The 257,422-nt window shown below is 42.1% G+C and overlaps 2 protein-coding genes, 1 long non-coding RNA gene and 1 pseudogene across 7 annotated transcripts; 1 reads left to right on the top strand and 3 right to left on the bottom strand.

Annotated features, from left to right (window-relative positions):
• Window positions 1–13,865: 13,865 nt before the first annotated feature.
• Window positions 13,866–47,168, bottom strand: Alkbh3 (alkB homolog 3, alpha-ketoglutarate dependent dioxygenase). 4 transcript variants are annotated; one of them, XM_038329649.2, is made up of 10 exons: window positions 47,049–47,168; window positions 44,776–44,901; window positions 44,386–44,483; window positions 42,854–42,888; window positions 40,434–40,481; window positions 38,627–38,730; window positions 36,978–37,066; window positions 31,158–31,367; window positions 14,754–14,852; window positions 13,866–14,200 (listed from the first exon to the last, which is right to left on the bottom strand). In XM_038329649.2, exons 2-10 carry the CDS (start codon window positions 44,828–44,830, stop codon window positions 14,081–14,083), a joined length of 858 nt encoding a protein of 285 aa, XP_038185577.1. In that variant the 5' UTR covers window positions 44,831–44,901; window positions 47,049–47,168; the 3' UTR covers window positions 13,866–14,080. The 4 variants fall into 4 exon arrangements, with proteins under 4 accessions (XP_038185577.1, XP_038185579.1, XP_038185578.1 ...); XM_038329651.2 differs by having other exon boundaries at window positions 40,434–40,478; XM_038329650.2 differs by lacking the exon at window positions 47,049–47,168 and adding an exon at window positions 46,874–47,041.
• A 27,249-nt stretch (window positions 47,169–74,417) lies between these two features.
• Window positions 74,418–234,565, bottom strand: Hsd17b12 (hydroxysteroid 17-beta dehydrogenase 12). Its single transcript, XM_038329296.2, has 11 exons — window positions 234,345–234,565; window positions 177,650–177,696; window positions 173,802–173,877; window positions 125,873–125,980; window positions 109,599–109,663; window positions 108,759–108,803; window positions 94,531–94,565; window positions 87,734–87,815; window positions 86,260–86,325; window positions 75,630–75,779; window positions 74,418–75,360 (listed from the first exon to the last, which is right to left on the bottom strand). The coding sequence occupies exons 1-11, from the start codon at window positions 234,502–234,504 to the stop codon at window positions 75,256–75,258; spliced, it is 939 nt and encodes a 312-aa protein (XP_038185224.1). The 5' UTR covers window positions 234,505–234,565; the 3' UTR covers window positions 74,418–75,255.
• LOC119814270 lies at window positions 208,434–210,345 on the top strand (annotated as a pseudogene).
• A 2,613-nt stretch (window positions 234,566–237,178) lies between the features above and the next one.
• Window positions 237,179–256,499, bottom strand: LOC119814899. Of its 2 annotated transcripts, XR_005285473.1 has the most exons (5): window positions 256,475–256,499; window positions 240,686–240,802; window positions 239,469–239,600; window positions 238,832–238,940; window positions 237,179–237,766 (listed from the first exon to the last, which is right to left on the bottom strand). It is a non-coding gene; the product is annotated as an uncharacterized LOC119814899 (long non-coding RNA). The 2 variants fall into 2 exon arrangements; XR_005285472.1 differs by having other exon boundaries at window positions 238,832–239,600.
• Window positions 256,500–257,422: the final 923 nt, after the last annotated feature.

Below are 257,422 nucleotides of genomic sequence, written 5' to 3'. Positions count from 1 at the left end.
TGAACTGCCATCTGTTAGAATGTGGGCAGCAACATATGCCACTTGTACCCCATCTGCCCCAACAGGAAATGCCGGTCTGTGGCTTTTTTCTCCCTCTGGCCAGAACAGCAACGAAGATACCATGGGAACTTTGTGTTAAAGACAACAGTACCACCATTAATCTGGGTCCCTCAAAGGTCCTGTGGCGCTGAGCTAGCTACTAGCATGAACGTTCCTCGGGGCTATGAGAAACAACAGCGTATTTTAAAGCTATTCTAATGTGGAGTCCTTACATTGACATGGCATTGGTTGGAGAGAGTCATGACATGTCCAAGTGGAGATGCCAAGCAGGGATGGGACTTAGGGGAGGCCGGTGGTAGGGGTTCATCAGGACTGAAGGTGTGGGAACGGCCAGGATAGGCCTACTCTGGGGCAGGGCCGAGGTGGTCAGTTGGTCGGTAAACGGCTTGCTATCCAAGTGTGAATCTCTGCATTGGATCCACAGAACTCACGGTCAAAAGCTGCATTGTGGCAGCATATGCTTGCAATCTCAGGACTCGGTAAGTGGAGATGGGCAGATGGCTGGGACTCACTGGCCAGTCAGCCCTAGGGGCGTGTCAGGTCAGTGAGAGACCTAAAAGATAAACTAAACCAAAACAAGGTAGATGGCTCCCAGAGTTAGGCTACTGATGAGCTCCAGGCCAATGAGAGAGACTGAGAGAAAATGTCAGAATCTAAGAGAAGGGTTCTCACCGGATGAGAGTCCAGGGCCTGTCCTATCCTGGCTCTACCATAGGCAGGCCACCTGGTAGCCTGCCTCCAGCTGCTGTGCCTTCCCTCCTCACCTTCCTCAGGGCAGCCCCTCAGACCCCACCCCCCTTGCTTCGCCATGGACCCATCTCCATCTTGGAACTCTTCCTATTTGTTTGTCTCATTGCTTCTCTTTCTCCCGGGCCTTCAGCGCTGGTCACTGCCTTACTCCAGCACCCAGGACGGAGCTGTCACACAAAGGGGCACCTAGGTCTTTTTTGCAATGGGCAACCATGCTCTCACCATTTCCCGTGGCTCCTGGCAGGCCACACTGCCTCGGCCAAGCCTTTCTTTCTAACAGGAAGCTCTCCTGGCTCCAAGTTCCCAGCCAGGGGCAGGTGCTCTGGACTGTCCCTCTGTACCCCCAGATGGGGATTTCCTGAGCCTGGCACAGGCAGGGCAGTGACAATATGGAGAGAGGTTTGTGCTTCACAGTAAGCAGCCCAAATTAGCCCCGAGGTCATCCTTCTTGCCTGGGGACTGCTCACATAAGCCTCTAGGAATAACAGAGAGGATGGACAGATGGGATTTTCCCCTGAAAATGAGGACTGTAGCGTGGCTCAGTGGCAGCTTTTGCCCAGCATTCTTGAGTTACTGAGCTCTAGCTGCCCCTAACCAAACAGCAACAACAGTAAGCAGTCGTCTGAGCTCTCACACTGTCCTAACTCATCCACAATTACCTCTGCCTCAGGATGGTGGAAGAACTAGCTCCACCAATGGTGGCCTTTCTGCACCTCCCTCTCCCACAAGAGTCAGCCACCAAGGGTTACTGCCAGGCCTGGAGGTCACACAGCTAGAGACCTGGTCCTGCTCTGCCATGGACTTGTTCTGGCTCCTGGAGCTGGTCACGCTGACTCTTGGCTTCTCACCTGGAAAGCCCTAGTAAGTCTGGGGCCAATAGTCTGAGTGTGGGCAGTTCCTCAGAGAGCCCAACACAGGTTAGCATGAAGGCACCCCCCCCCCACCTTGGTCCTTATGATCTCATGCTTGAGTCTTTCCAGGCCTGTCTTAGTGGAAGCTATGCCAGGGATCTGGGAAACCCCCACTGCACAGGACATCTGGGGCTCGTGTCTGTATATCCCTGCCTGACTCATAGCTCGGAAGTCATAAGTCACGGAGAGTTTGAAATCAGGTTTCTAGGGTGGAAGTCCTGGTGTTGGACTGTATATCGGGTGCTGCTGCCCATTCAGGGGGCTCTAGGGACATTAACCCATTACTTAATACTCTCCGGCTAGCCATCCTCCACAGGCAAAAGATCCAATGTCTTCTATTCAGTTTTTTTTTAATTTTCAAAATTGTTTGTGTCGGTGTATGTGTAATGTGTGTGTTGGGGGTGTGGCTAAAGGCCAACTCAGGTGGTTTTCCTCAGGAGCCTTCCACCGTGTTTTGAGACAGGGTCTCTTCCTGGATCTGGTGCTTTCTTAGGCTGACTGCCCAAAGAGCCCCAGTGATCTTTCTTTCTCCACTTGCCCTGCCCTGGAATTACAAGCATGCCCTGACTTTTTTTTTTCCATGGATGGTAGGGATCAGCTTCAGGCTCTTGTCTTGTGTGGCCAGCACTACACTGGCTGACCTCTCCAGACCACTTTGGTTTTTTTGATACAGGATCTCATGCAGCCTAACTGGCTTAGGGTGACCTTGAACTCCTGATCCTCAGCCTCTGTTTCCCAAACACTAGGATTCCAGGCGTGTGCCAGCATTACCCAGAGAAGCCTTCTGTTCTGTCACAACATGATGGCAAACCTGGGGGTGGGGGCCGCCCACTGGGACTGCCTCAGGTACTGGATTCCTGCTGCCCACTGGGGCTGAGTTTCAGAAGGCGGGGAACTGTGGTAGGGACATTGTCTAATTTTACACATGGTCTTGCCTCCATGCTCTGGGGTGGGGGTAGTCATTAAAGAGGGTACAGGATAGTCATCTTCTTGTCAGGGCTGCAACCCTGTGCACACAGAGGGACACAGCAATGGGCTCAGCTGAGCATTTACCAAGCGCAGACTCTGGCCCGGCTGCTGTGTTGAATGCATCACTTCACCTAATTCCCCCTCTGGACTCCTCTGAGGGGTCTTAGCACCTTATCTGACTTACAGATGGGACTGGGCGCTTGGTATTTTTCAGGGCCATGCAAATCCTGAAGCAGGAACTCAAAGCCAGGTGGGTGTGCCTGACTCAGGAACATGCCCTTGGTTTGCCCCAGCTCACCCTATCCTACCGTCCTCTGCTGACAGAAACTAACACGAGACCAGAAGTCAGCTGTCTGGGCTGCGACTTTGAATCTGCTGTTTTAAGAACCTGTCTCTGAGCTGCAGGGTCCCGCCTGGGAGGTGAGGCAGCTACTCCTGGATTCTCTGGACCCTTCCAGGTCTGGAATCTTTGGAGGAGGGTACAGGGACAAGGAGAGCCATTTGCAAGAAGTAGGAGCTTTTTCTCATGCCAGAGTGGCCAACAGGCCAGGCCGTGGCTGAGGGAGAAGGCCCCGTCCACAGAGAGCAGATGAAGTAAGATGGCAACACACAGACAGAGGCCTCTGCCACCATCTCCTCCACTGTCCCCACCCGCACTTTGGCTTTGGGGCAGAGTCAGCTTTAAAAAGCTGTCATCAGTTCTCCATCTATGCTCACTGCTCTGCTTCCAAGGAGGCCCTAGCACGCTGCCCCATGGTGGTAGAGGGCAGGATGTGAGGGTACCTCAGGAAGCCAAAGCTTCCCAGGCCCTGAAGGACACATGGCAGCTGAAGAAGAGGGGCCAGGGTGACAGCTCCTGGGTCCCTCTTCTGGTTTCCCTGGCTTTGGGTGAGAGTGTCAGGTCCCTCCCGGTGGCTCCCGAACTACCCTGGCACTGACCTCCTGTGAGCCATAGCCTTAGTAAGCTGCTATATCCACCCCACCCCCACTTATCCTGAAGTCTTCCCGGAATGGGTCTCAGGGACCTAGGTACACAATGAGAGGCGGTATTTCAGATGGGCTGGCTGTCTGCTTTGGGATTTCTCTAACCCAGTCACTCTGTGTATGTATGTGTGTGCATGTGTGAGTTTGTGCACCTCTGTGTGTATATATATGTGCTTGTGTGCGTGCATGTGTTTGTGTGTATTTGTGTATATGTACTTGTGCATGTGTTTTGTGTCTCTATGTGTATATGTGCTTGTGTGCATGCATGTGCTTGTGTGTCTCTAGGTGTATATGTGCTTGTGTGCGTGCATGTGTTTGTGTCACTATGTGTATATATATGTGCTTGTGTATGTGCATGTGTTTGTGTGTATCTGTGTATATGTACTTATGCATGTGCATGTGTTTGTGTCTCTATGTGTATATGTGCTTGTGTCTGTGCATGTATTTGTGTGTCTCTATGTGTATATGCGCTTGTGTGTGTGCACATGCATATGTTAGTGTTTGTGTGTATAATGTGGACGGGACATAAGAGGAGTAAAAGGGAGCAGACAAGCAACAGACAGGATGTTTTGGATGGCCATGCCTCCCCTGGTCACACCCTCCTCTCCCACTGGTGCTCACTCCACCCTGCAGCAGGCCCCTGGCACAAGGCCCACGACTTCAGCATCCCTACCAACTGCTTCTCTTCACTCAGAATTAGCACTTGTCTGGAACAATTGGGAGCATAAAAAGTGCTTCAGTAATTTGGCTGGAGGGTTGCCATGACGATACTCAGCAAGCTCCAAGAGGGGGTGTGAGTGTGTACTGAACAGCCAACAGGCAAAAGAGAGAGGGCAGAGAGACACAGAGGTTCAGAGCAGTGGGGAGGCCCCAGGGAAGGCCTCAAGGCAGACCCTCAGTCTCCAGTGGTCCTCTTTAAACAGCGATGAGCTCGCTCTCTAATCCGGGCTGCACTGTCCCTTGAGCAGTGGGACACAAGCTGCTGACAGGCTGCAGGGCTAGCATGCAGGGCTGCTCCCATCAGGTGGAGTCCCCAAGAACACCAGACTGGGGTTGAGAGATGGACATTCTTGGGAATCCTGGGGGTGAGCTCAGAAAATTCTCCTGAAAATCCTGCCCAGGCTGGGGTCCAGCAATGCTTGTGGGAGAAATGAGAGTTCATGTCCCTGCTAAGGGCCTCTTCCCACCACAGTTCCCATCAAGTCCAGTCTCCACCCGTCCCACAGGCCTGAGAACCAGTGTCAGGAATGAAGGGCTGCACATTCTTTGCAACATGGTTTCCCCTCTGGCACCTCAGCAAGACAAGGGAAGCTTTGCTGTCTTCTGAAATGGAGCCAGAGAAGCCCAGAGAGGAGAGGGTAGTGGACCAAGGCCACACAACATGCAGCAGGCAGGGTGGAGTGAGGATGTGGAGCCCAGCCCTGGACTTTACCCCAAACCTCACTGCTCCCTGGGAGCACAGGCTCCACCCCTCCCCCCATCGGTATGGATGGGAACACTCAAGCCCTGGGACATGCCCCAGCTTTCTAAGGTGTTTCTCTGCCACTGTTGGACCGTGAACCAAAAATATGTCTTCAATAAAGCAAGCCCTGATGGCATCTTTATGTCCCCGGATGAAGTATTCAGGAGGCTGGGGCAGAAGGATCATTCCTGTCCATGAGGCTGGGAAAAGAAGGGAAACACGGCGAGATCCTACTGAGAGGAGCAAGGGGGGGGGGGGTCGTGGGAGGGAAGCAGTGGCCTTGCTTTGGAAGTCCCTTGGCTGTCGGCAAATTAAGCAGAGCGGAGCTGGAGCCAGGACCACAGAGGCAGACAGACTATCAGAAGCTCTCCCAAGCAGAATCAAGCCCCTATTGTCCACGACAGCCTTAAAAACGACCTCCACTGTCCACACAGTGGGGCTTGGCAGGTCCCCTGGGCCCTCAAAAGCTGATGTAAGACTATGGCTATGTATATACCCGGAGCCCAGGAAGGGACCGCCTTCTGAGGTGTGGAGAGGGCACACCTGCCCCAGCAGTGTCTGGATGACAGAGGTGTCCTCGGCACACAACCACTTCCAGCATGGAGGAGGAGGCCTGGTAGACACCAGCGAGCAGGACTCATGTGACCTTGGTACTGGGTCACAGCACGGGGCTGAGCAGCAGCAGTTCAAGACCGCCTCCCCATGCGCGTCCTGATTCTAGTGCTCGCTAGAAGGTTCTTCTCGCTACCCTGCGATTGCGAATCCTCATGCCTGTTTCATTTCTGTTGGGGGGGGCATTTATGGGGATCAAATTGGGTAATTTATAAGAACATGCTGTAGAGAAACCTGGGCCCTTATCAAAGGTACCCATCTTAATGGAGCCCACAAACTCCGGTTGGAAGGACGCCCTGCTGTATGGTGAGAGTGTGAGGCTGACCAAGAGGAGACACTTGGCCAGCCTTGCATTCAGCAGCTGACACATCCCAGGGGCCCAGAGCTGCCCACCTCCACATGCGTTCCGCTCAGGCTATGGGCACCAGAAACATCTGCTATGGCCAGGTCTCTGAGCTTTCAGGATGCAGGAGGTGTTGGGGGACAGGGCCATTCTTAGAACACCCAACTGGAGCAGAGGCATATTCCTCTCTCACTCTCCATGCAGGAGCAGCTGCCATTGCTCTGGCAAGTCCTTTGGAAGGAAGAGAAATGAGGTTTTCCTGAGTATTGATCTCAGGTCCAACGCCAGTGCAGAACAGCGTGTGCCTACCATGTCCCCAGAAATCTATCCTCCCAGGTGAGGAATATTACCCAAGATTTAAAAACAGAATCAGAGTTGGAGGAAACTTCCAGAGACTACACAGCCAGGCAGAGGTGGGGCTGGGGTTTGAATCTGGGCCTGTAAGATCCAAAGGTCTATGGTGACAGCAGGGCCTGCCCAAGGGAGGGTGTGTGTGGAAGGCGAGGGAGAAAAGGGAGCTGGCTGGGCTTCAGGGAGGTTTTCAAATCTCACCTGTCAGTCAGCTGACACTGATTTTCTCATAGCAAGAATGAGAGTTCAGGGGTACAGTCTACAGAGTCTCAAGAGTGAAGAATAGTGTGCAGACAACACCCGCGCCCACTCCTGCTCTCCCACGATAATGGGAGAGGGCATAGGGGTCACTCACGCTCAACACTGCAGACAGCCACCTGGTGGACAGCCCCGGAGACATCAGACAACAAATTCCGGTGGGAGAGTAGGCTCTTGGGGTAGTGCAACAGCAGCTGCTCCATCTGGGGAAACCGAGGCCCGAGATAAGCAGAGGACCACTTATCAGGAGCCAGGGACAGGAGTTCACACGGCCTGATTTCTCAGTGTTCTGTAGACACTATCTGCTCTGCTAACTACAGCTCTGCACTGTTCCTGGTCTAAACGGGGACGAATCCAGTCTTGGACTGAGCTAAGGACAAGGTGGGAGACAGCTCTGACTGCTGTGACACAGTGTTCTCCAGCATCTTCCTATCAGGATTGTTCCTTCCCAATCTCTGCCAGTTTTTCCTCCTCCTTGTGGGCACGCTCGGGTTTAATCCTCTTCACTTTCCCTCTACTGATATCCATGATGTACCTTCCCCCTCCTGTGGCCACTGCAATCTCCTTTCAACAGACCCGAGTGAGGCCTGTCCTAAACAGCAGCTGTCCTGAGAAGATGAACCCTCCCCAGAGCCCCACAAGTTCCGCCCACCCTGTCCCAGTCATTGTTTCTCTCGGTTCCTGCCACCAGCCTGGCTCACAGCTAGAGAGGCCGCCATGTCCTAAGGGGAGGAGCTGAGACTGGATCCCAGGCTGCTGGACGCTGCCCTTTTCACCACAGTTGCTGGGTAGCTTTTCCTCCCAGGTTCTCTGATGACAGAGGACAGTTTTTTGGGGGAGGGGCTGACTCCTACTTTACACTGTAATGAGGAAAGATCCCTCATTCCAGGAGGCAAGAAGATTTGAGAAGCACCATCCACCCCTCTCCGGACCTGACTTCATTGGAATTCTACCTGCTGGTAGAGTTTGGGAGAGGCAATCTGTGGGGTGCCGGGAACCCACCCTCTCTGTCTACCTCTCCACTTGCGACCACAGAGTATGGACCATTCTAAGAAGCAACTGCAGATATGCTGAAAGGCTTGGTCGCAGGGAGGCTGCCCAGTGCCGATACTAGGGCGAAGGGCGCTGCTAGGTTTACTCAGCTGTAAAGTGATGATAAACTAGCACCCTGGGGTCTGGGAGAGTACTCACTGCTGGAGAGACAGAGGTGTGGGCTCATTAGCATCCAGCTTTCACATGCATGTGTACACATGTGCGCCTACATGAGAACACACACACACACGATAGTACCTTGCGGCTGCCGTGAGGATGAGTAAGTCAAGGGTTAACATGTGTAAAGCACATGGCCCACGTGAACACACACACAGACACTCGCACCTCACCTATGTAAGTGACATGAACACACGTAAAGCACTTCACAGGTGCCAGGTGTTCCAGACTCTGTGAAAAGTGTCACCTGCTACGATGTCTGAATTGAGGTCTCAATGAGAGCAGCATGTGGGCTGTTTGCTGTGCCACCATCCTGCTTCCCAATGCCCATCCCCACAATCTCCAACTCACAAGTGACTAAGTGTAGAGACAGCACCAATTCCTCCAGATCTGTGAATGCCGCACACTGCTATTGCATGGAAACTGCATACCTGTACACTGTCACCCCACACCGCATGGGAACTGCATACATGTACACTGTCACCCCACACCGCATGGGAACTGCATACATGTACACTGTCACCCCACACCGCATGGGAACTGCATACATGTACACTGTCACCCCACACCACATGGGAACTGCATACCTGTACACTGTCGCCCCACACCATGCAGCTGCTCACCACTGCTGGGAACAAGAACTAATGTCTCACAACCAAGGGGCAAGGCTAAGTTCACTGTGAAGCACACAGATGTGCAGAAAAAACACTGTGAAATGTGGACTCACCATCTCTAGCTTATGAAGTTATAAAGTGATTTTTCTTTTCTCTTTTTAATTTCTTACAAAGAGCACACACTCCTTTTGAGGTAAGGAGGGGGAAACTAATTTTGCTACGTTGGTTTGTGTTCATTTCTACTGGAAGAGACTGTGTCTCCCTTTTATCTGTGCGCCACCACATCTGACAGTCTCTGGATGTAAAAGCTCGATCGTGAACGAAATCCTTGCCTGACATTGTTGCAACTACCAGGCAGGCCAAGGCATTCAGTATAGGGTGCAGAAAAGGCCAGGCAGCAAGGAAAACAATGCAGGGATGGGGGTACATTAATCAGTGGGTGATCTGCTTGCAGGACTGGCAGATGTCAAAGAGTGACCTTAATGGGAGAAGGCAGTGGGCTCCTGAGCTCCAGCCACAGGTGTGCACTAGACCAATTACCTGGGGAGCATGTGGTAGGGCGGCCAAGGGCCAGCTGAGCAGCAGCACTGGACCACTTTGGCACCTGAGAGCCAACCCTAGAGGGTTTAAGTGCAGTCAGATTTTAATATGATTAGTCCCACAATTTTCATTCTGACCGTTCTCTGGAAAACCTCCCCACCCCCACCCTTGAGGACTCCAACAGCAGCACAGGCAGGGGTCAGGGGACACCAGGGAAAGGGCACGGTGAGAGGGCCATGCATCAGCAGAAAAGGACCGCCAACACAAGGGTCAAGGCTAGGGCTAGGAGGGCATGTGAAATGTACTTAAGAGAATTGCATTACAGACACGTATGTAGCATGTAGCATGTCTGATTGTCAAGCCTTTCAAGACTCTAAGAGGAGGCTGAGGAGCTGAGGAGACTGAGGCATGAAGGTTAATTAGTTAGCTGCTCCTAGGAAACTCTGGAAGGGCTGAGCTGAGACACAAACTCAGGTCGGAGTGACTCTCTACTTCAGTCCCCACGAGAGCTCTACGGTGGTTCTATCCATCAAGAGGTGGATGTTGGAGTGGGGCTGAGGCTATCAAGTTGCTCCCTAATTCTGCCCAGGCAGTCGGCGGCACTGTGGTTGTGAGGCATACTACCCTGCGAGGTGAGATGGAGCCACCTGGTTGGTGCAGTGTGCACACCATCAGCACCAATCCTTGCAGGGCTGCGTCTTAGGCGCAGTGCTCCATGGGGCTGCTGCGTGTTCCTCCACTAAATTACTGGGAGTGGCGGATGAAACCTGCTACATCCCGTGCTGCCTCATTCCCTGGGTGACTTTGGAGATGGCGTGCTTTATACATCAGTCTTCTAGTCTATTCAGTGGGGACAGTCTCTAAGCTATACTAGCATGACTGGCGCCACGAGGGGAATGCATATGCAAGAGCTCAAAGCTCTGGCTCTGGCTCTCTTCCCAGCAGCCTCAGGGGCTTGGAGTTTCTCTTTCCTTCTCCCTGACAGTGATGGAAGGCTGAACGCTAAGTTTCTGGGGGGGAAAACTGAAGTACAAGAGGCAGCACCCCAGGAGGCTCCTAAGGGAGCCAGCCCCTGGCCTCTGCTGTGAGGCTCTCCTTTCCAGTCTTGCCCGGGTGGTCCTGCAGTAGAAACATCCCTGCGTCCAGTTTAGAGAGCCCGAGGATACTGTTCACAAACCATCCCATAGTCGCTCCTCAGGCAGGGAGGCTACAACCTTCTCAGATTGGCTCCAGCAGGGGCTTTTCTTCCGGCGCGAGTATGGCGCTGGTGGTGAGGCTGGCACCGGAAGAAGCCCGGCAAAGGTGGAGCGCCTCCCCGCGCAGCCACTCGGAAGGGCGAGGTATTGCGTACTCCGATTGGAGACCCTAGCGGGCGGTGAGCTCGTCACCGCACACCCACAGCCTTCCTGCGGTGGGAGGCTAATTGCAGCACCGGTCACGCGGCCCTCCAGCACTCGCGTGGCCCACCGCTGCCTCCTGCCTGCGCCCAGAGTCTTCACAGTATGCAAGACACAGAAGGCAAGGACCAGTGACCCCCTCAGGAGCTCGGCAGTCACCTGGCTCTGCCAGTGCACAGCATGCTACGGCCTCTGCGCCTCACTTTCCCAGGGCCTTTACAACAAATGAACAACTCATGGGATTGCTTTTACTCAAGTCTGACGGAACGTGCCAGCAGCATACACTCTGAGCCCCCTTCCCCTTTCAGACTACAGGATTTGTCTACAGAGTCAAATCAGTGGGTCGGACTGAGGACCAAGGCTCTGCTTGAACAGTGGCAAATTCATACTCCTAGAGTCTGGCTTCTGCTGTGCTGGCTACAAGTGCTGCTTGCCATACCTGCTTCCTTGTTGGGTTCTCTCAAACGGCCCAACCCCCAAATTATTCACCAACACCGGGTTCTGATCACAGGCAGGGAAATACTTTTGTAACAGTCCAGGCGTGGGACTGCTAACCCAGCTGGGGGCAGCACCATTATTAGCGTTCTGCCCTGATAAACATCAACGTCAATTTTGCCTACCAGATCCAGGGCTCTTATCTAAGAATGGATTTCAGTGGCTCAAATCTGTTGGATGAGTGTGTGTGTGTGTGTGTGTGTGTGTGTGTGTAAAGGGCAGTTGTGAACTAGTCCCTTGGTGGGAGCGTGTGGGTTGAATCATGTATAAGGATTTAAACAAACAGAATACATCACTATGGAAACAACAGGTTTTTTCAAAGGAACCGTTAAAAAATAAAGTAATCAAGACTTCAGATTCAACACTCCAAGTGTTTATGACCAGAAAAGGCAAAGTGGGTCTTAGATACTCTGCAGCCAAGAAAAAGCTGCCAGAACTCAAGGAAGAAATATTCCCAGCAGAGCAGGAAGCCATCATGTGTCAGGCTTTCCCCTGAAACCCTCAGAGGGGAGCACCCCCTGCGGGCCTACTTAACTCTTTCAGGGTTGCTACGACACGGCTCATCAGCCTGGGCTCTTTACTGATGGGACACAGATGGACCTTCCATGCAGCAGAGCAGAGTCAAGGCAATGGAGGCAGCAGAAAGGAGTCTAAAGGGCTTTTATGGAGGCCATCAGCTGAGCTAGTGAACCTGGACCACTGAGTGTCACACTGTTCCACTTCTGGGGTGAAGCCCAGTGTACCCGCCGCCTGATGCTCTTACGATGCCTCACATTTAGTTGGACATCATCGGGGTTCCCACATGTCCTCAGAGACGACAGGAGAAACAGCAGGGAAAACTTCATCCATCGGTGACACTTCCGAGGCATATCTGCTTGGATATGGTTAGGAACCACTTGCTAGGGATGTTGCCCAAGGCTGTTTCTAAATTCACCGCACCCAGCCCCCTCCCCTGCCAAAATGAGTTTCCCCAGCTTAATGACACTGAGTTCAGTGGGCCACAGCTTCCAACAAGATGCTCATGTGGGCTAAGAAGACATGATGCAGGCATCTGCCCTGATGCACAAGAATCTGGAGACCACAGGCGGCCTGCAGCTGGCCATGGCCAGCTCTGTGGGTCGAGGGCTCAGAGATTCCACTTCAGGTCAGTGCGGGTGAGAAAGGGGACATCGGCTTTGGAATCAGCCTTTAAACTTGTTTCTATCAGCACAAGTCCTACTAAAACACTTCTCAGGGACTCCGCTTCTTGTCCCCACAGCAGAATCAGTATGGGGAAGATGAGGTGATGAGCAGAAACTCAGAACAGGACAGGGCCTGCAGGCAACCAAAGCCTGCCCCTCATGCTCAGCTGCACACTGGCTCTGTTCGTGTGCAGGATCTGCAAGAGGCTGGTGCGGCACTCTACACCCATCATTCCTATCTACACCCAAACTCTCTAGTTCTGCTTGGGACTGCAGACGGCACAGGGTCCTACTGGTGAGAAATAGCTGGCACTGGGAGCACAGTAAGGGCAAGCAGCTGTGACTTCTGCTCTTTGCCTGTGAAGCCCAAGTGGAGGCCCAGGCTGTGTGGTCTGACAGGGCTGTGTTGAGTGCAGAGCGAAGTAACCCTGAAGGTGGAAGAGAGAAGGCCTGCAACGAGATGGGATGCTGGATGACCTGGAGCCACCAGCCAGTCTTTTTATTTATAAGGAAGGGAGGAGGGATTTCCAGCTTCAGTTATCAAATTCCTAATCCTAGCTGACCACACTAGGTTTTCTTGGCTTTAACTGGAGAACAGCTGGGAATTAGAGGGTGATCCATCCCTTCTTCCTAGGAAGGCTTAGTATGATGCTAAAACTCTAACACAGCATTTAGAAGTTCTTATAGAAGGAACTATAGATATTAAAAAAAAAAAACAGACTTTGATACAAGGAAGCAGGGAGTTGTGGAAGCACAGCATCTAGTCAGGCGGGTTTCTTCTGAGCCCTGAGTGAGCCTGTCCAGCCTCTGGCACCCGTCCATGTCACGGGATCATCCATGGAATGGAAACAGGATAAAACCCAGAGTAAATTTCCCTTCCAGGACGGGAGAGAAATTCTATCTAGCCCGCGTCCTACTTTTATCCCCGGACACGCACTCCTCTGGGTTTGAGTTAATGGGTACACTGCTTCTGAGCCAAGGCCAAGGAGCCACGTGTTTTTATGATGCAACAAGGGGCAGCTACCCCATTCTGTTTTGGAAACCTTAGTTACATCACAGGCTAACCCCTGAACTTGGGCACCCAGTAAAAAAGAACACTGAGTCAGAAGAGCCTTAGTCACAGGCTTTGGAAAGCTATGGTAGAAAGACCACGAGGTCACCCAGGATATTCCCTGCAGGGTTGCTCTGATTCTATCTGGTTTGGGTTTAAATGACTCAAGGAATTCTCCAGGGAAAGCGAATCTATTGGAACAGCTGTTACCAACTGGGCATTTGCTGTTCTTCAACCAAAATTTCAGCCTGGTTTCCTGACATCCAGTTATTCGTCACTTCCAGGAGACAGCGCTGTCTTTCCAAGCAGGACTGCCTGGAGTGTAGACAGGAGCATGCTGCCTCCTCTTTCTTCAGAGGCCTGGAGCCCGAGTGCCCCGGGAAGACAGACAGCTGGGAGATCAGCTGAATAAACAGGGTTCCTGAGCGTGCAGGTTTCCATCACAATAACACATAAGGAAGACTTCACCAAAGCCCAGAGAAGCCGCCTCTGTTTGGGTTTCAGCAGCTGTCTGCCTGTGGAAGGCTCCAGAGTCACTGACAGTATTTACAGTCTCCGTGTGCTAACGTCATGAGGAACAAATATGTTCTGATTTGTCCCAGAGGCACAAGGCCATTTGTATTTCTTCAGATTAAAGGGGGAAGGGCAGCAGGAAAGGGAATGATGGACCAAATCATCTGTGAGCACAGCTACAGCAGTGTTTAATTTGCCTGATCGTAGCCCTTGATTTAGAGATTTGTTTCAGGGAAACTGTTCCCTTCGTAGACATGCTGGCAACATGGCTCCCATCCAAAGGAGGAGGACCAAACAGCCACATCACCAGAGTGCATGAAGAAGCTTCTCAAAGTGCTTCCAGGAGTGGGGGAGGGGCCGCTAGGTGCACAGCCCCCACCTCAGTGGCAACTCTGTGGACATGTCCCATCACCAGGTGCTCCTCTGGGGTCTGGATAAATGGTCCGGAAGGTCAGGTTTACTCGCGGCTCTCTGGAGTGGTATTCTTTGGGCACGCGGTGCTAAATGGAAATATTAATAGATGTCCGGAATAAATACACGTGCATTTTTTTTAGTTCAACATGATTTACAACTTATTTATGAAGATATGGAAATAGCTCCATTTTATCCTTGTCTAAACGAGCAGGTGTTCTACAGTCCCGTGGGAAAAGGTCTCCCTTCTCTGAAACAAAACTCCCTGATCCCTGGCAGCAAGGCATCTCGACGTTTTCTAACTGTGGCTTCTATCTAATGTGACTTTACCCACACTGACCTAGAATAGTTGTGTTGTGAGGCCCAAGATGGCAGCCACTGAGATTTTTACAAGAAAATTTGTGCTAGTCACGTCTGAAGTGGTCAGCAGGCACAGAGGACGTGGACCCCTCCATCACTACAAAAACCAACCAGAAACCTCTGCTGAGGGGTCTGCTCTGACTGGCCCCTTGGGTATGACATCACTTTATTGCTACTTGCTCAGTATAAGCACTCGCTTATACGTGTACTTTGAAACGGCTGCTCCTCAGTAGGGCAGAAGCTGCCTCCAGAGAGAAATTGGTGGTAGTTTCAAGTCCTCACCTGCCAGTCGGCTTGTGTGGCTCCTTCCATGATTAGCAAGGTCCCGTGATCCAGTGGTATCTTCACTCTTTCCATGTATGTATAGTCTCCATTCTCTTCCTAAAAGACAGCAGCCATTCTACTCAAGTGTTTGTTCATATGGTCAAGAAGCAAAAGAACCTGGAGGCAGTTCCTCCTCAGCCAGGCTGTAGGAGCTCGCTCTGTCCCTTGGCAGCCCCTTGGCCTTAAGGCAGCTAGCTATTCTACCTCTCTACTCCTTAAGGTACTTATCTGTGACATGGGAAAGAAGATAAAAGTGGTAGCGTCTGCTACACAGGGCCAGTCTGTGCCTTAGATGATGTGTGTGAAGGACCTGGGGACCCGCAGCAGGAAGAACTGGGGAAGATCGTGGAAGTCACCGCTCCCCAGGATGTTCAGCCTATCCTGACCTAGGAGGGAGGTTCAGATTCACCTACCTCTGCTACACAGTGCTACATACTGGGAAGAAATGGCCTTTGATCAAGGCATGCTTCACCTGGCAATAATAATAATAATTTACTAATTGGTATTTATTTTAAAACAATGTTTCTCAACTCGTAATGCTTGTGACCCTTTAATACAGTTCCTCATGTTGTGGTGACCCCCCAACCATAAAATATTTTTTTAAATATTTATTTATTTATGTATGTATGTATTTATTTATTTATTATGTATACAACATTCTGTCTGCGTGTATGCCTGCAGGCCAGAAGAGGGCACCAGACCTCATTACAGATGGTTGTGAGCTAGCATGTGGTTGCTGGGAATTGAACTCAGGGCCTTTGGAAGAGCAGGCAATGCTCTTAGCCGCTGAGCCATCTCTCCAGCCCTCCATAAAATCATTTTTGTTGCTGTTTACTTACTGTAATTTTGCTACTGTTATGATTTCTGATGAAAGGACCATTTGACCCAACCCCATAGGGGTCGCAAGCCACAGGTGGAGAGCCATTGCTGTAGAACCCCAGCTCTCCCCTTGGCTACTCTAGGTGTTTGGGAGCTGTATTCTCAATAGCAGGAATTTCTCAAAGAAAGGCGCTCTGGCTTGACTTGGTCAGTGCTGTCAAAGCAGCCTGGCTGTCTGATGTCTATGCTTTTGAGAAGAGATCACAAATCCTGAGCACACTGGCTAGTTCAGCTCAGGGCCTTACACTGTCACTACAGCACACGTGCGAAAGAAGTCAACAAGTGGTTTGCTCCTCTTCAAAGTGCTGCTGCAGCGAGCAGCTTCCTGGCTTCCTGGCTCAGTCACCAAGAGTGAGAGTCACCCTGGGTGAGAATGGGACAGACCTGAGCTTCCTGCTTTCTTCACTTCCTGTGGGCAGAGACAATGGGCCCATCCGGCCATCTGCCTCCCTTTCATGCAACGGTTGTGTTTGGGTTACTGCAGGGTTTACTGTAGTGCAAGTCTGTTTATGTTTATTACTGCAGGGGTCTTTCTGAGAACTTAACTGTTTACAATGATTTCCCCAGGAAAATCTAAAATCAAAACAATACTGAATTTGTACAAACAGTCTATGTTCCAGGGCCCAACCCTTGGCAGTGACTTTGTCAAGGACAGCCAGAATTTTTACAGACAGAAGACATAAGCAATGTTTGAAACAACTTTCGATTGGTTGGCTGGTTTTGTGTGTCTGCCACCTTTTCTCTTCCAGGAATAAGTAAGCAGCAAACAATGACCTCTTGCTGCTCAGTCAAGCAGAGCGCACACTGGGAAGTGGCCCTGCCCATGGAGGCCCATGCGCACCTCCATGAAGTGAGTACCTACACTTCAGAAGGTAAAAGTTGGTGCTTGGAAAAAGTATGCCAGACACAGGACATAAATGCCTTGCTAGAGAAAAGAAAGCAAAAGAGAGGGTCCATTCTTCATGACATCAGAGGGCTTCAAGGCTTAACATAGACTGAAAGGCAGGTCTGCTCAAGTTAAAACTTGGCTGGAGGCAGAAGGATCTCTCCTGCTCTCTACAGCACCAGGGGGGGGGGGGGGGGGGGGGGGGGGGTGGACACGGCATGAATCTGTAATTGTAGACACTAGGGTGAGAGTGAGACGACACTCACCAACAAGGGCAATTCCGAGACCTTCCAGAACATCCACAACACTGCAGCGAGGTGGAGGTGCCGAGAGCAATGTGGGGGTTGGGAGTGCACACTATAATTCCATCTGGAACCATGAAGTTGACTGCATTTGAGGCAAAAGAGAATTCTGCATGCAAGAGGCCAGCACCAGCACTGACAGAAACGAGCTTAGCACACGCGCTCTCCACTCGATACTCTAACGATCTGAATTCTTCAATGAGACAAAGTTTCAGGCATATTCTGAACACATAATATTCAGCACAGCCACTAGCCACACCAAAAGACAGGTTCTTGAGGGTGAGCATTCACGTGGTGCTCAGCATGTGGTCGGAGAGGTAATACTGCTTCTTCCCTGCTTGTAATGTATCCCTCCTAACACCAGCGACTTAGAAAACTATTCCTAATTGCAGAAGATGGGCAGTATTTAATAGGCAAGTGTGGTGGTCTGAAAGAAAATAGCTCCTAAAGGAGTGGCACTATTGGGAGGTATGGCCTTGTTGGAGGAAGTGTGTCACTATGAGGGTAGGCTTTGAAGTGTCTTTTGCTCAAGCTTCCCTCAGTGTGACTGACAGTCAACTTCCCGTTGCCTGCAGGATGTAGGGCTCTCAACTCCAGCACCATGTCTACCTGCATGCCTCCATGCTCCCTGTCATGATGAACCTCTGAAACTGTAAGTGAGCCACCCCAATTAAATGTTTTCTCTATCAGAGTTGTCATGGTCACAATGTTTGTTCTGGGTGATTTGGGGAACGGGGCCTCACTATCAGAGAAGTTCATTCACAGCTACCAATGGCTATATCACCTCTGTGACCCTCTGCTGTACCTAAGCAGGACAACAATGTGAAGCTTAAGATGAAAATGTCTATCCCTGCTATTAGCTAAAAGAAGCTTCTAGGCTAACAGTCCACCTATGGGGAGTGATTGGTGACTGTAGATGTTCTGAGTTTTCCCACATATTGTAACCTAATAAATAGAAGGAAAAGCCACAGTTGCTTATTTTTCTACCCATCCTGAAGAGAACCCTCACTCTCCAAGTACAGCAGTTCATCTGGATGCTCAGGTGCTCTTTCCTAAGGAATGCTGGGGCTCTGCACATTCCTGCCCTCATCCTACGAAGGTATCGTCCTATTTACTTTCCTTAGGAAGATAGTACTTAGGGGGAAATCCTGGTTGTGTTCATTGCTATGTCATTATTGACCACCACAGACAGAAAACTAGGTATTTTCCTTCTCATTAAAAAGGTAATGCACATTATGGAACTTGGATTTTTCAGGTAATCACCCCTTTCTTGTCCTAAAGGGTGTTAGAAATTTCAGCCATCATTACTTCAAAACCTTCACATTTTCTTATAATAACACATCATGACTCAAGTTAGGGATGCAGTTCTAACTTTTCAGTGTCAGTTTTGCCACTCACAGTCGGGGGAAGGGCTGTGTGCTGCTGTTGGCTAGAAACACATCAGTAGACGGATGCTAAGTGACGGAGGCAAGTGCCAATGGCATGCAGAAGCCTCTGCTCCTCCTACCAGATTCACATGCAGTACTCCATCTACACACCATTTCCGCCTCTAATGGATGAGCACTTGGCTGTCTCTAAATAGTAACAGTTCAAAAATACTGCCATGTAATACTGCTTTGCACAAGCATATTCTTTTCTTGACACTCACATATACACTTGGCCATCTGTGGGTCAGGCACTGTACCAGTGCTGGGCACAGTAGTGAAGATTAATCCATTGTGAGACTGAGATTTTAATACCCCAGTGTTGCTGATCTGCTGCTGCTGCTCTTTGTAAAGGACTAAGAAAAGGTCACTCAAGCAGACTTGAGGTGAAGCATCACTAAACATAATACCCTGGGTAGAGTATTAAAGAGGGAACACCTGGGCAAAGGTATGACCTTTAATGTGCTTGATTATTGTGCCAAACTGCTTCCTCCAAAGCTTCTGGTAGTTGGTAATTCCAGGAGGAACACATGGCAGTACTGATCTGGCTGAAGACTACCCGTTGCTGGTGGTGGGGAACGAGGGAAAGGACGACACAAGTAAGCAGCCAGCTCCACTTTCCCCATGTGCACACCCGCTGTCATCTCCCCCACTGCAATCTCTGTCTGCTGTGCTGTGGGGTTAACACTTTCTAACTCATCCGTGACCGCAGACACTGAGCTGGCAAACCGTTCACCTCGGCATAAGTCTGGCAGGTATTGTCCTCGTATCCTTCTGCCTTTTAACTATTGTTTGATGTTGGATAGCTCAAGAGTTTCTGGACACGACTCCACTGACCTTTCTTTAGCCTCTTTCATGGGTTTTATGCTTAGAAAGGCTTTTTCCATCCTGAGGAAAGTTAAAATATACAACTGCGTTTCCTTAGGGGGAAAAAAGAGCTCACATTTTTAGACTTAACTCTTTAGTCTAAACTGCATTTTTGTTTTGTGAGCTTTTGTTTTTCATGCTTATGGAGTTGGGGAAGCGGGGGGTGAGGTTTCATGCATGGCAGGCAAGCACTCTACCTCTGAATTACCCACTAGATCCAATGTTTCTCATAACAATATCCAAGTACTGAATGGAAGGCTTCCTGCTAGGCTTGTAGACAGGTTTATCGGTGCTGCTAGCATGGTGGAGGTGGGCATGTCGGGCACTACATACATCACACACAGCCATCGCTAATCCTCAATGTGAACCCACAGGGAAATGCTATCCATTTCTCATAAGCTCAGGGAACTAGAATGAAAAGCTGGCAAGAGGCAGGGCAGGAGGTGGGCACAGACCTGAGTGCCCAAGCCCACGATCACGTCCCCTCACAGCTTTCATATGGTGAACTCCAGTCCACACTGCCTCCTCATGACATGGCACTTTCACCTTACAGAAGGGAACCAGCACCTTCGAGGGGCATAAAAGAGAGATGCAGCCAGGAATGACAGAGTGGGCAGTGGGGACCCTGAGGAGCCCAGTGTCTGCAAACTGGGGTAAATGCTGATGCGGAGCGGCCTCTCTCACTGCTGCCCAGCACTGGCTCATCCTCTGGCTTTTCTGGGGAAGAAGCTAAGTGGGGATTTTATATGAGATCTCCAGTTAAAAACGTGGGCAGTTAATTTAGTCTCTTTAAAAACACTGAAGGCCACACCTAGCTCAAGGTCTTCTCAGCGTGCTGCTGCAGGACCTTAACCTAACTGTCCTGCTTCTACACCAGTTGCCCTGGCTAGTCTGTAACCTCCCAGAGCCAGCTGTCACTGCTGCTCTTCCTTGACCCCTTTCCCTGTGCCACACTCTACTCTGTCTTCAGGTATCATATTGCTGTCTCCCCCACAGCAGAAAAGGCTGTTCAAGCAAAATAATGCTCCCCAGTGTGTGCTGGGTTAACAGCAGAACGTTTGATATTCTACATCTCTTTGAGCCCCCGAAGAGCAATTAAAGAAAACTCTCATCTTGTTACTAGGATCCTAATAAAAACAAAACACAAATAAGCAGAAAGGGCAGTGGAAACAAAGTAAGCGCCTGCTACCTGCTTCTCATGTCCCAAGCTCACAGGAAGCACTGGGCACATGGCAATCGCTAGTTAGCACACTGGAGGCATCAGAGGAGACCCACAGGCTACAGCGGCACTGGAAGCCCAGACAGTACTTAACAAGGAGGTATCAAGCATGCCTAAAAGGCAGGCAGATAATTCAGGATAGCAGAGCAACCACACAAGGAATAGATAATGTGCACACCTGACAGTCTGGTTGTAGGCTCCCTCCTGCCATTTGTCCTAGCAGCAGCAATGGCCTTTTCTGAGCTATTAAACCAAATGACAGAAACAGCTCAAGGTCGGCTCTGAGCCCCTTTCCCTCTGTTCTCTTGTCTTGGAAACGACAAATCCCACTGCTTTAGTACTCATTAATAAACTATTACTAAGTTCAACAGTTTCTAAGCTATCCTGCAATAAGGTGACACTATGTCTGTTATTACCTTATCTGTACAATGAGGACAGTAACAGCAATAACTTGAGATTCAGGACAGAAGAAGGGCAAAACTTTTAGAATGTAGCCCTGTAGATGGGCAACATGACAAATGGTATTTGTTATCAGTGCTTCACCTAGTGCAACTCTCACAATCTGGATGATGTCTCTGACAATTGAAGCCACATAATGGCCTACTTTACATGTGTAAGTTCCAGGCACCATAAACCTAGCATGCAGGAAAAGAATTCCTGGGGCTAGAGATTAAGAACACTTGATGCTCTTGCAGAGAACCTAGGTTAGGTTCCCTGCCACCCACAGGATGGCTCACAACTGCCTGTAACTCAAGTTTCAGGGGCCCCTATGCCCTCCTCTGACCTATATAGGCCTGGCATGTCAGTGGCATGTGCACATACATGCAGACACTCAAAGCATAAAAATAAATTTTGAGAGAAAGGACCTCTTTACAAAAGGATAAAATCAAATCAAGAAATCTTTCTTACACCACCAGAGTTAACAGCAGCACCTCCATCCACCAAGTAAAAAAGCCAAAAACATGGGAGCCATTCCTGATTCTTGCACCCACATCTGAAACACGGGCAAGTTCTGCTGCTTCATCTCTCCAAACATCACTCAAATCTACTCTCTCCTCCTACTCCCACAGCATCTGGTTCAAGTTAGCAGCCTCCCATTGGGTCTACTGCTTCCCACGTAGTCTATTGCTATTGCCTGCCCCGCCGTTATCCACACAGAGCCACAGTTATCCTTAAACATGGGAACAGATCATGTCCTAGCCTGCACTGATTCCCACTGTGCAGAGTAAAACCCACATTCCTTCCAATTGTACAGCTCCTGGGACTTCCATCTTTCTCCTGCTCAGTGTCATATCCCCAGAGCTAAGCACAGTGCCCAACACACGGTAGGTACTAAGTTAGTATCTGGTTGGTGGGGAGGAGAAAGTTGGAAATGCCACCGCTCCTAAAATTACTATCTGGCATTGGGGCAATGGACAGAGGATGATACAGAATGGGGCTGAGAGCACGTAGGCAAAGGCAGTTTTGGGCATTTGGATATGTGGTAAAAGAGCCTGGGATGAAGATGTCACCAGGAGATGGATGAAATCTTTAGACATTTCAATGAAGAACTAGCAGCAAGATAGGGCGGAGGATGGTGCATGCCAGCATTCTTGAGGCAAGAGGATCATAAGCTCAAGACTGTCTTGGATTATATAGCAAGATCATGCTTTATAAAAGAAAGAAGAAAAGGAGGAGAGAAAGAAAAAAAAGAATCAGAAAGCCAGGACAGCGGCTTAGTAACTGTAGTCTTTTGGGGGGTAAGGGGGGGGGGTTGTGTCTCAAAATAGGGTTTCTCTGTGTATCTTTGGCTGTCCTGGAACTCACTCTGTAGACCACGCTGGCCTCAAACTCACAGAGATCCGCCTGCCTCTGCCTCCCAAGTGCTGGGATTAAAGGCATATGTCATCATGCCCAGCTGTAACTATGGTCTTAACAGTCTAAGAAGCTGAAGAAAGGGGACGGAGAGTTCAAGGCCAGCTTGGGCAATATTTTATTTAAAAAGAAAAATAAAAATTCAGATCATTTAGACACTGATTTGATGAGAAACAGGGAGCAAAGAACTAAATATAGCATTAACCTGACCAAGAAATTAGTGACACAATCAACAGAAATGGTTTTTTTTTTTTTTTTTTTTTTTTTTGAGAAAATAATGACTCAAACTTTAAGGCTGAATTCAGAACTTCCATGTACTATTGTGAAGTAGAAACATCTCACAAATGCAGAGAAAGTGATAGCAGAACCTGGGATGAGAGATTGAGAAGTTGTTCTCCAAAGCTCAGCCGAGGCATGAGATTTGAGGACCTCCATTTGTTTGCTTATTGCTGCTTAATCAAATCAGTGCTGTGCACTGGGGACACAGTGACAAGACAGAGGCCTCCCCATGTGGCATTTATAAACCAGGAGAAAGATAACAGAACCAAAGATAAGCTCTAACATCCTTATTTAATCCATCTTAGAATGTCAAGAAAAAACCCCGAAGGCGATAAGAAGTAACAAAGAAGGTACATGAATAATCCAGAGAGGACAGGATTGTGGAAGCCAGTAAGAAAAAGACATGGAGTTTCACACGCACAAGGTGGACAGCACTGAGCAGCAGTGCGTGAGGAGAGGACGGCTGAGGAGAAGCAGTGCTTTTGGCTTTAGATAACGGCATCCACACACTTCTAACAGAGTAGGGCAGGGGAGCAGATGTTTCAAGAGGGACGACACAGACAGTGCATTCCAACCAACCTTACCCCACTTCTCTCTTCTTCCTTTTATAACCTCCCCCTTTCTCATTTTAGAATGTTCTCTGTGTGTGCACGTGCATAGTCGCACAGGTGTATGTGGAAGTCAGAGGTCAGCTTTCAGCTTTCCACCGTACTGAGGCAGTCTCTGTATCTCTGTCTCTGTCTCTAGTTCCAGTCATTTCACTCCATGCTAGCTGGCACATGTGCTTGCCTCCCACCTCTGGAATCTGGGGACTGCAGATGTGCATCGCTGCATTCTAAAGACAAACTCATGTTGTCTGCTGGTCAACCATCCTGGTTGGTTGAACTTGCATGTTTGCTCTTATGCTCCCCTCCCCAGCAGCCAGCTCCCTGCCCCCAGAGGGACAGTGTTGGGGGAATTAATCCCAGGGCCCTGAAGTACTCTACCACTCAGCTACACCTCCATCCTTAAATCTGTGCTTCATAACCAAGAGCAGCCAAGGTGCTGGAACATGGACAGAAGCAAGTAGAGCTTCCTCAACATGGTAACAGATATAATGGAGCCCTCCACCCCTACCAGCTCTCTGGCCCAAGGATCAGACAACTGGTAAAACTATCTGATAAGTATACTAAAGGCTGCTGCTTCTTTTTTTTCCAATCTGCAATATTTTAAACAATAAATGCAGCTACCTATATGCTAAGGCCACCTGTCCCCCTTTTGCCCTATCTCCCAATACATGGCTATGCCAATAAAGGCCCTTCTGTCAACAACACCATTCCATCGCAGTGCTTGTATTACCTGTGAGCACCTGACTGGCATCGACGCTGCTTCATGGGCCAGGCACACCAGCAGCAATACTAAATGCAGTGGTGAAAAGGGACCCCACAAAGACATCTCTGCAGTTATTTTGCTGACTCACCTCACAAAGGAGGACAGTATCCTGGGCATTGATCCGAAGCACACTACTTTAAAAACAGAAGCAGCCCCTCTGAGATGAGAGCTGAAAAAGCAGAGCTTTGGACCAGAGAGCTCAGTGGTTCAAAACCAACCATTTGAAGTTCTCTTGCTACATACAACTGTCTGGAAGTTTAGCAATTTTTTTCTTGGTTTTTGGCATTCATTAGGTTTGAAAGGTTCTGGAGAATAAGTGAGAAAAGTAAGCAGAAAGGGCAGGTGGGTGCGACCAGTTACCCCACTCCAGTGGGGCCACACCAGTGTCTTGATGGCTCACAGGACAGTCTGGCGGCCCGAGTAGTCCTTGGCTGCAGCAGACTTCTTTGTAGGCAACAAAGCAGAACACTGCAGCCCACACCAGCAGGCAGATCCCCGGCCTTCCTCCTCAACCAGACGTGCTAGGAAGGAAGCACTCGCTGATGGTGTTTACTATTCAGATTTATTGTTGGCACAGTCCTGGGGGTTGGGTGGGGCAGGCAGTTATGGAACTGAAGCAACAGCAAGCCCAGCTTTTCACTCAGAGCTGTAGCCACTAGAGCTACTGGATGTCGCCTGGAAATCTGAAGTTAGTGATGAGGATGCTGTTTTCAGTGACACACACTTCCTAGAGATGTAGTCCAAAGGAAGTGCTATCATGAAAGAGCGCAGCGCCAGAAACACCCTTCATCCTCTGAGAGCAGGAAAGCACACAGCCTGCATGCATGCAGCCGACCACACCACTCCAGAGGTGACCATCAATAGCAGAGTGCTCGTCCAGGCTATTCCTGGGCATGACCTGACCACACATACCTCACACTTCCTCCTGTGCCTTCCATCACATCCTTTGGCATTCCTGTTCACAAAGAGAAAGGCTGCCTACATCCTCAACCTGAAGGGAGCCTCTTCCTCCTCATCCTAACTGAGACCTAGCAGTCTCCACAAACACAAACATCTCCTGAAGCACTCTCATACAGATGGTCACCTCTCAATCTAGTAAGGGTAGAGCATCCTTCCCCCTCCCTAACACCTGTGGACCACTGCTGCAATATCTCCTTAAAAATACATGCCCCCTCCAGCTCAAGTTTGCTCTCGTCTGTCTTCTTTTCCCTTGGCCCCAGGTATAAACAATGTCTAATAGACTCCTCGCTGGCCTTGCTCTGCTCTTGCTCCTTTCTAGCTTGGGCTCTACATAAGAACAACACTGACCATTTACAGCATTTACCCAGGCCAAGTTCTCCTGCTCCACACATTCATTGGCCTCTTCATGTACTGAAATGTCCTCCTTGAAGTTCCCAAGAGTCTGTTGGATCCAGCCTTGCCCATCTCCCCATCTCTTCACCTACTGTGCTCCCCATGCTGGCTCACTGTGCCCCAGGATGGGACTTCCTATCTCTTCAAAAACACTAAGTCATTTTCTCCTAAGTTATATAGCCATCCTCAAGAAAGAATCACCAGAACCCTCAGGAAACAGTCTTAGAGTATTGCAAATGGTAGGAGAAAAACTCTACTGCTCTGATAAGGCTTGAGGGACAAATTTGCTGGCAAACTTCATGCTTAACAATGGCATACATGGAAATACGATAAATTATTTTGGAAAACCTGCTTTAAATCCAGGAGAACAGAAGAGGAGATGACTGATAAAGCATGAGACACCAAGTCTGGATCCCCATTATCCATATAAAAAGCTGGGCATGGCACCATGTGACTGCAATCTCAGCACAGGGGAGGCAGAGACAGAAGGATTCCCTGGGGCTTATTAATCACACAGTCTGGCCAAATCAGTGAGTTTGTGTTCAGTGGGAAACAGTGTCTCAAAAGATAAGGTGGAGAGCAATCAATCAATGAAGTCACCTAGAGTCAACCTCTGTTTTCTACACACATATACAGACACCCTTCCCCAACACTAAAAACCAAACCAAACTACTAAATCTAGGGTTGGCAAGATGGCTCCTATCATCTAGCCTGATGATATAAGTTTGATCCCCAGGACCCACATGGTGGAAAGAAGAGAACCAACACACTCCTAAAAGTTGCCACCGATCTCACATGTGTGATGTGGCACACACATGCCCTGACACATACACATATTACTGACATACATACACACATGCATATGAATGTAAATGAAAAGAAAACCTCTATATCACTTCACTGGGCATGGTGGCATACCTATAATCAAACACACTGAAAGCTGAAGCAGGAAGATCCAAAATCCCAGGTCAACCTGGGCTACACACTGAGAGGCTTTACAGATAAACAAGCAAAAGAGAAACTTGGGAACTAGTCATTTCCAAAACATAGCAGGGCACAAACTGTGGCTGAGACAAGGTCCCAAGGAAGCAAATGATAATTCCGAGTCTTCCAGAGCTTCAGGTCTGAAGGTAATGTATATTTCTTTACTCGCCCTCCCAGGCACCTTTCTTTCCCACTCCCACCCTCCATGGAGTTCAAAGCCCCTCACTACTTCTGACCCGGTGGCTGCCCCGTTCTGGGGTCCCACTCTTACCACGTGTACTGTTTCAGCTCCAGCACAGCACTTAGAGCAGTTCAAACCCACTGACCACTCCCACAGCCTTCTTGGAAAGGCATCTCAATGATTCCCTAAACTTCCTTTCACTGGGTGGTGTTTGAGAAGAACAGGGTCATCAGGGCAGATGCTGTGATCGGATGGCTGAAGGAAAAGGAGAGTACCTGGACGGTGGCAGCTGTAATGCCAGCCCCTGGGGGAGCTACCTGTGAGCCTGAGGCTGGGGCCTTAAAACAAGCAAGATTCTGTCTCAAAACAATTAAAAGGACAAATGATGATAACTAAAAACTGTAGCAGAGGGGGCCACTGCCTGCAGTGGAGGCTCAGTCACTAACTTTGAATGCCACACAGTTCCAGGCTGTCCAGCTTCCAAGGTTAAGCCACTCAGTGCTATAACATCTTAGATCTCAATATCTTCCTTTTTTTCTAACGCTCTGGAAAAAAAAAATCAATATTTATGATCAAGATGACTTTTTAATTCTCCAGTATTCCCAGGAGTGAGTATATTATAAATCATTTAGTGAAATGTGTTCTCAGAGACTCTACCATTAGCCTTGCTTTTGCAGCTACCCCCTTTGCTGTGAGGCACACCCTTCTTCCTTGCCGGGAAAAGGAATGGCCAGAGAGAAGCCTCTTTTGCCTCACCTCAGTCATCTCAATGTGGAGAGGAGCCTCTCCTACAGGCACGGTTCAGCTGATCAGGAAAAGAGCTCATCCAAGGTAATTTGCTACAAAAACAAGGCTTTTGGCATCTAACCCTCCAGTGCATCACAAACTTCCTGCTATTATCTAATAACCCCCCAGCCATCACTGTTTCCACGGTAACCGACAGAGAAATAGCAGCCTGCCAAGCGCCTTTTGTAGCTCCTTTTCTAGTTTGCTCTTCTGTATAGAATTAGTTAGATGGGGAAAGAACCAGGCTAATCTTTGCAAACAGGAACATGATGTAGTTTGGAAATTACAACTGGGCTCTGGATAAGTAGTGCAGAAAAGCTTTCAGAAACCCACTCTGATGGGTACAAAAGGTCTTTTGACGTGGATTTGGTAAGTTTTCCCTCATCTTTGGACAGGGCAGGCTGGCACTGGCCAGTTTCTGTTTTAACCCACACCAAAGGAAGGGACAGGATGCAGAACAAAACCAATAAAGACTACTGTGCCCTTTGTACCTTACTGCCACTAGGGGAAAAATCAGAGTCAGACTCCACAGGCCAGGGCAGAGGACAGTGAAGGAAGGATGGGCACCCTGTTCTTCCATGTTTAATCCTGAAGGCATGGGCTCCACAAATCAGAGGGTGTGTAGATCTCCTTCCACGTCAGCAAGGGAGAAACTGTTTGAAACTGTGTAGAACACGGGGTAGCTTTCAGAAGATCAGTAGCCAGACTGATCTAGGTACCAGACTGCAAAGCAAGCAGCTGTTACAGGGGTGGGAGAGTCTGAATTTGTTATGAAAAAACAATACGCCTTTAATCCCAGCACTCGGGAGGCAGAGGCAGGCGGATCTCTGTGAGTTCGAGGCCAGCCTGGTCTACAAGAGCTAGTTCCAGGACAGGCACCAAAGCCACAGAGAAACCCTGTCTCGAAAAACCAAAAAAAAAAAAAAAAAAAAAAAAAAAAAAGAAAAGAAAAAGAAAAAAACAATTCTCTTTCTGGGCACATGGTGAATGCATTCACAGCACTGGGGAGATAGAGGTAGGAGGATCAAAAGTTCATCTTTGTTACACAAGATCCTGTCTCAAACAAACAAACAAACAAGAAGTCTTTGAAAGTAGCCCCCAAAGGCCTCTGTCTCAAAACTCCATAGATAGGTGAAACACAAGAAATCTCTTGGCTTTTATCTGCTTCAGATGAGAAAGCCAATCAGTGACAGCTCTCGTCAGATAGGTCAAAGCTAACAGGAGTGTAGAAAACTCCCTCCTACAACCATCTTGTTGGCAGACAGGAAGATTACAACAGTAGTGACATTCAGAGACAGGTCCTAAGAGTACTGCAAGTCAGACTCCACGTGCCACACAGAAGAGTGACTGATCCTGTTTAACTTTGGATTGTGAGTCATGAGTCTTATTCTCTGAGCCACTACCTGAATTTAGACAGAAAAGTAGACAAAGATTTGAAGAGCTGACTCCCTTGAATCCTTCAGGAAAAGGCCTATTTGCAATAAGATGTATGCCCTGAGAAATATTTCCATGGCTGTCAACTCAAAGTAAGGCTTCTGCATTTGGTTACTTTTATGGGCTCCAGAGTTTTGGAATCTGTTAATGAAGTCTGAAGTGAGTCCTCCAAAGTTTAAACATGTGCTGTGTTTAATCAAGTGGAACTTCTAGGCTGTAATCATCAATGTGTGATTATAATCTCGAACACAATAACACTCAGCTTCTCCATCTTAAACAAAAGTCAAAATTGAGAGTATGTACAAGAATTATGCCAAATTCAATCCCAGTTGAAATGAGGCCAGAAGTCAAAACTTACTAGAGCCAGTAACCTGGGGTACTGACTGTTTATGTTTCTTCCCAAACTCATTTCCGCAGCCAACTTTATTTCAAGACCTCAGATAAATTTTCTCACTTATGAGATGTATTATGTTCCATTAACTCAGCTGGCACAGTTGGAGTCCAGGGAAACCAAGGGGACTTGATCTCTTCCATCACTCCATGACCTATGCTTTCCCCAGGTTCCTGAGAACAGACTTCAGGAAGGCCTAAGGAGGCAGCCTCAGTGTGGGCAATCTCTCTTAAACAGATTTGTTGTACCACGGCCACAACCCAGAAACAGCGTTGTATGTGTTTGTTGTTTGCCGACCACACGCCAACCTACAACGTAACAAATTACTACCAAGATGGAGTTCTAGGCCACCACGTGCTGGGCTTTTGCTTGGTTTGTTTGTGGTGCTGATAGAACCGGGGCCTTGCTCATGTGGCTCTGAGCTACAGCCCTAGGCCCTGAGACAGGTCTTCCTATGAGAGAATGAGGAGCCCTGTGCTGGGAGGGAGACAGTCAGGGTGTGTTTCTGGGCACCAACGCACTGTTAATGTTTAGCAGCTGGGAGCCACATGTACATTGGAACTAACTACCCAGAAAGCATACTTTGGGAATTCTTAAGTTCCCACCTATAAAAAGGCCCCTAATTTTTTCCAAAAGGGGGTGGTGCTGAATGTACGTGGGCAAAGAAACAGTCACTGAAACACTTGGCAACAAAGCAAGTAACTGTGAAGAACCAAACAGAGGGTGACACCAAAGCTTCCAGTATAAGAGCGAAGGGAGCTGCATCTCCCCTACAGCTATACCTGCAGCCCAGGACCCACCTGGAAAAGGGATGGGGCCCACCGTCTGCTTGAGGAGAGGGTCTGAAAATCCATCAGGCACATAGTGCTCCCCCGCTATCTCTAATATCGGAGCCTTACACATGCAAGAAGAACTTTTCATATGTGCAGCCTGGGATCCAAGCGTGGGCCCATGTATAGAAGTGTAACCATGTGCAAAAGACACCAACAAAGGCCAGATATTTGGTGCTCAACTCACACTCCCTAGTCCCCAAGAAGGCTGCTCCCTAGTCGTCAAGAAGGCTGCTGGAGAATACAGTCATGGTTCTTACCCTGGTGACTGAGAATGCTCTACCAACAACAAGCAAAGTTTAGGTGGGAACCAAACTGAATCAAATTGATCAATGGAAATGATACCAACAATTGGAGTTTGATGTCATATGTGCCAAGTAACTTAGTATGCTATAAAACAGCACGCCTGGAAACCCAATGGCACTGCAGCCTGCATGGCCTGTTAACTGCATTCTTACAGAAGTATCTAATGCAGAGGAGACAGGAGCTCTGAGCAAGTCAGGAGGACTGAATTAGGTCATAATCAAAACACAGCCTGCTGGCCTTCCACACTGATGGGGCCTGATTTAATGATGTGAGCTGAATAACCAGAACTCTGGAATCAGAATGACTTAGTGAGTTTCCTCTCTTGGAGTTTTCTTCTAGCTTTCTATCTTTGTTCTAAGGTTCCCTTTTGATTCAAAACATTAGGGCAGGGACTTGGGGATCAGTAGTTCTAAATCTTTTAATGTCATGTAATCTACATAAGAACTAGGGTGAAAACTGAAATTAAAGTTAGTTTAGTGACTGCTTTCCAGCCTCAACTTAGGCACTGCCTGGGAATCTGGGTTGAGCTTCCTCTCGCTCAAGAAGCCACAGGCTCACACACCCTTTCAGAAGAAGACTAGAAGACAATGAGGATTTGCATGATGCTCCCTCACAGAACAGAGGTATGCCACGCAGGCACACAGGAAATGACAGTCAAGTCAGGGCATCTTTCTTGAGTTTCTGGAGTCACCCTTCTGTGACTCTCCACACACAGCATGTGCCACAGGTGCGATCCCCCAGATGCTCTGCATAGGACTGGAACTTCCCCTCCTTTCCAGCAGTGGCACTGGGCCCTCAGGACCTGGAGAGGGGGACAATTCCTGCTGGATAAGCAAATGCATGAGTGGGTACTTTGGAAGCCACACATTTGGAGGAGGCGATCAAATGGAAATGTTTCACCGCTGTTATGTGCTCCTACCCCTAATCCCAGAAAGAGCAGCTTTTAGGAGGTCTGGGTTCTTCACTGATTAGGAGGTAAGAGAGGAAAACGCGTGTTTAAGGCAGAGAATACTTACAGGTGGGGGTTTCTTCCTCATCTCAAAAGTCCGAGTGGCACCAAAACTAAGTGACGCAATGATGGGGCAGCTCCCCAGCGAGGGCTCATCATCACTGTGCCAGTCCACACTGTCCTTCTCGTCCCGATAAAGATTGCACAGCAAGGAGTTGAAGGTGTGGCCAGTGTTCTCCTCAATGCGGCTCTTCAGAGTGCACAGCACAGGATGCCACTGGCAGCAAGCCGAAGCAAGTGCAGGGACAGGTACACAAGGCACAGTAGGCAGGCATGGGGAACAGAAAAAAAGGCAAAATGAGCCAAGCTCTGAGCAGGGCAATGTAATAAACAGAAGGCAAGAAGAGTAGAGTAGTCTCCTCCCTCCGTCTCTATGCTGAAGCAAGTCAACCTCCTCCAGTGGAGTAGGAAAGCACTAAATCCGAATGCTGGAGCCTGTCCACCCTCTCCTTTCTCTCGCATCCTCACAAAGCGGCCAATGCCAGCACGCTCAGGGTGGCTCTGGAAAGGCAGTGCTGTGCTCAGTGGAGCAGCCAAGTGCCAGCCAGTGAGTCCACACACTCAGGCTCAGAGAAGAACAGGAGCACTCTCAACTGGGTGCCTTCCATCCATCCTATTCCTGTTTTAGTCTCAACAATAGATTTGCTTTCTTGAAAAATAATATTTAGAGTAGCTAGCTTCCTAAACAGAAACCAAATCTTTGGCATGGTGGTGTGAGCCAGCAATCTTAGCACTCGGGAGGCTGAGGCCAGCTTGAGGCCATCCTGGTCCTGTGCTATGCCAACAATCACATGTGGTCCGTTTCTTTTCTCTAGAATAGGACTCAGAGCACACTCTTAGAACTGTAAAGTTACAGACTTAACCATACTGCAAAGCACAGCTTGCTGTCCATAGCCAGCTCAGTGATGTAGTTTGCAGTGTGGCCACGTACACAGGAAGTTATGAACATCAGTCACAGGCTGTGCACTGGCTCCACAAAAGCTCTGTGTCTTACTAAATCTCAAGAGCCCAGCACACATTTTAGGACAGTGGCTTTCATTCTTTACACTACCAAAATGATTGATGTCCTCACTTTACTGTTGATGATGGAGCTCTGGTTGGCCTGGAACTTGCTATGTAGATCAGGCTGATCTTGAACTCACAGAGATCTGCCTGCCTCTTCCTCCAAGTGCTGAGATTAAAGGTGTGCACCACCACGCCCAGTCTGAACCTTCATTCTTTTAGGTTATAGTTATTGATATTTACTATATTACAATTAAAGCTGAACTGAGAGTGGTGGTACATGCAATAAAGCCAGGGAGGCTGAGGAAGGAGGACAGAGTTCACAACTAGCCTGGGCCATACAGCAAGACCCTGTGTCCAGATAAATAAATATACCATTGGTAATCCATTCAAAATGCAACAGCAAATATATATAACTGTGTATGGAAAATTGTAATTTCAATATAAAAGTGTGATGAGAGCAGCTCCTGCTTTGCAAACATCGTGTCGGTCTACACAGGAGGCAGCCAGCTCCCCTGCTTCTGCATTTACTCTGCTAAAATTAGTGCACAGCCCTATCAGAGAGCAGCTTTGCTTTGTGACTGCATCCCAAGCTCAGCCTTGGCGGATCTCGAGTTAGCCCCACTCGGGATCTGATGCTATCTCAGACTTTTCTTGTTCTTTCCAGTGGTTTACATCAGAATCCGAATGGATCTTTACCCTTGCATGGTTCTTGTCACTGAGTCACACAGACCTTCTAAGCCTTCGCACATGTCACCCGGTCACACCACTGTAAACACCGTCACTGAGTTCATCAAACAAGTCTAGGTCATGGAAAAAGCCAGGCTCGCAGCAATGGACGCTTAGTTTCCCCAGTCTGGTTTGTGCTTGGAAATTCAACTTTTATCATTGACAACACACCCTGGCCACTGTTTTCACTAAAGTGAAACTAATTTCATTTGCTGGTGAGGAAATATCAGTCAGAGTCTCAGATCTGGCAAAGAGGTCTGTTTGCCAGCTGTTTTATATAAAAGCAATCTATGGGGAGAACAGCTTACAACTCAGTCACACTCAGTTTCTAGGAGATATGCCTTATGCATTCTTTCAGTTTCATCAAATGAACTACTAAGATGTACTTGAAATTAGTTTTTTTTGTTTGTTTTTTGTTTTTTGGTTTTTTTTTGGTCTGTCTGTCTGTATTTTAAGACAGGGTCTCTCTACATAGCCCTGGCTATCTTGAAACTCTCTCTCTTTGTAGAACATGCAGGCAGATCTCTAAGTAAAAGCACTTACCACTTATGCCTGGATTAGTATTTTTATTTTTAATTGGAAAAAATTTAGATTTATTTTCACCTTATGAGTATGTGTTTTTATTTTATGAGTGTGTTTTTGCTGACATGAATGTATTTATACTATCTGTGTGTCTGGTGCTCAGAGGTCAGAAGAGGGCATCAGATCTCTTAGAACCACAGTTACAGACGGTTGTGAGCAGCCATGAGCATAGGGAACTAAATCCAAGTCCTCTAACATGAGCAACAAATCTCTTAACCTCTGAACTATCTCTATAGTGCCTCATCTTTAACTGTTGAAATTACATTCTTTTATTGTGTGTGAACATGCGCCCACATGTGCACAGCACACATGTGAAGGTCAGAGGACAATTTTACAGGAACCAGTTCTCCACTTCCTCCATGTGGGTTCATGGGATTGAACTCAGGTCATCAAGCTTGGGGTGGGGGGCGGTCAGTGCCTTTGTCCACTGAGCCATGTTATGGGTGCTAACCTGAGCATTTTGAAAACCCTAGGTAGGAATGTGCTGTAGTGGGGGCAGAGCGATCACTGGCAGTTTGTTGGAGGTGCCCCCATTCATCCTATAGCATCAGAGCAAAGGCTACACAGTTACAAACACACACTCTCGGCACTGCTGTGAAAACAGTGCAGTACCCACGAAAGCTTCCTGGACCCATAGGATGTGCTTCAGGAAGCTTCCGGAAGAGCCTGCAGTGACAGGATGGGCGCGCAGAGGACAGTGCAGTCCTGAGTCTGTCCCCATCCCCGCCACAGGAGCACTGGCGCAGCACAGCAGTGTGAAGCCAGCATGAAAGCCGGGCCTCTGTGCTTATCACAGCACGTTTACTAAGCAGGGGGTTTAGAGAAGAAACAGAACTCAGGTCAACAGAACAAAACAAGAAGGTTATTTGTTCAAGAGAACAAATTCTAAAGTGAAATCCCAGGAAGCTGTGCTTCCTGCCCACCTCCCAGCTAGAATCTACCTTCACAGAGAAAGAGAAAAAGCAGATGCCTGAATTACACATCTAACAAAAAAACAAGAATGGAAAGAGGATGGCTCTAGAATGTGACTGAGAATCTCATTAGCACTTGCCTGACTCGCTTGGGACTCAACACTGTGACAACATCAAGTTTGCATTATGTTTCTAAGTGGTATATGGTTTTTTCTCGGCTATTTTTGGTAGTGAAGTATAGAGAGAGGGAGACATGGGATGGGTAATGGAGGACTAATTTAGACTCTTTAACCAACTCTCTAAATAGAGATCCTTTGGAACTGAATGTCTAAATTAAAATTCGGCGTCATCTTGCTGCTCAGTAAAGGCATTCTATCCTCAGGAGACATCTGAAGGAAAGTGGAGAATGCAGCAGACCATTCTAGAGCGGCTCAGTGACACAAAGGTGGGCCTGGGTCTCCAGAAAGGTCATGTTGGTGGGACTTGCAGCTGATTAAGTTTTAATCTACTTTATACATCAGGCCCAATATCATTCAGTTTGTACAAAGATAAACAAGCTTCAAGACCTTCATCTAAAGCTGGGCATTGTGGTCATGCCTCTAACACCAATATGAAGGCTAGAATAGCAGGGTTTTGAGTTTGAAGCCATCTTTAGCTAAAGAAATTTGAAGTCAGCCTATCTATCTAATGAGGCCCTGTCTCAACATAAATGTATGTATACTAAATACATTAGCAATAAACATACAAAATTCCATGATAGGAATTATAATTTGAGACTCTTTTGTGTGCATGTGTTTGCACATGTATATGCTTAGAGACCAGAAGATAACTTCTAGAGCATCCCGCAGGTACAGTCTGGTCTTTCTTATTTTGTCTGATGCAGGATCCTTCACTTGCCTGGAATTCACCAAGTAGCTAGACTAACTGGCCAGCGAACTTCTCAGCACTGGGATTCCAAACAGGAATTACTGTGCTCTTCTACCTGAAACTGGAAAGTGGGTCTCGACTCGGGTCCTCACACCTGTGCAGCAAGCACTTACTGGCTGAGCAGCCTTCCTAGCTCATCTTCCTAGCAATCTTAATGTTCAACAAGAGGCTTGCTTGAATAAATTAATGTAGTGAAAAACTATGAAATATTATATAAGTATTACATCCATATAGAATATTTAAGACTTGTTAATGATATATAGTTAAGAGAAACATAGATAATTTTTCATTTTTATTAATTTAAGGGGCATTGGTTTGGTTTGGTTGGTTTATGTTTTGTGGTGCTAGGAAGAAAACCCAGGGTCTTGTGCTGTTCAACCAGGCCACAGCCAAGCCACTTTTGTTTCTCCAGAGAAGGGTTTATTTCAAACCCAGAAGCCCTCTTACACCTTCCTAAGTGCTGAGACTATAGTTTCAATAAGGGTCAAAAAAGATTGTCAATGAAAAAAATTCTTTTGAAAAATTGTTTTAAAAAATGACTCTAAAGTGAAAGACAATATTCAGGAAGGACCATGTGGCTTCTGTGTACTCTAAAAATGGTGGTTATTAAGCTCAGGAACTGCCCACAACAGACACACAGCAATGTTGACCGAAAAGAAAGCTGACTGAAAGACAAGCTGGAACAAATGAAGAAGGACCTCCCCTCAGCCTGTTTAGCCCCCAGCTTTGCCACTGTGGTCATGGACAAGCAGGTAACCGGCTGTGACGAAGTGGGGACAGCTTCTGCTGCCCAGGTCTCCAAGTCTACTCAGAGAGAAGGAGTTTCACACCTTCTGCAGTCACAGCCTGCAGCCGGCTCTAGGAAAGAACCCCCAGGGCAGCAGCCACCTCCCCTGGGCTCATGTTGTACTGGGGACGTCAGCACACAAGGCCTTTGTGCTTACATGTGGCTAGGGCTCTAAAACACTCCACACTTCTGTGTGTCCAAATGAATAAGCAAAACTCCACTTCTTCAAAGTCTCTTTTAGTAAAGCAGAACATTTTTGCCGAAGGCAAGAGTCCAAGAACTGAACTGGGAGCTCTTTCTTGGGCTTCAACTCTAGCCTTTGACAAGCTTATTTATAGACCAAAAATCTTTGTCTACTGACATGGATTTTTTTTTATGAGATTCGGCTTTAGTGTGTTGTTAAGGCTGGCCTTGAACTTATGATCACCCTGCCTTAGCTTCCTGAGTTGTAGGACTGTAGGCATGTTACTACCACGACTGCCTAGCTATCATGGAAAGCTTCAAAAACAAAAGAAGCAGTAGAAACAGGGCCAAGTGGCAGTAGTTGGAAGTCTGGAAACTGTACCCACAGAATATAAATATAAATTTAACAAACCCCAGATTTTTTTCACAAGTGACAACAGAGCTGAGAAACGGAAAGGTGCCCTACCCTCACTGGCCAGCTGCAAGGATGTGCTGCACAGCACAACACAGCAGTGCTCACACAGGAGGGGTCGGGAGCGGCAGCTCGCTCCCCTGGAACCCTGCACAGTTCAGTTCCAGTTCCTCCCATCCTCTGAGCACACAGAGGACTTTCTGAAGCAGGAACTGTCAATGCCTCTCTGAGCAATGACTCTAGTATTCAACACTTAGACCAGAAAACCACACCAGTGACATCATTTCAACATACGTGAGGATTTGGCTCCATAGTGATTCTTGAGTAAGTGTAAGGAAGCTCTCCATACCATGCTGTAAGTCTTGGTTGCGGATAAGTTCTATCTAAGAAAGAAAATACAGGGCTCTTGAGACACATGCCGCGGTAAGTGTGCCCGCACTGGAGGAGAAGCGTGAGGAACACAAGGAAGAGGAAGGCTGACCCAGTCCCTTCCTCAGGATATGGGAGGTGACTAGCGGACGCTGGAAGGGCTACACAGGAAAGGCGTGCTGGCAGGGACAGCCTGGGCAAAGGCTCTGGGGAGGGAAAGTGTATGATCTGTTTGTTTCAGTAACAGAAAAAAAAAAATCTCAAAAAGCAGAATACGGAGCGTGGGGCATGTGAAATGGATTTGTAGTAATAATCCGTTTGAAAAGCAAGAGAACCTCGTCATCTATATACGTCACGGCAACACTGTGCATGTCCTGATCTAAAACAGTGGAAGCAACTGTCACACACACCTGCTTTTGTCACACGTGGATGCTATCTAAACTGTTTTGGAGAGGTCAGGGGCTACCATCTCTCCCCAACAGACATCAGTCACAACAACAAGATTAACAAAGGATTGGGGACACGCAGCTCAGTAGTAGAACTTTCTAGACCTCTAAGACTGCAGAAAGACTTGCATTTGAACCAAGAATTGCTGAAAAAAGGAATCGGGGGAGCCAATGTTCATTAAAGGACACACACACACACATACACACACATACACACACACACACACACACACACACCAGTACACATTCTGTTAAGCAAGTATCATGCATCATTTTAATTTATTTAATTAATATGAATCTTATAATTTATGTACTATTAGATAAATTTTAAAGATAAGAAAACCTAGAATTACAGAGCCTCTGAACTGTAATTTGCTCAAAATTAACAATTACTTGGAACGATAAAGCAAGCACCCAAAGCCACACTGTGAAAACTCCTAGAGTATGGAAGGCTCCTATTCTGACACCCGTGTTTAAAAAAAACTGAAGCCAGTTTACATGCACTTTGTCTCTTTCTTCACAAGCAATTCAAACTGGCTCCAATCCTAGGGATAGGAGCTTATGTCAGAGCACAGACGCCTCCTAGTGGCCATGCGAGGTAGCACAGGCACTGCAGGAGCAGGGAGAACAACAGTAAGGGTCAGATCAGAGTAAGGTAATCAATGGTGCTGCATCTTCGCGAGCTCAGGAGAGGGGACATTGAAACTGAAGGAGACTGGCTGACTCCAGTGATAGGAAAGAGAAAACACAAAGTCAGTAAGTAGGACTTCAGTAAAATGTGCGCCAAATGGATTGCAAAAAGAAAGCTCTGGACACGTCTATAAAGAAGGAACAAGCACCATCAGAATAGAGAAGCAGTTAAAGCGAAAGGGAGGGCATGTCAGCCACAGGCCAGCTAGCCAGGCTTTCTTGGCTCTCTGAGCTCTTGCCTCTCTCTTGTCCAATCTCCCTGACCCCTGGGTCTCTGCTGGGCATGGCTTCTGCCTGGCACACTAATTCCTGTCTGTCCCTTAGGGAGTCTTGGCTTTCATCCCGTTTGAGACCAGCTATGTTAAGCCGATGCAGGGAACTGCAAAACATTTGAACGGGAACTGTGCAGCAACAACGGTGGCCCAGAGGCCTGCTTACCCTCTTTGATGCCCATCCTCTGTTTCCAGGGAACATCCCGACAAAGGCGCTCCAGTATCCAGTCAGCTTCCTTCAAGTCCACGAAGCCAGGATATAAACACACCCTTAATGCAGAAAGAGCGGTCATTAGCTGAACTACACAGAAAAGGCGGACTGAATACTGGCAGAGTTGACTAGACTTTCACTTTAAAGGGAAGATGGAGCTATTTTCCTTCCACATGATCTTCACATAAAATAACACACTCCATTTATGGCACCACACGAGGCTTTCTAGAGTCCTGCTCCAAACAGCGTTCAAGATACTCTACTGCCCAGGAGGAGACAGAGATTACTAGCATGGCTGTTTTGAAACCTTGGGCAGGCACTTAATGTCCCTCAGTTTCAAAAGTGTAACCTAAAGATGACATCCATTTCATAAGGTCACTATGAAGAGTAACTAGTAAAACCTAGAGGTCAAAAGATATTTTTAAAACTATATCCATTAGAAGACAGAGACTACCATGGCTATAAAACCCAAATGAGGTTTCCTTTTACTAAATACATTCTCATCCTGTTACAGATTCAGCCGAAAAAGTCATTTTGTATCTCTTCCCTAAGAGAAGTCTAGAAGTGCACTCTCCTGCAGTCTTGACAGCAGCAAGCCCTCAGAAGGTGCCTGTGAGTCAGAAGACCCAGAGGTCATCTAAAGCTACCTAGTTAACACAAGACCTGGCTGACCAGGACAACACAGCTGGTCTCGCATACTGGCTGGGAAAGTCTTGCTGCAAAGGGGAGTGTCTCGGATCGATGGCTGGTTTGCTTTGTTGTTTTCCATTTCTTGTCAACCTGACACAATCAAGGGCCATTCGGGAAGAAGGAATCCCAGCTGAGGATTTGCTTCCGTCAGACTGGCCGATAGGTGAGTCTGTGGGGGTTTTGTCTTGACTGACGATTGAGGTGGGAAGGCCCAGCTTACTGTGGGCAATGCCATCCCTGGTCAGATGGTCCTGGGATGGTTAAGACAACAGATTAACCAGGAAGAGCAAGTGAATAAGCAGCATTTTTCCATGGCCTCTGCTTCTGTTCCTGCCCAACTTCCTTCAGTGATGGACTGGGACCTGAGAGTTGAAAGGTGAAGCCAGCCCTTTCCTTCCCACATTGCTTTCGGGAATCGTATTTATCACAGCAATAAAAAACAAAGATTGGGAGCCTCCAAAAGGGATTCAAACAGTAGCTACACCAGCCAGTTTTACAGAGTGCTCTATATCTAGAAGAGGGTTCTGTTAAGCAACTTTCATTTGTCATTTCTGATGTAATTGTTTATCTCATTGGTTTATGGTGATAGTTAATATATTGTGCATTAAAATATTTTTAAATAGTGACTACATGTAAAATATATATATATATATATATATATAACTTTACCTTCTTATATATATTTAATATATATTTAACTCAATATATATATAACTTTACCTTCAGTTCACCTTAATATGGCAATATAACACTATATAATGAATATATATGTAGTTCATGAAGTGCAGCAATAAATAATGAAGCACTCATGAAAGACTGGAGCCAGCTCTAGTACTAAGCTACTGTGAGTGGCGGGGGTGCAGGAAAAGGATGTCTCTCTGGGCTTGGCTTCCTCATGAGACTGTGGCCACAACAGCTGCTCTAACAGTCAGAAGCTGTGAAAATGTTCTGATGCTAGAGTTTGTAAAAAGGAGGTATTACCCGAGTCTTGTTCCTTAATAAGGAGAGGACAATTTCAAGAGCCTATAACTCAGTGACAGCTGCAGTCACGCACCAATGAGGAGTCACCTACCTCGACACACCTATGGGGGACAGGCTGATTTCATGCACTCCCTCCCTGCTAAAGAAGCAGAGGAGAAGCACGTGTTAGTGTGAGGCAATGGAATCCATCCTGTTTGTGCCCTCCCACGGCCCTGACTCATTAGGATCGGTTAACTTTAGAGAACACTAGGAGGGGGGCATAATCTCCACCCTCCTCCTCAACTGCTAGACAAGGGGCAAATGGTGGTGCATCATTAATGGTACCGGGAACAGAACCCCGATCGGATCAGGCCATGGGGACAAAAGCGAGAGATAATAACCTCTGACTCTACCCCTCTAGGTTTCACACATAATTTAGGCTGATAGGATCCAAGAACCTATCACCAATGGAGAGTTTAGAATGAGGACTACATCCCAGGGGGCAAGTGCACACACCTCAACACTCAGGGCATCTGTTACTTTCAAAGACAGATGTCTAGTGAGTTCTTCCTCTGGGGAGAACTCCTTCAGTGTCCCCACCGCTGCATTCATGGTCCTTGAGACCTAGACCTCTCTTCTGACGACTCCCACAGAGCCACCATCCTCAGCAGCAACCACGTGCATTCCTTTACTACAGCCCTATAGGTGTTTCCAGCCCACGTTTCTGTACACAGGAATACTTCCCTACCAGCCAGCAGCCCCTATCCAACTCACCTCCCAGTCTGGCCCAAGGAAAACTCACCTCCCCTACAAAAATCTCACTGCACCTCACCTCTAAAACTTCTCTGACCATAAATTTGTGCCAGTAACATGACCCATCTCACCCTGTGCCAGTATTAGATCTATGTACAAAACTACAACTTGTTTTAATGTCTATTCTATTCGTTAGATGTGGGTCCGTTAAGGGGCAAAGAGTAGCTTATTCTCACACCTTACACACAGTGGATGGGTGATAAAAGCTTGCTGAATGCTGGCCAGAGGTGGCACACACCTTTAATCCCAGTACTTGGGATGCAGAGGCAGACAGATACCTCTCTGTAAATTCAAGCCCAGCCTGGTCAACAGAGCAAATTCCAGGACAGGCTCCAAAATTACAGAGAAACCCTGTCTCGAAAAAATAAAAACCAAACCAAACAAACAAAAAAAGCTTGCTGAATTTAACCCAGTGTGGGAAGGTGTGAAACACAGACATGCAGGTGCAAGTTTCATGGCAGAAAAGCAACAGAGCACACAGATCATTTACTATTTTAATGGTTCTCCTATCACCGCTCTCGGGGCCTGCGCTAGGCTCCTAGGCAGCTGAATGAGCACAGCTGGCATTTATTCCCCAAGGACCACATTCTATGGAAGTTGTCTATATGGGTTCCGAGGATATAAATACTATGCTTTCATGAGATATACAGAACTGTATCTAGAAACTCACTCACTCCAAACATGGAGCACATTTCTGGGAACTGGCAAACAAAACCTAGGCAAGTTAACTTTGGACACAGCAAGGCTGGGCCCCAAACACCTAGGGAGAGATGCTGTGACGTTTCTCTCGGCTTGCAAACTTATGACTGCATCCCTCCCTTTTAAGCCCAACTGTAATGGTTTCGTGGCTTTGTTCTCTCTACCACCAATGGCGGCGATACTGCATTGCTACCATTCAAACAGTCAAAGACTAGTAGACCTAAACCGGATTTAAGTGACTGGACTCCTAGTCCTTAACAGACAAAGAAGAAAATCAAATTCGAGAGAGATGGAAAGAACTCAGGACTAGTTATATAGCTAACTAGTTGCAAAGATGTGACTAGATAATTACTGAAATTATGTTGATATTTGTGTGAGTTTCAAATTCTTGTAAAACCAGTCTACAGATATCTATATAGCATAACAGACTGCTCATGGGCAAGGACATCCATCTGATGCTAATTCTATAAAGGTATAGCTCATACTGATGGTTTATTCACATCAGGTGGAAAGTGGGAGGCAGGAGAAAAGAAGCCAATATATCTCACACCTGCTTTGGAAAACATTCCAGACACAAATGAATACAAGAGGAACATTTAACATTGCTTAAATTGCTCAGCACCAACCCCTGGTTTTAACACATGGGATGCAGGGTTATCTAGTTTACAGCAGTTTTCATAAGGACTGCTAATAAAATGGCACTAGAGGCTTCCGAACAAGCCAGGCTGCAGTGACTCAGGACAATGCCTTTTCTGTATCCAGTCTACCCTTCCAGAAACCAATGAAACAGGGCCAGGAAATCAACCCCACAGTTAGAATTGAATGTGCCGAGATCTTGCTGTGTTTTCAATAACATCGGTAAACCCAGGAAGTCTCCTCAAAAGATCAAGTTCAACGACTGAGGTAGACTATTCCTTCCAGCTAAAAGTTTGGAGCTACTGAGCCATGCTCTTTTTAAAGGGAAAGTCATCGAGGGAAAGACCCTGGCCATGCACTTCACTGTGGGCAATGCTTACTTACTCAATCACTCTGGGCTCTGGGACTGTACGCACAACCTGCAAGGAAACAGGCAGATCTGAACTCTGGGATGGTTCCCAAGGGTCAAGAATAGCACATACCTCTCATTTCTAGCCAAAACAAGGCAGGTTTACACCCACCCTTTTTCCATCCCACCACCACTACCCCCAAAAAAGCATTGTTCCTGCAGTTCCTAGAACTATGTTACACTGGCCAGCTGACCGAAAACGTGATACAATTAGAACTAGTCAACTTTCCCGTTAGCCAGACACTCTGCAGAAACCTTTTATTAATAAAAAAGACTTTTTTAAGTAGAAGTTTTGATAATTATTATTAATTATTTATATCAGCAGTTCTCAACCTGTGAGCCATGACCTCTTTGGGAGCTGAACGACCCTTTCACAAGGGTCGCCTAAGATCATCAGAAAACCCAGATATTGACATTACAATTCCTAACAGCAGCACAGTTATGAAGTAGTAATGAAATAACTGTATGGTTGAGGTCACCACAACATGATGATTGTATTAAAGGGCTGCAGCATTAGGAAGGTTGAGAACTGCCGATCTATATGATTGTTACTATACCAAGATGCCCAACTTTTAAACTGTACTTTTTTCATTTTATTATTCTTTTAAGTGAAGGGCTGAGGAGATGGCTGAGTTGATAAACACTTGCTACAAAAGCATGAGAGACTAAATTCAAATTCTCCACACCATGTAAATCCTGAGTGGGTGCAGAGGCTTATCTGCAATGCAGAGCTCGGGAGGTGGAGACAGGGAACTCCCAGGGCAGACCGGCTCGTTAGACTAGCTGCATTTAGAACATTCTGTATTCAACTGATAGACCCTGACTGGATATAATGTGGGGAGCAATTGAGGATAATACCTGATGTCAACCCCTGGCCTCTGCACACACATCTATAGGCACATACACGTGTGTACCCATACATATAAACATGCATTTGCATAACACACACACATGAAAATAAAAAAAGACCTGGGAGTTACTTCAAGAGAGAGCACTTGCCTAGTATACATAAGACTCTGGGCTTGATCCCCAGCCCTGCAACGCCTTTGTCCCCCCAAAACTGAGTCATCTATGTTTTTTACATTTATTTCCTATGGGGGTGGAGGCTAAAAAAATCAGGCATTTTGCTATAATCACTGAAATTTCAGAAGGATTTTCTGTAACAATTCTGAAGAGAACATCATTATAGAACTGTTAGGTCTTAGCTAGCCCATGCAAGCTCTTGTCACAGTATAGCATTAAGCTGGTAGTCATGGTACAGCTTCCCTGCCCCACCCCCAAAAGGCAGAGGGTTTGGAGGGAAACATGGCCATACAATGAGGGCAGAATACAAAGAATCTTCAGGCAGATAAGAAAACCAAAATAGTTCACATTTCATTATTATTAGACTCCTTTTGTTCTGCTACTCTTAAGTACACCCACTCAGCCACCGTTGGAGCACCTGCTCCAGAAACCCAGCTTTTGTAAGCACATCTCTGTTACCACTGAAGGAGAAACAGCGGTTTACCAGCTGAGGCTCTTTGAACACAAACTCTCTGTCAGGCAGCTGCTTCCTCCGCCAGGCCTGCCCCGGTGTCTGGGGAAGATGGCTCCTACCAGTAGTAGCTGAAACAGAAGAGAAGAGCCTCAAACAAGAGCTGATAAACCTCCCTGAAGATGACTTATGACCCCAAAATGTAATTGGCAAGGCAACAACCAGCCTCCACCCACTCTGAAGGTACTGACTAAACAGGAAGAGCCAAGTTTATGCCCTTAGCTCAGCAATGACCAGATCGGACAAATGCCAGCCATTTCTAAAGAAAACTGTGAACTCAAGTGGGAGTTCATTATAGAGCATAAAGAATAAAAAAAGACGATGGTGGCTGTCCACACCCACACAGTCCCCGCAGGTTCTTGCCTGGCGGAGCAGCCCACGCTCCCTGTACTCGGGCTCGCCGTCTTTTGTCGTCCATATTGAACACAAAGCTTTCTGTTCTGAGATTTCAGAAGATTTCATTCCTGATTCAAACCATGGGATGGTTACCTGTGTTCAAAAAGAAACGAGTGCTTTGTTAAAGACTGTGAGAGCCTGGCCTCCTAACAGGTAATTATAGCCCTTTTGGTCAGAAGAGACAGTACAACAGCAGATAGAGCTTCTGCATAAAGTCAACTATCTTTACAACGTCTCTGTCAGAAGCTGACTCTCTTGGACTGCTGGCTAGCACAGCACTTTTTCAGTAGGCAGTCAATCACACACAAACTGTGCTATTCCTATTAGTCTCAAGAGCAGAACACGCCCCATAGTCCTTAATGCGAATATTGAAAAACAGGCCAAGTCAGGTGTGGTAGTGCATGCGTTTAGTCCCAATACTCGGAGGCAGAGGCAGGAGATCTCTGTGAGTTCGAGGCCAGCCTGCTCTACTGAGTTCCAGGACAGCCAGGACTACCCAGAGAAACCCTGCTCAAAAGCCGGGGATGGGGAGGAGTCAAGACCCAGTTTCCTCATGCATTACTGTTTACACTGGTTATATGAGCTTTCCTCATGTATTACTGCTTACACTGGTTGTATGAGCTTTCCTCATGCATTACTGCTTACACTGGTTGTATGAGCTTTCCCCATGCATTACTGCTTACACTGGTTGTATGAGCGTCCCCAGAAGTTTTAAAAGTAGACATGACAGAGGACCCTTCTGGCCAAGTGTAAGAGAAGCACAAACAGACAAATCCTACATGACCTCATACATAAAGACTTAAGAAAGCTGAGCCCTAAGAGTAGTATGTGATTCTTTGTGACTAGGGAAGGGGGCTAGATGGGGAAAAGGACACTGGGGATCCAAAGTACAAAGATTCATTTGGACAAGGTGAGATTTACTCATCTACTGCACAAACAATAACCATAAACACCAAATTCTGGGTATTTCATAGTTACAAAGGGTAGATTTTTAAATATTTCTGTCACAAAAAGGCATGTAAAGTAATAAATGTATTCATTTTGTGCTCTTTCTACATCACAAGCATGTATCAAAACGTCACAGTATCCCATAAATACATACGATAATTTGTTCACTAAAATTAAATTTAAATTAAAATCTAAAATATTCATATCCCACTTTCAAAACTATGATTTAGGAAAGATTTCATTTCTATGTTTATAACAAGCAGAGAAAGGTAAGATGCTAATATATATGGGGAACAGGGATTTAGTGACTTACAAAGTCACTCAGAGAAATCAATACCGACTAAAAGTTCAGCTTTTATCAAGTCTCAGCCTTAAGCTAATCAAATCCCCCACATTTTCACCCATTAATTATACCCTGTGGCAAATACAGAATACAGGAGGGTCGGGCCACATGTTTTGAATTTACGAGCCACTTCTTTATGGGTCTAGGAAAGCTTCAAGTTCCCAAAGAGAACACAGTTATATTAACGCTCAGCCTACAGATCCCCAAGCCCCATCTCCTAGACCTTCTGATTTACAAGAGTAGATCTGGGTTCGGGACTCCATGCTTATAAATCTCCCTAGGTGATAAGAAGTATGGTTTACCGGCACACTCCTGTAATCTCAGCATTCAGGGAGCCTGAGTTAAATATTGAGAGCCTGTCTCATCAACAACAACCTATATCACGTAGGGACACGAAGAGCCTATCAGCTGCCCCAAAGCGTTAATGAAACGATCAAATCCAACTCTCCAGCCGAGCGAGATGTGCGAAGGAAGCCCTTATCTCCGAGGTCTTAAAGGCATAAGACGAGGGTTAGCGGGGGTCCCCGAAGGCCTCTGACCAGCGCACCTTGCTGCTCATTCATACAGGAGCGATGTCATTCGTCTAGGGCAACTGCAGAAAATCAAAATTCTCAGAGCCGTCTGAGACTTACTCAGTTTGTGGAGTCCCTACCACCCTGGCACCCAAAGCTTGAAAACTGTAAGAAGAACAAGGGCTCTGGCGGTAGCGGGAACTTGCTTTGAATGCAGATCTGTCCCTGTCCCACCAGCAAACACCGCGCCAACTGACGTTACCGTCTGAGCCCCAGCCTCTCCTTCACAAGCAAGAACAGTCAGCACCGCCCTCAGGGTTGGGGTAAAGTACAGCGGGGAACAGCCTGCTGATGTGACGAGGGGGAGCTGGGCTCCTTTCCCTAATTCAGATCGACTCCCTTCCAGCCGGTGGCCTAGGAGCAGTCCTCACACGCACCGCAAGCCAGGGGACCAAGCCGGCTGAGCTCGTGGACAGTTCCCTGCTTTCCCGACGCTGGGGAACCTTCAGAGTGAGGCACCAGCTCCTGTAACGCCCAACCACAGGACGCGCTGTCACCTACTTCCTCTTACGTCAAACATTGCCGCCGCTTCCGGTGTGTACCCCGGAGTCCGGGTCACTCCATATCCCTGGTGTCTAGAGGGCCGGGTCGAGATGCTGAAGGGAGCTGGATTAGAATTGTGGACAGGGGCGGGGGGTTAAGACGGTCAATGTGAGGAGGAGGTAGGAATGAAGATGAGTCTCCCAGGCCTAGATTCCCCACGACGGAAGCTCCCGAAACTAGTTTGGTTTGTTGTGGAAAGGACAACCATAGTACCCCGGAACTTGGTGGACGGACCCGGGAGTTGGAAGGACTCGAATCATAGTGTGTTCAGCCATAGAATTCCCTTGTTTTCTTGAAAACCATGAGGAGGAGCTAGGATGTTCCCACTGTAGCTGCTCAGCTTTCGTTCACAGCATTTGAGGCGGGGCATGGGACCAGGTCTTATTTGTCTGAGTTCCCGTGTTAAGTAAATTTTACTTGAGTCCTCAGTCTGCCTAAATTTCATCCTAGTGCCACCATTTAGGGCAAGTGCTCCACTTCCTTTTTAAATGATCATAGCTCCTGTTAGTGAGATTAAATGAGATCAAAATATCTGGAACACTATATAAATTTAATTATTCAAGATGACTAAAAGTGTCTCCTCACCCATCCGACCTCTTGAGAAGCATCTTTAAAGTTAAGCCCATGTATCTTACAACGTGAGAGTACTAATTGTAGCACTGAATTAAATATTTTCTGAAAGCTATTCTCTAAAATTTGGCCAAGCATGATCATTGCCACAATCTTTCAAATAAGCCTGATACCTTAAGAGTAGCAATAATGACCTTTTAAGGAAAACCCTCAACTGACTAAGAGAATAGAATCTCTGTCCTGGGGAGACCTAGCATTGCTGTTGGTCTGTGTCAATTACCTAGCCAAAGGACTGTCCCTAGGAAGGAAGGCTTACTGTAAGCAACACTAAAGAGATGAGCGACTAATTAGTCCTTTAATGAGCTACTGTGCTTTACTTCCCTGAATTCCCACCCTCTACCACAGTCTCTTACAGAACATGGGCTTAAACAAACATAGCTTTCTTTTTTCTTGCTCTCTCTGCTCTAAGCATGCTTCCTGTCACACTTCAGGCTTCCACCAAAATTATGTGCTTCTTTAATGCTTCCCTTCTGCCATGCCCCCCCCCAATTATCCTCCTCTGAGCAGCTGCTGAGATTTACAACTCACCTGCCCTTGGGTGTTTTTCTTTTAAACTAATAAAATTGTCCTTGAACTTCTTTTTGAGTCCATTCTTAAATTCTTTTCCTAATGAGACTAAAAACACAGGAGGCAACTGCAATCCCCCTCCCCCGGTATTGATACTAAATAGTACTCGGCTGTAGCAAGCTCCATGTTCCTGACCAATGTACTGATATTGCTGCCACTTTCAAGTACAATTTTCAGTGCATCTACTTTTTTGTTATACTTTGTGACATTGAGAGAAAAATGATTTATCCCAGAACTGAAAAGAGAGGCAGCTGGATTGTAATTTTTACTGTTTTTTTTTCTCCATCACCTAGTAATCATTCGATGCCTGCTTCTGGCTCAGGAACATTTGATACATCTCCTAAAGGGTATTATTTCTTTCTTTTTGATGATTATAGTTTTTGAACTGCAATAGAGATTCCTGGAATGAAGTGTTCCTGAAAGTACTGATTAGCACCTAGTCAGCCTCTAATGGAATGTTTCAAAAAAATCAGCCCAAGACCTGTTGGCATCTGAAACCACAGCACTTTCTTTTGTTTCTTTTATAATATTTTTATTATTTAAAACCATTTTTAAATTTAAATTTAAATATATTTTGTGATAGTCTTCCCATCTCCAAAGTCCTTCCAAATTCTTTCCTCATCCCTACCCACCCAGCGTTAAGTTCTTTCTCAAAAAACAAAAACTCAGTACAATAAACCCCCCAAACAAAAATAAACCAACACCAACAAAACAAAACAAACAAACCCACCCAACTGTAGCCAAATAAAAGCAATTAAAACCTGTAGGGCCTATTATATCACTATCACTGAACATGAGGCCTGCCCTAGAGTGTTTGATATACCCATTGTCACGTTATTGGAGAAAATAGACTTTCTTTCTCCCAGCAAGTATAAATGACAGCTCAGCTGTTAACCTTTATCCTAGTGGCTATGTTTCATCCATCCATCCATCATCCATCCATCATCCATCCATCCATCCATCCATCCAACCATTCATTCTTTTGTGTGGGGGTGTGTTTCATGAAATGAAATATAATAAAACAAAAACTTTCACATGGAAGTTGGACAAGACAAACCAACAGAAGGAAAAGGACCTAAAAAAAAAAAACCCACAAGAACCAGAGACCCACTCAGGAATCCCCTAACACTAAACTAGAAGCCATAATACACACACAGAGGACCTGGTGCTGACCTGGACAGTTCCTGTCTGTGCTGCTCCAGTCTCTGTGAGTTCATATGATCTTTGATCATGTTGGTTTAGAAGACCTTGTTTTCTTGGTGTCCTTCATCTCCCCTGGTTGTTACTCTCTTTCCACCTTCTCTTCTGCAGGGTTCCCCAAGGTTTTCAGGGGATGGATTTGATGGAGACATCCCATTTGGGACTGAGTGTTCCAAAGTCCCTCACTCTCTTCATGATGACTGTCTGTGGGTCTCCCTCTGTATTTGTTCCCATCTCTGCAAAAGGAAGCTTCTCTAGTGATGGCTGAGCAAGGGCACTGATCTATGACTATAGCAGAGTATCATTAGGAGTCATTTTTTCTCTACACTTATTTTCTTTTCTTAGACCAGTATTAGGATCACCAGTGGTTCCCAGGATATCTAGTCTCAGGTTCTTGGTCACCATCTCATGGGGCGGGCCTTAAGTTGGTTCAGGTACAGGTTAATTACTCCCACAAGCTCTGTACCACCATTGCCCTAGCGTATCTTTTAGGCTGTGGCTGGCTTGATGTTTACCTTTTGCTTTTGATAGCCTGCAGGGTACCAGAGATGCTGAAATGTAGGGGTGAATGCTCACTGTAGGCACCAGGTCAACATCTCCATGTCCATTGAGTTGTGTAGGCGTTGTCTTCAGCAATGGGGTCTTGCTGTCAGTTTGTGGAGAACACCCTATAGTCCTGGCAACAGTTTGAGTTATTTGGGGATTCCCATTGGGCCCTGTTTGCCAACAACTCAATTAGATGTAACCACTTCACAGTACTGGAAGCTTCGTTGGTAACAAAAGATGGCAAGTTGAGGTTCTATCTCTCCCATTATTTAGAGATTTCATTTAGATCACCTTCATATATGTATATATTTTAGGAAATTTTTACTGTATTAGGTTTCCATACTGCCCCTCGAATGCCCCATAAGTTTTCAGTCTCTTCCTATATTCCCTTCCATAACCATTTCTTCCTGTCTCTACTTGACCTTCATATTCCAGCCCTCCCCCATTCATCCATAACTATATATTCTATTTCTCCTTCCTAGTGAGATCTATCTGTTCCTTCTAGTTCCTTAATCTATACCCACCATCTGTTGTTCTATGGATTGTAGCTTGATTATTATTGACTTAACAGTTAATATCCACATATAAGTGAATATAAACCATTTTTGTCTGTCTTTCTGGATCTATGATAACTCACACAGGATGATTTTTTTCTAGTTTCATCTATTTGCTTGCAAATTTCATGGTGTCATTTTATAATGGCTGAGTAATACTTTATTGTTAAATGTACCATGTTTTCTTAATCCGTTATTTTGTTGAGGGACATTTAGGTTGTTTCCAGTTTCTGGCTATTATGAACAGAGCAATGAACATGGTTGAGCAAGTGTCTTTGTGGTAGGATGAAGTATCCTTTAGGTACGTGCCCAAGAGTGGAATAGCTGGGTCTTAAGGTAGACCAATTCCAGTCTTCCTAAGCAGCCACCACACTGATTTACACAGTGGCTGTAAGAGGTTGCAACCCCACTCACAATGGATGACTGTTCCTCTTAGTCCATATCTTCACCAGCATGAGCTGTCACTTGTTATATTGGTTTTAGCTATTCTGACAAATGTAAGAAGAAATCTCAGAGGAGTTTTGATTTGAATTTCCCTGATAGCTAAGAATGTTAAACATTTAAGTGTTTTTCAGCCATTTGAGTTTCCTCTATTGAGAATTCTCTGCTTAGATCTCTACCCCATTTTTTAAACTGGGTTATTTGTTTTTTTGATATCTAATTTCTTTAATTCTTTATATATTCTGGACACTAGCCCTCTATTGGATGGGGACTTGGTAAAAATCTATTTCCATTCTGTAGGCTGCTGCTTTATCTGAATCATGGTGGCCTTTGCCTTGCAGAAGCTTCTCATTTTCATGAGGTTCCATTTATTAATTGTTGATCTTAGTGCCTGTGCTAATGGTGTTCTGTTCAGAAAGTCTTCTCCTGTTCCTATGAGTTAAAGACCACTTTCTCTTCTATCAGATTTGGTGTATTTGGCTTTATGTTAAGGTCTTTGATCCATTTTGAGTTGAGTTTCGTGCATGATGATAAGTATAGATCTATTTGGATTCTTCTACATTCAGCCATCAAATTTGAAAAGCACCATTTGTTGAAGATGCTGTCTTTTTTCCAGTGTGTGTTTCTGGCAACTTTTTAAAAAATGTTTTTATTGAGCTATATATTTTTCTCCTCTCCCCTCTTTTCCTCTCCCTTCCCCTTCTACCCTCTCCCATGGTACTCATGCTCCCAATTTACTCAGGAGATCATGTCTTTTTCTGTTTTCCATGTAGATTAGATCCATGTATGTTTCTCTTAGGGTCCTCATTATTGTCTGGGTTCTCTGGGATTGTGAATTGTAGGCTAGTTTTCTTTGCTTTATGTCTAAAAGCCACTTATGAGTGAGTACATATTATATTTGTATTTCTGGGTCTTGTTACTTCATTCAATATGATGTTTTTTAGATCTATCAATTTGCCCCCAAATTTCAAGGTGTCATTATTTTTTTCTGCTGTGTAGTACTCCACTGTGTAAATGTAACACATTTTCCTTATCCATTCTTCAGTTGAGGGGCATTTAGGTTGTTTCCAGGTTCTGGCTATGACAAACAAAGCTGCTATGAACATAGTTGAGCACATGCCTTTGTAGTACGATTGAGCATCCTTTGGGTATATACCCAAAAGTGGTATTGCTGGGTCTTGAGGTAGGTTTCCTAATTTTCTGAGAAATTGTTCAGACAACTTTTTAAAAAATTCAGGTGTCTCTGGATCTGTGGATTTATTTCTAAGTTTTCAGTTTGATTCCAGTGCTCATGGTCTTTATGTTAATACCATGCTGATTTTATTACTATAGCTTTTAGTACAACTTGAGATTGGAGATGGTGATACCTCCAGCAATTCTTTTATAGTTCAAGAATGTTTTATCTATCCTACTTTAGCTATTTTTGTGTTTCCATATGAAGCTGAAAAATGTCATTTCAAGGTCTGTAAAGAATTGTGTTGGAGTTTTGATGGGGATTGCATTGAATCTGTAGATGGCTCTTTGTAGGATGACCATTTTTACTATGTTAATCCTATTGATCCATGAGCATGGGAAAGCTTTCTATATTTTGATATCTTCTTCAGTTTCTTTCTTCAATGAATTGAAGTTTCTATCACTCAAGTGTAGTGGGGAGCTGTGGGCCGGCTTCCCGCCACCCAGTTCCCAGCCACCGGCTAGCTTTATCCGAAATAATTACACAGAAACTGTATTCTTTTATAAAGACTGCCTGGCCCATTATTTCAGCCTCTTACTCACATCTTGACTAACCCATATCTAATAATCTGTGTAGCACCACAAAGTGGTTTCTTACCGGGAAAGATTCAGCATGTCTGAGCGGCTGGCTCCATCGCATCTCTCTCCCTGAGGAGAGGCATGGCAGTCTGCCTCACTTAGGAGAGGTGTGGCATCTGACTGAGCCATCTACCTCACTTCCTTCTTCCTGTTCTGTCTACTCCACCCACCTAAGGGCTGGCCAAGGCAGTTTCTTTATTAAAACAGAAGACCCTCCCACATCATTTCCCCTTTTTCTGTTTAAACAAAAAAGAAAGGCTTTAATTTTAACATAGTAAAATTACATATAACAACGCACGTCTTTAATCCCAGCACTCGGGAGGCAGAGGCAGGCAGATCTCTGTGAGTTCGAGACCAGCCTGGTCTACAAGAGCTAGCTCCAGGACAGGCTCTAAAGCTGCAGAGAAACCCTGTCTCGAAAAACCAAAAAAAAAAAAAAAAAAAAAAGAATACAATTTGTGTGATGTTATTTTGGGGCACAAGCTAGCCAGCAGCCAGGAGCAGGGCAGGGCTAAAAGCAGGCCTGCCCTGCCGCTCATCACTACACTCGAGTTTTTCACTTGCTTGGTTAGACATACTCCAAGATATTTTATATTATTTGGGGCTATTGTGAAAGTTGTTTCCCAGATTATTTTTCAGATTATTTTTTATTTGTATATGGGAGGGCTACTGATTTTTATGAGTTAATTTTGCATCCAGCTATGTTGCTGAAAGTGTTTATTAGATAAAGGAATTTCCTGGTGGAATTCCATGAGTCATTTATGTATACTGTCATATCATCTTCAAAGAAAGATTTTCTGATTTTTCTTGTCCAATTTGCATCCCTTTGATTTCCTTCAGCTGTCTTACTGCTCTGGCTAAGACTTCAAGTACTATATTGAATAGGTACGTAGAGAGTGGACAAACTTGTCTTGTTCCTGATTTTGGTGGAATTGCTTTGAGTTTTTATCCATTTAAGTTGATGTTGGCTACGGGCTTGCTTTAAACTGCCTTTATTATGTTGAGTATGTTCCTTGTATCTCCAGTATTTTTTTCATGAAGGGTGTTGAATTTTGTGAAAGGCCTTTTCTGCATCTAATGAATGATCTTCTGTTTTTTTCTTTCAGTTTATTTATATGGTGGATTACATTTATCTATGTTTGTTTGTTTAGAATCATCCTTGCATCTTTGGAATAAAGCTTGCTTGATAATGGATAGTGGATTGTCTATGTATTCTTGGATTCAGTTTGTAAGTATTTTTGTATCTATGTTCATAAAGGAGATTGGTCTGTAATCTCTTTCTTTATTGTGTCTCTGTGTGGTTTGGGTACTAGGGTAACTGTAGCCTTGTAACAGGAATTGGGCAACATTCCTTCGGTTTCTATTTTGTGGAATAATGTGAGGAGTATTGGCGCTAACTCTTCTTTGAAAGTCTGATAGACTTCTGTACTAAATCTGGGCCTTGGCTACTGCCCCCTCCTCCTCCTTCTGGAGACTTTTAATGACTGATTCTATATTTCGCTGGGGGTTAAAAGTCTGTTTAAATTACTTACCTGATCTTGATTTAACTTTGGTAAATCATTTGTATCAAGAAAATTATCCGTTTCTTTAAGATTTTCCACTTTGGTGGAGTAAGGTTTTTAAATTATACTTTTATGACTTTCTGGATTTCCTCATTTTGTTAATTTGTGTCTTCTCACTTCCTTTTTTAAAAGCTATTTTGGATAGGGTTTGTTGATCTTAATGATTTTCTAAAAGAACCAATTATTTGTTACATTGATACTTTGTACTTTTGTTGTTGTTGATTGTTATTATTGATTTCAGCTTTAAGTTTGATTATTTCTTGCTGTCTCCTCTTTTTGGTTGTGATTTCTTTTTTTTTGCTTCAGAGCTTTCAGGTGTGCTCTTAAGTTGCTAGTGTAAGATCTCAATTTTTTTTGTGTGTAGGCACTTAGTGCTGTGAACTTGCCTCTTAGATCAGCATTCATTGTCCCATAAGTTTGGGTATGTTGTGTATTCATTTTCATACAATTCTAGAAAGTTCTTCTTTCTTGACTCATTTTTCATTCAATAGAGAGTTATTGAGTTTCCATGAGTTTGTAAGCATTCTGTTGTTTCTGCTGTTGATATCCAGCTTTAATCCATGGTGGTCAGATAGGATGCAGGGTGTTATTTCAATTTTCTTGTACCTGTTGAGATTTGCTTTGTATCTCAGTATGTGATCAATTTTGGAGAAAGTTCCATGAAGTTCTGAGAAGAAGATCTATTCTTTGTGTTTAGATAAAATGTTCTGTAAACACCTGTTAGGTCCATTTGGTTTATAACTTAACTCCAGCATTTCTCTGTTTGGTTTTGTCTGGATGACCTATCTACTGGAAGACAGTGGGGTACTAAAGTCTCCCACTATTAGTGTGTGAGGTTCAATATATGCTTTAAACTGTAGTAGTATTTCTTTTATAAACTTGGGTGCCCTTGTATTTGGAGCATAAATGTTAAGAATTGAAATGTCCTCCTGATGGATTGTTTTTTCTTTGCTGAGTATGTGGTGTCCTTCCCTATCTGTTCTAACCAGTTTTGATGTGAAGTCTATTTTGTAAGATATTAAAGTGGCCACACCAACTTGTTTCTTAGGCCCATTTGCTTGAAATATCTTTTTCCAACCCTTCACCCTTAGGTGATGTCTATCCTTGATGCTAGGTGTTCCTTGGATGCAACAGAAGGATGGGTCCTGATTTCTCATTCATTGTTTCGGTCTATGCCTTTTTATTAGAGAATTGAGATCATTAATGCCGAGAGGTATCAATGACCAATGATTGTTGATTCCTGTTATTTTTGTTGTTGTGTGTACATGGAGGCTTCCCTTCTTTTGATTTTCATAGTCTGGAATTATTTATTTCTTGTGTTTCATTGGATGTAGTTTAACTCTTTAGGTTGGAGTTTCCCTTCTAGCACCTTCTGTAGGGCTGAATTTGTTGGTAGATATTTCTTAAATTTGATTTTGTCATGGAATATCTTATTTTCTCCACCTGTGGTAATTTAATGTTTTGCTGGGTATAGTAGTCTGAGCTGGCCATCTGTGGTTTCTTAGAGTCTGCGGCACCTCTGTCCAGGCTTTTCTGGCTTTTAGTGTCTCCATTGAGAAGTCAGGTATAATTCTAATAGGTCTGCCTTCATATGTTACTTGGTCTTTTCCCCTTGTAGCTTTTAATATTCTTTCTTTGTTCTGTATGTTTAGTGTTTTGATTATTATGTGCCAAGGAGACTTTTTTTCTTGTCTAATCTTTTTAGTATTCTACATGCTTCTTGTATTTTGATAGGCATATTATTCTTCAGAGAATTTTTCTTCTATGATTTTTTTGTTGAAAATATTTTCTGTGCCTTTGATTTGTGTTTCTTCTCCTACCTCTATTCCTATTATATTTGCACTTAGTCTTTTCATAGTGTCCTAGATTTCCTGTATGTTTTGTGCTAGGAACACTTTAGATTTAACATTTTTATTGATCAATGTGTCTTCTATCATGTCTTTAATGCCTGTAAGTGACTTTTCCATCTCTTGTATTCTGTTGGTGATGCTGCCTCTGGGGTTCTTGTTTGAGTTCCTAAATTTTTTGTTTCCAGATTATCTTCATTGTGTTTTTTTTTTCAATTCTATTTTCATTTTCAGGATTTTATTGAAGGATTTTATTTATTTCCTTCCACTATTTGTTTGAGTTTTCATAGATGTCTTTAAGGAATTTGTTTCCTCTTTAAGGACCTCTATTTAAAAGGCTGTTTTAAGGTCTTTTACTCATGCTATAACTATTTTGGACTATTCAGGGATGCTTTGGTAGGGCTGTTGGCCTCTAGTTGGGACATATTGTTCTGGCTGTTATTGATTGTTGGTTTTTAGTTTTGCTTTGTTTGTGTGTGTGTGTGTGTGTGTTTCTTTTTAAATTTTGTAGATCAGGTTGACCTCGAACTCAGAGATTCACCTGCCTTTGCCTCCTAAGTGCTTGGATTAAAAGCATGTACTACCACTGCCTGGCTTGATTGTAGGTTTTTATTTGCTGACTTCTAGGCTTCTGGTGTTGGGAAGATTGTAATTCTAGGTACTGATCTCTAGTCTTGTCTTTGTTGAGTGGGTGTTTCATTCTTTGGTCTCTTCTGTTTCCTCTCTTGTTCATAGGAGGGCATGGTGACTGTGTTGTCTATAGGAAAAATTTGAAGTCCTGATAGGTGTGGGCACAGATTAAAATGTATTTCTTGGTTTTGGCACCTGAGACTTAGAAGTGGGGATGGGCTGAAGGCAGTGGAGGTGCTTCATAAGAGGGAAAGATCAGAGTGTTCCACCAGGATCTACTTATTCCCCTGGGAATAAGGTCAGAGAGTGAAGAGAGGCCACAGCAGAAGGCATGCTACAGAGCTGGGGAGGAGACAGCAGACTGGACTTGAAGGAATGAAGGGAGAGGTGAAGATCAGCAGTTAGCCTACTTGCTTCTTTGGTCAGAGTGGCCTGCAGGAGCTGGGCCACAAAACTCTAAAGAGAACAGAATTGCCTTCAATCCATGTACTCAGGAGACAGAGACAGGTGGATCTCTGAGTTCAAGGCCAGCCTGGTCTACAGAGTGAGTTCCAGGACAGCCAGAGCTACACAGAAAAACCCTTTCTTTAAAAAACAAAAAATCCAGCAAGTAAACAGATCAGAAACACACCTGGATATGATGGCATATTCCTGCAGTCCCAGCATTTGGGAGGTAGAGGTAGCAGGATCATTTTGAAGCCAGTCTTAGCTATGTAGCTAATTTGAGGTCAGCCTGGGCTACCTGAAGGTCTAAGTCAAAACAAACCCAAACAAACAAAATGATTGCTTGAATTTTTATCAATGCCCACAGTAACAATGTTACATAGAAAATATGAAAACATCTGGGACACTAGTAAGATGAGTAGTCAAATCTATTTTGGCCAAAACAGAGGCTTTCTATGCTCATAGTTCCTGGGATGTGTGAGTTTATGGCATTAGAAAGATTTTTTCATGGTCTGGACATTTTCATCTGGGTTTCAGTTCCTCGTTTCTATTTGAGTTATTTGTGTGTCGTCTGAGTAAAGGCAATAGAGGCTATAGGAGAGAAAATGAAGATGTAACCATTGTCATCTAATCCACCCTCTATTTCCTGGTTCAGGATACCAGAACATTCCCCCTTGTCATCTTGTCCCGTGGGCAGAATGCTGTAGGAACATTAAAGGAGGCTGGGCCCAGGCCCCAGTCCTTGTTCCAGTGTGAGTGCAGCTAGTCACTTCCATGCCCAGTGTTTGACCAAGTATATTAGTTAAAACAAACAACTTCTAGGAGTAGCGGCCAAGATCCTGGCCTCCATTTTTACAGTGAACAGACTTGATCTGTCAGTTTCTAGTCTTCATGTATATTCATGTAAATTGATCTAAACGACTATATTCAGTTAATAATTACATTTTTAAAAGATCAAATTCCCACACATTTTAGGACCTGGGCTCAGGACTGAAGCTAGGGTCATCAGGATGGCTCAGTGGGTAAAGTACTTGCTCTGCAAGATTGATGTCCTGAGTTCAATCCCCAGAAACAACGTAGAGGTGGAGGACAGAACAGTTTCCACAAAACTGTCTTCTGATTTCCACAGATATACCTCCACGTTCATTCACATCACACACATATTCACACAGGATTTAACAAAAAAACTAAAGCTATTTCCTCAAAATCTAAAATACCTCTGTGATCTATTAATAAAAGTTAGTAAAAACGAGAGATCGTGGTGCTCGTGTGAGAATTGTAACGGTGGCTCAAGCACCACTCACAAGAGGCTCAGATGACCCACGATTGCTTCAGCAACCATCAAAGCCTTGGAAGAATGGGGTGTCGGTGCCTATCTCGTTCCCATTTAAACCATCACTGACGGCCCACTCTGTGGTGAGAGATTGCTGTAGTGAGTCATGAGGAGTGGGTATTGGGTTCCTGGATAGTGAAGACAATTGATCAGCAACGGGAAGACTTGTGACAAGGCAGTCTGGGGGAAAGTGAAGCGGGTGACAAATAACGACATGTTTGTGTACAGTGTGAAGGTTCAACAAAGGCCTTCCCACTCCCTGTAGAGGAGGTTCTTATAATCACTCGATACAGTGGCATGCCCTATCAATGCCAGCCTCTTCTCAGGCCTGTCCAATTAGTTGTCTAAACATAGACACTATGACAGTGATGGAGGATATGTATGGGCTCAATGACATGAATTCTCCCTGCCAACACTTAACTGGCTACCGCTACTATTTCAAACCTAATCTGCAAATGTTGTGACCCATTACGGAGTCCCCCATATGTCACCGTGCCTCAGGCAGCCACCAAGTCACTTGGTGACATAATGACTACATGGCCCCTTTCTATTTTGATGAGGATAGAGGCTCATTCTCACTGGAGTGTAAACACAGTCTGGAAACCTTCCTGACCCATATTGCTTTGGCCATCGAGGCCATCTGTGGACGCCCAAATGTCTTATTCACCAATGGCATCTCCAGTGTATTCACCTCACAGCAAAGGAAATACACCAAGTTCACGGAATCAAATCCCCACCACCTTGAAACAGTCAGGCTATCTGTAAGAAGGTGTGGAGAAGTGAAACAATATTCCCATTGAGTGGACATGTAAGACTGCCACCTGGCCATCTTGGGTTCTTTATGTCACTGAACTGAAATGCAAGAAAAAGCTCTATTCTTTCATCTGAGGTGACTGATCCCAATTCCTGGAGGAATATGCGAGCTGCTGCTGTATATAATGGAAGCAATAACTGTGTTCAGAACCCAGGGCATTTGCTTCAAGTGCCTCTTGGTTCTTCATGCCCACAGTAAGTGGTACCAGAAAACAACAGCACTAGCAACAGTGACAACAGAAGAATTAATAACTTGCATCTTTATGAATGAGGATCTGGGTCACTCTGTTAATAAACCAGACAGCCAGGTTCTTGGCTGAAGGCAAGGGAAACATGGAAGGGACAGCAGAATAAGCAGTCATAAATGTAGAAGCCGGTGTCACAGCCAGCGGAGGGAATGCTCCAGCCTAGCCTGCGTTCTCTTTACTTATTATATGTGTGTGCCTCTCTCTCTCTCTCTCTCTCTCTCTCTCTCTCTCTCTCTCTCTCTCTCTCTCTCTCCTCCCCTCTCTCCTCCTCTCCTCTCTCTCTGTGTGTGTGTGTGTGTGTGTGTTTGTTTGCACTCTGGGGGTTACTCCTGCAATTTAGGTTTTAGTTAGCAGATTATCCAGTAGGATTATAATTGCTCTGGGAAGTCATTATGGTAGACCAGGTTTCGAATTTCATTTTATTTCATTCATGGAGAAATGATCAGAACTCCAGCAGTTATGTGAAAGACACTGATGTCTTTCTAGGGAAGAGGAATTGTGCTGTTCTCCATAAATATGACTATGTGCAGAGGTTGCAGATACTACAAATTGGAGCCAATTTGGCCAACTAAAATCCACTTAAAACCTGAGAGAGTTTGAGAAGGAATTCTAGGCAAAAAAACCCCCAAACAAACAAACAAACAAAAAACAGAGTTAAGTATGGTTTAATGATGTGGCTCCTTTAAGAGAGGTTTTCTTGATTCAGTGGTAGCAGAAAAAGAGCCATGTGGTTTTGAAATGGCAGCTTTCTAGACCGTGCTGCCAGCACAAACTCTGGCTCTTTCAGGAGGCCAAGCACTTAAATGGGGTTTGTGGATAGCATGCAGCATGGGCCAACTGGTTATCAGAGTTGAAGTGGTGAGGACAGCTCCCACCCAGCAGTCTCATAGGCAGTGAACTTCCACCATATTTGCCGCTTAAGTTTTTAAGAAGCACTTAGCATTTTAAGAAGCCATCCTGGTCAGAAAAGGAATACAGATACGCAATAGGGACATATTCCGACATAAAAGACCTCTCACTAAGACACAGTGTGTTTAAAAAATGTATGTAGACTTGGGAGAGAGAAGAAAAAAGAGTAAAGAGACAGTAAATGTAATATTATTTCGGGGGTGAGCAGCTGGGAACTAACTAGCGGCCAACTACAACATCAACTGACCCAAGGGCTGGACTGTGCCAGTTGTCAACCCCTTTGCCTCTCAGCGCCAAAGCCACTGTTCCCTGTCTTGTGAGCACACTTCAGCAGCTCTCCCTGCTGCCTGGCCCAGGACTGAGCTTCATTAGTGGAGGGGCCTGCAGGAGAAGAGGCTTGTTATGGTTTGAATGTGAAATGGCTCTAACCAAGCAGAGGTGTGCTTGAAAACATGGTCCCCGGTTGGGGGCGCTGTTTGAGACATTGTGAATCCTCTGGCAAGCGATGCCTCGCTGGGAGACACAGTCTACAAGGGGAGGGCCTTTGAAGGTTAGAGTAGGTCTGCACACACACTCCCAGCACTATGGAAGGAGTGCTTCCGTGGTCATGCCTCACCTACAGTGCTGGACTGAAATCTTGTGAACCAGAAAACTGTGATCCAGAAGAAATCTCTTCTCCCGTAAGTCATTTCTGTCAGGTGTTTGGTATCAGAGAAAACTAGCTAATACAGAGCTCTCTTCTCTGGTCCTGGAAACTCCTCTGCCCTTGGTTGAACAGTGTATCTCCCAAATTCACAGTCACTCAAACTGTGAAAGTGACCTTATCTCGGAATAAGATCTTTGCAGAAGTGTGGGATTTAAGAGGAGGGCCTAGGGGATCAGAGTGGGTCCGACCCCGCCTACTGATGTTCTTTTAAAAGAAGACAGAGGAGCAGAGAGAAAACCATGTCTTAGGGTCACCACTGCTGTGATTAAACATGATGACCAAAAACAACTTGGAGAAGAAAGTGTTTATTTTGGTTACATTTCCACATCACAGTCCGTCATCAAAGGAAGTCAGGTCAGAAATTCAAGGCAGGACCCTGGAGGCAGGAGCTGATACAGAGGCTGTGGTAGAATGCGGTTTACCGACTCGTTCCTCATGGCTTGCTCAGCCTGCTTCTTTGCACTCCCCACAGCTGCCTGCCCAGGTCTGGCACCACTCACACTGGGCTGGCCAATCCCACATCAATCACTAACGAAGACAATATTTCCACAGACTTACCTATAGGCCCATTTTAAGGAAGCATTTTTTTCAACTTAGTCTCTCTTCTTACCCAACTCTAGCCTGTGTCAGGTTGACATAGAAACTCACTCACCAGCATGCCACGAGGAGACATGTGTCATGATACCGCCACAACCTAAAACTACCAGAGGCTGCAGAGGGCAAGGAAGGACATCTGTGTTGAGGAGAAGCACCTTCCTGTTCTGGCCTCGGAATAATTAAACTTTGTTTCAACTACCCCACCTGTAGTAATTCGTTTTGGCAACTCTGGCACACTAGTACCTTCCCTGAACTGATGTTGTGGGAATCAATGGCTCATGGACAACATCCCAAGTACCACTCTGCATTTCCAAGGCTCACCTTCAGCAAACTTCTCTACCATCCAACAAAATCTGGTGTAGGAGGAGGAGCAGTGGGCTGTGTCCCACCACCTGGCTAGCTTATACCCCGAAATAATCACACAGAAGTTGTACTTAAATTACTGCCTGGTCCATTAGCTCTAGCCTCTTATTGGCTAACTCTCACATCTTGATTAACCCATTCTATTAAATCTGTGTATCAGGTGACTGTGGCTTACTGGCAAGATTCTAACCTACGTCCATCTCAGGCCGGAGATTCATGGCATCTGCCTGATTCTGCTCTTCTTCCCAGCATTCTGTTCTGTCTACTCCGCCTACCTAAGGGCTGCCCTATCAAAAGGCCAAGGCAGTTTTTTTATTCAACCAATGAAAGCAACTCAAATACAGAAGGACCTTCTACACCAACCTGGTCATATTATTCCCAGAATCCATCCCAGAAACTGGAGCCAAACCTGATCTATTTCTTTTGCTGTTCTGCCAGTTCTGACCACGTGTGACCAAGTCTTCAGAGTTATTCTTTCTCCCTGCTCATTAAGCCCTATAATGGTTAATGATGCTGATGTTTGAGCCAGGTTCATATAACCAAGGCTTTGAACTCATTATGTAGTCCAGAATGACCGTGAACTCCTGGTCCTCCTGCTTCTACCTTCGTAGTGCTAACATGACAGGTATGTGCCATCATGGCCAGTTTATATGCCTGGGATCAAGTCCAGGACCTGCATCTACTGACTGAGCTACTCACCAGTCCCTAGAAAATCACCCTCTAATTACACTGCCCTGTCTGTCGTACTATTGGCTTCTATCTTCTGTTTGAGTATTCACTGTAACAGTGACTTTGATCTCAGAGGTTGGAAGCAATGTTTAAGCTGGATTTTGCAAGTTGTCTGTGGCTGAGGTCCTAAGTTCCCACAGCCCCTCACTGTATGTTGCTGTTCCTCTCTTCACAGTGATTACCCTATGATAGGGCACTTTGCTTCCTGCCTTCACCCTCATTTCAAGCCAGACTTTCTCCATACACAGCTGAAAAACCATCTGCATCAGGGCCACGAGGGGATGTGGTAAAAATGCATATTATAGGCTCGGGAGAGAGATGGCTCAGCAGTCAAGAGCACAAACTGCTCTTCTAGAAGACCAGCATTTAATTCACAGCATCCATGTCAGGTGGCTTAGAGCGACTTGTAACTCCAGCTCCAGAGGCACCCAGCACCTCCGGCTTCTGTGGGCACCTGCACGCATATGCATACACTCACACACAGACACATACAAGTAATTTAAAATTATGAAAATATTTTGTAAAAAATCCCTATTACCTCCACTCCTGAGCCCTAGATGAGGAGGCACTGGCAGACAGTGACTGCTGGGGAGGGAGGCACTCTTCTCTGGGGGTGCATGGCATGAGTAGGTAACTCAGACCTTAGTGTGAAGCACGATTAAGAAAAACGAGAGAGAAATTGGGGTTCAACCTGAAGATCCAAAAAGCAAAAGTCAGTCACTAGCTCTTAGCACAACCTCAATCCAAAAATGGCAATCCTACCTCCAGGGATCTCAAAATGAGACTGAGAGCTGTTTCCTCCCATTTTATAATCCTCTCTAGTTCTGGGAGTAAAGGCGGGCACCACTGGGATTAAAGGCAACTAGTGGGGCTACTGGGATTAAAGGTGTGTGTTACCCTTACCTGGTCTGTAATCTTCAGGCAACCTTTATTAAAATACATTTGAAATGCCACTACATTAGTGGATGTGCATATGAGCAGCATTAACTGAGCTGCTCAGTGTGTTTAATCAATTAGTTCATTTGTTAATTAATGAAAGAAAATGAGGCTGGAGAGGTAGGTCAGCTGTTAAGAATTACTGCTCTTGCAGAGGTCCTTGGTGTGGTTCCCAGCACCCACACCAGATGGCTCGTGAGTGCCTGGAAGTCTAGTTCAGGAGGATCCAGCATCTTTGCAGATCTCTGCACACACATGGGCACATTTGGGCATTCACACACACACACACACACACACACACACACAGAGAGAGACAGAGACAGAGAGAAAGACAGAGACAGAGACAGAGAGACACACAGAGAGATACAGACAGACAGACGGACAATAAATATTTTTAAAAGAAAAGGAAAGACAGGTTCAAGGCCAACCTGTTCTACATAGCAAGTTCCAGCCAGGGCTCCACTGAGAAACTTTGTTTAAAGAAAGAAAAAAAAAAAAAGAAAGAAAGAAAAGGAGGACATTAAATTGGAAAGTAGTAGCTATGAAGATCCAGGCTGAAATGGATGGGGAGGAATGAGGAGTGGATGTAATTAAGATACATTGTATTCATGTATGAAGTACATTTTCAAATAACAAGATTTTAAAACTTCAGAAAATTGCCTATTCCAGGCCCCGTCACAATTTTGATCAGTAGTTCTGGGGAGTATTTAGCAATCTGCATTTATGACACTTGGTGTCAGGTTGCAAGCACCTGCCCAGTGCTCTGTCCATTCTGCGGCTGCTTGGTTTCTGCTGCAGGAGACAAGTTTACTCAATTGCTATCCCAGCCCCTGGCTGGAAAACAGAGAGATGCTTTAAGAGCTGCTGGCTCTTACATATGGTTCAGAGTGTGCTACATATAAACCTATTTTCAGAAGCTGATTTTCACACCAGAGTCTTGCCAAAACTGTTTCAATCACATGTAGCATGCGGAGTGCCTGCTGCTGTATTCCTGAGCAGTCCAAACCAAGGATAATAATGGCACATTCACAGCTGCCAGGGATGCTGCTGCATGAAGACAGCCCCAGCTCAAAGCACTGTAAGGGGATCCTGCTGGCTTGGGAGCATATTTTCAAGTCTCCACCAACTGCATGCAACTTTGAGGGATTGAGGGTGTTTCCCCAGACTCCAGCAGGGAACTGGAGCTGGCAGTGCTAGCATGGCTGTAAATGCTGGAGAAACAAACACACCCCCAAGCTGCAGGGAGCAGTTAACTAACTGTCTCTTTGGATGTGGAACTGTGGAGAGCGGACAAAAATCCAGGAACAGGGAGATTCAGAGGGATAAGAGTGATCATGAAGGCTTGGTGGAGGTTTTACTTATTTTTACTAAATTTAGTGTGCGTGTGTATGTGTGTACACGCACACGTGCACGCATGCATACACATGTGGAAGTCAGAGGACAACTTGTGGTCATCAGTTCCCTCCTTTTACCATATGGGTCCCTGGGATCATGCTCAGGTTATCAGTCTTGGCAACAAGCACCTTTGTCCACTGAGCCATCTCATCAGTCCCAAGAAGGTTCTATAGAATATGTGGCCCTAAGACAACTCAGAGATAACTTGGAAAAATCATCCCCCAGATGTCACGGCCGCCGGCCTAGATTTCTGTAGGCTTGGAGACTGAACTAGCGTCAGCACATCCCCCCTCACTCCCACTCAGTCCAACAACTGTACTAGGAATTTTAATTGACTCCTATGTCTCAATATACTTAATACACCCTTAAGTAATCTTTATTTGCAAACTGGTCTCTTTCAGTGATTCAACCTAAAATTTTTTGACTTGAAAATGGTGTAAAAATGGTACGAATACAGAATGAATGATGCTTTGGATTCTGAATTTTTACCCTTTTCAGCACTGGTGAATGTCGTGTAGGATGTCGTGAGGTTGTCATGAGGTATAGGATGTCATGAGGTTGTCGTATAGGATGTCATGAGGTTGAGCAGGGGTCACGACCCACAGCCATGTTTCCAAGGGCAAACAACCCACAGTTGGTAGTGCCCAGGTCAGAAGCAATAAAGATATTCTTCAGTAGGTGAAAGAGTAGTAAGTGGTGGGGCACCCAGAGAGTGCAACACTATTATGTGATACCAAGCATGGACTCAAGACATTAAGTTTCAATGCATGTTGATAAAGCGCAGCCAGGCTGAAAGGCTACGCACTGTAGGGTCCTGCCTACATAACACTCCAGGAACGGCAAAATTCCAAAGACAGTAAAAGGATCAGAGCCAAAAGGTTGAGGTGGAGGAGGGGACAGATGCTTAGGTGAACCACAAGGGATGTTCAGGGAATGGAAACCATTGAATATGACATGACAGTGTGGGAACGTACGCCACAGTTAGCTGGAATTCACAGAAAAGGGTGAACCTGACAGTGAAGTCCTATAGAGCAACAATATAACGTTGCCCCTTGTCAGTCACAGTATATCATTCTGCAGTAACCAGGTGGGAGGAAGGGGCTTTATGGGAACTCTTCTTTTTGCTCATTTTCTTGTCAGACTAAAACAGATTTAAGATACATCCCAGTAATTGTGGGAACAGGAGCTGTCTGCCGTGTGTTGGGTAAGTGTACCCCCAAAAAAGCCTATACTTTAAAGGCAATCTTGAGGGCTCAGGGAGGATCTAGGAGGTGGGCCTGGTTCTAAGTTTTCAGTCACAAGGGAATGAGCCCTTGGGGAGGGGTACATGGGGACGCTGACACCTACTCTTTCTCTTTCTGCTGACTTTCTGAGGTGACCCCATTCCTCTCCATAGCCCCCATCATGATAACTGCTCATCCCAAAAGCAATGGAGCCAAGATCGGCTGGAGACAAGTTCAGCTGGTAGACAGCTTGGCTAGGGTGCACGAAGCCCTGGCTTCAATTCATAGACCCATCTAAAAGAGGCAATGGGTGTGGTTGTGTGTATCTGGAATGCTAGCGCTGGGGGCAGTGGCAGGATTTTCAGTTCAAAGGCAATCAGAAATTCAAGGTCATCCTCACCAACAGCTCCGAAGAAGCCTGAGGCACATGACACTTGCCCTTCGACCCAGAGAAGAATTGGGGGTGAAGCTCAGGGGATGGAGTGCTAGCCTAGCATGCCCCAAAGCTCAGATTCCACTCCACAACCACATAAACAGGTCAAGAGATCAGAGCCTTAAAAAATTAAAAGAAAAAATTGTGGGGGCTGGAGAGATGACCTCACAGTTAAGAGCACTTGGCTCCTTATATGGGATCTAGGTTCAATGCTCACAACCACCTGTAACTCCAGTTCCAGATGATCTGATGCCCTCCTCTGGCCTCGTCAGGCACTAATTACAATTCTACGTGCAGGCAAAACATCCATACACATAAAATAAAAATAAAAATTATTAAAAATTGTGGGTTAGGCAGTGGTGGTGAATGCCTTTAATCCCAGCACTCAGGAGGTAGAGTTGGAGACCAGCTTGGTCTACAGTGCGAGTTCCAGGACGGTCTCCAAACCTACACAGAGAAACCCTGTCTCGGAAAAACCAACATAAATAAATAAATAAATAAATAAATAAATAATAAAATTGTGAATGCAAATAAGCTTTTCCTCTTTCAAGTTGATCGTTCCACGTATTTAAAATTATTTTTACAGTAACAGAGAGTGGCTAGCAAAACACCCAATCTGTAAGAACATGGGGAGGGAGAGAGAAAAGAGGAAGAACTCCGTAAGGCTTCCCCCAAGAGTGGCAGGAATCTGCAGCTTTCTGTAAAGCTAGGTGAGGACGAAGGGAGGGTCTCAGGCCCTGCCAGTGCTGGCTGGAAGCTCTGTTTCCCCTTTGGCCTCTGCAGAAGTCTCATTGCCATGTGCTGCTTTTATTATATCTCTATCAATCCCCACCAATTTAAACACAAAACAAATAATTGGTCCAGACCCAAATCCCTGCAAAATGAATTAGTTAACACTCTGAGCATTTTAATGCAAGACTAGAGTCACAAGAAACCAGCCAGCTCTCTAAGGGCCAGAAAACTCACTAAGCCAAAAGGGGAAGAACATATTAAGAAGCTGAAATCAGTGGGTAGCGAGAATAGGAACCCAGTAGCTTCCCCTCAGAGTACTGCTGAAACCCAATGTGGGGACAGGAGACTAATTACAGAAATCTCTAGAAAGCATAAGAGCTGAGCCGAGACAGATGCCTCACACGGGGATGGAGTGTTGCCAGGTTGTCAGAGGCCCCAGGCTCAGGAAAGGAGAAAGGAGCTGCAAAGGAACATCCCGGCAGAGCCTTCGGAGTAACACAGTAAACCAAACAGGACTTGGGACAGAAACACAAATGATAGGGCTGGGAAGATCATGGCTTAGCCAGTAAGAGTGTCTGCTGCTCTTGCACAGGACCCAAGTTCCATTCCCAGCACTCACATCAAGAAGCTCAGTCATGTAATTCCTCCTCTGGTCCCTGAGAGCACCCCCACACATGTGGTGTGTACATGTGCATGCATGTAGGCATGCTTGTGTGTATGTCCCCCACCCCAGGACTACAAGAAAGACCAAACAACAGGACCATCAAGATGGCTTAGCAGGTAGACACTTGCCAAGCAAATTTAGTGATGAGAGCTCACCCTCTGGGAAGCACATAAATGTGGAAGCAGACAACCAACACAGCAAAGCTGTCCTCTGACCAATGCATACGCCCTAGTGCCCACATCCCGACGTGTGCTTCAGTGCACCCCACCTGATGTGCTTCAAAACATTTTAAAAGCCGCACACACACATGCACACATGTCACACACATACACACACACACACAAGCATGCACACATGGCAGACACACACACCCCAAAGAAAACAAACCATGAAAAATACAAATGCTGAATTTAGATTCGGAAGCATTAAAGCTACCGGACCTGGCGGGTGGTGCGTGTCTGCGACTTCAGAGGTGAGGACAGAACTGCTGTGAGTTTGAAACTAGCCTGAGCTACATAACACGTTCCAGGCCAGCCTGAGCTACATGGAAAGGTCCTGCCTCAAAAAGCTAAAAGCCAACAACAGAAGTTAAAGCCATTAGAATTCCTAGACATTGGTGCTAAGAGTGCCAACATATTGCTACATACACAATGTACACTGAATTGCATTTGTTTATTAATTAGTATTTTGTGTGGTGCTGGGGATGGAACCCAGGGCCCCACCAATGCTAAGCAAATGTTCTACCACTGAACTATGTACTGACAGTCTCCCCTCAACCCCTGAACACTGAATTTTTAAAACTGAAAGATTTAAAGAAATATTTTTTCATAGAATATGTTTCAGTGATATTATATTCTCTACCCATCCAATTTTGTGTTCTATAGGAAAAAAAACCAAGAAAATTCAAAACAAACTAAAAAAGGAAAAATAAAGTCAATGATAAATACCAACACACACACACACACACACACACACACACACACACACGCACGCACGCACGCACGAGTCTATTTTGTGAACAAAAGGGTTGGCCTAATAAGGAAAGTAAATGTGGAAGAGAACCAACAGTTTAGAAAACCAGTAACCATAACTGGACTGAAAAGCTGTGACGATTAGACCCAGCAGCAGCAAGATGCGCGAGGGGATCTGAAAATGTGTGGACCAACGGCAGGAGGGAGCCTTGGCAGTGAGCAGGAGTCTCAGATGGACACAAGGAGATGATGGCGTCCGCTCACCTTTCAGAAATGAAAAGAGGACAAGAAACTGGAGATATTCCAAACCAGGTCAGCTGATAAAAAAATGGCACACTCTGATGCACCTGCATAAAACCTGGAACAGTAAGTCAGTTGTCACCTCCTACTTGTGGTCATCTGATTCTGACTGCCCGACTCACAGCGGAGCTGGGGGAAACCCGGTCTTGAAGATATCATCAGATGTAAATCACACTACTGTTTGAAATAATACCAATTAAAAAAAGTGATGCCAATTTATTAAGGTCTGGGGTGACAAGGGAAAGGCGTGTGAGGAGCTAGTAAACAAGGGAGTTTTTATGGGGTGACAGGTATATGTCACTATGGCTGGCATTTCCACAGTTTCTAGGGGGAGGAACTCAGGACCCTGGCTTACAAAGCAAGCTCCTTATACTAAACCACCCTCCCCAGGCCAGTCATTTTTACATAAACGTGTGTATATAAGAATCATGAAAATATCAATACATGGGATTTTAAAAACGAGATTAGAATTTTGGTTCACAAAAGGGCTGCTCAGAGTTATCAGATTCGTAAGTCCTTATGATGCAAGAGGGCATCCAGGGACCAGAAAACTTTCAGTTGGATTGGGCTCCAAAAAGAGATCAGGAAAAGTTTAGGAGCGAACATCAGAGGGTACTACATACAACTTCCAAACTAGAGACAGAGACATAGAACCTAATCAAAAGTAGAATACGCAGCTGCAATGAAGTCAGCAGAGGATGGCTCAGCAGGTAAGGGTGCTTGCTGCAAAGCTTAAGGATCTGAGTTCAACTCCCATAACACACATGGTAGAAGAGACTTGACTCCCACAAGTTGCCTCTGATGTTTACACATACACACACACACACACACACACACACACACACACACACACACACACACACACACCATGTAAAAAAAGAAACCAAAGGCACAGGCCTCGTGTTGTAGATTTGTAGTTCTGTCAGGGCTCCACAACCCTATTTGGGTTGGTTGTGGGATTCTGTAATGGTCTCCATTTGTTGCAAGCGAAGTTTCCTTAATGAGGGGTGAGAACTACACCTGTCTGTGGGGATAAGGACAAGTATTTAGAATGGAGTGAGGGACTCTGCCAGTTTAATAAAGTAGCATTTGTAGGCACTCTTTCAAGACTCATGACTTGAACTAGCCCCAGGTTTCCAGTACCAAACCTAATGTCCCTCTGGTTGAGAGGCCTTAAATCCAACAGAGAGCTGGTGGTTCCTTTGGTAACCATGAAAGCTAGTCCTCTGGGAAGAGGCTTTGAGGCCTGACCAGCTTGGGTCCTCTGGCTCCTGTGTGTATATAAGGTATATGGTGACTCCAACAGGGACCTACCCTTCATCCCCGGGGATCAAGGGCAATGTCAATAACCTATGGTGTTTCAGGACTGTGACAGACCACCCTGACCAAGAACTCAAGAGGGATTCTTGTGCCTGGTGTTGGGGTTTTTGTTGGCTTCTGGGGAGAACACTGTCAGTCTGGATGGGGAAATTCCACTTAGTTTATATAAGGGAAGCATACAGACTTACCTGTATTATAGGTATTTATAGGTAGAGTTAATAGTATAATTTCTTGCAAATTTTTCATATACCCTTACTGTTATTGAAGGCTCCCCTCCCTAATTAAAGACCCCATATTTTGATCATATCCCCCATTATCTTCTATGCTTTTCCAGCTTCACTGAACCCTCTTCCCAAGCTGTCTCCTAATTTCATGTCCTTGTGTGTGTCTCACTGAGTTTAATTAGGGGTGCCTGCATGAGCATGGATGGGAGGTATTTGCTTAAGAGCAGGAAAAAAAAACCTCCCTCAAGTGCATTCAGAACATTTAAAAAATTGGCCACTCCCAGTCACAAACCAGTTCCAAAAAGTTTCTAGCGGGCAGAGATAAAGGGTGGACATGATACTTGCATTCCTTTCCTAGGGCTACTATAACAAGTGATCACAGAGCCGGCTATTTAAAAGAGCAAAAATTTATCATTTTATAGTTCCCTAGAGCCAGAAGTCCCAAACCAGTACTACAATTCAGAAATTAAGTGGTTGGCAGGTCCTCTATCCTCCAGAATTCCTGGGGAATCTCTCCGCTCTGCGGCTGCCAGCCAGGCACTCCAGTCACTGTAGGCACGGCCTAGCTGCCCCACATCCACCATCTGCTGTCACCGAGACGAGTTTCTCTGTGTAGTCCTGGCTGTCCTGGAACTAGCTCTGTAGACCAGGCTGGCCTCGAACTCACAGAGATCCTCATGCTTTTGCCTCCCAAGTGCTGAAATTAAAGGTGTGTAACACCACGGCTTGGTTTCAAGATTTTCAACCACATCTGCAGAGACCCTTCGTGTAAGGTGACTACTGTTCAGAGAGTGGCTGAGGTGTCATCCAGCACACTACAGCAGTGACACACTCTATACCATGCTAGGTTCTTAGTACACAAAGGTATTGCTTGCTGCTTGTCAAGACAGGAGAGGTGCTTTTTCCACGTCGCAGGGGGCAGGGCTGAGTTAGAGGCACCAGCAGCCCTCCTGAGCTTAGCAGTTTGCAGCTCTGAGCTGTTAACCAAAACTACTACTACTTAGCTTTCTATTTGAAATTCCAGATTTACAGGAAATTCACAAGCAGAACAGTTTACAAATACTTTCCTCTAGATTCTCCACGTTAACGATGAGCTTTGTGCTGCCACTCCCTCTGTGGGGTCAGTGGGTTTTTTTGGAGACCCAGTTACACATACCACGTTCCATTCTCCTTGAAAAAGATAACAGCACACTTAAAAAGAGGGTGGTGGTGGTGTTTCTACTAAGTTACCAAAGTACAATCATCCAAACTCAGGAAGCTAATTTATGGACCTTCACTTAAATTTGACCTGCGGACTAGTGTTACACCAAAAAAGAAGGGATGTAAAATAGGATCCAGCCCGGGCTACTGCATGCTGCACTCAGTTGCCAAGTCCCTCTAAGTCTCACCTGAAATTCGCAACCTTTGGCGAGTATAAACTCGAGAATTGTCTGAGAGACATCATCTGAGAAGACCATCCTGAATACAGTTCAGGATAGTCTTCAACTTGAGAGCCTGGTGCCTCAGTACCCCATGTGCAGGGATTACAGGTGTTTAACACCATGCAAAGCTCGGGTCAGAATTTTGGAAAAATATTCCTTGACTTACTTTTCCTGTTACTTCTTGACTAGCTTCAGGTTATGCATTATGGTCGAGGTTTTATGTAGGTGTTATGTAGGTCTTTGTGCACAACAGGATGCACAAATAGAAAATTGTCTTAATGGGAGCTAGAGAGATGGCTCAGCAGTTAAGAGCAATGGCTGCTCTTCCAGAGGACTTAGGTTCAATTCCTAGCACTCACAGGGCAGCTCACAGCTATGTAAAACTCCAGTTCCATGGGCTCTGATACCCTCTCCCAGCCTCTTTGGGCACCAGGCAAACACATGGTACACTGACATACATTCAGGCAAAATATCCATACACAAAAATAAAAATCAAAATTTGCCTTAATAATGGCAATATTAAAGTGTGCTCCCCCTTTTGAGATACCTTGCAAAAATAAAAACTTGGGAGTTGGGTGTCTTGGGAGAATACAGGAAGATTGGAAAGTGACAACAGGAAGTAGATATGACACCCTTTACCCCACATCCTCTCCAGCAAAAGCTGTCATCAGAATTTTTGATCTTGGCCATTCTTACAGGTATAAGATGGAATCTCAGAGTTGTTTTAATTTGCATTTCTCTGATGGCTAAGGGTGTTGAGCATTTCCTAAGTGTCTTTCAGCCACTTAGAATCCTCTGTTGAGAGTTCTCTGTTTAGGTCGTTACTCCATTTTTTTTACTGGATTACACAGCAGAAAAAAATAATGACATCTTGAAATTTGTAGGCAAATGGATGGATCTGGAAAACATCATCCCGAGTGAGGTAACCCAGACCCAGAAAGAAAAATATAATATGCACTCATTCATAAGTGGATTTTAAACATAAAGCAAAGAAAACCAGGTAACAATTCACAATCCCAGAGAACCCAGACAACAATGAGGACCCTAAGAGAGACATACATGGATCTAATCTACATGGGAAGTAGAAAAAGACAAGATTTCCTGAGTAAATTGGGAGCATGGGTACAATGGAATAGGGTTGAAGGGGAGGGGAGAGAAAGGGAGGGCAGCAGAGAAAAATGTAGAGCTCAATAAAAATCAATAAAAAAAATAAGAGAACTAAGATTTGCTTTTCATAAAGCTTAATGTATCGTATTTAAATAATTATCCTATTTTCTGAGATTATTTGTTCCTAACTGGTCACTGCTAGAATACTTTACACAATGATTTTAAGAGCAGATAGCATTTTGTGCATGTATGTCACGGGGGGGGGGGGGGGGGGGGGGGGAACAGCGTGTTCTCCTAGCTGGTGAAACTAACAGTTTGACATACTTAAACACTTCATCAATTAATTTTTAAAAATAGGTTTGTTGGTCGTTCAAACTAGGAACTGTAATCTGTGTACACAATGACAGTCCTTGCATATTTCACAGCACTGAATCCTTCCTAGTGACATCTCTGTGTGTATTTTGACGCTTACAGTCAGTCTTAGCTTACTTTATGGCAGTGTAACTGGGGCTTTAGTTTCCATCATCAAGAAACACTTTCATTCAATACGAGTTACATCATTTTTTATTAAAAGCATATATATGAATTCTAATGGAACACCAACTTAGAACAATGCCATTCCCATGGCCCATCACTACCACAGAGGAGTCTGTCGGGGTGCAGTGCAGACATAAAGAAGGTTGGGTGTCCACGCAGGCTGCTTTCCTGGATCCCAATGGCACCACAGGATGCTGCTGGTCTTGATGTACACTTTGGCCTATTTGTCTTTACATTTCAATCATATTATACAGCGTTCAGCATTTACATACATTTGAACAGAGAAGACATAAGATGTGTTACAAGGACGGCATGTGCGGAGTTATATGTCAGAAAGAACTCTGTACTTCGATTCTCTTGATGTCATTAGCTACTCTGGAGAACTTTTCCATATAAATACAAGAGCTGGGACTTACATTTAGAAAACCTTAATCTATGTAAACTGCATTGTGTCCACCCATAACAAATCAACAAAGCCCCGTTCCCTCTAATGTTAAAGAACAAAAAAGTAGCTAGCCCTTACACTCTATAGTAGGTTTCAGACAATACATAAGGTGATCATTGGCATGCTGTCTACTTCTGTCATTCTGGGATTTGTTCCTTTCTGTCAAAGTGTTCTCATACATTCGGCAAGAGCATATATACTGAACTTCAAATTACTCCTGGTTGTATCCAGAATATATATTAAAAGCCTCTAAAAGGAGTTTGTTTTCCTACAATTATGCCAACATTTGGCCATGTTAGTAATTACTGAAACAATAGTGGAGATTCTGGGGACAGACAGCACCCCGGGTGAACGTGTACAGGCCCAAGCATCTGGCCAAGGGGCTCAATGACTCATCAACACTTAGTTCCTCTTGTTTTTCTTCAGATTGTGACTCCGCAAGGACTTGTTGATACCCATGGCTATTTTAAAATAAATCCAACGAGGCAAGATTGAGTTTACTGATCCCTAGGGAAAGCAATGGGGAGATACATAAGCACAGCCCACAACTGAGCTAAACTGAAGCCGCCTACCGGCCATCTTTCATTTCTCTGCACTATTACTTATAGAGATTTAAAGTTCTTAAATATACAGTTTGAAATGAAATATAAATGTCTATTTTAGGATTAAAGACATGTACCACCTTGTCTGGCAAAGTATACATCTTGATTCTAAGAGATCATAGAGAAAGAAAGGTCTAAATTGAAACTACGGTTAAGACCTGAACGCATACATACCATGAGAGCATGGACGACATACCCCATGGTCCGCGGTTGCAGACCCACCGTTTTCACGGCAGACTTCACGAACGTCTCTGCAGAGGGCTTATCCAAAGTTGGCTTCCGTATTTTCGCCAGTTTTGTAGCTACAAAGTATGGCAGGACACTCTAGAAAGGATACACACATACAAAAAAAGAAAAGGAAACAAAACAAAACAAAACAAAAAAAAAAAACAAAGCATGCCATTTGTTAGGAAGGCTACCAACTCAGAACCGAGGGTGATGATGCCTGATTGTTGGTGGAGTTTGTATCTTTAGAGAGGGAAAGACACTGCTGTCTAAAGCCACCTTCACAGAACATACAGCAGCAAAATCATCAACCGTAATACAATGACCTTGGGGCAAAATAGAATTGGAGGCCGGGAAATAGTAAAAATAAGCAGAAACAACCATTTCTGAATCTTTAAAAGGAAAGCAGTGGGCAGAGATATGGGAGCCGAGGCTCAAAGTGCCTTCCTGTCCTGGTCAAGTGGGACTGTGCTCTGCAGTCAAGCATGAGGTTTCTGGTGTCTGATGGGGAGCACTGCTCTGCTCCAGCACTCCTGGTGAAGTAAGTGTGTTATCAGCTTTAGTCTCTCTCAAGGAAACATGTCACTTCCCTAGCTCACCACTTCTCATCCTTCATGTCCTCACATCCTGTTCCCGAAATCCCATAAGCTGCTATTGTTAAGACAGAACCACATCTTTTTTGACCCTAAGTTTTGGGAAGAGATAGTGTAATAAGAAGAAAACAGCCTGGGTGACAAAGGTCGCACGCCAGGACAGGTGTTGGACTGTGAATGTCAACATGAGCTTTTTCAAGCATTGCACAAATGCTAGGTTCTCCATTGCATATGACCCAGTATTTTGGGTGTGAAAGAACACAGAACACAAGGAACCGCCATCATAATGAGTCTTGGAGCCATGATGAGAGAGGTTCCTTCTGTGATCCAGAAGACCTCAGGAGTACAGCAGCTCACAAACACTTGTTGCTGTCACGGTGTGAAAGAAGGGATGAGGTCTGTTAGTATCGCTATCTAAGAATCGCTATACCAGGTCAAGATGTTGTTAAAATGAAAAATGTTCATACTATAAGTAAAGGTGAGGTCTCTCCACACTTTGGATTTCTTTCCTGCTGGGAGTGGAAGGAACGGCCCTGCATCTCTTTGGCGGTTTGCATCTGCATATATATTTTAAAAATAATTTTATATTCTTCTCACTCCAAACTATAAGTCAAAGAATATAGCTTACAGTCCTTAATGTGTGAGTTAAACTCTAACCCATACGTCAGGAGTCCAACTCCACATATCTGGTGTGACTCTGTCGTGCTCACCCTCACAGACTATGTTACTGTCACTAGAGCACATGAATAGCAGGGTGCCTCTGATTATGTAATTTGGCTTCTGAGGGTTTATGTATTGGGATTATTAGTATACATTTGTCTCTTTCTTCAATGAGTAAAGTGTTTTGTCCATTTTGTTCCGTCAGTATGAAGACAGACTAGGCTGTCTCGGGCTGATGTGCTGTGAACTGTGGGTCCAATTGTGAAGCTATTTGCTCACCACCTGGAAGAGCCAAGCAGGGCGGAACGGTGTGCACACATCTCTGACAGCAGGTGACAACATGCACGTGCACAGCTTCCTCATCCTCCTGCCTCAGACTTCCTGGTTATAAGACTGAGAAGGCAGTCTACGCGGGGTGCTGGGATGTCTTGAGCTCCAGTGAGAAAGCCAGTCTGGGACTAGGCCTTTCACCTGTGCATAATGCTGTGCACCTTTCTCTCATCCGTTTTTCTCTCTCAGAAGATGTAAGCGGCATACACTGGACTATTTTGACAGTACAGAATTCAGTTGCACTGCCTGAATGAACCACATGGTGGCACCACAAGATAATGCATGGATTTAGGGTTCAGTTAGCCTGTGGTGGGGTTCTGAAGGTGACTCCAGCTACGGGGGCAGGGAAAGACATGCGTATTTGGGAATTTCTGGTCAAGTTATATTTTCCCAACTAAGAAATGGAAATTCTAAGCTGTGGCTTGCTTGGGCACACACCCTGGTATACCAACGCACAACAGTGGCCTACTTGAGTATGAGGGGTGCAGAAGTGAGACTGCCTTGGGGCTAAGCCCTAAAGGAAATAGAGGATTTAAGTAAGAGACAAAGGAACAAGAGGATCAAAGGAGTTGTGAAGAGCAAGGCACTCCCAGGGGACTGCAAGGAGTCTGGCATAGTCCAAAGAAAATAAATCCAAGCACAGGCAAGTCTAGCACACGATCAAGAAGAGTGCTGTATCCACCTCTGTTCTCAGGACCAGGCAATAAGGAGCATCTCACGTGAGGAGCACTGAACACACTGAGGCCCTTTCCTCCGAGCCAGCATTTGAAATATTCTGAAGCTTAAGCAAGATCATCCATCTATCTCAACGAAAGCAAGCCCATTGATCTAGCTGTGAAGAATACTGAAAGGAACATGCAAAGTATAAAAATGCAAAAGTACAGAAACGTTTATATCAAACCACCACCAAGGTAAATAAATGCCCAAGAAACAGTAATTAATCCATCCTCTGCCTATGCAGGAAAGCATTATGGGAAACAAAACCAGAAATATGCCTGTACTTCTACAGAAAGTTTTTCAGCAGAAAAAAACTGAAAAGCCACTTAAGCTCAACCAATCACCATTACAAATTTTGCCCTGCAGAAACAGCCTGACCCCGACAGTCACAGCTGCAGGTGACTACCCTAATCTTCAAATTTAGAATCTCAAACTGGAAATAACTAGTTAGGCCACAAGACAGAGCTGATGATGCTATGGCTCTGCACAGCTTATTAACTAAAAGTCCCTGCAGACCACAGTTTGGCATATTGTTCCCCCTATTCCCTGGAATAGATTGCTTAGACTGTGGGCTTCATAGAGCACAAGCTCTAGAGTCTTGGCTCGGGGCAGGAAAGACACTATAACTGGATGCCATGGACTGTGGAAAGAAGATGGCCTAAAGACACATGGCAATATGCAAGAATCTAACACCAAGTCTTGGAACTTCACATGGCAGAGCCAACTGTGAACTAAATAAGGCTTCTCATACCTAAAAATGGTTAGAACTTTCTGTGATAATGCTTTGGGAAAATGTGAACCAAGGGGTAGCAGACTTTGTTCTTTGAACAAGATTCTACATGTGGCATCTAACTGTGTTAATGTGCCTTCTCCGGGTCTGTGGGGCTCCTCCTGCCCTGCTAGGTTCCTCACCTTTCTTCTGGTCCAGCAAAGTAAAGAAAGAGCATAGCAAAGCCAGCTCCAGAGCAATTTCAGCATTAGGCTAACAAGAGTTGGCACACAGTCTTTTGTTTTCTTTCTTGTCCAAGTTGTATATGATGTATGTTATTGTTAGAAGGGTGCATGTTCAGATGCCTTTCTTTGATCACTCTCCACCTTTATTTTTGAGGGCAGGGTCTCCTGTTAAGTCAGGAATCAGCCTGTTTTTCCTCCTTTCCCCAGAGCTGGGGTCAGAGGCACATGCCACCACGCCCAGCTATACTTCACACTAATCACTGAGCTCTATCTGTATACATTCTTAAGGCAAAGCCTGGGGTTCCTGTGAGTTCTTTTTTAAATCCATGTCTTCACCTACAGAACCTTTAGGATCAGAAGTTCTCCAGAATACCTGAATGACTAACACATATCATATAGTTTAGCTATTTACATTTCTCTACTTGCAAACTGTGAGCTTTTCCATATAAGCCCTTTTGACTTAGTGGCTACAAAGAACTTAAGACATTCTAGAAGATGTGAGGTAAAGAAATCTTTCTGATGATAGATTTGTCTGCAACGGGAATAAATTATAGCATTTCAGCCCAATATTGTGTGCACAAAGAAAATCTTAGATACACTCTGGGTGACTACTGGTCCTACGAAGAACCTGCTTTCAAACAAGTGGAACGTGCATGTTAATTGTAAAAAAAATGGAGCCCCCAATTTTATAGAGAAATGTGCATTGCACTGATGGTAGAAGCTTTATCTGCAGTTAGGTTATCAAGAAAGACCGCTCAGATAAGGTCATATTTGAGTGATGTCCTGACACTCCACAGGCAGAGGCTAGCCCAGGAAGATCTGACTGCAGCCTATCCAAGCACTGTGGGTACCAAAATGTAGAATTTTACTCTAAAGGACATGAGAAGTTTTGGTAGAATTTTAAGCAGGGAAGTGAAATGACTGGCTTTGCTTTACCAGCTGCCTACAGTGAGCAGACAACAGAGACTATCAGCCAAGGACAACAGTAGAGAGGGTGTTCTAGTCAGTGTTGCTATTGCTGAGATAAACACCATGACCACAAGCAAGCTGGAGAAGAAAGCTTATTTCAGCTTAGTTATACCAGGCCATCATCCAGGGGAGTCAGGACAGGAACCCAAGCAGGGCAGGATCCTGGAGGCAGAAATGCAGAAGTCATGGGGGAACACTGCTTACTGGCTTGCTTCTTATGGCTTCCTCAGCCTTTTTTACAGCACCAAAGACCCCATCTGCCCAGAGGTAGCACTGCCCACTGTGTGGTGTCCTCCATCTCGAGCCCCCATCAATCATCCATCAGGAAAATGCCCTACAGGCCAATCTAGGGGGTCAGGGGAGGCATTTTCTCAGTTAAGATTCCCTCTTCCCAAATGACTCTAGTTTATGTCAAGCTGACAATCTAGCACAGGAGGCCAGCTAGGGAAGTAGTCCAGGGTAAGATACAGTGGCAGCTGAGATTAAAGTAGTGGCAGTGATGTCACAAATATCCTGGACACATCTCCAGGATAGACTTGATTTGATACCCAGTGATCCGATGGACTGCATTTCAGAGAAAGAAAGAGGCAGTAGGATAATTACAGAGGAAGATCAGTCTTGGTTGAAATAAGACCAACCTGAACTCAAATCTGGCTTGCTACATACAATCTACATGATCTTGATCCAAACTTTCAATCCCTGTCCAAGTGGGAACAACTGCAGTTCTTTACTATACTGGGAAGGGAATCAAATAAACAGGCTCAGTGTGAGAGTTGAGCCCTAGCATGTACTAGCAATTCTCTTCTAAGTTTTCTAATGATCAGAAGCAATGATTTTGCTGGGCGGTGGTGGTGCACACCTTTAATCCCAGCACTCAGGAGGCAGAGGCAGGCAGATCTCTGTGAGTTTGAGGCCAGCCTGGTCTACAATAGCTAGTTCTAGTATAGGCTCCAAAGCTACAGAGAAACCCTGTCTTGGGGGGAAAAAAGGATCCATCTCAATCTCTGTACCCTGTGAGAGGTATAGAAACAGCAAATTCCAGGGGAAAATCTGCCTGCTGAGGATTTCATCTGCTGAACACACAGTACTCCTTCCAGACTCTAGTTATGTAGATCTTCTGGCAAAGGATTATAGGAAAAGGGTCAAGAAAAAGGCACATCACTGGCAACAATGGAGATTTAACTGGTTGGAGTCCATTTTCTCCACGGTGGCACAGCTATGTTCCCAGTAAAGAGTCCTGTATCACGTTCCATTTCTATTGGACTGAATGTGCACTAAGAATGCCCCATTACGTCTTCTACCGTCAATAGTAATTAACCAGGAGAATGGATGGGGATTTCTGTTTTCAATTTTGGTAGCTATTTCTCAACATTCAAATTTTTGGCTCTTTGAAGTCTAATAGATTCTTTTTTCTTAATCTTAATTTGTCCCATTTGCTTTCTAAATCTCATAGAAGCCAAATTCTTTTTGATTAAAAACATATTTTAAACTGAATTAACCATCAGCTCTCATCACAAAGACCAAAGCACTGGAAGGCAGCAGCTTCATGGAGTGTGAAGCCCAAAGGGTTTCTTCATGGCATTAAGAGAAGATTTAAATGGTGTATTCTTTGGTCTTGCTAAGGATGAGAAAAGCCACTTCCACTTCAGGCCAGCTGAAACCCACAACTGGGCTCTCCAGGTTCGCAAAGTCCCATCCTGCTTTCTCAACTTCCCTCTCATACAGGATCAGACAAAGTAAATCTTAGGGGTCAATTTCAGTTGGCAACTGATTTCTTGGTTTATGACATTTTAGGATCATTTCCCCAGGCTCAGGGAGAAAACGTGTGTGGTGCAGACATCTCCACCACTGAGAACCAAGGCCTGCAGACTCACAGCCTTGGGTTTACATAAGCCTGGCTCAGTAACTTCCTACACTTTCTCCACCTGTTGAGATGCACAAGCGCCATCCGTTCCCACAGCACTGTGACACCAGGGAGCCTTCACAGCCTGTTTTCTTGTTCATGGACTTTCTTGCTACTATATCCCCAACTGTCATTCCAAAACTCACACTCTCCATACCTCCTGACTGAAGAAATGTGAAACATAATACACAAATCTCTTGCTTTGGGCCCACTGATGGGTGAGATGTTTAAATGTGTCTTCTTCCTCTGTGTGCCTTGAGGCAGGGGTTGTGAGTCTCATTTATCTTTGTCACTTCACTGACAAATAGCAGACACTCAGTGACTTTAAGCAAGTCATACAACTGTTAATTTTTTTCCCAATCTGCAACATGGGGTCAGGTTAATATCAAGTTCAAATGAGGTAATAATGAGTGAGCATGAGGTACTGTAGGTACTGTATAAATTTATGTCTCTTCTCTCTCTTCTCTATACTTACTTACTTCCCAGTTTTTGATGTCTTTATATGTCACATCTTTCATCCCATTTGCTTTCAGAAATTAAGGCTCAAAGCAATAGAGAAATTTTGCATAGGTCAGATGAACACCGAGCAGTGACAGTTGACTGCTGACTCTGCGCTCAGTGTCTTTTCCTTCCTGTCTCTAAGTATACAGGTGATAAATGGGGTTTGCATAAAACTAGACTGGACTAAGAGAGTGTCGAAGTCACCATGCTTTCATTTTGACCGTGGCTTTGACATGACTAAATCCAGATGGATTATCTCTTCATAAGGCAAGTTTGTGAAGAAAGAGCATAGGAGGCTAAATCTAAGGTAAACTATGTAAGGAAGTAGGATATTTGCATGTTTTAATGCGTCTCCCCACTGATGGCTTTTATTAGTGCCACAGACAGAGACTTCTCTCTCCTGGGCGATATCCTAAGGAGTACACAGCAGTATATTTCTTCTGTTATGGGTAGAAAAGTATAGCCAGAATCTAGCCAGGTATACGTATCAGATGAGCCCCAAGTAAGGGATACTCAAGACAGAAGAGTAGGGAGGAGTACTGTTCTCCCAAAGTGTCAGTGGCATCGAAGAATGACAGAGTCCTGGCTGAAGGAAACCCAAGAAATAGGAGAATGGAATACCTAATTCTAGACTGAATGCTTTGCTAGGGAATAAAACATTACCAGAGCAATGGTTGGGGACATAGCTCAGTGGCAGAGTACTTGTCTAGCGCTTGCCAAGAGCTTCTACCTTCAATCCCCAGCATCAGCTAAACACAGAGGGTGAGAGAGCTGGGCCTGATGATGCACGCTTGCAATACCAGCACTCTAGAGGCAAAGGCAGGAGGACTGAGTTCCAGGCTGGGCTGGGCTACATGAGAACTTGTCTCAAAAAGTAAATAAATGAACAAGCAAAAAAAATCGATACAGATGATCTATTCAATAACATTATTTCAACATTCAATCGCAAGTTGTTAATTCTGTTTTTGTTTTTGTTTTTTTGTTTTTCGAGACAGGGTTTCCCTGTAGTTTCTAGAGCCTGTCCTGGAACCAGCTCTTGTAGACCAGGCTGGCCTTGAACTCAGAGATCCGCCTGCCTCTGCCTCCCGAGTGCTGGGATTACAGGCGTGCGCCACCAGCGCCCGGCTTGTTAATTCTATTTTGACAACCTTATTTTTATTTATTTTTATTTTATTTTATTTTATTTTTTTTTGCCCATTTGAAGATTTTAATTATGTTCTCTTTTTCCAACTCCTGGCAAAACTACTCATGAATTTGAGGCAAAGTGAAACAATATATGCAACTTACTCTCTAATGATAGATGGAGTCAAACAATAACAAAAGTGAAATATGGGCAAATGCATGAGGGTGGGCTTTCTCTGTACAGTTTTTATTCCTATAATTTAAAAGAAACACTTTAAAATTATCTATAAATCAAAATGACTGAAGAAGGAGACCAAGAGGACTGTGAAAGCTGAGTTTTGGTCCCAGGTATTTCACACTTGCTCAGCATTCATTGCTAGTGAGTACAGGGCAGACAGGAGCCAGGGACTACGGCCCTTTCTCATCATTTAGACTTTGGATGAATTTTTTCTTTGAAGAATTATGCATTTAAGTTTCCTTTGCCCCTTCCCATGGGTCTTCAATTGTAAGAAAATGAAAATATTACCAACGCTGAGAAAGAAGCTCTGTTCAGGAATACACTGCAACCAGGAAGTGGTGATGTGTGGCTTTAAGAAGTGAGTTCAAGGCCAGCCTGGTCCACACAGGTAAACAATTCCTAAACAAACACACACACACACACACACACACACACACACACACACACACACACACACACTTTGATGAGCAGGCCTAGGAAAGGCCCTGAGGCAGCAGACAGAGGCGCGTGAGGCCCAGGGAAGAAGGGAAACTGAGGTTGAGTGTCTAAGCCTGAGATACAGACTGAGGGCAGATGGGCTGTGATCTCAGCCTTGACAAGGCATGGACTTCTAGGGCTTAGGGACAAAGGGCATTCGGAGGAAATGTGGAATAGACCTAGAGGAGTTAGTCATGGGACCTTCAAAGCATGAAGAAGACACCACATGGTCTATTCTAGCCTGAACACAGGTAGGCGAGAATGCTAACGGCCTTGTGGGGTTTGAATTCAATACTGAACTTCAGGTAGAGCCATCTGAAGCCAGTTAAAGAAGCCACCATACCCGGTCTGGGAGTGAATGAGATCACCCGAGAAACATGGGATGGAATCCAAGGTGGAACAAGCCATTCAATTCCCCAAGTCCTCAGAGAAAAATGGGTAAGTTTCAGCAATGAGCTCTTTTTGCTTCATTATCAGTGAAATAAGATGCTTTTATTCATAAATATGAGTTTTCTTTTTCTTAACAAATTCGTTTTAAATTTAGATCTTCAGAGAATCTTAGGAAGAAAGACAATGATGGATGAAATTAAATAATTTAAAAATCATTAATGGAATAATACAAGCTCATCAGAATATGATATTTCAGAAGGCAACACTAATGTACTTCGGTGGTGGCTAGTCATATCAGGCTAGTTAATATCAGGCACAGAATCCAAGGAAACTAGCTTTGAGGAAAACAGGTGTGAATAAGAAAAGGGACAGTCTCAGCTACTCCCAGAACTGCTTTCTGTGTTCTCAAGGCAACACTACTTCATGTCACTGGAGTCTTCAGGCTACCAGCCAATGGACCTTTAGAATTCCTGCAGAGTCTCAGTGGGGCTTAAAAAAGACTAAATTCACCAGAAAGACAAAGTGTAACACTGACTGACAGTGTAACACACGAGCCTCACCTCTTACCAACGTTACTGGTTTCTCTGCTACCGAAATACAATCTACAGGGTTACCAGGGTTACCCAGTTACCAGCATTACAAATGGTATTAACATGGAAAGGCATAAAATTCAGGATTCTACAAAACCCTGTCCTCCCCAATGTAGCCTATAAACATGGGGAGCTGAAAATTAAACAATACCAAGTCAGTGGTCCGTAGATATCCCTAGGAAGAAAGCTAGGGAGAGGGCTTGGACAAAGCAGGCTTTTAGTAGACCCTAAAGATGAAGAAACATTTGCCTCGCCCTTCCTCAGGATGGGCGACTTAGCTCCAGTATTACTGGAATAAAAAGACTTAGAGAGCACAGCTAGAGAAGCATGAGGCCCAGCCTGATTATCTGGCAACAAACAGCCTAGCACTTCCACTTCCTGGTTTCATCATTTCTTAAGCATAGATGGGTCCAGTAGCCTAGGGTGAGAACAAAGGCTCTAACAAACAGACCTGTATTTTAGTCCTAGATCAACATGGAAAAATAGGTTAACTGTCTTAGCCTCTATCCCCACATTGTGCTATGCAGAAAGAACCTCAGATGCTACACTAAGTGATCTGATCACAGAAGACCAAACACTGAACGGTTCTATTCAGAGGATGGGCCAAGAACAGGTATCACCAGGGAGACAGAAAAGAGAATAGTGGTTGCCAGGGGCTGGGGGAGAGAGAAGGGAAAGTTAGTATTTAATGGTATCTGATTCAGTTTGGGGAGATGAAGAAAAGTTCCAGAAGAATGGTGGCAGTGACGGCTCAACAGTGTGAATATGCTCATGCCACTCAACTGAAGGCTTACAGATGTTGAAAATGCTATGTTCTATGTTATGTATTTCCTACCACAATTTTAAAGAGTCAATCAAAATAAACCATGAGAATAATAATAATCATTCACAAAAATGATGCTTCAATTGCTGACATTTAATTCTAGTTCAGATAGCCTAGTTAAAAATTTGAGAGGCTAATTTTTAAAAACCTAGACCTAGGAGCATAAGGGAAAAGAAACCATGTCTCTAAGGGAGTGCGCACGTCACAATCGCTTACTGAGGAATGTGATTTTCTTTCGTTGCCAAGACAGCAACTGTTGCTGTGGAAACCACACAAAAACAGGGATACTTAACTGAAACAAACTCCACTCACCTGCACAAAGATGCCCTTGCTCTTATACTCCTCATGGAGGCACTGAGAGAAGAAATCTACAAAAGCCTAGGAGAGAGGTGGGAGTGAGAAAGAAAACACATATATTACATCAATCTTCCTGGAGTGTAGCCATGGAAACAACAAAATAATAAATTAACCATTTAACACTACTGTTTCTAGTCACTCCTTTCATTTCAAATGCAGAAGAGATAAAAATACCTTAAAACCTCAGGAGGTTTTTCTACCATAAATGACATTATCTTACCAATTTTAATATTTAACCAATTTTGACTTAATTAGAAAAGGTTCCTCCCCCAGAACACTATCCCCCCCAAAAGGAAACAATTCATTATATAACAAAGGAATACTTCCATTTTCTACCTGCTACTCTAGCAGAAACCCAGAATGAATTCTGTTCAGCTCTGTTTTGCTGCTGGGTCCTGTGACACAGCATGATTTGAGACGTGAAGGTGAGAGCCCTCTGGTAACACAACTGTAAACCCATCTGTAAACTGTGCCAGCCACTTTTCAAATGTGGACTCAGTATCAGGCTTAAAATGCCAAGATTAATGACAACCCAATGAAGGTCTCTATTGACAATTGTCTACCTCCGTGGAGAACAAACCAGATACTGGAATTCTAACACAAGATGTCATGTAAACTGTTGACAGTGTGTGCCAGCCAAAGAGAAGGCAGGTAGATCATGGGGCTGTGCGGCTGTGCCAGAGCTCAGAAGACAGGAATGATTGATTTTCCTCATGTGAAAAGGAGGTGTTTTACACTTTTCCTTCTCTGACAAACAATAAGTTCTTATAATGTATTATGATTTGCTTATTTTCCCCTAAAGGCTTAGTTAATTTCAAACAATTAAATGGTTGTTCTTTTCCCTTCAGAAATGTTTTCCATGCCTCAGTGAAGTATCTGAAGTTGGGGCTACTGGCCTGTAGGCAGGAGAAGATACAGTCAGTCTAAATTATGGTCCTATCAGCAATGTAAGGAAGTGAATGACCATGATGTATGATGGCACAGAGTAATAGAATTCTGGAAAACATGGCAGAATGTTCACACTGTTGTTGGTCTATTTCTTGTCTGCTGAGTATATGTGTGGTGCTGGCAGGATGTATGTCCTTGCTGTGGGAAGCTGACTTGTTCATGTTACCAACATTCTGACTTTAGACTCATTAGTATTAGGTTCTATAACTTGGGCAGACTGGCTTAGGCATAAGTGTCCCTGTAAAATCAGCAAACTACCAGGGAACAAAAACAGTGGCTGTGATACACTAGTAGTCCACTTGTAAGTCTACACCTATGTGTGGTATTCCAGAAACCCATGTGGGGCACTTTGCTGTCCTTCTTGGTCCACTGGAAAACTACCAAGCATAGCATTTCAACAAAGTTGAAGCTATAGTAACTGCTCAGACTAAAAGTCACCCCTCTGCCTTATACTGACTTCACTGACTGCAATGCTTTTCACCTTGGTCGCAGAGTAGATGGTCAGCAGTGGAACCGGGAGGAAGCCGCTGGCAGATGAGATGTTGAGAATCACCCCTTTAGATCTAGAATTGAAAACACACCACATAAACACAGGGAAATTATATGCACATTGCTTGGGAATTATAGTCAAGACAGAAACAGAGCAACAGGGCTGCTGCTCTCACACACGTCTCCCTGCCGCTCATGAGCATGTGGCATGTCTGGCTGGTGAGCGAGGCATAATCCCATGAGCTAAAAATAGCTCTTCTTTACGATGAGCTCATTTCCTAGTCTAGGAATCCACAGCATGACTGCATCTGCGAGATGTCTCCTTTAGATGTGCCTATACTCTCTGGAGTCCTCTGTGGATACAGCATCAAAAACTCTCATTCACACAGTGGGGATACTGCAGGGTAGAATGCTTGCCTAGCGTGTGCAAGGCACCGCAGTCAATCCAAGCAGAGCAAAAGCAAACTGACACCCACACAGACACCTCTGCTCTGACATACTGTCACACTGCAACAGTCCATTGTGTAAACACTTCCCTCTCAACAAAGTCTTGAGTTGCTAGACAGCAAAGCCTACTTTTGTTCCCACACAATCAAATACTTCATAGACCTCTTTATAGCAAAGGTGACAACTTTATGAATTCCCTAGGCTGTGAGTAATCGGGCAAAGAGCTACCTTGAAAACTGCATCTCTGTACTTCATTAACTATATTATATTGCCAAAAGACGAAGTTCAACTTCTGTTCTTTTACAGACTATTGAAAGTTAAGTCAAGCACCTACCAGGAATTTGTTTTAACAGATAAACGAAATCAGTTTGTGAAAAGCAAAGTTCTAAAGACCCCAGCTGTTGGCAAGCACATAAAGGTTCAGCAAGGCATAGAATTATAACTTTAGGAATATGAAAATAGCTATCAACTTGCTCTCTCAAATTCATGCTTCTCAAAGGCACACTGGGAATGGAACCCAGGGTCTTATGCATGTCAGCAAAGTGCTCCACCAACTGACCTAGGCCCCAGCCCAGCCTCTCTTCTCTAGCTACTGAAATCTCACCCTACCACCTCTGGCTCACACTTCAGCTTCCTTTCCTTCTACATAGTCTGCTGTTGTCCTCTGTCTGGATTTCTATTCCTAAGTCCTGTTTTTTCACTATTTGGGGGAAGGAGAAGACCTCTTTTATGTAAAACAGCATAGGAAATATGATTAAATGGCATATATGAGTTATTTTGGACACAAATCTGAAAAGAAATAATCCTCAAAGGTCACAATTCCATCTGTCGGCCTTTAGGAAAGATGCCACTGCAACCATTGAAGGGACTGGGCCCTCTGTTTCATATGTATCACCAGAGACTAGTCAACTGTTTATAAAACAGTCCTTATTAGTAACACACACTTTCCTAAGCAGCAAGACCCACTAACGCATTGGTGATAAAAAATAGAATTTCAAAATTAAGAATGATATTAAGAATTTTTTAAGTTAGAAATTGTTAATGTATTAGTTACATCATCCTTATATTGATACCTTTTTTTTAAAGGCAAAAAAAGGATTTTTTAAATCAGAAGTTAGAACTCAGGCCTTTTAGATAATAAATAATAAACTAGCAATACACACCTGGTGTTTTCAGCTATAAAAAATTCCTTTGATGAAAGTGGAACAAAAGAATCTTTTATTACAATCAAAGATTGTCCCTTGGATAAAAATGGAATAAGAACAACATCTTCAAAATTATCATTTCAGTGTTGAAAATATTCTCAATTAGACTGTGGTGACAGCTGTCCAGCTCTGAATATGCTGAAAATGACTGGACAATTTAGACAGATGTGTAGTGCACATGTAAAATAATTCACATGTAAAATAATCCAACAAATCTGTGAAACACAAGGAAAGTCTGTTTCTAGTAGAACACATAGCCTTTAGGAGGGGTGGGGTTCCAATGAGGTGGGCGCACAGGGCTACAGCGGCTCAGACAACCATGCTTCCTGAGGAGCAACTCCACCCTCACAATCACTCCACAGTAACCTTTAGCCAGGAACTGCTCTATCCTCAACCATCCAGTGGAAGGAGAGAGAACGTTTGTCTGCAGCAGATTCAGGCAATGCTGTCCTTGATGCTGCAGCCTGCCACTGCTGCTTAGAGCCAGGCGTTCTGTTACAACCGTGCTGGCTGGGGTGGCTGCATACCCTTGAATGGCAGTCACATTTTTCATTCTGTTACCCACAAATGATGTGTAAGGTTGAAGGTAAAAGGTTAAAATTTCATGCTATGACTTCATTAGAGAAAAAGTCATGTAAAGATAATAAAAGCTCTTCTCCCGTTTTATAAAATAAGATCAACAACCTAACACAATGATGCAATTATTCTTTTACTTACCTATTCTTGAGGTAACTAAGATCTCTGTTTCTCAAATATTCTACTCTGACTGAAAATGTGTAGGAGCCCACTGGATATTATTGCAAAGACATGAGTTCGGGTCCCAGAACTCACATGGCAGCTCACAGTTATCTGTAACCCAAGAGCTAAAGAATCAATGCCTTTTCTGGCTACATGTGGTGTACAGAGTTATATGAAGGAAAAATATCCTTACATATAAATTAAAAGTGAATAAAAATCCAAAAGAAGAAAAGGAGAAGGAGAAAAGTAAGAAAATTACTAGTGTGTAGAGCTACAAAGTCAAAATTTTCAAGTACTTTCACAAAAATGTACTTATGTTTCAAAATACATCAAACATATTTAAGACTGCCAAAGTACTATATAAAATGAGAATGCACTAGATTTGAGTAAATACACAGCCAACTCATAATTGTGTCTAAAAGACAGCAGAGAAAGTACCCCACCTATCAATCTGCCACACTATTGAGATTATGCATATTTGTCTACCAAAGACCTTCCTATGACCACCAGTAACAGCATTCAAATCTCTCTCCACCAGGGAAAAACTATTCTATTTCATTTTGTCTGCACCCCAAATCAAACACTAGTACGTCCTGTCACAATCTCTATAAGGTATCTCCTTATGCAGAAATGGGGTTGAATATTTGGGACTAGGGGGTATAAGGGCCTCATCTTTACAATCAACTACTTTGTCTAGCTCTAATCCTTCTTCTAAGCAGAATTAGTGACGTTAAACCAGTTTCCGTGGCACAGCCAGGCTCATGACAACTCTGTTACATCAAGCAGAAGGGCAAAATAGGCTACGCTTAATTGCACACAGAGACAAACATAAGTCAAGCTGGTTAATCTCTCACTTTCTAGAGGCTTGGGAACAATAGAAGAACATTAAGAATTTCTTTGAAGGTCTATTACTGAAGATCCGTCTTTCCCATACTTAATACATTTCCTAGTTTGTTGTGGCAACATCAGATAAACAAATAAAGCAACATTTTCTGTGATGCAATATTCGTAATTGACGGCACCGCTTACTTGCTAGCCATCCTGTGAGGAGCTACAGGAACTAAAATGCTGCCGAAACAGCAGAACAATCAACTCCACTTAAAGACACACCTCTTCATCTCCACAGTTACCTCCTTTTTATTAGTCCTCCTAGAAGCCAGTCAATAGGCTTGTCCAGTCCTTGTTCAGCATCTTGCATTTACAGCTTCCTTACAGCTAAGTTTCCTAGGATTCCCTTAGACTTCGACACACCCAACCCCCACAAGACTCCCTTTAATTGTCACCTGGATTAAAAAAAAAAAGTTGCCAAGCTTTTGTTCTATAAATGCCTCACTATTCTGTCAGGCTCTTGTGGCATCCCTGTCCTCACCTTTATAAACACTGTGGCCGTGGAGGAATAGTCTCTTTTGAAAAAAAAAGCTCAGCATTGCCCCACCCTGCAGCAGAGGGAGGAAGGGAGGAGAGCCAGAGGTCAGTCGGTGTAGACTGCTAACCAATCACAGAGTTGTGAGATTTAGACTCCATCTCAGTTTTTTGCAGTTTCACTACACATGAGAGAAGACAGAAGTGCACTCTTGCAAGGTCATTAGAGAGTTTTCTAAGCATAGATGGAAAACAGAAATTGGTGTAGACAGTTCTCTAATTAACTCCTAAGAACACAGAGAAACTATCAAAACAGAGCTCAATGTCAGAAAAGAATCGTGAAACATGGGGTCAGGCATACAATTAGAACAAGCAGTCAAATGCTCACACTATACAAATATTGCGTTGTTGAAGAAAGTTTGCAAACATTTAGCACATGAAAGAGAATTACCTGCCCTAAAACACCATAACATGTCATAATTCCACCTTAAGCAGTACAATATGAAAGAGGCTATTTTTAACCTTTCCACAGTTGTTATGGCAACCACCTCTCGGCTCCAGCTGTACACAATGTTTATAATTCCAGGGAAGTAGAGAGAGCAAGTTTCCTGATAATGTAATTATGCACTTTCTGTGTGTGTTGGGGATAATGTCTTAGTCTGATTATTGATGCTTGTTTAGTGATAGTAGGTTGGCTATAGTTCTAAGGCTTGGAAAAAATCTCACACATCAGAGACGGAATCACTGAAAGGGAAGAGGGCAAAGAAACCACCAACAAAGGGCTCCTTCTAAAGGACAGCATTCCATTCTAGCTGCTCTTCACATTTCCCCAAAGTGTCCTGTCTATGGTGGTTTCCATAGGATTGGTATTCTCACTGAGTAAGAGCACTTGTAAGGAGCCTGACATTCCTTATGGGTTAGGTAGAGAAATAAGGGAAAAGAAATCTTTACTATGATAAATTATGAAGTTACAAAGTTAGGGGTTAATCTATTACTGCAGTCAGCACATACTGACTAATATACCTATTAATTCCTAAAACTCCACTTGACATAGATGTCCCTTCTGCTAACACAGAGTACTGATTAATAAACTCTACATGTGTCTAACTAGTTCTTGGCCAGCACCACAAACACCATCCCCCTCTATGATTTCAGCTTTCCACAGCTTCTACTGCCTTTCTACCAGGTTGTTTCTCAACATCAGCATAAAATCAACTTGAATTCTTGAAAGGCAAGGATTGAACTCATCTGGATTTTCCAAGCTAAGCTCTGCTGGATGGACATGAATTCCCCTCTTCATGCTAGTCTTTCATATCCAATGTCAGCTGTAATTGGTAGCATTGCCAGGTCTAGAAATGGCCCCAGATCTCTAGATCAGAGTCTCTAGATCTGCCTCTGCTTCATGTGCTTCATGGCACCCTGTATCACTGAGTCCTCACCTTCTGCAGACCTAAATGGGGTGGAGTTACTTTCAATTAATGCAATGCACTGGGCTTGCCATTCTATGGATACAAGACTTTCTGCTCCAGGAAATGACTTCAGAGCCACTATGTCCCTTTATATAGTTTTTACAGTATACTTTAAAAAATTCTTTTATAACACTTCTATGGCACACAACTTTGATGTCCTTATTTTGTTTTTTGTTTATTGGTGTTGGAGATGGACCCCAAGGCATGCTAGGCAAATGCTATATAACTGAACCCCTACTACAAGTCCAAAGATTTCTTTATAGTGCCATTTGTAGATGTTAAAACTCAGATTAAGACAGTGGCTCAAATTTCACTTATTGGATTCTACTCTGTCCCTCTTAGAGTTCTGGTATGGTTTGTTCACTGCCATTTTCATGTCCTATCTTTGGAAGCATGCCCCACTGTCAGTCAATACTCAGCTTGAAGGCTTTAAAGGAAAACCTTATTAAAATAAGACAATTAGAATATACAAATCAGTACATTAAAACATAATTACAAACAACATTTATGAGAAACAGTTTCTTAACCAATCACTGCACTGCACGTGATCAACAAATGGACTCCTAAACTCTGTTTCCTCACCCACAAGGTAGAATGTGGCACAACATATGGAAGGATTTGATATGCATATACTTGCTAGTCTTTTTCTGTTTGGTTTTTGAGATGGGGTTTCTCTGTGTAGCCCTTGCAGTCCTGTAACTCACTCTGCAGGACATGCTGGCCTTGAACTCACAGAGATCTACCTGCCTCTACTTCCCAAGTGCTGGGATTAAAGGCGTGCGCCACCACAGCAGGCATCTGGTCTTTTAACAGAAGTGGATCCTTGTTTCATTCCTCCGCTGTCAAAGCCTTAATGAAGTGCTAAAAGAAAATGACAAACTGGCCCAACAGTCAAACCCAGCTCTCTTTAGCAGGTTTTCTTTGAATGCCTAGACCAACATTTAGATTCCTGAGACAAGGAAACAGAGTTAAATTTTACACTCAGTACTATCTATCTCACATGTGAAAATGCAACCACCCATTTCTCAACAAAAGTGCAGACATTTAGGGAATTCGCCTGGCACCCAATTCCAACTGAAACATTAATAATAGTGGACTTTGCTTTTTCCTCTAAGTGTCAGTTGGACATCTGGTCACTTCACACCATGCCTTGTCCCTCTGGTGTCCACTCCCTCTCTGGAAATATCAGAGGAATGCATCTTACTTCAGGATACTCTACCAATTTAGGCTCTAAGTGGCTACAGCTTTAAGGAGGCATTCCTGGGAATATCCCAGGAACTCTATCCACCCCCTCAGAATAGCAGGCAATTGAGTTAGTGATGGTGACTCAGGCTGGCTTTTTAATCCTGATCTAAAGGAACCACCACAACCCTAGAGAGGGAAATAAAAAAGTCTAGTGGAAAAGGCCTTATCCACCAATGACTCATGCTCCACGGTGTGATACGCCTGGTGCTAAGACAGAGTTGGGTTCATTAGTCACTTTAATGAAATTCTCAAAGAAAGGGTTCTCCCTATAAATAATAATGAGCTCTGCATCCACAGTGTTTGTGTGTGAGCGTGTGACTCACCTTTCTACCATTCCAGGCAGTACCAAGCGTGTCATCTGCAAGATAAAACAAAACATCATGACGGCTAAGGACACAAGCAACAAAGGAGTGAAGGACACCCGCCCACACCAAAGAGAAGGGAATCACGAATCCACGCATCCCTCTAAAGAGAGAAGCTTATTTTATACATGCCATTTAATTTTCCTGTGCTAGCACTACATAAGGAGAGCACACTGAGAAAGTTCTCTGTGAACGTGGCAAGAGTAAGCCTTGTCTGAAAAGTAAGGCTGGCATGGGCACCTTCAAATAACAAAGACTCTGTAGTGCGTGGACATCTCTTAGGTCCATCCCAGAAGGGAATGAATGTTATCACATGTAACATTTCACCTACCAAGATGACTTAGGCTTTCTAATATTAACATCTCAAATAATCTTTTCTGATCAAAAAAGGCTTTATGGAGGCGAACGATAGCAAACTTGGCAGATAGTAAGTGCATTCATGTTTTCTGAGATCCAGCTGGCTGTGAGCAAAAACATCCGTAACTTTAACCATTTGTGGTCTGTAGTAACCGACAATGAAAAGGTGATATGTGCAGTTTAGCAACTTCATAATTACTGGCCAAATACATGCAATGATGAGAGGCTACCACTGAACTGTTTGGGGATATTATTCTTCAAGAAAAGTTAGAAGTGCAGTCTTTGTCAGGATGACTTCACCGTTAATCAAGTCTCGACTCACCTTGTGTTGGTTTTCTAAGCAACACAAGAAGCTGAAAGCTTGGCAACAGTCATTTTAAGCTGTTTATATTGAGCAATATCGTGCACCAATTAAAATGACAGCCTATTAGTAAAAGACTATGAAGAAAAGGCCGTGAAGACTTTCTGCAGTGTGCAATGTGAACATACAAAGGTCAGCTCTGGTCTGGTCAGCGCTCAGCGTCCGTGCTCAAGCTCTCACCACATCAGAAAAATGGACTGACGATCACCAACTTCAGAGCAAGGGCTGGCTTCAGAGTTTAGGGGAAACATTTCAACAGAAAGAAAGATCTGACCAAATATTCTGGTCCAGGTGTAAAAGGAGAAACTGTAAAGCCAGCATGGACGAGAGCTTCCCGTGTCCCCTCCTTGACTTTTAGCTGTCCTCCAGCATTTGCTCTTTCCTTATTAGACTGCAGATAAAGTTTCAGAGCATATAACCTCTTTCCCACTCTTGGTGGCTCCCATAAAAAACATGTTTACAATTTCTCTGACAACTGCATGTAGCTTATAACTACTTTATAAGAAGTAGGACACACAACGTCTCGGTCATGGACTCAGAAAAAGAAAATAGGTTGTCTTCTCCGCCATCTTTTCCTCTTCTTTTTTATGTAGAAAGTGGATGAAGGGAAGGAGTCATCATGACATCAAAGTGAATGCCATATGTGGTAGGGTGACAGGATAAGAGGAAGGATCCCTAGGGACAGATGAGCTACTGTGTAGCACTCTCAGCACCCGTTCCACTAAGCACCTTGATTTTTAACTTGCTCTGAACCTGACAACCCATTTTGATTCTTTTTATGTTGCATCTGTTACAAGAGTTATCCAATATTCTTTTTTGTTTGTTTTGCAGTGCGGGCATGAACCTTGAGGCCTTTTTTCCATGTTAAGCAGGTATATACGACTGCTCTAGGTACCTAGTCTTTTAGCTAAAACTCTGACTACCAAGATTGACCATTTACATTGGTAAAGACTGACCAGTGTTAACATTTCATGACTCCTTCCCCAAAAATATAGTTCCCCAAGCAAAAAATTAAATATTTTACAATTTTGAAGTCCTCTCCAATTTTCTCAATTTCTTTGACCCAATTCAAAATGTCCCTACTGGGCTTCAAATTAGACATGATAGAACCAAGTCAAAGTAAAGGTCGACTTCAGAGTCTGTCTTTCCAACGCAGTCACTTTCTCTTTCCTTTTTAGGTTAAATATGAATTTTAACTTTACTCATATATTTCCCAAGATTTGCCTTTGCAGAGGCAAACAACAGCTATTTAATACATAACCAAAGAATGTTAAGGCCACTGTGCACTCAGGCCCTAATTCCAGCTTTTCTTATGACAGTGTGACTCTGAGCTACGTTCTTCTTCTCTGAAGTCCTAATATGTTAAATGAAGATTTAAATACATCATATGGTATTACCCCACAAGCAACACACCACAAAGACCTCTGAAGGGACACTGGTGTCCCCCACAATCACACTACACTACCCTTTAGCACCCAGTGCTACTCCTAAGCATTACATGCCCCATAGTTTAGAACCAAGGTCAGAAACACATTTCAAGGTCATCCATTTCAACTGACCATACAAAAGTTTCTGGACATTTCTTTTAGTATTTTAAAATATTTCATTTGAGAGTTCCTTGGGGTAGTGGAATAATTTTAAGATTAGGTTGTAGTGATGATTAAAACTCTATATTTACCCAAAACAAATAAAACTTGAACACTCAAAGCAGAAGAATTTTACAAATTCATAGTTTTAGGAGAACTAAAATCACAAAGTACTCTTGATGCGACTTTACAAAACCCCGGAGATAAAGACACTGAAAATATTCTCTGCTTATCAACTGAGGGCTGGAGCAGCACTAGAGAGAGGGCCGTCCTTCTCTTTTCTCTGCAGTCACCAGTGTGGGTGAAAGGAACTCAAGACCCACAGCAGGATACTTCTAGGAGCAGACAGGGAGGGCACTGGTGCTTAGAAAAGGGAGCAGTTACAGCTAGGAGCCAAGTAGAGCTTCAGAGATTATGGACGTTCATGAGAAAAAAAAAGTCAAACATCATTAACACTGAAAAGTTACAGAAAGGTTAATTTGAACACTTCATGATTTTATAAAACCAACTGAAGCTCTGACATTACCTTTCCTGCCAATCAGACTCTAAGTGATAAATCCAACTCCAGGCCTTCTTTTCTTGAGCACATATACACAAATCATTTAAAAATATTCAACATATAAGTAGACAGACTTCACTATGTTCACATTAAATTCTCTCTAACATCACATTTACATAGGACATTTTAAGTTGTTAAGTCTCATTTTACTTTGCATTTATTGACTAGTATCTTAATATATGGGTATCTATACCCACATACCAAGTATTTTTATGAAACTTCGCCGCGCATCTGCCCTCTACTTCACAGCTCACAGGGTGTTTCTGGAGCTAATTCAATATGCTAATTTTAGACCATCTGCAAGTGATAATTACTGTGCCAGGAAGTCTGTTGTTTCTCCTTACATATTTCTAAAATGATGTTATCACAACTTGAGAGCTCAGTGGTTAAGAATATTAGGTACATAGATAGTAATAATAAATGTGACTTCTAGCCTTTTTTCTTTTCACTTGAGGTTGCCTCAACAAATGCATAGTAAGTAATTTTAACTCCATTCTATAGTGACTGGAATGAGAATGTCTCCCACAGGCTTTTTATTTGAATACTTGCTCCCCAGTTGGCGCTATTCTTTAAGGTGGCTTAGGAAGTGCCTTGGAGGAAGCATGTCACAGGAAGCAGCTTTGAGGGCTTAAATACCCGTGTTATTTCCATTTCCAGGTGGCTCTGCAGGGTGTGCAGTTCAGCCTGCAACTTGATGCCATGCTTTCCCACCACAATGGCCTCTTACTTCTCTGGAACCATAAGCCCAAACAAACTCCTTCTTCTACACACTGCCTCATCACTGGGTCTTATCACAGCAACAGAAAAGCAACATATGGTTTTCCCCAAAGTCGGAAGTCATCACAAAAGAACTTTTACAATAAGGAGAACCTCAAAGACTGCAGGAAAACACAAATGTTTCATAATTACACATAAACATTTATAGTAATGTTTTCACTAATCAACACTACCAAAATAAGACAAAGACACTTTAAAACCTAAAAAGCTACTATATTACTATTGTCTCACATGTAGCTCTAGCATCACTTCATAAGTGGCACACAGTACATAAATGTACACAGATACATGAAGGGCTTCAAAACAGCTTAAACTAGAATTCATAGGAGGAAGCCACATTTTTAAGAGTAAAGTATTTACTGGTACACATATGCATAATCTGGCTAGGAAAGAAATATGAAGTTTATTTACCCCATACAAAATCACAATCACTATTATTGAATCATTTAGTTGAAATACATAACTCTAAAATTAACTTGTTGGCCTAGAAAAATCCTTGAAAATGTATTAAAATGTAACCATCTGTGGCCAGGATTACACAGGATTTATTTTCTTCTTAGTGTTCATATAGCTTTCAAATATATTTGGCAACAATTTTGCAGTGCTTTTATAATTAGTAAAGTCCTCACAATCTTATTTCTTTTTTTTCCTTACTTCTAGAGGAAAAAAACAGAAACAAAACTGTCAAAGCCTAATATGAGTATATTTCCTTTTATTTCAACAGCAGCACTCCCTGCTGACAGAAGGAACTACATGCCCAGGTGGCTGTCTCGGTGTTCCCACTCTGGTATACAAATTTCTATATTAGGCAGCTTCTGGTACTTGGTCGTGTGTTATAGTGCTCAAAGGCTCTAGGCCAAGGAGCCAGGCAACGCTGTGCATGCCTTTAATCACAGTACTCAAGATGCTGAGTCACAATCTTGAGTTCGAGGATAGCCTGGCCTACAACAAATTCCAGGGCAGCCCAAGCTACATAACAGGGTCCTATCTCAAGAAAAAGGCCAATCAATCAAATTTTTTTTTCCTTTTTTTTTTTTTTGGTTTTTCGAGACAGGGTTTCTCTGCAGCTTTTTTAGAGCCTGTCCTGGAACTAGCTCTTGTAGACCAGGCTGGTCTCGAACTCACAGAGATCTGCCTGCCTCTGCCTCCCGAGTGCTGGGATTAAAGGCGTGAGCCACCACCGCCCGGCTCAATCAATCAAATTTAAGACACTTGATTTAATAAAATCTGTGTCACTACTACATGTGACTGTGGAATAAAGTAGAACAAGTTACCCATAATACAGGCCCAGCTTCAGGAATCCAGGCTTTTCATGAGCAACATTAGGACATCTCCAATGGCCATTTTGTTCACCTCTGCCCTAACTCTTCCTCCAAAGAAACCTGCTTAAATTAACCAAGTCTGGATTTAGGGAACAAAGAACTGGACCTGTACAATTGAGAAGGAAACAATTTCTTACATACAAAAACCTGAAACAAGTGTTTAAGTGGAAAAGGAGCAACTTTAAAAAAATCATAGTATAGTTGTGAAATTATAGTTGTGAATTAACAATAATGTTCTACAAGCTCTGCCCCACACTTTGAGAAATGGAGATGAGAACTCTACTGGAAACCACACCAGAAATGACATAACACACACTTCCTTTGGCAAACTGTATAATTTGAGCTCCACGAAGGTGAGGAAGTAAGAACACAGCTTAATTAGAAATTCTTAGAATCTCACCTGTATAACTAACAGAGTATTTACTGCACAGGAGGTGAAAAGCTTAATTAGATACAGTTTTTAGAGCACTCTGCCATCTCTCAGTATTATTTGATTTTGCCTTTTTTGGTCCTTAAGTCTTTGAGAAAGTTCAGAGTTCCTAGTCTGGAATGCTGCCCCAGGCCGTAAATAGAGTTTTTCCCTGTCCAATAAACCCCACTTGGATCTACATTAAAATAATATAACAAAATGGAAAAAAAAACTTCCCAGAAGAGAGTTTCTTGTTAACAATGCCAAACCTAAAGCCCTAATTCATGCATTCTCAACAAAGATTATAAAGACTGGGCAGAGTATCACTTGGTGTTTCCCAAGGTACAATACTTGAATATCCTAAGTACTTCTTTTTTTGTCGGGGAGGGTTACACAAGAGTTTCTCTGCATAGCCTTGGAACCTGTCCTGGAACTCACTTTGTAGACCAGGCTAGCCTCGAACTCACAGAGATCCACCTGCCTCTGCCTCCCAAGTGCTGGGATAAAGGCATGTGCCACCACTGCCTGGCACTTCCATTATCTCCCTTACCTCCAAACAAGGTGACATCTTCTTAAAAATGACAGATGTTGAAAGGAGAAAACAATTCCTAAAGTTCAAGATACTCCCATGTTTTCACCCATATGAAAGGCATTTCCCTATGAATTAGGTTCACTATGAGCTAAAGAGAACCTCAAAAATCAATCTACAAGGGTGTCTTCATGTTTGGAAGAAGCGTTATCCTGCATTTTGGAAATACTCTGCCTCCACTGTGTCTGAGGCAGTCATCCCTAAAGGCTAAATGTACCAGGAATCTGAAAATTTAAAGTATCAGGGAGACAGCGAGATTCAAGATGAATTAAGACTCCCACTATTAACTTGGAATATCTTCATCCAGAAAAGCCTCAAATGGGGGAAATCAGTGTTGAAGGACACATTCTACTTAGGATTTAGGAATTTCCTAATGTTATATGGGAGCAGAATATCAGGATACATTTCTAGCAAATTCCTACATTAAATACAATTAAACTGAGGAACAAAACTCTCTCATAGATTTCCAAACGAATACGAGGCTCCCCCTACTGGTACTGCGTTACCTGCTTGAGGCATATCCACACGTAAGAAAGAAAATGAATGACTTGGTGCTTTACACCTTTTGATCACTCATCCAAACATTTACATCATGGGCAAGGCACAGCATTAGGTGCTTCTGGTAACTGGGCCACCATGAAGACATGGTGGCATGGAGAGAACAGCTTCTCAAAGGAGTGTAAAGGACTCTGACGGAAGCGGCAGTTCAGGTAATGCTGTTCTGACAGCACTCACGAGAGAGAGAGAGAGAGAGAGAGAGAGCGAGAGAGAGCGCGCGCCACCCCTCAAGGTTCTATTTGGGTTTCAGAGAATCACAAGAATGCTTGTGTCTCCACAAAGTTCATAGGTGGAAACCCCAACACTACACTAAAGGTGGGTGCTTCGGGCAGATTAATCACATCATGAGGACAAGCTCTTCACAATCGGGACTGATATCCTTGCAGAGATCTGATGAAACCTGTTTACTTCCCCTTCACCACCATGTGAGGACACAGGAGGAGAGCACCAGCTATGAGGAACGGGTCCTCTTTAGACACTGACTCTATGAGCACCTCTATCCTGAACTTTTCACCCTTCCAATGTAAGAAATATATGTTGGTTCTTTAGATCCAGCACAGTCAGAGGCATTTTTCTTGTTATACCAGCAGCAAATGGACCAAGACAGAGGAGTTGATTTGGACCAAGCCCTTCTGCTCCTTCAAGTTCACTAAGCAACTGCTCAGTTTGAGTAGCAGGAAGACCTGGGGTCACCTGGAGGGGCACTGACACTCAGACATCTAGAAGCACTGATCACACAACAGAGATCAGTAGGGCTGCTGTGAAGCCAGGCAGAACTGCTCACATACTGCTACGCAGCTCGTGAGGTTTGTGTCACGTGATTTCCAGATTTTTCCCAAGAGAAGCTATAAATCTGAACGTGAAGCTTTCTGCTTTTGGAAACTGAATCAACCGAAACATGCTGGTAGCCATATCTAGTCACAGACCATCCATTGCCTGTAACCTCTGACCTAAGAAATTTTTACTTCAACTGACCCTTGTTCACCACTGGAACGTCACACTTAGACTTAATGTGATTCTTTAAAGAACTAGAAGCTTTAATGTTTAATTGCATTCATCTGTTTGTAGGAAAAACATCAGCTGTGAACTGCTTAGCGTAAGGCAGGGAACAAGCATGACTGGTGCCAATGTTCACAGTGCCAAAGCTCACGTGCAAAAAGCTCCACACGGAGAACTGCAGAGGGAAGGAAGCCATGCAGTGTGCCATGGGCCCATGTGCCTCCAAGCTTAATAGTCTAGAAGAGACAGAGGTCCCTGCCACTCCAGACACACAGTGGTTGAGTGTTTGACAAAGGAACAGCCGACTTTCTACTCTTGAGACTGCTCCTTTCTATTCCTCAACAAAGCAAATACCAAAATGCAATAGCCTTTACTCAAGTGGAGGTGTTCATGAATTTTACCTGGGTTATATAGCACCATACATCTTCTTTTCTGTTCTAAGGAAGGGAATTATGAAGGTTAGAATATTCCCTCTGTGAGGATGGATGCCTTGATTTTCTAGCTTTTACTGTATTTACCAAGGCCCGCAGGAGCTTCAGTGGTGAGGACCATAGGAAGGAATGTTTCGCCTTCCTTAGGCAGGGACTGTGAGGAGTTAAGGTTTATCATGTGGACAGTGCTCGTCTGGAAAGGAGAGAAGGGTCTATCTTTTCTTGAGGTCCTAAGACGATGACTTCAAGAATTAAGGACAAGTACAGTTTGACAGAGGAAGAGAACCTGTAACGGGAGATAGTGAAAACAAGCTATCAAAACAGAAAGAAGCAGTACAAACAGGATGAGTTTTGCCTATGGATTACTGTAGAATCCCATATAGTCAGAAGCTAGCCTTTCATTTGCCAGACTCTGGAGCTGTGGCTCCACTCCCATTTTCCAGGCAGTAATCAATAGCAGTTTAACAATTTCATTTGTAAACTCTCCGTATATAGGGAAGGAAATCCCACCAGGCACAAAACAGGAACTATTTGACATGAGGCAGGCTCAATATCATCAAGTCTGTTCCTAATTCACACTATCTTTAGAGTGAAAGTCATTGTTCTGATGAGGTTTACCCATGATTTTAGTCACAGAACATCTGAAACTGTGGAAACACTATCTGGTAGGACTTCTCTTCCAGTCTGATCTATCTGCCATACAGGCCACCTCTCAAGAATTTCTACCACTCACCTGCTATACAGGGAACAAAAACATGGCTCAATTTAATCCCTAAAGGATCTGAGAGCAGTACTGGAAGAACAAGCAACAAGACTTTAAAGACTAATGAAGTGAGCCACATGGAAAACACCCAAGTCATGGAACAAGATTCAAAGGAGAAGCAGCCAGGACTGAGAGAGGGCTCAGTGGTTGAGACCACTTACTGCTCTTGCAGAAGACCTAGGTTTGGTTGTCAGCCCCTACATGGTGGTTTACAACCATCTAGTGCAGAGAATCCAGCACCCTCTTCTGGCTTCTGTGGGTTCCTTTACTCATGGAGTATACATAAACTCATGCAGGGATGGGCACATGGCGCGCGCACGTGCACACACACACACACACACTACAAAATAATACTTCAAAAATAGCCCGTGAGAGCTGTTTACTATTAAACACGAGGGGTGTGTGGCCACAGGGGCTCCGGTTGATAATTCTTCCCCAATATTCCCCTGGATCATCTCTTTATCCAGTGATAACCTGAAATTCTTTTGAGTTCAGGATTAATTTACTATTATAATGCAGGGCTTACATGATCTTTACAATCACCTGACTTACTCCCACAGGGTAGGAGCACATGGATTTTTCAACAAGATGTTGGAGCACTACCTCTAATTTTGAGCATGAACCCCAAATCATAAGGCAGGCTGATCTCACCAGCATCTCCTGGTTCACTTCTTATTCTCTACCATACATATCATTTGGTGCAGACATAAAAAGGACGAACCTGATGGTGGGGAGACTGTTCTACTCTCACCAAACACATTTACTGTAGCTGCAGGCCAGACACCTGTGTCTTAGTTCCTCTGATGGCCAACCACCATAAAACCTAAGATCCTGTAGCTAGACCAGTTTTCATCTCCTTTTAAGTTACCCCAAGGGCTCCCAGCCATCACTGCTACTGAAAATGTGGTTTTGAACTTGGCAACAAAATGCAATCCATTTAAGAACAATCAGTACAAGTCATCAAAATAGCTTCTGGGGCAAATCACAGCATCACCATACAGCTTCAACACAAGGAATGCCCTTCCTCAGTATAAGTAAGATAAACACATAAAGTCATAGAAAACTGAGTGCTCTGTCATCCATCATTAGCACTGTCTCACACACTGGACTGTGCAGCTCTCTATGGTTCTCCATCTGCTGACACTCAAGTTCCTGTACAATCCTGACCTCACATCCTCTTCCACCTCTGGTTTACCGCAGCTCATTGATCACTCTCACTGCTCCAATCAAACCATTTTCACATCTGCATAGTACCACGGAGGTGATGTTATTGATCCTACACACTGTACAACAAACCAAACCAAATATGCACCATGCTCCATGAGCCAATGGGCATTATAAACCAGGAATTCTGAATGCTTCTCCATTCAAAGTTTATACTACAGTGATATAAGAAAATTTAGATCCATACTTAAGATGGACTATTGAGGAAGTAACTTATTGAGGAAGTATTTTAAACAGTAAACTCCCTTAGTGCTTCTAAAATAAGATATGGTCTATAAAAGAAGGCTTGTATAAATTTTAAGCTTATATCCAAATCTTCTACTGGTGATGTTTCCCCTCAGGATAGTTCACAAGTATTTAAAAAAAAATGAACATCTGTGACCATGAATACAGTTCATGGGATCCAGTTTACATATGACAATTCAAAAGAGCATGAGGAAGAGGAAGAATAAAGAGAGGGAGATAATCTGTAAAATACACGAAGATATTAGGAACAGTATCCAATTCCTAGTTCCTCCACTCTTCTCTTAAAATAGGGGCTTCCGATGGAGGGCAGGCTAGCCTCAAACTCCTGATTCTCTGGCCTTAGTCCCCCAAGTCCTGGGATTAACAGGTATGACCCCTGATGTTTGCCATCATTTTAAAAAATGGGCTAGACACTTTGCAGGGCTGTTAGATTTGTGCTATTTTATCCATGACACACACAAGCACTGTTTGGTCTTTAAGCAAGGATGAGATGGATCACATGCTGGTATGTGCTAAGATGCTGTGTGAAGGACACAGTCTGTGGCCACGGAGCAGAACAAGCTCCAGAATTAAGGGCAGAACCTTGGCCTTTTATCATTAGTATTCTACAGATGGCCAGCCAGAAACTTCATGGTGTGGGAAACAGGAGGCCAGCATTTTAAAGCAGTGTCACCAATGAAGTGTTAGCGGGCAGGACTACAAGAGAAAAGATGGGGATCCAGAATAAAACCCTACACAGCAGACTGACAGAGAGTGGAAGTTATCAGCAGAAAGACCCATAGCTGGTACTAAGAATTCTACAAAATAAAGCTTAAGCACTCGCACAAGGCTTTCTCATTAACTCAGGACAACATACTGAGAAACACCTCACACTGCCTGCACAGTCATTAGTTTCAAGCATTTGCTCAAATAAACCATAAAAATATCAGAACAGCAGCAAAACCATTCATTTTAAAAGGAAACCCAGCATTTGGGGAGCAGAGGCAGGCAGATCTCAGTGAATTCAAGGCCAGTCTGGTCTACACATCAAGTTCCAGGACAGTCAGGACTGTTTCACTGAGAAATCGCGTCTAAAAAAACTAAGAAGAAAGAAAGGAAGAGTCTTATATTAATTTCTATTTAAAACCTTTGTTTTCTTAAAAAAATAAGATCATTATTGCAGGTATTTAACAATAAGTATCAGTTTTGAGTTTAATAGCAATAATAACATTTTTAGGTTCTCTCTTTCTCCTTTCTTTCCCTCCCCTTCTGTCTGTCTGTCTGTCTGTCCAAGTCTTTGCTCCTCTTTGACCTTCTCTCCAGGGTCTCATGTAGTTCAGCCTGGCCAAGAACGATCTCCAATTTCTGGTCCTCCAACCTTTTATTCCACTTCCTAAGGTACGCACAAGCATATCTGGTTTTATGAAGTTCTAAGGACCAAACCCAGGGCTTTGCGCCTACTAAGCAAGCACTCTACATCCCCAACTCTGAGTTTTAGAGCTATTACCTTGTTTCATTCAAACAAATCACTGAGGTAAAGAAATATCATCTCCAATTTACAGATGAAAAGTAAAGAGAAGAGTAATTTACCCCAAGAATAAAATGGCTAAAAATGGTAGTTCCTTAATTATACTGAAATCCTAGAGAGGTTGTTAAAGAATGAACATTTATATGAATCTGGTAAAGAAAATGCCCTTAAAACTATTTAATATATTCCTATTAGCAAAAGCACCAGTTTGACAAATATGGGTCTTGGTCTTCCTCTACTCACATCTCCACTGGTTAACCATCTTGCATGCTTAAACTTCAGTTTATATAAAAGCCAAACTACACACACACACACACACACACACACACACACACACACACACACACACACGAGAGTGGGGGAAGGACCCTTGATCATAATAAGGGAAAAGATACAGTGTAGTATTGAACAAAAATATTTGCCATTTTACCACATAAAAATACATTTGAGTGATCTTTTAAGTAATAAACCAACATTCTTTATCTGTAAACACTGAATTAACACATCTAAACATTTACATTACACAAGGAAATCAAAGTCATACATAAAAAGTCAGGCCAGGTGTAATAGTACTAGGTTCTTGGACTTAAAACCTGTCATGTGAGGGTCATTGCTTGCTTCTCTTGGGATATGAAGACATGGAGATTGTTTTTCTTGAAAATTCAGAATAGAGAAAAACACCAAGTTTTTCCCACCACAAAGTGAAACATTTAATTCTTACTTATATTTATCTTATCCTTTAGAATAGTTCTGACTCAAACTATTTCTTATTTCCTTACCTAAACTAGTATATATATGAGTTACTCAAAGTGTAGTGGTTTTCTAAAAGAATGTTCAGATTTAAGGTGTCTGACACCACTCATGGGACTTCAGCCTCTGGCAACACTGCCCCTCATTTGGTTTGTGATTTGGTAGAAACCTCCACTGTTCCTGTTAGAGCAGAGCTTAGGTGTTTATATTCTCTTTCTACTGCTCCTTTTGCAGAGTCGCAGTGTAATCTTGTGTTACACACTGAGTAATATGGAGAGATGGCTCAGAAGTAAGAGCACTGGCTGCTCTTCCAGAGGTTCTGAGTTCAATTCCCAGCAACCACATGGTGGCTCACAACCATCTCTAATGAGAACTGGTGCCCTCTTGAGGAAGAGACCTGGTCAGTCATCCTCATCAACTTAGACCATGAAATCCAATTGGACAAGTTCAAAAGAACCGTCATGTATGGGCTGCCCATGCCTACTTCAGCATAGCCAGGGCATACATTTCATTCAATATGACTACAATATATGTTGAGCAACTATGTTATGTTGACAACCAGGATAAATATCTTTTTGTTTTTGTTTATCAAGACAGGGTTTGTTTCTCTGTGTAACAGCCCTGGCTGTCCTGGAGCTCACATTGTAGACCAGGCTGGCCTCGAACTCACAGAGATCCACCTGCCTCCTGCCTCCGAGTGCTGGGATTAAATGAGTGCACCACCATCACTCAGCCCCAGGCTGGATATCTTTGTTATTCTTATTTTGTTTTGTTTTTGAGACATGTTCTCACTATGTAGTACTGGCTGGCCTAGAACTCACTAGGTAGACCAGGTTGTACTTGAACTCACAGAGCTCTGCCTGCCTCTGTCTCTTAATGCTGAGATGAAAGACATTTGCCACCATGCCAGGCAATTCTGGTTGGTTATTATGGACAGCTAATAAAAACTACTCTTATTGGTTTCTTGCTATGGGACAACGGTCTTGTACTTTGTAAAGATTTGTCACTTGTATTTTATAAAACACTGATTAGCCAGTAGCCAGGCAGGAAGTATAGGAGAAGCGACCAGGCAGAAAGTAGAGGTGGGGTGACAAGAACAGGAGAATTCTGGGAAGAGGAAAGCTCAGTCTACAATTGTCGCCCAGATGCAGACGAAGCAAGATGAGACTGCCTCGCTGAAAAAGGTACCAAGCCACATAGCTAACATAGATAAGAATAATGAATGGGCCAATTTAAGATATAAGAATTAGTTAGTAAGAAGCCTGAGCTAACAGGCTAACCAGTTTATAATGACTGTAGACCTCTGTGTATTTCTTTGGGACTGAATGGCTGCATGACTGGGCGGGACAGAAACTTCTGTCAACAGTTAGTTTCTAGACTTTAGACTTCCTATACAACAGTGAACTACTAGTACGTCTGGATGGAAACAAACCAGCATGAGCAAGTGGCTCAGGTCAATCAGCCTTTAACCTAAACAAGGTTTTCCAGTCAGTCCTGGTACCTATCATGGTGAATGTGCAGAGAAGACACATGAGAATTGTTAGGGTGTTAGAAAGCAAACTAAGATGAGCAGGTTTGGGGTTTTTTTTTTTTTTTTTTTTTTTTTTTGCTTCCTGGAGACAGATCATATTCTCCTGAAATACACATGGTAAATAAGAGTTGACAGAAGTGAGCCAACAGACTCCATACCAGTTTGTTTTTTTTAGACAGAAAGCTAAAAAACACGACAGATTTCTAACAAATTTGCTTACCTTGCAAACGGAAAGAACATTAATATTTATCAGTTTCTTGATGATCTGTAAGAAATGGAATAATATAATTTTATTAGGAAAGTAATGATGTTACAAATATACTTTGGGGGGACACATATGAAGCATCTTTAGATATTGCAAAAAACTATAAATATAGTAGGAGCTGGAGTCAAGAGATACTTTTGCTTTATCTCAATGTTATAATATGTGTAACAAAAGCAGCAATCCATACTAATATGGAAAATTTAAGGTAAATGAGCAAGTCAAATTTGAAAGTGAAGAGACACATTAAATCCAAAATAAAACACTTAGTAATTTCCTCTCAACTAATAGGGAAAGTGGAGATGATTGGAGTTAAGAGTTTCAATTGATTTTAAAAACTGTCATGGTCCTTCAAGGATGTGACTTCTTAGTTTTCATTAAAGGATTATGCATGTATCAAGGATGCAGCTTTCATTTTGGTAAAGCTAGTTTACTTCAATCAACTATGCTGCTATATATTAACATATTTATTAGTTTTTAAACTGATTTTTGATGTCCCAATACTTAAAATAGAGCTATCTTAATCTAATAAAATAATAATAATGAAATTACAGTTATTATTGATCCTGGCACTGTATAAATGACATTATAAATATTTTTCATTCAATCCTTCCAGCATTCCTATGAAGCTGCCTACTTTACATTTGTGGGCGAATAAACAAACTACCCCACAAAAGAGCCAAGCTATGAAATGTAGACAGCTGGACTCTGATGCTCAATCGGAATCAGTCTTCCATCCTGTCTCACCAACACTTTCATGTATTCTTTTGTTACCATAATAAACAAAGAAAGACTCACATTGTCCAAGTCAGGAATTTCTAAAAAGTATTCCGGATACTCGTATGACATCCCCACATTGTTCACTGAAATAAGACAAGATTGTTAGCTAGCACGTTTATTTTAATAATTTACTAAAATGTTGAGATTAACTTATTGAGACTAAAATGATACATTTAAAGGTATATCTAAAGTACTCATTACTCCAGTTTAAATGCTCTTTCTTTCATGAAGCCTTTCTGTACTTACCATCTATATGTATTTCCCTGTCCACACTAGCTCTTGGGAGCATGCGTTCTCCCTCTGTACTAGTCATTTGTAGATAATGCCAATCAATTCTACTCTATACATCTTCATGTTGTATATAAAGAACAGAGAAGGCACAGTGCAGGAGACTGGAAAATTGGGGTCCATTTACAGCCATGGTACAAAATGTGTGACCTGAATAAGTCATATCCAGTTCATATCTCAGGCTGTTCAATGCTAATGTAAGAGTTTACTCAGTCATGTGACAGATATTTGCCATAAGCTTGGAGTCAAGGTATATGCTGCTAGAGACCAGAAAGGGCAGAAAGGGCAGGTTCTCATATCAAATGGTTTATAACCTGGTAGGAAGAGAAAGGTTCCCAACCCAAAGAATCAATTATTTCAAAACCAAGTGTCCAGTGTCCATTTCTAGAGAGCCTGACTTTGAGGCTTCCTTGAGGTAGCTAAGAGGGCGGATCAGACCAAGTATCTCTAATAAACGGTCCGTGGAAGGCTTCCCTTGAACTCACCCTGCACAATCATCTAACCTCAGCCTGGCACTGTAAGACTACAGATCATTTGGACACATTTATACATATTAGGTCCTATATTTGAATACTCAGTTATTAATTGTTTCTCTAGACCCAGAAAGTCAAAGACAAACATGAAATAAGGAACATTCCCAAGATGGATGAAATACCCAACTTTACATAAATTAACTCACAAAATACATTATCTATTTATCTACATTTAACTGCTACAACAAGCCCACTAGATAATTTCTAAATTATACCCTAGAAACTGAAATCCACAGCACTTAAATGGAACGTGCCCAAGATCACAGGGCAAACTGCCAGAATTCAAATTCACAAGTCTGACTACAGAGCCTCAAGTTAATCACTGAAGTCGCCATGCACCTTTACCCGGAATTCACTCAGGAAAAGTGACAGTGATAACTGGAGAAAAAACGGCACTGAGAGCAATGTTTAACAAAACCGAATTACTAGATGAAAGTTTCAGGTACAAGAAGATAACAATTATGGTGAGTTTGCTACAACAAAATAAACCTGATAGGTGTACCTTTTCCATACTAAATTAATAGTTGGAAGGATAGGGATAGTGTTCTCTATTTAACTAAGTCTGTCACTGGAGTCTGAGCCTCCAGATATTCCTTGCAAAATCCTGTAAGGGTGGCTTGAACAGCTCACGGCTACCCATCTGAAAAGAGGAAAGCCGATGGGTAGGAGTCATGCCAACCTGAAGTGGGAGAGTATCTAAAAGGCCAATAACAGCAGGTCTAGATTCATTTTTATTCCATCCCTCCCTCTACCATGTGTCTTGGCAATCACATGTATAAAGGATGTTAAAAATTAAACCGGAAAGTCTGATTTGGTCGCATGTTCCATCAGTCCCATTCCAAGTGGACTTGGTGGTCTCCCATTAGTTCTGTCCTGCCGTCTCAGTGGACATGCGACCAAATCGGACTCTCTGAAAGTGGCTGATGGTGGAGGCTGACCGAGGAGCCAAGGACAATGGCGATGGGCTTGGTCTCTACGACATGGACGGGCTCTGTGTGAGCCTTGTCAGTTTGGTTGCTCACCTTCCTGGACCTGGAGGGAGTTGGGAGGACCTTGGACTCAACATAGTGTAGAGAACCCTGATGGCTCTTTGGCCTGGAGAGGGAGGGAGTGGGGGTATGGGTGGAGGGGAGGGGAGGGAAGGGGGAGGAGGAGGAGGGGAGGAGATGGCAATTTTTAATAAAAAATAAATAAACTGGAAAAAAAAACTTATAAATAAAATTTGTTAAAAACAAAAAAAAAAAAATTAAACCTGAAAACCAAGGTCTCAAGTGGTAGTTGACTTTAGTTTAACCACAACAGTTATAAAGAATGAATAGTTTATAATTATTAAATAGTATAATTGTAAATCTTTTAAGGGTTAAAACTGGTGGGCTATTTTTGTTATTGTTCTGAAATCCAGAACGTTGTAGGTAGAACAACTGACTTGTTATCTTAGCATGTGCTACAAGCACAAAATTGAATGAAGGCAGCACAAAAATAACTCAGCAAGCTGGGGAGCATTATTCTGGTTAAAGTATTAACAATGGACAGCTTTCTGATCTGAGTCTTCTAACTGAGCAAACTAGCAATGCTGTCTTCTCAAACAATGAAAACTGGGAACTTTTTCCAACAGAGTCATATTAAGAAATAATATAGTTTGGTACAAAGTAATAAACTATCATGCAGGAGAACTGTTTAGTATCTTAAGTGCCTAACAAAAACTGTGAAATCTAGAATGGGATTTCAGAGCATCAAGTCTAGGCTTATGAGCTGGATGAGTAAAAACAGATATCAAACTCATGATGGCAAATGCACAGCAGGCACCAGGACTCTTGAGCCCTCACTGCTTCCCAAGGTACATCTACTGCAATAGCAAGCAGGCTAGCTGTTATCTTTCCCAGGGCGTACTCAGTTCATAGTGGTGTGAACAACCGCTGCTCCTCTCAACACTGAGGAAAGAGTAGCTCCAAACACAGTGTTTTGGGATGCTGAGATTTTTATATTCAAGTCACTTCAGAGTCAGCAGATACTGGATGAAGCTCTGAAGTCATCATCACTACTTAAAGAACGGACCGCTGAAGATGGAGAGAATCACCTTTTACATTCTTACTAAGAGTTAAAATCACAGATGAGACTGAAAGCCAGGCATCATGCCTATGGCTGGAGGAATTTTATCACAGGCCATTAGCTCTTCTCTGTACTACACATCACTTCTAAAATCATTTCCTACCCCTCTACACCTATATTCCCTTCTACATTCCCCCCTATGGGGAGTGTAGTAAGCTTTAACCATCTGAGTTGAACTGCCCATTTGTGGGTCTCAGTGTACACGTGTGTGTTAACAAATCTGTCTGCCATTTCTCCTGCTACTCTTATTGTCAGGCCATTTCAGAAGGCTGTACTATCAAAAATCTTCTGAGGAAAAGTTTGAGTGCCATCACTCTCTTCAATAACTGTTTCTACTTACGTGCACAACACTGGGAATCTCTTGGGAAAAGGCAAACCCACTGCAGTTTTATTTCAAGACAGTAGGTGACAGCAATAACCAAACAGCAAATAGGAAGCTTTCCGAGAATGCTGAAGAAAGAAGTGCTTTGAGTAGGAGGGAAAGATGGAAATATTCCTATCACAGCTTAATCTCATTAAGAATGGGTACAAGCGGTGACACTGCTTTATATACTTATTACAAGATGCTTTACAGCATTCACAAAAACAATTCTCAAGTTGTTCTAACATTATTAGAATATAGTATTTTAAATAAGCATTAAACTTGCGCTGTCAGTGAGTTTTGTAGTTTCTTCCCTTCAAGAACCACAGTTCAGTGTTGCTGCTCCCACCCCCAGGGCCTGCAAAACCCTTTCAGTAGTGAATACAGAATCTCATTCAGAAAGCAAAGAGCTTCTGTGTAACTTCAGAATTCTCACTGTCCCAGCAATCAGTTCAAGGCCTTGAACACTGAAAACCTTTCCGACACTCTTTATGAAGTTGCAAGACTGGGAGAAGCCTGTCTTTATCTCTTGTTCCATTGCCGTGATAAAACACCTTGACAAAAGCAGCCTAAGGGGGAAAAGATCCATTTCAGCTCACCATCTGCGGTCACCGTCCAGCAAGGCAGGAAAATGAGTGTAGGAGTAGCTGGAGGTGTCCGTCACACTGCATCCACACATAGGTAGGAAGAGGAGGATGAACGTAACGCTCATCTCACTTTTTCCTTTTTAAGCAGCCCAGGACCCATCCCAGAGAAATAGATCCACCCACATTTAGGACGGCTCTTCCCACCTCAATTAGTTCCCCACAGGCATGTGCAGAAGCTAAATAATCCTTCAATGGTATGCTTAAAGGTTTGTCTTCTAGATGATTCTGGATCCCATCAAGATGCAATTAAGTTCAGCCATCACAGAGCCCAATAGGAGAGGTGGGGCTGAGAGAGTAGTACAGACGGACCGAGAAGGAAGGGGAAGCAGAAAAGCGTTGGTGGTGTCAAAGGAGCCACCCTTACAGACCGAGTCCTCACGGAGTTGGTCCTTGCAGGGAGGACTGGCAGGAAGCTGCACTTGCCTATAATCTCGAGTGTCTATTCTGAATCCCAAAGAATTTACTTTTAAATGCTACATTTAGAAAGAAGACTTGGAAAATCCAGAATAACTCTGGGTGTTATATTAGTACTTTAAATTATACAATAACTGCTTAAAACCATTTCTACATCTCATTCTTTAAAACAAGATTTTGTTCCTTTAAAGTTCATGTGCTGCTGATCTTCATGGGCCTAGAATCCTCTATCACAGTCAGTTACCAGAGGAGGAATGATGTCATTAGAAAATTAGATTTCTGGTATCTGGGTTGGGCATGAGGGTGGAGCAAACAATAATAAATTGCTAGAAAATGAAAATCCATTCATACACTAACCTCACACAGACCACTTTTAACTGGCTTCATTTTTTACATTAACCAGAAACATAAGAAATTAATGTGGTTTAAAAATACTTTGCCTAGTGGTTGGGCTTCTAAATATAAATTACATAACACAAAATATGTTTCCTATTCATGACATCAAGGCATTACACGTTAGCTACATTCATAGTTTTATAAATATATATGAATCCAGTCCCAGCATTTCAGAGTTTATTAGTAAAACCTGCTTCAAACAATGATGTCATTTCACTGGATTTTGAAATAAATGTTGTTTTTTTAAAATGTGGGCTTCAAGAACAGTCAATGTACCAAAAACTCAGAGAGTGTCTATGAGGTGTGTGTGTGTGTGTGTGTGTGTGTGTGTGTGTGTTGGGGGATGACACTTTCTGCCTTACAATTTGGTAAAATGGTCTGGGGTTTGACCTCGGTGGTAATGCACTTGCCTAGCATGTGGGAGGCTCCGAGTTCCATTTCTAGCACCATATAAGAACAACTGTACAAGACTACAGAACTCAGAATCCAGCTGAGCTACGATTCAACCCTGCTCCATCATCACCACTTCAAAAACTGGGGCATAAAATAAGTCTGCGTCCTTACTATTCTTCATACATGGAATAGGAACAATCATTTCAGCAAAGGACATAATGTGCATTGTCAGGAATTCACTGTTTGGAGCATGTTAAAATGTCAATAAATGGAGGAAAAGCTACTGCCACATGGCCACTTAACCGACAAATATTTACTGCTCTCCTATTCTGTGCCCAGTACCAAGTATCTTGTTTTTATTATGTATGACCAGCATCAATACAAACAGATCCCTCTGCCAGGCAGAGCTCAGGGCAGCTCTCAACAGAATAGCTGTTTATACTAGGTACATTTATCCCAGTACCTCCTCTGCCCTCTTCACTGCACTCAACAGCCCTAGTCTCACAGTTGTAGGGAGATAGTGACAGAGATGCAAAGAAATTTCTTTTTTTGCCTTCTTAACATATTGCTAGAGCTAGCACATGTTCATACACTGACAGATGATATTTGGAACACGATGTAAAACATTTTGCAAACTTTACAGTTTTCATAAACTTGTAAGTAGCAATTTCCAAATAAAAGAGTTTACAAGGCTTTAAATTTGCAGTGCCTTTAATCAGAAATTGAAAAATTGAAGATTGAGCCAGAGGCAACAGCACACACCTCCCTTTCACTGTTTAATTACAAACTGCTACGTGACCAATCCTCATTACAAAATTAGGTAGGATCTGGCACACACACAACTGGAGTGAGGCTACAGAAAGAATAACTAACACAAGGCTGATGGTTCAAAGTTAGCTAATAGGGGGCTATCTATCAATTTCTATTTACATTTCTGAAATCACAGAGCTAATTATCCACATTTAAGTTAAAGGTTCTGCTTTAATTAATGCCATTAGCCGAGTCTGAGTGAATGGAAATAAACCTGAATTCTAACAGTCTTATGTTCACTTTAGAAATCTAATCTCAGTCGGCATATTTGGAGAGATGACAGGGCACTCTCCTGGATGGCGCTCCCAGGACTGCTCCTATATAAATGGGCCCCATGCCTTTGTTTCCATGAGAGCCTTTTACCAGGCTTCTCATGCCATGCAAAGAGTCCCTGCAGGCAAAGGAGGAGATTCTTATCAGTCAATCCTTCTGGCCACATGGTCTGCGCTGAATTTCTTTCAGCCACTCGAGGCAGCAGAGCTCCAAGTACAGTCATCATTTTGCTTTACAGAATTTTCCCTGCATCCAGAGTTTCTTGTCTAGAAAAATATTTCCCTGTTGTTGAAGATGAAAGCTGAAAGTTGCACTGGGTGGTTACTAATTCTGAACAATGCACTTAACCTCTCTCTATTTGTTCCTTGCCTGTAAAATGGGCGGGGGCTTTCATTTATTTACTTATTTGATTGTTTATTTGTTTGTTTAGAAAAGGTCTCTCTATGTAGCCCTGGCTGTCCTGGAAAACTCTATGTAGACCAGGCTAGCCTTAAACTCATGCAGAATCCTCTGCCTGTACTTTCCAAGTGCTAGGACTAAAGTCGTGCACCATTCTGCCCAGGTTGGGGCACAGGAGTGTTCAGATTTAGTTTCTTAGTCACTTCTACCTGTTTCCACTGCTGCCCTCCTAATAGCTGCCTTCACCACCATATCTGCTGGAAGAGCCTTACTGGTTTCCCTACGTTCCTTGCCTTCTTCCAATGGAAGTCAGAAGGACTACATAAAAATGTTATCAGTTTCTGCTTAAAATTCTGTGGCTTTGCAAAAAAGACTCTTAAACTAAATTTGACCTGAGGATACTTCCATACGTTCACTCCTATTTAACAAACTATAACTTTACTTAGCAAGTAAGCTAACTGCAAACCTAACTATGTCAGGTCCAAAAGAAACTGGGGACAAATGGCTAACTGTGGTGCTTAATAGCACGAAGCACAAGCTATCTGAGCTATCTGAGCATAGTAAATACCCATTACAGAGTCCTTGCTGGCATCCTGACTGTTATTAGCTCTTCTTACCACACCCCCTTCCCTAAATTTCTCCAGTTCATCGGATTCCCTTCCCTAAGCTTCTCATTCCTATACAACCTATGCCTGGGCTCTCTTGGTCCTTCCCTCTCCTCCCACTTCTCTCTTGGTCCTCCTTTCTTGCTTTCCTGTCTCATGACCCAGTAAAGTTCAATGGCCATGTCTAGTCTACTAACTTCTCTCCCTGCTATGGACTCTTCCAGATGCCTCTGGCTATACGCTCCCTCATATCTACAATAAAAACCTTCTCCTTAATCATACCTGGGAGCAGTCGTGTCCTCAGTTTTACAAATTAGGAGCATCCTCTGAGACAGAGAGGGTAAGTGATAATACAGGCAGACAATGGCTCTGATCAGATTGCTCAAACAAAGCAAACTTGGCAGAGTAAACAAGCCACCTCTGTACCTCACCTCCATTTTCTGCCCGCATCGCGGGGCAATATGTTTTTTGAGACTCTGCTCTCAAGGTAGCTTGAGGTATGAACAGTTCTTTGCTCAAATACTGCTAAGTCTAATTATTCTAAACTATTTCCTTCAACAGCTCCATATGTAGGAAGCTACATTTCTAAGTCTTCAAGATCTGCCTAATTACCAGACTCTTCTGCTATGGTGCCCTCTAAAATCCTGCTCCACGTTTAAAGATCATCTCTGATGTCCTCTAATATATAAAGACACAGACTAAGTATTTGCATACGATGCTCCTTCTGCCTGGAAACCTTTCCCACACTTCTGAAATTGTAAGCAAGCCCAACTTAATGTTCTCTGTTATAAGAATTGCCTTGGCCATGGTGTCTCTTCACAGCAACAACACAGCGACTAAAACAGAGACTGATTAGCTAAAAGTACAAAAGTAATAAAATGAACAACTAAGCCAAATAAGAAGAAAATGACAGAGGTATCTATACTTCAAAAGAAGGTAATTTAAAACAAAAGTTTAAAGATCCTGAGAATAGGAAGAAGATAGGCTACAAATTTATAGATTTCTAAACCGTCTAAAGAAGAAAGAATCTTTTATTCCTAATTTCCTTAGTCAACCAGGACTACAAAGAGACATAATTTCCTGTGTGGCTTAATCTCCCTTCCTTCCACACAACTCTATAGCTTTCCTTGACACAGTTCTGCCACTACTTGGCTCCTATGCCTAGTCTTCATTGGATGTTTCCAGAACTGAAACCTAAGAAAGCCATTGCCACCGACAAGTTGCTCTTCAGAATTTTCCTAAGTCCTCTTGGTCTTGTGTTAAGAAACTTGGAAAGCGGAGTGAGTCTGGGACCTCCAAGGGAGTAGACCTGAGCTAAGAGCTCTATAGGTCCGGGCGAGAGTCTGGGACCTCCGAGATAGTAGACAGGAACGAAAAACCTCTGCGAGTCCAAGTGTGAGTCTGGGACCTCCAAACGGAGTAGCCTGAACCAGGACCTCTGCAGGTCCAGGCACACATGAGTCTGGGACTCCAGGGGAGCAGAACGGAGCCAGAGACCTCTGTGGAACCAAGCCCAAGTCAGGGACCTCCACAAGAGCAGACCCAGACCTGTTTATGGAAACAGGACTGAGCCAGCAACCTAGGCCTGAGACAGCGAACTCCACAGGGGCAGAGCAAACCCAGGAGCACCAAGGGACCTCCAGGAACATATATGTGTATAATAATGATATATATATATATATATATATGTGTGTGTGTGTGTGTGTGTAAATTTTCATTATCATACATATAACATATATGTATATCATCATTAAAATGAGGCCACTTAAAATTATGGGCAAGTTGTATGAACAAAACCCAAAGTCAGTTACTTGGCTTTGGCAAATTATACAACCGCGATGTATTGTGCAGAGTCCTCCAAACCAATCTGGAACACAAATGAGTCTCCTCCTAGATCAAGTAAGCATGACAGCAATCATATTTGGTTAACCAGTTGCTTTCTTAGTCAAAGAACACACTTTTCTCTAAATGGTGAAACTTTATAAGCTTTCTGGAATCTGGACTTATTGGCATTTGCCTGGAAGACAACAGCACCTGCTAACTTTTTTACATAACAGATAATGGGTCTAACTTCTCAGCCTATGCATTTTTAGTCTCATCAGTTTATGGTGACCTTTCAGTATAAATTTGCACAGTTCAGAGCTGTTTTCTTCCCACTTACCTCATTGAAATCTTAACGTTTCTTTCATTATAAAAAGCTTTAGCATTTTCCTTTTTAATTCTGAGAATATTAATTTTCCTTATTAAGTATTGATTATAGTTTTGTGCTTATTGCTTTTCAAATAGTCTATCCTAGTGATATTTTTATTTCTACTATTACTAGTTATAATTAATACTCAGTAGGAAAAACTCTTCCTGTAACTTTAATATTAATAGCTAGGTTTGGGGGTCTGGGGAGATGCTTAATTGGTAAAGTGCTTGCCATGTAAGCAGGAGGACTGAGTTCAGATCTTCAGCACCCACATTAAACAAAGAAACAAACAAGAACAACAACAAAGAAAAGCAACGTTAGGTCCAACTGCAGAGGCATGAAATCCCAGTGCTGGGAGGCAGGAACAAGAGACCTGCTGACCAGTAAACACCAAACTCAGGAACAGACCCTGTCTCACAAACTAAGATGCAAAGCAATAGAGGAGAACAAACTCCACCCACAAACAAATTCACACATACATGTGCACAAACTGTTGCATCATTTTAGGTCAATTGATACTTAAGAGTAAGCTGGTCCAGGACAGGCACTAAAAAAGCTGCAGAGAAACCCTGTCTAGAAAAACCAAAAAAAGAAAAAAAAAAAAAAAAAGAGTAAGCTGGGCGGTGGGGGCGTACACTTTTAATCTCAGCACTCAGGAGGCAAACGGATCTCCATGAGTTTGAGGCCAGCCTAGTCTACAGAGCGAGTTCCAGGACAGGCTCCAAGGCTACAGAGAAACCCTGTCTGGGGAGAGGATGCTATCAAGATCAGGAAAAGGAAGGGAAAAAGAAAGCTAAGAATCTATGAGAAATAAAACAATGGGAGACTTATCTCATAAGTTTTAGAGGGTTGCACTGAGCCTGCACATTAGAGTTGAAATATAATATAGGAGTAAGATAAAATTGAGCCTATAAAGGTGCTTTGATAGTGACCTTAAAATTACAATGCAAGATACAGGTAACCTATTTGCTAGAAGAGTCAATAGCTAAGGAGACATTTATGGTGATACACAATACAGAATGCAAAGCAACCTGAAAGCAGAGCCCAGCTAATGAAAATGTGTGTGCAGGTACTGCAGTGATTTTCAGTGCTGATGAAAACACCAGCTGTAATTATTTTTATTATTGACCTGAGTTCAACTAGAAATCAAAACCAAAGCTGTATATTTCAGCAAGCTTTCAATCAGTAACTTTGTGTGAGTGTGAGTGTGTGTGTGTGTGTGTGTGTGTGTGTGTGTGTGTGTGTGTAGACATGCACGTGTAGGTCAGAAGACAATCTCAGATGTTAGTTCTCACCTTTCAACTTGTTTTAAGCAGGGTCTCTTGTCATTTGATGTTGCATCCAGAGATTCTCCTGTCTCCATCTCACAGCAGAAAGTTGGGATTATAAATGCAAACTACTGCATCTAACTTTACATGGATTCTGAGGATCTGAACTCAGGTCCTTAGGATTGTGCAACGAATGCCCTTTCTCCAGCCTCGACCAGTAACTTTAAAGCAGTGTTTCTTTGCCTAAACTCTACTGACATTTCAGGCCAGTTTGCTTTTATGTGACACAGTGTGCTCAATGGCATCCATGACCTTGACCTACTATGGGCAAACAGAACAAATAGATTGAAGTGACAATAAGAAATGCTGAACATTGCCAAGTGTCTTTAATTAACAATAACAGCTCCAGAATCTTAAGAAAAACCTAGCAGTTGCATTTCTGACTCCCTCATATAAACTGAGAATTAAACATGGCAAATGGGAGCCGAATGCCTGGTAGACATAAGTCACATGTCCGAATGAGTACTTAAAATATGGCTAGTAAGAACTGAAATATAATGTAAGATGCATTTAAGATTTCAAAGAGGGGCTGGAGAGATGGCTCAGAGGTTAAGAGCACTGACTGCTCTTCCAGAGGTCCTGAGTTTAATTCCCAGCAACCACATGATGGCTTACAACCATCTGCAAGGAGATCTAGTGTCCTCTTCTGGCGTACAAGCATACACCCAGGCAAAACACTGTATACATAATAAAAAAATTAAAAATAAAATTAAAAAAAACAAAAAATGCAAAGCTTTAAAAAAGATTTCAAAGATTTAGTATTTAAAAGAATGTAAACTAAGTATTTTTGTTTATCTATTATTAATTAATTAACTAATGTCTTTTGAGACAGGAATTCTGTATGTATCTTTGGAGCCTATAGACCAGGTTGTCCTTGAACTCACAGAGATCTGCCTGCCTCTTCCTCCAGAATGCTGGGATTAAAGGCGTGTTCCACGACTGCCCGGCTCTACTTCAGTATTTTTAAAAACACTTATTTTATCGATTACTGTGTGTGAATGTCAATGCAGGATGTGAGGGTCACAGGTACACATGGAGATCAGCGAGCAACTTTTGGTGTGGGAAGTCCTGTATGTGTTGCTTTTATTGGTTAATGAATAAAGAAGCTGCTCTCAGTCAATGGCTTAACAGAACATAGCCAGGCTATATCTATATAGCCAAGCGCGCTCTCTCTCTCTCTCTCTCTCTCTCTCTCTCTCTCTCTCTCTCTCTCTCTCTCTCTCTCTCTCTCTCTCTCTCTCTCTCTCTCTCTCAGAGAAGTTATGTAGGTAGCCTAGCCAGAGACAGACACTGGAACTTTACCTGGTAAGCCACAGCCTCATAGTGATACACAGATTACTAGAAATGGGTTAAATTAAGATGTAGGGGTTAGCCAATAAGAAGCTAGAGCCTATGGGCCAAGCAGTGATTATTACAGTTTCTGTGTAGTTATTTCGGGAGTCTGGGAACCAACAAGCAGCCTCCTTACAACAAACTTTCAGAAGTGTTTTCTCCTTCCGTCATGGGATAAGGTAGTCAGACTCATGTAATCAGGTTTTCATAGAAAGCACTTTTACTTACTGAGCCATCTCGCTGGCCCTATTTCAATAATTTTTACACTGGTTATAGGTTAATGTGTTAATGTTCTGGATATACTTAAGTTCAAATAAAAGATATTATAATTAAGTCCACCTGTTTACTTTTATCTTTTTTAAAATGTGGAGCTACTCCCTGGTAGGTTGACCAAGCTCCAATAGATGTCCCTATACCCATGGTCAGCACAAATTAGGATGCATTGATTATTATTTTTAAAAAGAAGACATGAAAATGGGAGGGGTGGGAGGAGATGAGAGGATATGGGGAAAATTAGATGAGGGGAGGAGTAGGGATAAATATGATTAAAATACACAGTAGGAAATTCTTAAAGAATAAAAATATATCTAAAATGTGAGCTTACTGAAACAGGAAGGCATTTGTAACTTCTATTACAGCTCTACTGAACAGAGCTGAACTTATGCAAAGAAAATTCATCCTCCACACCACCGGTGGCTTAGATGAGGGAAGAGCAATCCACAGAGCTCTGTCTTCAGCTATCTTCTTGAATTATTTCCAGTCTTGCTGCTCCATTAAAAAAACTATTCTTCGATAATCAGACTCCAAACTCTATCTCCAATGAAACCTGGATATACTTTTCTAACTATGTACAATACCACTTGGAGCAGTGGTTCTCAACCTTCCTAGTGTTGCAACCTTTTAATACAGTACCTCATGCTGTGGTGACCCCCAACCATAAAATTACTTTTGTTGATACTTCATAACTGTAATGTTGCTACTGTTATGAATGCAATGTAAATACCTGTGTTTTCCAATGGTCTTTTGGGGATCATGAGAACCACTCACTGTCCTAGAGGCACCACAAACTTAAATGAGCATCACCCTAAAAGGTTACTCCTCAATAGTTCATTTTAGTAAATGGTGCTTAATAAATGGGTGTGTCACCCATTTATTTCCTTCCCTGTGCCATCTGAAATCTGGCACCACCACCAGCTTTTTCTATTTCCTAAATACTTCTGAACTTTTCCTTTTGCTGACCCCACTGGCTAAGCCAAGTCATAATTATGTCCCCTTTTATCAACTCCCACTGGCTCTTGTTACAGTGTGCCCTATCCCAGATAAAACAAAACAACTTTGCTCATTGTTGTCCTTTCTATAGAACACTATCCTACATAAGGACATATGTATCTTTCCTTATTCTCTGTTACACCTCTACTTCACTCATTTATAAACAAATGAACAATCAAATACAAACTACCACCTCACAGGTTTCTACTTACTAAGAAGTTGGATTATCCTGATTCAATTAGCATGGGAGGCATGGAAAACATCTGTCCTGTGTGTGTGTGTGTGTGTGTGTGTGTGTGTGTGTGTGTGTGTGCATATGTACTAAGAAAAGTACTAGAATTCTAGAAAGGAGATCAGGAGGAAGAGTGGGGGAAGGCAAGGGGTACTTGGGGACCACATGCCCTGAACTCTTATCTCTAACAAATTTACTATGCCTGAACTCAAACTGAAGCCTTTCTTCAGTTCAGTTCATCTGATAGATGAGGAAAGAGTGCCCAAACAATCCCCCAGTCCTGCACAAACCTGATGTCCAACATCTCATCTCCCATCTCAAATTTCATGATCCTACAGTATCCACCGCTTAGCAATGACTCAGTGAAAAGTAGCTGAGATCTACAAAGAACAATTACGAAACACAAACTACTTCTAAAAGCAAGCCATTCTCCCACAGCATGATGACTGTTCCCCAGTCCAGTCACCTTTTATTAGGGATTATCAACCACCTTCCTGCCTAAGATAGCCTCCACCATTCCCCATCCAACACTAGTCTGAAGGTGGGGAGGGCCATGGGCGTCTCTATTAACAAGCAAGTTTAAGCTTCTTTTGCAAGCTTAAAAACAATCAGAACTTTCCCTCGTGTTGGTGGTATTTAACTAATCCCACATCTAGGGTAAGGAAGAAGAACTTCTAAAGATCTCTCCCAATGTACGCATTTACAAAAGGATAGACACAAGGATGAACACTAGTCCTCTGTTTCTACTCATCTTTCACTAGTTAGATCTACAGAAAGGAAGGCAGGAGTATAAATTATACAGATGGGACAAGCATAAGTATGGAATATACTAGGGAGGCCAGGTTAGCTACACGTCCAAGAATATTTAATGGGATTATACTTGGGTAAATGACTTTAAAAATGGCTTTATTTAGGAGGCCAGGTATGGTAGTGCACACCTTTAATCCCAGCATGCAGAAGGCAGATGCAAATAGATCTGAGTTCAGGATCTGTTTAGTCTATAAAGCATGTTCCAGGATAGTCAGGGCTGTTACACAGAGAAACCCTATCTCTAAAAAACAAAAAACAAACAAAAATTATAAAAAAAAGGCCTTCCTAAAGGGACTGGAAAGAATGGTCAGTGCTAGCCTTGTAACCACAAGCAAACAAGTTCAATTCCCAGCATCCTGTAAAAGAGACAGGCATGATAGTGCCTAACTGTAATTCCAGCACAGAAGTATCCCTGGGCCCCAGCCTAGCCTAATTGGTAAACTTCAGGTTCCAGTAATGGGTCATCTTAAAACACAAGGTGGACAGAAAACAGAGACACCCATGTTTGACCTCTGGCCTTCATGTGCATTTTCACAGAGACATGCACCCACATGGTATCTCATGTATTTTCTCATTCTTAGCCCCACAACCCTCCATCCCTTTTCTCTCTCCTTACTGGTTCCCTTCTTTCTCATAGTTCTCCTTCTGTACTAGTAACTAGTATCATGTGTGTATGTGTGTGTATGTGCATGTGATTGCCATATATGTACACACACACACATATATAAACACAGATTCCACACATGAAAAAAAATGTGATATTTGGTCTCTCTCTTATTACCCCGTCAGTACTGTCTGATGATTTTTTTTCATATCACAGTTCAATACTCCCATGATATCAGCAAAATCATTTGGTTCTCTAGGAAAAGCAAGCAACTGAGGTAAAACAAAACACAGCAATAGACTTAGAGAAAACAGAAGAGACAGGCTGGCCTCAGTCTTTCTGTTTTAGACAAAACCCAAGGCTCTTGACAGCATGCATTTTAACTGCAGTGTACCTGCACAAAGAGATGAAACATGGAATATGTGGAGGTTTGAATGTGTATGGCCCCCATAGGCTCATGTGTTTGAGCACTTGGCCTATAAGGAGTGGCACTATGATGAAGTATAGCCTTGGAATAGGTAATGCCTTTTGGAGGAAGTGTGTCACTGTGGAGGCAGGCTTTGAGGTCTCATAAATGCTCACATTATGCCTGGTATGTTACTCAGTTCACTTTCTGTTGTCTGCAAATCAAGATGCAGAACTCTCAGTTCCTTCTCCAGCACCAATGTGCCTGCACACAACCATGAAGATAATGGACTAAACCTCTGAAACTGTAAGTCAGCCCCAATTAAATGGTTTCCTTTCTAAGAGTTGTGGTCATGGTTGCTTCATAGAAACAGAAACCCTAACTAAGACACAGTGTATATGGAAGAGTTATTTTGTATATAAAGATAGATAAAAATATTATTTCTGCAGTGTTAACATTTCATGGGATTAAGACTGTGGACAGTATCTACAAAGGCTTTGCAGGGAACAAGAGTTAACAACTTTGGCAGATCTCCATCTCCTTAACCATGAATGGTCAGCATCATGCACCTTAAAGGACAGTTACCGTAGAAGCATGCCTCTGCCTCCTGAATACTGGGATTACAGGTGTCACTACCAAGCCCAGCCTTTCATTGTGGCTAATATATACAGAGAGGCTAGGACTGGAAATAAAGTAAACAAAACATAACCGAACTGTAAAATCACTGATCTACAAGCAAAGCTTCAAGTATATACAGGTTAGTTATCCTTTACTGATCAACTGGATCAGTAATAATCTTACCACTAAACACCTAACCTCAAAAGAGAAAATAAACATACAGTAAAAACCAAAGAATGAATAAGATGAGCCATAAATGGGCAAAAATACAAACCTAAAACGCCAATTTCAAGACCATCCAGGCCTGTCTTAATTTTATCATAAATATCATCCAGTGCAAAGTCAACAGCAATGGTCCTTGTTTCCACTTTGAATTTTTCTTCTGGAAGGAAAAAAAAAAACAAATAATGAGCAAAAAGGAAAATTAATACATGGCAATTATGATTAAATCACTGGATAACATTATCCTTTCAAATTTTCTCCCCCCAATTTGATATGACATTTAGAGCAGGACAATTTCAAGCAATCATGAGACTATGTAAGAAATGATAGAGTCAACAAAACAATAGTTCAGCAATTAAAAGTCCCAGCATCCTCACTGGGTTGCCTGAGTGTGCCTTGTCAATTTTCCTCTTGTGAATCAATAATGGTAACCACTTTCTCAAAGTCAAGCACAAATAACACAATATGATTCTTATCACATTATATACTCTTTAAATATCACTTCCTTTGTGATTTTAACTGTAAATTGATGCCTCTTAATCTCAGGAAGAAGTCTTTATGGTATAAAGTAGTGTTTAAAAAAAGACTTATTTTTTATGTGCATTGGTGTTTTGCTTGCATGTATTTCTGTGTAAGCATACCATATTCCATGGAACTGGAGTGACAGACAGATGTGAGCTGCTCTGTGGGTGCTGAGAATGGAATTCAGGTCGTCTGGGAGAGTAGCCAGTGCTCTTAACTGCTGAACCACTTCCCAGGCTCTGTTGTAAAGTATCCCAAAGTGAGAAACATTAAAAGAAAAAATTTCATCTTAGGAAAAGGAATATGATCTTACTGCAGTTTTTGGATTGGATAAGTTAGTTAAATCACTACATTTAAAAAGCAACACCAAGTGCACAGCAATAAATATACAAAATGACATAAAAACGACCTCAGTGCTTTTCTCAAGATGATTAAGGTCCCAAGAGCTGGGGATGTAAACAAGAGTGAGATCTACGAAAACACACTCATCAAGGATAGCATACAACTTCCATTTCCTTCTATCTTCGCTAGCCAAACCCTTTGAAGAATGTGGGCTCTGAGGTCACCCAGACATAGACACCAATCTCATTCCTATACTTCTCTATAGAATAACTACTGAGCAAGACAGACATCCTCTAGGAGTCTCAGCATCCTCTGCGACAATGAACTAATCTCTATCCAGCTTAGTCCACTGGCTCAGATGATGACCACTGGTGCAGGAGGCACTGCACAAATGCTAGGCCTTCCCTTCCTCTGCCACTTGCAGTGATAATTCATTTCTATTTTAATAAATAAAGCTCACTTGAAGATAAGAACACAAAACAGCCACACTGGTCAGACATACAGGCCAGGCAGCAATGGCACACACCTTTAGCCCAGAAGTCACACTAGCTAGCCACAGAGGCCAGGTGGTGGTGGTGCTCGCCTTTAACCCCAGTACTAGAGAGAAATATAAGGCAGGATGAGACAGGAACTCGCCCTTTTCAGTCTGAAGATTCAGCTCTCTAGAGGCTTGGCTGCTTTGCTTTTCTGATCTTCAGGTTGAACCCTAATATTTATCTCTGGGTATTTATTAATCGTGATAAAATTGGTACGAATTCACAGAAAAGCCATTTGCCTTTGGCATTTTAGCCACTGGCACCCGGCTTAGCTTTCTTTTCTTTTTTCCCCAAGCCTCAGAGCAAGTTTGGGATTTTCTTCTTGTAGCCTCTCTGAAACAGTCTCCAACTGCCAGCCAAACTCTAGAAGCACGTGGGCTCGAAACGTCATAGAACTCATCCACCTTATACTGACTGCTTCTGCCTTAAGGCAGACCCTTCCACATGTGCTTTTTCCGAACAATACCCGCACAGTTTTCAGACAGTTGGCGCTCTCCCTCTTCCTTCCTCCCCCCTCTCTCTTGCACTCTCTCCTCTCTCTCTCTCCTCTCTCTCTCCTCTCTCTCTCTCTCTCTCTCTCTCTCTCTCTCTCTCTCTCTCTCTCTCTCTCTCTCTCTCTCTCTCTCTCTCTCTCTCTCTTCCTCCCTCCCTCCACCATGGGTTGTGGGCTCTCCCTAAGCCCCCTTCTCAGGCTGCTGCCAAACTAGGTAGCAGTCTTGAAATTCAGTCAGGCTTTTACTGTGCTACACAGCAGCAATAGGCCTCATAGCCTCAACAACATCATCGGTAGATTTCATAAGACAATTGGGAATTCTTAAAGGGAGGAATTAGTTAAAAGAGGAGTTTTATCCCACATGAAAAAATGGGAAAAACCATTACAATGGAGGGATTTGGGTCTCTGTATAATATGCTAGACAGTTTGAAATGGATAATTTAGATGGGGTTTATGTACTGTCAACTGTAAATATCAGATTTATCATATTTTTTTCTTATTAACAAAAAAACTGGTTAATCAGAGTGTTAAGATACAGGCCATAGAAAAACCTAATAAAACAGATAACAGAGATATTCAAATCCAGACAGAGGATTTTAGTGGAGAACCAATTTCAATGTTGCATTATAACAACTGAGAAAACAGGCCTGAGCCAGTGACCTCCATCCACTGAAGCAGCCCTGAGACAGCGACCTCACAGCAGTAGGACTGAGCCAGTGATTTCCCACAGAGAAGGCCTTAGGCAGTGACCTCCACAGAAGCAGGTACAAGGGAGCTACCAATGAGGGAGTAGGCTGGAGCCAGAGACCTATGCAGGATGTGGTCCAAGCCAGGGACCTCCACAAGAGCAGGCCAGAGATAGGGACATCTGTGGGAACAGGCCTGAGCCAGTGACCTCTGCCAGAGCAGGCCAACGGCAACAACTTCCACAAGAGCAGGTACTGAAGGAGCAGGCCTAAGCCAGTGACCTCCTCTGAAGTAGGTCTGAACCAGCAACCTCTGTCAGAGTGGGCCCAACAATGCAACCTCAGAGAAAGCATACCCAAGCAATCAACTTCCATGGGAGCAGGCCCTAACAACTCTCAGGATTACAAAGTGACCCCTGAGAATACTGAGCAGCCTCTGCCAACACCAAGTGACCTCCAGGGTGAGTGGAACCATGGCCATGACTGCACCACAAGGAGCAACCATCTAAGCCTTGGATCCACTGGCACCTGAAGGACTGATTACTAGAGACATAGCCGCAACTATAGCAATCAAGGAGAACATGGGTAGACAAAGTAAGAATACATGCAACAACACAAAGAGCAACACAGCACCAGTAAAAACTAGTGACCCTATAACAGGAAGACCTGAACACCCAAATATAAAGCAGAAGAAATTGACCAAAAAATAACTTCAAGAGAATGTTTGAGGTCCTTAAAGAGGAAATGAAAAATTCCCTCAAAGAAATGGAGGAAAAGACAAATAAAAAATTGGAAGAAATCAACAAATCCCTTAAAGAAAAACAAGAAAAAACAAACAGATGAAAGAAATAGTTCAAAACTTGAAAACTAAAATAGAGACAATAAAGAAAAAGCAGGCAGAGGGAATTATAAACACAGAAATTATAAGAAAACGATCAGATCATTTCATTAGATGCTGAAAAAGCATTTGACAAAATTCAACACCCCTTTATGATAAAGGTCTTGGAGAGATTAGGGATACAAGGGTCATTCCTAAATATAATAAAAGCAATATGCAGCAAGTATATTAACATTAACATTAAATTAAATGGAGAGAAACTCAAAGCCATTCCATTAAATCAGGAGCACGACAAGGCTGTCCACTCTCTCCATACCTCTTCAATATAGTGCTTGAAGTTCTAGCAATAGCAATAAGACAGCATAAGGAGATCAAGGGGATTTGTTATTTGCAGATGATATGATAGTGTACATAAGCGACCCCAAAAACTCTACCAAAGAACTCCTACAGCTGATAAACACCTTTAGTAACATGGCAGGATACAAGATCAACTCCAAAAAATCAGTTGCCCTCCTATACACAAAGGATAAAGAAGCAGAGAAAGAAATCAGAGAAGCATCACCTTTCACAATAGCCACTAATAGCATAAAATATCTTGGGGTAACTCTAACCAAGGAAGTGAAAGATCTATTTGACAAGAGCTTTAAGTCTTTGAAGAAAGAAATTGAAGAGGATACCAGAAAATGGAAGGATCTCCCTTGCTCTTGGATTGGGAGGATCAACATAGTAAAAATGGCAATTTTACCAAAAGCAATCTATAGATTTAATGCAATCTCCATAAAAATCCCAACAAAATTCTTCATAGATCTTGAGAGAACAATAATCAACTTTATATGGAAAAACAAAAAACCCAGGATAGCCAAAACAATCCTATACAATAAAGGAACTTCTGGAGCATTACCATCCCTGACTTCAAACTCTATTACAGAGCTACAGTAATGAAAACAGCTTGGTACTGGCACAAAAACAGAGATGTTGACCAATGGAATGAATTAGAAGACCCAGATTTTAACCCAAAAACCTATGAACACCTGATTTTTGACAAAGGAGCTAAAAGTATACAATGGAAGAAAGAAAGCATCTTCAACAAATGGTGCTGGCATAACTGGATGTCAACCTGTAGAAGAATGAAAATAGATCCATATCTATCACCATGCACAAAACTCAAGTCCAAATGGATTAAAGACCTTAATATCAATCTGAACACACTGAACCTGATAGAAGAGAAAGTGGGAAGTAGTCTACAACACATGGGCACAGGAGACCACTTCCTACGTATAACCCCAGTTGCACAGACAATAAGGGCAACATTGAATAAACGGGACCTCCTAAAACTGAGAAGCTTCTGTAAAGCAAAGGACACTGTCATTAAGACAAAAAGGCAACCTACTGACTGGGAGAAGATCTTCACCAACCCCGCAACAGACAAAATTCTGATCTCTAAAATATATAAAGAACTCAAGAAACTAGACTTTAAGATGCTAATTAACCCAAAAAATGGGGTACTGATCTGAACAGAGAATTCTTAACAGAAGAAGTCTAAATGGCCAAAAGACACTTACGATCATACTCGACTTCCTTAGCCATCAGGGAAATGCAAATCAAAACAACTTTGAGATACCATCTTACACCTGTTAGAATGGCTAAAATCAAAAACACCAATGATAGTTTTTGCTGGAGAGGATGTGGAGTAAGGGAAACACTCATCCATTGCTGGTGGGAATGCAAACTTGTGCAACCACTTTGGAAATCAGTGTGGCAGTTCCTCAGGAAATTCGGGATCACCTACCCCAGGATCCAGCAATATCACTCTTGGGAATATACCCAAGAGATCCCTATCATACTACAAAAGCATTTGTTCAACTATGTTCATAGCAGCATTATTTGTAATAGCCAGAACCTGGAAACAACCTAGAAGCCCCTCAATGGAAGAATAGATAAAGAAAGTGTGGAATATGTACGCATTAGAGTACTACTCAGCAGTAAAAAACAATGACATCTTGAATTTTGCATGCAAATGGATGGAAATAGAAAACTATCCTGAGTGAGGTAACCCAGACCCAAAAAGATGAATATGGTATGTACTCACTCATAAGTGGATTCTAGCCATAAATAACAGACATTGAGCCTATAATACGTGATCCTGGAGAAGCTAAATAAGAAGGTGAACCCAAAGAAAAACATATAATTATCCTCCTGGATATTGGAAGGAGACAAGATTGCCAGGCAAAAATTGGAAACTTGGGGGTGGGGGTAACGGAAGATGGGGAGAAAAAAAGTGAGAAGGGGAGGATGGGGAGAGCTTTGGGGAATGGGACAATTGAGATGGAGGAAGGGTGGATATGGAAGCAGGGAAGTATATATCTTAATAAAGGGAGCCATTTTAGGGTTGGCAGGAGTCTTGACTCTAGAGGTGTTCCCAGGTGTCCATGGAGATGTTCCCAGCTAGATCCTTGGGCAGCTGAGGAGAGGGAGACTGAACTGGCCCTTTCCTATGTCAGGACCGCAAGGGGTGCTCCCACTCACTGAGATGGTGGGGCTGATCTAATCGGAGCTCACCAAGCCCAGCTGGACTGGGACTGATGGAGCATGGGATCAAACTGGACTCTCTGAACGTGGCTGACAAGGAGGGTTGACTGAGAAGCCAAGAACAATGGCACTGGGTTTTGATCCTACTGCATGTACTGGCTTTGCGGGAGCCTAGTTTGTTTGGATGCCTCACCTTCCTAGACCTGGATGGAGGGGGGAGAACCTTGGACATCCCACAGGGCAGGGAACCTTGACTGCTCTTTGGACTGGAGAGGGAGGGAGAGTAGGAGGAGGGGGAGGGAAATGGAAGGAGGGGAGGAAGTGGAAATTTTTAATTAAAAATAAATTTAAAAAAAACAATCAGGAACCCAAACTGCAACAATAAACAGCAGAATACAAGAGACGGAAGAGAGAATCTCAAGCACTGAAGATATAATATAGACTCATTGGTCAAAGAAAACATTAAATCTAACAAAAGCTTAACACAAAATATCCAGGAAATATGGGACACCATGAAAAGACGAAACCTAAGAATAATAAGGATAAAAGGACAGGAAGTACAACTCAAAAGCACAGAAGTCTATTCAACAAAATCATAGAAGAAAATGTTTGCAACTTAAAGATATACATACAAGTTTACAGAACACCAAATAGACTAAACAAAAAAGTCCCCTCACAACATAACAATCAAATCACTAAACATACAGAATAAAGAAAGACTATTAAGAGTTGCAAAGAAAAAAGGCCAAGTAACACAAGTAACATATAAAGGCAGACCTATCAGAATTACAGCTGACTTCTCAATGGAAACAATGAAAGCCAGAAAGTCCAGTGTTATGCAGACATTAAGAGACCATGGATGCCTGCCAGGACTACTATATCCAGCAAAACTGTCAATCACCATAGAAAGACAAAACAAGATATTCAACGACACAGCCAGATTTAACCAACACCTACGTACAAACCTCGCCCTACACAAAGTACTAGAAGGAAAACTCTAACCCAAGGAAGTTAGCTACTATCACAAAAACAAAGACCATATATAATCTCACAGAAGCAAATTCCAAAAAAGGGAAAACACATACAAAATAACATCACCAACAATGAAAATTAAAACAACAGGAAGTAGCAATCACTAGTCATTAATATCCCTCAATGTGAATGGACTCAACTCACCTATAAAAAGACACAGGCTAACAGACTGGATAAGAAAACAGAATCCATCCTTCTGCTGCATACAAGAAACATACCTCAACCTCAAAGACAGACATTGCCTCAGAGTAAAGGGTTGGGAAAAAAATTTCCAATCAAATGGACCTAAGAAACAAGTTGGTGTAGTTATCCTAATATCTAACAAAATAGACTTCAAACTAAAATCAATCAAACGAGACAAAGAAGGACATTTCACAATAGTCATAGGAAATAATTCATCAAGAGGAAGTCTCAATACTGAACATCTATGCCCCAAATGCAAGGGCATCCTTAAATGTAAAAGAAGCACTACTAAAGCGTAAATCCACACACTAAACCCCACACATTAATAGTGGGGGACTTCAACACTCCACTCTCAGGGCTGGATGGGTCTGTCAAACAAAATTAACAGAGAAATAAGGGAACTTACAGATGTTATAACTCAACTTAACAGACATCTATAGAACATTCCATCCAATTGTAAAAGAATATACCTTTTACTCAGTACCTCATGGAACCTTCTCAAAAATTGACCACATAATAGGTAACAAAGCAAACCCCAACAGATACAAAAAAAAATTGGAATGACACCATATATCTTATCAAATCACCATGGCTTAAAATTAGAATTCAACAGCAACATTAACTCCAGAAAGCCCACAAACACATGAAAATTAAGCGATACTCACCTAAATCACCATTGGGTCAAGGAAGAAATAAAGGAAGAAATTAAAGACTTCCTGAAATTCAATGAAAATGACCACAAAACATACCCAAATTTATGGGACACAATGAAAGCAGTATTAAGAGGAAAGTTCATAGCACTGAATGCCTATATAAGAAGCTTAAAAAATCCCACCGTAGTGAGTTAACAGAACACCTGAAAACTCTAGAAGAAAAAGAAGCCAACTCACTCAGGAAGACTAGACGGCAGGAAATGATCAAATTGAGAGCTGAAATCAACAAAACAGACACAAAGAAAACAATACAAAGAATCAACGAGACAAAGTTGGTTCTTTGAGAAAAATCAACAAAATAGACAAACCTTTACCCAAACTAGCCAAAAGGCAGAGAGAGAATATTCAAATTAACAAAATCAGAAATGAAAAGGGGGATATAACAACACACACAGATGAAATCCAGAGAATCATTAGGTCACATTTTGAAAATCTGTACTCCACAAAATTGGAAAACTTAAAGGAAATGGACAACTTTCTGGACAAAAAAAACACATAACAAAATTAAATCAAGACCAGACAAGCAAATTGAATAGATGTATAACTTCTAAAAAAAATAAAATAGAAACAGTCATCAAAGGTCTCCCAACCCCCCCCCAAAGCCACTGCCAGATGGATTCAGTGCAGAATTCTTCATGATTTTCAAAGAACTAATACCAATACTCCTCAAATTGTTCCACACAATAGAAACAGAAGGAATGTAGTGATGGGCTGCAGTCCTGCTTTTCGTCCTGCCTGGCTTCCGCACGGCTGAAATAACAACACATAAATAGTATTCATTTAAACACTGCCTGGCCCTTTAGTTTCAGCCTCTTATTGGATAATTCTCACATCTTGCTTTAACCCATATTTAATAATCTGTGTAACACCACAAGTGGTGTCTTACCGGGAAAGATTCAGCATGTTTGGCCTGGCGGCTGGCTCCATTGTGTCTGAGAGGAGAGGAGAGGCATGGCGGTCTGACTAACTTCCCAGCATTCTGTTCTGTCTACTCCACCCACCTAAAGGCTGGCCTATCAAATGGGCCAAGGCAGTTTCTTTATTAACCAATGAAATCAACATAAACACAAGACTATCCCACTTCAAAGGAACATTGCCAAACTCTTTTTATGAGGATACCCAAATCACACAAAGACATTACTAAGAAAGATAATTAGAAACCAATCTCCCTCATGAACATTGCTGCAAAAAATACTCAATAAAATAATGGCAAATCAAATATCATCCTATGATCTAACATCAAACTATAATCAAGTTGGTTTCATCATAGAGATGCAGGGATGGCTCAACATATGAAAATTTGTCAATGTAATCCACCATATAAACGAACTGAAAAGAAAAAGATCATCTCATTAGATGCTAAGATGCCTTTGACAAAATACAATATTCCTTCATGATAAAGGTCTTGGAGAGAGCAGGGATACAAGGAACATATCTAAACATACAGCAAGCCAATAGTCAGTATCAAACTAAATGGAGAGAAACTCAAAGTGATCTCACTGAAATTAGGAACAAGACTAGGTTGTCCACTCTCTCCATATGTATTTAATATAGTACTTGAAAGTGTAGCTAGAGCAAAAATACAACAAGAGGAGATCAAGGGGATTCAAATCAGAAAAGAACTCAAACTCTCATTATTTGCTGATGATATGCTAGTTTATATAAGTGACTCCAAAAATTATACCAAGGAACATCTACAACTCAAACATCTTCAGTAATGTAGCAGAATACAAGATTAACTCAAGAAAAAGAAAAACATCAGAGAAACATCACACTTCACAATAGCCACAAATAACATAAAATATCTTAGAGTAACTCTAATCAAAGGAGTGGAAGACCTCTATGACAAGAACTTTAAATCTTTGAAGAAAAAAACTGAAGAAGACACCAGATCTCTATGCTCTTGGGTAGGTAGAATTAAAATAGTAAAAATGGCAATCTTACCAAAAGCAATCTACAGATTCAATGCAATGCCTATCAAAATCCCAGCAAAATTCTTCACAAACCTTGAAAGAACAGTACTCAACTAAAAATGGAAAAACAAAAAATCCAGAAGAGCAAAACAATCCTGTACAATAAAGGAATTTCTGGAAGCATCACAATCCCTGATTTCAAACTCTACTACAGAGCTACAGTACTGAAAACAGCCTGCTAGTGGCATAAAAATAGACAGGAGAATCAATGGAAGTGAATTGAAGATCCAGATATCAATTCACACACCTTTGAATACCTGATTTTTGACAAAGAAGAAAAAAAAATCATATTTAACAAATAGTGCTGGCATAATTGGATATAAACATGTAGAACAATGAAAAATAGATCCGTTATCTATCACCATGCACAAAAGTCAAGTCCAAATGGATCAAAGATTTCTAGAGAAAGCCAGCCACACTGAACCTCATAGAAGAGAAAGTGGGAAATAGACTTGAACGCACTGGCACAGGAGACCACTTCCTAAATATAACCCCAGCAGCATAGACAGGGAGATAAACAATTAATAAATGGGACCTCCTGAAACTGAGAAGCTTCTGTAAAGCAATGAACATGATCAACAAAACAAAACAGCAGCCAACAGATGGCAAATATCTTCACCAACTCCACATTGGACATAGGGCTAATCTCCAAAATATACGAAGAAATCAAGAAATTGGTCATTAAATAAAATTCCAATAAAAAAATGGGTACAGACCAAAACAGAAAACTCTCAATAGAGGAATCTAAAATGGCTGAAAGACACTTAAGGAAATGCTCAACATCCTTAACCATCAGAAAAAAGCAAATCAAAACAATTCTGAGATTCCATCTTACATCTTTAAGAATGGCCAAGATCAAAAACACTAATGACAACTTATGCTGGAAAGGTTGTCGGGTAAAGGGAACTTTCTTGCATTGCTGGTGGGAGTGCAAGCTGGTACAGCCCCTTTGGATTCAGTATGGCAATTTCTCAGAAAATTAGGAAACAACCTACCTCAAGACCCAGCAATACCACCTATGGATATTGACCCAAAGAATGCTCAATCATACCACACGGATATGTGCTTAACTATGTTCACAGCAGCATTGTTTGTCATAGCCAGAACCTGGAAACAACATAAATGCCCCTCAACCGAAGAACAGATAAGGAAAATGTGGTACATTTATACAATGGTGTACTACACAGCAGAAACAAATAATGACATCTTGAAATTTGCAGGCAAATGGATGGATCTAGAAAACATCATACTGAGTGAGGTAACCCAGACCCAGAAAGACAAATATCATATGTACTCATTCCTAAGTGTCTTTAGACAGAAAGCAAAGAAAAACCAGCCTACAATTTATATTCCTAGAGAATCTAGACAACAATGAGGCCCCTAAGAGAGACGTACATGGAAAGTAAAAAAGGACAACATCTCCTGAGTAAACTGGGAGCATGGGGACCATGGGAGAGGGTAGAAGGGGAGGGAAGAGGAAGGCAGTGGAGAAAAATATATAGCTCAATAAAAATAATTTAAAAAGAGAATAGAACAGCTTAAGGTTTTCAGACAACCACACTTAATATAACCAGTAACTTTACAAAATTTCCAAATGGTAGAGGTTTTTTGTTTTACAGATAAGTGGACTCCTATGCCAATGTTAGATTTAAGTTGATTCAAGGAAGCCGTAGTTTCATATGACTTAGAGTCACCTTTTGTGAAGCAAATGTTAAACTCGTGGTCTGTCTGTAATAGAATTATACCTGAAGAATGGATAGAATTGGTTAAAGGTGTTTTAGAGCCTGGTGCGATAACAATGGAGTACCAGGTTCAGTGAAGAGGCTAAGATTATTGAACAATGGAGTAATGCTAAAGGTAGGGAAATCCCCCTATATCAAGTTCTTAGAGATGATTATGTTACTATAGAATGGCAAGCTGTATATGACGGCTACATGCTGGATTTATATCATGCAGTACCTTTGAATGCTTGGAACAGAAATGGAGAAATAAAAAGGAAAATGGAGTCTTTTATGGAAGTTATACAGGGTTCAAAGGAAGCCTTCACAGATATCTTACAAAGATTGACTGCAGCAGTAAATAGAATGATACTAAATTCAGAAGTCAGACAAATAGTAATTGAATCTTTGGATTTTAAAAATGCCAATTCTCTATGCAAAAGGATAATTAGACCATTAAAGGCAAGGTCACCACCTTTGGAGGAATGGATCCGAGATACAATTAATATTGAATCTTATGAACATGACAATCCATGGAAAAGTGAGTTCTAGAGGTTTGAGAAAAAAAGAATCAAAATGTCAAATATTATAATTGTGGCAAACAAGATCACTTTAAAAGGTATTGTAGACAGGGCATTCCTAGAAACATTTTTTTCCTAAAAATAATCCATTCAAAATACCTGGATTATGTGTAAAGTGTGGCAAAGATAGGGCAAAAAAAAAATAAGGAGATACCACAAAGTGAGTATTTTGGAAAACTTCTATAAATGAACATACACCAAAATTAAAAATACAAATAAATGACATTGTCATCGAATGTCTGGTAGACACAGGTGCAGATGTAACAATAATTTCATTAGAATCTTGGCATTCAAATTGGTCTCTTCAGGATGTAAATGTTCAATTTTTAGGGATCGGAACTTTATCTCAGGAAAAACAGAGCACAAGGTATCTAGGGCCAGAAGGACACAGGGTAATTTTAAAACCATAAGAGGCTAACACAGTAATGAATTTGTGGGGAAATGATTTGTTACAGCAATGGAATACGCAAATTAACATTCCCTCAATCTGAGAACCAAAGCATAAATTAACGTATGTTCCTATGGAAACTATTAAAAGGTTTTATAAAGAACAGTTACTAATCATTTAGGTTGTTGGTACAGCCCTTCTTTTAAAATGGTTGACAGACAAACATGTATGGGTTAAGCAATGGCCTTTAGAAACTGCAGGCTTTAGAGCACCTGGTACAGGAGCAACTAGATGCTCAGCATATTGAAGAATCAACCAGTCCTCGGACTATATTTATTGTTATAAAGAAATCTGGAAAATGGAGAATAGTAAGAGATCTAAGAGCTGTTAATAAGGTGATTCAGCTAATGGGCTCTCTACAGTCTGCATTCCTCTGTCTTCTCTATTACCTAAAGCATGGCCTCTTACAGTTATTGATTTAAAAGGTTGTTTCTTCACTATACTCTTACAAAAAAAAAAAAGAAAAAAATCCCTTCACAGTGACTACTTATAATAATTCTCAGCCTGCTAAGAGAGATCAATAGAAAATTGTCCCACACGGAATTTTAAATAGCCCCACCCTATGACAATATTTTGTAAGTCAACAATTTGAAATGATATCTAAGCAATTTTTCAACTATAGTTTACCATTACATGAACAATATTTTACTATCTGATTTAAAAGTAGTTACTTTAGAAAGAATGTTTGAAAAAGTAAAGAAAAATTTGCCTTGGAGAATTAGAGATTGTTCCTATAAAAGTACAAAGAGGAGATTCTATTTATTATGTAGGTTATAAAATAGGTTTACAAAAAATTAGACCCCAAAAGGTACAAATTAAGAGAGACTGACTCAGACTGTTAATGACTTTCAAAGATTGCTCATCTATGATACTCTAATGGAAGAGGTCCTGATGAGTTGATTAATTTAAACCGAACCTTAGATGATGACAAGAACTTAAATAATCCCAGAGAATTATCAGCTGAAGCTGAGAGAGAATTGGCTTTAACTGAAGAGAATTACAGAAGGCACATGTGGATCATATGGATTAGCATCTTAAGTGCATTCTGGTCATTCCCTTTCAAGAACTTTAACACAGCAGAAAGATGTTATCTTAGAATGGATCTTTTTACCACATAAACTGAATAAAAAAATTAAAAACTAATGTGGAAATGGTCTCTGAGTTAATTTGAAAAGGAAAACTCAGACTTTGTTAATTAGAAGGCATTATAATACCTTTTAATAATGATGAAACTGACAAATTATGGGAAGAAAGTGAACTGTGGCAAAAAGTTTGTACCAAATTTTGGGGAGAGATTAACAACTGCTACCCCAAAAGCTAGACATTTTGACTTATAAAGAGAACTAGTTGGCCCCTCCCTCAAATTGTAACACACCAATAGCTGGAGCCCCTTCATTCTATACTGATACAAATAAACCAGGAAAGACTGGTTACAAATCATAAAATTTAACTAAGGTGTAACGAAGTCCTTATGATTCTGTTCAAAAGTCAAAATTATATGCTATTTTCATGGTACTAAGGGATTTTAAGGAACCTTTCAACATACTTATCGATTCACAACATGCAGAAAGAGTTGTTTTGCATATGGAAACCACTGAATTTATAGCAGATAACACAGAATTGACTTTATTGTTTATTAAGTAACAAGATACCATCAGGAATATGAATCACCCCATATACATAACACACATTTGATCCAATACAAGGTCATCTAGCACAAAGTAATGCAGAAATTGATCAATTATTGATTGGAAATGTGCTGAAGGCCTCAGAATTTGATTAAAAACATCATGTCAATAGCAAAGTTTAAAAAAAAAGACTTTCCTATAACATGGCAATAAGTCACAGAAATTAAAAGGGAATGTCCTACTTGCTCTTTATAAATCAAACACCAGTAACAGCAGGAAGTAATCAAAATGGTACTCAAAGGAATAAAATCAAGAAGATGGATATGTTCCATTTTGTAGAATTTGTAAAACTAAAACATGTACACAACAACATTGATAAGTATTCAGGTTTTCAATGGGCAACTGCTTTGAGTCCAGAAAAGGCAGATTAAGTAATCACCCATTTGCCAGAAGTTATGGCCATGATTGGTATACATGTACAAATAAAGACAGATAATGTTCTAGCATATGTTGTTAAGAAAATCAGGTTTTTTGTAATATTTATATTGTAATATAAAGTATATTACAGGTATATCACAAAATTCTACAGGCCAGGCAGTTATAGAACTATCAAATTGAACTCTAAAGGATGCTAAACAAACAGAAATATCCCCAGAAACAGATTGTGTAAGCATTATTAACTTTGAATTTTCTAAATGCTAATGAGAAATGAACAACTGTGGAGAGACACTGGATAGAAAAATAAAACTACATATTAAATCAGCTGATATACTTTAAAGATTTGCTGACTCAGAATGGAAAGCAGGACATGTGTTATGTTGGGGAAGGGGTTTTGCTTTTGTTTTCACAGGAGAAGAAAAGCTATGTATACCATCAAAGTTGATAAAGATTTGATTTGAATAAGAGACACCTCTTAATTAGAAGAGAAGATAGTGGCCGTTTAATCTAAACTAATCTATAAAACTAACAAATGCTTTTCATTTGGTTAGATACAACTTGCCAAAAGAGAATCTTCCCAAAGTTGGGGTTGGGAAAGGGTTTTGTTACATTGTCTTTTCAGGAGAATGAAGACATTTAGCTAAGGAATATAAGACTACTGGACAATATCCTTCAGAAATATTTGAAGGAAAAGGACCAATCATCCAGAAAAAAATGCCCCAAAAAAATGAATAAATTGGCCTACTGGTTTATCATATTTTCAACAGGATAAAATTTCATAAATCTTCCAAAATGTTTGTTTCTGCTATTCTGCATAAACATATAATGCAAATATTCTTTTTGCAGTCCCAGTCCAATTAAGATTAAAGCTGGCTTTGGAGTTGGAGTGTGGTTTTCTCTTTCTCTAAACCCAAGCATGCTCATTAAAGTGAAATCCAAAATCTCTGTCTTGTGTCAGTAGAGGAACCTGATATGGGACATAAGAAAAACAAATATTTAAGGACTATTTTGGTGCCACTAATCTCACAATCCTTTGGATTTATATTCCTAAGGTATAAAATATAAGATTAATATGCAAATATATTTTTAAAACTTTTTGTTATGATATTAATGGTCATATAGAATAGTAACTAATTCTAGAAAAAGGTTCATCTACCTTCCTGTAATGATTTTGGGTGTATCTATCACTTTTTAGCAGTGAACCATGAGCACACCAAACAGCAACCTCTGAGTCTCCACAAAGAGGATAGAGCCTGACAACGACGATTCCTCTAGAACTATGAAAACACAACTAAGATGAAAAACGCCACCTAAAGATCAGCTTTGGAGTACAAACTGCTCAGACGATTTCGAAGTGGCTAGCTGTGATGATCCAGCCTAACAGACTACTCCAGCCAGGACTTGAGACAAGCCCTGAACTTTCCCATTATGCAGAGACTAGACGACAAATAATACAGCTATCTCTCTCAGGACATTACAATTAACCCAAATTTTTCTTTTCAGGATCCCCTAAAGATGCTTTCACCTCCAGACAGCAGGAAACAAGTTTAAGAATACAAATGCCCACATTCCCAAGAGGTGGGGTGGGTGAATTTTGGTCATTCAATGGGTTATTGATATTTGTCATTGTTTATGGGGGTTGGTTACAAGTTGTTATTGGTTATGGCCAGGAGGAAAGTTGAACAAAGGAGATAAGATTCAGAGTTCTTGCTTTGAAAATAAAAAGGGGGACATATATATGATAGGACAGGATAAAAGAGTAGATTACTGAATCTACTCTGAAAAGAAAAAGGATATAGACATAACATAAAAAGGTAGATTATTGAATCTACTTTTATAAAGCAACTACTAGTTTTAAACATTTTATATTGGATTGGAATTTAGTATATTGATACAAATTTGAGATTAATTTTGTCAGAACATATTGTATGTACATTTCTACTCTTGTTCAAGGTATTGTGCCTATACAGCTCATTTAACAATGTAATGCAAATTTCTAGTCCTTGAAAATTATTATTACCAACTGTTTAGGATAATAAGGAAATGCAGGTTAGTAGTTAATCAACTATTATAATTGATTAGTATCATTAGTATCATTGTAGTCACATTAAGTATGTTTTCAAGGTCAAACAAAGACATATCTTAGATAGACAGGTCATCCCCAAACACTTCAGAGATCTACAGAATATGGCATTTAAGATGCTTTAGTAACACAGACTCTTTTTTTATGACAATGAGACATGTCTGCTCCTGGTAGCACCAAACTACTTCAGAGATGATAATGGTCATTGAAGAAACTCCACATGCAATTTACTTCCTTTGGGGCTAAACTAAGTCATTGGGCAAGAAAATGTCCCTGCCTTGACAGTTGATGTATGTTGTCCTAACTGGACAAGCAGAACACAAAGGAAAGTGATTGTCAAACATTGTCAAGACAAGGAGGGACAGTTCTTCAGAATATCCTGCTTCACAGAAAAGTCTGTCAGGTATGCTAGGCCTGTAGACCAAAGATGGATGCCCCAATGTTGCAGAGGAATTTTGGGTGACTGACCGGGCAGTCAGTTATTTCTGTCATTTCTCACATTTTTTTGGAAGTTGCTTGCTTGCACTTCCTGCTTATTCAGTTAATATTATTTCCTTCTTGGGTCTCTGAGGGAGCTGAAGACTACTAGGTAGTTAAGGTTTTCCTTGTTTATCAGACGCAGAAAGCAAGTTATGACAGAAGGTAAATTAGGTACAAGACTTTGAACTCACCAAGACAGAGTAGATATGAAGTATTTTCTCTTTATTTGTCAAATGCCAATGAACTAGACATTGTTGATTATTTACTGACTGTATATATTACATATTATTGTTGTACTTACTGTATATAGTTTGCCTTATATTAGTCATAGCCTTCTTCTTATCTTTGACAAAAAAGGTAGATGTAGTGATATTTCATTTGTATTTTAATAAATAAAGCTTGCCTGAAGATCAGAACACAAAACAGCCACAGTAGTCAGACATACAGGTCAGGCAGCAGTGGCACACACCTTTAATTCCAGAAGTCACACTAGCTAGCCATAGAGGCCCGGCAGTGGTGGTACATGCCTTTAATCCCAGTACTAGAGAGGAATATAAGGCAGGATGAGACGGAACTTGCTCTCTTTTCAGACTGAAGATTTCACAGAAGTAAGAGTTCTCTCGTGGCTTGACTGCTTTAGTTTTCTGATCCTTCAGGTTGAATCCTAACATCTGTCTCTTGGTTTTTGCTAATTGTGCTACAACTTCTTCCCAATAAGGCTAAGAATGTCCTTCTTTGACTTAGGGTAATACAAAATAATCCATTTAAAAACTCCTGCTTCCAAAAAATAAACCATTCTTCAGTGGAAGTCAATGTGAGCTCATCATGCAATTTTCACGATGAATCTCATAGGAAGTATCCATTCTTGATCTCAATGGATTTGTTGCTGAAACTAAAGAACTGGTTTGTGACCGATTAGATCTTTAGTTAGACTCAATGAAAAGTATTGACCCTATATAGAAATCTATGAATAACCTAGAAAGAAAAATTGAACAAGAAACAGCTTTCCTGGTGTTAAAGGTAAACACATTTCCTGTACAGTCAGTAAGATGTATGTTCATGCATTGGAGAATAACTGTCACTTATTGCTGGTCCAATTATGTCTTACTAGAACTCCCTACCTCTCCACTGTACTTAACACTGACTTTAAAACAGTTCCAGAGTAACATGGAAAAACAAGCCCCTACACAAAACACTAAAAGACGCATTATATTCAACATAAAACTTTACTCAAGAATAAAATACCTATAGTTACTTGATTTGAAAAGCAATGCATTTTTTCCCACATAAGCACTGAGTACTAAGTAAATGTCTCTAGAAACAAAAGCCCAACACACCACTCAAATTCACCCTGCATATCAAACAGGATTTGGTGAAGGCGCTTGCATTAGGGTACATCATTGGATATACATGAGGCTACAATCAATTTGATGGACTTTTGGAAAGAAGGTTCTGGGTGAAGAACTCTATAAAGCTTTCTTTGCATTCACACTATAACAGTCAGCATGGCTCCTCCTGCAAGTTTTTCAAGATAATTAAACATTTTTAAGTTATTCCCGGTTAACCTCAAATCATGTTCTGGTCCAGAAAGCACTACTACTTATCCGTTTTAACTTTTTCCATTGCTTCAACTATAGGCCTTCTCCTGTTCCTCCAGAACCTCTACATAGTTCCACCTCTTTTGTAGTAAGAGCTAGAAGTCCTTGGCAAGAAGCCTGCTGCTTCTCCTTCTCATCTCCAGCTATTCTTCCTACTATTCTCCAGTTCTAGGCACAGGGTTCCTCATAGTTCTTTGAACATAATGTGTTCCAAATACATTCCAGGCATTCCCTTCTTTTCCTTTCTGTCTGGAATGTTCTTTCAAATTCTGATGGAGGACTCTCATTGGTTAATAAAGAAACTGCCTTGGCTTTTTGATAGGGCAGGATTTAGATAGGTGGAGTAGACAGAACAGAATGCTGGGAAGAAGGGAAGTTAGGCAGTCGCCATGACTCTCCTCTCTGAGATGGATGCAGGCTAGAATCTTCCTGGTAAGCCACCACCTCGTGGTGCTAAACAGATTACTAAATATGGGTTAATCAAGATGTGAGAGTTAGCTAGTAAGAGGCTATAGCTAATGGGCCAAGCAGTGTTTAAAAGAATACAATTTGTGTGTTGTTATTTTGGGGCGTAAGCTAGCCAGGTGGCCAGGAGCCAGGTGGCAGGAATGCAGCCCGCAGCTCCCTACTACAAAATTCCTTCTCTCTCTTGGGTCCTTGAACAGACAGATATTACCTTCTCAGAGAAGCCTACTTGCCCAACTTTTAAAACACAGAGCTCTCTCCCTTAGCACCACTGACACCATTGCTTTAAATAAAGTATGCACTTGTTTATGTTTATCTGCCCTGGTAGAACTGAGTTTCTGAAAGACAAGGTTTAGGCTCTGTTTTGACACATGTGATCGAAGCCTTCCCCATTGTGTTCTCACCTCCTTAGGTTCACTCCCCTTCTTGATTTAATGAGGGCCATTACTGTATCATGCTGATGACAAATGTCCAGTGGAAGAAGATGGGCATTTCTTGGTAAACCCCTTTTGCTGACAGGAATCCTGGAGACATCTATTACAATTCCTTCCTAAGATCATGTTCTTGCCCAAGCTCAGGGACAGGCCATGAGAATTGGGTCCCACATCCTCCAAGCTGTAGGAAGGGAAAACAGCCATGCACATCAAACCTGAACAAAAACTCTTCTCTGTGACCAAACACTCAGACGAGAAGTGCATATGTCCTTAAAGGCTGATATGGCAAGTGGCTAGCATTTATTTTATTTATTTTTTAAGACTATAATTACATAATTTCCCCCTTCTCTTTTCCTCCCTTCAAACCCTTCCACATACCCCTCTTTGCTCTCTTTCAAACTCATGGTCTCTTTTTTTCACTGATAGTTAAGTGTATATATGTATATACATATATATTCTTAAACACAACCTACTCAGTTCGCATAATGTTATTTTATATGTATATTTTTAGTGCTGGCCATTTGGCATTAGATGATCAATTGGTGTACTGTTCCCCAAGGAAGACTATTTCTCTCACTCCCAGATGTCTTAGTTGACTGCAGTTCTTTGTATAGAGTTGAGGCTTTGCGGGATTTACCCCATCACTTTGGCATGTTTATTGCTGTTGTCCTTGTTCAGCTCCTGTTTAGGCAGTCATGTTTGTGAGACTTCATGATTAGCTTCTGATATTACTATAGATACAATCTCATGGCAAATTCCCTTATCCTCTACTCTTACAGTCTTTTCACCTTCCCCCTTTATAATGTTTTTTGTTTTTGTAGATATACCCACTGGAAGAAGTGGGTTAGCTTCTTAAGAAACTAGAGGAATAATTCTAAGCTAGGCACATCATTCCCTTACTCCCAGCTTTGCTTCTGACTCCACCGTATAATTGGCAAGAATTATCTAACTTTAAATAACACAAGGGTGGAGTAAGCACCATGAACAGAAACACTGACCACTGTATATATACAAAATATAAGTAACCCTTAACGCCACTTTTACTTCACTAAGACCACCAGTCCAAAACCAATTCAGCAGCAGCCATCTGCTGGGGAAGACTAAGATACACCAACACCTTAGAATGACTTGTGGCCAGTCGGATCCTTGTCCCTTCTCACCCTACAGAGACCTAAGGAACAACACAGCTTCTATTAAGTCTCTTATAGTAGGAACTATTGTAGAATAAAATCAAGAGGAACAAACAAGTAGGTCAAACATACAACAGAATCTGGGGACTGCTGTGGACTGTAGATGAGCCATGTCAGTTGCTTCAACAAGAAAATTTTGTTGTTCCTAGCGTGGCAGCCGTTCAATCAGGAGGCAGTCCCTCTGGCATTGCCTGGCCCAAGATCATACCTTTCTGATGGGTCCACATCCAAGGAATTATCATGGCTGGAGTGTAAAGCCATTGAACAACTGTACCTTCCAGGCTGATTCCCAAATTAGAACCAGGACACGGGTGAACATCATGATACTAGTCACCTGTTATTTTTCTGTTCTTTCATAATAGCCTGCTTTTAGTTATTCAAGTTTCAAGACATGTTTTAATATCTTCAGGTGGACAAATCTCTTCAGTTGGTCTTCTCTTCCAAGTTTTTGCTTATTCTCATCTGTTTAGTTTTAGTTTTTATTGAGTTTGCATTAAGTATTTGTATTAATTAAGTATTGCATTAATTAATACAAAGAATAACTATATGGTATTCTCTTTTAAGCTCTCTATTTATTCAATATTTTATAAACAGCTCAATGGGAAAGCTTGTGATTGTAGGTCATTACGAGAAAGAATTTAAAAATTCCATTGGGAAAACTGGAGATGTCTCAAATGATCCTATGATGCTACAGCCACCCCATGATCTGTTAAATATGGGTACCCTCTGATGCTCAGGCCATCCCATTACCTGTTAAATATGGGTACTCTCTGATGCTGCAGCCATCCCATTAACTGTTAAATATAGATACTCTCTGATACTGCAGTCATGCCATGGCCTGTAATTACAGGTACTCTAATGCTACAGCCATGCTATGACCTGCAAGTACAGGTACTCTTTGACACTCTAGCCATCCCATGACCTGTAAGTACTCTTATGCTATTTTCTCCACCTAAAAAAATTATCTGCCAATGGAAACACCTGAATTATTTGTTTGTTCAGAAAAGAGAGGAAAAAACAAAGAGAAAATTCCATTAGTATGCTTCAATTACAAGATATTGCCAGGAACACAGAAAGAGAGCTCACAGGGAAGAAAGGAGATGTGAGTAGAAAGGCAGGATCTGAGTGCTAGCTCCAGTGGGGGAGGCAGAGGGCTGCTCACTCAAGATGCTCAGCTTTCACCCCATCTCTTGGCCTGTGATGCACAGGCAAAGCTCTCCATCCTGCAGGATTTCTGTAAAGACACTGTGATGGCATGTTAAATGTGCTTTATGAAACTCTACAGCCAAAGAAGTATATTCTGATAATACATAAGATGGTGCTATGTTTACAAAAATGGTGGTCTGATGAATAGCTGTTCCTTACAAACACAGGTTGCTGTGGGGATTATTTATGCTCCCCCATCCCAATGCTGACCATGAACATCCAACTCTACATTTTAAGTCGACTTATTTATTATGTTATCACCCAGGGGATATGTGTCATAGTATTCTATTTTCAGCTTTCCCTTCGGTATCCAGCTAATTCTTTGACTCAGTCTGCTTTAAATTAGACTTTTGAATCACTGTATTTATCTAGTCAAAGACATGCATTTTTATTCACCTTTGATCTTTGGAATCATAAAATCTCACAACTGTTAACAAGTCTGCTTTCTCAGTGCTTGACTTAGTCACTGTTCTATTGCTGAGAAGAGACACCATGACCAAAACAACAGTTTAAAAAGAAAGTATTTAACTGGGGCTTGCATATAATTTCAGAAATTTTGTCCATTACCATCAAGGCAGGAACATGGTGGTGAACAGGTGCGATACTGGAGATGTAGCTGAGAGCTACATCTTTATCCACCGGCGGGCAAGAGGGAGGGAGGGAGCGGAGGGGCAGGGAGAGGAGGGGAGGGGAGGACAGGGAAGGGGAGGACAAAGGAGGGGAGAACAGGGGAGGGAGAAACTGGACCTGACTCAGGCTTTTAAAACCTCAAAACCTACTGCCAGTGTCATACCTCCTTCAACACCTCCTAATCCTTTCAAACAGTTCTACTCCCTAATGACTAAACATTCAAAGATGAGTCTATGGGGCCCCTTCATATTCAAACCCCCACAGTACTTACAAGTGGCATGACTACTAGCCATCAACAGCGTCTCAGATTTGATAAAAGCCCAAGACATTGTTTACATCCACAAGACGGCATTAAGGAGAACAGATCACAAATAAAAGGTTTTGGACATCTCAGAGCTTGTAACTGGCCTTTCATCACTAGAAAAGGAAGCAGAAGACCCCTGTTAAAGCCACGGCCTGAAATTAAAGGCAGGCTAACACTTGCTTCTACAGGAGGCATTTGCAGCTGGCAGAGCACCTGCTCTGAAGGTGCAGCATGAGGGCGGAAGTCTGTGTCCATCCGGGCTTTGTTGCTGTTGTCTGTTTCTCGTCTTTGTCACTCAGTGTTCAACAGTACCTGTGCATGTAATAAGAGTTCTGACTGAATAAATTCAAGAAACACACTGAGTAGGACCCACATGCCAGACTTTGCCCTGAAGACAACAGTTAATACCCTCAACTGGTGAAGGGACATATACTGTTTTAATAAATGTGAACAGATTATCAAAGAGAAAGCAACATGCTCATTCTGAGTACAATTTTCAAATAGAACATGACATTTGCATGAACTGTTTTGAAAGGAAAAACAGGAAGTAGCCATCCAGAAAAGTAGAAAAAGGCAGAAACTGGAGGAGAAAAAAACATGTGTTACGAAACCCCATGTGGATGCCATGTGTGGTTCACAGAAATACCTGGAAAGAAAAAAAAAGAGCACTGTAGAAAAAAGTGGTGGAGGTTGCAGGTGTCAGGATAGCAGGCAGAACCTGCTTTAGAATTTGTGGGACTCGGTAGGAAATAATGTAGTCTTTGTTCAAAATAGATTAAGATTTTCAGGTTAGTAACAGCAGGCCATTAAACAAGAACGGGCCCTTCCAAGGGTGGGACCCTGTACCTAGAAGATGTTTCTATGGCAAGTTAACATTTGCCTTGTAGAAGGAAGCGGCGGGGCTGTGTCCCGCCACCCGGCTAGCTTTACCCAAAATAATTACACAGAAACTGTATTCTTTTGAACACTGCCTGGCCCTTTATCTGTAGCTTCTTATTGGTTGATTCTCATGTCTTGCTTTATCCCATATTTAGTAATCTGTGCAGCATCACGATGTGTGGCTTACCAGGAGAGATCTTAACCTGCGTCCATCTCGGAGAGGAGAATCATGGTGACTGCCTGAAGCGTCTCCCCTCCTGCTACCCAGCATTCTGTTCTGTCTACTCCGCCTACCTAATTTTCTGTTCTCTTAAAGGGCCAAGGCAGTTTTCTTTATTAATTAACCAATGAAAGTAACACAGACATTCCTCCATCATTTTCCCTTTTTCTGTTTAAACAAAAAAGAAAGGCTTTGGAGGAGAGTTATCTGTCTATGTTACTTAGACATTCCTCCATCATTTCCCCTTAGGGCCAAGGCAGTTTTCTTTATTAATTAACCAATGAAAGTAACACAGACATTCCTCCATCATTTTCCTTTTTTCTGTTTAAACAAAAAAGAAAGGCTTTGGAGGAGAGTTATCTGTCTATGTTACTTTCATTGGTTAATTAATAAAGAAAACTGCCTTGGCCCTTTAAGAGAACAGAAAATTAGGTAGGCGGAGTAGACAGAACAGAATGCTGGGTAGCAGGAGGGGAGACGCTTCAGGCAGTCTCCATAGTGAGTCTCTATGCTTCTCCTCTCCGAGATGGATGCAGGTTAAGATCTCTCCTGGTAAGCCACACCTCGTGGTGCTACACAGATTACTAAATATGGGTTAAAGGAAGATGTGAGAATTAGCCAATAAGAGGCTACAGATAAAGGGCCAGGCAGTGTTTAAAAGAATACAGTTTCCGTATAATTATTTTGGGTAAAGCTAGCCGGGTGGCGGGACACAGCCCCGCAGCTCCATTCCACATTGCCTGGTATTGTAAGCACTTGGCATCCTGTATGTTGTAACTAGTAAGCTAGGAAGTGACAAGATCACATCTGTTTTTCAGGAAGGACATGATGTGGAAAAATAGAGAACCCATAGCTTATTATAAAAAGCAGCAGGTGACAGAGAAAGAACTAAGCACCTGCTTCACTGGTCCCCAAAGAAGAGGGATCAGAACAAAGACGGCCATGGAGGTGGGAGACAGGCCAGGGTATGAAAGACTTTGGAGTGGGTGTCTGCAGGATTTCACACTATTAGCTGCCCAGCTTTAGGGAAAGAGAACATAGTAGTTTTATCCATTTGCTTTAGAAAACTGGCTATTATCATATTTTACAGCTAAAACAGTTCTCTTGGTCTTACAGACTCTGTGATTGCATCTCAGGGTTTTCTTAAACCATGTTAATACAGTGTTTCTGCTATGTTTTAGAATGAATTTTTCTTCTCTTTGTTGGCCAAAAAAATAATAATAATGAGATATGAGCCATGCAGGATTAACTAAACTAAAAATCAAGTTAGAAGGCAATCAAATTTATGTTTGTAATCTACCATAATACTCCTCAGATAAAGGAGAGGGTAGAGATCCCCAGCGCCGTTCTTCTAACCTGTGTAAGTCAGTATGCTTCTAAAAGTAATCTGTCTTGTAGTACTACTTTCACGAATCCATTCTGGTTTCGTGAAATCTTGCCTGGGGATGGGCTTTTCAAGATCTGAATTTGTTATTTTGGTTTGGGGAAGGTTCAGCTTTAAGGGATTGTTTTATTCTGCTACGCTGGGGGTCAAACTGAGGACTTGGCAAAGACTATTCTAAGTTAAATTACCAATCTCACTGAGGTAGTCAGAAGGAAGATGGCCTAACAATTGCTTTCACTTTCAGTTCTTTTCGTTGTTTTTCAAAACAGGGTTTCTCTGTAGAGCCCTCTTTCATCTCAGCACTCAGAAGGCAGAGGCAGAGGGATCTCTGTGAGCCAGTTCTTTTCTTATTAAAGAACTTAAAAAAATAAATTTAATCAAAATCACAAAGTTAAAACATGTATTTATTACTTTATTACAATAAATACCATGGAATACCAAGTAGCTCAGGGTAGCTTGGGACTCACTGTGCAGCCAAGACCTTGCTCCCCACCCTTACCCCATGGGTTTCACTATGTAGCTTTGGGTGATCTGGAACTCCCTATATAGACTAGGCTGGCCTTGAACTCTGCCTGCCACTGCGCCCTGAGTGCTGCAGTTAGTCAGGACCACCTCACAGGCTGACCTTGAATTCATGGTCTCCCTACTCCTACCTCCCAAGTATGTAACTAACACTTTTAAAATGATATAGTTAACTTTTTTTTTACATTCATTAACTGTGTGTGTGTCCTAAAAAAGAGGGGAATTTGTACAAATCAGTTCTCTCTTTCCAGTATATGACTTCTGGAGAATGAACTCAGGCCATGATGTTTGGAGGCAAGTAGTTTTACCTGCAGAGCCATTTCACTGACCACCTAAATAGCATTTGGCCAAGAGTTGAACTACCTTTCTGTTCAACACAGAACATACCCAATACCCATTCTCAATTTACACTATTAAGAACATCGCTTTCATACAGTAAAACAAAATGAAAGCAAAGGTAGATGATGTACAGGTTCATTCTTCAATACCAAGAACAACAACTCGGGACACAGCATTCTGATCACAGGGTGCCCTACAGGACACACAGTACCATGTCAAATGTGTGGAGCTGAAGTTAATATACTACCATCAGAACAGTAATTATTACAGCAAACGGTTACTTCAAATTAACTATGTGCCAAGAACATTATGTCATTCATTCTGTACAAGACTTACTGGCATATTGCTAAAGTTTGCAAATGATTATTCTCAGAAATATCCGTTTTCAATGTTTGAAAAACCATTATATATATATTTTTAAAATAATCTCAGATTTAAAGTACTGTACAGTGAATCCCCATTCCTGAGTCATTTTAAACTGCTGCCATCATGCTCAGTATCCAGAACTATTTCGATGTGAAGTAGTTCCTCAAAATCCATAGTCAATGACAGTCAAAATACCAAGGCACTCTCTGCTGTCTTCACTATATTAACAGAGAGCAAGGTGGGTGAGGCAAATCAAAGCAGTGGTACTCAATGTACTGGAGGTCCCTGCATCCTTCACGTGTTTATATCAAAAAGACAAAGTCAATTCCATTTAATAATGCTCCCTGATCAAGCACTAAAATTATTAATTTTAATGCATGATTATCCTTTACATACATATTTTCAAAGTTCTATGTGATAAAATGGGATGTATACATTCTTTCTGTGTATCTAATACAATGGCTACATGGAAGTAAAAGATTTGAGTCACTACCCATGTGCTAAATTGATTCCCTTTTCATTTAACACCATTTAACTATTAAAAACAAATAGCAAAACAATAGCTACTCAGATTTGGCAGATACTGTATCAAAGATGAATGAGCAAACCTGCCACTTCAAGAAAAGCAAGCAACATTATTTTTGTCCACAATAAAATTTTAATATTTTAAATAACAATTAGTTTTGGAAGACATATCTATCACCACAAGTCTGAGAAAAAAAAAATTTTCTGATGAGAAGGGGGTGATACTAACATCTGTGATTAGTCCCCAGAGAGATAATACTGGGGAAAACCTATAAAACTCACAAATCTGCAAAGGTATTTTGACACAATACTTTGCAGAAAAATGTACCTTGTGCTATGCTAAGAATGTCTGCTGGAACATTTACCAGGAGCACTGTCCCTTCTCCAGAGGCCCTCATGAGCAGCTGAGGATTGGCCTGGGCCACCATAACTCCACAGGGTCTGAAGTCACATGGTAAAAATCATCTCCTCCTGGAGCTTCCCTGATGGTTAAGACTTTCAGGACAAGGCAAGACTCATGGCTGGTTGGTTCCTGGAGCTGCAAGAGGATGTCAGCACTCCTTCACTATTGGTTGCTGGTGTAGCTTTGCTGCCATGGCTGGGTCTGTGCACCGCTACCCTTGGATCCCTCTGTACTGGACAGAGCAATGCAGAGCAGCAGTTGCGGCTCTAACAACAAGAAACAAAACACCAGTGTGGCAGTCTCTCCTCCACACTTCCCTTACTTATTTCCTTACTTATGTCAAGACAGGGTCTGGCCTTGAATTCCCAATCCTCCTGTCTTCACCTCCCGAGAGCGCCCAACACCACATTTGGTTCCACTGATTGTTTATCTGTGCTGGTGGCAGAGGTTTTGAAGTCTAAATCTTTCTGTCTGGGATGACATTTTGAGCCACCTGTGGCTTCTGAGCACCTTCAGTGTGGCCAGTCCAACCCTGGGTCTCAGACACCGTACAATCATAATACCAGTGAGATGGCTCAGTGGGTAAGGGTACCTGTTGCCAAGCTGGATAACTCAAGTTCAATCTCTGGAATCCACATGCTAGAGGGAGAAAACTGACTTAAACCAGTGGTTCTCTGAACTCCACATGTGTGGCATGTGTGAGTACACACACATATACAAATAAATAATACAAATAATAATTTAAAAGAATTTAAAAAAACCAACAACTCACACAAGTCAACATTTCCCAGAGCCTAAATGGATAAAATCATGGTAGATACAACAGCTATTCCAGGTATAAGTAGACAATGAGTTTTAATGTGACCAACTATGAAGATTTCATTACTATTATTTCTGACCCCATAATGGAAGAAACTTGTAAGAAACCTCCACCTAGACTATGTATTTATGGACACATGTGTATCACAGAGTGCTTGTGGAAGTCAAAGAACAAATGTGGGAGTGAGCTCTTTCCATTATGCGCAGCCTGGGATTCGAACTCGGGCCTTCAGGCTTTGTATGTAGTGGCCAACAAGCTAGGTCCTTAGTTATCCAGTTTTGATATATCAAAACAATACCAAAAATTACTTGAAGAGGCTATTAAAATTTTTGCTATGTATCTATTTAAAGCTAGATTTTCTTCTTACAATTCAGTCAAAACAACAAACTGTAGACATCGATAAGCAAATCCAATCACCTTTTATTAAGTAAGACACTAAAGAGATTTTTAAATAAAAGCATACCAATGCCATTCTACTCAATTTTGTTTCAAAAGTTATTCCCCCTCAAAGTTTTCTATTACCATGTGACAGATTTACTGTTATTATTCTTAAATAAATGCTTTTAAATCTCCCATTTGACTAAATGAGAAAATAAACATCAATAGTTGCACTGCACACAAACACAGACTTTCAGATCCTCAGTAAATGTTTAGAAGCTACAGTAAAAGGATCAGAAGACTATAGCATTTGATAATGCTTGCTTAGCATGTACTTAATGAAGATAGTCCCTTAATAAAACCAATCAGATCAAGAAATAAAACCTGATGAAGTACTGCAATCTTCAAAGTCTATTCCATACTTACCAACTTTTTCAACAACTGCCTCTGATGTGGGATTCTCCTCTGTATGCTGTAAATGCCATTGGTTAATAAAAAAAAAAAAAAAAACTGCTTGACCCTATGACAGGGCAGAATAGAGCTAGGTGAAAAAACTAAACTGAATGCTGGGATAAAGAAGGCAGAGTCTAGAGAAGCCATGGAGCCTCCAGAGGGGAAAGATCAAAGCTACTAGCCGTGGTAAAATATAAAATAATAGAAATGGGCTAGTTTAGGATATAAGAGTGAGGTAAAAATATTCATAAGCTAATAGTCCAAGCGGTGTTGTAAATAATATAGCTTCTGTGTGATTACTTCAAAAGTCTGGGCGGCCAGGAAACGATCAAGCAGCCTCCAACTGCATGCCTCCATAGCAGACACACTGAGTAGCAAATCATGTGCTGACAGCTGCCACTGCCAGCCTCGCTAACCTGGAACAATGTTCTCACTGCTTTGGATCTTCATGCTCTGGCCCTTGGAAAATTACAGGCCGAGGGCCTTTGGTGTCCTGGATCTGGGTGCTCATTTCCCATGGTAGCTTCAGGCCCTGCACCTGTGGAAGGGAGAGCACAGAAGCCATGCTGTGCTTCTCGCTGCATCCTAGCAGGCAACACGGGACTCTGACATGTACCACTGCTCTACCTTCTTAAGGCTGTCTGCCAGGTTCTTCTCACTGCAAACTCGCTCATTTCTCGTTTAAATTCACAAGAACTTTGACATTCTGTGGGATTTGCCACCATATGAAATTCCATTCTGCCTCAAAATTTCAACTCATTATTTGTCTGAACACATCAACGTATGGAGTGGTGTGAGGGGACTTCTTAGTGATCGTGAAAAACTCCAAGAAAACAAGAAGAGTCTTGTGACCTCAGTTTTTTCAAAAAACAAGTTGTTCTTAGAACATGTCCCTCACAGGTATAGTGGAGTGAGTTTGCTTTAGATTATTCATTACAACTGACTGTTGTTATTTGTTTATTTGCCTCTATGAAAAACATGCTTTTGCCACATACAGTTTGTCCCTACCAGTGGCTTGCCCTTGTGACTATATGCTTTGCTCATAGGACTCCTCTTAACCCTCAGATTCTAAGTTGTCTGATGCTCTGAATAAAGGTGGCTATTGCATGAGAATTTAGTCTGTTTCATTTTTAGGTTCCTTTCTCCCAGGGTGAACTGCCTTTAGAGTGGTAAACAATTATTAGGTACAGGAATTGATGATTTCACTTGTTTATTTAATGGATTATAATTTGTTCCTATCATTTCCATTGTAATGCTCAATTTGTCCAGACACTGTTACTGGGATCCTCTTCAAGCCTTGTCTCTTTAATACAACCTCCTCATTCTTTGGATTTTCTTTACTGTTTTCTGTCATAAAGAGATATTCTGGGTTCTTCTTGTTCTACCTTAGAAGTGGTGATCTCTCTCTCTCTCTCTCTCTCTCTCTCTCTTGGTGCAGGTGCTAATTCTGCTCAGGTGCATAGGGTGTTACTCTACACAAAGGCTCATAAGATTAAGTTTTCATCTGCCATGGCACACGACATACTGGACGTCTCTCCAGGCATTAGTTACAGGCTGGAACATTAGCTAGAATCCTCAAGAGTAACCAAATATGATAAACTTGGGGTTTGCCCTACCTGGGGAATATCATCTTAATAAACTCACACACTTACATGGTGAAAACAGATTAGTAAAATACTCCACTTTAAACCCTAGTTTAATGAGAAATAGTTTTATTCATGTGAGTAAAAGTCTAAATATATATTTACACTCTAGCTACAGTTCACTTCTCACACTCATGACGGGAATAAATAGTATATATAGCAAAATATATTTTTGAAAAACTTAAGACTAAACTTACAAAAACAAAATAGTAAAATGCAAACTATTTTTTCAGTGGTTTTAAAAGTCAAAGGCTGAGCTAATTAACCAAATGTAGACATAAGCAGTTCATACAACAAAAACTTCATATCTAAATCTATCCCTTACAAAGTACTGTGCAATCTCAGCTCAACTGAGGGCTTCAGGTGATATGACATGCCAGCACAAGCCATCAGTCAGTACAGTACTCTGATCCAGACCTAGACTGAAGGGAGAGCACCCAGCATGTGATCTAGATTGTAAAGGGGAGTATCAGGCACTTAGATCTGGCGTGGGGAGTGGGGGGGGCATGCAGCAGGAATGTGAAAGAGTTCTGTACTTTTTATTCAATTTTCTATGAATTCAAACAGTTCTTTAAAAAAAAATGCCTCGAGTACACAGCAAAATTGTTAGGTCTTAAACCTGTGGCAGCTGAGATGCCCATTAACATATCAAAGTTGACTTGGACTCCAGTTTCTCCCAGAATCCCTCAGTCCCTACGCATTACAGGGTCCACCTAGCTTCTATATAATCCATCCATTTTGGCTATGAGGTCTTTTACCCTTTTACCTTTAAGCCTCTCTGGCTCTCTCCTTCCTCTGGCCCCTCTCCTCACATGGCCTGGTTCAGGGTCATGGTCACTGTGCCTCTTCCAGTTGTCTCTGGCTGTGTTCTCCTTCTACAATAAACTGGCCCCACCATACCAGGAGTAGTCCTATCCTCCTTTTATTTTTTTATTCAAAAACATTCTTTAAATCTACAAAGACAAAACTTTCTCCATAAAGCATCCCTCAAGAGATTTCTAAACATTATAGAAGTGGCTTAGGAGAGTCTTATTTTCCTGCCCCAAACCATTCATGAGAATTATTAGAAGTAGCCTATCTTCCCATGAGGCTTTGTTCTACCCAAGAAAAAGTAATTGCTACCACGGCTTCATTCCCATCCACAGAAGGTCAAAAAGCAGCACTGTAGACACTTAACTCTTAGATACATTTGCATCCCTTAGATTCAGTATAGTGGTACTTCATTTCCTTCATCTACCAAGAACAGCCAGAGAATATGCTGCTACGTAATGATCACTAAGCCCTTCTAGAAAAAGTCAGTTATAATCAGAACAAGAAAATTTTAATTAACAGCACTTTAGTACTCTACATCAATGTGTGAGGGCACAGTAAAGCATGGAAATAGCACTCCACTGGGGGAAGGTTTTTATTGTAAGAAAGAGAGAGAACATCCAGAGGCATCTGGTAGAGTCCAGAGCAGAGGAGAAAACAAAGAAGCAGACTGCACATGGTCGGGGCTATCTGTCAGAGAAGAGAACAGCAAGAACAGTGGAGAGGAACTCATGTACAATATAAAGAGGATGCATAGCTTCAGGGAGGAAAGCCCCTAGACTGGAGCAGTCTGGGAGTTCAGGGTAGAGGAGGAGGTAAGAACGGTCACAGTGCTAGTATGGGCTTTGAGATATACAGAAAGTACATGTGCCAGAGACCTGAGGAGTCTGTGGATTAGCAATGGCTTTGGTAGGCACCAGAGATGCATATCACTAGGGAGCCAGATGCCTCATCCACCAGAGAAGAGATAGGAAGTAACTTTTCCTGGCAGACAGAAACTGTTTCATAGGTTCCTGAGGAATGCTGAAAGTATCCACCAGCAATCTAGTTTGGTGTGAGCTGAGCCAAGACTGTCTTATGGACCAAATCAGTTTTGAAGTGCTTGGGGTTTCCCTTCAGACCTGACAGAATGGTTGCTGGAAAGAAAGCAATGCCTAAAACAAACAAAACAGAAAAAAACACACAAAAATAATGTAACTATCAACATGCACCTGTTCTATGACATTTTCAAGAATGAACTTTAAGAGAAAACTGGAGTTGCCGGCTTGCTGTATATTGCTTTTATTATATTTAGATATGATCCTTGGAGAGATTAAATCTAATCTCTCCAAGACCTTTATCATGAAGGGGTGTTGAATTTTGTCAAATGCTTTTTCTGCATCCAATGAAATGATCATATGTTTTTTTTTTCTTTCACTTTATTTATATGGGGCCACTGATAGTGACACTGGGATGTGTCTCTACTGCAGATACCGGCTTCATGGGATCCTGTTCTCTTTGGATGTAAATCTTGCTCAACCTAGATGTAGTAGGGAGGGCCTTGGACTTTCCACAAGGCAGGGTGCATGGCACTCCATTAGAGTTAGAGAGGTGGAGTGGGAGGGTCTGTGGAGGGAGAGGGAGGGGACTGGGAGGACGGGAGGGAGTGGGAATTTGGATTGGTATTTTTTTAAGTTAAAAAAAAGACAAAAAAATTAAATAAAAAGAAAAAAGAGAAAACTGGAATGGGAGAAGGGGGATTAAAAGATTGCTAACTTCCCAATTAATGAACAACATATTCAGCCTCTGCCATTAACAGTTTTTAAGATGCATAGTGAAGGCTCTTGCTGTTAGGGACTCAGCATTTGGAAACATGCCAAACAAAGGGGCACTTCCTGATGAACCAACTCACAGATACTTTGAAAATTCAAAGCAGATAAGCAAAAAGGTTGGTTGTGAGGTTTTGAAATATCTATATCCTGTTGAGTTTGAAATTCTCAACAAGTGCCAGAAGTTAAGACATGAAAACAGACTACTGGTCTCAGACAACACTGTTGCATCTAGTTCTGCTTTTAAGATGGCTGTACACAGAGAGACTTCAGGTTCAGGAGCTGATTCTGGCTCTGTTGCTGTACTTGCACACCATGATCTTCAACACTGCACTTGTTACCTATGTACCAAAGAACCTGAAAGAAACAGTAACACCATATTCATAAGAAAAGGTTGTCACTACACTTCAAGAATATCAGTCTACACTTGGGTGAACTAAGGCCAATAACAGAACTGAACATGTTGTCCCTAAACAATAAGATTGCTACTGTTAGTGGTATTAAACTGGAATGAACTCAAACGTCAGCAAAAGAAATCTAACTAAATTATGGCATATCTGTAAACTGAATAAAATAAATGAACTATAGCTACATTTGAAAACATGGAAAATTTCAAAAACGTAAGTAATTCTTGTTGAAGTCAAACGTCAAGAAAAAAACTATTGTATCATGCAATGTGTTATGAAGCTTAAAGAAACTAAAAGTAAACAGTAATATGAGCAGAAGCTAAGCAGCTGTAGGGCTTGGTGAGACAGCAAGAGTGACTGATGAGACTACTAATCAGTCACGACCAGTTAGTGACTTACATATCCATTCCACAGGTCTCCTGGGTTCTAAGCATATATGGTAGTTGTAGTAACAGTTCTAGGAATGCTTCTATTATGATCCAAAAGCAAAATTAATGGGAAATGTGTATATTGTATTAAGATACCCTACTAGAAGTGAAACCAAATCTGACTATCAGACTATTGAAATAATGGAACCTAAAGAAATGTCCATTTTCTTAGGAATCTCATGATAGGAGAAAGAAAGGGTACCAGTCAGAGGGGAAACTAATATCCCTGAAAGAGATTCATACAGCTTTAACAACTTTACATGAGACTGAAGCCCAGAGATGATCGGTCAGAGGTAGGCGGGCCACACCTTGATGGTCTGCTTAGATTAGATATGCATATCTTTGTCAGTCTATTTAAACTTTTATCTTATTTAAGGGCTTGGAGCATCTTCAACACATCTCCTTGTCCCACTTTCCAATGTAACCATACTGATTAAATCTCCTTTTTCTGTTTCTCACTTTTAATTTCACTCTTTTGATCGTCTTACTAGGAATGGGTGGTTGGACATGGTTAGGGGCACAGCTAGTGACCCCAAGTTCAAAAACAGAAGAAATACATCTTATTGAAAATAAGGTAAATCCCAAAATGTTCTTATCATATAAACAATGCCGAATTTCCTTTTATGCATTCCAAGAAATCTTAATAGATGAGAGGTTGCACACTTAATATCCTCTGGGTCAAGTATGTTATTGAGTAACAGTAAGTAAGAGGGGCTACAAAAAACATGATGTGATACATTCCATCTGAAGGACAACTCTGTCATATCTCCAGCTGATAGTAACCCTGCAGGAACAGTGGGTCCACTCAGGAATTCAAGATCTTTAAATTTTCAAGAGAAAAATATCACCTTTAATCCCAGAACTAGAGAGAATTATAAGATGGGCTCTCAGTCTCAGTCTTATTCTGAGGTTTCATGGTGGCAAGATCGCCATTGTCAGACTAAAGTCAAGGAAAGAACCAGTGGCTGGGGGCTTGCTTTTCTGACCTTCAGGGTGAACCCCAATTTCTGTCTCTGGATTTTTACTAATCGTGCTACATTTGGCGCCAATGTTTGGAGTATGAAAATAAAAAAAAAAAAACTGTTTGTCTAAGCCCTTTTAGCCACCAGCACAGGCCAGAGCTAGACCCAAATCTGCTAGATTAATCAAACCTATATATTTTGAAAATGCCTTGAGTCCAAAATTTAAGTCAAAGGATACATTACCTTGGAAAAGAGGTTTTGCTTTTGTTTCCACGGGAAGTGAGAGGCTGTGGATTCATTCTGGGTTAAGAAAAGTCACATTTGATCAAGGAACACTCCCTGAAAATCTCTGCTAGGAGTGGATGGCCCAGATGGTCCAACATTTTAGAGCACTTCTATTGCAGTTTCCTCTGAGTTCTACATCCAGAAGAGCTTCAAGACTGTTGGCTGAGGAGATCCAGCCTCACAGAATACTTCAGTTAGGACTTCAACACAATCCTAAATTTTCTTTGGGTCCCCTCAGGATTATCATTATTATTGAGTGCCCTCAATCAGCAGGAAATAGCCCAGAAAACTACACCCACATTCCCAAAACCTGGATTATGGATGTCTGTTTTTGTTTAGTGTGTTGGTTACAAGTTGTTATGGATAATGGTCAGGAAAAAAGCTCAACAAAGGGAAATAGATTCAAGGTTCTTGTTTTGAAAAGAAAATAAGGGGAATAAAGATATGATAGGATAAAAGGGTATATTGTTGAATCTACTCTGAAAAAATGGGAGGATGTAGATATGATCTTGTTTTGAAAAGAAAAGGGAGGATAAAGCTATGATAAGCTAAAAAGGTAGATTATTGAATCTACTTTTAAAAAGCAACTACTAGTTTTAAACATTTTACATTGGATTGGAATTTTGTATATTGATACAAATTTGAGATTAATTTTGTTAGAGCATACTGCACGAACATTTCTAATTGTGTTTAAAGTATTGTACCTATACAGCTCATTTAACAATGTAATGCAAATTTCTAGTCCTTGAAAATTATTATTACCAACTGTTTAGGATAATAAGGAAATGCAGGTTAGTAGTTAATCAACTATTATAATTGAATTTGTAGACACATTAGGTATGTTTTCAAGGTCAAACAAAGACATATCTTAGATAGACAGGTCATCCCCAAACACTTCAGAGATCTACAGAATATGGCATTTAAGATGCTTTAGTAACACAGACTCTTTTTTATGACAATGAGACATGTCTGCTCCTGGTAACACCAAACTAACTACTTCAGAGATGATAATGGTCATTGAAGAAACTCCACATGCAATTTACTTCCTTTGGGGCTAAACTAAGTCATTGGGCAAGAAAATGTCCCTGCCTTGACTGTTGATGTATGTTATCCTAACTGGACAAGCAGAACACAAAGGAAAGTGATTGTCAAACATTGTCAAGACAAGGAGGGACAGTTCTTCAGAATATCCTGCTTCACAGAAAAGTCTGTCAGATATGCTATGCCTGTAGACCAAAGATGGATGCCCCAATGTTGCAGAGGAATTTTGGGTGACTGACCAGGCAGTCAGTTATTTCTGTCATTTCTCACATTTTTTGGAAGTTGCTTGCTTGCACTTCCTGCTTATTCAGTTAATATTATTTCCTTCTTGGGTCTCTGAGGGAGTTGAAGACTACTAGGTAGTTAAGGTTTTCCTTGTTTATCAGACGCAAAAAGCAAGTTATGATAGAAACTAAATTAGATACAAGACTTTGGACTCAGCAAGATAGGATAGATATAAAATATTTTCTCTGAATTTGTCAAATGCAAATGGACTAGACATGTTGATATATTTATTGACTATATATTGCATATTGTTATTGTACTTATTGTATATAGCTTTTCTTATATTAGAATGGCCTTTTTATTTTAGACAAAAAGGGTAAATGTAGTGGCATTTTATTTTTATTTTAATAAACAAAGCTTGCCTGAGGATCAGAAAAGTAAAACGGTCACATTGGCCAGCCTTATAGACCAGGCAGCAATGACACATACCTTTAATCCCAGCAGCTACAGTATCTTGCCATAGAAACCAGGTAGTAGTGGTGCACTACTTAATCTCAGAACTAGAGAGGATTATAAAACAGGAAGAGACAGGTCTCAGTATCAGTCTCATCCTCAGATTTCCTGGAGGCAGATCGTCATTTTTAGAGTGAGGTCAAGATAAGAGACAGTGGCTGGCTATTTTGCTTTTCTGACCTTCAGGTTGAGCCCCAATTTCTGTCTTTGGGTTTTTATTAATCATGCTACATAAGAACATCAGGCCTGCCCAGGAATTAAAGATCTTTACATTTTTAAAAGAAAATTATAAATTAAAATTTATGTGATGAGAAAAATACTTGATATTTTTTAAACAAAAGGTAAGCCATCTACAGAGTATTAGTCAGAGATCTACCAAGAGACTGCTAATATAAACAGTTCCCAAGGACCCAGGCAAGAGATAGGACTGAGATGCCAACAGAGGGCTGTCTTTTAAGAGAGGCAAACATATCATTCTCTGAGGAGAAGGAAAAGTAAGATATACACAGACACAGAAGGAAAAGTAAGATATACAATGACAGCGGCACGGCAATGTGGGGGTCTTCCTAACAATGGTTTCTGAAACTCCTCACCACAGGCCCTTTTCCAGGAGAACACAGAACTCGCTAAAGCACCCTTAGCAGAGCCTGTGGGTGGCTGTGCTGACAGTGCCGTCTGCTACCCACCACCAAGTGTAATCAGAATACACTCAATGCTAAATTTCAGAAATAATCTGTCCTCGAGTTTTAAATTGTATACCTTGTGAGTGGCCTAATAAAACTGCATGCCATCAGGCTCTATGGGATGTGTGTGACTCAGAGCTTTGTTCAGCATATCCATGATGTATATGATCCTTTACCCTTAGCCCTTTAGTTTTGTTACTCTGACCAAATGTGCTGATACTGTAGTGCTTAAGTTTAAGTCACCCTGCTATATAAAGAATGTGTGTGCAAAGGTCATTAAATACGGAAGGCCAGAATAATAACTATGTTACTATGCCATAGCAGCGGACAGATCGGGAAAGCACTGTCCACAGAGTTCAATATTACCTGGGACAGGTGACTATGTACAAATTGATCAAAGTGATCAACAGTAATTGAGTAAGATGCAGAGCCCTAGCCAGGAGAGTGCCCTCACATTGCTGGTCCAACATCTGTTTATGCAACCACTACTAAATGGTACCCAAAGATTAATAAAGAATTTCTAGCTGAGGTCAGTGAGAGCAGCATCCACCATTAATTCAGAATCATAAACTCTGACTTAAATGACAAGGTTAGAAAACAAAATTCATACTAAATAAGCTTTTAGATTAGAAAGTAACACCATAAACTAGAAGGTTGGAAGACTTAAGAACTGTCAAAAACAGGAAAACTAGACCTGGAGCTATGACTGAAGTCTTCATATGACTTCGTAAGCCTATGACTGAAGCCTGCTAAGCGGCCCTGGGTAATCTGAGCAGGTCTGTGTCTTCACAGATGTTCTAAGGATTAAAACATAGCTGCTCATTTCACTGCACATTAGGAAATGGTGCAATGGTTAGTGCAAGACTATCGGCTTTTACCAAAAGTGTAACAGACACAAAGTTGTCTTTAGGTATCCGTTACTAATCCAAAACGGTAAGACAAGGACAAGTGACCCATTTTAATTAGGATGTGTCTGTCTCTTTTTTTTTTTTTTTTTTTTTTTTTTTTGGGTTTTTCGAGACAGGGTTTCTCTGCAGCTTTTTTAGAGCCTGTCCTGGAACTAGCTCTTGTAGACCAGGCTGGCCTCGAACTCACAGAGATCCGCCTGCCTCTGCCTCCCGAGTGCTGGGATTAAAGGCGTGCGCCACCACCGCCCGGCTGTGTCTGTCTCTTAAAGATGCAATGATACTATCACAGGTCAGGCTGCATTTCTCCTCCTGATGTTGCATTTTGAGCTGTATCTTACAGAAGTTACCAGTTATCCAGCTAACACATTTTCAGCATATTTAACAATGCTGAGTAACGGAAAGCACAAAACGAAGTCCGAACTATGTCTACTTCTGCCACTAACTTAGGTATTAGTTGGTCTTTCAAACTTGGGTTTCTGGATATATAAAATAAATTAACCTATCAGATGTTCATAAAATAAAGGAGATTAAAATAAAATCATGGAGACGGGGCTAGTAAAATTGTTCAGCAGATATAGGCACTGACTGCCAGGTCTGTCACCTACATGGAAGGAAAGACCAATGCCCCCTAGTTGTCTTCTGACCTCCACGCATATACGCATACTCATACAAGTAACATTTTTAAAAACCATTTTAATACATAAGGAGTATGTTTTCCAAACTATGTATGTCTATAATTGAATATTCAGCAATGGATATATAGTTACATTGTAGCATATATGTTTTGAAACACTCCAGTGAGTCTGCCTTAGACTGGATATTTCTACAGTATTAAACATAAGGGAAACACAGTGAAAGCTTATACATATCTGTCCTGCTCAACAGTAATGAATTGTTTTTACAAATGAGAAGGAACTAAGTAAATCATGCGTGAAAGGTCCTCATAGTTTTAGTTTATAGTATTGCATACTGGACTAGGTCATTTAAATCACCTCAGTAACTGATTTTAAGTTTAGTATCTAGCAAAAGCTGCATTAATAAGTAATGGGCAAATGAGATTAACTGAATAACTGGTAATTGAAAAGAACATATATAATTTCATTTTAAAGTGACCTTTTATATTAAAGTTTCAAAGTATTTTCTCTTTCTGATGAAAAATTAAGAAAGTCTCATTTAAAATTACTGCAGTCTATGAAAATTTCAAAGAATATGCCTTTCTACAAATTCTTTTTAGGTGTAGACTGTACAATTACAATTATCACTGAGGGCTCAAGCCTACAGGCAAGCAGAGAAACATCAACCATCCACTTAGTTTAGACTAACTTCAGAGTATCTTGGTCCCACATTTCCAATCCCGAAAAAAGAGGGCCTTTTTATACAAAAGTCATGGAACCACCAATAATCCAATTGCAAAGACCACTCGCTGTTTTACAGAAACATAGGCAAACATTTTAATTAAGAGGTGCAGCCAGTGTCTGGCCATGATACAGGGCACTCCCACATGCCTCATGCCAGCTGCAGAAGAGCAACATTCAAGCAGCTGACTTAATTGAAGATGCAAACCAGCACATCCTAATTTGGCTGGGCCGACTAATTGGTAGGTCTGCACGTTTCTAACAAAACCCACCCATATTACAGATGTTGTTCTCTCCTATCAGTAAACGACTGGTAACAAGCACTAGCAGAGCTGAAATGAGCTATGCTTGATGAAGTTGACTACTTGGGCAGATTTACAAAAGGGTCTCACACTAGCTTATACAACTAGAATATATGTGGCAAAATTAGAACGTAAGTAAATATCAAAGCATCTTTCTTTGCACATTTAAGAAGTCAGTGAGTTCCACAAGAGCACCACAGCCTGCAACACAACATCTGAGAAGTGCCCACATCTTTCTGAATGATGTCAAGTTTGCTGCAAAAAATGCAGGACTTGGACCTTCTCTCTTTAGAATCTGATGTAAACCAAAACATTTATAGCCCTGTGGGGGGGAAAAACATTTATCAGTAATGAATGGTTTAAAAAAAGGGTGGCGGAGAAGGCCCATATACCTGTTGCCTTCCACAGCACAAGACAAAATTACTCTTTTGCTTCAAACTGGAAAAATATATGAAGCAATATTTTTCCCATTTGATAACAGTGCTCCCTTAAAGAAATGAAACAAATGGTTGAGCCCCTTGACTGTCATCACTACAGCCTGGAGAGAGTCTCTCAGGTGGTGAAGAGAGGTGAAACTCAGCCTAGCTATCCCTTCTGAACTGAGGATCCAATACACAAACATCAAGTCATTACAAATAGTTTATATATCTAAGGATACAAATGACCACTTAAGAAGAAATAAAAATAAAATAATGTTTTATTAAAAATTGTAAAGAACATGATTAATAGAAAGCAAAGAATGAATTAATAGATTTTAACCCAGCAGATTTCAATTCAGATTATTGGCTCCTTTACATGTAAAAGAGAATCTGAATAGTTTATAGAAATGAGTTAATGTACTTTCTTAAAGCTAATAAAAAAATGAATGAGAATTATCAGACAATGGCAACTATTCTAATGCTTGAAATGGGCTCACAGTTTCAGAAAGGTCAATCCTTATAGAAACGGGTGCGTCTGACTACCTTAAACCCGTTGTGTAGCCCAGGCTGGCCTCACATCCCTTGTACTCGCCTCTGCCTCTCAAATGCTATGATTACAGGGATAAACAATCACTCTATTAGTTAACTCTAAACTTTAGTGCCACAAACCATTTAAACTCAGTAACTTTGCACAACCTGTGGAGAAATCAAATGCCATCTGTTTGACAAAGGTGGTGCCAATGATGATTCTACTGCTCTGTAATGTCAATGTAAATATAATCTCTATGGTTCTTAACTATAAAATACAGCCACAAATCAAGGTTGGTTAAATAACGAAGCATCTTTGGGTATGTGGACAAATTCTAAAGATAAAAGTTCATAAAGAAAACTCCAATTAGGATGGCAAACTCAACGTGACTGCCATGTGTACCAACTTACAGCAACACTATGCAAAGTTAACATATTTTAAGGCAAAATTGGAAATGCTAACTTGTCTAAATTTATGTAAAATTGGAATATAAGACACTGAAATAAAAAATGCTCATGAATTAAACAGACTGGAACCAGTTATTGATGGGAAATTGATCTTTGAGAATATGAAAAGATGTCCTGTCGTGTCATTCTCCACCCTGGCAAGTCAAGGCTCCCGATTTCCTCAGAACACTCCCTTCCAAAACAGTCTGTTACCTTTTTTGAGCTACTGTGTTGACAGCTGCCGTTTGCTGCTGAACATATTTTGAGAAGTTTGTTTCTTGCAATGGCACTTTCTTTGACCTCTGTCACTCTAAACTAAGAGCACAGCCACCTCTATTCTTGGCCACCTATGACTTAGGCTTATACTTTGATATAACTAATTTCCTAGCAACTCTTTATGTTTTTAAAAATCTCTTTATAAATTTGGACCCAAATTAAGAATAAAATTATTTGTTAGAATACATTTTTCACCAAAAAAAAAAAAAAATATGGTCCTTCCTAGGCAGACACAGGCAGCAGCACTGAGCAGGAGACCACATATACACTACATCCTCCATCACCATGACAGTGTTAATTACAATAATAATATTTAAAAGTTAAGTGGTTCCTACTTTTCCTAAGGTTATCTAATATCCCTAACCACACGCCAGAGGTCAAAAACCTGAGTCCCAAGGAAGAAACATGAGAAATGGCCCAGTGGATAAAGCACTTACTGTTATTTCCAAAGACCACAGTTTGATTCTTAGCATCCAGGTTAGGCTGCTCACAATTACCTGTAAACTCCAGCTCCAGGGGAATCCAATCTCTTCTACGCAGTCCCCCACACAAATACGCATGCATGTGCGCGCGCGCACACACACACACACACACACACACACATACACACACACATATACACACACACACACACACACACACACACACGTATATATAAGAATAGTATTAGTAAAAGATGAATCAGTACTCTTGGCCATGCTTGATGATGCACAGAATGAAATCATAGATCAGCTTTTCCACCCAATGTAACATAACACTGGCACCAAGAACAGACCACTAGATACACAATACCAAGAAACTGCATCAATAAATATTCAAAATATTCTATATTCCAAAGACAGACACTTTGCAAAACCAAATGAACCTAATGGACAATTTTTATTTAGTTCTTGCTTAATTTTTCAATTCATATGGTAACTAGTAATATTTGGGCAAACTAAACTGAATACTTGAGTGTTGTGTTCCTCCCAATCCTTCCAATTCAGCACAAATATTCTTTGGAAATTATAGCATAGCTTATAGCAGACTGTAATTTCAATCACGGATGGTACTTTCTGATAGTATTCCTTGCTACATAGAAGTTACTTAGCATGAAGTGGAGTTCAATGGGGAGAGGGCAAGAAGCATAGAGTGTGGTAGTATGGCTGGCAGGGTGCAGCAGTGTACACTCAACACATAGCACGGATGAAAACATGAAAATAAGTAAGATCTTTTAATAAAAAAGAATGCAGTGAAGCTCAGTGGTAGGGTGTCTTCTACTTGTGAATGAGATCCTGGAGTTAACTCACCCTCCCCCACTCCCGTTCCCTGCGCTAGGGAGAAGGGTAGAGAGGAAAAGCCTGGTCTCATGACTGCTTTGAGGAACAGACTATGGTAACCATATGCATCTCAAGATTAGGTCCTAAAATGACAGGTGTGGCTGCCTGGTCCTTCTGGAGCATGCACTCTCAGGTAAAATACTTAACTATATAAGAAATCCAACTACCCAGTTGACCATGCTGTGTGCACTCTAGACAACAGTCCAGAATGAGTCCAGCCTTCTGCTGTCAATACTGATGACCCAAGTTTGGTCTCCAGAATGCACACAGTAGGAGAGCACCAACTCCCACAACTAATTCATACAAGAGAAATATTTTTTCTCAATAGTTATAATTTGGAGTCATCAAGAAGGTCTGCTGACAGAAGCCTGCACAGCGATGGGTGAGGACTGACTCCATACACTTACCACACACCCCTGTACACACATACACACATATTAAGTAGTAAATGGTTTTTAAAAATTGTAAAGTGAACATATTTTGCCAAATCTACATCTTAGTTGTACTGATTTAAACACAAATAAGGACTGAAAATGAAAGGGACATTTTGCCTTAATCTTATTCCTCTGTTGACTGGAAACCAGAAAAATTTTTATTTGTAAGCGGGTTGCATTAGAGAGATGAAGCCTTGGAATCAGAGCCATCCTAAAGCTTTAAGTAGCAGAAAATTACAAAAACAAAAACAAAATCACCTTTGCTTGTGTGTCATCGAAGCTGACTGAAGACCTGACTAGCACAGCATCATCTGAGCTTAAGTGCCATCAGCCCTGACAACTATGCATTCAGGCTGCTCTGTCACACTGGACTCTGTGTTGTGCCTCATTGTAAATAAAATCCAGTTCAGCTTCAAAAATTAGCTAGGGCTTTTTTCTTTGAGAAATCAAAACTGGCAAAACCAGTTAACAAATAAATAATCCTAGCTCACAATGATAGTAAGTATGTTATATGGGCATTTTTCTGGGACAGGTCTCTTTTAAAAGACCTGGCACTTAACCTTTCCCGGAGATACCTGCAGTCCTGTTCAATAACATAATTCTAATTGCTGTAAAAATACCTTCACATCTACAGAGACCTGCTTCTCAAGGTGTAAACATCAAGTCTGTATGATGAAGGGACAGACAGCTAGAAGAAGCAAGCACAGCCTCCTTCTCTTTGGGTGGCAAGTCTCCTCCTTTCAGTGACAGTGGAATAGGAGGGGTGAATTTAGCTCACTGGACTGAGAGTACGTGCCTTGTGAAATTAACTTGAATGACTGACAGAGAATCCGCAACAGGAGTACTGGGTTGGTTCCTGAGAACACCACGAAGGATGTGTACACTGGTTCAGATGCATCCTTTGAACATAGGGCAGAGCTCCTTCTCAGTGGGAAACACCCACAATGCCACATGGAGCAGGGAAGACAGAACTACTGGAAAGTGCCTTAGTTGGGTAGAAATGAGGTGCACACTTCCTGTGGCATACTACAGCTCCTTCCTGGGGCACTGTAACCCTTTCAGGAGGAAATGACAAGGTAACCCACTGAACTTTCAAGTCACAATTTTCCATGAGTTTCTATGTTGAAAGATGTTTGAGTCTTATTGCCAAAGTGTTCACTTGGTAAACAAGCAACTTAAATATGCCAGTTACAAAATTACAATATAAGATGAATGAGTTTCATGTGTGAAAATAAATGGATTGAATAGGAGTGAAAGCTAGGTTCTTAGAGTGGGGAATCTCAGCTGAAGCCGAGACTCAAAGCCAAAGCTATCTGGGACCAGTGCCAACATGAATAGCCTAATCAGGCCTCTGCGATTGGGCTTCTCTGTTTGAAGGTGCTATCATAACACAGTAATGGCAAGAGAATTCTTCTCATGATTCAACTACCCTTCCTCACTTCCATGAACAACAAAGACTAAGTTGCAGCATTCCTTGGGGAAACACAAAAAGTATGAGACATATGCTAATAATTTACACACAACATTAAAATTTGGTACTTTGTATTGAGAAAAAGAGAAATATGTGTGAAAAAGAATTTTTATGTTAGACTAATAAAATCAGAATGAGCCAATTTTCTTTATGTGATTCACTTACCAAAAGAACTAGGATTTTGTGTCTATAAATTCCTTCACAAGTGCTCAGGTTTATGTGGATGTAGTCGCCCCACATTGGGCGCCATTTTGTAGGCAGAGACTGCTCATTCGTTTCCCAGCCACCGAAATAATCACATAGAAAATATATTAATTAGTCTGCCAGAAACTATGGGCCTGTAGGCTGAAGATGAATACCCCAACATTACAGAAGAACATCTGGTGACTGCCCAGACAGCAAGATGTCTCTGTCAATTCTAGAGTTTTGGAAGATGCTTACAATATACTTCTTGTTAACTTAGGTAATATTATGTCCTTCTGGGGTCTTTGATGGAGTTGAAGAATAGATAGTTATAATGATAGTTTTCCTTAGTTATGATAAAAGATAAAGCAGATATAAATATTGTAACTGTCACTTGCTTGATACCCGTTTTATTATATGTAACTTTACTATAATAAAGTTAACACATTCCTTTTTATTTAGACAGAAAACAGGAGATGATGTGGAATTATCCTCTGTATGCTATGAATATGTTTTATTACCACTGGTTACTAAAGAGACTGTTTCTACTTAGTAAAGCCAGGCAGGAAATCAAAACAGAGATATAGAGAGAATATAGGCAAAGTCAAAGATACACTATGTAACTTCTGAAGTAAAAAGACTCCAGCCACCAGCTAAGCCTTATGTTACGGGTAGGTCACAGCCTCGTGGTGATTCACAGATTAGAAATGGGTTAATTTAAGATGTAAGAGTTAGCTAGAAATATGTCTAAGCTATTAGCCAAACAGTGTTGTAATTATTATAGTTTCTGTGTGATTATTTCGGGTCTGGGAGGCTGGGAAACAAATGAGCAGTGTCCACCTACAGACAGTGAGTGATGGGTGTTAATAATCCTCTCTCATGAACAGAATGTTCTATTAGTTGGCTTCTCAAAGACACTAAAGCCATGGAATCACAAATTATCAACGGGCACTATACCCAACTGAACTTAAACTAACTACAGATGTAACATATACACCACTCTTCTTTGTAGGCCCAGACCTTATTTCGAGATTGGATTTTACTCTTCCTTGACCATAAGCCCTAGCTTCGTTTTCAGAGTTTTTTTCTTTGTGTTTTTATTTTGTTGTTGTTTTTCAGAACAGGGTTTCTCTGTGTAACAGTCCTAGCTGTCCTAAAACCAGCTATTGTAAACCAGGCTGGCCTAGAACTCACAGAGAGATCTGCCTACCTCTGCCTCCTGAATGCTAGGATTAAAGGCATGTGCCACCACTGCCTGGCTATACTTTCATTTCTTTTAAGACACAAAGAACCTCAGCACACATGACACAACCAGAAACCAAATTTTTCCTTACTTCTTACAAGTTTTCAAGTATTTTATACTTAATCTTAGTCATGCAAATTGGAAAGGAATTTCTGTGAGAACTTATTTTTCAGAGCCAACAACAGTCTTTAAAGAAATAACCCTCCTTTTTACAATAATACCTCATTCTTAGGTTCACAGACAAACACAACTCATTCTTAGGCAGTAAGCAATGTGACTGAACCAACGTATAAACATACAAGCATCACATATCACATCTAGAAGTATGAGGACTCCAGACAGCACACTGCTTTCCCAAGAAAATGAACAGCACTGATTATATAGCTGCACAGTTTAGGAAAGTCAGCTGAGAGACTGTTCACAGGTCAGAATTCCGGTACAGACCAAGTGTAGCTAACTAACACAAAAGACCGAAGCAGCGTCCCTGTCACACAAGCTAGTTCCTGTTCCAGCAGCTCTCAATCACATGCTTTAGGTGTTGAGAAAGACTGAAATTCAAAATATTTCAGGATATTTTTAAGATAAGTAATTTATTTTAGTAGAAAATGACAAAAGTTACAATTTAACTCTTAATTAAATGTGTTTATAAAAGACATTTTAGTCAAATAACAATAATTCTAAAATGAATTCATGAACTTTTCAGAATAATAATAAAAATTTCTAAGTTAAAAAAATTTTAATCTTAGCATTCAGGATGTTGATGTAGAAGGATCCCAAGTTCAAAGCCAATATACTATGTACAGAATTCAAGTTTTTAAAATTTCATATTAGACATTTAAGACATGTTGTTAGCAATATGGAAGGCAGATTCAGCATTTATAGCATGAGAGGAGTGTGCCACTTCAACTGGCTACACCACCGTGGTGGTCCGGATTTAGATGTGAAAACTTACTGATTGCGCTGGAAACCTGGTTCAGTTTATCCTGGGACCTGCTGATTAGGACAATCTTCATTCCACGCTTTGCTAACTGAAAACAATAAAAGAGACCAGGATCACATCTGTGAAGTTTATTCTAAAACAGAAATTAGATATATTTCCCTTTAAGAAAACCTGACCAGGCCGGGTGGTGGTGGCGGCGGCGCATGCTGTAGAAGGAAGTGGCGGGTCTGCGTCCGCCACCCGGCTAGCTTTACACCCGAAATAATTACACGGAAACTGTATTCTTTTAAAACACTGCCTGGCCCATAGTTTCAGCCTCTTATTGGTTAATTCTCACATCTTCCTTTAACCCATATTTAGTAATCCGTGTAGCACCACGAGGTGTGGCTTATCAGGAGAGATCTTAACCTGCGTCCCTCTCAGAGAGGAGAATCATGGCGACTCACTATGGTGACTGCCTGAATTGTCTGCCCAACCCTGCTACCCAGCATTCTGTTCTGTCTACTCCGCCTACCTAATTTTCTGTTCTCTTAAAGGGCCAAGGCAGTTTTTTTAAATTAATTAACCAATGAAAGTAACATAGACAGATAACTTTCCTCCATCAGCACGCCTTTAATCCCAGCACTCGGGAGGCAGAGGCAGGCAGATCTCTGTGAGTTCGAGGCCAGCTTGGTCTACAAGAGCTAGTTCCAGGACAGGCTCTAAAAAAACCCTGTCTCGAAAAACCAAAAAAAAAAAAAAAAAAAAAAAACCTGACCAGGTGGTAAGTCAAACTTAAAAAAATGTATCAAGAGCTGGAAATCCAAACTGAATCCTGATTTCCCAGAACCCTAGGTTTCTAACCAAGCATTGGAATCTCAAACCATTTTGGAAGAATGATGATTTGTACTTTTTTTTTTTAGGCCTAAATACATGGTGTGGGCTTTTTTTTTTCACATTATTAGATGTCCACAACTTCTGTAATTTCAAATTTAGGATTTGAAAAGCTGTCATAGGCTAGATACATAAAACAAATATCAGTGGGCCAACAAAGAAAACTATAGTCAGAATGTCATCAGTTCCTATAAATACAATCAATCTTAAAATATGTATTTGGGGCTGGATGGTTAATCTTCACTCTCAACTGCATTTGGAATCCCCATGGAAGCATATTTCGGGGTATGTCTATGGGAATGACTCTGGGAAAGTTTAACTAAGGAGAGATACCCACAGAAAACATGGGCAGTTCTATCCCTTGGGCTGGGGTCCTAGGACCACTGCTAAAACACTGAGCACAGGTATTGCTGCTTCTTGACTAAAGCTATAATAGATAACAGAGGTGTAAGAAGACCAGCTACCCTAGGGTCTTCTGGTCATGACTTCTCCACCTTGAACTGGAAACCAAACAAAGCTTTCCTTAAGCTTTCTTTGCTCAGGTATTTGTCACAGAATAAGTAACACAGACATTAAGATTAAAGGGCAATCAAGATAAAGTACATTAACTACTGCTAATGAATACATTAACAAATAATTTCTTGAAGAGAACCGTCTATATGCATATGTGCTTAATACTATGTAATGTTGCACAGAGTGACAAACATTCACAGTGATGTACCCTGTCACAGAGACAAATAAATACAAAGGTAAAGAACACCAGGAGGCACAAAACTTCGTACTGAATGATCAGACAGTTTACAAGTGAGCAACACTCTGGGTAATATGAAACAGAAGTGATTCAGTACACTAATTCCCAGTTATAAATCCAAAGTCAGCTTTTATTAAGTAACAAGTAATATTGCAAATGAGGCTGCAGAAGATCATTTTTTTAAAAAATAACAAGGCCTGGTAATTCGCTAAATTAATCTGCTATAAAACCACTGAAGAATCCATTAGTCCACAGCGATACTTTAAGAAAAAAGAGAAACACATTAACAAAGGAGGAGAAGCAAGGAAACGCTCTTATTTATAGAAAACACCAACCGAACATAGGGGGTCATGGCTATAATTCTAGAGGGAGGAGGAATGCCCTGAGCTTGAGGTCAGCCTGAGCTACATAATAAGTTCTAGACTAGGTTAGGCTACAGAGAAAGAGATATATTAGAAAAGCACTATTTAAGCTTTACAGTAAACTAATTCAGGCAAAATCAATGGGTGTGAAAAACAATGAACTAAAAATTAGCTAGAAAATAAATCAGACGCTATCAGAAATCCACTGAACTTCTGATCCACAAACTCCCCTTCCAGCGTCTGGTGCGAGAAATTGCTCAGGACTTCAAAACAGATCTGCACTTCCAGAGTGCAGCTATTGGTGCTTTGCAGGAGGCAAGTGAGGCCTATCTGGTTGGCCTTTTTGAAGATACCAACCTGTGTGCTATCCATGCCAAACGTGTAACAATTATGCCAAAAGATATCCAGCTAGCACGCCGCATACGCGGAGAACGTGCTTAAGAGTCCACTATGAGGGGAAACATTTCATTCTCAAAAAAGTTTTTTTCCTCTTCTTCCTGTTATCAGTAGTTCTGAATGTTAGATATTTTTTCCATGGGGTCAAAAGGTCCCTAAGTATATGATTGCGAGTGGAAAAATAGGGGACAGAAATCAGGTATTGGCAGTTTTTCCATTTTCATTTGTGTGTGAATTTTTAATATAAATGCAAGATGTAAAGCATTAATGCAAGCAAAATGTTTCAGTGAACACATTTCAACAGTTCAACTTTATAACAATTATAAATAAACGTGTTAAAATTTTCTGGACAATGCCAGCATTTGGATTTTTTTAAAATAAGTAAATTTCTTATTGACGGCAACTAAATGGTGTTTGTAGCATTTTTATCATACAGTAGATCCCATCATTCACTATACTTTTCTAACTGAGTTGTCCTACATGCAAGTACATGTTTTTAATGTTGTCTGTCTTCTGTGCTGTTCCTGTTAAGTTTGCTATTAAAATACATTAAACTATAAAAAAAATAGGGTATATAGTCCCAAAGTATGTTATATATTCCCTATTACATTTATAATGAAGAATTGTGATAAACAACACTGTAATGAATTGTCTGCTTTAACACCATCAATATGGAGCACATCAGTGTGCTGAGCCTCTTGATAGGATGAGGTCAGAAAGATTAATATTACTTTTATTACCATTTTTACTAAGTATGTTTACCCTGAATCTAATAATAAGGAGACAAATTCAATTTTGTCTGCCAAACAATGGCCTTGCATTTTTCCAAGTGTCACTTTATAAGGAGCTGAAGTACACCTCAGTAGTAGAGCCACTCCCAGCACAAGGACTGAGGCCAGCAAGATGGCCCAGTGAGGAAAAACACCTTTGCAAACAAGCCGGCTGACTTGAGTTTGATCTCCAGGACCCATATGTTAGAAGGAAAGAAATGACTACCCACAGAAGTTGTCCTCTGACTTCCACAAATATGCTGTGGTGTGCATGCATCTGTAAGCCTACACACACAAATAAATAAATGTGGGCTAGAAAGCTAGCTCAGCAGTTAAGAGTATACTGCTCTTGCAGAGGACCCAAAGTCAGTTCCCAGCATCCACATTAGGCTTCTCACAACTGCCTTTAAGTCTAGCTCCAGAAGATTCAATGTCCTCTTCTGCCTTCCTGTGTGATATAAACACAGACACATGCACACACAAATAAAAATAAATTAAAGTCTTTAAAAATATGTACTCAGGAGGCAGAGGATCTCTGTGAGTTTGAAGCTAGCCTGGTCCACATAGAGAGTTCCAGGCTAGCCAGGAATACACAGTGAGATCCTGTCTAATAAATAAAACAAAATGAATGTAATAAAATTTTCATCAAAACTACTATTTAAGAGATTTTTCTCCTTATTTTTAAAACAGACTCTGAAAAGCACCTACCTCTTCTGCATATGATTTTCCAATTCCATCAGTGCCACCTGTAACAACTGAAAAAGAGAAGAGGAATGGTTTAGCTTAAGAACTACAACAAGGAGGTGGTCCAGCTAGAAAACACCAGCATGCCCAAGACACTAGCACAATATTTGATGGGAAAAAGCAATATCCAGGGTTAGGCGTGAAGCTTAGTGGTAAAGCACAGGGCTTCCCATGCACAAGGCCCTAGGTTCAATTCCTGTTGCGGGATATTTGACTGCACTGTGACACTCCAAGACTGTTAAAGTTAACCTTGAGTCAGGGAGAAAAGACAAGCTGACCATAAAGAATTTGGAGGACCCACGATATGATACAATAGAGAGACATAGGAAAGGGGAGCAAGTGGCTTAGAAAGATTTACTTGGGGCAGCGGTGGTGCACACCTTTAATCCCAGCACTTGAGGCAAAGGCAGGTGGATCTCTGTGAGGTCAAGGCTAGCCTGGTCTACAAGAGCTAGTTCCAGGACAGCTAAGACTGTCCACACAGAGAAACCCTGTCTTATAAAACAAAACAAAACAAAACAAAACAAAAACACAGAAACAAAACAAAAGAATATATACACTTGTCTTTTCAATCTGGGACGGGGTATCAGTTGGTCGTTCCTCTGCCACTTTCTTGATCTATCAGGTTTTTACCCCAATATCTGACTCCCAAGTTTTTATTAATAATAAAACTTAAACACTTCAAATGACTAGTGAAATAAATAAATATATAACTAAGCAATACCAGTATTCAAATTTAGAATTAACTGCTCATCACATCTCAAACTGAAAAGACCAAGACCAAAATATCAAGTGCCGGTGAAATATAAAGAACTGACACTCTCCCACTTTCCAGGAGTACCAGACCGGCACAGTCCTTTTGGAAAAACTATTCACCAACAAGCTCAGTACTAAAGATATGTTTGCCTTCTAAGCCAGCAAACCTTCAAGAGAAGAGTGGCTGGCACTCATGGTGGCTTTATGGTATTTGTGCTGTCTGGTAGGAAAACATAAACATTAATCTACAGGAGAATGAGCAAGTGAACTGGCGCATAGACAACGCATAACTGACAGCAGCAAAATGAACTGTGACACATACAACACACGAGTGTGTACACTAAGTGAAGAACATGGAAGATACTCTTTTCCTAGTGCCACTCAAAGGAATGTACATTTATCAAGTGCCTGCTCAGTCACCATCTTTCCAGAAGTTTTTAAATCTTTTTAGAATAAAAAGTAAAAATAAAAAAAAAAGGAACAAATCTTCACATACCTATGGCCAAGGGAACCAACGATCAACTTCATATTAATCTTACTTTGTCTATAACTGTTTCCTCTCACCTCAGATTTTCTATCTGATTTTTTAAAAAACTTTGTATGTACACATGTGTGTGTGCATGCATGAGTGGAGAAGCATGTGTCTGTATGTCTGTGTGAGGGAGAGAAACTGTGTACAGAGTGCACATGGTACCACAGTACATGTGTGGAGGTCAGAGGACAACTTTCAGAAATCAGCTCTCTTTTCTTTAAGGGTACTCAAGTTTGAACTAAAGTTTTTCAGGCCTGGGGGAGGGGGCAACCAAATGTTTTTACTTGCTGAGCTCAGATTTCATCCCAAGCCCCCTCCCCCTCATTTTTGGTTTTTCGAGACAGGGTTTTTCTGGAACTATCTATATAGGCCAGGCTGACCTCAAACTCACAGAAATCTGCCTATGTCTGCCTCCCAAGCACTGGTATTAAAGGTATGCACTACCACTGCCCAGGCTAGATTTCCAAGTTAGTCCCAAACATATTAATCCATGTCAAAATATATGTAAAAAAGCAAAATTAGCCATCAAATTTCTACAATGTCTCTCTGTCTCTTCCTCTCTCTTCTTTCTCCCCCAACTCAATTTAATGTTGGACATCCTACATGTGGGTTTCTGCTTTCTTAGTCTGTCATTTGCTGACTGCATTCCCCTGATACAGTAGTTAGTGGGAAATAAATACTTGATCAAGTTCAGGTTTAGTTATCTGTGTGTATGTGAGTGTGTATGTGCTCACACGTGTTTCATTACTTCATTAGGTTGCAAAAGTGGCATCTAATTCCATAATTTGTCCTCATCTACCAGCGGAAATATCTCCACGGCTAATTAGTTGCCATAACATAGAACTCGGATGTAAGCACAAAACATATACTTAACTTCTTCCATTATCAGTTCTTAAAAGAGGCTGCCTGGTAATTAGCAGGGTAATCCCTCTTTTCTTATTGATATAGCTTTGTAAAGAACATTCACTCATGGGATCTGCAATGAATGCTTAAAACTCTCTATACGAAATGGCCAGCATATGAAAGTCTCACCCCCTGTCTCTGGAGACCAGGGTTCCAGATTTCATCCTGCAGTCTCTCCTGGCATACCAACATGTCACAAGCCTAGGATAAGCAAATTCTAGATTTTTCAACTCTCCTTCTTTCCTTCTCTTTCAGACTCTTCTGTTCTCTTCAAGATCCCAACCCTCACTTTTACCAGGTACCTTTCAAAGCCTTTTTCGGGCTCTATCAACTGCACTGTTCCAGAATAAGTAAGGCAAAAAGCCCGCTCTCTGCTTTCCGATGCCTTCTCTACTTTGCAAAGCTGTAAGCACTATAGCACTTTACCACAGTCAATCTGAATTGTACTGCTGGATTTTCTTGTATGTTTTTGTTGTGAGTGCACCGTGGGAAGTCTTCTGATTACTGGCAACAGTGGGACTGCAGCCACTTCCTTTTCCTCTGTTTGCAACTGGGCCACAACTTGAGAGGTTTGCTATACTACATGTCCTGCTATGGGGTGTGCTGCTCTCCCTCCAGAGCCCTAAAAGTCGTCAGACCACACAATCATAGCCAAGAACCTTCAAAACTGTGAACTAAAATAAACCTTTCCTCTTTTAAGATTTATTTTGTTTTTTTATGTGTATGTGTCTATGCCTGGTTCTCCGCATGTACACCATGTGCAGATGCCAGCAGAGACCTGATGAGAATGTCAGATCCCTTAAAACTGGGAAATTGTGAACTGCCCACTGTGGGTGCTGGGAACCCGGGGCTGTGCACGCACAGCAAGAGCTCTTAACCAATGAGCCACGTCTCCATCTGCCTGCCGTCCCTCTTTATAAGCTGATCATATCAGGTCTTTTGTTCTAGTAACAACGCTGATTAATACAGTCAGCTCCTCCCTTCCAACAGTTATCCATTCAATTGTCACGTCTTACCTGCTGTCAATTTTTAACCTTCTGTATTCCAGTAACTGCCCTCATCCAAAGACTACATGCCTAAAATACTCAGGCATGAAAGTTGGGCTCCTTGCCTCCAGCATCTGAAGGACCAAGATCTCTATGACTGCTAAGCCTACAGCTATTTCACTTCTCTCTCAGTTCAACTCTGTCTGCCTCACTTTCCTTACAACTGCCATCCTGGACAGCATTCCCAGTACACACACACACACACACACACACACACACACACACACACGTCAACATTCAAATCTGGTTCACCATAAACCGGCCTTTGGCAGAGATGAACCAATGGCAGCATGCAAGGAGGTTCCTTTCTTTTTCAAACTAATTTTACTTATATGGAAGAACACAAGCAGTGTTGAGAACGGTTTTGAGCGGTTCAAACTAAAACAGCACAACCTTACACCATTTCTCTGGGTCCTATTACTCCACCCCCGGAAGCAACAGTTGCCACATTTTTCCTTCTGTCTGCATACACATTCTAGACCCTTTCTGTCATCTCCTGACCAACTATTTTTAGTACTAGACTTGCAGCTGATGAAAACTTCCTCATCTTTCTCATTCTCCATCCTCCCAATTAAGTTATATTGCAATGTTCTGTCAATAATTGGCATTTATGTTAATGGAACACGGCAAATACATCCCTCTAGTGACCACAAGTTGGTACAAAGCTGGGGGTGTAGCTCACTAGCACTAAGCTAACACATGAGGCCCTGGGTTAAAGCTCCTGAAGTGTAAAAAGAAAAACTGGGGTAAGACAGAGGTATTATCTCTCAGAGGCTGAAAGCACAGTCCTCAACAAGACTACCCTCATTTCAGATACACTCCAATTTCAGAGGTCTCTGGCTAGCTTAATCGAATGACTATAATTTAGGGGATTTCCAGAATCTTCTCGAGTTGGATAATTCAAAATCCATATAACTCATTCTTCTAATTCACTTTACTGCAGAGCATATGAGTCAGTACCAACTGAAGGGCAGGCTGGGTAAGTAAGGTCTGAGAGGGGCTCACACGCAGTTTCCATCCTACCCCAGGGAAATCAATCAGAGCAAGGACATAGTCTTCCCAGTACATACATGGTTTTCCCAACCGGACTTTCACTCAAGCTCAGGTTTCATCATAAATACACTGGAAGGAACCACTCCTTAACTCTCCTCCAGAAACCAGCAATTAGCAGGTTGAGCCATTACCACTAAGCTCAAAGCTTCAACCTCTAATCACACAGTCTTCCTAGAGTGAACAGTTCATTAGCCTCAACTACCAATGGCCCACCTATAAAATAATAAAATTATAAGAATATAGGTGCTCCAACAAGCTGCCCCTCAACCAAAGACAAAAGCCAGTGAACGACTTTGTTACACCATTATTATGGTTAAATATTCACAACTGAGCCAATACTAGTCTGTAATTACACTGCACTTCCCAATCAACCTTCTATATTTCCTGAACACAAATTTGTCCCTCCCCCTTTCTGTGGTCTTTTTAAATCCTCTTCCATGCCCTAACAACCTCACTTTTGCTGCTGCTGCTGCTGCTGCTGCTTCTTTAAGACACGGTCTCATGTAACCCCAACCGGCCTCACACTTGCAACATGGGAGGACTTTCTCCTCCTGGTGCTGAGATTGCAGGTATACATAGCCCTGCTTTAACAGCTTCTACCAATCAACCCCATTCCAGACTTTAGGAAGGACCTACCCAGAGCACTCCAGCTCGCCTCGCACTGCACTCTGGACTACTTCTCTTAACCTGTTACACCAGAGGTGGATACACCGCCTTGGAATCATCTTGCCTCTCTCCTGTACTGAAGCACATATTTTATAGATCACGGCTTCCTGCCTCAATATAATAGTAGACTTGGCAGTATCTTCCCAAGGGAAAAATGTGTGGAGACACCTTAATAAACATGTTTTAAAATATACTTTAAATTTTTCAGATAGTTTTAGATGCACAGTTTTTAAAAAGTGAAATTATTCAGTTATCTCTTCTCCTATTCCCAGTCTCCTGCTAACAGCCTACATGACTATGGCAGCAACAAAGTAACACAGCATCTACGGTCCATCTTTTAGGCAGACCTGACTTGTCACTGAATGTCCTCTTTTGGTCCTAGTATACCATCCAGGGTAGTATTACACTTCCTCAACATGCTCTTTATGTCACAATGGAAAGCAATGGTTTTACTTTGCATTATCTTTCCTTTAATTAAAAAAGTGTGTGTGTGTGTGTGTGTGTGTGTGTGTGTGTGTGTGTGTGTGTGTGTGACACAGAACCTGGAAGTGGAGTGCTGTGAGACATTTCAGTGGCAATCTGACACTCCCAACACTACCAATAAAGTTAAGCCTTAAATCAGAGGGTGGTGTCAACATTCAGTTGGCCAGAATTAACTATAGAGTTTTTGGTAGACACAGGAAGAACTAAAGGAAGAAGTTAGAAAGATCAGAGGGCCTTTTTGATTTGCAAGTGTGAAGAAGCAGGATCACTGGCTCATTCCTTTGTTGCACTCTGGATCTATTAGGTTTTTACCTCAATATCTGACTCTGGAGTTTATTTAATAATAGAACAATATAAGTAATCTCTTCAGTGGAGAACCTCTGTTAGACACCTCAGCTCTACAATAACCAGTGTTGTATACAATGCCCAGACAATTGGGGGTTAAATTATCATTTTCACACCAGAGAAAGTGACAGATCTTTCTGTTTTCAAGGACATATGCCAAATACTACACTTTTAATAATATAGAATACAGATAAGCAATTCACAGTCAATTCGATGAATGTAGAAAAGAAACAAAGACAGGAATTGAAGCAGAATGAGGAGAAATGTCCTTTCTGCTTTAAAGCTACAACCCCTCTGCAATGAGTTTCAAGGTTAGTATTTTTAAATAAAATAACACCGTGATTCTCAGTGTGAACATTTCACCATTCTTACTGTCAGGAGAGTTAAACTCCATTGTTAATTCAGGAATAAAACCAAAATATCATCTTAAATTAAGAATCTGCTGGTTGCAGCTTCTACAAAATTAGAGAAAGAACTTTTTTAAAAATTCTTTTTACCATTAAATCGTTCAATCATATGCAGGCATTGCCTTTCCACAAAACAAGGCTCTTTACTGTTAGGCATACAAAGCTAGCAAAACTGAGCCAGTAAGCTCCATTTTCTACTCCAGTTTCCCAGAAGGCAGTGCTTCCCAAGATTACTCAAAATTTTCTTAAGGTGAATCATTCTTTCTTAAAAATGATGTAATAGAAAACTTAATATCTGCTTTTTATTCATTTGTTTGATTTCTATTTGAAAAGGCATTAGTTTCTAACAGATTAGTGACAGAGTGACTTAACAACACTCAAGAGCATCTCTTGATTTCTCTGTAGGAAACAAAGATCTAGATTTGTTTTTATTTCTTCACACCACACACACACACACACACACACACACACACACAAACTAAGCACTCAGAGCTGCAGTAAAATGAGAAGATGCAATGTGCAGAAATACACTGGGGACCACCTTTCATGTATGCCCCGGGTGAGGGCTTGTTAGTTGCCTTCCTTACCAATTGTGCTCACTTCCCTTACTTCTTTGCAATAAAAACTTCTTTTTCCCCCAGATGTAATAATGGTATGCACCTATAAACCCAGACTGTGGGAGGATAAGACAGAAGGATTTTAATTTCTGAGCCAACCTAGGCTACATGACAGAGTCCAGGCCGGCCTAATTATATAGAAAATCTCTCATCTCAAACAAACAAACAAACAAACAAACAAAATCATAGGAGAGAGTGGTTAAGACTTGGGTTCAATTCTCAGCATCTACATGGCAGCTCATAACCATCTGCAACTCCAGTTCAAAGGGATCTGATGTCCTCTTCTGACTTCTACAAACTCTTGTACACAAATCGTGCACATACATACAGCCAAGCACATAGAGATACATGCACACAAAATAATACATAAATACTTCAAAAATTATCACTTTTAGGAACACTTTATACTTTATAATTTCAGTCATTTGCAAAGAAGTGACAGTGTCCCCTCCTGTCAACCATATAAAACCAAAACCACAAATCTATTCACTTCTTCCCACTGCCACCACCCAGGGCTCCTATCATTCATCTCTCCAGGAATTCCAAAAGCATCGAAAGCATTCGCCTCGCCTTATTCTTATCCTCCGCCGCCGTTCATTCTCCACACCTGGGCCAAAGTGATTACTCCAAACTATAAATCTGAACATCATTCTCCTGCCTAACACCTGTTGGTCAGTGTCTGTCTATTTCTCCACAAAGAATTAAGCCAGCCGGGCGGTGGTGGCGCAGGCCTTTAATCCCAGCACTCGGGAGGCAGAGGCAGGCGGATCTCTGTGAGTTCGAGACCAGCCTGGTCTACAAGAGCTAGTTCCAGGACAGGCTCCAAAGCCACAGAGAAACCCTGTCTCGAAAAAGGAAAAAAAAAAAAAAAAAAAAAAAAGAATTAAGCCAGTGGCTCAAAACGAAACGATTGGTGAAGTTCTGGTGGGTGGATGAATGAGTGAGTGAATAAACTCCCCCTACTTTCAGCTTTGACCAAGCCCTTGGTAAGTTGACCTTACCTCCTACCAGACATGCTAGAATGTGTCTACTCCCTCCAAGGCAGCACTCTCTTTATGAGCACAATTCTATTTACTCCCAATATATATTCTGTTATGGTTTGAATATGTCCTTGCTAAAATTGAGGTGTTAAAACTCAATGGTCAATGTGACAACAGGCCAAGATGGGGCCTTTAAGAAGTATTTATGCCATTAGGTCTCTACCTTTTTGCATGAGATTCATCAAGACTTCATAAAGCATGCAGCCTTCACTTAGCCTCCCTGCTCTCTGTCCCTGTCATTCAGGGAAACCGCATTCCAGGGGTACAGCAAGTCACTGAACTGGAGAACACTTTCAAATACAAGCAAGTCTGTTAGCATCTTGATCTTGGGCTTTCCAGCAAGCAACACAATGGGGACTTAATCTTCTGGCTGTCTCAATCTCTGCAGCTGTTCTGGCAGCTCAAACAGAGGCACACTCAAAGCAGAATTCTGCTCTCTATCCTGGAGGTTTTCACTTGAACATCTGCTCTCCTTGTCCCCCTTTACGACTAGACTGTTAGAATCTCACAGTCCTCTATACTTCCCCTCATGGCATTAATTACATAGGTTTCCACAGCACAGAATCTGTCTGGGTCTCCACAGTCTATCTGCTAGGGAAGTGACTGATTAAAAAAAAAAGTAACAGAAGACAGTTCAGTGGTTAAGAGCACTTGTGGCTCTTGCAGACAACCTGGTTTGGTCTCAGCAGCAACAAGGTTGATTTATAAACTATAATTCCAGTTCCAGGGAACCCAATGCCCTTTTCTGACCTCCATGGGCATCATGCATGTACATACATATATGCAGGTAAAACACTCATACACATAAAATAACTATTTTTAGAACTATTTTAATGAGACATTCTTGAGGCTTTGTTGAAAATGGATGAGAGAGTGAGTAGATTCTGAACAGAAAGGTGGCCTTTGTAACATAACACCTCAGCTCCTCCCAACATCACACAAGAATCAATAACCCAAAATGAGATTTTTAAAAAAATGTTACTGTGAGATGCTTAACTTGTATATACATAGAACTTGTTAGATATATATTTTAAAGGAGTCTATGGATCTCCTTCAAAGAGCTGGTTTTCATTTGGCACTAAGGTACTGGGGTTGGTCTGCAGTGACACAGTTCCAACAGGATTAGAAGGGGGAAAGCAGCCACTTTAGATTAGTTAAGAAGTCCAAGTTCACTATCCTCATCCCTAAGATTTGCTTCTTGGGTTATCAGTGGGTATCCTCAAATCCCATTTTGCTATGGAGTAAGGCAGCTTTCCACAGCATACACAAGAAAGCTACCTTGTGGGTTGGGGAAATACAAGTAATGGCTACGAGCAGAATGAGAATGAGAAAGGAAAGGAGGAGATGGGGAAAGGAGATCTTCAAAAGGCTTATGTCTGTACAGATAAACATAACACCAGACCCCATATTTTCAAAAGGCTTATGTCTGTACAGACAAATATAACACCAGACCCCATATCTCAAGCGGTTGAGAAGATGAGAACTGACAGTTATAAAGAATATCCCAACTTGGCATCCAGAAGTGTTTCACTTGTTACGGATTACATAAAATACTGGCAACTGACCAGGATTCTACTTTCAGATTTTATACAGTCAACAAAAAGTACTTTAGTCTGTGTAGGTTAAAAATATTCTACTCTTTTTGTCCTCAACTTGCTAGGAACAGATATTTTTAGTAAGAGCCCAATCAACCTTATCAAAATCAAACATCAAAAATAGACTAGAGAAACAGTGGAAGCAAACATGCTATTTTTAGCTCTCCCTTCTCTTCCCTGCTTCTGCCCACTAAAGTCTGACTGCAGAGCCCATGCATATGAGCTTAGTTATTCTAAGCAAGCTCCTTTTGTGACTCCTCCCTCCCCCATAATACCTGAATGCAGAAACACTCGACTGATTAAAGATTAATACTGCCACAAACCATGGCAGCTGCCTTTCCTGACTGCTTGGGGCGGTGGGAGAGACAGAAAGTGACAGAAAGCTTGGATCAGTATTCCTCCTGGGGATCTATTGCATGGAAAGAAAATTGCTATTTCAATTCGCTTTTGTTTCTAAAAATAGCAGTCTCCATTGATTCAAGCAAACAGTCTACAGGCTTAGCAGAGCTGAATTTAGAAAGCACTGAAGTCCCTCAGAGCAAATGCTAACGTAGTCTAACATATGCCAGCTCATATTTAACAAAGAACAAAGAAGAGAAGCATGCAGGGTGCAAGTTCATAAAACACCAGTAACTTCCTGCGCTTTTATTTAAAAGAAATAGTGAAAGTGATACAAAATAGGAACAGGCAGTAAGAACTTCTCCTACTCATAACTTAATTAAAATTATTTTTCAGAAAAAACTAAATTTATGAATAAACCTAAACATGTGGACATTTCCCACAACTACAGTGTGGGATCATTTTTTTTTCCATACAACAGAGATCACTATGGAATGAGGATGCCCACTTTACTACGGTACTACTATACCGATATAATGTCACCTGTCTCCCAGGCAGTTCTTACAGGTTTCCCATCAAGCAATTCTCTCCCACCTTCTACTACCTCTCTGCCTGGTAGATACCGTAGAGAGCTATAGCATGCTACTTACAAAGAACACAAAAACCAAAATCAAGCTGGGTGGAGGTAGCGCAGCCCTTTAATTCCCAACACTTGGGAAGCAGAGGCAGGTAGATCTCTATGAGCTAAATGGTCTCAGAAGTGAGTTCCAGGATAGCCAGGGCTGTTACACAGAGAAACCCTGTCTTGAAAAACCAAAGCAAGCAAACAAACAAGTAAACAGAAAATAGCTAAGTACCCAGCACTAGTGCATCTATGGGTTCAGAACAAAGGTAAGAATTGAAAAGCAGGATCCCCTTACAGAGGCAAATCCCCTGGCCAACTTCAAGGCAAGATTGTTGCCTGATTTTTGTCCCTTTACTTGGTGAAGATATTTCTAAGCAATGATTCATTTCAATTAATGCCATGTCCTTTTAAAAAATGCAAACACCATGTGAGAATTAAACGGCTATCAACCCTCATGCAAACATGTGACTTCATTAAGCCAAACTGCTCCAGCTTTCTTTAACCAAAATGAGAGGGGAGAGCAGCGGAGGCTGCAGAGTGCAGGGATCTGAATGATCACCACCTTTGAGTCACAGAACTATTAAGACACCATATGGAGAAGACTTAAATACAAACTCAGTAAAATAAGTCAATAAGCTCTTCCAATCAAATCACAACAGCAAAGGTTCAAGGCCAGGTTCAAACCCTGACTCTGCCATCTTCTACTGTTTGCTTCTTTATTTGTAAAGTTAACACTGTCTATGAATGTCTCACAGAATCATAATTAAGAGTCCCAACTATCGAGTAACCACCATACTAGACTAGGAAAATATTGAACAGTGCAATGTATATCATGTGCTTACCAAAGTACCTGGACACAGTCAAGTTCTCAACAACTGTTAGCACTGAGATGAGGAGTATTAGGAGAAAGAAACAAAGGAAAATTGCTATTGATATTCCTTTTTTCCCAAAGGAAACTGCAATTAATCTTGCTTCACAGTCCCTTAAATGAGAAATAAAACTTCAATCAATGTATCATTTACTTTACACTACTCCATAATGTGAGGTCTGCATTTGGACTGCTCTCTTGGTTAGAGCAGGCCTTTAGGGAAACTAGAGTTTCCTGACTACCTAACATGTGCCAAACAGCAGCGAACACTTTACAGATGCCAGCTTAACAAGTTGTTGCAATTACAAGCTGCCCAGATAACCCTATGAAGAAAAAGTTTCAAAAATAAATAAATAGTACCTTGTGATAGTACCTAATTCTACAGATGAAGAAACATCTCTGAAGTTAAACAACTAGCCAAAAGCTATACCGTGCCAAATCTAATCAGTAGAACATGAATCTCCTATACTAGAAAATTTGCCTTATGAACCCTCACAGTTGGGTTAGCAACAGTATACTATATTTACATGAACACTCCAGTGTCTTTCTCATTAAACTGATGATGCTAAATCCAACTTTTTCTTTGTTCCTTAATCAGCCTCAAGTCAAACTGCTTCATGTTTCCCATATGGAACACAACAGGGAGTCAGCTCCAAGTGTGCCTGACACTCCTCAAACTGACAGAAGCATTCTTCTTTATTCTCCATCCACATCAACCACTTTAATAACTAAACTTCTAAGCTTTATGGACTACAGCAATCATCCAATATGGATGGCTACTGGCTTCTAGGATTCCAATCCCAACTAATTTCCTAGTAAGAAAGGCTAGATAATGTTTTCACATTCAAAATTAGCCACACAGAACCAAAGTTTTCCAACTTGTTAAATCTGGTTCTTAACACTAATCAATAATTAGATCAAAATATGCTGGGGCTGGGAAGATAACTCATCTGGTAAAGCACTGGTCAAAAAGACCTGAGCTTGCACCCCAGATGGGTGTGCTGTCAAACATCCGTAATTCCAGGCTGGAGAGGCAGAGACAGGAAAATTCCCAGACCCAGAGTCTCCCACTGAATTTTTTAAGGATTAAATATGCCATAGTCAAAGTTACTTTGTGGACCAATGTCTGGAGCTCATACTTTCTAGCAAGAGCAGGCCGTGGGTATGTGTTGCAGGCTGTGGGTATGTGCTGCAGGCTGTGGTGTTGCAGGCTGTGGGTATGTGCTGCAGGCTGTGGTGTTGCAGGCTGTGGGTATGTGCTGCAGGCTGTGGTGTTGCAGGCTGTGGGTATGTGCTGCAGGCTGTGGTGTTGCAGGCTGTGGGTATGTGCTGCAGGCTGTGGTGTTGCAGGCTGTGGGTATGTGCTGCAGGCTGTGGTGTTGCAGGCTGTGGGTATGTGTTGCAGGCTGTGGGTATGTGCTGCAGTCTGGAACACTGTCCCACCAGTTGCCTCTCTTCTTAGTGTCCTTAAAGACAAATAACACTGGTCTAAGCGACTTCTCTAAACTAAGTTCATTTGTCCACAAAATAAGAACAATGGTTGCAACTGGGCAGCAAGTAAAATACTAGCAAGATCAGAAGACAATGAGCTAGAGCTCTCCCTCATAAGAAACAACTTGCAAAACTCAGGCCTAGACGGTCAGGACTCTTAATGATCCAAAGAATGGGATGGGACTGAATCCTTTCTCTCGCCTGGGAGATGTGACATCCTGAATGGATAGGAAGGTCATTAACTGGCAACTATCTAAACCTTACAATATCACTTACTACCTGATTTAGGAAGAACAAAGATACACCAATGCCCCCTTCCATGGGCCTGTCCGTCACCTGAACAGAAAATGGATCTCAAGAAAACTGCAGCAGGGGGAGGAGGGAACACAGAGGTTAAGAGCACTAACTGCTCTTCTAGAGAAACCTGAGTTCAGTTCCCAGCACCCATATCAGGCTGCTTAAAACCACCTGTAACTCCAGCCCCAGGGAATCCAATGCCCTCTTCTGGGTTAGCTGTTTCTATACAGCATTAGAAACAATACAAAGACTTCCTAAAATGTAGAGTTGTGTATAATGGTCCCTATGACCACTGCCCATTCTCACCCTTGAGTGTTCTATTCTGCAGTGGTCCTGTGGCCACCTACACTCTCACCCTGAGTGTTCTGTTCTAGAGTGTCCTGTGGTCACTATTCACACACATCTTGAGAATTCTGATCTGCAATGGTTCCCTGTGGCCACTGCTACTCTTAATCCTGAATGTTCTGCTCTACTGTAGTCTTGTGGTCACTGTCCACAGGATTATGTATGTGTGTGTTTATCATCAAGTACTTAAAATAATTACTATATATTACAATCAATGATTATTACAGTATCTGTTAACTGTTACAACATAATATGAAATACTTTATCAAATTTTATCAAGAACTATAGATTTGTGGCTCTTGATTGCTTAATGAATCACTAAAAGTAATTCTGATAGGATAACTCATTCTTTCTTTTAGCTCTTTCTTTGTCAACCTAACGTAAATAGGTACTCCTGTACAAAGCTTTTGATGAGTCCACCTTCTAACATAGCAATAATTTTCATGTTTTTTTAAAACTCTCTCTTTCTAACTAGATCATAAACTTTATGAGGAGAGGCAAAGTTGTGCTTTTACTGACAGATGAATCCCTGTGCCCTGAGTAATAACTGGAAAAGCAAATTATCAATGAATATTGAATTAACATTCAACCAAGGCTACCCGGGCTTCATTGATGTTAGATAAATTCTTATCTTTTCAAGCCACCAGTCAGCTATTCCAACCTAAAGCTGGAAAATTCCTGACTGCTGCAGAAATACAGAAGACTCAGAACACTTACTAGCCCCTCACTGCTGCTACTGTTCCAAACTATAACATGCTCTGTGTTCTAGGCACTAAACTTGGTCATGGGGTGGGAGGATGGTGTTGTTTCCTGGTTTTTGGGCCAGTGTCTTAGCATGTAGCCCGAGCTGGTCTTGAACTCATGATCCTCCCACGCTAGGACTGCAGTTGTGCACCACGATGCCTGGCTCAAACACTAGGTATTTTCTCTACAATGCTGAATAAGCAACACCTTTTTTTTAACTTTTACAATAACATCTAAGTTACCTATCAGTTTTAAAAATGAAGTTTCACAGATGGGTTTCAAAAAATCTAAAAAAACTTGCCCAAGGTAACAGAGCTAGGGGAGAGGTAGCCTAAGTCACAAATCCAAGCTTCTGACTTTAGTGCACACAGTCTGATGGAGAATGCTATACTGCCACCAAAGTGAAATACCCACACTTAAGTCTTTCCTTTTTAAAACGCTGTGTGCTCTGTAAGTCAGCAGTCCTGCTTTCCAAACCACTGCATCCAAAGTAACTAGTGCACAAGGCCCTTAAGCTGACACTCAGCAGATGTGTTAGACAGACAAGTGAACTCCAGTCCTAAATTTCATGAAAATGAGATACTGAGCTGAGTGTGAAGTTAGCTTGGCCTATACAGTAAATAACAAGTCAATCTGGGCTACACAGTGAAACCTTGTCTCAAATAATGATAAAGATGATGATAATAACAACATAACAATAACAAGAAATAGCTTATGTTATTATCATAATAGGATGTACCCCTTGTCTTCTCTTGGTTAATAGAAGACTGTCTTCATGTTTTATTATCGATTTTATCACTCAAGTATCTAGAATCAAAATTCAGTGTCTCTGGGGTCTGGATGTTTGGTGCCTTCTCAAATTTACACACGTTAAAAATGTTCATCCTTGTGGTAAGGATGCTCTGAAGTAGACCTTAGGAAGGGGATGAGGACATGAAGACAAAGCTCTCATGATGAAAGAGACAAAGAGCTTCCTCATCTGCGACACTGAGATGCCCTCTGTGAGTCAGGATGCAGACCAAGAATATCCATGAACCAGAACCCAGGATCCAGAACTGCCAGATACCATGCCTCCATCTTGACCTTTAAAATGATGGGAAGTATATTTGTATTTTCTCAACCAATCAGTTTATAGTCTTTTGTTGAATTCTAACCTATAAAGGATAAAGATGGATTTATGCACAATCCAATGGGGTAGGGAGGACGGTATGCTCAGGAGGAGAATGCCTGTCCAGCATGTGCAAGGCTCTGGAGCTGACCCTCAGCACCATTAGAAAGCAAACTGAGCTACTGCCAAGACCATGTGTGAGAAAAGCAAGTATATGAACATATTATACATATATACAAAAAGCAACACATCTGGAGAAGGTAGGCAAAAACTGCATGTACCCTTATGTACAAAGCTTTCTCTTCCTTGACTTCCACAATGATCCACAATACCATTCCATATTCAACAGGAAGCAGAAATGAGTAAACAGCAGCAGCTAGATGAATGAACTGTGTGATGCTGAAAATCTCTCAATTGAAGTATCTAATAATGAATTGAGAAAAAAAGAGAAAACTCTCCTCCTCCGAACAGCTGTACGAACAAATCAGAGAGAAGAGAGGAGCTGGAGGGAAAATGAGATGAAGAACAAAATCTGGTCTGGATGGCACATTTATAAAACTGATGGCCTGTCAGCAAGAAGCTGATGAATATTTCTGCAGGATAAAAATGGCAACCTGAGTCTAAAAATAAAGCAGTGTGCTGCAGACCTGTCTGGTTCAGCTACACCACTGGAATACAAACGCTAACCAGGACATTTTAACTCGTGGCTTCACAAAGAAGGAAAAACCGATCATTTTGCTAGCAAGATAAGATATTTTATATGCTTTTAAATCAGATGTTTTCTATATAGTATATACTAAATTTAAGTTTAAATAGTTTTCATTTTCTAAAATTAGGTAAAAATAAATGGTGAAAGCAATAACTATTAACTCACCTTTTATAAATGATTACTTCTTCCCAACCCCATTATAATAAAAAAGACTGGTATTATCACCATCTCATGATAATATCCCTTTAAAATATGAATTTAAAAATAAATATGTTATTTCTAAGCCAAATTACTTGAACAGATGATCTAGTCAAAATTCTGTCTTTACCTAAATAATTAGGTTTTAGGAAGGAGTTTAAAAAAATCTGTTATCTCATTTTATACCCAATTTACAGTAAACAACTGATGGCTAAAATACAAACATGACTAAGACTTCACCAGCAGAGTATTTATTCATCAAATTCAACCCTGTCTTACAGATGATTCTGGTCTTAATTAAATGGTGGCTTAAACTTTGCCCAGGCTGGTCTCAAACTTCTTCAAGTCATTTTCCTGCCTCAATCTCCCAAGTAGCTGGGACTACAGGCACACACCTCTATGAAACCATTTTTAACAATAAAACTGAATTAACTTTCCATTACAACAAAGTATACTACTGAATTGTACTTGACACTTTATAAGCACACCCAACCAGAACAGACAGAAAACAGGAAAGTGGGTGAGCATTCCAGGCCCAGGTAAATGCTCACTACAGAATAACAAGCCCTTCCTAATTACTGATGATGTTCAACAGTAAACAGCCGCACATGAAAACATGTCCTCCAAGATACAGCCACATGCTTTCTCCACTTACATATTGCAAAGTTTGCTACAATGAAAAACACATTAAAGATCATAAAGTGAACAAAATTTCTTTGTGAATTTTTACCACTAATCATATTTTTGTAGAAATCTTTGCAAAGTTAGTAATTATCAGGATAATGTTCTTGCTTTCCACTCCAAGCTACTGTCAAAACAGGTTGTAGAACCACCTACTTATTCATACCCACAAGTCAAGAGCCTCAAAGTTGGCATTGATTCTTCTTGTTCCTACATGCCATATCCAAATTATCCATTAATACGACCTGTCTACAGCCTCTCAACTTCACACCAAATATAACCACTTCCCATCCTCACAGCACACATTCAATGTTGTAAGGAGACACTTGTTGGTTCCCAGCTGCTCAGCCCCGAAATAATCACACAGAAACTGTATTATTTAAATTACTACTTGGCCCATTAGCTCTAGCTTTTTATTTGCTAACTCTTACATCTTAATTTAACCCATTTCCAGTAATCTGTGTATCACCACGTGGCTGTGGCATATCAGCTAAAGTCTGTCTCTGGCAGGGCTACATTGGCTTCTCTCTAACTCTGCCTCCTTTCTCCCAGCATTCAGTTTAGTTTTCCCTGCCTACTTAAGTTCTGCCCTATCAACAGTCCAGGGCAGTTTCTTTATTCACCAGTGGTATTTACAGCATACAGAGCACTATTCATATCCCCTTACATGACTTCAAGGCTCCTATGAGTTCACCCCCTTCCACTCTTGGCCAGTACAGCCTATTCACAACACAACAGCAAGGAAATAAAGGACTACATCACTGTGCCTTTTGAGTTCTCTCAAATGACTTCCAACACCCAGCAGAAACCCAAAGCTGCATACATCCTACAGTGCCTATGCCCACCTTTTATCTTCTGCCTTCACTCTCCATCTATTTGCAGCACAGGTCCAAATACACCAAGTCCAGGCCCACTCATGGTCTTTCCACTTTCATACTTTCTGAAATGATTTAATGACTGGCTCCTCGCCTCTCTAATGGCTCCACTCAATGTCCTGTCTTCAAAAAGGTTTCCCTGCCTACACTGTTTAAAACCCCAACTTTACCATTACACACCAGTTATTTCTTATCCAGATCTTTGCTTTGCTTCATCTCCATCTCTACTTATATCACCTGTCCATCTAGTTGATCACTGTCCATCCCCTCTGCTTAGTCTTACCTCAAAAAGCTAATGTACTCAATCTAATCCCTTATAGCACAAAGAATGGAAACTAAGATACCTACAAGGGCCAGCTTGGTAATAAACATTTACAAAGAGGCAATTTCTAGTTTAAATGGTAATGTAGGTCCAAACAGTTAGAATTTTTCAAAATATGACATATAACACAAACTTTTAGATGAAATCTTCCAACTGTTTAATGTTGAAAATGCACTGGTTTTTCTTTTCAAAAACAAAACAAAATAAAACAAAACAAAAAAAACCCTATACAGGTCAAACAAGCCACATCCATAAGCCAAATAAATGAGGCACCACTTATTAACTTCTCACCACTTATTAACTTCTCACCTATAGCAAATCCCAAGTTTATAGTTAAATTTTATTCTAAAGATCACCATAACAATCTCTCCCACTCCACATGCCCTTCTGCAACGTTGTTTTGCCATTCTTCCCATCAAAATATGGAATTTATTCTCCTTCTTAGATGTGTAACTTTCTTTAATTAATATGTTTCAGTTTCTCTAATATGGTCCAGGCCTTAAGAGGCCACATAAGGAATTCTCATTCAAAACAATTGGATAAAGTTGGGCACAGTGGTTCAGGCCTGTAATCCAGCAAGCGGGAGGCTGGGGCAGAAATATTACCATAAATTCTTAGCAAAGCTGAGTACACAGTGAGATGCTGTCTCATAAAGCCCAAAATACTGAATGAGAAGCCTTGAGGAGGGGAGTCGTTATTCCAGATATAAATAAAGATATCTTAGGTCTTCTGGCAATCAGAAGTAGGCCCTACAAAAGTAGAGTCAAATGTTAAATCTTCCTGCCCCAGCAAAGTCATCTTTGTTGATCCTATATGGTATAGAGGTGAGAGAGCTTCGTGAACCCAGCCCAAATTTTTGAAGCATTTTATTGCAATGAAATGGCTATTAAGCAATCACATTATAGAGTGATTTGTTTTCCAATAGCAGTAATTAGACAGAAAATGTTAACCTAAAAGTGAGGTACCAAAAAATACCTAGCCTGGCATAGTAGCACATCCTTATAATCCCAGCACTTAGGAAATAAGAGTCAGGTAGATCAGGAGTTCAAAGCTAGCTTCAGTTATATACCTAGTTCAAGGCCACCCTAGGATACATGAGACCCTACCTAAAGAAACAAAACAAACAAAAAATCCAATCACTTAAAACACAAAATATCAGATTTAAAAACCTAATAACCAAGAGATTAGAAAAGTGATAAACACATTATTAGCAAAAAACCGAAAAATCATGAAAAATCTGCTGCTAAAACAGAATGTACAGGTCACGGCGGTGCAATCAGGCAAATGCACTCCAAGCTGGAATATGAACTATCAGGCATGTTCATTCCAGGTAGAATACTGAACGTGGCAATTGGTTATTTAATCTATACATAAAAACAGGAAGAGAGAAATCAGTGAAAACTGAAAACTTTAACTCCTAAGCAGAATTAAGAGGACATGCAGGATGTATGTAGTCTCTTCAACTGGCAAGGATTCTCAACAAGAAACGGGTTTCCAGCAAAACTTGAAAAAGAGTGTGTCCATACAGTTTCTTGCTGAGAACCTGAAAGGATTTAAGGTACTCCCTAAAAGGATTCATCTACACAACTGACTTCCAAGAATCTTAAGGACCTTCTACAACAGTCTAATAAATCCAAAGAGTGGTCTGTCTTGGAAAGGAATTATGGACGTGGGTTTTGGCACAGATAATCAATTCTCAATAAAATTCACAGAAAATTCTCAAAATCTTTAAGAAAAGAGTAGTCACTAAAAGTACTACCAGCTTGTATTGAGACAGAAGCATTTCAAAAGATTTCAAAACCAAACAGCCACAAAAACTCCAGGACATGAGAAATTGATATCCTATAGGTAGAAGCACACCCATTTCTCGTGAAAAACAAGAAAACACCAGCAGAGCGAAAAGTCCAAGTGATAGAGGGAAGTCTCAGAAAACAACATTTCTAAGCTAAGAAACATTTCCAGGAGAAAACAGGGCACAAATCAGGGAACATTCCTGGTAAGTGCAGTGGGAGAACTACGGACACACCTCCCCATGGATTTCAAAATTGCTGGACCAGTGATAACTGTGTTTGAGATCTTAAGTAGGAGAGTTCACTGTTTCTTTGTTCCTTTCTCAATACTGTGTGGTGGATGGGGCGAAGAGGGTTAGATAATTTGTCTTTGGTTCTGATAACTTAAGGAGCTCTATCATATAACTGCCTACGAAACCTCGTGTGCACCTGGATTTTAGTTAGATGATTAAGATACTAGATTGCAAGTTGATATCACAACGGACCACGACTTCTAGTGGAGTGGTAAGTATATTGTGCATATAGAGGTGTGAGCAGACTGTATCAAACCATTTTCAAACATGGCTCTAACAATAACACCCATCTTCTCCCACTTTACTATAAGAATCTGTCAATGTCCCATCAGTCCCATCAAAAAGTGGTATCTCTTTCCTTCCATTTAATATGAGCTGATTACGTCTCCATCCAATGAAATGTGGAACTGGCTTCCACCCTGTACCTGCACCAGTGAATGGCAGTAAATGAGGAGAGCATGGTTGCTCAAAATATTGAGAGTAAGTGATGGCTGAGGGCTCAGCTCTAAACAAAACATTTATACTACTCCCTCTAAGGTTCAGAGAGCGCTGTGGAAGAGGAGGCAAGTATGTAAGAACCAGAAGCTGCTGTTGAATGGCTGTGAAATGCCATCCTCTAAACTCAACACAACCTCTGCAATCAAGAACTCTCAACAACTACGGTTACCTGCACTGAGCTGCCACAAAAATGGTCCTACCAACAATCAGTCATATACAAGGGAAGGACTTATGGGAACCTACCCTTACTGCTGAGCTTTTGGCTACTGTTCTTGGGAGATGGAGAGTCTTGTCTTCAGGTGTGCCCCAACTGCTGAGTTTATCAAGCTCCAAACAGCCCTACACAGGTGACACTGACTAAACTCAGTAGTTAATGAAATGAAACAAGCAGAAATGGATGTAAGAAAGAGATTTGTAGGGGCATGGAAGAAAATGAGTAGCAAGAGCTAGAAGAGGGTGATGGGAGAGAGGTCAGGTATGTATTAAGTACAGATGTGAAGTTGTCAAAGAACAACTTTAGTTTGAAAAGAATGCAGTAGGACTGCCTTGATACAGCTTAAGCCAAAGCCTTAAGAAATATACTTTACAACTTTTGTTTTCACCCTCTCCAAATAATCTCAATACCATATAAGGATGCTATCTAGACTAGTGAATAAGCAGAGAATGGAACATTCCAAATTAACTAGCTACAACACGTGGACATGGAGGTGATGCCATCATGAGTCTGTTAGCTGCAGTGAGGATATCCTAGCCAAGAGAAGAGAGAAAAGCTGTCTTCTCCTGAGCCCCAAATTCATGATCTGTAAAATTCTGAGCAATACTATAGGTGATTAGAATAATAACCTAGGATCCATCTCTTCCTTCACAACCACCAACCATATATTGAGTTCCAGACAGGTACCAATCTCTTCTAGGTCCTGAGAAAACAGGAGTAAAAAACAAGGGTAAAGCTCCTAGAGTTTATATTTTCATGAGAAACAAGAATAGACCACTGCTGATCTGCTTTAGTAAATAAGATGTTTCTCTAATTTTCCAATATTCTAAGAGTTACTGTTTGCCAAGCAAGTAAATCTGGTTTTAACTTTCTCCTTGAAATTGTCACTTAGATATTTCATCACTGTGCCAGGAGCTATTTTTAGCTCAGCTTTTTCTTCAGACTGAGCAAGAAGAAAAACAAGGTCAGGATGATATAAGACCACTAATAAATTTGGTGCACCTGAATCTTCACTAAGTAATGCTTCTGCTTACTTGGAACATGAACACTTTCTCTCCTCTTCCCACATCCTCTCTTAACAAATGCCACATGCTTACCCTGCCTGCTGTACCTGGGAACTCCTGACCACTCAGGTCTCCCTGCTCACCTGCACCTACAGACAACACATTGTGAGTACACCATATTCTAATTTTGTGTTCCATTGTTTAATTGTCCCCATAGATTATTAGTCCACCATGGAAGGAACTATCCTTCCAACAAAATGTAAAAATTTGCATATAATTTTAAGTGATCAACAAATGTTTGTTGACTAGATGAACCTTAACACCTTGATTCTCTCATCAATAAAATGGAGCTGATAACCCAAGAAAAATGAAATTACAACTTCCTAGGAAAGCACAAAGCACGATTTTATCATTACTGACCAGATGTAAGAACAAACTGCTCCTTATTAATAGTCAAGTTACTCTCGTGTAGTCAGATATTGGGCTTCAACCGAAAGACCAGGAAAGCAAAGCAGCCAAGCCACTAAAGAAGTCTTACCTCTACCAAGGCTGGGCAACTGCAGACTAACCAGACTAAGCAAGCTAAGTAGACAGAGCCTCTCTCTCCTCTCATTTTATATTCCCTTCAGTGCTGGTATTAAAGGTGTGAGGCACCACCACATGAATTTGTTTCTGCACTGATCTTGTGTAGCCCAGGGTGGCCTTGAACTAACAGAGATCCATCTGCTTCTGTCTGTCTCCCAAATCCTGGAATTAAAGGTGTGTGCCACCACTGCCTGACCTCTAGTGGCTTAGCTTTGCCCTTCTGATTTTTAGGCAAGCTTTATTTATTAAAATGTAAATAAAATCTCACTATACTCTCAGAGCATGAAGATCTACTTGCTACACTTAAGGACATCTGAGTTAGCATATCAACTCTTCAATAAAGTTCCACACAGGTACATGCAAGTATTGCTTCACTGACGCTTTTGTTGTATTTCACTGGTCACGTTGGCTCCTGTCATTTGTCATAATCGGTCTCTTATTTTCCTTTAAAAGGACAGAAGTAAACCACCATGGTTCTAGGTCACCAAAGAGTAAACACAATTTGTAGGGTTTGTGGTTGTTTTTGTTTTAAGTTCTAGAATTCTTTACCTAAGCAGACTTACCAACTCAATTTCCAGAACACTCCGGTAGTTAATTGGAAACAGGACCATAAATGAACGCACAGAGGATAGAAGGGATAGGCACAAACATTATCAGAGTTTAATTCAATCCCTGATGCACATGAAAGATTTAAACTACATTATCCACTATGGTAGCCATAAAACACATGTGGCTATCAAAACTTCCAATCAAAATTAGAAATTTTTTTAAAAATCCCATTACCCACACTCCATGTGCTCAGTGGTTCCTGACTACCAAACACTACAACACAGAGATACTATTTTCATCTTCATCACCTCTGAAAGTCGTACTAGTCAACAGCAATTCAATGAATGGAACCATCTTCATATCAAACTACCAAGAGAACTCTAAAATGGCTTTCTGCCTGCAATAAGGAAAACTGTGAAATTTCACAAGAAATAAGCAGTCTGGAAATACATCGTCTTCACAAATTAATTAGTGCAGTTTCTATTAAAATTCGTTGAGATGACTAATACTCCAATTACAGACAATCCACTGTATTTTCACTGTAGCAGTCCTCTCTCTTTCATCTCACTCACCTCAGTTCTGCACCGAACCCATGGCTTCCTGTCCCAGGCTGAATGCTCTATACAAACCATGCCCCATGGGCCTAAGAGCTCTGTGGGCATCTTTAGCACTCCCTACCACCTTTGCAATCTAAGTTAAGGAAGCAATGTTTTACCCATTTTAAAAGCCTGAATATTTCTTCAAATTAATATACCACACCTTAAAGTAGTCAGCCTGCTAAATATATCGTGTATACCTTACTTGGGACTCTAAGAGCTAGATATTCAATTCATAACATCTAACTGCAGTGTAAACTTTAGTATCTTCTTTTTGAAGACAAAAATCTGCAAAATTAAATTTAAAAGAGATATTACTCAATGGCCCAGGCAGGTAGAAGACACCCACAGGTCTGCCTGGATCCTCATGACCCAAGCTGGCTGAAAACATCCACAGGCTCACCTGGCACCTGAATGACCAAATCAGCTACCACCCAGACCCACATCCAGGGCTTTGAGTGGGCCCATCCCAACACCTACCCCATCTATGACCTGTCGGTGTACATACAGAGACTGGAACCACAGTCCCAAGGCAACAACAGAATATCTGAGAGGAGTTTTGATGAGGGTCCAGTATTGATGGTACACCAGAAGCAGAGGCCTTGAACCAAACCAACAACTCACTGCAATGAACATCTGCAAGCAAAGCATAGTAGACAAAAGGGTAAACTGTATGACACGCCACAGCTCCCAGTGTCACTAAGATGAATGAAGGGTGTTGGAGAGGTGGGAAAGACAGAGGAGTGGGATTTTTGTTTGTTTTGGTTTTAATTAATATTGTTTTAATTTTCTTTTTTGGGAGATGCTATGGGACGAGGGGCAGACATGGTGAGACTGAGAAATAAGCAGGATTGGGGAGCATGATGTGAAATTCCCAAAGAATTGATTTTTCAAAAAAGATAAATTACACTATCACTAAGAGTTATATTTTAAAACCAAAAAATGCTTTAATACTGGATGCTTTTAAAAGGGATTCAAAGGCCGGGCGGTGGTGGTACACACCTTTAATCCCAGCACTCGGGAGGCAGAGGCAGGCGGATCTCTGTGAGTTTGAGGCCAGCCTGGTCTACAAGAGCTAGGTCCAGGACAGGCTCTAAAAAAAAAAAAAAAAAAAAAAAAAAAAAAAAAAAAAAAAAAAGCTGCAGAGAAACCCTGTCTCGAAAAACCAAAAAAAAAAAAGGGGGGGGGGGGATTCAAAGATGTCTTGGAGTTTTTATGCTGCAATGGAACACCGTGACCATAAACAAGTTGGAAAGGAAAGGGCTTATCTGGCTCACACTTTCACATCACCATCTACCACTGGAGGAAGTCAGGACAGGAGCTGATGCAGAGGCCATGGAGGGGTGCTGCTCACTGGCTTGCTCGGCCTGCTTCCTCATGGAACCCAGGGATAGCATCACCCACGATGGGCTGGGCCCTCTGCCATCAATCAGTAATTAAGAAAATGCCCTACAGGTGGTTCTTATGGAGGCATTTTTCTCAATAGAGGTCCTTCCTTTCAGATGACTCTAACTTGAGTCAAGTTGCCACAAAACTAGCGAGAACAAAAGATAACTTATGGAAATTCCACAAACCCAACAGAAGCCTTAAAGAATTTCAAAGGACAGAAGTAACTTACTCAATCAAAAAACAAAGTATTTTTGCACGGAGGGCAAAATAAGTGTTTATTTCTACATACTAGCTAAAATCCAAAAGAAGCTTCATCTGAATAGATGTCATCTTCCATGTAAATTCTAAAAGTCTCCCATGTTCAGTCTCTTTAGAGTATATTATTATAATTCACTTAATCTTACAAAACAAAATTTCATCATTTAAAAATAAAAATACAGGTAAAGAACTTTTTATAACTGAAATCATACTGAGCCTCTTTTAGTGAGCCAGTTCTCTCTCCCTTCTAGAAGGGCAGAGAAACTGGCAGTGCCCTTGGACACAATGTGCACATCCCCATTCTGTAGAATTCAGCATCGAGACCACAGGGGCATGTATACCAGACCAGACTCTGTCAGGTACTCAGTCACCCGCAGTCACTATTCGCATCAATGAAGTCCAGTATCACCAAGAGGCTATGCAGCAATCACATCATAGCACAAGACACAGCCCTTTCTCTTCAAAACAGGGCATAGTAGCCAACTGCCCATATTCAAAGTGCTTTGAAAAAACACAAAAGTTCAGCAAAATGCAAAATATTTCTTATTAATATCCATTGAATAAAAGAAAATTTTTATGTTGCTAAAGTTACCATTTGAGTTCACTGTAAGAGGGGGAAAAACCTACTTTCTGTTAGCTATTCAGAGTTGATTAATGTCTCATAAACTATGTCATTACACAGGACAAAAGGCCACAACACACTGTGTAAAAGGCATCAAGACAAAGCACTGCTTCTCAGTCACTCCTTTGGGAGTTAACAACCAACAAAAGATGACCTACCATCATATTCTGGGATGCAAGAAACAGTCACAGGCTTGGTTGGTACATGGATTCATTAAATCTGTTCTTTCCCAGTTGTTACCTAAATTGTTTCATTGCCCTGTGTTTTCTCCACTGGAGGGCACAGTGAGCTAAAGAAAACTCAGCAAACCTAATCTGTTGTGTCATCCCAGAGAAGAGGTAGGTGAAAACGATTAGAGCTGTGGGTGGAAGAGTCTTGGTGATATTTAAGGATTTCACTTCTGTTCTTGAAACCCACTACAAAGGGTGCTCTTTAACTAGCAAGACCAACTATGTTCCAAGCACCACTATATATAAAATATACATAAAAGATGAGGGGAAAGCAAGGAAAGATAAACACTATGGTAGAAATGGCCCACTTCTGGCAGAGAGAACACCAAGCCTGCAGTAGCATCCGTTCAGTACACCAGCTGCAGCTGTGCCGGGAAGACATGGCTGAGACAAGATGGTACTAAAACACTCGATTTTCTCATGAAGACATAAGTCACACGCTCAACAATAGTAAGGTTTACTTTTATTTTTTTGTATAATCATTTTAGAGTTACACCAGTAGTTTGCTGCTCAGCAATTCAGAGCTATCTTTTCTTTATAAACTGAATCAATTCTAAATGTACAGTGTAAAATATTTTCCACATACTTAGGAGATCAGCAGATAAGCACATAAATACTATACTCATATATAGTCGATAAATGTGCTGTTCTCAAAGAAGCTTAAACAACAATATGGCACTTTATTGCTTTTAAAAATTGCTTTAGAGGGTGGGCTTGGTCACGCCTGCAGAGCAAAGGCTAGTAAATCTCTGTAAGTACAAGTCCAGCCTGGTCTACTTAGCAAATTCCAGACCAGTGAAGGCTATGTAGTGACCCTGTCTCAAGAAAAGAAACAAAAAAGCTGCTTTAGAATAAAATTGTTGTAGAGATGGCTCAGAGGTTAAGAGCACTGGCTGTTCTTCCAGGTCCTGAGTTCACTTCCCAGCAACCACATGGTGGCTCACAATCATTTATAATAAGATCTGGTGCCCTATTCCAGCATGCAGGCATACATGCAGGCAGAACACTGTGATATAATAGATAAATAAATCTTTTTTAAAAAATAAAAATGTTTCTAGACTTCTACTTAACCACAAAACTGTCAATCTTTTCTCTATGGTACAGGTAATGTGGTAAGATGTTTATTAGTTTAGTGGACAGAATTTACAACTGTGCTGTAAAACTCAATCATCTCTCCCCAAGCTCATATATTGACATCTGCGTATGAGATCTGAGATTATTGGGGAAGAGGCCCTGTCTGAGGCTGGGGTCCTTACAGAAGAACAGATGGCCACTGGCACCCCAGGAAGTGTGTCCTCTCCTGGCATCATATCCCTTGATCTTGGGCTTCTGAATCTTCAGAGCTGTGAGATAAATGTTTGTTATTCAAACCAGCCAGGCTGAAGTGTTCTGTTCATTTGGTTCAAGCCACAGAAGATTATTTAGCTTTTTGTTATATTTCATCCAGATTAATTTTTTGTAAGAAGCACGTGAAACAAAGTAATTTCAGTGGGACTCAGTCTTCAAAGGGATCCAAGCACCATGTATATGCATGTGACGGGCCTCAGTTTAGATGCATTATTTCAAAATGATTTCCAAAGAAACACAAAAGTCTCATCAGGGGTTATCCATGTAACTCAATAACAGCCAGGTTCAGCCTGTGCAGTTCTAGAAGAATTCCATTTGCCTGATAAGAGTTAACCACAATCCTCACCCCACACACACTAATTTAAAATATGGCTACCTATTAAGAGTACTCAAGGCAAAGGAATAAACAAGTACAAAAGTTAATTGCTAACCAAATTTGCTACAAACAATGAGGCCTATATGGTTGGAAAGGAATGAAGAAAGTTCATCAGATCTCAGTTTAGCTGTCACCTGAGTGGGAAAGTCTGCCCAATCCTATGTAAAAGGGCAGGGATAAACTCTCTCTTCCCACCCTTCCTCCTCTCTCTCTCTCTCTCTCTCTCTCTCTCTCTCTCTCTCTCTCTCTCTCTCTCTCTCTCTCTCTCCCTCTCCCTCTCCCTCTCTCTCCCCCCCCTCTGATCTCACCAGACTTGCCAAATATTTACTTATTGTCTGTCTTCCCCTATTAATATGCAAGCTCTATGAAAACGCTTTTTCCATTTTGTTCAATGTAATACTCACAGCACACTGCAAAATACGACACACCAAAAACAATCAAATACTCATATCTATTACGACTTCCAGTACAGTGTTTGTATGGGATTCCTGAGTGTTCGAATGCGCAAACTCTGATTTTGGGGCATTCTCTTGGTTGTTTTCTTCTGTTTGTTTCTCTTGTCTAACACAGATGTGATAATTTTTTTGTATTTTCTTATTCTATTTTATTTTTGTTTTATTTTATTATCCCTTAGAACCCTGTTCTTTTAAAAGATAAAAAGGGAGTGGGTCTGGAAGGAAGGGAAGATGGGACGTAACTAGGAAGAGTAGAGGGAGGAGAACTCAAGAAAGAAAGAAACAGGGAAGGAGGGAGGGAGGGAGGGAGGGAGGGAGGGAGGGAAGAAAAGAAGGAAAGAAATAAAGTAAAATGTAACAAAAGCTTAGGACTTCCAGGTGAGGTGCCTAGAAGTGTCAGCTGAAGGAGAGAGTGAGAATAAGAAAAACTAGATTTATTCCAAAAGCAAACAGGAAAAGCTTCAGGAGTCACAAAGCAGGTGAAAAGACACCTGAAAGGCGCAAAAAGATAGCAATGCACCTAGCCCAGGTATGGTGGAATTTCAAAGCAATTTGCTTTCTCTTTGCTGAGTGGTACTGGGAATCAAGTCCTCAAGAAGAGGCTGCTCAGAGATGGAGAGATGGCTCAGGGACTAAGAGAGCTGGCTGCTCTTCTAGGGGACCTGAGTTCAGTTCCCAACACTCACAGGGGGGCTCACAACCATCTGTACTTGCAATCCTAGGGGATCTGATGTTCTCTCTGGCCTCCTTAGACACCAATCACAAATGTGGTGCACAGGCAAACATCTATATACATAAAAATAAAGTAATTTTTAAAAAGAATAAGCTGCTCAAATAAAACCAGAAGAGACAGTCAAGGCTACAGATACATAAAACACAACACAGAAGCCCAAGAAACATGAAAAAGAAAGGCAATGTGACTCCTTCAAAACATCATATTCTGAACTCACTTATTGAACTCAAAGACCCTAAAATAGGTAAAATGCCAGATGTATACAAAAGTTAATTGATAAAAAAAATTATCAGAATCCGAAAGTAGGATACAAACAAGGTGCTGGAGTAATGCCTCAGAAGTTAAGCGTGTACACTACTCTTCAGGACCTGTTCAGTTCCCAGCACATACAACAGATGGCTCACAACCACCTGTAACTTCAGCTTCCAGATATCCAACACCTTCTTAAAGCCTCCGTGGGCATTGGACAGATGTACACACATAAACCCACATTCAGAAACACTCGTATGTATAACTTTTTAAAGCCTTTTTTAAAAGGAGAATGCAAACAGGGATACAAATCTAATCTAGTACCTGGGAAATCAGCAAATGAAAGAAAAAAAAAACAAAATTGATGAGAGTCAGCAACATGAACAAACACTCAGCAAGTGAGACAGGGCAATAGCACAAGCACAAGCAAGCGCATACAAACTCACAATGAATAAGCAAAATTGGCCAAAACAACCTGTCAGCAGACCAAAAGCACAGTAACTAATGACATGCACTCCTAGCCAATCACAACAAGCCAGCAGTGACTGCCCATAAGCACCCCCCCTACTCCTCATGCCCTGTCCCCCAAAGAAACAGGCAGCAGCAACAAGCCCACAACAACTGGCACCCAGTATGGAGGGACTTTTTCCTTTTGCTCACCTTCTGAGTCCTCCTTACTACTCTTTTTTGGGCATTTTCCTTTGCATTTGCTCCCCAGGCTGCTGTACCCATCCCAACTCTAGGCCAGAGTCTTCAGTTTATCCCCTTCGGCTGTTTTCGGTGAGTTGACCCCTACTTTTGTTTTCTATGCCCTTGGTGAGTTGGGGCTTTTTTTCCTATCTCTACATTCCTTGTTTTCCCGTTTCTCTTCCTAGTTAAGAACACTCCATCGTGACTCGGTTTGCCCCAGTACCTCCACATAAGGGCCGACCACACTGGAGGTAGAACCAATAAAGGACCCTCTGAGCGGTCCTCTCACCCGGAGACACTGTGAGCACAGGACGCGGCCTAACAAAACGCTGAAGTCCCTCACTATAAGCAGCACACTCGGTCTGCAAACAATACTCTCCCTTCTGTCCTCATCCTTGCGCAGACTCCCTCACAGCCTGAGAACAACTGGTGACTTTTGTCCAAGGCCACTCGCCAGGATTCTCTGAAGGTTCTCCTTGCTTTACAGGGAGTCCCGACTGCTCTTCAGAGTGTGGACTTCTGGACCTTTCTCTCCGCTTCTGTCCCTTCAAATCCAGTTACGTGACCACCGGTTAAGAGCCATCAGGGCAGTGACTGGTCTCTTAATTCACTTGAAGGCTTTAGCTGCTACTGTGGTTGAATCTCCTTTCCCTTGCAGGACGAGAACGTTCTCCTCAGACAGCAGCTACTTCCACTAGTTTGACCCTGGAGCTGAGCACAGGGACCAAGATGCAGTTGTTGCCACTCACCCCATGTCTTCTGGCTGCTTTCTTCTTTGCTGGCCCCTCTTCACAGGCTCCCCTTGTCCTCCTCCTGGGACCCATTATGAATGGTGCCTCTTCCCCGGATGATGGGGCCTTTCCTTCTCTGCCAGCGCTGCTACCACCCCCTCTCACAAGTTGGCAAGAGTTCTGAGTCCCATGCTAGAGCCGCTGTCCTGGATCTTGCCCGACCGTTTTCGCCTCAACCTGGCCTCCCATCCACAACACGCAGAGCCGGGAGCACAAGTTGCCTTTTCTGGCCGTTTTGCTGAGCTATTCCGGCAAAACTTCAAAACGGAGGTGACCATGGCCTGGCGCTCACTCACCCTACCTGTCTTGGCCCCATCGAGCCCTGGTGTGGAGACTGCACCACCACATGACTTGTCCCTTGAAAGCTGCAGGGTGGGCGGACCCCTGACTGTGCTGGGCCATCTCTGTCTTCTGAGGACCTAGCTGGCCCCTTTCCTTCCTCAGTCTCTTCCTACTCTACAATGTCCTCAAAGCTGAAGCTCAAGAAATACTTTTTCCTCCGTTCAGTGAGTCGCTCAGTCGGAGGCTCTGTATGAGGCTCTGTATGAGCAGTGGCGAGGGGCCCTTGACTCTTCCTCCCCAGCTGGACCTCTGGAGACCACATCAGGCCCTCCAGTCCTAGGTGGAAACAGCAACTCCAACTCCTCTGGTGGTTCTGGGACAGTTGGTAGGGGACTGGCTAGTTAGTTAGTGATGGCACATTCCCTGGGGAGAGATGGACTCACTGCTTTAAGAGGGTGAGACTGAGTCATGGAGGGGAAACCTTGAAAGACGGAGCAGGAATGGTACAGAGAGAAGAAGAGCTCAGTTTTATAGGGGCTGAAGAAGGTGCCCCCGACCCAGTGGGAGTGGGTTGAGGAGGAGGGGCGGCTCGGCTGATCTGGGGTGGGGGGAAGGGCAGCCTCAGAGGCAAGTGTTGCTTACTGCTCTGAAGTGAAGGAGAAAGAGGAAGTCACTTGGAGTTCTTCATACCACCTAAGGCATCCTGGCCCCGACTCAGCATTCCCTGCTCTACTATCACTGATGTTTGCACAGCCACGGCCCTAGAGATGCCTGACAGGGAGAACACGTTTGTGGTTAAGGTAGAAGGCCCTTCAGAGTATATCCTGGAGACAACTGATGCACTTCATGTGAAGGCCTGCGCGTCTGACGCCCAGAACCCTGCCCTGCTATCAGCGCCCCCTCCCATCCCATGACCCTTCACGTGGTCCCTGGGACCTCCTTCCTCACAAAGAATAACACAGACAGCCAAGAGTTACCCTGCCTGAATCAGTCTGCCCAGCCAGGATCTGATGCTGGGACCCAGCGAGAGTAACAATTGCCTGTCACAAGGGACTTATGGGAGCCTTTCTGATTGGCCATCAGCGTCCTTCTCCCCTAATTGTGCCTCCATTGCTGCCTCCCACTTTGACTCAACACAACTTCTTCCTCCAGAATTGCCCCCACGCATTCCCATTGAGGAGGGGGCCCCAGCAGGGACAGTTCATCCCGTCTCAATCCCCTAGCCTCATGTGGACACTCCAGACACAGTCACAGGGTCATTCCTGCTCCAGTGGGAGTCAGAGGGCACTGAGGGGGAAATCAGCACCTCTCAGGATATCCTTGGTTCCATGGCATGTTCTCTTGACTCAAGGCTGCCTAGAGGCACTGGCTCCCATGGTGTCTTCCTGGTACATCACAGTGAGACAAGACGTGATGAATATTCCCTCACTTTCAACTTCCAGGGCAGGGCCAAGCACCTGCGTTTGTCACTGAATGAGGAGGGTCAGTGTCGGGTCTAACATCTGTGGTTCCAGTCTATCTTCAATGAGCTTGAACATTTCCAGGTACATCCTATTCCTCTGGAGTTTGGAGGCTTCAGTGATACTGTCTTTGTCAGCTATGTGCCCTCCCAGGGGCAGCAGGGCCAGGAGCAGCCTGGAAGCCGTGCAGGCAGGGGTGTGTGAGGGCAACCAACACTACCCCAATTCTCCTTATTTTGAGCAAGTACTCAGACAATGGGCCATGCAGCATCAAACTCACTACGATTGGTCCTCCATACTGAAGGCAGTCCTTGACCCCTCAGTTCTCCTCCAATGGCACTCTGCTTATGATGATGTAGCAGAGAGCCAAGCCCGAACGAATTTGCAATTTGGACTTAACATTACACTCAACATGCTTACTGGCCATGGGCAATACACTGAGCTGTCTCACAATCCATGACTGGCCTACATGCCTATTGACAACTGTCCAACCTAGCTTTCAACGCCCTCAAAGTTTGTATACCCTAGGACAGCAGAGGCTATTTCCATAATCTTCTCCAGCAGGCTGCCGAACCATTTCCTAAATTTTTGACCCATGTCACCAATGCTGTTAAAAAGCACGTCCCATCTGGCTCTACCAAAGATATCCTTATTAAACAGCTAACCTGGGAGAGGCTCAACACCATCACCCATAATGCCATCACACCTATTAGAAATAAGGATATTAGTAAGTGGGTGTTGGCCACCTGTGATATTGACACACAGACCAGGTACATTTCTGCCCTTAGGGCTTCCATCAATGTTTTGGTCAACGTAAAACTTGACAAGGACAATAATTCCACCCTGCCAGACTGTACTTGCTGAGGATGTGTATAGTCTGGTCACTTATGTAATGATTGTCCCAGGGCTCATCCAAAGACCTAATGCCCTAAATGACAAAATTGGGCATGAGACTGTAGAAGCTCCCAATGGGTTCTGATATGAATGATAGACTAGACAATGGCTTCATACTCCTGGTACATGAAGTAAGTGGTGTGCCTTGGTTTGCAATGGTTATGATGAACTGGCTCTCATCCACTAGGCAAATTGCTAGTAGATGTCATTTAAAAGGACAGACTGCACCAATACTTTTGTTCTCTCTGCTGAGGTTACTTAAACATCAGTAGTTTCTCATAAAGACTTTGGTGTCTTTGTGAGCTAGCTTGAGAGCATTGTAGAACACCGTTAGGTCCTCTTCCAGAGCCAAGGTGGCAGCAGGGAGTTTCTGTGGCTCATGCTCTATGTGCTCAGCCAGCTTCCCGGGACAGTCTATGAAAATAAGCCGTTTGCTGCCCTTCAGGCCAGTCTGCAGCTACTTGTAGTACTTGGTATACTCCCTGACCCAGGAGTTACAGTTAAAGATAGAGACTGCAGAGACATTTTCATAAGCAAAGCCAGAAGAAACAACAAACCATTTAGAGAGGAAGTCTGTTTTAAAGTGATTGCTAGGTCCAGTATGAGCATGATGGATAATCATTTCCCTCAGTACAGATGACTTTCTGCCCTCCATCTTTTAAAATTAAAGATAAAAAGTTATGCAACACCATCAAAAAATGCCATCCCTCAGGTCATTATAGCCTTTACAGATGCCAATCAAACTAATTTTGGGTTAATAATAATGGGAGTTAATCATACAGAAAGAGCCTATACCCAACCAAATACTGGATCAGTACAACTAGGGAAGTTATTGGTGGTCCTTAAGGTATTGGAAATGACTCAATCAGAACCCGTAAATATTTTTTTCAGTTAGCCGCTATGCCACACAAGCATGCAAAATATTATCTTTTGCAAAATAAAGTCCCAAAATGACTACAGCTCCAAAACCATGCAAACAATTCAAGACTTATTACAGTTCAGAATACAGCCCTGGCACATATCCAACATCATGTCTCAGACAGGGCTGCCAGGAATGTTAGCAACAGGCAACCACAAAGTAGACCACCTAATTATGACTATGACAGTGTCCTTGCCTTTGCTGGAACAGGCTAGGCTCCTCCATCAACAATTTCATTTACACAAGCGTTTACCCTTGCCCAGCTGCAAACATTTAATCAGAACCTATACAACCAACTCAACACAAGTCCATTCACTGGACCTAACTACTATATTCTTTGGCCAAGTATGGGATCACATAAAATCCCTCCTAGACCCACCTAAACTTGTCGCATGGTGCCTTATGGGAGGGGTGGTGGTGGCTCTAATATTTCTACTTAAGTGTCTCCTACAGCTAAGATCCCGACAACAGCGGGTGAACACGGCAGCACTCCAGGTGTTAATGGCTATGGAGCACACTGGACCAAAACCTCCAAAAGAGGTGGTCCATGCTTGGCTAACGCAAATACGGGAGACCATTTAAAGTCCTAGTTATTCTAAAAGTCTCCCCTTGTTTCTGACTTCTTGGGACCTTCCGGAGAGCCAATCCTTAGAGGACTAGTAGCCCAAAATGCTGGGGGGAGGGTCCCCAAGGTGGCGTTATAAAAATCCTTAACTCCCACAAGGTCACCCAATAAAAATAAAATAAAAAGACTGAGATGAGACAGGGCAATAGCGCAAGCACAAGCAAGAGCATGCTAACTCACAATGAGTGAGCAAAACTGGACCAAAAGCACAGTAACTAATAACACACACTCCTAGCCAATCACAAGCCAGCAGCGACTGCCAGTTTCAAAAGGACAACCAACTGCTGTAGTTTAATTTCCCTAACCCCATAAAAACCCTGACCCTTTTATAATAAAGAACTTTTACATTGGAATCTTTCAGAGTCTGTGTCATTGCCTTAGTGTCTCCTCACTGCCTACCCCCCAGGAAATGGGGTTCATTCAACAGGCAGCTGCAACAAGCCCGCAGCAAGCAAGGAAACGGAAATTTAAAAAAAAAAAAAAAAAGAAAGAAATTAAGAACTCAATGAATCAAATAAATATGAAACTACAACGGAGAGCATCACCAACTGACATGGCTGGGCAAGCAAAAGGAGGAAGATCAGGAAGAGAGAACAAGCTCACTAATGCGCTACATTCAAACATCACTAAGAAAGAAGGAATAAATGAGCATGGTCACAATCCAGGCCGGTTCCATTTCCTAGCTACGGTGAGTAACACAGTCGGAAGCAGGCAGAAAGAACCTCCGTGGTACACTGTCTTATTGGTGGGTTATATGATAGTTCTGTCCTTAGTTTTTCTGAAAGATTTCTGTAGTGGCTGCATGTATTTACCTTCCTACCAGCAGTGAATAAGAGTACTTTTCTCTACAAATCCTAGCCAGTATTTATTTGCTTGCTTGCTTGCTTGCTTCCTTCCTTCCTTCTTCCTTCCTTCCTTCCTTCCTTCCTTCCTTCCTTCCTTCCTTTCTTTTCCCTCAGTCTCATGGGCTAGTTAGAATTTTTTTTCATTGGGTTTTTTGAGCAGGGTTTCCTTGTGTAGCCTTGGCTATCCTGAATCTCACTCTGTAAACCAGGCTGACATCAAACTCATGAAGATCTACCTGCCGCTGCCTCCCAAGTGCTGGACTTAAAGGCGTGCTCCACCACTGCCCAGCTTCTTCTTTGCGTTCTTGATGGTAGCCATTCTGGATGTGATGGAATAAAATCTCATAGCAGTTTCAATTTACATGTCCTTGGTGGTTAGAAATGGTAAACAATTTCAAATCTTTGCTGGCCATTTTTTTTTTTTTTTTTTTTTTTTTTTTTTTTTTTTTTTTTTTGGTTTTTCGAGACAGGGTTTCCCTGTAGTTTCTAAAGCCTGTCCTGGAACTAGCTCTTGTAGACCAGGCTGGCCTCGAACTCAGAGATCTGCCTGCCTCTGCCTCCGAGTGCTGGGATTAAAGGCGTGCGCCACCACCGCCCGGCCGCTTTGTTGGCCATTTTTATTTCTCTTAAAAACTGTTCAATTTATTAGCACACTGGACTTGTGATGGTGACAGGAGTCACAGACATCACACAGACCCCAGCTGCCATAGGACCACAGACACACACCCCACCTCCCACTGCTTGGGGCCACAGGAACCCAGATGGCCCTGGCAGTAGCCTGACACTCAGGCATCGACATGGCCTCAGGTGTAGACCCAGGCCCTAGGCATCTATCTGCACAGCCTTTGGGGGTAAAGGGAGTCACGGACATCAAAGCAGACTCTGGCTATAGTAGGGCCATGGATCCAGACATGGCCTTCGGCAGCAGCTTGGGTAGGGACAACACCCAGTTCCTGGGTGGCATCGCAGGTCAGCATGGCCCTAGCAGCAGCATGTCACTCAGACTCCAACATGGCAACCCAGAACCTTGTGGCCTTTGGTGAATACATGGGCCATAGACATCAACCCAGACACAGCAGCGGTACAGACTCAGACATGACCCTAGGCCATGACCTACATGACCTACAGCTCAGGCCTAGATGACACCATGGCCCCGGGTGGCAGTACAGGACTGTATGGCCCAGTAGCAGCATGACCCTCAGATGCCAATATGGCCCCAGATGTCAGTTCAGACTCCTGGCATGTACTCAGCCTCTGGTAGTAATAGGAGCCACAGATATCAAATCAGACCCTAGCTGCAGTAGGGCCACCAACCTAGACATGACATTGGGCTGCAGTCCAGACACAGAAGCCTCCATGGCCCCAGGGGGCAAGACAGATCAGGACAGGATCAGCTCCTGTGGTTGCATGGCCCCCAGGCACCAATATGGCCACATGTGGCAGCCAGACCCTGGGCGTCAGTCCTCATGTCCTTCTGTGATAACAGGAATCCCTGACATTAAAGTAGACTCTGGCTGCAGGAGGGCAATGGATGCAGACATGGCTCTCAACAGCAGTTCAGACCCAGATGACATGTCCCCAGGCGGCAGCGCAAGCCACTCAGATTGGCATGGCTCTAGCGGCTGAATGTCCCTCAGACTCCAAAATGGCCACAGGTGACAACCCAGAACCCAGGCATCATTGTGGGCTTTTGGTGCCAATGCAGGCCATGAACATCAACACAGAATCTGGCTGCAGTGAAGCCACAGATCCAAATATGGCCCTCAGCTGCACCTGGGGCCCAGATGCCTCCACGACCCCAGGTGGTAGTGCAGGCCACTCAGATGGGGGGAGAGACCTGTGGTGACATGGACATCAGGCACGAATGTAGCAACCCAGACCCTGTGTGTCCTAACAGGATTCGGTGATAACAGGAGTCACAGACATCAACAAAGACTGTCTTGGCAGCAGCCCAGGCCCTGACATCAACACAGCCCCCAGTAGCAAACAGGCCTCCCCTACCAGTCTGTTCCTCACTGCCTTCACCTCTTCAGATCTGCCACCCTCAACAGAACATAAGCCATTCTGCACCTCCTCTCTCTCCCATACCCCACCATATGTTGGCTCACCATAATGGCACCCTACCACCCAGTGCCACAAAGTGCCAAACTGGCCTGTGGTTTCTCCTCCTTGCCCAAGGCAAGTGACTCTGGGTAGACATGTAAGTGTCCTTCATCCACCAGGATTTTTATTTTTGAAGTTACTATTTGTCCTCCCTGGTTTCATTCTTGGCAAGTTTGTGCTTGCTATACACAAAAGCTACTGTTTATTTATTTGAGGCAAGATGTCATGTAGCCTGGACTGGATTAAGATTCACTGTGTATATTAGGATGAACTTTTTGGTTTTGCTATTGTTTGTTTATATGTTTTGGTTAGTGTGTTTTGTTTTTTCCAGTATTATGCAGTTTTTGTTATTATGTCTCAGTAGTATAATCTGAGATCATATATTATGATTTCTCCAGGACTGGTTTGTTGGGGGAAGATATTCGTTCAATCCTGGCTGCACCAACCCAAAATAATCACACAGAAATCAGTATTAATTGCAATACTGTTTGGCCCATAGCTTAAGTGTATTTCTGGCTAACTCTTATATCTTAAATTAACCCATTTCTATTAATCTGTGTACTGCCATGTGGGTGTGGCTTACTGGCAAGGTTTCAGTGCATCTGACTACTCTCTCTCTCTCTCTCTCTCTGTGTGTGTGTATATATATATATATATATATATATATATATATATATATATATATTTATATTTTCTCCAGTCCAGCTAGATTCCTGCAGGGTTGTGAGTCACCATGTGGTTGCCAGGAATTGAACTCAGGACCTTTGGAAGAGCAGGCAATGCTCTTAACTGCTGAGCCATCTCTCCAGCCTGCAAGGTAATTTTTTAGGGGTGTTCACGGCAATATTTCAGGGGATCTTAGTCCATCAAACCACATTAGTCTGGAAGGAATCCACAGGTTCTCATCCTCTGTAGAAAAAAAAGAACCTCTTTTCCAAGGCAACAAATCCTTAGACCCAAATTTTGAAATCAAGATACCTTTAAAATACATATGTTGGTTTAGCTTAGCAGCCCATACAATGAAATGTCTCTCTGTACTTAGCTTATTCACAGAAAAAAAAAAAACCACAACATGTACATAATTAAGACTGTATACATTCCATCTTTACATGGCTTTTCTTACTCTATTAATTTTAATCTATGACTATCTTTACTCTCCCCCCCTTCTCTCTCTCAAGCCTATGTAATTTACCCAACACTGTGACCCATTTAGAGGTCTTTTTTATCTGAATCTATCTTTATTGTGTATCTGTAATGCTGTTCTGATCAGGACTGCTTCTTAAAATGCAAAGTGACATAGCTAGGGCCAAGGCTGCTTTGCCTTTTGGTTCCTCCTAGTCCAACATAGCGGAAGTCCATTCACTGCCTCTGAGACTGCCAGGTGGAGCCACACTCACCACCTCAACTCTGGTAACCAGTTGGCCCATGATGCCACTGAGTAACTTGCAGCATGCTGTCCACAAACCCCATTCAAGTGCTCGGCCTCCTAAAAGAGCCAGAGTTCCTGCTGGCAGCATGGACCAGAAAACTGCCCTTTTGAAACTGCTCATTTTTTTCTGCTACCACTGAATCAGTAAGACTTCTCTTTAAAGAGCCACAGCGCTCTTAATTGTTGCAAGCAAACAGAGCCTGCCCCCCCCCCAAAAAAAATGGTCTCTCAGGTTCTATGGATGTAGTCACCCACCTTGGCACCAATTTGTTGGGGGAAGATGTTCGTTCGTTCCCAGCTGCTCTGACCCAAAGTAATAACACAGAAATCTGTATTAATTTCAATACTGCTTGGCCAATAGCTTAAGAGTTAAATCTTTTATCTTAAATTAGCCCATTTCTATTAATCTGTGTATTGCCACATGGCTGTGGCTTACTGGCAAGGTTTCAGTGCATCAGTCACCTGCAGGCAGCTACATGGCTTCTCACTGACTCACGCCATATAAGTATGTGTATACATACATACATACAAGTATGTGTATACATATATACAAGTATGTATACATATAAGTATGTGTATACATACATACATACATAATCTTCTAGCCTGACTATTCTATTAAGCCATTGGCTGAAAGCAGCTTCTTTATTAACCAATAAAAGCAACACATATACAGAAGACTTCCCATACCACTGGCTTTTCTACCGAAGATTACTTTGTTCAGCATTTTTCCTCCTCCATTTCCCAAGAGCTGGGATAGCAAGCAAAGACCACTACAGATATGGAGGACTTTGATCAACTATGAAATTGCATTCAAATCATGAGCAGTTTTTCCCTTTCTCCTCAGTCTATAGCTTAGAAATTCTCCAATGGCAAGCAACAGAAGTCCTTTTCAGGACAGTGGGATTTATCATCTCAAAGTCAAGAACAGTGTAGGGTTCCACCAGCATCAGAGGTCAGCAGCTTGGTACCAGGCTCATAGAACCCAGTGCCTTCCATCTTTCTACTCTACACTCCAGGCTGAGATCTTTCCCAGTGTGTTTCCTCTAATAGCATGGATGCCTGCTAATATCACATTCTCACATAATTACACTTTCTCTTGACTATCTTTTAGGCTCCAGAGAGCATCTGAGAAGCCCTTCTTCCAGCAGACTTCTACTTGCATTCACTGCTACAATTAATTATCCAACCCTAACCAACATGCAAGGTGAAGATAAAGCAAGCACTGAAATAACTGAAATTTAATCCCTGCAGCAGAGGAAAGGCCCAACCACCACTGAAGTATTCACTTCCTACACAAATTTGAGATTCTTTCAATAAGCAACCTATTCTATGTGCTACAACTTACCTAAGAGTTGTAGCTACCCTGTAGGGGACCAGTAAAAATAATTTTCCATATCATAAATCAGTATTAAATTACAAAGAGGAAAATGTTAGCTCATCCACTTAAAACAAACTTATGAATCCACTCAATATTTGGTTAATGGCCACCTATATTTATAGAAATTATTAATATATTTATATTACCAACAGTTAATTACCAGTAGTTAATTTTGGTAATTCAACCATCATGATATGATAAAAGCTCCACCAACAAGACTGTAACACACATCAACTCATGCTTCATTAGACTGTGTTTCTTTTATTATCTAAAGAACAAGTTCTCCATCCCCACACATTGCTTTGTTTAAAGAAAATAGAACCAAATGTAAATATTGTGATGAATATTACTATATTATATATACTATATATATCATATATACTATGTTAGTAGTATCCTGCCCATATCCCCTCTGACCATCCCACTGGGCAGCACATTCTGTTGGCATCTCTCCACCCATGAGCTTCCTCTCATGGCTGAAACTAGCATCACCCAGGCACACTGAAGAACAGTTCTACTAAAACTACTAAAGGGATGTTCCTCCCTACTGAGACTTCAACTAGTGACTAGTGGCCTCTAGTGTATAAGTAACTGGACATGCGCTCTGCACTGGTGCCGACACTGCAGTGACACTGAGCCTCAGCAGGTCATCTAGCAGGTGCCCTCTGTATCGGCTAGCTCCCTTCTCTTCCACCCCACTAATGTTCCTGGGGTTATCGTGCAAATCCAATTCTACTCGTTGTCTAAAAAAGAATGCTTCTGGCAAAATCCAAAACACAAAAAGTAAAAAGTATTTCCATTCACAGTAATTTTAATAAATAGTGTGGATTAAAAAAGAATTCATTCATAATCTCTATAACAAAATAATAAATTTTCAAGTAAATATTTCTAAAAGACTTGATAATCTTCAACATAAAGTCCTAACCTTGATTTTTAAAAGAAGATTCAAAGCAAATTCTAAAAAATATTTCATTTCAAAAATGTTACTTTGTTCCTCCTGTGTAGTAATGGAACTTGAATTCAGGACCTCTTTTTTGGCAGATAAGTCTACCACTGAGTTAAATCTCAAACCCAAGAGTTGACGTTTGCTATAAATAGGTACTGTTGTGTTATAATAGCATAATCCTAAGAACCTAATTTTGAACTATGAATAAAAATCTCTATTAAAAAAGCATTCCTAATTTCCTTTTAACAGGAGCTGGAACAGTAAGGTACTGAAACAGAGATGACGTGAACTCCTAACTGTCTCGTAACTAATGCCTATAATAAAATAATGGGAGTTATGTCAAGCTACAAAAATCTTCTAATTACATGGCAGTTGAAATGTCACTGCATTAGTAATAATTTCACTATATCCTTAATTCATTTCCATACTTTTTATGCCTATTAAGATCAAAGTTTAAGGTACGTCTTTAACACCATGATTAAACTAACTGAACTTTTGATTCAGAAATAGAGCTTACGTTGATAAAATTGTAGGGGGGAATCTATTTTAGCTACCCTCTAAAACTGACATATATTAGATAATCACATCAAAAAGAGAATCAGATGTTGATCATGACAAAGCTGCAGCAGAACCCAAAATAAGCCTAGCAGCAATATGAACCTCACAGTTTGATTGAATCATGGGATGATTCTATTTCCAAGTATCTAACTGAAAATGGAAGTGGAGAAAAGGTCCAAGGTCCAGAGGCTGCACAATGCTTTGCACTTCTACAGTGCCTCCAAGGACTCAAATGTCTCTGAAGATGGGCAAGGTGAGAGTTTTTAGACAAACCTAAAAAATTGGTGGTGAAGGACCAACATGGACAGTTGACCAAAATAAAGCTGAGATACTGATTCAGCTCTTGTATTTCCCACTGTACTTCCTGTCCAAAACTGATTTGCCAACCTACAGTACAAGATGCTTTGGGAGATACATGGAGACTGATCGAAAATAATGTTCTCCAAAAAACTAACAAACAACAAACAGTATTCTCTCTTTCCTGAAATATTATGCGCTAAGATTCAAACTCTTCTAGACTAGAAACTACAGCAGGTAATTTTGGACATCAACTGTTAAGCCAAAGGATTTAAGCACAGAACACTACGCTCAGCCTGGGGTTGACCTATGGTAAGACCGCATGGACATCACCCAGAACCTTACAGAACAGTATTATTTCTCAAAGACTGTTCCCTACTTTTTGCATTTTACCAGTGCAGAGCCCTAGCACTGCACAGTTCCCTAAACTCTGCTGTCTCCCTTACCCCAGGAACATACCATTTACCAAAAAAGGCACCTACAGTCTTTGCTTCCTTGACCTCCACCAACTGCTATACCTAGTCTACCACCAACAATCCCCTAGGTTTCACCCTCAGCCCCATAAAAGCTTTGAAAAAAATAAAGTCTAAAGGAAAAACCTTTAGATACCACCACCTGTGCTACCCTATTCATCTACTTGCCCTTTACTGTTTGTTGTTAATGTAATTTTTTATATTGGGTCTCAGGCAGCCCAGGCTGGCCTCAAATTCACTCTGCAGGGAAGAATGACCTTAAGCTTCTAATCCTCTTACCTCTACCTTCCATTTTGATCCTTCAAAGACTCCTCCTTCAGGGGCTAGAGATAGCTCAGCAGTTTATCATATGCTGTTCCCAGCACCCGTGGCTTTAACTCCAGTTCCAGGGGATTTGGTGCCTTCTTTTTATGTCCAGGAGCACCTGGAATCTACATGGTACATGTACACAGTAACACTACGTATAAGCAAGTCAAACACTTATGAGTTGGGAATTATCATTTTAAGGTGTGTACTACTTTTGTTATGTTGCATTTGTTAACACTGAGAAGTTGTGATTCTTTGCCTGTCAAAAATACCTGATGGTCTAATAAAGAGCTGAACAGCCAAAATCAAGGCAGGAGCAAGGACAGGTGGGGCTAATGGGAGAGAGAATAAATAGAAGGAGAAAGAAGAGGGAACAGCAAGAGAACAAAGAGAAAAGAACATCAGGTCCAGCCATCCAGCTACACAACAAGTCACAGAGAAAGAAGTAAGAAGGTATAAAGAAATAGAAAGATAAAAGCCCAGAGGCAAAAGGTGGTTGTGGGATAACTTAAAAAAAAAGAACAAGCCAAGTAAGGCCAGGTATTCATAACTAAGAATAAGCCCATGTGTGATTTATACTTGGGAGCTGGGTGGTGGAACCGTCAAAAAGAGTAAAGGAATAAAACATCACATTAGACTCATGCCCAAATAAAATAAATCTAAAAAATAATTTTTGTTTAAAGTATCGTCATGACAGTCTGGAGAGAGAGTTCCACTCAGTTGGTAAAGCAACTGTCTGGAAAGCATAAGGACCTGAATTAATTAACAAAACCCACATTTAAAAAGTCAGTCAGGGTAGTAGATTGTTTGTAGGAAGGTCACTTGTTTGGTTTCCGGCTGCTGAGTCCTGAAAATAATCACACAGAAACCAATAGTATTTGCAATACTGTTTGGCCAATAGCTTAAGCATATTTCTGGCTAACTCATATCCTAAACTAACCCATCTCCATTAATCTGTGTATCATCAGGAGGCTGTGCCTTACCAGGTAAAGTTCGGTATCTGTCTCCAGAAGGGGCTACATGGCTTCTCCTTGACTTTGCCTTCTTTCTCCCAGAATTCGTTTAGTTTCCCCACCTAACTCAGCTCTGCCTGCACAGGCCTCAGACAGTTTCTTTATTAACCAATGGTTATTCACAGCATACAGAAGGGAATCCCACATCAGTAGACACTGTAATTCCAGTACGTGGGGAAGTAGACAGGGAAATCCCTGAGCTTCCTAGCTAGCCACCCTATTCTACTTGGTGATCCTAAGCCTATGAGACCCTGTCTCAAAAAAAAAAAAAAAATACATGAGCAGCACACTTGCACACACAAAAGAATCAGTACTCAGAAGGTTGAAACAGAAAGGTCACAATTCAAGCCACGCTTAGGTAACAGTAAAAATGTCTCAATAATCAAGAAAAAGAATCCTTCACCAAGAAATAACTCATATGAACTTCATGATAAAGGTAATCTTTTAAAAGTATTTTATTTTTTAATGATACATTTGAGGGAGGGATATGCAAATGAGTCAATTGCCCAGAGAACTAGAAGAGTTGGAGTCCCTGGATAAGTTGGATCCTACTTCATGTGGGTGCTGGGAACCAAAACTCCAGTCCTCTGGAAGAGCAGAAAGCACTCTCAACCACAACACTCTCTCGCCAGTCCCCACAGTAAAGGTAATTTTAAAACATCTACACTATAAGAAAACATATTTAAAACTTTTTTCCTCTAAATAGAACCAAAATAAACTAAGATTATTTAGTGAACTAAAAGTCACCAATAAGAAAAAATAGCAAGTACTGCTTTTTCAGCTCTTACAGTTAAATTTTCAAAGTCTTCAGCTGTATTTCTATGGGTCTATCTAAAATAGCAAAATTTAAAACTTCTACTGTATTTGTCCATAAATCAGTTTTACTAACTACCCTCTCTTCCTCACGCCCAGCTTCCAACTAGGGACAACTGGGACACACTGAAGGTACGCTGAGCACATAGCAAACATACCAAGAATCAATGTTTTCCTCGTTTTTAATCTGTTTCGGCACACAAACACAGAATTGGCCAATTCTTCTTAAATAGAGAATTTGGCCAATTTTCTAATAATTAAAGTTGTGGGCACATAATAAATACAGAAAACACTCGAAGTTTTAATACCATTATAAATCAAACCCTGGTCTGAAGAACAGATACTTGGCTTAAAAGTCTGCATGTATCAAGGAGGCTGACCACAATAGTGTTTCCTAAAATAGTGTATCTTAAGAATTCATTTTTAATGAATACATACACACATTTCTTTGTTTTTGTTTGTTTTTTTGAGACAGGGTTTCTCTGTGTAACCATCCTGGCTGTCCTGGAATGCACTCTATAGTCAAGGCTGGCCTCAGACTCAAAGAACACCTGTCTGCCTCCAGAGTGCTACGATTAAAGGTGTGTACTACCACTGCATGGCTATATATAGGCTCTTATGACTGTATCTGGGTGTGTGTGTTGAATGTATAGCTATGTCTATGTGTGGATGCTTACTCCTGTATGCATGCAGAGGGGCCAGAAGAGGGCACTGGGTGTCTATCTATCTATTCCTACTGAGTCAGGTTCTTTCCTGTCTTTTCACGCTAGACTGAAGTCTCCACAACCCTAGTGAGGATTACTGTCTCCACTGGCCCCAACCTTGAGAGTTGGGGTTGCAGGTATTTATCAGGACATCCAGCTTGTTACATGTGCTGAACTCTGGTCCTCATGATTACAGAGCAGGTGCTTTTAGCTGCTAACCTATCTCTCTAGTCCCTTAAGAATCTTTATCTGTTGCACAAGATGGCTAAGCAGGTAAATACATCTATTGCCAAGCCTGATAAGCCGGGACTCCCGTAGAGGAAGAAGAGAACTGACTCCCTCAAGTCTTCTGATTTCCACAGGCACCATGTTACATGTGCCATTCCTGGCCCCAAATAAATGTAATGTTTTTAGGAAGTAATTTTTCTGATTAAAATAATTTTTCAGGACAGGTGTCGTGACACATCTGTAATTCCAGAGTTCCAACAGGAGGCTTAGACATGAATTCAAGGTCAGCCTGGGCTACACAGGGAGAAAAGTGGAGGGAGGGGAAAAACACACACACACACACTTTACATTTTTTCCTAAAGTTTTGGACTCAGTAGTGCTGGTACAAGTCCTACACTCTATGTTGAACAAGCACACCTGACTCTTTAAGTCTTGCAAGTTTAGATATAGCCATGACATAAAAAGAGACCTTCACATTTAAGCAACATTTGAGGAATGCTTCAACTCATGAGCTCCTGGCATGTATTTGACTGCCTTAAAATCACCCTTCCCTCAGAAACTGGAGAATAAATTGGAAAGGACATGGAATTTGAAGTTAAAAAAACGAGATTCAATTTTTTTCTGACATTTGAAAGCTGTATAACCCTTACACCCACCACTGTATCGCCCCCTGGCAACGGGTACATAATGTGGAAATAGCAAACCAGCACTAAACCTTCCTCACAGGGTTGCCGTGGGAATCATTTGAAAATACTCAAAAAGGACTCTGCAAAGATGTCACCAGTACATAACATCTCATAAAGTCAGTGTCCTTTAATTCAGAATTCAGAATGTTTGCTGCCCAGCTGCTAGGAGCTGTTGTTTCTCCTTCTGTCTCTCCACATTATCTACAAGCATCATTGCTCCTTTCACATGACAGGCAATAGGTACTGGGGCATAGATAAGCTCTAGATGTGCGGGATTAGGAGCTTGTTTACTGCAGCAGCACTGTTTATGTGGCAGGGCTAGAGTCTCAGCCGTCATTAGGGCTTGGCTGGCAGTATTTCTACTGGAAGCTAGCTTGACTGTGAGCAGTTAATGTCAGTCATTAGAGAAAAACCGATCTAGAGAATGAGTTTTCTACATCCTATAAATGCTAAGGGGACTTTAAAACTGATTATTTAAATTTTCTAAAAGAAACTGTCCCCTTTCCTGACTGCCTTGAAGAGCATACACTAAAACTACACAATATTTCTCTGGCAATTCATTGTCATCCACAGAATTAGTGGACTGGGTTATGAGCACAGCTGAGACTCTAGAAATGTTGGATCCACCAAATTAACTTGCAACACTACACAAAAGGAACAAATCCCTCCCCCAATTTTTTAATGTGCAGGGAGGGTCTCCCAAGTGGTACAATGGTGCCCTCCAGGGCTAGAGGTGCCTGTGCTTTCTTTACAGCTTCAGGCTCTTTCACAAAAGGGGCCATCTTTTTCCTCACACAAGTTGCAGGAATGTCTGATAATGCTCTCCAGCATTCTCTCTCACTGCTACAGATTGGCTATTCAAAATGGGCAGGACCAGAAGTGTTGCAGGATTTGTTGGAGTTTTAAATTTTGGGACATCCACATAGACTTTATCAGCTGAACACTAAACCACAAATCTAAAATCCTAACCTCCCAAATCTGAAACTCTGGGGACAGCACATGGTCAGGGACATTAGATTTTGGGGAATATTTCAGATTGGTGATGCCTGCCAGGTGCCACAAACTGCTATGGAATAATCCTTCTGTACACTGTGTGAATGTGTCACTGTGATTGGTTTAATAAGGAAGCTGGCTGGCCAATAGCTAGACAGGATAAGTTAAGTGGGAGAACCAGACTAAGGACAATGGGCAGAAAAAGGGTGTAGTCAGAGAAGTCACCATCCAAACAAGAGAGGATCAGGAGGTATAAGATGAAAGAGAGGTAACACCAGACGGCAGAATGTAGATTAATAGAAATGGGTTCATTTAAATTATAGGAGCTAGTTAGTAATAAGTTTGAGCTATTGACCAAGCACTTAGAAATAATATTAGGTCTCGTGTTGGTTATTTAAGAACTGGGGGCAGGAAAGTACAGTCCGCCTCCAACAAATCATCTCTCTCTTTTTTTTTTTTTTCTCTAACTTCAAGAATTTTCACTACTCTGCCACTGTGGCCTGCTTTCAGCACTCCCATTGCTTTTTATCAATCTACCTCAGCTGTAGCTAACTGCCTTTGAACACTGAATTATCTATCTTACCTGACCTTTCTCTAAACACATTCATAATCTTGATTGTATAACTGTTTTCCTTGCTGTGACCTGACAAGAACCAACTTAAACCTGTGAACTGATATGCAGTTTAACTTTCTTGCAGTTACTGTTTCTGTATACAGTCTGTCTTGGAGCATTTTCCAGTATTTTAAAATAAAAGTCTAAAAGTTACATCAGGCATGATGGCACAAACTTGCAATCCTAACACTTGGGAGGTGGAGGAAGAAAGATTCAAAGTGCAATGACACTCTTAGCTAGTTCAAAGTCAGCCTGGGCACATGAGATCCAAACAAAAAGAATTTCTTTTAATAAGAGTTGAAGGTTCTAGAAGGCATGGATTTATTTCACCAGAAATCTAAATTTTTTAAGAAACTATTTTGGCCAAATATGCTAGAATTTCAATTTCCACAAATTTATCTTAGCTCTCCCAATTAGCAAGATTTTATTCACTTTAATTGAAAAAACTTTCTTGATAGGAGAAAACCTATTCAGAGCAATTTTATAGGAAGAGATAAGCATGAATATGTGTTACCAATATTGTATTAATATTCAAACAGTTACTAAATGTAATAGTGTACATATATCCTAAACCATAGAAGAAAGGCTAACTTGTCATCATGCCACTAACAGACTGACGGAATTTCTCAGTTCAAAACAATTGGAGCTGAGGTAGCAGAGGACCAGCATGCAACAGGGCCACTGGCACAGGAACACATGACAGCTGCAAGTGAATGCACAAGACCTGCAAAAATCAAGCCAGCCAGAATCCCAGCTCAGGAACTCCCACCGCTAGCTGAGGAGCTACTGGGAACTGATGGCTGCAGAAAAAAAGGGAGTTGGTTTTCTTCAGGGATGCAGCCTCTGATGGGCTAGCCATACTCCAATGGGTGACCAAGTCTTAGTTTCTAAGGCTGTGATAAATACCATGACCAAAAGCAACTGGGAGAGGAAGGGGTTTATTTGGCTCTCAGGCCAAAACCAAGGCAGGAACTCGAGGCAAGAACCTGGAGGCAGGAACTAAAGCAGATGCCAAGGAGAAATGCTGCTTACTGGCTTGCTCCTCAATGGTTTGCTCAGTCAGCCTACTTTCTTCACCCAAACCACCTGCCCAAGGGTCACACCACCCATGGAGCTAAGAATGCCCATATCAATAACTAATTAAGAAAATGCCCCATAGATTTCCTGCTGTCATAACTTTGTAACCAGTCTTGTCGGAACAGCCTTGGTTAATTTCAATCTAGAGTTTCAGAGGCATGTGATACTTACGGTATTAAAACAAAGAGGGAGGATGCACAAATTATTTTACAAAATGCAAAAATAAAGTTAATCACCCCACTTCCAAACAAAACACACTATTCACTAAATAAATTATAATGAGCTCTTGAAGGGCTTACAGTTTAGAACAAATGGGATAACTCATTCACTCAGATGTGTATATGCTGCACACATATGATGTACCCACAACTAAGGTGACAAATGCGCAAACACACACACAAAGTATTGTAACTGCTCCGAAGCGTTCAGCGATGTCTGTGTGTAGACCTGGAGAAGAAAAAAAAACATAATGTATGTTCTAAAAAAAGTAGAAAGATTTACAAGCAGAAAGTGTAAAGATGAAAGTGGAACAGGAGAAAGACTATCTCAGACAATAAAACCATTTCAACACCTGATAAAACTAGTGTCTCTGCACAAATAAGATAATCAAAGAGGAAGAAAAAAGCATAAATAAGTCTGAATGCATAGAAGCTGGAAAGGTGGCTCAGTGGTTAAGAGCACTGGCTGCTCTTCCAGAGGCTACAGGTTAGGTTTCCAACATCCACATATGCGTGCATGTATATATATATTACCATGTGTGTGCCTGGTTGGTGCTCAAGGAAGCCAGAAAAGGGCATCAGATGCCCTGGAACTGGAGTTACTGATGATTGTGAGTCACCATGTGGATGCTGGAAATTGAACCTAGGTCCTCTGGAAGAGCAGCCAGCGCTCTTAATTGTTGAGCCACTTTTCCAACCCTCAATCTTTTTTTGCTAAGGATGCAAAAAGATGATGACAGAAACATACGTGATAAAAATTCAAAATGTGCCAAGAACTTGAAGTTATCATTAAGTTAAACTTTGTGCAAGTGTAAGGAACAATTTGACTGCAGGGTTTATACAACAATAGACCTTTTCAAAGTGTCCTGTAAGGAAGAGGCACTTGGCAACACAGATGATGGGGGACTGCGATAGTGTTCAGTAAAAGCTGGCAATCTCCAGTCCAGATGCGACAAGGACAGTGTGCTTCTAGCATTTAATTAAAGATAGGAAAGCAAACTGGCCACTTGTTGAATTTTGTCCACTAGTCCACAGAAAAATGAGAAATTTTCAAATCCTCAGAAATTAAACTTTTTCACACAGAAATCTAGAGTTAGACTCCTGTGAAGACCATTGCTGATGGGTGTTGCTAAGTGATTGGCAAAGCCAGCAAGCCACATCTGGTTTACAGGCCATGTTAATATGCTCAAAGTCCATGGAATCAGTAACATCTGCAACTTCAGCTATTTCAAGGAACCCCCAGAGCTGTCAATCAAGCAGCCACTCCCACTGGATCTTCAAAAAGTCATCATAACAGCTCTGGCTGTTAAATCTTCCATCAGTCTAGGGGACTCTAATCCAGTCTTTGACAATCAGAGAAAACTCAACCACTGAATCCCCAGACAGCCATCTATCCAGGTGCCAGAAGCGCTGATTGCCATAGCTATTGCTCCAGGAGTCTTTACTTGAGTTATGAAAGCTTCAGATGACCCTTAGCTGACTGGCCACCCATAGTCACCCTGATCTCCTTCCTGTCCTTAATCTGGTTGGGGAGGAGCTCCCCCACCCATAATAGCTAGTACACTCCTGAAATTGGTGAGATTTTGATGAGCAGCATTCTCAGAGCATTCTAGATCTTTATCATGGGAAAAAAAAAAAAACCACAAAAGCAATAACTCCCTGGGGCCCTCAGCCCTAGGTTCACCCAGCAGCAAAAGAATCCCAGATTAGAGCCAGAAGCAGAGGCTTCAGAGAGCTGAGGCTGTGGGAAAGCAAGAGCTGTGAGGAGCCAACACTGCAGTTGCTTCAGACACCACTGAGAATCTCCAGCTCCAGAGCCTTGCTAAGGAGAGGAGAGTCCCCATTCCCTGAAGCCCAGGCCTGTAGCAGGAAGAGCTGAGTGTCCTGGCACCCTGACCTCAGAGCTCCACTAGCTGGCCCCAGCATCCTAGGATCCAAGCAGGGACACTAAGAGATGGTACTTTGCCTACTTATGCATTCAATCTAATAAAACAACCAGAACTGGGCTGGGGATGACACGGTGACACAGGCTTTCCACACGTCATATGCAGGGGGATCTGGGGAAACACAGATTATCAAGGCTTAGAAATGATAGTATCTGAGTATTGTGACGTTAGAGTCAAGGGAATTTCCCAAGGGATTAAATCTGGAGAAGGATCAAAGACGACTTCAAGGTTTTTCAAATGTACTTGGAAAACGGAATTTCTCTAAGTCTATTCTAGCTTGAACTTATTCAAGGGAGCCAGACACAAACAACTGCCTAGCAAATTTTTACCAAGTACAGAATTCTGCTGTGGCCAGGCTCATTACTTTCTAATGATCTTTTTATAACTTCAGACTGTCAGCATGAAGTTGGCTATGTGGACTACAAATGTTTCCTCATTACAACAATCCCTACTAATCAAACTGTGGGCTGTGTATGAACAAAATATGTTCAACGTTACTTATTACCCAAGAAAATACAAGGGGCTGCATTAGGAACTCACTTACCTCATTTAAAAGATGAAGTTATACTTAGGTTAGCTGTCTTTGTTCAAGGTCAGTTTAGTGAGCAAAACTGCTTGCCCTTGCCCAGATAACTCCAAAGCCAATCTGTTAACTATATAATACAATGTAAGAGGCCCTCATTGTTAATGTCTTTAGATTCCCTACTCTTTCCTCCAACCCTCCTAGACTAGACTGTTTGTACTTTATGGTGGTACAGATAACTTTTTAGAAAGTAGAGTCTTGCTGGAATTCCCAGTGGAGAGAAGACAAAATTTGCCTTGTTTTGCTGCGGGGGGGGAGGTGAATCAGAAAATAAAACAAAGCTGTCCTTCTGATAGGCTTTTCAATTCACACTATGGTGTTATGGGCGTCCTTGAAAAAATGGTAATCCAGTGCCTGGCCATTCAAAAACCTCATCACTCAGACCCTGACAACAGAATTCTCATACCACAATGGTTTGATTTTTCCTTCCCCATGTGTTGGTGGGGGGGTGTCTGCAAGGTTTTCTTCCCTCTGTGTGCTGCCACCCTTCATCAGGCTAACTCACAAGGGCCCTTCAGAGCTCTGTTTGGGAATCACTTCAGGAACAGCTCTGATCTCCCTCACAGGCTTCCACTTAACACTGCTTTCCCACCATAATCCTCTCACTGGGTCCCATTTGCCATACATTTGCCCTCACCGAAACAGAAACTTACAAACTGCACTTACTAAACAGCACTGGCTCCCTGCTTGGGCCCATAAGGTAACCAAATGGAGGAGGAAAGCCGAGCATCTCTGTCTTCATTTTGTCTCTGTCTTTCTCACTCTCCGGCTGCTGAAATCATGTAACCGTGCAGTCTGCTATTCCAGGAAGGGCAGTGGAACAAACCCTCCACCCAGGTGTTGACTACTAGCTGTGCAGCCAGAGCTATACTCTGGAGCAGAAGTGAACACCCACTAGGAACCAGAATGGTCCCTTCACGGAGGGACAACTAAGACAGGATGACAGAGATGAATACCCTTCTCAGACCAGCTAATGGGACCGAAGCTGAGGTAAGAAAGGGTCAATGGTGGTCAAGACCACACCTTACTAGAGCTGCTTAATTATGCACATCACTGATGTGGGATTTCCCTCTGTATGCTGTGATTACCATTGCTTGATAAAGAACCGCTTTGGGCCTATAGCAGAGCTATAGGGGAACAGAGCTAGGCAGGAAAACTAAACTGAATGCTGGGAAAAAGGGCAGAGTCAGAGAGAAGGCATGTAGCCCCACCAGAGATGGACGCCTGGAACTTTGGCAGGTAATCCACAGCCATGTGACAATACACAGATTAATAGAAATGGGTTAAACTAAGATGTAAGAGTTAGCCAATAAGAAGCTAGAGCTAATGGGCCAAGCAGTGTTTTAAGTAATATAGTTTCTGTGTGATTATTTTGGTTCTGCGCAGCTGGAACAAACAAGCAGCTTAATACAGCACACCACATGCCCTTTGCCCAGTTCTTCCTCTATTTAATCAATAGTTTTTGGCAGAAGACACATGGGATCACTGGACCCTGCATCCGGTCCTTTCCCAGTGTGGCCAACTGAAGCAACTTTCCTCTGCTTTCACCATCAACTGAGCCGAGCCTGCTAAAGATATCAGAACACAGGGGTTTCTGCCCTGAAAATTCACACTAGATTGCTAGTATAAGATCCGTGGCCCCATCCAACACTAAGAACAAGAAGGGAAGTAAAATGTTAACTTTCCAAATGTATCCTTTTCTAGAAATAGCATTTAGTGGCATTGGAACTGATATATACAAATCCATTTGCTTAAATAGATAACCTTACTAATTTTATTATGCTATTAATTCAGCAACAATTATGTCCTAGTTTGTTTTCTACTACTGTGATAAAGACCATGACCAAAACAGCTTAGAGAGGAAACGGTTTATTTCACTTTCTTTTTTTTTGTTTTTGTTGTTTTTCTGTTTTTTGTATTTTTGCTTTTCGAAATAGGGTTTCTCTGTATCTTTGGAGCCTGTCCTGGAACTAGCTCTTGCATACCAGGCCGGCCTCGAACTCACAGAGATCCGCCTGCCTCTGCCTCCAGAGTGCTGGGATTAAAGGAGGGCGCCACCACCACCCGGCTCACTTTTAACTCCAGATCACAGTCCACCATGGAGGAAAGTCAGAGTAGGACTCAAGAACCTGGCACCAGAAACTGAAGCAGAGGTCATGGAAGAATGCTACTACTCGTCTGGAGCTTGCCCCTCAGACTCAGTCAACACTTACTTTACCTTTACAAAATACCAGTCACGTGATCACCTGCCCAGGGGTGGTACCCAAGCCCCCGCCTGCTATATCAATCATTAAGTGGGCAGACTCGCCCCACAGACTTGTCTACAGGTGCCAAATCTAATTCAGGGCACTTTCTCAGTTTAGGTTCCCTCTTCCCAGATGACTCAAGCCTATGTCAAGTTGACAAAAACCTAACCAGCACTAATTATTACATAATAAGATATTTAATTATCTACAGAGAGGAAGATAAAGTAATATCACTAGCAGAAACTAGGCAAAGTCACCCTAAAAAATACCTCCCACTAGCATTTATTTAAGACCTCAGGGAATAAACACTCAAGATTAAGACAGCAAGTCTATAAGAAAGCTAGTACTACTTACATATTAAAATTAATACTAACATCACAACTCTCCCCCAACTTACCCTAAGAGTTACTAAGCGTGCCTCTGCAAATTTGTTTTGTAATTTTACTACTCTTCACCTGTATCCAACTGCTTCAAAAAACTCATTTGAATCCTGCTTTTTAAAGAATCCCCGAATCTGAAGAGTAAGGAAGTATTTAAGATCTAAGCTACATGGAAATGTTTACAAATTACAATTGACCAGTTAGTTTCATAGTTGTTTTCTTGGGGAGGGAGTTATTTAGGGGAAGGTGGCAACCGTGACAAAGCATGGGTGTGGAGAGAGGCGGGAGCTCGCCTGATGGTCTCTCCTTCCTCTCTGTAGGTAGTCCTGGGCATGGAAATCAGGTTGGCAAGTTTAGGAATACATTACCTGCTGAACCATCTTGCCGACCCCTGATCACTTCTTTTGCTTCAGCATTTAAAATACGGTTTAAAAAAATTCCAAAATTCTAGAATAAACTGACCTCAACAATATTTCATTGTATGACACCATGGTTCTCTCCCTCTGTCCCAAAGTTCAGTTCAAATTTCTTTTTTAAATTTTACATAATAAACTCTCCCCTAATTTACCAATTTCCCTTCCTGTGGAGCCAAGCCTAAGAGCAAATGTTCCTTTTCCAACAGCAATGTCACCTCCCTTGATGTTCACCATGGATATGTGTGTATGTGTGCATTTACCATGTGAGTTTTAGCCTCTATAAACATTTTTAAAAAGAAAAACTAAAGTAACACTAGGCTTTTCTTTGCAAAAGTATCTTATTGGATAGCTGATTCCCTATGGCATACTGTCAATAATGACTTTTAAAAAAATACAAACCAGTTTTTCCAAGCTGAAAACAATGAATACGAGCAAGCCAATTGTGAATCATAATCTAGTTCTTTAGTAACACTGAACATGTTTTTCCCAGGGACTGTGAGAAGATAACAGGTGATTTTGAAAAGCTGTATAAAATCACTATTTGCCCCACATCAGGGAAAGACCTCACAAACTCGTTTCTACTTCAAATATTTTCTTGTAATATTAGGGTCATTGTCCCAAAAGATTAACTGTCATGTCTTTCCTGTTAAGTTGTTCAAATGTTCTTTAAATCAACAAAACAAAGAACCTGTAAAGTAACATGATGTGTTTTGCACAAAGACAACAGGCAACCACACCCCAAAAGTCTAAAAAACGTTGAGAAGTGAAAAATGAGCTACAAAACACCAAGAGAACCACACCAAACGTCATAAATAATTAGCTATTTTTTAAGGAGTCAAAAAGAATTGAAGAAACAAAGGGGGTGGAGCCGAACCCACCACTTTCTCAACTTTCTGATAGGCACCTTTGTTCTAGTTTTTAAAATCTGCCACGCGAAAAGCACAAGGTTCCCGTGTTCTGCTCACTTTTTGTGAAAACATTTTTTCTCAACCCTTTCGCAAAAAGTACTGCCGATCACGATATGAAGACTTGCCGTTTTTCCCAGAACAGCGCTTCTTGCTTCACTGGAACTCCAGAACAGTTTAGCAAGAATTCCTCTGACCCCTCCCCTACTCCCCAAAGGGACTTGAAAGAAACCCAATCCACGTAAACTGAAGAGGCAAGTTTCGCAAGATCAGGACTCTGAAACTCGCTGTCCCCGCACCCCTTCCTCCTATCCTCACCTATGCTTCTCATCTATAGCACAGGCCGTTTTCAAGCCAAGTGAGAACTTTATTAAAAACATTCTAAGGGGCAGAGCAGACAAGGCAACCTGACTCCGGACGCCAACTCAGGATGTTCAACGTGGACAAGCCCCCAGGGAGTTAAGAAGGTTTTCCTTCGTGCCCACAAGGCCTGCAGGTCAGCTCCTCCAGAACCCGCCAATGCTCGCAGGATCTGCACAACTTTGCGCGCTGCAGAAGCCGGCTCGCGGCGGGAGGGCCACGCCGGGGCCGCGGCGGTCCACTCACCTGCCCATTCTCCGAGCCGCGGGCCGACGCCGGCCTCGTTGCCCACGCACCACACCTGGAAGGCCCTGAAGAGCGAGTACGAGGCGCGCAGGGCCAGGTAGGCCACGGTGCTCGCGCCCACCCAGTACAGGAAACCGGCCGCCGGGAGAGTGCGCTCCATGGCTCGCGACTAGGCCTCACTACCACCGTGAATGGGAGAGAAAAAAAACGAATGAATGGAGCGATGAGGCGGTGCCGGCCGTGACGCCAAGGACGCCGCTGACAGACGCCCTCTTGGGACCCAAGGCCCGCCCACAGCGCCATATCCATGTCGCCATTGGTGGTTTCACCTCCCTTTGAGCGTACTGTGTCTACCATTGTTAGACTTCCGTTTAGTGGCCCCGCCCATACGCCCCTCCTTCGCGCTCAGCGCCCCCATTTTCTGCTAAGACAGTGGATCGCTCAAATGCCACTCAACATCTGGCCCGCCCACAAGCTCACATCGCGCCACCGAAGCTCAGGGATCTCTCATTGGCAGAGACGGGCCCTCACGATTGCGCGCTGATTGGCCGGTGAGACCTACACCTCGTATTTCAGGAAGGAATGGGACCGGGAAGGGGAAGATTGTAGTGCAAGTCTGCACGGAGCGGAGCGTACGTTTACATCTTGCGTGCATTAAACACTTTCTGACTCCTGTTAATCTCATGAGCTTCTCGGATGAAAGTTTGCGGTTCCCCGTCTGCGCCGCCCGCCTTCGCTCCAAATTCTAAATGCCTTCCTTAGCTCCCATATTGAACTTTAGACTCGTGGTTCCCAGTAATTCGGAATTCCAGACTACTACATAGTAGCGTTAACAGTGGTAATATGAATGGAAATACAAGAACACAGCTTGTGGAGCAATTCTCCTTGGAAATGTTTAGTTTTTGAGTGGACCCTAAAGAACCAGAACCACATGATTTCTGGTTTTGTGGGAGGATGTGGAGTGACGAGAGTGGGTGTGTTTGTCCGACTTTGCAGGACTAAAGATATTCTAAAAAGACATTTGTGTTCTTTAACTAATCAAGACCTATTAAAAACAATGGACTCAGAAGAGGAACTTATCCACACCTCCCCGGCGTTTTATGCTATGGTAATAGAAAGCCTAAAACCTGGGCAAACTCAGGGGTCAGTGGTGGTGGCCTGGACCACACTTCGGCTGGAACTGCTTAGATATGCGTAACTCTAGCCTTTCTTCTTAAACTCAAGAACCGCTCTTCGGAACCTGAAAACACAGTCTTGGTGGTCGTGTCAATTCTCTTTTGTACTTCTTCTAATGTGTGGCCACAGTGAATCAATCTCTCTCTCTCTCTCGCCTCTCTCCCTCAATCTCTCCGGTCACGTCTCCCCTCTCCCTCGTGGGTCGGGGGTACGGGTCTCTCATCTTCTCTCTCTCTCTCTCTCTCTCTCTCTCTCTGTGTGTGTGGTGTGTTGTGTGTGTGTGTGTCTCTCTCTCTCTCTGTCTCTCCCCACCTCCTTCCCTCCTTCCCTTCCTCCCTCCTTCCTCCACCCCCCTCTTCACTATTAATTTGACTGCATTAATTGACTATTCAAGGACAGGTGGTATATGCCTTTATATATGAGAGTGTACAGCCAGAGAGTGACATGGGTGTAATTTTTATTTTTGGTTTTATTCTGGTTTAGAGGCAGTCTTCTACGAAGCCTGGTTATCCTGGTGATAACTAAGTAGGCCAAGCTGATCTCCAACTCAGATATCTGCCTGCCCACACCTCCTGAGTGCTGGAATTTAAGGTGTGTGCCACAATGTTTGCCCGACTTAGTCTTCACCTATTTCTACCTTTTTTTCTTTTTGCGACAAGGTCTCACAGAACCTGGTGCTCACCTATTTAGATAAGCTATGCTGTCACTGCCTCCCCAGCGCTGAATCACAGATGCGAGTCACGGCACCCAGCTTGCACATGGTGCTAGGGATCTAAATCCAGGTCCTTACGCTTGAGCAGAAAGCATTTTACCTACTGAGCCATCTCCCTTGCCCCTGAAAGGAAGTTTTAAGGGGACACAAAAGTGTCCAGTAGAGCATGGAAGTACTTCAGCAAAGTCCAGGGGTGGGAGTGGGGATGCACACGTGTAAACAAATGGAATCTCTGTTCAGGGTCATCTTCTGCCTTCTGCTTATATGTCCAGGTGCCCATTCAACGTCTCTGCTCAAGCTTAGTACATTTATTGATTGAGAGAATGTCAAGTATCCAATCTGGACTGGAATTGGGGCTGTGTAAGTCAAAGGATAGCCTTGAACTCCTGATCCTCCAGCCTTCTACCTCCTAAGGATTGGGATTACAGGTATGTGACACCATGTCTGGTTTTTCAATTCATGGCTGGGGATTGAACCCAGGGGCTAATTAAGCACTATATCAATTGAGCTACATGCCAACATCAAACTTAATATACTTTCTATCCTCATATCCTCATATCCAGCTCTTCAAAATGTGTCCACTCTATGACTAAAATATAACTTGAGATATTTCTTAGTTCTGCTACTGCCAACTAATGCAAATCCCAAGTGTTTTCAACCTATATGGCAAGAGCTTCATAATTAGTCTTTCTGAGCTGTCTTGGCAAACAGATATTGTTGCTGTAGAATTTCTGTTATATATATAGAGAAGCTGGGCATAGTGGTGCATGACTTTAATCCCATCATTCTAGAGGGCAGAGATAAGGTAGATCTCTGTAAGTTCAAGACCAGCCTTGTCTACATAGCTAAATGAGTTCCAGGGCCAGCCAAGTCTACTTAGTAATTAATAACTTGTCAAGGAAAAAGAGAGAGAAAGAGAGAGAAAAGAAGAATCAGACACACCAGATTGGTCTTCAGAGTAATTTATTCAAAAGATTTCAAGTTAAGAATAATCTTTAATGTTAAAAAATGTGATTTACCAACATTGTATTGTATTCATACACACAGATTTCCATTGAAGTTCATTGGCAGTTTTTCTACATTTTGATACAGATATCTACAAGTTCACATCCAATATTCACAGCAAATTGGGAACAGTTCATTGTATAAAAGAAAATTTCATAATTGGGTAATGTCACAGATGTCAGAAGTTTTTAAGAATAACATCATAGCTAAACCTTTGAGACAAGCACCAGACCCTTCCTAACCTCTTCACTTGATCATTGTTCAACACATTACGCTTGCTTTGTTTTGTTTTTTGGCATGCTCTCATGTAGCCCAGGTTGGCCCCAAACTCCCTGCACTTGAGCTTTCTGGTTCCCTCCTCCCTCCGGTCTGAGTGCTTAACTTGTAGGTGTGTACAACAGAGCCATTTCCTCCTCCGTGCTGGGAAGCAACACATCACACCTCCTAGGCAAGTGCTCTGTCGACTGAGCTACAACCCCAGCTGGGACACATTGAGCTTGAATTCCATTCTACATCCAGCTGTCAAATCCTGGGTAGAAAAAAAAGTTCTATAAATAACAAACTAATTTAATATAAATAGAATCTTTAGCAATTAGAAACTAATTAGAAGTTACTATTTAATTCCTTAAGTGGTAACATTACCATAATAAAAGAATATTGGGTTTTCATGTTAAGCGTTTTCCTGTGCATCACTGCATCCAAACACAATAGCCCTACTCTTCCTCCAAAGAAACAGCTTTTCAGTAGACGTTCTACTGCAAGAACCCCTAAGTGCCATGGGTCCTAGCTCTAGAAAACAGGCCATCTTGAGAGCTTGTTTGAAAGTCCAGCAACGGATGGGCAGCTGTTTGTATACCTTTGACCTCCTTTATCAGGGAAAACTCAGCTGTTCTTCCAAAAGCAAAGAAGGAGAAGAGGACATTAGCCTGGCCAGGTAGATCAAGCGAATCTACCCTGGCACTCAGTGGGTGATGTAAGGTCCACAACCAGGTCACCCCTGCCAACAAGTCCTTCTGCACTTAAAACTCCATTTCTACAACAACAGCAGCACTTGAGCTCACACCCCTGGTCGCTGCACAAACACAGTTTTTCAATGACATTGAGATGGGGGACTGGTGAGGTGACCTCGTGGTTAAGAGCACTGACTCTCTTTCCAGAGGACCCAGGTTCAGTTCCTAGCACCCATAAGGCAGCTCCCACAAACTGTGTGTAGACTCTAGTTCCAGGGATCTGACATCCTCAGACATACATGCAGGCAAAACACCAATGCACATGAAATAAAATAAAATAAATAAAAAATTTTCTTAAAAAAATAGAAACTGAGATTGGCCAATTTGAAACAGATTTAAGTATACAGCTTAAGTTTAGTGAGATGGCTCGAGGAGAAATGTTCTTGGCACCAGGCCTGATGACCTGACTTAGATCCCTGGGGCCCACATGGGAGGGAGAACCAACTCCACTCAGGCTGCCCTCGAACCTACACAAACAAGCCTGGGACACACATACACACCCAACACAAATGAGAGCAATCAATAGCTACAAGGCGCACACAGACGTTATAAACACCAGAAAAGTGTGCCAAGCCATTTAGTACCTTCGGGGGTTGGTTGCTGACACATTAGCCTTGCCCCAGTAACTGCTTTAGTTCATGGTATCCCCAGACCGAATAATCACTCCAGCTATCTTATCCAGGATACTTTCACCTTTAAAAAACAATCAGAAGAGCCACAGTTAAGCCAGCTCCAACTAGGTAAAGGGAGAGCTAATTGGATGTTTTATCAATGTCTTGCTACCAGACAGAAACCTGCAATATTAAGACAGTTCCATGAGCAAACACAAAGGAAAAGAATACAGAGGAATGCCTTCATGCATTTTTTTAACTGAATGCTTTGTGTTTGTAATGGACTCAGTATTTACTAATATATTCATCGGTTTTTCCCCTCCCAAAGAATCATGTTGATTTGATTTCTATTGTTTTTGTCTATATCTGTTCATTTTCCTCTTTATTTTCTTGGTAAATATAGTCTGATGTAACAAAAGACTACACAAATCAAAGTAGTTATCAAAGAGCAACGGTAATGTTTGCACAGACATTGGGAGCTTGCAGCAGGATGATCCAGGGTTGCACCTGGGCTGCAAGCTCCCAGGAGCACAGGCCTCAAAGGCAATCCACGGAGTCAGCACATACTAAGACTTTTTTATCTGAGGGGGTTAGGGGAAAAGACACTCACATTCTTTCTTGGTGGTTTCCTTCTTTATCCCTTATTCTTCTGTGTTCTTTCTGTTGTTATACTTTTTTCTAACAGCTATATATACCCCAACAAAGTTTTCAGGCAATATAGGAATTCCAATGTGGTTACATTCTGTAAATGATTACAATGAATACAAAACAAACCAGTAAAAAACAACATGTTTTCCATATCCCTTACATTATTAGAGGACATTTTATGTATTACAGGTGAAAAACAAATTACCCCCAAGAGTCCATGTAACATTCATACCCAAGCATACCCATTCACAGTTAGTAGGTTAACTGTGGTGGGCAACAAGGTATTGTTCTCTGTCAGGTCTTTTACAAAGAAAGGACCAATTTCTTTATTGCTTTCCTTTAAAGGTAGTATTATAAAGAATCTTAAAGGAATCACAACCTAAACTTTTATTATATAAAAAGAATCAGTCAGCGCTACTTTAAATCTTTAGGGTGCATGCCCATGCATCATTAGTTTTTATATCAGGAGATTAAGAGCAAAAATGGGAACAAAAAATTAATCATCATTTCTGGTCTCAACCCAATCCTAGCAAGAAAAGCATGTCAGCTAATGATAATTGGCTGCTTTGTTCTTGCTCCCTGACCTTAACACGTACTGCACTCAACTCTGTGTCTTTCTAAAACTTTAGATTGTCTTCTTGAGTTTTTCACCTCGAAGTTATTTGAAAAGAACATCTAGTATAATCTTAAGTTATTTTCAAATCTTTGTTTCAGCACTCCAAAACCTGTGAACACATCTCCCAACATTAAGGTTAAAAGAATTTAAGCTAGCTGGTCTACCAGGACTCAATTGTTTTTCTTAATCATTAACCTAAGCCACAGTCTATACAGCTCCTCAATAGAAACTCATGTGTTCTAGCTGTGTGACCCTCCCTTGTTTATTTCTTGAACCATCAACACTCTTAACTTAAAACTTACATTATTATTATCAATCAGACAGTACAGCTTAGGAAGGAATCATCTTCATAATAATCCACAGGCAAGAATGCCCAGTAGAACGGAATTTTCCATGAGATAAGCACACTATATTACAGGCAGTGGAATCGTCCCCCCAACACCCATTCACACCATAGCAGATACCAGAGAAAGTAGCAGTAGCAAACATGTAAAGGTACAGTAGAAGTAAAAGACATTCCGGGGTCTGTGGTCTCAGGGACTTGCTATCCAAGATTCACCCACCAGGGAGTTGCCTCCTGGTGTGCTGACACCTTGAACTTCAATTGCCACCTGCTGCTCCTCTGACATGGCCACCAGCAATCCAAAGTTCGAGGACAGTTTGAGCTAGATAGTGGAACTCTGTCTCAAACAGATAAAAAAAAGTTGATTATAAAGCCAAAATGTATAGAAAATGGCAAACTAACCACCCAAGAACTGTCCTAAACACACTTTATATCACAAACTATATATACATATACATATATTTAGATATCTAGATATATAGATATACAGATACTGTTTAATTTGTCTTATTTTTAAGCTCTGCTTCATAAGCACCACGCAGTGGATGCTGGGGCATCAGTTTAGATCTTCCTTATAGAACTAAGACATTTATTCTCCTATTAGCCAGAGCGCTGGCTGCTGAAGGCACATGGCTGTGTCCCTCTTTGAGCGTTACCCTTGTTCAGGGGAGCCACTTCACTTCTTCTGCAATGGGAACTTGCACACTGTGACTAGCAGGTACAGACATACAAAAGAGTGGACCATTGACTTTATGTATGAAACATCTCTGAAAAGTCTTCCCAGCTTCAGCACTCGTCCTGGTACATTGCCTGAGGCCTCTATTAAATGGTTTCAGTTCAACTTAAACCCTTCTTCCCTCACTCTCTTACAGATGCTGTCCCTAGAGTACTCTGTAATAGACCCTCAGCAGACAAAACCTCAACCTCAGCATTGTTCCCCCCAAAACTCGTCATAGGCTGCAGTGTATCTCCTCAGAAGACCTAGTCACCTCCACCTGTAAGAGACACTCCTATTGGCAATTGTGAACATAAAGAAGTTATCATGAATTTATACTGGTGGGGATGGCTTTAAATCCAAATCAAACCCTCATAGAGAAAGGTCAGATGTGGAGCAATACAGAGAGGCAGAGAGAAAAAAATCCAAGTGTTGATAGAAGGTGAGTACAGCGATGTAGACTCAAGCCAAGGAAGGCTAAAGAAAAGATTGCTGGTAACTACAAAAGCTAGGGAGAGGCAAAGAAACCTCCACCAGCCCCTGAGATACCGACCGGCACTGCCATCCGCCCTTTTGACTTTGGATAGTTGGTATTCAGAAACTGTAAGAAATATATTTCTCTCTCTCTCTCTCTCTCTCTAACTCTCTCGCTCTCTCTCTCTCCTCCCTCCTCTCCTCTCTCTCCTCTCTCCTCTCCTCTCTCTCTCTCCTCTCTCTCTCTCTCTCTCCCCTCCCTCCTTCTCTCCCTCCCTCTCATATTTGTATGTGTATCTGTGTGTGGAAGTCAAAGGACACTATTAAGTGGTTTCTGCCATTGTTCTTCATCTTAGTTTTTGAGACAGGGTCTCCAGGGTTCATACACTTGGATATATGGCTGGCTAATTAGCTCCAGCGATCTGACTGAACCGGTTTCTCATGCTTGTACAGCAATCACTTCACCCACTGACTCATCTTCCCTGGCCCAAGAAATGTCCTGCTCCCCTAAAGTTATATCTTTAGAGATATGTGTGCCCTTCTCTTGCCTAAAGACTACTGAACAAAGGTCCAATGGAACTATTCGACCAATGAATAATGGTCACCAAGAAATTGGAGTCATCCCTGGAATATCAGCTAGAAAGAATCAACTGAAGTGTAAAGCCAATCAGAAGGGAAATTGTCTCCTAGGACAACTTGTCAACCTTGTAGCAGAGACCAGAGTGGAGACACTGATGGGTCAACAATGGGTAGGTCTCTTTAATCGGAGTATTGACCATGGGTTGCTGATCCTTACTTAGTTGGTGGATGCCAGGACCCAAGTGTTCTCATCTAAACACTTTGGTAACATAGTGGGCTATCTTTCAAAGTCTAGCCAGAGTTAACCCCAACTTGTAGCAAGCCATCATTTGCAGCTGTCCCATGTACCCAACTGCAGCACACAAGCGACTCTTCCAGCAGCTGGAGAAGTCACTGAGAGATCTGATAGGGACAAGGAGGGAGCAGTTAACATAAAGTACACAAATAACAATCCCAGCGCCAGATATCATCTGCCTTACAGTGCTCCAGCTTATAGCCACCTCTACTGCTTTAAGAATAGAGTTCTAAACCCAAATTTGCATTAGTTCTCTGTAGCCTTAGAGACATATGAAATAGTAGTTTGGTGAGCCAGAGGTGAGAGCCTTTCAATAGTGTAGTTGCTTATCAACTACTTATGCTTCTGAAATTAATCCTAATAAACTCATGTATTCCATCAACTTGGACTGTTTAGAGTCTTTCTCTGGTCTGCCTTTGCTGTTCAGATCTGGGGTATATAGAAGGTTTTTTTGTTTTGTTTTGTTTTGTTTTGTTTACAGCTTCTCAGAAAAGTCACACAAAAAAGCTAAGAAGTTTATAGCAATTTATTACAGCAACTCTCAGGAACTCATACATGGACTCCAGACACAAAGTGCATAGTCTTCTGGATCTTTGTGGGCAAAGCCTCCTGGAGATTAACAAACCCAAGGCTTCAAGCATACTAGGCAAATGCTTTACCAGTGAGCGATCCAAAGCGCTGTACTTTCACTTAACTGATGGAGGAGAGTTATCTGTCTATGTTTCTTTCATTGGTTAATTAATAAAGAAAACTGCCTTGGCCCTTTAAGAGACAGAAAATTAGGTAGGTGGAGTAAACAGAACAGAATTGTGGGAACAAGGAAGTAGAGTTGGGCAGACGCTTCAGGCAGTCGCCATAAGTGAGTCTCCATGCTTCTCCTCTCCGAGATGGACGCAGGTTAAGATCTTTCCTGGTAAGCCACACCTCGTGGTGCTACACAGATTACTAAATATGGGTTAAAGGAAGATGTGAGAATTAGCCAATAAGAGGCTAAAACTATGGGCCAGGCAGTGTTTTAAAAGAATACAGTTTCCATGTAATTATTTTGGGTGTAAAGCTAGCCGGCGGCCGGGTGGCAGGACGCAGCCCCGCCGCTTCACACTACACTTAACCCCACGCTGCTGAGAATTGTGTTGTTGGTTACAGCTACTGCCGTTGTTTAGATACATTAGTCCCAAAATGTTCTGTGCTGACAACTTCATCTCACTGTAATGGTGCTGAGAGCTAGGGAAACTTACCCGAGGGTGTTCCCCTTAGAGAGAATCAATCAATAGCTGTGGTCCTCAAGAGACTGGGCTGGGCTGGGTGTAGTGGGGCATACTTTAGGTCAATAGCTCTTGAGAGGCAGATGCAGGCAGATCTCTGAATTCAAGCTAGCCTGGGTCTACAGAGTGAGTTCCAGGACAACCAGGGCTGTTTACCCAGAGAAATCCTGTCTCAAAAAACAAAACAGGAAAACAACTAGAGATAGAGACAGACAGACAGACAGACAGACAGACATGGGGGGCAGGGGTGTTACCATGACAGTGGATTATAAAGTTCAAGATCTCTTTGATGGTCCCAGCCTTATGTTCCCTTCATCTGATGGAGGATTCTCATTGGTTAATAAAGAAACTGCCTTGGCTTTTTGATAGGGCAGGATTTAGATAGGTGGAGTAGACAGAACAGAATGCTGGGAAAAAGGGAAGTTAGTTAATCGCCATGCCTCTCCTCTCTGGACAGTCGCCATGAAGCCAGCCACCAGGTCAGACATGCCTGAATCCTTCCCGGTAAGACACCACTTGTGGTGCTACAACAGATTATTAGAAATGGGTTAGCAATAATAAATAAGTCCTTCTGAATAATTATCTCATTTATCATTTTGTGAAAGGCATATTTTAATCATTTAAATGGCAATGTTCAAAAGAGATTTGCTTCCAAAGACTATTTCTTATTCATTGAAGAGGTGAGATAAGCTAGCTTTAACATATGAAAAGGCACTGCTTATAGAATTCGAGTTCCCTGCAAACTTATGGGGGGGGGGTGTGGACAAATCGACAGATCACAAGTTTGAATACAGTTTGCAAGTACATAGAAAAACACAGCTCAAAGGGTATGCATGTCTGCACAAGTATGAGGAATGCGTTCAAATTCCCAGCACCCATCTAAAAGCCTAACCACCACAAACACACACACAAACACACACACACACACACACACACACACACAAATAAAAATTTGAAATCTACTAACAATACTTAGATTGAAATTTTTAGCTGATACCCAAGCACACGTTCACTTGCTTTACTGTTTCTGATGCCGTTTACATTCCTTCTGGCTGCTCTAGGGTCTGCCAGTGTTAGAGAGGCACCATCAGACTTTGTTCATTCTGAGACCAGAATCCCTGAACTTCCCAGGCTTTCATTGTGCACAAGCTGGATGTTACTAGCACCATGCGGAAAACTCTTTCTTCTTTCCCTGCATGCAGAGAGAACGTTCAGTGAGCCTTATGATTCCAAATGCCTGCTTAGGAGTAGCTCAGGCAGTAGCTGGGAACATTAACCTGCACACTGGGTGTGGTCTTCTGACCTGATCCATTACATTCCCCAGAGAATCTACTGCAGCTCCACGTTTGAATTTAACCACAATGCTGCCCTTGGTCAAACTTCATATCCACTCTCTGCTTTGAGACATAAATCAAGTCTTAATCTAAAGGGGGGAAAGTTATTTTTTTAGATGGTCTTACTATGTAGTCCTGGGTAGCCTGAAACTCACTACATAAACCATGCTGACCTTGAACTCACAGAGTTATACCTGTCTCTGCTTCCTGACTACTGGGATTAAGGTTATGACACCGGTTGAAATTTTTGTATACATTAAAATGGGTTTATAATAAAGGAAATCAGCTACCTTGTTACTAAAGAACTTGGGTCTAAAAATTTAATCTCATCCATTTCCCATGGGAAAAAATTATATATTGATGTCCTATATCTTTGAATATTTATGTATTATCACAAATCCCACTTAATCCTTATTTATTAATGAAAGAATAAATTGTATATTAGTCTGTGCCAGTTTGAAATAAACAGAAAAGCAAAACTAGGTCTAGGGAGAAGGCTTAGCGATGTGTCCCCTTGACAAGCATGAGCCTGAATTCAGATCCCCAGAACACAAAGAAAAAGCAACACCCTCCCACCCCCTGTGGTACACATCTGTAATCTGTAACCTAGGACTTCTGGTGGAGGCAGGTAGATCCCTGAAGCTCATTGTCCAGCCAATCTATTTGAAAGGAAAAACAAAATTGTTAATTTCTTTCACTAACACTGAAAGGCAGGGGAAAGGGGCAGGGTATATAGTGCTTAGTATTATAAGAAACCACCCAAAGTGTTGGTGCCCCTGCTACACTCACTCCGCATACTTGCTACTTGGTGCTGTTTTGTTGTCTAGTTGCTGTGTAGTATTTCAATGTGACCTAACTAAGGTTACCTTTTCCATAAAAATGAACATCTTTTAATGTACTCACATAAAATCTACTTATCTTTGCAAATTGTTCAAATAATACAAGCCTTGAAGACTTTGGAGATTACCAAGGAAAATGAAAACATCTTCGGCTCATTTTGTATAACGAGCAGGGTCTCACTGGGCAGCCCTGACCTTTCAGGAAAGCTTTGAACTCAGGCAGATCTGCCTCCCAAGTGCTGGAATTAAAGTTGTGTGCCAACACGCAAGACCCTTCACTATTATATTGAACTGTTTTATTACTGGATTATAAGCCCCCGGTATACTCTGGAAAGGAGTTTTTGTTTTAGAATATTTTTAAACTATTTTTATCATCTTTGAGAATTCCATATACTGCATCTTGCTCATACTCACCCCATCTCCCAGCTCTACCCTTCCTTCCCTGCCCATCCAACCTCAGTTTCCCTTTTTTAAACTCATCAAATCCATTTTGTGTTGACCAACCACTCTTGGAAGTAGGCATACTCTGATGTGTGGCCACACCATTCAGGAAAACTGCTATGATGTTTTTGCAGATGATTCTCTGTGAGTTTGAGGCCAGCCTGGTCTACATAGCAAGTCCCATGACAGCCAGAACTACATAATAGAAAGAGCCCCTCTCAAAAAAGTCTCAAAGTAAGAAAGAAAAAAGAAGGAAGGGAGGAAGGAGGAAGCTGGCTCCATCTATTCCAGCAGCTATCAAGTGTCAGCATCTCCAGAGCCCATGGTGGGCTGTCCTGTCCACTTCCCTCTCTGCTGGGTTTTGTCTGGCTTGTGCTTGAGCAGGCCTTCTGGATGCTGTCACAACCCCTGTGAGTTCATATTGCATCTACCCTGTTGTGTCTGGAACACAATTTTCTTGATGTTATCAATCACCCCTGGCTCTCACAATCTGGATCTGGACAGTTCTTCATCAGGTATTTTTCCTTATATGTGGCTTGCCTTTAATGTTTTTAACAGAACATAATCAGAACATAATTTTGATTGGCTTTTTTAATGTGCATTGGTGTTTTGCCTGCATGTCTGAGGGCGTCGGAAGCCTGGAACTGTTTTTACAGACAGGTGAGAGCTGCCAAGTGGTTTGAACGCAGGTCCTCTGGAAAAGCAGCCAGTGCTCCCAACTGCTGAACCACCTCTCCAGCCCCAATTTTGACTGTTTTAACTTTGATAAAGTCCAATTTAGTTTGCACTATAATTCCAACTGTCTGTGTCTTATTGAAAAAAAACTGCATTGTTTAATGTAGAAGGAGCTGCGGGCAGCGTTCCTGCTGCCCAGCTCCCGGCCGCCCGCATGGCTAGCTTATGCCTGAAATAACGCACAAATTGTATTCATTTTAACACTGCCTGGCCCATTAGTTTCAGCCTCTTACTGGCTAATTCTCACATCTTTATAAACCCATTTCTAATAATGTGTGTAGCACCAAGAGGTGGTGGCTTACCGGGAAAGATTCAGCATGTCTGACCTGGCAGCTGGCTCCATGGCGTCTGTCCCAGAGAGGAGAGGCATGGCATCTGACTAACTTCCCTTCTTCCCAGCATTCTGTTCTGTCTACTCCACCTATCTAAATCCTGCCCTATCAAAAAGCCAAGGCAGTTTCTTTATTAACCAACGAGAGTCCTCCATCAGTTTAAGTCCACAGATAAAAAAAGAAAAAATTAGCTCTTACAGCTTAGGAATATGACCGTTTCTGTGAATACAGCACACAGCAAAGGACAGGGACCTTAGGAATATGACTGTTTCTGTGAATACAGCGCGCAGCACAGGACAGGGATCTTCTCTTCACGTGGACCGACCTCTCTTAGCAGCATTTGTTGAAAAAAGTTCTTCCTCTACTGACTTGCCTTCTCATTTTTGCTGAACATCCCTCAGTGTTGTGTATCTCCATTTTATAACGACCTATTGGCTTATACATCCACCATCCTGTGAGAACACAGTGCCTTAGTTGCTTCAGTTTCATTGAAGGGAGCATTAAAACCAGGTTAACTTAAACTCCCAACTTGTCACCCTTGTCTGGGCTGCTCTAGAGGGGTTTCTGAATGTCCACACATATTTTAGAACCAGCTATTTTATTTCATAAAGACATTTAGGGCTTGAGGAATTCTAATTGGGGCTGTTTGTGGGATTTTATAGGTTCGTGTGAAGAAAGCTGAAGCCTTCACAGGGCTGAATCTTAAAATCTCTGAGCACAGCGTCTTTCCTTATATACACATTCTCATTCCTCTTAGCAAGTTTGTACTTCATCAAACAAGTCATGGGCATACTTCCTTCTATTTGACCTGAGGAATTTTAGATTTTCATTAGTGCCATTTTAGTGGTTTTGGTTTCTTGTGAGATTTTAAAGAACTTCAATCCTCAGTAAAGGGCATAGCAATTTCAACATGGAATAAAATGAGCATCTTTGACCATGCTTTTCCTTCATTAGCCGTCCATGGACCTTTATGTACCTGTTCCAATGTGTCTGATATATCTACTGGAACATTTTCTTGCCCAACACTTTATGTACATTAAAATTTATACTGATAGTATTAAGCAATAGGTTCCATTGTTTATTATTTCTGCCAGACATTAATTTAAAAATACTTCTTTACCTTGTGTGTGTGTGCCTGAATGCATGTGTGTTTACATGTATGCCAGAATCTGCAGAGGCCAGAAGAATGTGTTGGATTTGTGGAGTTTCAGGCAGTAGGTAGCTGTGGGCTGACATGTGGATGCTGGGGACCAAACTCAAGTTCTCTGGAATAGAAGTCAGTGCTCTTAACCACTGAGCCATTTTTTCTAGTCCCAATATTTCTAAAAGGCCACGTATTGTGAATATATGGGCAACTCTTTTGCTCTTACCAGGTGCATGGCACTACACTACATCCATGATATCCTATCTACACAACTTCACAGTGATGGATGTTGTGCTGGACATCCTTAAGCCTCTGCTAGCAACACCATGATGGTTATCATTGTATTTGCTTCTTTTTTCCTTCCCCTCCCCCTTTTTTGGTTTGTTAATTTTTGCTTTTGAGACAGGGTTTCTGTATAGCTCTGGCTGTCTTGGAACTAGCTCTGTAGACCAGGCTGGCCTCGAACTCAGAGATTCCCCTTCTCCTTCTTCCCAAGTGTTGGGATTAAAGGCATGCCCACCACCACCCGGCCATATTTGTTTCTCTAGGCATTTACACCTAGAAGCAATATGCGTATCCACTGAATTCTATCCCACCAGTCTGTCTTCAGAATGGCTTTGCCACTTTACTCACAATCCCCGAGACCTTCCATCATTCATCTTTCTAAGCTTTTAGTCTACTGAGCATAGAGAACGTTGTCACTTTCATTTGGGTTCTTCTGGTTACTAATGTGTGAGCACATGTTTATGTTTTTAGCTCATTAGACTTAATCTTCTAAAAACTGCCTGCTTATAATCTTGGACAGCTGTCCTATTAGAACTTTTATTTAGTTATTTTTATGACCTTGGCATTCTTTGTCTCTTGCAAAGACTAGTTATTTGTGACATTTAGAGGTTATGAAATATAAAATCCTCCCCCCAGAGGCCGCATGGTTGGAAGCCTGCAGGTCAGCTGTCCTGGAGAACACAGCACAGAGGAAACAAGGGCGGTCTTTCCTCAACACACCGGAGAGAGAACCGGCTCCTGAAAGTGGTACTCTGAATCCCACACACACTCCACAGCACACATGTGCCTGTGGATTCACCCACACATCACACATAACAATAATAATTTAAAATTAGTATGAAACAAATAGTATGAGCTATATAGGATCTCAACTAGGAATAGGTCACTACATAAATATTTAAAAATTGAGTTCATTATAAGATATTAAAATAGAAAATTTAAAAGGAAGCGATTCATTTTTTTTAAAAGTATTTATTTGTGTGTTTGTGACTCTGCAGAGGTCACAGAGGGCATCTGGTTCCCTTTAGCTGCAGCTGCTGTGCTGGCGAGCTGCCCAATGTGAGTGCTGGGACCCAAACTCTGGGGTTTTGAAGAGGCAGAGTTCTAACCTGAGTCATCTCTCCAGACCCCAGAAAATAATTCTAGTAAATGGTACAGAACACTTTAAAATCACTGTCTTTGTGTTAGTCCGTTAGTTCAATGGGCCTTTTCCACTATACACTGCACATACGCTGTCCCTTTGGGCAGCAATGAGACACAGAAATAAACTGGCCACTCTAAATGAAGTTTCATTGAAAATATATGGCTTCCTCATTAAAACAAAACAAAAACTCAACCAAAACTCCCTGGAAACAATTTCAAACAGAGAAATACAGACTTGGGGGTTTCCACTAAACTACAAAAGAAGTTTACAAATACTGTCGGATTAGAAATAACATCCAGGACCACTTTATCCTACTGTGAATTTGGAATTTTAATTTTATTTTAAATTATGTGTTCACAAATATAGGTGCTCACGGAGGGCAAAGGAATTACAGGTGGCTAAGAGCTGAACTCCAATTCCTGCAAAAGCAGTGGCCGCTCTTACGCACTGAGTCATGGCTTCAGGCCCATTCAAGGATTTAAAAACTTACTTATTTTTTTTTATCAGCCTGTATGTGTGTGTGCATATCTTAGCACATATGTGTTGGTCAGAGGACAAACTGAGTCAGGTCTAGCCTTTCACGATATGGGTTCCAGGAACTGAAATCAGATCATCAGGCTTGGTGGCACATGCCCTTCCCCTACACTGAACCATCTCAATGACTAAATCAAGAATTTCTTATATAATCCTGATAAATTTCCACAATGTATTTACCGTGTGTAGAGTGTTGAGTCTTTTCGGATTTTTGTTTGTGAGTATGGCATATTGTGTGCACCTGCCCATGTGAGAAAGGCCAGACTTCCGTGAGCACTTCCCACCTTATTAAGACAGGGTAGGATTTTTCAATAAACCCTAAGTTCACTATATCTGAGCCCCTGGGACCCACCAGTCTCTACCACCCCAGCACTAGGACTACAAACATGCTGCTGGGACCAGCTTTACCTGTGGGTGCTAGATATCTGAACTCTGGCTTTCCTGCTTCTGCAGCAGGTCCTTTACCCAGGGAGCCCAGTGAGCCATCTCCCCAGGTCTTCAGACTTCCTCTGAAAAAAGGCAAGCCATACCTCTGTCTTCACAGTGCCAAGTCTGCATCACAGAAAAAGAAACTACAGCTTTCGATCCGGAATTTTCTTTTCTTTTTATAGACCAAACTGTGGTAAGATTTTAAAAGTCACTGACTCATTTTTTTCCCTAGAATAAAACACTTAAAGCCTTTTAAGTATAAAATATAAGATGACAAGGGTTCCTTATTAATGTCATGTTCCTATGATGAATGTTTTTAAGCAGTCAAATCACATGATTTTGGAGGAAAAAAATCCAAAACAAGAATATCATTTAAATGATGTTTTGTTACAATGATGCATTCTGAAATACAGGCTGACCTCAAACTTGAGGCAATCGCCATGTCTCTGCCTCTACGGAGCTGGATCACAACTGTGGGACACCACACCCAATTCTCATTTAAATTCTGGAACCACACAAGTGTACTAAGAGAGAAAGTTGAATGGAAAAGTCAATTAGGTAGAAACAAAGCAAAATGATCTTTTGTGGTTTTGAAGCTGTAGGATCTAAAACCTTTAGGTGGTAGTACGTATGGACACCACTCACTTTCTTACCAATGGGGACACGAATCAGTATCTTTTATCTGCATTCAGTATTTTGAAGGTAACTGGTGGTTTGCTCTATCCTGCCCATTAAAACTATATAATAATAGTTTGCCTTTTAAAAATGATAAGGCCTTAGCTAGAGTGGTGGCATGTGCAGGTGGATCTCTTGAGTTCAAGGTCAGCCTGGTCTAGAGTGAGTTCCAGTACAGCCAGGGCTACACAGAAAACTCTATCTCAAAAAAACAATAATAATAATCATAATGCCCATCAGACCAAAACTAATTGAGTTCTGTCCTGGAAATGCATATTGGTAGGGCCAACAAATAAGATGCACCAGAGAAAGCATGGAAAATTTTAAATACTTTTCAGGCTTGACCAAACCTTTGGTGCTGATGGGATTCATTACTGTCATCTACAAAGTTCACATTTAAGAACTGCACAATTGAGCACCCCCCCAAAGAAACTTCATAATGTTTTAAGTAAGTCTACAGGTTTTTTTTTGTTTGTTCTTGGTTTCTCCATGTAGTCCTGGCTGTCGTGGAACTCGCTCTGTAGACCAGGCAAGCCTCGAACTCACAGAGATTCACTTGCCTCTGCCTCCCAAATGCATGTGTCAGCACCCACAAGACAACAGTTTTGTGGTGGATCACATTCACAGCTATCTGAGACTGCATGATGCTCACAGGTCACACTGACCACTTCTGCATCCCTTTCTTTCAGTATCCTTATCCTACAGAGGGAGGGGCTGATGATGCTCTCCATTTTCATACTGCCTTCTGGGGCCAGCATAACATCTCACTGGGTATAATGCTTATTGTACAAGCCTGCTGACCCAAGCTCAATCTGTGGAAGCCACATAAAGGCGGAACAAGAGAGCTAACTTCTACATCATATGTGAGCCCACTCCTACACACACACACATACACACAGAGAGACATACACACACACTTACAAGAGTATTGAGATTTTTAAGTCAGATATATTAAACTTAAGAAATCCAGACATGCCGGGCAGTGGTGGCGCACGCCTTTAATCCCAGCACTCGGGAGGCAGAGGCAGGTGGATCTCTGAGTTCGAGGCCAGCCTGGTCTACAAGAGCTAGTTCCAGGACAGGCTCTAGAAACTACAGGGAAACCCTGTCTCGAAAAACAAAAAAAAAAAAAAAAAAAAAAAGAAATCCAGACATAAGTATACAAATAGCATTGACAAATTATTTTTAAGTAATATAAATGAAAACTAAAGATAAAATTCTAAATGGATAACACATGATCGTTATGCAGTTTTGACACAAATATTCACAGATGTGCTGGGAGTGTGCTGGGGAGATAGCTCAGAGCTTACCACACAAGCTGAGGACCAAAGTTTATATTCTTATGGATCCACGGGGCAACCTGCCTCTAAGTTCAGTGTTCTAGGGACAGAGAGAGAATTTGAGGGACATTGACTAGCTAGACTGTCCAAATCAAGAGTTCCAGGGTTCACATCAGAGATCTTACCTAAGTGTGTAAGGTAGAAAGCAATGGAGGAAGACATCTGACATCAACTTCTGGCCTTCACACACATGCACACCCACACACATTTGAACATATGTACACATACATGCACATAAAAATGTTCACGGATCCAGAGATACACTAAAAAACTGCTTATTCTTAGTAAGGGAACCACTGCATACAGGAAACCAAGACATTATGAAGGACCTGACTCAAGGTCCCAAAAAGATATTCTTAGCCAAATCTCTCTCTATTGCCCCTACATTTTGGTGACAATGAAAATGAAAAACTAGGTTTTTGTCATCGTCAAAAGTATCAACACCGGGTAGTTGTGTCACACGCCTTTAATCCCAGCACTCAGGAGGCAGAGGCAGGCGGATCTCTGTGAGTTTGAGGCCAGCCTGGTCCAAAAGAGCTAGTTCCAGGACAGGCTCTAAAGCTACAGAGAAACCCTGTCTCGAAAAAAAAAGTTTCAATTTCTTTTTAAGATTTTACTTTTTAAAAGTATAAAAATATATGTGTGTGCATGTGCACACACCCATGTCTTATGAATACAGGTGCCCATGGAGGCCAGAAGCCTAAGAACCCCTGGAGCTGGAGTTACAAGCTGTACATTGTAGATACTTGGAACCAAAATTAAGTACTCGGGTCCTCCGGAAAAGCAGCTAAGTGTTCTTAGCTGCTAAGCTATCTCTCCATAGCCTATATTTATTTTTTCGAAAAACACTAAAATTTTCTAAATCTTACACTTATAAGATATTTCTTAAGAAAATTATCTCTCATTGGGTGAAGATGTTTGCTACCAAGTCTGATAACCCAAGTTTGAACCCTGGAACCCATGTGACGGAAAGAGAAAACTAACTTCCATACATTGTCCTGACTCTGCTTTGAACACACACACACACACAAAATGTAAAAATATAGATAAATAAATTAAACTTTAGTATTACTTCACACTTACAAAAATTTCAGTAACATCATGCAAAAAAGTTCCATATGACAGTTTTAGGCACTTCTATCAAGCATGTTGTGTACAACCTTATAAATATAAATAAACAGAAAATATAAGTGGGTCTTATCATATTTTCTTTTCTGAAACAACTACCACCGCTACTGTATAACACAGAAGACATTTTGCAGCAGTTACAGAACCGGAAGGCAAACAGTGGAAGGCAGAGTACCAAACAGAGGCTTCAGGAATTAAATGCCAGCATTCTCGGGTGTACAAATCTCACTGTTTCAGAGGGAAATGTTATCTACTTATATAAATATCCAAGACTGCTCTGTGTTCACGCAAAGATTAAGTTCATCCCTAGCCTTACTAAAATCAGCACCTCCCTCTCCCAAAGCACCTTCAGAGCACTTCCTAATATACTGTTTAACAAGTCAGAGGTAACTGTAACTTCCTTCAGAGCAAATTAACCCTGCACTTGTGAAGCTTTGGAGTGACATTACAAACCCACCAATTCTGGGCGTTCACCTTCCCAGACACAGAGCCAATTTGCAAGCGTCCATGCATTCTGCCACGTCACCACCCAGTAAGACACTGGACAGTATAGCTCATTTTAAAAGGAATTTCTCAATCTTTACTCAAATGGCAAATGAGTTAATACAACAAATGAGTTAAATACAACAGTCAGGACAAAGGAAAGGGGTAATTCTGGCTGACTGGTAAGGCAACTGAAACCACATTAAACAGAACTGCATACAATTCTAGCCAGTTCTTCCTTTTCTCTACTACATTCAAGGGGTCAGGTACAAATTAAATTCAAAGATGAGCAGAGTTAGGAAAATCCCACACACATCAAAACCTTCTTAAACAATATACAAATGTGACTTAGCATGTAAAAACAGAATTGTTTTTACAGGTTACAAAATACCAAACACAGCCGGGCGGTGGTGGCGCACGCCTTTAATCCCAGCACTTGGGAGGCAGAGGCAGGTGGATCTCTGTGAGTTCGAGGCCAGCCTGGTCTACAAGAGCTAGTTCCAGGACAGGCTCCAAAGCCACAGAGAAACCCTGTCTCGAAAAATAAAAAAAAAAAAAAAAAAAAAAAAAAACCAAACACAGTGAAACATATTTTTCCCTTTCTGTTCAGTAGTGCCTTTAAATTTAAAAATTGGTATCAGAGTTCCAGAAGTACAAACTCCTTCATCAAATGTGAGTGGTGAAACCTCCTAACACTACTGAGAAACGGTTTTCCTGATCAGTCATACCTCACTAGGTAGATAAATCCACATTATGGAAACAGAGAGTATGTAAGAGTAATGTAAGAGTATATACTGCCAGTCACATGAAGACCCAAATTCGTATGGACAGGTAAGACAGGTACTGGCATGCTCAGCAAGCATATGTTAGCATTAGGTAACATATTAGATCCTAAGATTCTGAAACCATGCCACTTCATGTCAAAACACAGCAATTCATTTTGTCTCAAGTGTTCACAGAGCCCAATATCAAAAAGATCAAAGTTTCAACATGCAGAGGAACACTGTGAGCCAAATGTCACACAGGCAAGAGCAAACCTTGGTTCCCCCCAAAGAATCCAAACAACTTTTCAGCACCAGGAAAGCCAACGAGGCTTGCTCCCTAAAGATAAAGTTACTTATGATTCTGGCATCTGCTTTCAGTTCAGCTTTGTACATACACCTTTCCACAAACAACTACACACACACACACACACACACACACACACACACACACACACCACTCCTGGGGACTTTCGTACAGATTTAAGAACATACCCATGCTAACAGAAGAGAATTTCACAAGCTGGAACTGCTTGACAAGCAAATTTTGCAAACAAGGACTAAGTTCAGCACAAGCAAAAGACAGCCAAATACCCGACCACACCCACGCTGATAAAATCTCTTATACAAAAAACTAGACAGACAACACCCTCGTGAACACACTTGCTAAAATTCTGACTCTTCCCAAAGCCCCACTACCCCCGGGGTGGGGTGAGGGGTAAATCCTGAACAACCACGATAACAGATTATGCTAAATAGAAGACAAGACGGCCGAGCAGAACACAAACCATAACAGCAGAAAACACACCCGGACACCCAGGCACAGGCCACACAGACAGTTCAAAGGCAGAAGGCCAGACCACCAGGATGTGGACGCCTGTGACCCCTCAAGCAGTTCAGAGCAGATCTCAGAGGCCTCCTGGCTCATAGAAACACTGGCAAGCCCAGCATGGACCCTCTCAGGCCGCTTGTCCACGCCCGGGACAAGATTGCCAGGTCTTTGGCCACCCCAGGGGGCTGCTGCTGGCATTCTAACGGTCCGGACAGTCCCCCAAGACCCTTAGAAAGGCAGACAACCTCTTATAGCCCTCTTGGAGGCGGCCATGACAGCAAAAAAGAGCGGATTTTTTTACGACAACTCCCACAATGCCCGTGGACTACAACTCCCAGAGTGCAGCGGGCGGCCCCGCTGTTAACCCTGTAGTGGCTCCAGGGCTGGCGATCCCTGCTCCTTGCCTCGCCCAGAAACCAAACTGTTGTACCTACTTTCAACTCTCACAATTCGAAACTAACTTAGAAATTTTGACCAACAGCTGCATTTACGCTATCATGACTGTTCCTTTTACCACAAAAACAATCTCAGCTTCCCAGAACATTGTCCCTGGCAGAGTACTTTTTGTTAATCTCCAGAGATGTCAAACTGTCAGTCACTATTACACATTTAGGTTCAGTTAATTTTCCCTTTAACCTTTATAATTTTCTCGGCATTTTCTAAATTATTAGAGTTCCCAGAATCTTGTATTACACACTATTTTAATTTAAAATACATTTTCTAAACTTCTGGAACTCAAGAGAAGGACCATCTTGTAACTGTTACAATGTCCTACATCTCTCCATTTAATTAAACATTTTTCTTCAAATACATTAATTTACAAACTTCGTGCAACTCAAACTTAGTCTTAATAAAAAAATAATTGTGGACAACATACATTTTCAATTTCAAGCTAAAATTTTAGGAAGAAACCCCCATGTGCTAACAACATTTCCCTTTCTCCACAAAAAAGCTATCAATACATATACAACATATAATGCTATTTTTCCCCCTGACTTTAGAATGACAAGAAAACAACGAATAAACATTCTTAGGAGATTTTTAAAACTATACTGAAAATTCATTCTTTCTGGAAACTGTGCAATTGTAGATTCTATTCATGAATGACGTTTTTCAAAGTCTGTTTCAATTTAATTAGAAATAATAGTTTCAAATGCATTTTCTTCAAATATTTTGGCCATATTATCAGTAAG

Source organism: Arvicola amphibius, chromosome 5 (assembly GCF_903992535.2).
Source record: "Arvicola amphibius chromosome 5, mArvAmp1.2, whole genome shotgun sequence".
NCBI lineage: Eukaryota > Metazoa > Chordata > Mammalia > Rodentia > Cricetidae > Arvicola > Arvicola amphibius.
Note: the sequence above shows the minus strand (reverse complement) of the source record. Positions and strands in the feature narration are given on the sequence as shown.

Coding starts and splice junctions, on each gene's coding strand:
- Alkbh3 (XM_038329648.2), bottom strand. CDS start 44,874: ATGAAATCTTCTGAAATCTCAGAACAGAAAGCTTTGTGTTCAATATGG. Junction 37,067..38,626: donor GAGGATGGGCATCAAAGAGG/GTAAGCAGGCCT, acceptor TTTCTTTCTTAG/ATAGAACTTATCCGCAACCA. Junction 14,853..31,157: donor TGAGGAAGAAACCCCCACCT/GTAAGTATTCTC, acceptor GCTGTCTTTTAG/GAAGAGAATGGAGACTATAC.
- Hsd17b12 (XM_038329296.2), bottom strand. CDS start 234,504: ATGGAGCGCACTCTCCCGGCGGCCGGTTTCCTGTACTGGGTGGGCGCG. Junction 125,981..173,801: donor CCAGGTTTCCAGCGCAATCA/GTAAGTTTTCAC, acceptor TTTTCCTTCCAG/AAGAAAAATTCAAAGTGGAA. Junction 109,664..125,872: donor TCTTGAAATTGGCGTTTTAG/GTTTGTATTTTT, acceptor GTCTTATTTCAG/TGAACAATGTGGGGATGTCA.